The sequence below is a fragment of the Stylophora pistillata genome, chromosome 1 (genome assembly GCF_964205215.1).
Source record: "Stylophora pistillata chromosome 1, jaStyPist1.2, whole genome shotgun sequence".
NCBI lineage: Eukaryota > Metazoa > Cnidaria > Anthozoa > Scleractinia > Pocilloporidae > Stylophora > Stylophora pistillata.
Window position 1 is genome coordinate 16,910,980 of NC_142519.1, and position 265,000 is coordinate 17,175,979.

General features: G+C 38.3%; 19 protein-coding genes, 3 long non-coding RNA genes and 3 pseudogenes across 39 annotated transcripts in view; 16 read left to right on the forward strand and 9 right to left on the reverse strand.

Moving 5' to 3' along the window:
• The window catches only part of LOC111321255 (large ribosomal subunit protein uL4B), a 23,056-nt gene extending 6,142 nt beyond the window's left edge, over positions 1 to 16,914 (forward strand). The window contains exons 4-7 of the mRNA XM_022924086.2: positions 11,611 to 11,774; positions 11,956 to 12,045; positions 13,557 to 13,640; positions 16,679 to 16,914. Coding sequence (XP_022779821.1) covers positions 11,611 to 11,774; positions 11,956 to 12,045; positions 13,557 to 13,640; positions 16,679 to 16,850 — 510 coding nt within the window. The 3' untranslated portion in view covers positions 16,851 to 16,914. The remainder of the gene's footprint in view (positions 1 to 11,610; positions 11,775 to 11,955; positions 12,046 to 13,556; positions 13,641 to 16,678) is intronic.
• On the forward strand, positions 7 to 9,509 carry LOC148741455 (uncharacterized). The gene is made up of 4 exons (XM_088761384.1): positions 7 to 3,981; positions 4,259 to 4,374; positions 6,869 to 6,979; positions 7,792 to 9,509. The coding sequence occupies exons 1-4, from the start codon at positions 3,948 to 3,950 to the stop codon at positions 7,885 to 7,887; spliced, it is 357 nt and encodes a 118-aa protein (XP_088617510.1). The 5' UTR covers positions 7 to 3,947; the 3' UTR covers positions 7,888 to 9,509.
• LOC148741456 (uncharacterized) lies at positions 15,007 to 16,578 on the reverse strand. The gene has a single exon (XM_088733114.1). The coding sequence runs from the start codon at positions 16,576 to 16,578 to the stop codon at positions 15,343 to 15,345; it is 1,236 nt and encodes a 411-aa protein (XP_088589240.1). The 3' UTR covers positions 15,007 to 15,342.
• Positions 16,915 to 22,886: 5,972 nt separating the features above from the next.
• Positions 22,887 to 30,996, forward strand: LOC111321319 (uncharacterized). The gene is made up of 7 exons (XM_022924170.2): positions 22,887 to 23,033; positions 24,705 to 24,990; positions 25,471 to 25,638; positions 27,493 to 27,684; positions 27,816 to 28,091; positions 29,113 to 29,404; positions 30,077 to 30,996. Exons 2-7 carry the CDS (start codon positions 24,786 to 24,788, stop codon positions 30,561 to 30,563), a joined length of 1,620 nt encoding a protein of 539 aa, XP_022779905.2. The 5' UTR covers positions 22,887 to 23,033; positions 24,705 to 24,785; the 3' UTR covers positions 30,564 to 30,996.
• Positions 30,997 to 34,118: 3,122 nt separating this feature from the next.
• LOC111321332 (uncharacterized) lies at positions 34,119 to 36,124 on the forward strand. Its single transcript, XM_022924181.2, has one exon. The coding sequence runs from the start codon at positions 34,236 to 34,238 to the stop codon at positions 35,838 to 35,840; it is 1,605 nt and encodes a 534-aa protein (XP_022779916.2). The 5' UTR covers positions 34,119 to 34,235; the 3' UTR covers positions 35,841 to 36,124.
• A 2,971-nt stretch (positions 36,125 to 39,095) lies between these two features.
• On the reverse strand, positions 39,096 to 47,557 carry LOC111321300 (uncharacterized). Of its 2 annotated transcripts, XR_002693955.2 has the most exons (3): positions 45,612 to 47,557; positions 40,384 to 40,649; positions 39,096 to 39,907 (listed from the first exon to the last, which is right to left on the reverse strand). XR_002693955.2 is itself a non-coding variant. In XM_022924145.2 (2 exons), the coding sequence occupies exon 1, from the start codon at positions 47,171 to 47,173 to the stop codon at positions 45,635 to 45,637; it is 1,539 nt and encodes a 512-aa protein (XP_022779880.2). In that variant the 5' UTR covers positions 47,174 to 47,557; the 3' UTR covers positions 39,096 to 40,649; positions 45,612 to 45,634. The 2 variants fall into 2 exon arrangements, 1 of the variants encoding a protein (XP_022779880.2); XM_022924145.2 differs by having other exon boundaries at positions 39,096 to 40,649.
• Positions 47,558 to 54,368: 6,811 nt separating this feature from the next.
• On the forward strand, positions 54,369 to 57,095 carry LOC111321253 (G protein-coupled receptor 161B-like). Its single transcript, XM_022924081.2, has one exon. It carries the CDS (start codon positions 54,610 to 54,612, stop codon positions 55,771 to 55,773), a length of 1,164 nt encoding a protein of 387 aa, XP_022779816.1. The 5' UTR covers positions 54,369 to 54,609; the 3' UTR covers positions 55,774 to 57,095.
• Positions 57,096 to 59,496: 2,401 nt separating this feature from the next.
• LOC148741457 (melatonin receptor type 1B-B-like) lies at positions 59,497 to 61,471 on the forward strand. Its single transcript, XM_088740953.1, has one exon. It carries the CDS (start codon positions 59,565 to 59,567, stop codon positions 60,642 to 60,644), a length of 1,080 nt encoding a protein of 359 aa, XP_088597079.1. The 5' UTR covers positions 59,497 to 59,564; the 3' UTR covers positions 60,645 to 61,471.
• Positions 61,472 to 63,097: 1,626 nt separating this feature from the next.
• LOC111321334 (G protein-coupled receptor 161B-like) lies at positions 63,098 to 65,186 on the forward strand (annotated as a pseudogene).
• A 1,179-nt stretch (positions 65,187 to 66,365) lies between these two features.
• On the reverse strand, positions 66,366 to 81,495 carry LOC111321252 (uncharacterized). 5 transcript variants are annotated; one of them, XR_015993975.1, is made up of 5 exons: positions 81,412 to 81,495; positions 75,867 to 76,185; positions 73,410 to 74,336; positions 68,163 to 70,833; positions 66,366 to 66,910 (listed from the first exon to the last, which is right to left on the reverse strand). It is a non-coding gene; the product is annotated as an uncharacterized LOC111321252 (long non-coding RNA). The 5 variants fall into 5 exon arrangements; XR_015993973.1 differs by having other exon boundaries at positions 71,425 to 74,336; XR_015993972.1 differs by adding an exon at positions 74,935 to 74,977 and having other exon boundaries at positions 68,163 to 74,336.
• LOC148741458 (uncharacterized) lies at positions 73,317 to 74,613 on the forward strand. The gene is made up of 2 exons (XR_015993976.1): positions 73,317 to 73,416; positions 74,116 to 74,613. It is a non-coding gene; the product is annotated as an uncharacterized LOC148741458 (long non-coding RNA).
• Positions 81,496 to 81,586: 91 nt separating the features above from the next.
• On the forward strand, positions 81,587 to 92,714 carry LOC111321358 (uncharacterized). The gene is made up of 10 exons (XM_022924208.2): positions 81,587 to 81,719; positions 86,500 to 86,843; positions 87,691 to 87,911; positions 88,426 to 88,536; positions 88,946 to 89,040; positions 89,776 to 89,929; positions 90,352 to 90,415; positions 90,650 to 90,918; positions 91,630 to 91,825; positions 92,240 to 92,714. Exons 2-10 carry the CDS (start codon positions 86,513 to 86,515, stop codon positions 92,410 to 92,412), a joined length of 1,614 nt encoding a protein of 537 aa, XP_022779943.1. The 5' UTR covers positions 81,587 to 81,719; positions 86,500 to 86,512; the 3' UTR covers positions 92,413 to 92,714.
• A 1,613-nt stretch (positions 92,715 to 94,327) lies between these two features.
• Positions 94,328 to 105,574, forward strand: LOC111321365 (lysophosphatidic acid phosphatase type 6). Of its 2 annotated transcripts, XM_022924215.2 has the most exons (10): positions 94,330 to 94,685; positions 97,823 to 97,953; positions 98,329 to 98,411; positions 98,510 to 98,739; positions 100,080 to 100,186; positions 100,549 to 100,629; positions 101,925 to 102,054; positions 103,106 to 103,144; positions 104,281 to 104,327; positions 105,112 to 105,574. In XM_022924215.2, the coding sequence occupies exons 1-10, from the start codon at positions 94,353 to 94,355 to the stop codon at positions 105,182 to 105,184; spliced, it is 1,254 nt and encodes a 417-aa protein (XP_022779950.2). In that variant the 5' UTR covers positions 94,330 to 94,352; the 3' UTR covers positions 105,185 to 105,574. The 2 variants fall into 2 exon arrangements, with proteins under 2 accessions (XP_088597126.1, XP_022779950.2); XM_088741000.1 differs by lacking the exon at positions 101,925 to 102,054 and having other exon boundaries at positions 94,328 to 94,685.
• Positions 105,575 to 107,573: 1,999 nt separating this feature from the next.
• On the reverse strand, positions 107,574 to 131,953 carry LOC148741459 (uncharacterized). Of its 3 annotated transcripts, XR_015993991.1 has the most exons (5): positions 129,594 to 129,896; positions 125,864 to 125,921; positions 119,532 to 123,404; positions 117,153 to 117,236; positions 107,574 to 108,991 (listed from the first exon to the last, which is right to left on the reverse strand). It is a non-coding gene; the product is annotated as an uncharacterized LOC148741459 (long non-coding RNA). The 3 variants fall into 3 exon arrangements; XR_015993990.1 differs by lacking the exon at positions 119,532 to 123,404 and having other exon boundaries at positions 129,594 to 131,953; XR_015993988.1 differs by having other exon boundaries at positions 119,532 to 125,921; positions 129,594 to 129,917.
• LOC111321364 (uncharacterized) lies at positions 108,520 to 121,847 on the forward strand. Its single transcript, XM_022924214.2, has 4 exons — positions 108,520 to 108,696; positions 108,806 to 108,862; positions 118,566 to 118,901; positions 119,572 to 121,847. Exons 1-4 carry the CDS (start codon positions 108,520 to 108,522, stop codon positions 120,688 to 120,690), a joined length of 1,689 nt encoding a protein of 562 aa, XP_022779949.2. The 3' UTR covers positions 120,691 to 121,847.
• A 2,167-nt stretch (positions 131,954 to 134,120) lies between the features above and the next one.
• On the forward strand, positions 134,121 to 165,632 carry LOC111321335 (protogenin-like). 2 transcript variants are annotated; one of them, XM_088740984.1, is made up of 20 exons: positions 134,121 to 135,536; positions 136,433 to 136,738; positions 144,336 to 144,617; positions 149,558 to 149,851; positions 150,283 to 150,570; positions 151,037 to 151,327; positions 151,802 to 151,851; positions 152,041 to 152,299; positions 152,613 to 152,807; positions 153,260 to 153,349; positions 153,505 to 153,837; positions 153,998 to 154,624; positions 155,585 to 156,211; positions 156,862 to 157,015; positions 157,566 to 157,741; positions 158,988 to 159,016; positions 159,535 to 159,623; positions 160,243 to 160,283; positions 160,922 to 161,001; positions 161,555 to 165,632. In XM_088740984.1, exons 1-20 carry the CDS (start codon positions 135,479 to 135,481, stop codon positions 161,597 to 161,599), a joined length of 4,314 nt encoding a protein of 1,437 aa, XP_088597110.1. In that variant the 5' UTR covers positions 134,121 to 135,478; the 3' UTR covers positions 161,600 to 165,632. The 2 variants fall into 2 exon arrangements, with proteins under 2 accessions (XP_088597110.1, XP_088597113.1); XM_088740987.1 differs by lacking the exon at positions 153,998 to 154,624 and having other exon boundaries at positions 134,128 to 135,536.
• Positions 165,633 to 166,709: 1,077 nt separating this feature from the next.
• LOC111321297 (protein ENTREP2) lies at positions 166,710 to 173,235 on the reverse strand. The gene is made up of 4 exons (XM_022924141.2): positions 172,592 to 173,235; positions 168,959 to 169,015; positions 168,125 to 168,451; positions 166,710 to 167,643 (listed from the first exon to the last, which is right to left on the reverse strand). Exons 1-4 carry the CDS (start codon positions 172,859 to 172,861, stop codon positions 167,353 to 167,355), a joined length of 945 nt encoding a protein of 314 aa, XP_022779876.1. The 5' UTR covers positions 172,862 to 173,235; the 3' UTR covers positions 166,710 to 167,352.
• Positions 173,236 to 181,242: 8,007 nt separating this feature from the next.
• Positions 181,243 to 188,646, forward strand: LOC111321310 (phosphatidylethanolamine N-methyltransferase). Of its 2 annotated transcripts, XM_022924156.2 has the most exons (7): positions 181,243 to 181,446; positions 182,016 to 182,126; positions 183,090 to 183,205; positions 186,263 to 186,408; positions 186,968 to 187,079; positions 187,558 to 187,632; positions 188,504 to 188,646. In XM_022924156.2, exons 1-7 carry the CDS (start codon positions 181,390 to 181,392, stop codon positions 188,559 to 188,561), a joined length of 675 nt encoding a protein of 224 aa, XP_022779891.1. In that variant the 5' UTR covers positions 181,243 to 181,389; the 3' UTR covers positions 188,562 to 188,646. The 2 variants fall into 2 exon arrangements, with proteins under 2 accessions (XP_022779891.1, XP_088597158.1); XM_088741032.1 differs by lacking the exons at positions 187,558 to 187,632; positions 188,504 to 188,646 and adding an exon at positions 187,241 to 187,469.
• A 4,012-nt stretch (positions 188,647 to 192,658) lies between these two features.
• Positions 192,659 to 211,976, forward strand: LOC111321258 (paired amphipathic helix protein Sin3a). 2 transcript variants are annotated; one of them, XM_022924090.2, is made up of 35 exons: positions 192,659 to 192,816; positions 194,825 to 195,067; positions 195,526 to 195,589; positions 197,690 to 197,752; positions 198,492 to 198,598; positions 199,386 to 199,581; positions 200,064 to 200,186; positions 200,880 to 200,933; positions 201,015 to 201,101; positions 201,417 to 201,452; positions 201,554 to 201,586; positions 201,758 to 201,856; positions 202,258 to 202,339; positions 202,536 to 202,624; positions 202,911 to 203,000; positions 203,139 to 203,257; positions 203,436 to 203,750; positions 203,904 to 203,925; positions 204,032 to 204,102; positions 204,360 to 204,446; positions 204,733 to 204,813; positions 205,217 to 205,304; positions 205,590 to 205,685; positions 206,515 to 206,717; positions 207,214 to 207,263; positions 207,575 to 207,615; positions 207,871 to 207,933; positions 208,159 to 208,342; positions 208,497 to 208,603; positions 208,799 to 208,981; positions 209,107 to 209,190; positions 209,640 to 209,734; positions 210,087 to 210,203; positions 210,560 to 210,710; positions 211,156 to 211,976. In XM_022924090.2, the coding sequence occupies exons 2-35, from the start codon at positions 194,877 to 194,879 to the stop codon at positions 211,426 to 211,428; spliced, it is 3,744 nt and encodes a 1,247-aa protein (XP_022779825.2). In that variant the 5' UTR covers positions 192,659 to 192,816; positions 194,825 to 194,876; the 3' UTR covers positions 211,429 to 211,976. The 2 variants fall into 2 exon arrangements, with proteins under 2 accessions (XP_022779825.2, XP_022779826.2); XM_022924091.2 differs by having other exon boundaries at positions 192,679 to 192,816; positions 202,914 to 203,000.
• Positions 211,977 to 213,458: 1,482 nt separating this feature from the next.
• LOC111321362 (ryncolin-1 pseudogene) lies at positions 213,459 to 215,044 on the reverse strand (annotated as a pseudogene). The gene is made up of 2 exons (XR_015993996.1): positions 214,685 to 215,044; positions 213,459 to 213,847 (listed from the first exon to the last, which is right to left on the reverse strand). The product of XR_015993996.1 is annotated as a ryncolin-1 pseudogene (transcript).
• LOC148741460 (uncharacterized) lies at positions 215,044 to 215,756 on the reverse strand (annotated as a pseudogene).
• An 8,140-nt stretch (positions 215,757 to 223,896) lies between these two features.
• Positions 223,897 to 226,124, forward strand: LOC148741461 (uncharacterized). The gene has a single exon (XM_088743061.1). The coding sequence runs from the start codon at positions 224,220 to 224,222 to the stop codon at positions 224,721 to 224,723; it is 504 nt and encodes a 167-aa protein (XP_088599187.1). The 5' UTR covers positions 223,897 to 224,219; the 3' UTR covers positions 224,724 to 226,124.
• Positions 226,125 to 228,163: 2,039 nt separating this feature from the next.
• LOC111321280 (fibroblast growth factor receptor 4) lies at positions 228,164 to 260,311 on the reverse strand. Of its 6 annotated transcripts, XM_088741040.1 has the most exons (17): positions 260,078 to 260,311; positions 259,882 to 259,974; positions 241,547 to 241,707; positions 241,115 to 241,429; positions 240,035 to 240,349; positions 238,687 to 239,001; positions 237,571 to 237,885; positions 237,216 to 237,370; positions 236,411 to 236,981; positions 235,951 to 236,061; positions 233,473 to 233,648; positions 233,233 to 233,355; positions 232,700 to 232,770; positions 231,803 to 231,843; positions 229,951 to 230,050; positions 229,574 to 229,673; positions 228,164 to 229,082 (listed from the first exon to the last, which is right to left on the reverse strand). In XM_088741040.1, the coding sequence occupies exons 3-17, from the start codon at positions 241,671 to 241,673 to the stop codon at positions 229,017 to 229,019; spliced, it is 2,901 nt and encodes a 966-aa protein (XP_088597166.1). In that variant the 5' UTR covers positions 241,674 to 241,707; positions 259,882 to 259,974; positions 260,078 to 260,311; the 3' UTR covers positions 228,164 to 229,016. The 6 variants fall into 6 exon arrangements, with proteins under 6 accessions (XP_088597166.1, XP_088597195.1, XP_088597170.1 ...); XM_088741069.1 differs by lacking the exon at positions 240,035 to 240,349 and having other exon boundaries at positions 260,078 to 260,309; XM_088741044.1 differs by lacking the exons at positions 259,882 to 259,974; positions 260,078 to 260,311 and adding an exon at positions 243,350 to 244,004.
• On the forward strand, positions 252,313 to 254,269 carry LOC148741462 (uncharacterized). The gene is made up of 2 exons (XM_088731940.1): positions 252,313 to 253,586; positions 253,726 to 254,269. Exons 1-2 carry the CDS (start codon positions 252,313 to 252,315, stop codon positions 254,267 to 254,269), a joined length of 1,818 nt encoding a protein of 605 aa, XP_088588066.1.
• A 3,815-nt stretch (positions 260,312 to 264,126) lies between the features above and the next one.
• LOC111321336 (uncharacterized protein K02A2.6) overlaps positions 264,127 to 265,000 on the reverse strand; it is a 1,740-nt gene continuing 866 nt past the window's right edge. The window contains exon 2 of the mRNA XM_088732027.1: positions 264,127 to 264,893. Within this exon, the coding sequence (XP_088588153.1) occupies positions 264,127 to 264,893 (767 nt within the window). The remainder of the gene's footprint in view (positions 264,894 to 265,000) is intronic.

Here is a 265,000-nt window from a genome sequence, read left to right on the forward strand (position 1 = left end):
ACAGAAACCAAAAAAAAATAGCTCAATTCTGTCAAGATACCAAAAATATATTGGATTTTAAGATGTTGAAGCACAATTTCACTCTTTAGCTATGTCAGGGTCCGAAATTAACTTTTTTAGGCGGGCGCCAACTGGTGACTGGAAATTTTTTTTCAGTCGCCATATGGAAAAATGTGGTCGCCAAAAAGTGACAATAAAATTTTTCCTTTGCAGCGAAACACAAACCACACATTTAATGGATTTGGCTGAAAATCAAAGTTATTGTTTGACTGTATAATTATCGTAGCATGAAAATGATAGTTAATCGCCCGCTGGCGACCGGTTGTGAAATTCTGGTCGCCAGTGCAAAGTGTTTAGTTGCATTGGCGACCAGGAAAGCGCAACTTTGGACCCTGTATGTTGAGGTGAATAGTGCTGGCTAATCACTTCCAGACTAGCCATTCAGTGTATATGAAAAGCATTATTCACCTGTGTGGTGTATACTACAGTGTAACTTTTGATATGTATACACTGTATAGACTTCACTGTTGATTGGAATGCATGTTATTAAATTTCCACCTCTGACTATTACATGCAATCATTGTGGGCTCTTTTCAGTATTCTTCATTTTCAACCATGTGACCAAATTTTGTTGCATAACTTGCATCCACCATGCTGGTGAACATCCAGAAAGTCAATATGGCTTCGGCAGACACATAATTATTTGAGCGTAAATGTTACTTTTATAATTATCGAAGTCATACGAGTCCTGCCAAGGCAAGATACATGTAGCTCTTATTTGTGGATTTGATCCATACAGTATATGTTAAAAAGTGGAAGTGTAGCAAGGATTTAGTGGATTTGGTGCTCCAGACCTTGTGGATTACTGGGAGGCAAATGAAAGCATGCAAGTCCATGGACTTGTACAAATTTTTCATCTCTGGTTGCAGTGTTCAATCTAGGCCATGTTTTTACATCAGTGACACAGAATAGTCTTTTCCGACATAAAATGAAATGATCATGGGTCCTACTGATGCAAAAAAAACAAACAAACAAACAAAACCAATTGAAATTAACGAGTCACCTTGATTATATGTACTTCCAAACCTGCAGGCAATGATAAAAAGTAAATTAAAACAAATAATGTGTGCTTACTAGCCTGAAATGAGTGTGCAAAACTGGCTGGCATTTCAGGTTATGTGTGTATGAGTACATTTTGTGTCAGGCAATCCTAGCAATTCCAAGAGGGACTGGAGCCAACTTCAATGTTTTGTACATGTTGCGTTATCAATCAAGGATGGTGAAGAGGTCACTTTGGCTACAGTATGGTGAAGAAAAACTTTTCCATTGAAAGCAAACATGGTTTGAAATTGAAATGGTTACTTGTGATCAGAAAGTATGAAATGAAAAAAATGTTTGGTGTTTTTTGGCATCTTTTGTTCAGGATATTGGCCTGTCATTTTTTAAAATTATAAGAATTCAGCTACATGATGATAATTTGACTGTTTACTGCAATAAACAAATCAAAACTGTGAAAAGCATGAAAACTATAACATATTGGTGATAGTTTGGACGATGTTAGTTTTTCAAAGTTTCAATGTCATGGTTTGACCCAGACCATTTTTAAAATGACCCAATTAAAAATACCCTGTGGGACACATGACCCACTTTGACTAAATTCTAGACTGAACACTGTGGTTGCTGGTTAATAACAATGCTTATCAAACCAGTAGCTGGAACTGACAAAGTTGTTATTACAGCAAGAGTAAATGGATCTTTCTTCTGCAAACGGGATTAGTACTTTGGGTGAGCAGGCATGTGCTACCCCAGATCTTGACAGGGCAAGCATTCAAGTAACTTCCAAAGAAGAACAGGCCAACTTTTTTTCAAAACGTTTTGAAATAAGGGAAAAAACCTCCTGTATTGCACCTCACAATGCTGCATTTGTGCCTGATGAGACCAGACCTCTGCCAAAGCCATTAACAGAGCTATAAATTATATGTACCATGATCAGCATTTAGATTTTGACTTTCAGTATCTACTTCAAAAGTCAGAAAAAGCATTAATTTTTTTTAATGAGCTGGAGATGAGTGCTAAAGAAGCAGAAACCATTGAAGAATTGACAAGAGGTCAGTCAAACGTTAAAGTTGGGTTTGAGCAGAGAGCAGGACGAGTGACTGCTTCAAAGTTTAAAAAAGCTTCTGAAACAAATCCAGACAAACCAGCCTCATAAAGGTGATTCACTTTCCCAGTCCTGGCCATTTCTCAAATGCAGCAAGAATGGGACCTATCAAGTGAAAGTGGAAAGGAAGAAGCTTAATATGAATATTTTCGATTGCTGATCACCAACTTTTCTGTGGCTATGTGGCGAACAATGGGCTTCACCTAAATGAAAAATTAATTTTAATGACCTTTTTTAGGGGCTTGGGTTGATCGGTGTAGGTTTTTGTGAGTGCTGTAAAGGACTCTGAAATTAAACTAATGTCCTTACATGTACAAGGAGGCTCTGCAAGTCACTTCTGCAAAAGACAGCAGTTTCTGTCTCAAGTATGATGAAAGTTGCGTTGCTCTCGAACGTGTATCCTAAAATTGTCTTTGATCTAAATAAACACAGAAGATTAAATTGATATCTTTGTGCAGCTATGTCAGAGGTATGTTAGGCAGCTACATGTATGTAACTTGTAGTTTTTCAGTAATTGATAGTATACAGTGTACATGTAGATGTCCAATAACCTCTGAACTCCTCAATGAAAAATAAGGGTGAGGTTGATGCCATAGATTCCCTAGTTAGGTGGAGTCAAGGACTTAAGTCTAGGGAAATGGATTGCCATGACAACACCATTAGTGGCATCCAATCATTTGATTTTGCTCTTCCAAACGTGTTAAAAAAAAATAGTCACAATCTACATATGCCACCGCCAAGTTAGCCCAATGGATAGTGCACTGGACTGTTGTGCAGGAGGTCGAGGGTTCGAGCTCCGGCTAGATTAACACTCAAGGTCTTAAAATAATTGAGAAGAATTTGCTGCCTTTCTACAACATCAAGAAATGGTTAGATATTCTAGTCTTCTCAGATAGGGAAGAATAAATGGAGGTCCCGTCTCCTGCAGGGTTGGGTACGTTAATTTCCCACACACGAGATTACTGTGTGATGGATGTCCTCCCCTGGGGCAGGATGGTGGGTTTGTTGTGAAGGCCGTAAGTTGGATAACTCATTGGGTTAATTATGTCACCTTCGTTAAATAAAGAATATTGTTTGTATTGTATTGTACTGTATTGTATGCAATCCTGAAAAATGTGATCAGAGGTAAATTACTAGCAAAACAATCTTACCCCATGTGAGAAAGAGTCTGGTGTAATATCCCTTCCACCTGTACAAAAGTATGGTTGTATCTCAAATATTTTACTCTATAGTTCAGTAAGGTATTGATCAATATTTAAATAATATTAACAAATGACTTTGCAATTTCTGTTAAAGTAGTCTAATAGAAATAGATCAGTGTCATATCAATTATACTAAATGTCAGTATAAATGTTTTGGAAGATAATTTTTTAGAGGAAAACAAGTGCCATGTGCTCTATAGCTTACTCTTTTTTTTGTATTTTTTATAAAGGGTATTTCACATGCTCAAAATTTAAATACAATTATTTATGTGATGGTGAAGGTGATGATGCTTTTCACATGTTATTATTGCTTTGTAGTACTTAGTAGTTATTGTTACAGTACTGTTAGAAGTTTGGGACAGTATAGCAGTAGCTACTAGTTGCCATGAGTGAAATAATAATTGTTTCAATACTACAGTTTGATGGATAAGCAACCAAATTAATGTTTCCTCAGAAGTGACTTGTAACTCATTTGTTTCACTGTTCTTTTTTTCTATTAAAAATGAAACAAACAAACAAAAAACAAAAGCACCACTGGCTGTACCAAGTGTTTTGCTTGCCCACCTGGCCAAGAGGCAGGTCATATGGGTGCAGTAAATTGTACATATTGTCCAAAAGGTATGTGGTTTCTTAATTTGCCTTTTTTTTCTTTTTTGTTTTTGTTGTGAGTTCTTGTTGTTGTTTGCTTATTTATGATGAAACTGAGATAACTGTATGTAAAAGTCTCCCTGTCCTCAGAGCCACTGAGCCACACAATTTACTGACAGAAATCACACAATTTACATTTTTTTTATTGCACCCTATCAGAAGGTCTGTCATGATAATAATTTATTTTGAGTCTTGTTATTATTTACCATAACATTGATAAAAAATAAATAAATTTATGTTCTTTCAGGTTCATTCAAAGCCTCCTCAGGCTCTAAGGTTTGCCAGTCTTGTCAGGATGGATATTATCAATTAAAAACTGGACAAACATCTTGTGTAGAGTGCCCAGTAAGATATTACTGTCCTGTAAGTCAACCATGTTTTTCTCTCATCTGTCATTTATGACACAACAGTAGCCTTCAGTTGCTCAAAAGCTTGGGCACATATCTTTCTAGATGTGAATTTTCTGTTCCTGTTAAAAGTGAACAGTTTCTGTAGAGCTTATTAAGGACAGAGAATCAAGCAGGTTTTGCACCAAATCATGGTCAACTAACATCTTCAAAATGTTCTTTTCATCATGAAAGCAGAGTATTTAAGAAATACTCACCATGAGAAATATTTGTTGAGTGAAATGTTGATTTTTAAGTTGTTTGTGGTGCTGTTTTTGAACTATCTTCTTAATATGTAACAATGGTGTAATGCTCTTCCATCTTGAATTACACTTAATTGAACAATGAATGTCATTACCTCTATATTGGAGCACAGGCATTACAGGCATCCCAAGCATACTGTGTGTGATTTCAGGGTTTAAAGGCAATAGGAGTAGTATGAGCCAAAATGTCCTTGCTATGAAATCAATCCCTTTGTCCATTGGTATAAATTATTCTTTAGTTACGGAAGTCGATATTCCCTGAATATTGCACAATTATAAGAACAAATTTAGATTGGATTTTAGGCATTCACATGTGCTGTTAAAGTTCATGTTAGCTCTACAATCATAGACAGAACACGTGGGCTGCCTGTGATTCAGAACCATGTGTTTTAAAAATTGGGGAATTAGAACATTGTCACAGTTGAAAAATTACTTTGAGTTCTCAAGTTTGTTGGGGCATATTCAGCTATGTGATGCATTAAGAGCATCCACTAGCAGGCAAAAATGTTTGATAGATTATCTTGCTGTCAATTGAACATGCATGAACAACATCTTCCAAACAGTTTTTAAGGAGGGAAGGTATTTATTAGATGAGAAGAAATATTATATATACAAGGCTAAAAAGTTATTAAAAAGGTTAAAACCAAACGTTTTTGGCTGGTTGCCATCATCAGGGTTGAAGTTGTTGACCGTCTGTACATACATATATATCTTATGTGATTCCCGATATGAGATATATATGTATGATACTTAATGGATAATTACTGAGGCATATGGCATTATGAGAAATATTGCAGCCAGCTGAGGCCTATGGCCTCAGCTGGCTGCAATATTTCTCATAATGCCATGTGCTGATTTCAGAAGTAATTATCAATTATAATTATTGATCCCCATGAAATCCTATTGTTCTGTGTCTGTGTTGGATCTTCGATTTTAGTTACACCTATGTGTGATAATTGTGATGCTCATTGCTACTGTTCTTTGTTGGGATTAATATATCTTAGATTTTAATTGTGCCGAGGGTTGTTATTGTAGCTCGTTGTTGTAGTTGTTCAAAACAGTTCTAATGATGGAATTAATTTGTGCAAGGTGTGTAACACTGCTAATTTGCATACTTTATAAGCCAGAGAATTCAGTCATTTTACTCAGTGGGAACCTGGGTTTGGAAAGAGGATGGATTCATCTGAAGACGAAGGATTATTTATTACACAGAGCTCTATGAAGGCAGATATTTCAGCAGAAATCGAAGATAATGTAGTGTAATGTTTGGACATTTCTGTCAGTGCTTTAATTCTTTATTGACTTCTAAAGGCAGCATTTCCATTTTCTTTTTTTAATAGAGCAAAGATTTAGAATGCCAATTACAGCTTCAGAATGCGAGAAATTTGACAAAAGTTGGGTTTCAGACACCAGCCGCCCGAAATGGGTGTGGGTTTTGAAAGTCTTTGAGGAGTGGAAGAAGCAATATTTTTAATAATTGTAACCTGCACACTACAATATTTTTAATATTGCAGCCTGCGCACTGCAATATTTTTGATATTGCAGCATGGCATGCTTATTTAGCGTGTTTAATTATATTACCCCTGATAATTTCCCTGCTAACAAAAAGGACCACCTCGGTTTTCCTCATACAGTTGTTTTGTCATCTTAAAGACTACAATGGTTAATTTAATGCAGAGAGAGAACAATAGAATTTCATGAGAATCAGTAATTAAAATATATATATATATATATAAGATATATATGTATGTACAGACGGTCAACACCTTCAACCCTGATGATGGCAAACAGCTGAAAACATTTGTTTTCAACCTTTTTAATAACTTTTTAGCCCTGTATATATAATATTTCTTATCAAGCGAACATTATGGACATAGACTAGAAGAGTTCCCATTAAAAGATCATTAACCCTGTAAATTCCATAAGTGACCAAGACAGACTAAATTCTGCAAACTAACATTATAAGAATTGTATGTGGATGGTAAGGAGAATTACTAATGAGATCCTAGGGATGAAAGGGTTAGATCCCATGCTAGATTTGATTAAAAAAAAAAGAAAAGTCATAGTTGCATTGAGTGGGTATTGAAAGAGGCCAGAGGTGAGGAGTTGATGCCTCTTGTGGATTGAACTTACTGAAAATGATAATTGATATCATGAATGTATTTCTTCACTGCCATATATTGAATGCTTTTATTGCATGTGTTTTAGTGGCCAAGCTCACCACCATCGCCTTGTGATAAGGAGCAGATTTGCCCAGCAGGCAGTATGACACCACAAGAGGACTGTAAAGGATTGTTAACTAGAAATAATGAAACTGAGGTACAGAAATTGTTTGATGGCAATGTGAGTTCAATCATCCCTCAAGCTGAGTGGACCACATGAAAAAAGCTTGCATCCATTTCCATGGCATAAAATGACTCAAATATAGTTTGTCCTCCCTGGATGGGATGCATATGGTTCACCCACCCCTCCCCCCCCCAGCTTTCCATCAGACTCTTCTGGTAGTTTGCTTACACCCATAATGTGAGGGTGAAGTGTTTTGTGCAAGAAAACAGCACCCTTAACCCAGCTTCTATTCATAAGTAAGAATGGCTTCAATTTATTTGATTGTTAGACTGGCTCACTTACTATAAGCACTGGTGTACAACCTGCACTTGCAGATAAGCTGCACCTTGACTTTAAAATTTTGGAAAAAATACTTTAAAAAGGAATCACCTGCAGAGTGTTGAGAAAGTTGCTCTATTTTGGAAATTCATTGAACATCCACACATGTAAATTAAAGTCACAAAATTCAACTTTCGAAGCAGAGAATACTTTTAATCTTTATCCATATCTTTAGCTGTAATATTATAGGCATGATATCTACTCACATGGACTTTCAGTGTATTTTTTATCTTACTGGTATTATTCAATCGGTATTTTTTCATTCCTGTCAGATTTTCACAGCTTAAATGCCAGTGTTTAATTGGTGCATGCATGTCAGTTTGATGATGCAATCAAATCTACCAGAATATTTGCCTCTGATAGTTCCTTGCTACATGTGTGACATTAGCCATTGAATACACTGCCTAAATGGTTTAGAAACAATCCATTCCTATATTTTCTTGTTCCTCTGTGTATTTCATTTACAGGAATGTGAAATGAGCGCAATTGTTTATGCTGTCATTGCTGTATCACTAGCAGGTACCAAAATTATTGGACAACTACAGGTCATTCCTGGAACTTAAGGCATTTGCATGTATACCAGTTCCCCGTTTCCCTTTGAGGTTTCTGTTGTAGTAACAAGTGGCTAACAAAAATATATAAAAAAACTGTTTTAGATGACTTGAGAAAGACTTATTAAAAACTTCTTATCTCTGGTGTGTGCGTGCGTGCGTGTGAGAGAGAGAGAGAGAGAGAGAGAGAGAGAGAGAGAGAGAGAGAGAGAGAGAGAGAGAGAGAGAGAGAGAGAGAGAGAGAGAGAGAGAGAGAGAGAGAGAGAGAGAGAGAGAGAGAGAGAGAGAGAGAGAGAGAGAGAGAGAGAGAGAGAGAGAGAGAGAGAGAGAGAGAGACGTAAAGGCACTTTTGTAACCTTACTGTGGCACTCGTGTAACCTACAGTGGCACTTTTGTAACTTTAATGGCACTTATGTAACTTATGGCACTACTGTAACCTGGCACTCATGTAACTTTTGTGGCACTTCAGTAACGCCATATTTCTGAATAGTGTGTTTTCAGTAAAATAACGAATGAAACATTTCCTAAATATATAATTCAGAGGAAAGGAACTGCGTTGTTCCTGCCTTACTTTAATAACTGAGTTATTATCATTGAGGGGTAAATTCCAGTGAAGCAATGCTGAATTTGACACAGTCGATCAATCAGCGTCAATGTAGTTTTGTTCGGCTACTGTTTTTCTAGCATTCAAGACGTCGTTTAGCATTAACTTTACTAAGCTCGCGTTAATGTTAACTTAAGGACCAAGCGAAGTTGAAGAATGTCTTCTTCTGTATGACCATTGTCCTTTAAAATGGATTATTTTGGTCTCCAAGCAAGGCTTAAAAGTCTGCAATGTGCAAAGTCAGCAGCCATGCGAAGAGGTGATACTTATCAGCCAAACGGGTAAATGAATCAATGTACTGCACTTGTATTGTACTTGCAAGAGAGCAATATTGAAAGTGTAGTAGAATAAAAGCTTTATATAAACGCAACATTACATGACTGGTAATAATGTTTTTAAATCTCTTAAGAACCAGGTGCGTAGCGTGGTCACTTTTTCAAGTACGCACAAGTACATATGGTCGAGAAACCTAAGTAAACTTAGAGTAAAAATAGAAACATTTGCTGAAAATTTCAAACTTTTCTGGTCACTTGAAGTACGCACGTGCGTATATGCGTATAGGACGCTATGCTCCTGAGAACACCAAATTGTTTATTAACCTTAAATCACATCTGTGAGATGTGACAATTAAAGCTCAAATATTGTAAGAAATAGGCAACTTTTTTGAGAGACATGTTTCGGCATGCTTATGCCATCTCCAATCAATGAGTAACAGAACATGAGTAATTATATAACAGACAAGTAGATGAATAGAATATTTATATTGTATTACAGTATGATGTAATACAAAAGCGGGTACTAATTACAACATGACACCAAACATCAAAGGTGTGAACTAAAACGCTAGAAGAGTGTTATAATGCTGTAATTTTTAATTTCGGGTTTTATCTTATTTATATAAGAAAGCTTCTTTGAGCTTTAAATCAATTGAGTTGTTAGCAGAATCCAGAATACTAAAGAAAGAAAGGGAGTATTTGTTCTTACAAGAAGGAGATATGTTGAAATGCTTAAAAATATGCGAGTTTTTATCGCTTTCCGTGTTCTGCTTTATCCTAGTAGAGAAGTGGCGTCTAGTTTCGCCAATATAACGGTAATTACATCCCACACATGAAAATTGATAAACTACCATGGATTTTAGAGGATCAGGAGTACGATCTTTAACACTGAACATGTTTTTAATTTTAAAAGAAGTGAAAACTAGTTTGATAGTTAGGTCCGATTTACAAAAGCGCTTAGTGAGTTGTCGGAGTTTGACAGGAAAAGAAAATTCAGATTCACTATTCGCACCAATCACCATTGCCAGATGCTTGTCTAGATTTACAATCATGCCATTTCATCGTCATACCAACTGTTAGCAATTCCAAGTTCGTATTCCAGCCGTGTGTTTAGCATTTCGAGGTCCTTTTCAGACGAGTGCAACTTTTGATCATCGGCATAGGCATTCAAATTTGCCTGCTCAATGTGATAGAATAAATAATTGATGTGCATGTTGAAAAATATTGGGCTAAGGACACTTCCTTGGGGGACCCCTCTTCTCACTAACTCCCATTCAGAAAATGTGTCTCCAATTTCTAGGCGCTGTATTCTTGCAAAAAGGTAGCTTCTCAAGAGTCCAATGCTCATCTCGCAAAGATCATAAGCCTTGAGTTTGGCAAGCAAGAGAGCATGAGGGATACTGTCGAAAGCCTTTGAGGCCCGAAAGAACAGATACGGGTCTATAGTTCTTTTTACAAAATCCCTCATCCTTCTTAAATAAAGGGGTCACTTGCCCCATTTTTCAGCGTGAAGGATAGTGACCTAGATTGATTGAACAGTTCAATAATTTTGCAAGAGGCTCTGATACCACGGATGCAGAATCTTTCAGCAATCATGGAGGTATAAGGTCATGGCCGCAGGATTTACGCGTATTCATTTCTGACAAAAACTTCTTCATTTGCTTTGAGTTAGTAAGTTCAAAATTGAAATTTGTCATCATGTTTGAAGAATGCTTAATTAGTATGGCCTGAATGCTTGGATGAGTGCTGTAATCAGTTCCAAAGTCCTCGTTTATCTCTGCTGCTGCATCAACAACTCGAACCACTGTATCTCGTGAACTGTTCGGACTTTGGGAAAAATATTTGGCAGGCTTTTAACTTGGACTTATACCAGTATGTACACAAAACAGTATCAAATTCTGGAGGGTGCCATGTAGACTCAAATTTTAGAAGAAGAAGGAGGATGAAAAACTCTTAGGCGTCAAGATTGACAAGCACATTAGCTGGCACAACCACATTGAATACTTGATTAGGAAGCTGAACTCTAGAATTTATCTGTTAAAAGAGCGAATGGCTACCTTGACCTCCACTGCAGAAAATTGTTATTTAATGCGCTTATTAAGCCTGTCTTTGAATATTGCTGTTCGGTTTGGGGTAACGCCCCTGATGACCAATTGTTAAGAATACTTGAAGTGCAGAAATGTTGTAGTAGGTTAATATTAGATGCTAGTTTTCACAATAACTCGGTTCCAATGTTCAAGAAACTACAATGGATGCTAATTGATGATGTAATAATGCATGAAGAAATTGTGCATGATGTTCGAAATTGTGAACGGAGAGTGTCTGCATTATTTTACAAGCTATAAAACTTATGCAAAAAGCACCCATTCTTATAATAGGCGAACTTCTTTCAATGATCATCTCGCCGTGCCGAAATGTCGCTCCAACACATGCCTTTGAACATTTCATGTGAGTGCCACTTACTTTATGAATCGTCTGGACGACAAATTTAAAACTGTTACAGATGAAAGCAATTTTAAGAAACTTTTAGTGAACAATTTTTTACAAAGTAATTCAGATTGTGAACATTTTACTATCTCTAGAACGTTTTGAATATATTTATGTGCATGCTGTTCTTGATAATCTAGTTTTTACAATTCTTTTTAATACAGCCCACAATGTAAACTACTGGGTTACCAGTAATTGTGTTAGCTACTAAAGTTTATTTATTTATTTAACTAAAACACTACACATTTCAACCCACGTATCCAAAAAAATAACTCCTGCATGCGTAGCATGCCTATGTTTTTAAGTAGATCTCCTCTCTTTTACACTTGTATCAGTTCTTGGTAATATTTATTTTGAATTTGCAATCAGGGTAAGATGCGTAACCGCAGGACTGTGATGCGCAAAGGGCCCCTCATCATCTACAATGAAGATCATGGAGTGAAAAAGGCTTTCCGCAACTTACCTGGTGTTGATATCTTGTCAGTGGATCGTCTGAATCTTCTGAAGCTTTGCCCTGGTGGTCACTTGGGCAGGTAAGAGGACACAAGATAAATATCAAGAACACGAGCTTATTTTTCTCCTCATTACCACAGCTTGTACAATCTTAAAGTCAACACACATTTAACCTCTGCTTTTGGAATCTGTCATATAATTTTTAGGGACATCGTGGATGATACAGATTTTCAGTTTATTTTGTTGTGATTTTTCCCTTAGGTTTTGTATCTGGAGCAAGGGTGCAATTGAGAAGCTTGATGCCTTGTATGGAACAGGAAAGAAACCATCCACAGAAAAGAAGGATTTCAAGTGAGACAAGTTTCATTTAATTTTTGTGAAGTTGAAGTTAATGGATTGTGACAAGTATGGCAGGCCTTTTGTAGCAATATTCAATAATTCTTTCATTCAACCATCCAACTGCAATTCAACCGTTCAATTCAACCCCAATTCAACCATTCAACACCCCCATTCAACCATTCAAGAATCTATTCAACTATTCAAGAATCTATTCAACTATTCAACCCCAATTCAACTATTCAATCCTGCATTCAACCATTCAATCCCGCATTCAGACATGATGGTTGCAGGACTGAGTAACCTGGCACAATTACACGAAAGACGTCCTAATACGTCTTTTATGTTAACTTGGAAATATTGTACCCAGTAAATATTCCTTCGATTGACAGTTGTAGTATTGTAACATATTTCTTCGGACAGGTTCAATAAAAGAATTAAATAAAAATTGAATTAAAAAGACCGAAAACTTTTGTTGGCTCGAGATACACACTAAGATGAGTTGCCTGTGGTTTCCCAAAGTTCTTTGCAGAAGTTCCTCAAGTATTTCAGAAGATATGTTGTACGATGGCCTCCCGGGTGAAGAAATATTTGCTTGTCTGTCTGAGCCCAAGTTAGCGACAGATGTTGTGATAATGGAAGCTAGAGACAATAAATGGTTCCAGCCTTGTAAAATATCATCAAAAGCGGATGTAATTTTTGCAACTGTGTTTTCTCGTTATCTTCAAACTGGAAACAATCTTCCAGCCTTCTTAAAAAGGAGATTGTTTTGTCAAGTGTTACAGCATGCTTTTCCAATGGTTCCACCTCGAAAGGAATCTTACAGAACTGAGTTGTAGGTATTTCTGTTAGCTCAAATTTCTGTGCATCTGCTGCTATCTTGCTTTCTGTGATAACTTAGGTTTCAGGCTCCAGCTTGGCTATCTTTCGTGCTAGGTTCCCCAATCCGCCAGTTGAATGCAGGATTGAATGGTTGAATGCGTGATTGAATGATTGAATTGGGATTATATAATTGAATGGGGTTGAATAGTTGAATTGGGGTTGAATGGTTGAATGGGAGTGTTGAATGGTTGAATTGGGGCTGAATTGAACGGTCAAATTGCAGTTGAATGAAAGAATTATTGAATATTGCTACAAATGGCCAGCCATAGACAAGTGTTGCTCACTGCATATAAGATTGAAAGATTCAAAGCTCATTGATTTCACTTGAGCCTTGAGACAAGATTTTCTGGCACATTATAGCTGACAAGGTTGCTGACTATAAAACATTTGCTAAAATGGTAGATCACCAATACTAGTGCCTGTCATTGTTCTTTCTACTAAAAGTGTTTAGGAGTCTTTAAGACTTGTTTGCAATGACTGGTTTCCAGAAGGCTGGAATTGGTTCAGGGGTTTTGAGTTGCTTGGCTAGATTCACCCATTATTGCAAATTTAAGTGTTATCTTGTGATCTCAAGAGATTGTCATAATGATTATACTGAATGCTTATATTTAACTGACACAAGTTTCGTTTTTCACCTTTTAAAGTCTTCCCAAAACAATCATGAGCAATGCTGACCTCAATCGCCTCATCAACAGTGAGGAGGTCCAGTCTGTTATCAGACCTGCTGGGTAAGTAACAATTAGATTGTAGTTGCATGTAAAGTGATGTGTTAGCTTGGTGATTGAGGAATGAATGTAGAAATTTCAAATTTGTGCTGTTAACCAGCCTGTATGGTATAAAAGTTAAGCGGACTACTCTCTTTATGTGTGATGAGACTTGTATGGTTCCATTTTGATAGTTCTCATGAAAATTCTTAGTGGGGAATTTCCAATATTGATGGAAGACATTTTCTACATGCTCCATTCTCGGTGTTGCAACTATCCCAAGTGCAGCTGTTGTTTCTAGGCTCACTTACAGAATTTCACACATCTTTTTCACCTGTGCTTGCCTTGGTTATAGGCATTGATATAACTTGATTAATTGGAATTAGAGTTCACTTCTCATAACATGATTAGTAAATTTTGTTTAAGTTACCCTATTCCCACAATTGCATGTAGTAGTGGCGTTGTATATCCCACATATGCAGATGTACCCTCTCCTAACAGAGTAAAAAAGTCATAAGCAAAGAGTTCATAAGAAGGGATAAAGTTATTTGTTAGAGGAAGTTATCTAAAATAAATGTAGAATGATTTTCTTTTAGCTCCATTAATCCTTAGACCCTCTTAAGAGTGACTAAAATCTGATTCCTCCTTACAATTATCACCCCTTGGATCGCATATGGAGGTCACGAGAATAAAGGAAATGATCAAGCTTTCATTGTTAAGCAATTCTCTTTGTCAGCACCTTAAGAACAGTATGGAGAATTTGTATACCGATGTTAGGGTGTCAAAGGTTAATAGAAAATTATAGCAGCTCGCTGGGAGAGATACCAATCAGATCTGTTGGGGTTGAAAGGGAAGGCACTAGATAACATCAACCTAAATCAGATGAGTCATTGATATGTCAGCAGCGTCTTACAAAATGAACCCTCGACTTCTGCTCATTTGATTGATAATATGATAATATAATAATAATATATAATGATATAAACTGTTAATGTCAAAAATTGACCCTTTTTAAACTCAAATCAACATTCTAGCAGCGATCGATCAAATGAGCGAAGGTCGAGGGTTCATTTTGTAAGACACCGCTGACATATCGATGACTCAGAAGGCAGCATGGTCGAGTGGTCAGCGTGTCGGACTTGCAATGCGCTGCTTCCGGGCTCAAGTCCCGCCCTGGCCACTACCTAGATTTGTTTCACAGTAGCCCCGAGTTTCGAATCCTCGGCCATGCTTGTAATATAGCCAACTGGTTTGCCTTCGGCCAGTTGGGATTCTTAATAATGTTATTTTCAATTTGAATTATTTGTTTCAGTTGTTAGATGGAAAACCTGTAAGCTAGCTTCTAGCTTAGTGTTTCTCCACGTTAAACTGATTATTATTATTATTATTATTATCATTATTATTATTATTATTATTATTATTATTATTATTATTATTATTATAATGCAGTATACACGTTTGGATGCTAGTGAGCTAGGCAAGATAGGGCGAAAATTCGTAACCTATCTGCATGACAGGACTGTTAACTATAATAATATCTAATACTACTTAAATATAAATGATCAATAAAAAACGATAAAAGTGTTAATTGGCCCAATACTAAGATAATTTTTTTTTTCTTTTTTTAAATGTTCATGATTTACTGTTCGGTTCTTAAAATATCCTTAACTTAAAATGTTCATAAAATCCTGTTCATAAAAACCAAATCATAATGTCATTAAAATTCTTACGCTGTAACCAGTTTAAATGATCTTGCAATGTTCAGAGTGCTACTTAATACAGCTTTCTGCATTCTCAGAAATATTTCTTTGTATTTTGTACCAAAGAAGCCCTTCATTTCAGATTCCATGGCTTTAGACCATCCTCCAAGTACATCTATAATGACGTTTACTTGTGAGATCTTGTATCCTGGGTGTTGTTTTGTCAGCTCAAGTCTAAGTGCTCCATACTTCTTGGTCTTTTCTCTGTCTTTCTTGTCTCTGTTGTTGATCCAAGGGCAGCTCATTTCCACCACAAGTACCTTCTTGTTTTTGTGGTCGATGAAACGTGCATCTATACGATTAGATTGTACGTATGTATGATCAGCATATACAGGTACATCCCAGTATGCCTCAGCATCAGGTGACTTATAAAGAGGTTTGGGCTTCACATCTGAGAACCATGGCGGAGTACAATCAGCGAGCTCTAGGTCTTTGAGCATCTCAAAGAAGAACACTTTCAAAGCAAAATTGTGCCTTTCTAAGTACTTGGACTGAGCTAATGATGGACATCCAGCAAGTGCATGTGCCATGCTCTCAGGACCTTCGCCACACATTCTACATTTGACATCGTTCTTGTCCGTTGTTCCAGTCTTGTAGGCCATGTAGACCCTTGTTGGTGTGAGCTGTTCGTACAGTTCCATAATGCCTGCGATACAGTGGGTAGGAGCACATTGCCATTTATTAAGCCATGCAAAACAATTTTCAAGGCTCAGTTGATCATCTTGCCATCTTGCTTTTAAAAGACTTCCTTGCCACTGTTGATCTTCGACTAGTTTCTCATTTACAACTTTCTTAATATGCTTCTTGGTGTGCATATCTTTGGTAGCTATCTCTGGTTCTTCTGTTAGGCTACATGACGGTTCAGTGGTATTCAAGTTCAAAGTTATATCCAGTTCTTGTGCAAACTTCTTCGAGTCAGTGATAAGAGAGGAGAATCCCTTGACTATAGCACATTCTTCAAACTGTTGCACAGATTTCATCTTGGGGTCTAGACTTTCATAGAGCTTAACTGCTGCTTTGATCTTGATCAGCTTATACTCTTGTTCAATGGCTCGTAGTCCCCGTCCTCCTTTCTCCCTAGGTAGATATAGCACCGCTATGGAGCTAAGTGGATTATTATTATTATTATTATTATTATTATTATTGTTATTGTTATTGTTATTGTTATTATTATTATTATTATTACTACTACTACTACTCATCTGGTTTAGGTCGATGTTATCTAGTGCCTTCCGGTTGAAAGGGCGAGTTAAACTGAGGTATTGATCTTGATGCAAATAGTAATTAAAATTGATTTTGTAGACCCAGAAAGACCCGCCGAGCAATCCGCAAGAAGAATCCGCTCAAGAATTTGAACGTGCTGATGAAGCTGAACCCTCACGCTAAGAGTGTCAAACGGGCTGAAATGCTGACTGTAGAGCGGAGAAGGGCTGCTAAAGAGGCAGTACTGAGCAAGAAGAGAGAAGGAAAATGAAATGCTCAACTGTTAACGCTGTAATGAAAGGACGAATAAAACAGCAGTGAATTCAGTGTAAAAATCGTTTGTTGGTTTTAGGCTCATTTTATGACCCCAGCAGGTTTATTGACATGATAGATTTCCAGTATGCTCGTGCTGTCTATCAGGAGTTAAAAATGATAGCTTAACCGCGGGATTCATCTAGCCCCTCCAGCTCGATAAAGAAAATAATCTATTTATAGTTATTAATGTTATGCTAACATACTGATATAACAGTTCACTATAATCACAAAGTACAGATTCCCTCGTAAGGATTGTTTAGACTAGCCCATTCCAGTCTGTAGCCGTGAAAAAGTGCACTCCTAGGTCTTCAACGCTCGCTCCATGTGCTTTTAGAGAATTCCTCCTCCTGCTTGCAGAAGAAAAATATTCAACAGCATACTCCAGCCAGTCCTCTGGCTTGTCTCGTAGAATTACCAGGACGAATCCTTCAAGCAGCTCCACAAGTCCTGGAGGAATTGCCCTTTTTCTCGAGTGGGATGCCATGTTATCCATAATGTAGTGGGCAGTTCTTCCGTCAATACAGTTGGGAATTATGACGTTATCTGATTCGCGCGTGCAGCGTCGTCCTCAGAGAAAGCGCGGGGAGAGTGAACTTTTGGAACCCTCTGACCATCGCCGAAGCTCGTGGGCTCTATTTTTCTGGAACAGTACCGCTGGCCAAAAAAAACTGCAGCTTTGGAGACCAGGCGGAACGCTGGCTGTGCCAGATTAGCTGCGGAGAGCACAACGGTCAAAGGTCGTACATACCCAAGGAGATCAATTAATGGCAAGTTGCAGGACAATTTTAAAGGAAAACAACATCTATCGCACAAAACATTCGAAAGAACTGAAACGCGCATATAAATCTGAAAATATAAGTAGAGGAAAGGAAAACTCGAGACTTTTCGACCATAGAGCTTGTTTAGTTACGGCTACCCTCTTCAGCTTTATCAAAAAGTTTATACAGATTTGAAACATGTGACTTATCAACAAGTGTAACTGTCTGTTTCTTCTTTTTCGCCATTAAGCCACCCCAAAGCTCGCTCATGTGTTTGATCGTTTAGTTACTTCGAAAAGGATGGCACGCTCAGGTCGATATTTATATTTAGTAGCTACACATTTTCGGTAATTCCACTGATCAAAATCGTTTTATGATGTAGGGAGTGGTCTCGAAAAATATTTATAGACCTAGTGACTAAATTTATACAGTAAGGAAAAAGCGAAAAATAATTCAAAAATGCTAGATAACATCTGAACTGCGTTTGCCATGCGGTTGCCGTGCGGTTGCGGTGCGTTTGTCATACTGGGCGACCAGTGGTATCATAGTACTGAACTATGGTGGTATCCGACATTAAAACTCAAACCCTTTTCTATGTCGTGTTACGAACGAGAGAGTTAATCGGTTAAGTCGACTGAAATAAAGTTAGGGGAAGTTAAAGTACGTAAGGAAACTCAACGAAATCAAAGGATTCATAGGCAAAAAAACAAAAACAAACAGAAAAAACTGTGAGGTGTAGAACGACAAGAAAGCTAAAACAAAAGCACGGTTGTGTGCGCACGCGTACAGGAAATTCATGGAAAATTCCGTGGTCAATGAAGTTATTTCCGGGCTTGTTTTTGTGTTTGTTTGTATTCAGGCGGAAGCGCTTGCTACCAGCGGGGATTCTATCGTGAGAGAGGGCGTGAAACACGCTATCAGCGAAAACCTAGAATTTATTCTTTATATTAGATGACCGGGGACATTCGAGTGAATAGGTGACATTCGTTAACCTTGTATTCGGCGTAATTTGCCTTAGTAGTGTATTACAAAATTTGTCAGTGAACAAGCGGTCTCTTAGTAGGTGGCTAGCTGCTTTGGGCTGAGCTAATGGCTATAGAGAAAACTAACACCCAGACGGGCGTTCAGACAGTCCATTAGTCATTGACCGAATCTCGACCTGGTAGTGTCTTAGTTTACGTGCACTGAAATAATTCCTTTAAAATCCTAGCATGACTGTTGTCGCTTAAGATTTTATCGGATAATAAGTTATGTTTTAAGATTATAATCTCTTTCCTGAGTCAATTAAAGTGATTAAATGCCACGAGAGAGATGACTGTGGTTATTTTCTATCGTATATGGTTAACCAAACCGGGGAATAACAGGAGCTGCATATTTTTACGAGGAGTCCGTTCAATTCAAGAATATTGGTGGTTGCCCTGGACATATATTTTTAGATCTTTTAGCCAATTGTTCAGATATCCACCGTGACCGTGTTAAGAAGTTCGCGTGAGGGCTTCGCAGCTTTCCGTGATAAATACTCGGGGTGACATTTCGATCACCTTATTTAAACCTGTTGGATTTCATTGAAAGCGGCCATAAAATATTTTCGCAGCAAGTGGCTGGGAGCAAGGCGAAGGGACATTTTATGAAAAGTTCGATTGCTTGCGACGGAAATTTGGAGAATGCATCAGAAGATTACAGCAAAACATGGAAAGTTTTCGTCCCATTTGGTGAACCCGGTTTGTATTACAGAGGATCTTATTTGTCTTCTAGAAGGTTTCACCATAACAGCTATGAATGAAAAACCCCGAAATGAAGACTTAGTGGAATTTGCAGCCAGTTATTTCGAAGAAATACGAAACAAGAGAAACTTGCTGGCGGAGAGAGGGATTGGTAACTTCAGAACTGGTTTATACCTCAGTAAAGAATGGAATGGACAAGTATGACACTGCCATATCATTTTGGACTACAAAAGTTGTTGAACTAATATTTCGTAATTTGGAGACTTAAAACTGACTTGGCACACTGATGAAGGACGAAATTTGACGGGATTACTGTCAGCGGAGGAACGGAAGTGCCATCGAAGACAATTTAAAGCGTTGTTTGGCTGCATTTTGAGTAGATGTAGGGAATCTATACCGTATTTTAAAGACAAGTTAAGCCAAAAAGTTTGAGGGGAGTACATGTACAAGTGCTATTACGAATTATGTAAATTAACGGAATATTTCACACTGGGCTGAAGAATCATGCGGACAAACAACAACCAGTCTCTAGTTTTAGAGGCATCATTATATCGTATGTATTGCCAGTTCACCGTGCTTCCAGTTGAAGAAGAACACTATGATTGGACTCAGTGTTTGAATCCATCAAGTGAAACGTGGAATCACGTAATCAACTTGAAGCATGTTCAAGGTTTAAAAATGTTCTTCGGTTTTCAGCGTAGGCGAAGAAGTTGTTAAGTATCAAATTTCAGGGTTTATAGAAGAATTCGTCCGAACTAGCTAACTTTATCTTGTGGAAGTGAGTTATAACAACTTAATTCAACCGTGACTCCATTCATTAAAATGCTCCGCATATGTTCCCATTAGGTATATTGTGTGTGGGATTCTAAGTTCAAAATCGTGGTCACGAAATAAATACAGATTGATGACTAACATATCCAGTATCGAGGTTTACGCAAAAGTTTGCCAAGGCCTTAAATAACATTTTAATCTTGTTAATTTGTTTACAGGAATCCAGAAGACTTTATTTTAGGCGGAGCAAGATGCGTCTTAGGCGATGTAGATGTTTTTGTTCGGGGGATAACAGTCTCAATTACAAAAGGAAAGGAAATGGCACATTACTAAGATATTCGTGATCACCAACGACATGCAATCAACAAAACAATAGGACGCAATTTTTTCGAGAAGGCAACTTATCTATAGAAACTCACATCCTTTTATTTATACTCCGTGAGTGCGTAGGAGTGTTAAGAAATTTCGGGAAAACATCCGGAAAAACGTAACAGTACTTGAGCTTGTTCTTACTCTTAGAAGCCATGAAACACGTCCGAAACAGACAAGCCTTCAAACCACAACCCTCTTTCTGGAAAAATAACTACATTTTGGGGTTTTTTGCCGACTCATTACGGCAAAAGACCTTTTTAAAATCTCTTACAAAGCTCTCCACTGCAAGAGGCTTAAAATTTTCGGACCTGTTACTTTTAGTTATTTGGCGGGGTGTGCATTCAAAACCGTTTCTTTTTTTTTTATCCTCATTTCAGAATTTTTCTTCATTCGTTTTTGAATTATAGGTTTACTGTGTTAATCTCAGTCAAAAGAAACCGTCAAAATTTCGTGCAAATAACAACAATGACTGATGTTCTAGCGCCACGCTTTCTCTGTCCTTCTTTTGTTCCTGAGATCTACGACTGAACACACGTCAGTTGGAAGTTATTATTTGGTTAAATGGATCAAATTATTATGTAATGTAAGCCACTTATGGCGGACCGTCTGTAAAGCTATGAAGGGCCAAACATGCACGGAAGGAAGATGTCAAGATAAGAGTAAAGTAGTCTACAGATATACTCCACATGCATGGCCTTGGCTGCCGTCTCGTGACAATTTTCATCTTAAAGCCGTACCAAAGAAATTCAATAAAATAGTGACACAATATGAAACGCCTACGCTGTTCCACCTTCGGAAGGGGCAGGATGTAAATTACTGCCCGGGGGAGCCGGCGCTTTTACTAACGATTTCTTAAAAAAAAAAAAAAAAGAAAAAAGAGTTTCCCTATACGCCCAGTGTAAAGATATAAAATTTCTCCATAACTTGTTTCAGGTTTTTCTTTCCAGTAAGGTTTATAAATATTTGTGATTCCCGACTTGACTCAAAGCCAAAAACCTGTCAACTTATTTTTTAATCCGTTGTTAATCTGCGTGTTTTTTGCTGATAGGAGTAAGCTCTACATCGATAGAAGTCTCTTGAAAAGGCACATGAATTGATAATAATTGAGCTAATTAGACTGGAGGACAATCATTACCTTGTAAAAAGTAATGATCAATGAACTGAACAAAATAAAAGACTACCCGCCCACCCACAATTTTTTTCGGCGTGTGTCCTCCGGAAGTTAAGGTCCAGTCGTCTTCATTTATCACCTCGTGTACCCGAGACAACCCTCCCCCCCCCCCCCCCCCACGAGACAACTTTACAGAGCGTTTGTATGAAATTTGACATCTGCTAACCTCGTTCGGCTAGGCCAGGTTGCATATTCGACAAAGTGGTAGACGTAGGCGACAGGAAAAAAAAGCTGTAAAACGCACGTGCACTGGTTATAGTGTGCGCACGCATTTCCTGTTCGGGTTTCGTCGTCTCGGATGGGCGAGACAAGGTGTTTACATGAGAAAAAGTTGTCCTGCCTGCCAAGGTTACCCAACCTGCCGAGGTGAGACAACTTCCACGCCCCCCCAGGTTTTCTTGCCTACCTGAGACCAGTTACAACCTCATTTAAACGGTCGGCTGGATTTTGTAAAGAAATGAGTGAGAAGTTAGCTCGCCCAGGGTAACTCGGAGGGAGGATTGTCTCGGTAAAGTAGTTGCGAACATCAGCAAATGTGGATTCGGGGTACGGTTGAAACAGTTACGTCATAGTCCTCCGAGTTTGTTTCCTCTTGGCCCAGCTACCTAGCTGGCGCGGTTTATGCGCGTGAAACGAACAGCGAGGCCCCGAGAGGTCTGGGACGCCGCCCAATGCTCTAGCTCCAACACAAAACCGCCGGCTTCGAAGGCTAGCTTCTTTGTGTTAATACATTTTCTTGGGGAGAAGCTTTCAACAACTTGAATACCTTTTCCGAGGGCAGAAAGGCTACAAAGTCGCGAAGAGAACTGTCTTCCGATTTCTTTGAACTAAAATAGCTTTTCTCGAGCACTTATGGGAGGTTTGAGCGAAACTTTATAAATTTATATTCAACTCAACGTTCAACGTTCATCGCTGTTTACGTTCTCTCGCCATAGGTTCATTTTTGGTAGAAATTTCGCTTTTTGTTTTAAGTCAGACGAATCTATACTTTTCTATGTTATTCGTGAAAAGGAAATAACAGTTGTTTTGACATGGTGCCGGAGGGCTTTGTTCACGGACATTTGTTCACGGACATTTGATAATAAATCACAATTCTTTCACTGCGAGCCTTTCTGTGTGAAGGCTCTTGAGAAACCACCAAAAACAATGCCTAAAGCAGTCTTTACGAAATAAGCGTCACTGTTGCTAGGCAACAACTTAATTTAACTAATTACACTCAAGTGTATCGTGTTGGTCTTGAAAGCAAGCGATAAATTTAATGCCTTTTACGCACACGCAAAATCAAGGAATTTCATCCAGGAACTAAAGGGATTTAGCATAGGGAGCAAGAAGTCGCCTTGAAGGTAAGATATCTCGGCGGTTTGCATGTCTGAGTGCAACAAAAGTATTCAGGAGATATCACTTTCATTGCTCATGTGGATACTTTACACTGATTTTCAATATAGACACTTGTCTGTTGTGCATCGAACGTAGCGTTGTTTGTTTGTTTCTCTCTTGGCCTACTATGTTTGCTGGCGTATACCACAGACTTGTTTGTTTACAAAGCAATCATAAAGAAACGTCGCTATTTGATGACAAATTGTAATCTACTAGTTTAAACACGCCTGGACCATGATAAGTGAGTGAGTTTCTTACAATAACAAAGTAGAAAAATCATAAGCGGCCGTGATTTTACAAAAGGCTACTTGGCAACTGTGCGTGAGTGAGCAATCGTTCGATTTCATCGTTGCATCGGCGAACTGTCACTAACGGCATAAAGTCAATGTGTCAAATTCTCAGAGATGACGATTTTGAATTTTCTAACGCTAAAAGAACTAAAAAAAGCTGGACGCGGAAAAAACTTTGCGAATTTTTCTACTGTTGCACAAACTAAGGCAATTGTATTTAAAAGTTGTCTTGAGCAACATTAAAGTAAAAGCTTGTATTCTCGCAGAATGCAGCTGTGTTAGTTCGCGTAAAATTGTTCTATAATTAATCATAAATTATTCTTAAACTAATGCGATTGGCGCTAGTTTTTGTTCTCCGATCGTCGCAGTTTACAATCACACTTCTAGTTTACTCGGCGAAGTTGCTCCTAAGTTAACCAGATATCGGACATAATTTCATCAACATTTCGCCAATATGATATGAAATTTAATATCAAACAATTGATTATCAAAATTATCATCAATATTGGGAGCATTTTACATAATTAACGAAACTTCACGCTGTTTGCGCAAAGCTTGTATCTGTTAATATTCATAACAGTAACATAGTGATCTTTTACATCACGAGATTTTGGCTTTTTTCTCAAAAGACGTTTGCCGCGTTGGAAGAGATTGCCAAACTACAGATATTAGCCACAAAATTTAGAGAGTGCCTTTCATGCATGCAATCCGACTCCAGCCAAAACTTTAAATAAATAAAGGGGGTAAGTTTCTAAAGAAACTGTGGTGCCACAGGATAATTTGTATTAATATTCGCTCTGACGAAGGGCTAACGCTCGAAACTTAAGCTTTAGAATCTCTCTATGGCGCCAATTTATATTATAAACTCAGCAGGGTGATAAAACTACATTTTCTGGTTTGGCCAAAACAGGCAAAGACGGAACGACACAAAACAAAAAAGGCAGAACCAAGATAGTTTGAATGAAAAAAAAATTGAAATATTATCGAGGTCGAAATTGAAATCCTTTGCTTTCTTCTATGAAACGAGTGAGTGTGTTTCTTTTCGCATCTGTTGTCTGCAATAAATTTGTTTTATGTCAAAGGAAATTAACGGCTGAGAGGTTTGCGCCAATTGTAATGCATTCTACCTCTCAATAATCTTTTGGAGAATGGAAAAACACTTTTAAAAGTGTTAAAATAAATATTCTGCTAAAATAATGGACACTTAGAGATTAAAACCTTCCGGTCTGTTCTGAGCCGAGCCGGATAAAGAGAAATATCTGGCATAAGTTTTCCCTCAAAAGCAAAGTTAACACAGTCCCTGTCACTGTTTATTACAAGTTGCGCTTGTTATTTTTATTTTTACAGGGATCCGGCTGATAGACTTCGAGGTCATATGTGAGAATCTAGGCTCTTCAACCTAGAATCAATCTTAAAACGAAACTGAATATGTCCGCCACAAGTAACGATAACATAAATGTAGGTCCGCATAACGTACCGACTCTCAGTGTACAAGAAGTGGTAGATTCCAATCAGAATGTAACAGCTTTTAGCTCGACTAGAGGCAGCGCACAGATCGAATGCAAGTCAGGAATTATCACTGAGGGAGAATCCAAAAGTCGACAAAGAAGCGGGCGAAGCCAGCAATCGAGCGGTGAGTCGCAATTGAAATTGATTCCAGCATGAGTCGACGAAATTCGAATCACGATCAGTACTGCGTATTCAGTTGAAAATGGAGGAATTGAATAAATCGGTTTCCGTCGAAAAAGCTTCATTCAACTATTATTACGAAGGGAGTTCGCTGATCACAGCTATTCAAACCATGGGAGATGGGTGCTTTCGAGCTGCTTAATAAGTATATCAGCCGATAAGATGGTTCAACAATCTCATTATCTAATCAGGAAATTTGGTTTTAATATTTTGATTATCACTCTTCCAGGGAAAGGCTAATTTTTTAAAATTTCATGCTCACCTTTTTTTTTCTGAAACTTCATTCGATAACTCTATAAGATATGGCGAAGTAAAAAGACTTCAAAACTTTTAGATAACCTATAGTGTATTAAGTTTATTGTTTTCTTCTTGCAAAGAGAGAGCAAAGAGCAGCAACGAGCTTTTACTTCTTTACTTTCAACAGCTAAATCTAAAAGGGCAGGTACAGGCAAAAGCAAGCTGACCCCAGTCCCCACTCTAGCTGAGGACACTTCCAAAGAACAGATTGGCTCAGATGCGGAAGCTGGGGAGAACAGTGATTATGATACAGATCTGGAATTCGAAGAACCTCGTCTAGAATACGACCCAACAGGTAAAATAAATAGCATATTAGACTCCTTTGTATATTGGCACACAATTTTTATTCACCGGATAGGAACTCTATAGTAATTCCTTTGTGTCAATGAGCATTTTTGTGGTCATCGTTTCTTTGAAACCTAGAATAGTTACATTATATTATTATTATATATCATATATTATTACCTATTATATATTATTATAATATACATATATTTAACAGTTATTCACCTCAGGTTAGGTGAATATCGTCAAATAATCCCCGAGACGAAGTCGAGGGGATTATTCGACAATTTTCACAGAACCTGAGGCGAATAATTGTTTTAGTATAATTTCAGAGCTGAAAGATGAACGATAGAACGAGTAAATTCATCGTGTCCTTAAATTTGACAACAAATGGACAGAAAACCAAGACGTTAAGTGACAGTTATATTTCGGTATAAATTATACCATCATCAGACTGAAAATATATACAAAATTAGGATCTTAAATAGTTACAAAAGGTATACTCAAGAGAACAGGCAAAGTTCTCTGCTGGATTTTAATCCATTGTTAAGTGGTGGTGAATGGCGCTTAATGTGGAAGGCCTCTTTGTATAATAACAGGTTCCAATTATCGTCATAATCTAACACTGTGGTGTTATTCTGAACTACATTGATTGCGTATTCATTATTGCCGAAAACAGTTGGTGTGATGATGTTATTTAAAGTATCCGGTAAATTAAATAAATTATGTATAAAGGTTCAATGTTCGCAAGTGCGTAGATGTTTGTAAATCGCACTCTCTTTATCAGTAAAGCATGTTCACGTGTTCTGATGAGAAAGGTTCTATCAGTTTTACCAAGTAGGATGACTGACAGCCGGGACAACTGAATTTGTAAGCATAGTTTTGTGGTTTTCTCGCGAATTCTAATCTGGCTGTTAGGGTTTTTTTAAGTGTCTTCGCAGCTTTCGTTTGAAGGAACGTAAAAGTTGTGATGTTTTCTTGCCAATGTAGGGAATAGAAAGCCAAATGGTGACGGGCTCATCTTTGCCTGTACTCTTGAGTATAACTTTTGTAACTATTTAAGCTCCTAATTTTGTAGGTATTTTCAGTCTGATGATGGTATAGTTTATACCGAAATATAACCGTCACTTAACATCTTGGTTTTCTGTTCATAGACCACTTTCTAAATGGCTGCCGGATTAATATTATTTTGTCTAAATTTAAATTAGCCCTTCTGGCCTCGTTCTCCAGTACTAAATTCAAAAGAAACATTATCTCAAGCGAGGCCAGAAGGGCTAATTTAATTTTAAACAAAAGAATATTAATCCAGCAGCCATTTCTGAAAGTGGTCTATTTGTTGTCAAATTTAAAGACACGATGAATTTACTCGGTCTATCGTTCATCTTTTATGTTCTCAAATTATCATCTGGTTCTGGCTTTCAGAGCTGAACAACAGAGAAATTTCTAAAATCATAACATTTTAGTAAGTTAAACAATTATTAACATTTTATTTTAACATTTTATATAAACCGCGTGGAGCGGTTTATATAGCGTCATATAAGGAACCGCTTGACCAATCAGATTGCTGGAAACTCTTTGCTCAGCTCTGAAATTATACTAATATATATATATGTATATATATATATATATATATATATATATATATAACTGTATATATATATATACGTTCGCGTTGGCTGTGAGGTTTGGACTGCGAATCTTTATTGATCCTCCTGGCGCGGTGCACCCTTGTTGGCCTGAGAGTTTCATTAACGATTATATATATATATATATATGGATTAAATGTTATTCTGTAATAATAACATAATAACAGACATGTCAACTTATTTAAGAAATTTATGATAGTTATAATTCTCTCTACTAGGTCGAAAGGCATACCGAGATGCCTGTTCTCAACTCGGTATCATCCCAGTCTCCTTTGTCATCGAGCACATCACAAGAGAGGAAATTAACATTAAACACCACGGCCTGGGTCCAACTGGAGCCCAAGCCATCGCAGCTGCACTCATGCGAAACACGACAACGACGAAACTAAATCTAAGAGACTGCGCAATAGGTGAGATTTTTTTTCCTTTCAAGCATGCCCTCAAGTTCTTGATAAAATATTAATTCTCAGAAGTAGATCTAAATCATATCAATGCATTTTTAACTCTAATATCTTTTGCTTCTTTTCCACCTTCCATCCAGAACCAGAAGGTAGTATACACATCGCCAGATTACTACGAGAAAATTTTTACATCACTGAGCTGGACCTTGCTGAGAACAAAATCAAAAGCCCTGGCGCGAAAGCTATAGCTGAAGTGCTTAATGATAACAACACCATAAAAACCCTGAACTTATCTTGGAGCGAGTTCAAAGACAAAGACGCCGCTTGTCTGGCAGAAGGAATTCGAGTAAACCAAACTCTGGTGTGGCTCGATTTGAGTCATAACAACTTTTGTGAAGAAGCCGGAGTGTTACTCGGTAAGAAATACCAATCTTTGATCGAGTAGAGTAGTCGTCAAGGTGAGGTACGCAGCCAGAAAAGGTCTCTAATCTCTTGTCGGTAACAGTGACTGACGCCTACTTCGACAAACTAAGCACAGCAGTCATCATTAGAGTCAAACGAAGCGCTATTTGCAAGTCGTATTTCATATTTGAAAGTCTGGTTCCTTGAAAATGGACAATTTTGCTGTCATTTTGATTAATCTGAGGACTCACCAACTACACTTTTACAATAGTTGTTCAAGTGATTCGGGGATGCGCGCGCACCCTGATTGGTCGACTTATTATTATAATCACCTAAGGCAAGGTGGTTATAATACCAACGAGATTGCCAACTGGCATTCCCTTCGAACTCATCTCCAGGATTGTCAGTCGAAAAGGCTCTTCAGCTTTAGAGAATAATTGTTCAACAACTTTCGACATACAGCTTGACACTGATAGTGACTTTCACCCAGGTCGACGAAACAAGAGATTATAAACAGTGTATAATATCTTGCGAGGATTCAATCTATTGCGATCACCGACAATAACCTTTTAAGGCCCACTCACTGGCAGAGCTTGAGATCGCTCTCTACAAAAGCATTTAATGAGGACTACTCAAGATTTTCCACGCAGCAGTAAGGAGGAGTCAAAATAAGTCGAGACTGAATCATCCGTACAGGTTTTCCCTGAGAGGACAGTTTTTCTCAGGACAGTTATTTAAAGACAGTTACTTTAAGCCATCTGATATTACAAAAAATGATGTACGCACGTGTTTCGTAATTATTTTAATGTTTTAACAGATGTTAGAAGTAAACTAACAAGCTTGGAACTAACAGTTAAATCAGAGGAGGATTTTCTCTCTGAGTGTAAACTACACTCATTTTAATTCATTAAATAATTTTTAACAAACTTGGGTTGCAATTTGACCCGAATTGATACCAGATTTTGCATGCAATTTACCCAGCTGTACTCTTTTAATTGTGCTTTCACAATAACAATTTTACAATATTTCCTCTAGGACCCGCCATTGATGCGAATGGTGGATTAGAATATCTGAACCTTAGCTGGAATCATCTACGAGGAAAGGGTGGCATTGCTATCGGCAGAGGACTCCGCGCCAACTGCAGCCTGAAGACACTCAACCTGTCTTGGAACGGGTTTGCCGATGAAGGTGCAGCCGCAGTTGGAGAATCACTAAAAGCAAATAACACACTGACTGACTTAGATCTGACTAACAACCGGATTTCCACTCAAGGTGCTCTGGCACTCAGTAAAGGAATTCAAGTCAACAACACTTTGAAGATATTAAGGTTTGTAAAAACTACTTTACATAGATGCACGACATACACTGGTGAGATAACGACGGATGACGTAAAAATCCTCTTTGAATGCTTTGATGAAAGCAGTGAACGAGATATTCATGACTAAAGACAATTTTAGTGACAGTACTTCTCTCCAGCCAAATTTACAATAGCAGACTCAGAAAAAAAAATAAAAAGGACAGAAAGGCCTCGAGTAACAGGCCAGCGGGTGGGTTTAGAGGGGCCAGAGGGGCCAGAGGGACCATCCTTTTCGCGGTGCTATGGAAGAAGGCCGAAAGTTACCAAGAACCTCAGTTTTAAAGTGTTGATGAAGAATTTCAGTTATTCCTAAAGGGTGAGAAATATTACAAATTTTTCCGAAGTGAAGACATGATCCTCCTAGATGAGCTACAATTTTAAGTAAATACAGAAAAGAATATTGAGGCTTCGACGAGATTCGAACCTGTGCTTCGCAGATACTGGTTGGGTGATGCTACCAACTGAATTAAGAAGCCACATGTTGGGGGCGAGGCACTTCACCTGCGAGGATCATTTCTTCATTTGTTTTAATCCGCAGACCAAATTAGGATTTATCGCATTAATACTGCGTTAATTTTTTCTCTAATACATAGCATGGAAAGTAGGTATTAAAGATAATCTTCTCGCATAACTTTATTGCAGAATTGGAATGAATCCCTTACAAAATGCTGGTGCTTTCGGCCTCCTCACAGCCATGAAGAACAACCTCGATACAGCGTTAGAAAAAATTTTGCTCAACAGTGTTGTGGTTACCTTAGAGACCCAGGCCCTCGTAGAGCTCCTTTTGGGTCAACATCCGGGACTCACTATTACCTGCACTTTTAGTAAACGCTCTGGAAACCTATCGGAGGAACTTGACAGTCTTTACGGAAAAAACAAGAAGAACGACTTGATCTATATTCTCAAGCGATACGTCGAAGAGAAGAATTATAGGTTGGTGGACTTGTTCAACCAGTTTGACAAGGACAATAGCTTATCGGTGACCAGAGAGGAATTTCGGCAGGGGCTAAAAGGCATAGGTGTGCCCATGACCGATGATCAGCTGACCGCATTGATTGACATGTTGGATGACGACGGGGACGGTGAAATTGATTACGGTGAATTCACGTGGATAAATGAAGTAGAATAAATGACCTGCTCGTTAAATATGCTCACGGAAGCGTGTCTCGAGTAAGATTCTCAGAATGGAAAGAAATGATGAATGTACGAAGAAGTTATTTTGAAATTGTAAGTGCAGATCACGGAACGCTAAGGCGAGAACATCCTCTGAGACCCAGGGGCTGTGAGTCGATTTCAAGTAAAGGGCAGAAGAGCTCTTCTGCCCTTAACTTGAAATCGACTCACAGCCCCTGGGTCTCCAAGGATGAGGCGAGAAGTGAACATCTACATAATTTCCTGATTTGATACACGATACTAGTACGGGACGCTTTCTTCTAGAAACAAAAACTGTTTTTTAAAAAAAGCATTGCTCGATAAAGAATTTGAATAATCATAGTTTGCAATAATTTATTATCAGTTGCTCTCAATCGATTGAAAATTATATTAAATAAAATATTAAAGTGTGCATGTGGTTATAAGAAGGATCGACCAAAGGGAATGTTTGTTGCTAATTAAAGCACTGCATATGATCATAAAATTATCAACCGCAGAAATGAAAGTTTCCGAACGAGTCTTTTGAAACTGTCTTTGCATGTAAGAAAGCGTTCCTCGCAGTGATGAACCCTACTTATGTAGTTCTGGAAATGAGGCCTGAAAAAAACTCAGGCCCGTGAGGCATTTGAACCCATGACCTCCGCGATACCGGTGCAGTGCTCTACGAACTGAGCTAACAAGTCAACTGGGAACTGGTCGGCATTATATGTGTTGGTCTGTATTAACCCCGTTTAATACGGGCGCATTTGCATCACTCCTCCCATCCAAGTTTGCTCTGAGGAGGTGCGATGGGTTTAATTGCTCTTTCGTGTTCTGTCCAAAATTTTTGATAGCAGGAGTACTGCCTGCGGGGCGAAAAACATGTCATGTTATGTTGCACAACACGTGTTTACAACATTCGAATGGTTACGTAAGGTGCCGTGTAACTTCTTTTCAACTGACAAAGTGCACGCACAGTCTTGAAAATTCTTAATTGAGGTAACGCTGAATGAATGAGGGAATACAACTAACTGGGGTCTAACTTTGAAAGCATCTTTGATCCCTCTTTTCCAGTTCTTTCACCAAGTGGTACGCAGCTCCATCTGCTGTGCTTACCTCGCATGTGTGAACATTAATACCTTAAGCCCGATCAAGCTCAAATCCGGCCAGTTTACGTCAAAGATTTAATGAATTTGCATGTATGCTCAATCACCGATCTCTACCGTGATTATATAAGTGCAATCAGCTCACGAACGTGTCAAATTTATGTAACTTAGTTTCTTTGAGTCCAACTCAGCTGTTAACTTAACAAAAGTGTTGCGTAATGACGTGTCTACTAAAAATTCTTGTTTTGAACTGAAAGTCGTTGTTTTAGGATTATGCCAGGACATAGAGAACAAAGGAACCTCTCATGACAAAAGACGTTTAGTACAATGAAATATATGAAGTTCATATATATGAACTTCATATATTTCATTGTACTGATTTATCACTTTCACGGGTTTATTACGAATCAACTTAACGGCCTGCTCCCAGTTGGCTTGTTAGCTCAATTGGTAAGAGCGCTGCACTAGTATCGCAGAGGTCAGTGGTTCGAATCCCGTACAGGCCTGATTTTTTTCAGGTCTGATTTTCGCTATTGCTTAAATAGCGCTATCTACTGCGAGGATCGTGCATCATACGGAAAAGACGTTTAGTTGAGGGCGGAGATATCCGGAATTCAGCTGAGCTGTGCTCCTCCTTATTCCAAAGTAATTGCCGGCCGGTGAAATGATACCATTGACTGGTTATTATTAGCTTCATAATTCTTACGCGCTCGCTTTTTTTTTTTTTTTTTTTCTTTTTAATAAATGACATAATTTTCAATTGTTGCAGCGGCTACTTGCAACGGACGCAAAGCCAGTTTGCTACGGCAATTCATTTTTTGCACGCACACTACAAACGAAGCCAAACACTAGAAGGTTGTAGACATTCAGTTGTAATGCCAACCAGGAAAGTGAAACCCGTAGGTGTTTTTGCTGCATCGATGCAGATCCCATTTCGTTGGAAGTGCTGTTTACATCGATCGTGGTAACGACAACAAAGAATGGTGGAATTAAATCATCTAAGGCTTCATGAGATTTTTCGAAATACTTTCACTGATTAACATGATTACATTTCTGTGAATGAAATACTAGGTATGATAACTGTGGTTAGAAGTTTTGTGGACGTGACTGCGGGTACACACTGACATTCAAACAATAACAGAGAATCCTTTTTGTTCACTAAGTTGTTCGTGCTCCCGGCCAAGGTTATTTCAAGAAGGTTCATCCGTTTACTGGGATATTTTACTGATTTGTTTTTTACCCTAACGATACCGCTTTATTTCCATGACAATTACAAACGGTCTGGTATTGTTTTTGGGACCAATATGACTACAATTGCTGCCTTCTTCTCTTTTGTAGTGCACATGATATGATATTAAAGGAATCGCCTGATTCATGGGAACCTGTTTGATGGATTAACGTAAGGAATGAGCTATTGTTACCTTGCCCTGTTATTCATTGAGGAATGTTAAGTACTTTTCACAAACTAACAAGAGACTTTGTGCTGGAATTAAAAAACTCAGTTTCTTTAGCTCGCGAGAGACAAAACAACCCCATGGAAATTGCATAACAGGTGAGACCGGAGCGACATTTCCCCACTAAATTACAACTCTTATTTTTGAGAAATTGGGTAAAAGATGTGAATTCTATATGTAAGAAATCAAAACCTCAGTTTCTTTAGTTCGCCAGAGACAAAACAACCCCATGGAAATTGCATAACAAGGGAGACCGGAGAGACATTTCCCCACTAAATTACAACTCTTATCTCTGAGAATTTGGGGAAAAATGTCAATTCTATATGTAAGAATGAACTAATGGTCTGTCAAAGAATCAGCTCGATGCATCTACATTGCATTACTAGCACCGCACTCAGCTTAGCTCTAGTCAACTTTTTCTTGTGCGGAAATGATCGTAACGGAGCTCAAAAACAGACCTGTCTTGGACTAAACAACAGGGCTCACTTTGTCCTAATTGACTATGTGAAATCACATCGCATTACGTGGATGTCTCAGACTTTTCTTACATGTAAACTGTACATATTTTTGTTTTTGTTGACCAACTTTGACAAGTATGGCCCAGAGAAGGCTTTGGTTCGTTGTATTTGCATCCAGCTTGACATCTCACGATCATTTCGTGTCAACGCAGTATTTTGGCTAAGAGACAAAGGAAAGCAATCACAACGAAAAGCTTGGACAGCCCCAAAACGGAAGTCAAACAATATTTTAACCACATTAACTGAAAGCTTTTGTTGTTTTTACATTATCACGTATCTTGCAAAGTTGATGCGAGATACTAAAACACTCGGTTGCATAAGAGCTAACTGGACATCTGTCCACCACTACTGGTTAAAATGTGAATGCCATGGGAAAAAGTCCATCAGTTCATTTGCAAATCATTATTTTAATTAGTCCTGTTGAAGCTTTGTCTAAATTGTGGCGATTAACATACCAGGCATTTATTTTCTTGTTTATGTTTCCCAACAGATCTCATTTATCAGAGTTTTAAAAAGAGTGAAGCAGATTTCATCGGAATTCTAAACGAGTAGTCAGCATTGTGGTACAACGTGAATGGTTTGAGCTGTGTAAATGGTTCTCGAGATGTCTGTTGAGAGGGTGGGTTCACCAAGAGAAGGATTGACACTCAGAGTAGAAGATTCACGATGCAGATTTCGCAAAGAGGAACTAGACATCGAAAAGCTACGTACATTTTCAAGATCTTTGGATGATATCACTTCAGAAACACTATACAGCAAGTGGAAAAGAGCGCGGGGGGAAGGAACCAAGTCACCCTCACGCAGAGGTCGAAGCATATCTCTGATTACACCGCCAAACATCTTGCGCCAGGAAAACCAAAAGCAAAGTAAACCAGCTAGGAAGAACAGCTTCCATGTTTTGCAAGAGAATGTTTTCAGACCACGGGGTTGGACTATAGCAGCAAGTCCCATGGAGGTCATCAATGAGCATTTTGCATCGCAAACACTAGATGTCAATAACAACAACGATACGCCAGCCCTAGATGGACAAGATGCAAAGCGTCTGTGGGGAGAAAGAAGAAGAAATAGGAAACAATTCAAGGTAACATTGCAGATTCCTCAAAAGCAACACAGACCACCAACATATACAGGAGCCGAAATTACGACGGTGACTCAAGGAAAAAAGTATCATGTTGATCGCAAACGAGTGATCGAAACCGCTTCGGAAGTTTTCATCAAACCCTCTCAAGTACCACGATTTGTTCCCGAATCTTCACGAGAGGACGAAAACCCTCCGATAGTGGCGCACCTTGTGGGTGAAGTAGATGATGCTTCCATAACAATGGAGGACTCATTTGCTGAGAAACCTTTTGACAATTTGTCAGCCGAAACAGTAAAAATCGAGCTCCCACAGCAGTCTGTTAGCATGCCTGCATCGCCAAACTTCCCATTAAGAAAGGTTCTTGAACATGCGTGGGAGGAAGTCACAAAAGACTCTTTTGGGGGTCTAAGTAAAGATATTATTGTCCAAGACGCCTCTGAGATGACAGCAAGCAGTGAAAGGTCAAAAGCATCAAAGAATACTTTCTCACTTGGCTGCACTTATGCAGTGGTCAGCCAACCAACGCGAGCGAATAAAAACACTGTCAAACCAACTGCACAAATGAACAGCACTATAATTACCAAAGAACAACGTGCCGAACTAGAAGAAGAATTCCAAAAGTTGAAGAAAGTTTCGCTCGAGTTGGATAGAGCTGAGTCTGAAGAGAAAAGATGCAACAGCCCAAATGGTTCTTCTGGAGTTAATTCAAAGGATATTTTGGAGCCACAGCCGTTCAGACGATTCTCAGAACTTAACAATCCAACTGTATGGAACTCATCGAGTCAGTCAACGGCCAGAGCTATTCTGCAGAATATTACAGACGTCGCGCATAAAACTGAAAAAGAGAGAATTCAGGATATCGAGTGGGCTTTCGAGTGGATTAGAAAAGAACTGGCTGAGCTACGAGCTCAAGATAAAGATATAATGCGGACATTTACAAAGATTCAAGCCGGGATAAGGAAAATCAAACTTCAACGCGCATTGAGCGGCGCCTTAGACGAGCCATACGAATGTGACATTGTGCACCATTCGGTAAATTTAAGCGCTAGCTTTTCATATGTTCCGCTAGTTAAAGAACTACACAACACGTTTCCGAGAAGAGCTAGTGCTATATGAACTTTCAAAGCTATCTAATCAACGGTCAAAAGTAAATAATTAATTGGTTCGAAATAGACACATGTCTAGGCCCGTCCGCGCTTTATAATTATTGACTCAAATTAATGGCTTTAATCTCTGTTACTGTAAGAAATACTCGGCCAAGTGTGTTGTTGCCGAGCGCGATTATTGAGTTTGAAGATCAATGCAGTAGAAAATACAACTCTTCGAAGAAAGGTACTTTCGGTAGTAATTGATAATAAAAGAAGCGTGTTTCACAGCTTGTTGAATATAAGCTAAGACAATTTATTGTGTTGTGATGTCTTATCTTTAAAAGTTTGAGATGCAGAAGAAGAAGACTTCGACCAACTGCTGAAGTCATATTCCTGCTGTGAGGTTAACGAAATGTCAAGAAAATGGTATAACAAATACGGGAATTCAAATTACTCCCTTTGGGGTCAATTTTTCAACAACAAATTACGATGGTCAAGTATGATACAGAAAGCTATCATTTCGTGCTCCAATTCCCAGAGCGTCGATCTCTTTCACAATTCTATTGTTTGACAGAATTCGAGTGTGTTAAGGTATTTATTCTCTGCTTTACTCAGGGGAAATAACTGAGGCCTGAACACGCCTCAGAGGTTAATAATAGTTTAGATTTACACTTAGAATCACGGCGGTGCAACAAAGTAATGCTTGCGTTTATTCATAGCAATAGATATGAGTAGAGTGCTTGGAAAATGCGAATAATGATGTTGTTGATAAAAGGTAAAAAGTACAATAGTGGTGTAAATGAAATGAAATCTGTTAATTACTCCCATGATCCGAGTTGTTTCCGGTACACGTGAGTTCTTTTCAGTTCAATCATGCAAGGTGAATGATTTTGAAAGGGCTTGAAAGAGTGGGCAAAATGTTTTAGCGCGTTGTCATAACGCAAAGTCAGCCTTTGAAATCTCTAGGCAACCAAAAAGAGCGTGAGGCTATCATAATTGTCATGTCTTTTGAAGAGATTTAGAAGCGTAGGTGTGGTAACTAAGAGCAGAGTGTGGTTTACAATTGGCTGTGAAATGTTTATTGTACTATAGCACAATGGTCTTGTATAATATATCATTACGGGTTTATTAAACAACAATAATGTGCACGAAAATTTGCAGCCCTTAAACGTGACCTATAGTCTCATTGCGCTTGATATAATGACGAAAATTGTTTTTAGAGATGTCCGGGGGTGAGGAAGGGTGGAGTACGTAAGAAGCCCTGATATACAGACTGCAGATGACAAGAACCATTTTTTCCTCTACCTTTCCAGCGTTTTGTTCAGTAATATATGTGAAAATATATTGACATCCTCGGTGAACAGGAAATATTTCTATATTATCATCCTGGATCTTTCAGGAGGATAAGAAAGCAAGGGAGACTAATTAATCTCGGGCAAATTTTGGCATTCCCATTTTGTTTTAAACTTGGTACACATTACCTGACATTAGATCTAAGGTTTGAACAACCCCCCTCCCCCGGGGGATTTATACTCTCCTACTGAGGAGGATAGGGTGGCAACTTTTAAGGCGCTCTTTTTTTCCCTCCTTAACCTGCGAACTGATAGCTTAAGAATGAATTTTCCATCAATTAAAGACCTCGAAAACAATTTGGGGTTAACATATTTTATAATACTTAATAAGATCTACGGGATAAAAAATTCTCGGAATTGTGACAAACTCACCGCAATGACTTGAGAGTGTTTCATGATCACAACATTCAAACAGAACATGGTAAATTGGTTTCAAATCCAAAATGCGTCAACTTTCTTTGGGATAATTTCTTTCTTTTTTTCTACACCCACTTTTCAGATCAGGCAAGTTCACGCAACTATGGGTCACGGTACAGACACAGCTATTGCTCAGCTAACCTCGTTCCCAGGGTCTCTCATCTTCCCGCCTCCTGGAGAGACCTTGGGAACGAGGTTGTTACTCAGCTAAGATTTCACTTATCATTATTAGATTATCAAACAACAATAATGTCCAGGAAAATTTACCGCCCTCAAACGTGACTTATATTGATTCGATAAAACCTAAGGGATGAATACTGCAAATATTCTCTGAATTTTAACCTCTTCGTATCATCGCATTGACAAGATAATGTTTCATGGTCACAAAATCCAAACTGAACTTGAAAAAGGGGTAAAGAAAAAAGGAAGAAATTACCCTAAAGAAAGTTGACGCATTTTGTGTTTGAAACCAATTTACCGTCAAGCAAGATTACGAAACTATGGGTCACGGCACAGACACAGCCATTGTTCAGCTAGGATTGCATTTATCAGTGTGGGATCATCAACTGAACAATAATGTCCAGAAACTATACAACCCTTCAACGTGGCTCATAGCTGTCGCATTTTGTAATTGAAACCAATTTAACTGTAGGCAGGCTTACGAAACTATGGGTCGCGACACAGACAGAGCTATCGTTCAGCTAAGATTGTATTTATTACCATGGAATTATCAAACAACGATAATGCCCAGGAAAATTTGCCGCCTTAACGTGGCTCATAGTCTCATTGTACGGGATGAGATGTCGGGGTGAAGAAGGAGGGGGGGGGGGGGGGGGAAGAGAGAGAACCAATGACAAATGCAAATGACAAGAACCTTTTCTTCTCGCCCTTTGTAGCGTTCTATAAAACAAGGTGAAAACATATCTACATTTTCGATGAACCGGAAATATCTCCCTATTATTTTAATAGATCTATTGAGGATAAGAAGACAAGGGAGTGCAATCACGGGTAAATTTTGCCATATGAATTTGCCGCAAACGTTGAACGCTTTAGATCTGTGTGTTGAATTAATTCCCTCCCTCCCCTCCGGCTTTATACTTTACTACTTGGGGGTATAGAAAGGGGTCGAGGGAGCCTTTGCTTCATAGAAGTGTCAAACTCTAAGGTTTTTCTCTTTTTCCTTTCTCAACCTTCGAAAAATATTTTAAAAGTAAATCTACCAGCTATTAACAGCCACAATAGCTTGAGTGTCAGGTCTTCCTAAGGGGCTGGGGGATAGGAGATTGGGGGTAGGGGGAGGGGGAAGGGGAGAGGAGAAAGGAAGGGCGTTTCTTCCTTTCGCTCTCTCCCTTTCTCGCTTCTCTTTTACTCCTTTCCCCCAGAAAGGCTCCCAGAAACGCCTTATACTCAGGCTACAGCCACAAAATAATTTGAATGTAAAGAGGCCCTTTATGCGCTAAGTTGGCCTTGTCCGTCTGCCTGTTTGCTTTTGTGTTTGTTGGGACAAATAGAAGTTTTCAGTGAACTCAACATTTTATTTCAGTTTGAATTCGTTTGATTTCTACTAAAACGTCATTGATTAATTTCGTTAATTCAGTTCAGTTTTTCACAGTAATGCAGAATAATCAAAATTTTACTAGTTATAGGAACTAAAGAGTAGAACAAAGAAACATACTGTCTTTTGGTGACACTGAATATAATGGTTTTACGAGCGCCAAATATTTCAGACTGGGCTAAATAATTTATATTAATCATTCCATCAATCATCAGCTTTCATATACGACACAAGCAATTTTGGTATGGATTGTATATAGTTATATAATAGATACATTACTTTTTGGTTAATAGTTTACGTCTTCGTTCTTTTTTCTTACGATGAGGTGGGGAATTCTGCGTCATCGTTAACTAGTTCTAACTTCTAAACTTATAGAAGACCAACTTCTGCTCAATTCAGGAGCGACAAATCGGGTTTCAGTGAAGACGAAATTGTATATTAACATACGCCTTTGTTCTTTTGAAAACTGGATCCTTTCTTTCTTGAGTGTTTTGCCCCTATTCATGCTTAAACGACTTATTTGTTTTCAGACTCCACGAGCTCTGGCACAACTAAGAGAAGTTGTTCTTGCAAAACCCCGCTGCCTGGTATTTTTTTTAGTGTCAAACCAGAATTTACACTTCACTTACTCAGAACGTCTGCCTATTCCACAATGGTGCGTGCGCAAGTGAGAACACGCACCGGGTTACCGAAACAATATAGTCAGTCTGCCAGAAACTGCTCTGTTCCCAAAGATGACATTCACGGAAAGGACGATGTGACCCGTCAGGGCTGAGGAATGGAAAGCAGCCTAAGTCTAACTATAACTTTAACATGACCAGCTTTTTAACTGTAACCTCTCTCTACATTCTCATATCGCAAAGATACTTTAAAAAAAATGAACAGCGAGCGAAAAGGGGGCCAAAGACTCACTTCTACCAAAATCCTCGTTGATTTTCGCTCGTCCGCTCTTTCCTTCGTCTCCTATGATCGAGAGCCTGAAACAGCCCGGCTTATTTAACAGCCCGGCTTATTTAACAGCTCGGCTTATTTAACAGCCCGGCTTATTTAACAGCCCGGCTTATTTAACAGCCCGGCTTATTTAACAGCCCGGCTTATTTAACAGCCCGGCTTATTTAACAGCCCGGCTTATTTAACAGCCAGGTAAGAAGATCCAAGGATCTTATTGTCATTTTCTCTCGTAATTTTCGAGGGATTTTGGCCTAATGTAAAATATAGAACAAACTTGCTTCATAAACTTATCTCACCTATTTTTCTGTAAAATACTTCTTTGTTTTACTTGAAGGCTACAACGCTTTCTTCTCAAAACGAACAACCTTTAGACCTCGTCGTCTTCCTCTTTCAATAAGTTTTTTCATGTCGTTTTGTCTTTATTTTTGTTTATTTGTGTTTATGTTTGTTTCCTTTTCTTTTCAGACTTAACTCTTGGCGACAGGTGTGAAAAATTTTCCGACATCAAAGAAGTATTCCACGTGATAAAGTCTGGTCGACCACATCTTGCTGTCGTGCATGTCTAAAAGAAAAACAAAAAAAATGAAAAACAGAAAATGAGAAAATGAAAAACAAAACAGGATGAGGACTTGATATTTCCACATTCACTCGGAAAAAAAAGAAAAAAAAAAAAAAAAAGAAAAAAAAAAAAAAAAAAAAAAAAAAGGAAGTTATCTGGTTGATACAAAGAATACCCTTTCGAAGAGAAGATCTGGAACTTAAAATGTCTAGGTAAGGTGTGCGGAGGTGTTTGAGATTCCAGCATTTTTTCGATTAACCCTTTAATTCCGAAGGGCGCTTTGCATCTAATTTCTCCTTGCAACAACACCCCCGAATCACAAATTAAAGTCCCGAGAATTAAGGAAATGATCTCCAACTAGAAAAGCTCTTGATTTTTAAACAAATTCATCTTGTCAGCACCTTAGGGATTCTATAGAGACTCAGCAGTAATGCGCCCACCTTGTAGACCGCGAAAAATGGTAAGCGCTGGCCTCGAAAAAACGCCCCCATACCTCCGATTTAACCTCAGTCACTAGGGGACTGAAACTGACTTAGCGCTACTGAGTGGCTTCCCAAAAAGAAACTTTTCCTGATAGTATTTTAAAGGAACTTTCAATTAACAGTGAAAATTCTGCTTCGGTACAATTTCACGTTTTTACTGTTTCGTCGAAGAGAAAATAAAGATGAAATGAATGGAAGGAAGATAGTAATCTCGAAAGGACTCCGGGCGCGTTCACTAAAACTCTATTGATAGTACACCATTTTAACGGAGTGTACAACTGAGAAAAAGATTTTTGTACCTCATTGGAATTACTTCTCTCATTGTTTATGTCCTGTAGTTCTACTTTATTAGCATGGATCCGACATGGGTTTATGGCAATTGTCGCTTAAGATAAGCAGCTGCGGTAATTTCATGGGCAATGCTTTCGAGGTCACCGTGAAAATTGCAATTAAGGACCTGATTACACGAGCCGAGCTGGCACGGTTAGCCGAGCTGATTTCTTTTGTTTTCACGCTTTGGCGAACACCAAAACAAAAGAAATCAGCCCGGCTACCAGGGCCAGCCCGGCTCCTGTAATCAGGCCCTAACTTTGCACAGCTGTACAGATTCGGTGATCCTTGTACGTGACAATTTTTAGCAACCGCTCTTATGCTGCTAACTACAAGAACCCCCGGACGAGATTTGCAGGAAAGAGAATAATAAAACGAAATTGGTGAGAAAAAAACAACCTTGTTAACATAGAACCCACAATTTCCATTTCCTACGTGACGGCAAGATAATCGTGGTTCAACGAGCCTGCACTTCACTTCCGTTGTTTACTTCACGTTTACACTTTAACAAGCTTTACAATCTCAATTACAATTCACTTTGAAAACAAATATCTTGGTGTTTAGAAAATTATGTCACTTATTTTGAATCCCCTTAGGCAGTTTGCATGTTGTTTTCTTAGTATCGGATAAACTCGATCGGATCTGTTACCCCTCAATGCTGAGAAACTTCGAAATATTGTTTGTAGCTATTGTGCAGCGATTACAAAATCATTTAGCGTATTAAAGTTTGATTGCGACCACTTATGATCACACAGGTACAACGAATTGTTTGAAGTTTATCATATACGAGAAAACAGTTAGTTAAGCTTTCAGGAAACTTTTCACACCGATGTGGGAAGCAGTAATTAATTACAGCTAACGAGGAAATGCCTTGCCGAGTTATTTTAAGAGATATGTCTCTTTTTACATCCTGTGTTATTCCATTCTCTTAAACCAAACCATGGACCCAACAATTCATCTTTCAAAACAATCGAGTCGCTTTCTTTTCACGTCCTTGATGCAGATTTGTGACGTAAAAAAGGTTAAAACGAGCCCGTGGAAAATTTTAATTTGTCACGTTTTGGAGAAGAAAGGACAACGCGACTCGAGGACTGGAGACATGGGTGTAGATAAATTCAAGTCTGTCGCAACAGCTTGTGAAAAGGAGCGTCAAACACTTTTAAGTGCGACCATGTAAAATGAAACACAAAATTTTCCATTTTAGTGACATTTCAAAAAATCCATTTTGAAGTCTCCAGTGGAAAACTAATTCATTTATGATTCTTTATTGCATTCTTTCACGTAATCAGTGTGCAAAAATAGTAAGGGAGTATCTAACATGTGGGAAGACAGTGACTCAATATCTTTAATTCGTTTTTTTAAGCCTAGCTGTACAAGCGTAAGCCGAAAAAAGCCAACAAGCTTAAGTATTAAGAAGGGAAATCCTGTGTACATACCTCGAAATTTTTGCAAGAAAATTAGCATGCAAACAGAAGCACTTACTACCCGTTTATCGGATTTACCATCCCCTGGATTAAACATCATTTTGCGAGGAGAAACCAAAATAGCTCCCACTAAAAGAAATTCAGGGTTTGTCATTGTTTTAGATGTCTAGGAATCTTCTTAATTAACGACCTATTATGATGCAAGCTTCATATTGCAGCACAACAACGATTAAAAGGCGCCTGAAGTCTGACACTTGTCCAGAGCGGTGTAAAAGTGCACTATCAGAAATGTCTGTATGTAATACTTTGAGGTTCCATTTTGTTTGATCGATAAACAGTAAAGGAAAACATTTGAAGCTCAGCTTGCACAAGTGGTCGACCCCACTGGTATCGTTCCGTCAGATAAGTTTTTCGAAGAGCTTTGCGTAATGAAACACTCGTAATATTTTGGTTTCGTATCGTGCAAAACGTGACTACTTCAAGACACAAAATATATTGAGAATAACATCCTCTTAGTTATACTACAAAGGCGGTTGAGCTGCCTTTATGTTTATTTTGGGAGCACTTGTGATCGATGAATTATCTTTTCGGATCAGCCAACCTCACTGCTGACAGAAACAAAGGTGCCTTTTGATGTTAACGTTCGAAGTTGGTGAAGTGTTTCATAAATAAACAGTTGTGCGGACATCGTAGGCAAAGGAATTCAAAATTTAATCACACAATAATGGTGCAAATAAGGAAATAAAGACTTCCAGAGAGAATTTGTTAATTTTTGATGGGTATGATTTCGCTGGTCAATTCTCCTATAAGACGATAGAATGTAAAGTCTTAAACCCCAAACCCAGCAACAATGAGAAACATTATGAGTTGGTGCATCCGCTTGAACATATTTTGAGAAACAGTCGGGTTTTGATCGAGGTAATCGGGGTCTGAAAAGTGCATAAGTGCTGATTCAGGCGGCCCAGCTCCAGGCTTTTGGTAGATAAAAGGCATTCTTTCACAGGACCATGGAAAAACTATAAACGCAGTGTTTTTTAATCAAATTTGAACTGACAGATGTAAGGCCGAGGAAGCTTCTCAACCGGATTAGGCAGAAAATCATGCATTGATGATCACAGAATAAGAGAGACCTGAGTTCCAGTCGGCGCAACCTTTGTGAAAAATTGTTTTAAAGTCTTTAAAGAGTTTAATTATCTGTATAAAAGAAAACTCTGAGTTTAAATGAAGAAACATGAAATAACACACTGCTTCTATGAAAAAGAGAAAACGGAAGCAGAAAATTCGTACAACTTTCAAAGTGCCAAGGGTAATATGAGTGGCTATGGCAACCGCTTTAAGTACATTAGATTTTCCAAAGCAAGGCCCCTATCTACGTGATGTTTTGACTAATCCAAGAAGAAGGAACTTCCTAGAAATGTGAACACAAGGAAGCTGATACGAACCTTCCGTTTCACGTTGCAACTTCCTTTCAAAATTCCCTCATAACACTTGAGTCAAACCTTCCGCTATGCTATGCATTTGTTGATCGGCTTGACACCTTTTACGGGTCATTTAGTCACGTTTTCGTTGCAACGCATCTGGAACCAGTGAAGATTTTGATTGAGATATTTTTTATTTACTTAGAACATTTTTGAAATTGAAAGAATTTTTGCGTATCTCAAACTGAAAATGAAACTTTTTATTCACGGTGCAAATATTAAATGAACGCCTCCTTTTCAAGTTTCTCCACTAACACTAATATATCTGGGCACAGGTTATACCAAACATTTGATTACCGAATGAAATGCTTTGATGTGCTTGCACCAAAACAAACTTGAAAATTTATAATTGATTTGACGTTGTGGTCAAATGTTTGCATTGCGTTTCTTTTGATGAAGGATTACTGCAGTTTCACCTCGTGACCTGCAAGGCGTAATATTGCTTTTCGAGAATTATTCCTCTTTCAAAAACACGCAAAGTCAATTCAAAAATCGACACTAATCTATCAACATTTCCTAAACGTCTTTGTTCTTCAAGTTCAATACCGTCTCAAGCGTTAAAAAGTTCTGAATAAGCTTTCATGATCTATTCTTAGTTTGTTTGCGATAAAATGATGGCCAGATTGATTGTTCATCGGAAGTCAACGAACATCTTGAAGTATCTATTTGCTTTCGTTATCGTCTAGTGGGGTACTGTTTTCTTTCAAAACATTTTTCGTATATGATTACTACACTTGTTTTCCTAAATCCGAAGTGTTTACCTCGAATCCTGAGGCTTTTAGGGAGTTCCAAGGTAATTTGCAACACAAAAGGCTTTCTTTGTTAGAAAGAAAAACAATAAAAGCTGTTTGGACTTTGAAAAAAATTGATCAATCGGTTTACATCGACTGTTGCGCTAGAGTGCTTTTTCCCACGAAAACATTTTTCAGAGGACAATGAAATCGATCATAACAAGTTAGAGTGCGAGGACAAGAAAACGCACCATAAAGTTGCTAAATATGTTTCACTTCTGATTCATGCTACCAAAGAACTTTCATGTACATATACAGACTTCTTTAATTTCGAGGTGCGATACAAAACAATGCCGGCCAAAACAATTTGATACCTGTAGCGCGCGGCTGAGCTAGAACATTGAATGTAAACCAGCACGCCAAGTTTAAAGTACCGAAACAATGTACAAGTCATGGGAGTGTGTCCGAAAAATACATATAATAAGAAAAAAAAAAACAAGTTTCTCAACAGCTTACTTACCGACAATAAAAAATATTTTCCTTTCAACACCAGCTGAATCGTCTCGAGTGAGAGTGTGTCAACCTGTCCTCAGTTAGCAGAAGTGGTTGGACTCGCGGGGTGCTGTCCACTTCATTGCGGTCAATGCAGGTGGCATCAAATTCTTCCGCCTTCAGTTCACTTTTCAAGTTCACTATTTTCGCTCGTAAACTGATAAATAAACTGACGAGGTCCCTGTCTGGTGTTTTTATACGGTTAAGTTCCTCAAGGATCCACTTTAGCGCTCTACTTAATTCGTCCAGCCTTTCTTTCTTACTTTTATACTTTCCCTCTTGCTGCAGCCTGCTGAGGAGCTGTCGAGCTTGTTCCAGTGCACTCTGCGTGCTGTAACCGGACAGTTTAGCTGTAGCGGCAGAATCATTAAACGAGCGTGCTGGATTTAAAGTAGCGACTGAATATCTACGCGCGGGATGGTTTCCACTTGCGGGGTACGAATCCAACGATTGCACCGAGGAAAATCGTCGGATAGGCCTTGCGGTGTTCAAACTTGTGTGGCTGTCGTCCTTGAAAGGAGCCAAATCGCCGGATATCGGCTTAGCTATCAACGTGCCATCGACGGTACTATCGCTGTCAGACGAAGAGTGATACGAACTGTTCGATGAAAAAGATGCCTCACTGCTTATGTCGCTAAACACGTCCTCCATAGAGCGATCAACGTTTCCTTTAAAATCCTCCACCTGTAATCCTGGTCTTACTTTGCCGACTCCGTTGACTTTAGGTCCTTTAAAACCTTGCGCTTGTGCAACCAATTTCTTCCACTGGTCGTCGTCTTCGTTTCTGCTACAATCAGCACTTTCTGTATCCTTTACATCGCTATGACATCCTTTGTCAACATCACACCCTCCAGATTCTTCATTCGTACTATTTCGCGGCCTCGGCAACACAATGTTAACCTTCTTGAAACCTGAATACCCTGCGACGCTGTGAAAGTAACCATCAGAAAACCGGCGACGATTCAGAGAGGAGGCCCTGCTGATGGAATTATTTGCGGTAACTGAATTGGCCTTCGTGCTGTCGTCATCCGCGCAGTGTTCTTCTGAGACAGCGCTAAATATTGGAGCGCTTGTTTTCTCAGAGAATCTAAGAAAACCGTCCGAGGCGCGTCTTCCATTGCGAGGCTTTGACAATTGTGATAGAAACGTTACATTAGAAGCGGGAGTGACACGTCGGGTCGGCTGCTCGTTAGTAATTTGAAATTGGGGTCGCACCACTGCCTGCGTATCCGTTTTCACTTCCCTATTTGTTGCGCTGTTCCTCGACAGTTCTCTTCTCTCGCTGTTGTAGAACCGATCTGGGTTTTCAATCCCTTCGACTCTTCTTGCGGTCGGAAAACCCTCCATTCGAACATCTCCAAGGGAGATAGAATGCCTGATCTTCACTTGATTCCATCCGTTGTGTCGTTCTTGGTCGTGTGTCCCACTTACTTCCCACGTTTTGTACATCCCGTCGCTATCCGCAGTACTGTTCTGCCACAGCGTGTTTTTATACCTGGTCTCCTTCATGCTTGCCACTCCGCACAGCATTCTTTGAAAATCTGGCGCTTCACACACAAGTGAGAGCAAACACTTTGTGACGTGGTGTACTTCATAAAAAAGAGCATGTGATTATTCAAACGATACTAATTTCCTCCGCGTTGTTTTTTTAGTTATATTGAGCAACTGACCGCAAATTAGTCTAATGTCTAGATTGTTCGCCTGTCGATCTCTTCATAGAGGAACATTCCACACGTACTGCAGCTTGGTAAATGCAATGATAAAGAGAATACTTCTGGCTGTTAGATTTTGACAGCTTGAAAGTCATCCGCCTATTGTGAGTTAATAACTTTTGTATTTAGTAATAGGAGCAGCACGTAGTTCATGACCCTTGCGGAAACTCAGTTACCCCCCTCCCCCAGGGAGACAAAATAGAAACAAAGAAACTTCGTTTTAAGATAATCACAATCACTGCGGGGTTTTTTTGACGCACCTGCAATACTGGTTACTCGTCTTGAAGGCTGCAATATGCAAATAATCGAACAGTTTGTGTTTCATTCTGGACCAATATAGTTTTCATTTTCAGTGATAACCAAGTTGTCTCTATCGGTTTGGGGTCAAATTGGTCGGTTTCTTTTATAACTAGTCAGCTTAGATACTGTGAAAATCATTTGACTCACAGGTCAAGATGTTTCTTTTAGCAATAAATTGCAATCAATCACCAGAACAACTAAAAGACAATCTGTATTTAACTGGGCTCTTGAGCAATGGTCATAAACCAAAATTTCAAATATTTCAACCCAATAGGAAATAAAAAAATTTCGAATAAAACAGCTAAATAAATTCGAAATTGCTGAAATTCTTACGAAATCGCTAATCCGACAACAAATATGTTTGTCACCAGGATCAGCACCACGAAAGATTCAAACACTGAGCGATTTTTAATTAAGTTTGCCTCTTTTGTTTTCGAAATATTGTAAATACAGAATAAAACTTTGCGAGGCATAATTCGAATAATTTCCCCCAAAAAGCATTGGTTGAAAAGTCAGCATTTCTGACTTCCAGTTTCAAAGAATTTAAATACCAATTTTGAGTCATTCAAAATAAACTAAGATAACTCGCCTGGCTTTACATACTTTTTCCAATTAAGTAATTATGAAGCCACATGGCATTAAGAAAATTAACAGTTCAAAAAAATTAACCCTTGTAGTTATTAATGTCATTTGACGTCAAATCGTTCGGCTCAGGGTTTCTCTATCGGGTGGAAAAGAATAGCATACTAAATGCTTCGATTCAAAAGCGGATATCCGCCACTGCAAGTTTTGTATAGTGCACGCCTTTCTCAACAACAGACGGACCGTTTCGACAAAGGAATCTAAAACGTACGTCGTAATTTCAAAGAACATAAATAGAAGGCGTAATTAATTTAAACGACTTATTCAAAGAATTTTAAGAAATTCATAAATATCATGTATTTTTAAGTGTCCTAAGTCGATAAGTATGTTCTAATTTCAAAGCGATTTGTAGCTAATGAAGTCCTATTGCACAAGTTATCAAGAGTACTTGTCTGACGGGGGAATAGGGTGAAGAGAGGGTAAACTGGTACTTTTTCTGAGGGGAGGGGATGGAAGGATAAGTTTATATTCACAGAATTCCCATCGCTGCCACTATTCAATCAATCCGAACGAGGTGACAAACAAAAATGTTTGAACAGCCTCATTGCCAAAAACGGCTTTATCATAAAGTTCAAACTTATGGCTTGGAATGACTTCAAGAGCAAATAAATATTTGAGTACAAATCAAGACTGACCCGAAAGAATCGACGGACTTTTCGTGCAAAAGCGAGATATTAACTCTTAATTCGTTTTCAAAAACTTAAATATCGTGGATGAAGGAAATTGTGTCACAATTGAGCAATGCTCTGCTAAGCACTTTATATTTGGGCTCTAGTTCGTCGTATAGAAGTCGAGACTGATGTAATATAAAGATCTTTGGCGTCACCGTTCCCATGTCGTGAGCCTCTTGAGGTCTCTGAATAGGACTGAATGATCATTCACTTAAACACTACTTTTCAAAAGCCTTAAAAAAATAGTTTTAGTCCAATACGAAACCGGTCAGTTACGTGCCAAAGGTCTTTGTTTCCTTCCATGATTGGACAATATACGAAAATCTAGTATCTTATGGTTGGCTTGTATCGAGGGTAGGAATTACGCCGGCAATGGAATGGATCACAATGGTGAAACAAAAGATTTAATATAATAACTAGAACAATAGCTCTGCTCGAGCAGTTAAAAGCTTAAACATTGCATAGTCGCCCTAGACGAAATATCAATGTAAAATCACAAACGTTTTTGTGTTCTGGGAATAGGAAACCCCGACGAATTATCCTTCGTTTTTCAGTTTAAAATTTAACGCAGCGTCATGGTGTGATGAAGCTGAGGTCTGGGATCTTGAGAGAGGTCTGGGATCTTGAGGTCTGGGATCTTGAGGTCTGGGATCTTGAGAGAAAAAATAAATCCATTTATTTTATTAAAGTTTTCTTCGGAGTTGCCCTCCCGATTGCTTATGTTCCCTTGTGCATCAAACAACCTATTATAAGAGTATACGGAACGAAAAATGTCTTCCAATGTTAAAAGTTAAACGGTATAGGGGGACTGACTATGCGTGGTTTAACTTACGTTTTACATGTCACGGACATTCAATTATTTTACAAGAGGAATATTTTAGTGAGTTTTAAAAGTTTGACTTGAAATCTTCAGCTATTTCATCATCAGCATGTTCATTCAGTTCTGGTGAGAGTCCTTTCAACTCCACTAGTTTCACTTAAAGAACACTTAACTAAGCCGAAAGTCAACATCTTTGTGATATTTGTAAGTTTTCCTAAAACAATTCTCTTTTGTGATCAACTGCGATCAATTATATGGGCCTTGGTAAAGGCACATTTTCGCATGAAAGACTGAATAAAATTAGGGACAGCCAGGAATAGTCCATTTTCTATACACTGCTCCGAAAACGCATGGATATTTATCCTCTGTCGCCTCTAGTGAAGTTATTACAGGATCAAGTGAAACGATTCAAAACTTCCAAAGTTATTAAACAGTAAACCTTTATCTTTATTCTTTAAGACTGATCGGTATACAATATCTTCCATAAATATTACATCATACCTATATTCTATTGTATTATTATCGTTTCACTATATTCGAATTGATTTAAGTCGATCGTCAATCTGAAAACTGCGGACGATTTCGGCCTAATAGTTTAATCGCTGTATTTCAGACTAACTACATTTAGACGGTCTAAGAAATTGTTATTATAGTGCCCTGAATATTCATGATCAGATGTGAGTGAAACAAAACCATCGACAATGCAACGTTTTACACAGTCTTGCAATTGCACCACAAAACGAAAAAAAAAAGAAAAAAAAAAAAATCCTAACAAGTTTTGGCTGAAGCTTCATTGCCAACACTTTGGTCCGTTCGTGCGCATTATAATTTTGAGGGTTAGTTGCACATGGTAACTTAATTGTTTACCAGGGGCATAGAGATTTGGAATTATACTAAACACGGTAGGTGGTAAGTTTATTTACAAGCAGTTTGGAGATCATTGCTAGTCTCTGGACCCGGAAACTTTCCGACTGGGCACTTTGGGGTTGAATCCTAAACGATATTATGAAGTAATTAATATCTCCGTACGCCTTTTTATATTCGTTTAAAATACAAAAACCTCGCTAACAGTTGCTTTATGTCTTGGAGCAATATTTTAGATTTCGACGATATTTCAAGATCTGACCAGTTTTGGTGTTAATGATCGCATGGGTTCATTTACACATTGTTATTTAACAAATAAATATAAAACACACTGTGTTAAAAACTATTTACGTCATAAAAACGTGTAGAGAGCAGATATGGCTTTCAGGGACTTAACGTACGGATGATGAAGCAATATATCTTTTTTCTTCTCGGTGTTTTGTGAATTGCTTGTAAAAAGATGACTCACAAACGACAGAACATCGTTTTTTAGGCAAATTAACGTACTAAGCTTTAACCCCAAAAAATTATAGTAACTGAAATTGGTTAAGAGAGAATCACTACTATTTTAGAGCTTTTACTTTGGGAGACAAGATAGCGAAAATGAAGGGTGGAAGGGGAGAGGGGAGCGAGGAGGATAGAGGGGTGGGGGACTATCGGAAAGGAGTAAAGGGAGTACATTACTAAAGAAACTGTGGTGCTACACGGAGGGGGGGGGGCATTACTTAAGGTTAGGGTTGCAGTTGATCGTTTACTAAGCGGCACCGTATAAGCGGTCACCCGCCAAAGTCGTGGAAAAGGAGAAGGAGAGGAAAAGGAGAAGGAGAGGAGAAGGAGAGGAGAAGGAGAAGGAGAAGGAGAGGAGAAGGAGAAGGAGAAGGAGAAGGAGAAGGAGAAGGAGAAGGAGAAGGAGAAGGAGAAGCAGAGGGAGAAGGAGAATGAGCGAGAGAATGGGAAAAAGAAGGAGCAGGAGAAGGAGAAGGAGAAGCAGAAGGATAAGCAGAGGGAGAAGGAGAATGAGAGAGAGAATAGGAAAAAGAAGGAGCTGGAGAAAGAGAAGAGGAAGGAGAAGGAAAAAGAGAAGGAGAAGGAGAAGGAGAGGGAGAGGGTTCTGGAGAGGGAGAAGGAGGAGGAGAGGCAAAAGGAGAAGGAGAAAGAGAAGGAGAAGGAGAAGGAGAGGGAGAAGCAGAAGGATAAGCAGAGGGAGAAGGAGAATGAGAGAGAGAATAGGAAAAAGAAGGAGCTGGAGAAAGAGAAGAGGAAGGAGAAGGAAAAAGAGAAGGAGAAGGAGAAGGAGAAGGAGAAGGAGAGGGAGAGGGTTCTGGAGAGGGAGAAGGAGGAGGAGAGGCAAAAGGAGAAGGAGAAAGAGAAGGAGAAGGAAAAGGAGAAGAAGAAAGAGAAGGAGAAGGAGAGGGAGAGGGAGAGGGTTCTGAAGAGGGAGAAGGAGGAGGAGAAGCAAAAGGAGAAGGAGAAAGAGAAGGAGAAGGAAAAGGAGAAGAAGAAAGAGAAGGAGAAGGAGAAGGAGAGGGAGAGGGAGAGGGTTCTGGAGAGGGAGAAGGAGAAGGAGAAAGAGAAAGAGAAGGAGAAGGAGAAAGAGAAGGAGAAGCAGAAGTAGAAGGAGAAGGAGAAGGAGAAGGAGAAGCAGAAATAGAAGGAGAAGGAGAGAAGGAGAAGGAGAAAGAGAGGGAGAGGGAGAAAGAGAAGGAGAAGGAGAAGGAGAAGGAGAGGGAGAAGGAGAAGGAAAAGCAGAAGGAGAAGGAGAAGGAGAGAGAGAAGGAGAAGGAGAAGGAGAAGGAGACGAAGAAAGATAAGGAGAATTAGAGGGAGAAGGAGAAGCAGAAGGAAAGAGAGAAGCAGAAAAGGAGAAGCAGAAGGACAAGGAAAACAGATTTGTTTCGTCGACAGCCTCGGCCAAATTTCATTAGAATCGTCGCTTTTGACAAAATTTCCACAGACTGACAAATTTCGTCATATCCGTTAAAATCGTGACCAAATTTTCGTTATTACTGCATTTCAGGAACGTATGGTATGGCCCGGAACAGTACGGAGAATACGCATAATAATAATAATAATAATAATAATAATAATAATAATAATACAGCATTTGTAGTGCGCAAATTCCATGTGGATATGCTCAAATGTGCATTACAACATATCACTATTTAAATAGTTTAAAACTAAGAGAACAATAATAAATAGGTTAGGATCACAATATATAGAATAATTAACATATAATATAAAATAAAGTAATTAATATTAGGCAGATTAATATTAATATTAATCTTAGGATGTAAAGGATTACTTTAAGTTTGCAGTTATCGCACTAAACCGGCGGAGCTCTTCACTGCTCGTGTTATATTCCTGATATCTTAATTTCTTGTTGAATGAACTTTTTTTTATCCAGCGTTATTTTCTCCCTATATGTATTTGTTAACCCTTGCACTCCCAACAGTGACCAAGAAAAAATTTCTCCTCACAACATCAGTACAATATCAAGCAAACAAGTGATGAGAATAAAGAAATTAATCAAAAGGGGTTATTTGGTTGATCCAATACCAAATTCTCCAAACTTACTGGTGACAATTGTATGGCAGACAGTAACGAGAATTCCTAAGAGGATCTTGGAAGTGAAAAGCCTTTTACCCTACATGACAAAGCCTTTTACCTTACATGACAGAAATTTGGGACGTGCCAATTAATGTTTATTTTTTCTTTTAATTTTTTTTACAATGAAATGCATACTTTCAATATGTCGCGTTACTTAAAAAGTACATACTAAAATGCCTCCCTATAAGCTTTATTTTGATTGGGATAAAATAAACAATAAATTACAAGATCAAACATTCAAACAGACAAAAGCACTTGATTTGTCGTCTGCGGTCACAGAGCAGGTGCATCAGATAAAGAAAGGCCGTCGAACAAATAAAAGATCTTTTTCATTTTATTTACAATTCATTTATGATTAAGTTTTGCCGCAACAAAGCGAAAAAACAATTCGAATAATTAGACCTGATGGCTGGATAGACACCTCAATCTTATTATCAATTTAATCTCTTTAAGATTAAAAAGGCTTTTCAGTTTAAGCAACATTATAATGTCTGGATTTTCTTCTCTGTCGAGCGGCGCTAAGTATTTAGCACGCTACAAAAGGTAAATTAAAGTTTAAATTCAAAAAGAAAAAAAAATGAAAGTTTGAAAAGTAAAAAAGATAATTACTATCTCGTTAATTAACAACTGTTTCCTTATTATCGCGTCAAATTGAAATAAAAATTGTGCTATTTCTTTGCTTGAGTATTACCGATAGCAGCTTTTTCGTATTAAATGAAATATGCTTTAAAATTGATCTGGTTTAAATCGCTTATATAAACTAGAACTCACCGACGATGCAGGCGATTTGCACATTCTACATATTATCAATATCGCATAGTGGCGATAGGATCCTGTGGGATCCTATAAAACTTGCACCAACGAACACAGGCAAAACTATGAGACAACCCGTTTAATTACGTGAAATCATTGGTTCAGATCTAGACGTTTCAGCGACAAATCTTATTATCGTATTAAATTAAACTTTTTTGCAGTATCACTATTTATAGTTTAAACAGACACAACCATACACCTTTATTTTATCAAAAACATTAGTTGTTTTGAATATCCTGTTTAATCATGGTGAAACTCCCATAGTTTTCTATGTACTTTGAAAGAGCTGTTACGATATCGAAGCAAGCCAAGTAGGTTGAAAAATTCTCTAGAATTCGACCAACGCACTTTTCTATTTTAAAAGCGTTAGACAGTCATCATTGTTAGCATACCCCTGTTAGGGGATAAGACGAGTGGAATATTAATTAAATCCATTTGAATAAACTCTTCTGTCTTTGATTAAAACACAGCGCTTACAACAACAAACAAAGTAAATATATAGTTCGCTTTAAGCGATCAGCTTGCTCTCGTCTCAAAATGACGCTAGAAACAGCCTCCATCGTCGAGGCAGCCGTGCTTATTTTCATCTGCGCAACTTCTATTCTGGGCAATATTAGTTTGTTTTTTGTCTTCACCAGACGAAAAAATCTTCGCACCATCTCCAATGGTTTTCTTCTGAACCTCGCATTTGCTGATCTACTCGTGTCCGTGTTAAACATGCCAATAACTGTGGTCACTATCATCAAAGAACGTTGGATTTTTGGAGACACTGCCTGCGTTTTCTTTGGATTTATCACGATGCTTTCGTTTGTTTCATCGGTGATGTCGCTTGCTATGATAGCTATCAACAGATATTATTACGTAGTGCAGTGGAAGACATACTCCATCACCTTCACACCGAAAAGGTCGGCTTTGTTTGCCGCAGTCGTGTGGTTAATATCTGTTTTATTATCCGTCCCACCGTTGTTTGGCTGGGCGGTATATCGTTATATTCCTGGGAAATCTTACTGTTTCGTTTTCTGGCCTTCTGATGTTTATTATATGTATTTTATGTTAACGATATGTTTCTTCGGTCCCTTAATTGCCATGTGTGTATCTTATTTTAAAATTTTAAACTTCACAAGGGAAGCAAAACGAAGGGTTAACCACTGGCAAAAAAATGTAATACAGCAACCTCAGGAAATAGAAGAAAATGGCATTGCTTCTCATGAAAAGCGTAGAAATTTCTTCAAAATGACTCAAGAAGAAGTGAAAATCACAAACACTTTGCTAATAGTGGTTGCCTGTTTCATGGCTTGTTGGGCGCCATTTGCTATCACAATGTTCATTGATGTTTATCATCCTCGTCCATTGCCAAGAGCAATTGACATCGGAACACTGTTGCTTGGTTACGCGAACAGTATGTGCAACCCTGTTGTGTATGGAATAAGGAATCAAGCTTTCAAAAGAGAAATTATTAAGCTTGTCACAGGCTGTAATTGTGCCCGTTTTCGTGCAACTAAAGTGGTTAACGTGAACACTTTTCAAGTCAATTCCCTGATGGCTTGCCAGATGAACAAGGTTCAAGCGCCAGTGATGCTGGAAGTATCAAAACTGTTCATTGAAAGAGTGAGCGAAGAATCGAACTCACTAAGCTTTTTATCTTCGCCTAAGAACGTAGAGAATTTGACAGACAGCACTCATATTGATCAAGATAAATAGCATCAGCTGAATCTTCTTACTTTTCTCATCTCAAAGTTAATAATAATAGTAATAATAATAATAATAATGATAATAATAATAATAACGGTTTATTCACAGTATATCCACATAAAAGGTGTGGCTCTTCATCTGTGAAGGCCTACGATACTAATATATATAATTTATCAACCAAGTGCGAGGGCCGTACTGGGAGAATAACGGCCCGAGGTCTTGACAGTACGGACCGAGCGCAGCGAGGTCCGTACATATAAGACCGAGGGCCGATATTCTTCCAGTATGGTCCCGAGCAAGCTTGGTTAATAAGAGATTTATTATACGACTGAAGTTCAAAGGGACACAAGTGCGGTATCATTCGGGACCATTCGGGACTGTGCCCGGTCCAATATTGAGAGAATATTGACCGGCAATAGAGCATCTTGATTGGTTGATTTTAGTTATTGGCCCTCTGACTGCCCGAGTCGTGTAATAATTAATATTAAAACTAAATTATAATGACTAACTAAATTGTAATAAATACTATACATGAAAGTAAATATGTTATGTTAGGACTGGAATTTCGAGTGGCTGTTGTGATATAAAAAAAAATATACCCTACATATCATGCATGACATTTTATCAAGAAGATTTCTTTTTCGTTAGAGTAGAAAAACACCAAAGAGGTAAGGATTGCCTAGGCGGGAATAACGATTGTTGAAGATAAAGAGGATTTAACTGGTTAGGGGGTAAAAACGGCGTTATTGGCTTCCCATAAAATAGCAATTATTTCCATCCTTTAGACAAGTGCTATACTTTACGGAGTAAAAGTTTTTAATTGAACTAATGTGATAAATTTATACGCCCTCCCCATTAGGAAAAAATGGATAATAAGCTGTTGCAGTATTGAGCAAAAAAGAACAACATATCTTTCATATAATGACCTGCGTCAGGTTATTGCTGAAACATGTAATACTGGCTCCTATATGCTTACGAGCTCGTCATTGTTTTCGGAAAAGTGTATTTTTACAGTTGACAACTATGTGAAAGTAAGCTGTTATACTAAGTAAAAACAAATTAATCATTAGACATTTACAATTGGTGTCAGGTTGACCGAATAGCTGGGCTTATGCGAGAAAATTCATGGCTTGGCTTGACTGTATTTTGTTGACAAATGATTAACTAAAGGAAAATGATAATAAAGTGTCGCGACTTCCTTCCGATGTGGTCACCTGACATGCAGAAAGAGAATTCAATCTCGTCTCTAACGATCTGTAAGTTAAATCTATCGAAGAAAACAAAGTGAGCTGCATTGTGAGGCCACGTGTCACTGATACATATAGGCTCAACGAAGCTTTTAGAAAATTATAAACTTTTTGATGATGATTGTGAAATATGTTCTCCACTTTCTCTACCTCCCTTGTGAGTTTGTTGTCACACACAACTGTTGTATAGAAGCGAGAAACCAAATCACATAGAGCTATGAGAGCTTGCTTTGCAACAGCACGGAAGCCGCTCGTCATACAGAGACCTGTCCGCCAAAAGGTTACGGAGAAAGATATTCAGTTGATAAATAGTCGGTCCTCTAATAAGTGTAGTATGGTAACGCTGAGTGGAAAAGCTGAGCAAGCCACCAACGTTTTTGCAGAAAGCACACTGAGTCTGCATCTTTCTTTTTGATTTTTCTTTATTCTCTGTGGTATCTATGATCAATGAATCACTACTGCCATATCATCTACTACTGCTTTCTAACCTTCTCGGACAAGGACGACAAAACCGTAGGCCACCGTCTTCTGCATCTTCTCTGTACTGGTTAGCAGGGGACGTTAAAGAACCCACGCAGTTATCGCAAAGAGTAGGGAACGTAGCTCCCGGTGTTGTGGTCTGGCCTGTTTACTGAAATTGGCCCAGTAGGGGATAGGGAAAGGTAATTTACCTAATAGGGGACAACCCTGTCCTCGTGCAAATTTACCTGCCTTTGGCTAATTGTTGAATACAAATACAAATATATTAGTGTTTACCACACAAACGAATAGCGAGAAGCGGCTTTTCGCGCGCGCTGATTGGCTAATTCAGAAGTGAATAACAACTACTATTCACCTCCGAGCAGCCGATGAGACGAAATCGCGCTTCAAGAGTTTCATTTCCGACCATTTCTTGTGCCGGTGAAAGTGGTGGCCTATCAGTTTGCAACAACACACTCTAATGATCAACACTTGCAACTTTTTTAATTGTTTAAACTGTGTTTTCTAACTATTTTTTGTCGATGTAGCTAAGAGTTATCTAATCACCTACTGAACTTCACAGATCAATTCAAACTCCTTTTCTCCATCCTTTTACCACCTCGTCGCTAATTTCTACATTGAAAATCACCTACACTCAACGCAACTATTAAAATGGTAATAGCCCCTTCAAAAGAACCAAATAATTTTACAAATAATGATATGATAGAAATCAAGTAAGCTACGAAATTTTTTTTAATCTTGTGTTTTTTTGTTTCAAACCAAGCGATGATGACCAAGAGACTTGGAATGCAAATCAGGCAGAAGGTTGATCCTCTGTTTATTTTTTTTTCCTCCAACATAGATTGGAATCGTAGCCTAACTGCTACGAAAAAACTGTTGTTGTTTCATGTTCATTTTCTAAAAACTTCGGCCGTGCATGTATCCAGCAAACTCTCTAAAAAACATTTCATCATTTGAGTAACATTTCCAATCATTGTTTTAACAGATCGTTAACAGATGGGAAAAAAAGAAGAGTGCAACTTTATCAAGGCTGCTAAGCGATATTCAAATTGGCAGGGCATTTATCTAAATGATTAGCACATTTGAGGACAATTTTTGTATTTGAAAGGTTTGTCATCGAGAGAGTACAAAACACATATATTCAGTGTCATAACTTCATATATACTTCATAACTATGGAGATAATGTAAAGAAAAGATAACTTGGCTTTTAAATATAAAGTGGTTACCTAACGTGGTGGTTACCTAAAAAAAACATTTCATCATACGCCAACTAAACATGATAGATCCTTTTAATGAGGGAGCATTTAATTTAGAAATGTATACATCTGAGGAAAAATTAAAACTCGCCACCAGCAATACAGTGATTGGCTACTGAGTTATTATTCTGTGTCTTTGCAAGGCAGTGTCATCAATGTTTCTTAATCTGAATCGATCCCTCCCTCTATCTAATTTCAATGTTTCACATTACCATATTGTTGTCTGTTTACCTTCAGCTTTAAATTTATTAAAGGGAGTTGATATCATTGATATAATTCGAAGTGACCAGTCTAAAGCAGTTTATACATGTTTCATGATTTCTTTTCGCTTCTTTGCCTTTTCGCCTCAGAATAAGAGTTTAAAACACAAATAGTATGAAAGCATAACTTGTTTGCGACCATCTATTCTAAGTGACGTATTCAGGAAAAACGTGGAAACAAATGAATGAGATAGATAATTACCGAACTAGTGGTAATTATGTCAACAATATGCAAGTGGACACGTTTTATTATTTTTTTTTTTATTTTTTATTTCTGTACGTAACGAAAAACAAATTTATACCATAGGAAGATATTGAAAAAAACTGACATAATTCCAGGTGCTGACCAGGTGGGAAGTGAAATGAATTCGCCATTGTCGAGGCCTCATTTTGTTCCATAGAAAGCTTAACTTAGGGCCTGGTAGGAGGTAAGCACCGTAATATACGCTTCATAAATGTTAATTAGCTCGATAGAAATCCATGTACGAAACACGTCTATAAACAAACAGCCTAAATGGTGTAACTCTGACATATTGTGACACTTTTAGTATCCAAAATGACGCCCAAAACAAGTGCGATCATCGAAGCCTCCATTCTAGCTGTTATATGTGCATTGTCTGTTTTTGGAAATATCACTTTGTTTGTAATACTCTTGAGAAGACGAACCCTTCGCACCATCTCCAATGGTTTTCTTCTCAACCTCGCATTCGCTGATTTACTCGTGACCCTGTCAAACATGCCCATAGCTGTGGTCACCATTATTAGCGAAAATTGGGTTTTTGGAGATGCTGCCTGCGTTTTCTTTGGATTCATCGCGATGGTTTCGTTTGTTTCATCGGTGATGTCGCTGGCTATGATAGCTATCAATAGATATTATTACGTGGTGCATTGGAAAAACTACTTATCTATTTTTACGCCGAGAAAGTCCCTCCTGTTTGCGGGAGTCGTGTGGTTGATATCTGTGTTATTATCAATCCCACCGCTGTTTGGCTGGGCAAAATATAGTTATATTCCCGGGAAATCTCTCTGTTTCGTATTCTGGCCTTCTGATGTTTATTATATGTATTTTATGCTTATCATATGCTTCTTCGGCCCTCTAACTGTTATATGCATAACATACATCAAAATTCTAAAATTTACCAGGCAAGCTAAGCAGCAGATGAATCGACATGGGGAAAAAAACGGATCACAAGAGGATACGAGCCAAAAAATGGAGGGAAACAGAAGACGTACAAGAACTTCTCAAGAGGAAGCCAAAATCACAAACACTTTAGTGATCGTTGTTGCTTGTTTCGTAGCTTGTTGGGCGCCTTTCGCCGTCACCATGTTTATAGATGTCTATTTAACATCTTCGCGCATACCCAGATCAATTGATATCAGCACATTGTTGCTTGGTTATGCCAACAGCATGTGCAACCCCTTTGTGTATGGGATAAGGAATCAAACGTTCAGACGGGAACTTATTCAATTAATTACGATCTGCCGGAGACCTAACAGAGTTTTTGTAAGGAAAGTAACTCGCTCATCTCAAAGGAGAGCTTCAACTGAGATCAGGAATGCTAAAGAAATGAGAGTGCCTGGTCTACCGTGCCTCAACGCATCAGCCAAAGAGACTGCTTCGTCTTCTTTATCTTGACATTTGATTTTCTCGCCGAAGGAAGGACCCAGGACTCGCGGACAGAAGCAGCAGATCAATTTCACTCATGCAGGAAAGCATGAATTTTGTATCCGAATTTCGATTAATTATTTCACTATTGATATCAGTAAACTATACATGTTTTGTTTTAGTGTAGACGATATTTTTATGTGGATGAGATCCAACTTGGTGCAAATGTATTTTGTTTGAATTGGTGTCATTCAACAAAATCTTACTAATTGAAGCTGTTCGATATCATAATTACGGGGAGCACCTGCTCTGCAACCACAAGATAATAGTGTCTAATCTGTTTGGTTTTCGTAGCGAAAAAGAATTATCGAACGCCGATAGATGAACTTATTTTCGCTTTCAGTTCTATAACCATGGGCTATTGGAATAGAGACTTCTTATTAGGACGAGTTTATTTTGACCCCCAAAGGGACTATGGAAAGAAAAAATGACTCAAGGCGCAAGCACCTTGCAAGCTTGCCACCCACGTTTTGCAATGTTGTCTGCTGCGTCTCGGGTTTGCGTAACTTTGTATAGAGCTCACAGCCCCCTTTATTTTTAGATGAGGCTATGTAAACACAGAAAAAGTTCCCTATTGATTTGTTCAAATATGGATTTGAGCCACTGGAAAACTTCATGTGCTCTAAACTTGTTTTCTCGAGATGAGTGTACGCGCGCATATTTTGTTTTCGTTTTTGTATCCTTTACAGTCTTTAGAAGTTTTCTGCCTTTGCTGGTGTTATAGAAAGTAAAAAATTATCGTTACAGACTAAAAAGAATGACATAAAAAAAAATAAAGTTAGAAAAGGTTTAAACTTTCTCTTAAAGCCTAAATCTGGAAAACTCAATTAAATTTTTGAAGGACACAACCCGAGCGACTGAAGCTGTCTGAAGACTGTCAGTATAATCTTTAATCTAAATCTCAAATTGGAGGCAACAATCCTGCATGTGGAACAAAACTTTTAGCCGATTGGTCAAATATTCTATTTTTTATTTTCTTCCAAAAGAAAAAAACATAATATGGCGTATTCATTTTCCAGTAAGGTCTTATATGAAATAGGTCACACAAAATATATTTTTGAAATTGCCGGGGTTTTGTCGTTTGATTACAAAGTCGATTCGATTCAAGTAGATCTGATACTAACTGCAATTCCTTCGATACAAGTAGAAAGTCCAATTACTGTTTCACTAGTATGTATCAAAATGACTGAATTTGTATCGAAACGACTTTGTTCATGTATTGAATGGATTTCAGGGTGTATGAAATCGACTTGTATCGAAATTACCGTGAACAAAATTACCTTACTTTGGCGAGGAGATCTTCAAATCCTTAGTAAGGATAGCGACTTGAAGAATAAATATATTTCAGTTAGATGTTTTGTTGTCAGAGTATCGCTGAGTATTTTTACGAGTTGTGCCGTATTTTGACTCGCCCTACGGGCTCGTCAAATACAAATAACGAGTAAAAATACTCAGCGATGCGACACAAAAAAACCTATAATAAGTTATATATTCTTCAACACGCCAAACTGTTTTTTCAGTGCGGGCGAATTTCGCGGATATTTATTTATGGGAGTGCGTGACAGAAGTACGCGAAGCGGAACGGAATTAGCGCGTTGTCGTGTTACTGTTTCTATTTTCTTCACTAACTCATGAAATTTCATGGTCGTCTAACTGCTTTACTTCGTTAGATTTATCTAATAAACTTTGATCAATATTTACCAGCCATTCCGGCTCTTCGTCGTCTGAAAAGTGATTCAAATTGTCCGTAATTTTTTTTTCGCAACTTCAATCCAATTCTTCGCTTGCGGGATGCGAGAAAACCTGTCTAACCGGTTCTCTGGAGTACAATTACCGCGTGATATTTGTACTTGTCTATGGAGTTATTTGTACTCTACGGAGTGTAGTTGGATAATAGAAGGTATAGATGACGGCTTAAAGCGCCAGCGGATCACAGTTGCTCGCCAACTATCATTCTATCGTTTTGCTACGTGGATCCGGCGGGAATTTCGGCCGATGTTCAACGATGGATAATTTTGGCTTTCGTCTTCGCTCTGAGGGACTTCCTTCTTCCTTTGTGGCTCTTTTGTTTTCTTCTCTTAGCCAAAACTATATGGTAAAATTAAATTTCTTTCCAGATGTAAGTGGAGACTTTCCGACCTACGAGTTAGTTCTTAGAGCTCATCAGTGTATTCTGTATTGTCAGTACTAGATTACGGAAGCAGTGATTCGCGTGTTACGTGCAAAGACACCTCAGACACCAAATAATTGGCACAAGGCTTGAAGTGTTTGTGATCTGCACATAAATCCATTAAAAAAATGATATGTGTTGAAGAGGCATCGTATTTTTTCATTTCATATTGTGTTGAAGAGGCATCGAGAATCTTTTATTTATGAGCTATAAATAAATTTTTGCACCTGCATGTTGAATGATATAAGTAAAAGCTTTCGAATTGAAAGAGACCTAGACCTGAAACGATTTTAAAATTAATCCTTTTTTTAAAAGTCTGTATTTGGTAGCCGGTTCTTTTGCTTGGTCTTTTAGTCGTGAATCAACACACCGAACGTGCATTATCAACAATACTGACAAATTTCAATCATCCTCCGCCGAAAGACACCGCCTCGCCCTACCTTATCTGCCTTTATATTGGAAGCCACAGAAATACCCTATTATGACTAACTCTTTCCGGCGCCTAACAACACCATTCAAAAATTGTACTTTTTATTAGACAAAAGCTTAATGGCGAAGAAGGGAGGATAAAAAAAGGAATATACAGTAAAGAATTGGGAATCAAATTTAGGATTCCACCTGTACAAACCGTCAGTGTTTTCTTACGGCGCTCATTTTCATATTGCCTGGATAATTGGCGTCAACTGGCGACTTTCATAAAGAAGATTTGTCTTTAAACATTAACGCTTTGGGGTAAATGAAGGCAAAATGACGCAAAAGTTGAGCACGATCATCGAGGCCATAGTTCTCATTCTCGTCTGTGGAGTTTCCTCTTTGGGAAATGCAACTTTATTTTTTGTCTTCACTCGAAAGAAACATCTTCGCACCATCTCCAATGGTTTTCTACTCAACCTCGCATTCGCTGATTTACTCGTGTCCCTGTTAAACATGCCAATAACTGTGGTCACTATCATCAAAGAACGTTGGATTTTTGGAGATACTGCCTGCGTTTGTTTTGGATTCATTACGATGCTTTCGTTTGTATCATCGGTGATGTCGCTTGCTATGATAGCTATTAACAGGTATTATTACGTACGTACGTAGTACAGTGGAAAAATTACGCAAACATTTTTACAACAAGAAAGGCGTTCCTGTTTGCGGGAATCCTCTGGTTAATAACTGTGTTATTATCTGCCCCACCGTTGCTTGGCTGGGCAGAATATCGTTATATTCCCGGAAAATCTTACTGTTTTGTAGCTTGGCCTTCTAATGTTTATTACATGTATTTCATGATAGTAATATGTTTTTGTGGTCCTCTTCTCGCCATGTCTTTCTCTTACTTTAAAATTTTAAAGTTAACTAGGGAGGCCGCACGACGGCTAAATCAACAAAGAGATAACATTCGGGAAAACGAAGAATTGGGCTCCAAAAGAGAACATGCGGCTGTAAACACTTGGCATCGTGAAAGAAATAAAACGTCCTTTAAGATGTCGCAAGAAGAAATTAAGCTCACCAATACTTTATTAATTGTTGTTGCCTGTTTTATGGCTTGTTGGGCGCCGTTTGTAATAACAATGTTTTTGGACGTTTACTCTTTACACCCACTTCCAAGAGCTGTGGACGTTGGTACATTATTGTTAGGTTACGCGAACAGTATGTGCAACCCCATGGTATATGGAATAAGGAATCCAGTTTTTAGAAGAGAACTAGCAAGCTTGTTTTCGTCATGTACTGAAAACAGGAAAGTTCATGCAAGTCACCCAGTAGTTGCATTTACTGAGAACAAGAAGTGACAAGAAGGCAGTGCAAACCCGTAAAATAATCACAGCGAAATCAGTCAAAATCAATTATGAAGAGCAGGACGTTCGCAGTTCGAATGTCAACTGACTAAACTTTAATTTTAGCACATTTACCCTTCAAACTATCCTGCAAAAGCAAACATGTTAAAATGGTCGGGCCGACGTGAAAAAGAAGAGGCAGCAGTGAAGTGAAGCTGTGTGGCTATGAAATCGTAATTAATCACCATTAAAACAAAGAAAGCATTCACAGTAGGCAACGAAGAATAAAAAAACAGTACTCCAAAGTTGTTCAAATGTAGAACGAATATGTGTAGCTGTGTCGAACATATTGAAAATGAAGGAAAATAGTCAACTTGACAGGCTTTCTGTTCAAAATTGATTGTTTGGTAAATAAGACAATGTTTCTTCCAATTCAACCCGTGGTAAAATTTGCATGCATCGGGCTTTTCCTTTACATTGTTCACAACAAAAGTGAGGATGATGGCCCCAATCATATAAGTAAACTTTTTAAAACGATTTTAAAATTTTGCCTCAATGTTAATGACATTAAATGCTCTTTTAATATCATTTGACTGTCTTCGGTGAGCATTGTGAGTGTCGTATTTGTTTTGGCTTTTACATTTCAGTTTGCACAAAATGAGCATCGCTTACTTCGAAATCTAGAACGCAAATATGAATTTACTTCTTTTAGGTCACTTTGAATTTGAAATACGTGACTCGAACCAGGAGTCACTTAAACGCCAACGAAATTATGAACAAACCGACAGACCTTTACTTTATTCGTATTGCACAATACATGCATACGCTCCCTCGGCCGTAAATTCAGTAAAACCAATGCAAATTTCATTTCTCTTACGTCAGACCACGTCTCTTTAATTTTGATGTGACATGATATGATTAAGATGCCCACTAAACGCAAACTAGATTGTCACCAAAAATAACAGGTGGACAGGTGGATGGAATTTTTTTTCCTTTTTGACTCGTAAACATCACCTTTTAGGCTGTGTTGTATCGGCAGCGGAAATTTTTTGACTCAATTTCCTTCTGAAACGTTAATGGCATATCTTACCATCTTAACGTTGCAGATTCAATACGGATAAACGCGCGCCTGCGTGGTCTTTCAGTTCCTTTGTCGATGGCTTTTCATGAATAAACATTTATGAATAATATATCTATTCAACAATTTTATAACAATCTTCGATTCAATCATTTTTTAGCTAATCGCATGGTCTTTTTGATCAGTGTTCAGCTGCTGAGATTGGGTGGGTTATCAAATGAGCGGTATTTTGGTGGAGTCAACTGGTTGGTTGCCTGGCTTGCCTGCTAGCTCTGAACTTTTTGGCTGTTTTAATTTCCCTCTTCAATATTTGAACGCACGTGTAGTTGCGTAATTGGCTCTGTGATTCATTATATACGCTTGGTTTGTGGGAAATTCGGGGGGACTGTCGATTTGTCTATCTTTGCATATGCTGCCGGCTGGCTATCGTTTTCCTCTCTTTCTTACTTTTTCTTTCTTTTTTTTTTTTCCTTTTTTTTTATTTATTGGACTATACGCCTTAGCCTGGTTTTGTACCGCTGGCGAGAAAGGCGGGCGAAGTGCGCGAGGCGGCGAGGGTCTGGCACCGAAAAATAAGGGAGAGAGTCTGTGAGAATCGTCCTATGGAGCCGGAGCCGGTGCATCATGAGAATAAGCTTTTCAAAACAAATCTTGCAAGCCCTCTTTCTGTACCCAAAGACATAGTAGTCGGTAGTTACAATTTAATTTGTTAAGCAATTTCCTTGTAATAGAGAGTACACGTTATGAAAACATCTTGAAATAAAATGAAAAAAATTGTTGTTAGGCTTTTACGTGCCGTGTTTTATAGATGAAGCGCTGGCTCTAAGTTGTTATCTTTACCAATCAATATATTTAATTTTTATGATCAAGGCAGTATATATTTTTCTTTGTTCCATACTGAGACCTCTTCCAACGATGATCCGGCCTCCTAGAGATGTAATGTCTTTCCAGTCGTAAACTGAGCAGCTCATCAAATCTGTATTTCAGTGGTTTCAATTTCATCTCTCTTTCCCCTGGAAGTGCAGCCTAAAGTATTTAAGCACACTCCCAGAATGCAATAGTAATCGTCCTCAGCACACGACAAAGGACAATCATCAATGAAGTGACAGTTCCTCGCTTGGTTCTCGCATGCTACCCGGCATGCCTGACGACTATGAGGGATTCTACTAGCAGATGAAAGGGTTATGATACCAAATAAAAAAACTGCCGATAAGATGAAAGATGGTCGCATCTGAAGAAAAAATAGTTATAAAAAAGAGAGTATATAAATTATTGTCTCAATAATTATACAATATTTTTGGCCTGCTCTAATCAGGCTCTCAGTTTGGAAATCGTTATCATTACTATTATTGTTGTTCTTGTTTTTCAGTATTATTATTTCATCATTGTATATTCGATTCATTCTTTTTTTTTTGGGGGGGGGGCGCTATTTCAATACTTTATTTTTCTATTATCACCATTTTTCTCCTTTAACGGTTAGATTCTTATATATCACGACTTAAATTTACCGTTACTATCGCCGATCGATACATAAACCTAAATGCTTTTCCTCACATGTACGTTAATGATGATCATTCAAAAGTCATTGCAAACTTCCTCGATCTTTGAGATCTTTTCAAGTCTTTATCAAACGTTCTTGAATGTTCTCATAAACTTATCAGGCTCATGCCTTCTTCTATTTCAGTTTCGGTTCAGAATGTGCAGAAAAAAAACTTATCTGGCTTAAAATGTTTATTTCTTGTTGAGCTTTCGACAACTCCTACTGTAAATTACTTATAAAAATTCTTCTAAATAAAGGAGCGCTATAAAAAAAAATAATAAAACGTGGGATAATAAAAAAGGAAAGAAAGATAAACCAATATCATTAAATCAGATCTAGTGATAGTGTCGTACAAAAAGTTTTGATACCACGCCTGGTTAATCCAGTGTAATTTTCGTGACGATACTTTAATTCTGAAATCAAATCAATTATCAAGAACTCATCTAAATATTCAATTTTATCACTTGGTACGCTGGAACCTTAAAGAAATCGCCATACCCAACCAGCTATTACCTCTAGTCTTCAAAAGGTGGTCGAAAAATAACGAAAATTTGTGAAACAGTCTTTCATGCTCAATATGACGAAAATGCTTACTGAATTCAAATCCTAGCTAAGCTCGGCTAAATCAAATTAATTGTTGTAACACCAAAAACTGATTTCGATGGATTGAAGGCCATTCAAAAAGGGGTTTGGTCGTCGTTTATATGAAGCCAGAGACAAAATCTGGTCATTCTGTGTAAAGAGAAAACGGAACGGTAAAGACAAAAAGAAAAACTATTTACATAGGAGTCGATAAACTAATTTATAGCGTCAGAAAAACTTCGTGAAGCTTACAGTAATTAATAGTATTCGATTCAGCTTTCTTAACTTGAGTAGCCGTTTTCGGTTATAAATGCTTGATGCTACGATTTATTTTTGTATGTTTAATCCTATTTGAGCTTACCTTTGTGAATAACAATTCAATACGTCCAAGATGAAGGAATGAATCACTCAGGTTTTTTCACCAACAAGCTTCTGGTCTCCCTCTTGCACTAGCGTTGAAAAGTATTACGGTTGTAAAACGCTCGCATTTAAAAATATAACTCTGCTTGCGATAAGAAAAATTTCAAGATAAGCCAGTTCACTGATAGCTGCTCCACGTGGATCAGGGAATGAACGAAATGATTTCAGCGATAACGAAATGATTTCAATTTTTTTTCTCTCTCTCCAAGTTCATATTAATTAGTTTATCTTCAACCATTTGTGGATGACACACATGTCAAACTTTATTCTTTAATTATTTGAATTCTCAGTACTGTTTGAGGCGCAGAAATTTGCTACCTACACATCTGTTGTATATGACACACATGCTAAAATAGATTAATATATAGAAAAGGACGTAAAATTTGGCTCATATCTTTTTTTGGGTGGGTTCTTGCGTATACTCGAAAAGAACTCAGACTGAAGCTTCAGTTAGACAGAATGGATTTGTACGAAAAGAAAAAAAAAAACAATACATTAAACAATGATTGTTTCCCAGGTTATTCACTCATTGAAACTGTCAGTTTCAGCGACTTGTGATCAAAGCTTATGGGGAAATAATACATGTCTACAACACGTTTTAGATAGAATTTACTTTTAATAAACCGGAATTTAATGAAGTTCGACCCGTATCGGGCGCTTAAAATAAAAAACTAATATAACTGAGGGAGAACTATGAAAAAATCAAAAAATAACGATGTACATAAGGATTTCGAAACAACTTTACGCATAAAGATTTCATTTCAGTAAGATTGTTATGAACTGAAAAAGACTGAGTGTATTTGGTATTTAGGAGTTCGTCTTTCGCATGATGCCTCGTGTGTATTTATCTTCATTTGTTTTTGTACACTATTTAGGTTTTTTTTCATTATTATTGTGTGGAGTAAGGCTGAAAAGACAAGCAGAGTGGAAAACCTAGTTACGCATTTTTTTCGCAATGACGGTGTAAGTGGTGTTCTCAGTTAAGAAAAGGTTGATAACTGCTGGCTCGGTGAGAGGAGATATTCTTAGATGGATCGTTGCAAGTGAAAATGTGTTATCCCTTCATTTCTGAAAGGAAGCTGACAGATGGCTTATCATCAAAAGCCAGGCAAGCAAATCGATGAACTAATTGAGCCGAGCACAAAGAGATTTGGAAATGATAATCTAATGAATAAAGCTGCTTATAGTTTCTTAATGGATTTTTCGTGGATTTTCCTGCACAATGTAGGACATAGTTCAAGAAATTTTAAATTTAAATTAAACCCTGAACTAAAGCGTGTACCTGATGGCTGATAAATGCACGCGCGTTTTTGTGTGTTAATTGATTTTTATTACATGTATTCTGATGGAGATATTTCAACGCTTGATGCTACTGATCGGACAACCGTAGTCCGAATTTAACCATTTCAGAAGCGAGATTTAAACTTTGAGTGTTGGTAAAGCGCTTCACATCCAAAACTTACATATCGGAAATTGTCGTTTTTCAAATAACAAGTGATGAACACTTTTCTGCAGATTCTTGTATTTTAATTGTTATTTACAACATGTATTTAAGATGCGGGGGAGTCTTAAACAATGGTGCGATTTTTCTCTAAAAAATTCAGGCGATTTCTTCTTTTAAAAATATGGCGAAAAGAAAATGTTTTATCTTAAACAACCTCTTTGATTGCTTTGTGTCATACCTAAGTTGTGCCTACGAAAGCTCACGTTCGATAACGACCATCGGACGATTTTTGCCGGAAATCGCCCACGATCAATCCTATGCGTTCATCAGCGATCCTTTCTAGAAAATAGCTGTTAAACTTATTTCTGGACGTGGAAATAAAACATGGAAATCCCGATGCGGTGACTCGCCAGGAATTCTTTATATCTGTCCGACGACTGTAGCGTTCTCACAATTTCCCATCTTTCCAAACCTCATTTTTATTAAATAAAGAAACTGTTTTCCCTTTAGTTATGAACAAAAAACTGCTTTCCCTTTAGCTATGAACTCAAAGACCCAAAAATGTTGTGGATATAAGAGAACTTGGGGCACTCTCCTGGTGGAAATCGTGGAGACGATGGAGACGATGCAAGAAAATGACTATTCATCCTTGAACCTAATTCCACAGGGTATAGTCATGTGAGATTTTCAACTAATCACCCGTGTACTAAAAAAATTGAACTTTGAATCATTGAGTCTGTTACGTTGATAGTAGCTAGGAAAATTCAAAATTCTAGGTCTTAAAATCTGACAACAGACTGCCGAAAGAACGTACAAGCCTTTTTTTTTTTTTATCCCGTCGTGTGTCTTCGAGTGCTTTTGATCAGGAGTACATGGAATTTGCACAATACTTGAAATTTTGATTTTTTAGTTTTAATTTACTATTGTTTCTTAACAATATTTAGGCGAAGTTGAGCCATTAAATCTCAAATCAATTATTTTTCATTAATCTTCGGCTTGTTATCCATGGACAAATCACGAGTTTTGGCGATGGCTAGTTCAATGGATGTTTCATCTCTCGACACCGAGTTGGTACGGTTCAAGACAATTTTCAGGAATCCCTATCTCTCATCTCAGAGAAGCGATCTTCTATCATTTATGGAGGTAAATCTTCGTATAGCAATGTAATCTGCAAAATACGTCAATGAATAAAAACACTCAACAGTCAAGTATTTTTTATGCGTGGTGTTTTGAAAATTACATGACGGCTATAAACGAGTCAAAAGTAGTTTTGCTGAAAATAGGGAGCATTAGTGAACTAAAAATAAAGGTATATATAATGCCGAGACACGGGATTATTCAGAGCCTGTTAATGCTCTCCGGATTTGAACCAGGGACCTTCAGATCTTCAGTTTGACGCTCTCCCAACTGACATCGACTTACAGATTTACAACTAAAGTGATGTTTCCTCCATCACTGACGACAATTAACCCGCATTCATTGATATCAATTTTATGTATTGGTCATTTCTCTTTGTATATCAACCAATCGCGCTAGTGCTATCGATTGTATTATGTGTATGATTGTATCATAGTGTCCACTGAGGTCCCCCACACGCAGAAAACCATATGCATGACTTCCTATTCTCTTCATCTCGCTTAGACTGATTTTGAGTGGTCCGTCTGATCTCCTCACTGGAACGAAAACATATCAAATGACTGGCCTCTGCGTACGTTTTGAGTCATTAAACTTTAATGTTACTGGCATTTCATGTCATTACCTCAATGATAGACTTATCTCTTTTGTGTATCCCTATCATGATTTGGCTGTTACATACTAACAGAGATAAAAAAAAATGTTTCTTAGCTGACGCGAAACCACAACGCTTTGAATTTCATAATAGAAACAAAATTCCAAAGGGTTGTCGCTGTTTTTTTTTAGCTGTTTTACGTTACGATATCAATCAACGACTCTTGATAAATTGGATAATTATAACGTGTCAAATGTTCACTTGGATGATTTTCGCTAATGAAAGATTGTACGAGTCACACGTCATTTACAGCATGCTAACAAAAACCGTGCGACGCTTGGATCTAGATCTGCTGAGGAGGAACGCAGCGATTCCTGCTGAGGGCATTTAGACGGACGATAAATTGGATGATATATGATAAATTCGATAAGCTAGCATCGTCAACTATTTCCTTTACAGCACGGAAAAGTGACACGTCATTTACAGCATGCTAACAAACTTAAACTCTAAGGTGCGATCAATGCGGTTGAACTTCGCGTCAGAAAAAAAAAGTTGCTCGGACGTCATCAAGTTCCAAGAAGCTGTACAGGAAGAGCAAAAAAATTTAGAGTAAAACTGCATTTTTTAGCTAAAATAAAATCAATGCGACATCAGAGAAGCAAACATATGCACTAACAAGATCTCTCTTTTAAAAATAACAACACTTAAAAAAGAAACTTCTTTTACTTTGACCGCAACTGTGCGGATAAAAGTTATCAGTGCATGTTATAAATTGTATTAATTTGTTTTAATTTCTTTAAAATTACTTCAGTTTATCCCGAACGTATTCTAATGAGGAATTTTTTAATGAAATGACAAAATGAGTCGACAATGTTTTGTCTCTGAGAGGAAAAAAGTCCGTAAACAGTCCAAACATGAAAAACCAGAAAAGTTTTTTTTAAGAAGATGCAAATTTTTATTATACATCGAACTGCTTGAATGTCAAAATCTTTCAGAGTGATCAGGACTCGGGTAGATATCACTTAGACTGCGGAAAATACTTGTAATTGAATGACAACGACAGAGACACCAACATTAGGTCATGTTACAATGTACGTAAACTACACCGCACTACGTGCTGCTTAACATCAATGGTGTTTTTCATCGTTGATACTGACACAACTGACACAGATTTCAGTCGCGTGTGCAAAGTCAGTGAGATTAAAAAAGAATCTTCTTGACACTAGATATATATTTAGCAGCAGCGCACGAGAAGCACGCCCGCCAATCGACTTCCCTGTCATTGACGTAACGAGATCTAAATTTAGCAGAAAATTAAAACTATTCACTCCACTATAGGCGTAACAGATACGAATACTTTTTAGTTGTCTAAAAACTAATAAAAATAAAACAAATAATTCACAGCGTATTTAAAGTTTTCGGTTTATAAGTAAAAGAGAATAATAAACAATCATCGAAAACCTATAGGACGTAGCAAAAACCGTGCGACGCTTAGATCTGCTGCGGAGAAACGCAACGATTCCTGCTGAGTGCATTTAGACGGACGAACTCAGCGTTATCTTGCTGGTCACATCCCTTTCGCCGTGTTTGTGATCCCTACTGAGATACGATAAGCTAGCATCGTCAACTATTTCCTTTACATCTCGGAAAGGTGAGGCAGAAATTTAGCCCTACTTTTTTAGTAACACGGGACTCGAGCAGAAATTTGATCACATTCCGTCTGGTACGATGAATTAAGTGCGGGGTATTTTTCTGTGGCAAGGTACGTCTTGAGTAAAATATGTTCAATTAAGCATTCATGCGTATTCGGGATAAACCGCTAAATTCCGTCACGCCCCTTATCCGATCATGTACTCGGAACACACCCTCGTCAATAGAGGGGAAGTGGGAGTCCAAATTTTCGAAGAATTCCTACGGTATAAATTTGGAGTAAGTTAGAAGAGGGCCACATGTTTAAGCTTCAGAGCAGAGGATACTTCAAGAAGTAAAGAAAAAAAGAAACTTAACTTGAGGACCTCAAAGGTAAGACCTCAGGGCTGCATGTCTCTGCTTCCTCTCTTCTTTTCCTCATCAAAGTACTGATAGAATAGAATACAATCAACTAAGGAAAAAAGATTAAGGATAGGATGTCTTCTTAGATCGATATCCGTTTCCACCTTTGAAGAACCTAAAGGAAAGAAGCAGATAGTACCGTGACTATTTTACTCTACCTTAAAACTTCTCAGTCAACTCCCCACGAATTAAGTATGGAGTCGCTGCAATTTACCGACGGTTTCAAAATGAAAATGCCACAACATAAAGTTTGTTTAGTTCATATACCAAGAATTCATCAAAAGACGGAGTTGAGAAACAGTGGTACATAATGTGCGGACTATGGTCATCGTTTTCAAAGTATGTGTTTAGTGCAGACCCTGGGAAGTTTACAAGTGGGAATGCCGTCTACTTTGTGACCATCCATAAAATATTCAGATTATGGGTCGGCCACGTGCAAGTTGTATATACTCTTGAGCTTTGAAAGTGGCAATGACAATTTTTTTCTTCTTTGCTTCATATTTGAACTCTATTGACGAAATAAGACGCTCAATTTGATTTAATTTTCGTATTTCATTGTGACCTGAAACGTGACGAAACGCAGTCGTGAATTCGTTATCCTTATACATGTAGAAGTAAAATAGCGGGAATTCTATGTGAATTTCAAGTTGTTTTTCCATTTCATTTCAGATGACGTTACTAGTAAGAGCGATAACGATCCTTAGCCTCGTCATGATGTTGCATTCCAGAAATGACGTCGACGCATTCGTCCTCGGCAATAGTGAGATATGTTTTGACAACTGTGAAAATAAGTTCTTGGACTGTTTGATCTTCTGTGACATGGACATCGCCGAATTGTGTGAGAGAAGATGCGAGGGAGTTTTGAACGACTGTGCTGCCAACTGTCCGACCTTCAAAAGATGAAAAAACTTATTGCAATTAACCTTATAAAACAAATCACCTATACATTTGAAGATAAATATTTATTTTCGTGCAGAGGAGTTAACTAAGAGGGATATTTGCTACATGTGAGAAACTTTGACGGCTAGATGTCAAATGTTAGCCGGCATACCTCAACGTCAGAGATAAATGATCTATCATCAGCCAATATGTTGGTGCTGTTTTCTGACTCACTAGTGGACCAATTAGGTTACGATACTCAAATAAAGACGATATTTGAAAAGATAACGTTTATTGTAATCTGCAGTATTCGATCCAGAGAAATTTAATTTGTCTGAAGGCCTCTTATATGATTCATACAGCTTGTTTTATCGCAAAACATAATAGAACTTAAGCCCCCACCCCTCCCCACCTGGGGGTCTGAGAGTGGTGTGCGATAAACACTAATGTATTTGTGCATTCATCCGCTGATACAGTTGCCTCCTTTATTTGGAATGCAAAACAATGCACCCCCCCCCCCCCACCCCTCTACGAGAGGAACAACGGACAAGGTAAAGATTAAATCGTAAATTCTATCGGGACACAAAAGGCATCAAGATACGTCGGTACCTGAGCAAATGCAAAGCTACCCCTTCTATCTCCTCCTGGTAAACTAACAACAAGTTAGGGTTAATGTTTTGTTGGGGGGGGGGTGGGTGCGCAGTTGTTCAGACACTATACTGATCTCACAAAAACATCGTCATGATGTTATTAACTCTAATAATATTAACGTTAAAGGTGGTCTGGGCCTGGTTCTTCCGCATTCACGTCATTCAAGAGAGGATAAAGTTTCATTGTATTCAAAAGACTTATCTAGTTGACCTTTGATCTCCAAACCCCTCGTTTTACCAAAAGTCAACTGGTCCGAGAAAGAAGGATAAAAATCAGTAACAAAAACTCCTCTCAATCCAATGTGAGGTACGTAGTTGTTTATTCGCTAATTTTTACAAGAAATTTCAATAAATATCTTATTTTACACAATTGCAATTAAGTCATGGCTTATCCTCATTACGCTGATAACTTCAACATCTATATATAGTTTAAGTCAATCGGATGCGATCGATTTTCGTGACTTTTATGTCTAACCTTTAACTTAATCATGATGCTCTTACTGATGTCTTACGTCATGAGGATTTGAACGTGGCTAGCGATAACGTTTTAAGACATCTTTACAGCCTTAACTCTCGAAGAATCCAATTTAAAGCGGGAAGTTGGCCGATCAAACCAGTTCCCTTGTAAGAATCACGCGGTTAATATTATTATCCAGACCGTGAACCTATTTCGAAGTAAGTTTTTGCCTTCACTCTAAACTGAGTTTTTCTGGCATTGAAGGCCAAATTTATATCACTTCAAATTGTCGTCGTTACTCCACAGGGGACCCACACAAGCGGCTTGTCTGGTCGTTTGTTCGAAATATAAAGAAATGTATGGAGAGTCGTAATATCGTAAGCTTCAGTATCAAGGAATGTCTATGTTAAGGCTCAAAATAAATATAAACCTACCTCACTTGCTGTGTATTGTTGTTTCTGTGGTTCCAAATGGCGAATTTGAGCGACTTGGTAGATTTTGCGTTGACTGTTACTCTACTGTATAAGAGAGACTGTTGACTGTTACTCTCAGGCTACTGTGTGCCACTTGTGTTGGCCCCCTGTGGTTACTCAATATCCCCTTTGTCATGTGGAAGTCTTTCCCAAATATGAGGGGAATTCAACCATAAACTGTGACGTCCGTTTCCTCTAATAAGGTTATCTGGCACGCCTCGATTGTTCCCTGAAATATTATAAGCATCTCCGACCTTCTTGCGTACTTTGCGATAAATGCCTGCAAGATGTAACAAATTCTCGTCTTTGAAGACCTTGGCAGTGAAGTAATAACTGCTACAACGATATTCGTGTTAACAATGTTCAAAAGTTCTATAGTTCGGTGAAGGATTTGATGTTTGATAGATATGCAGCAAATCTTTAACTTAGAACACAATTACGTCGATCTCAAGGTTTCCAGACACTTGAATATTTGGAGTGCATGTGAAATAAATTGCCACACTTTGAATTAGCAGTGTTCACGTGTACTGACATCATCCGTTTATACAGAAAATACCGGATTATAAAATTAAATAATTTCTTAACACATATTAGCATTTTACGGATATTTTTAGATGTGTAGGTTAATTCGGCAAACAACACCAATATGCATAGTTTTCCACCAACTTCCAAGGTTTCAAAAATTAAAAACAAAACTATTGCGTCTGCACCACAATCAAACTGTTTTGAAGGACTCAATTCGATCGGTGCAATACGTTCAAAGTTTCTAAACGCAGTCATTAGCTCTTTATCAAGTTATAAAGGTTAATACTTCACGTCATTGAAAAAGTGTGCGATAGCTGATCCCGCCGATCGACTAAAAGGAAAAAAGGTAAAGAGAAACTTGGAAGTTCTAAATAGCAACAAAGTTAGGTTAATCTTCATAATGCTTGCCAAAACCGGCTTCTTGAATATTTGGAATGCACGTGAAAGTGCCACTTTAAATTAACAATGTTCTCTTGCGGTGAAATCATCTGCTATATTCGAAATGGTAGGATGATTGATTTCATTGATTACTAGACACATTTTGAATTCTAGCGGTTTGTCATGGGATATTTTTCAAATTTGTTGGTTAACTATACAAAATACGCAGACGTGCGAAGTTTTCAATCAAGTTGCACTATCCCGAGTACAGTGTAGACCACAATTGAACCAGTTTGTAGTCATATATTCGAAAGTTATGTTAAATTCAAAGTTAACAAGTTCGATAACGTCAGCTGTATGGTAAATATATTATAAAATTTGACATAAAACTGAAAATTGATACATGTAAAAAATAAGACTTAAAAACAAAGATTAAAATGGCAACTAAAAGTACATTGACATGGAGGCCTCACGACAAGAGAAATTTACTCCAGCCCACTGCTCATTTATCCAGGAAGCTTTTTGTGATAAAATGTACGCAATAAACAATGAAAAACATTCCTGTGGGCCAGAGTTAAGTACTCATCCAATCTGACTTGTCAGGAAGTCGGTATACCAACCTTCTTTCCGTCTTTATGTTCCCGTGTTGTACGACACACTAGGTTGGACCTAACTGAGTCAGACAACTAGGTGAGTGTGATGAGTGCCAACAAATTACTAAAATCAAAACGTTGGCTCTTCTTTCATTCGTATTTTGTGAAATCGGAAAGTACCTTTAAGTGTTACATTCAAATTTCCGTCAGATTTTCAGTTAGATTTGAACAAATTTACAGCTGTGTGGCAGTTTTCAAACGATCGTATACCGATAAAAGAAGGCCTCAATCTAAATCCTCCGTGCTGAAAAGTCTTTAAATTTCAAATTTTTACTTTTTTCTCCCCAAAACGTCCAATTCTGTTGAAAGGTCCTTTATTTCAAATTCTTCTGGGCAGAACTTTCATTTTCCACATCCGAAAAATTGCTTGTTATCACGAAACCCGCGTGTCTGTACTAAAATGGGACTGAAGCTCTGCGTGACGTCACGCTAGTTTGCTGACGAGATTGACGGCAGATAAAAATAATAACTGCTAATGTGGAATAAATTGGCCACAATAGTGACGCTTTTATTTCAACCGACATCAAGAACATTGATATAATAAACATCACGCAATCTCTTAAGCAAAGGTGGGTTAAATATCGGCAAAGAGCCAAATACATATAAAAAGGCAACGAAAGCCTGAAGAGGAGGCCGGAGCATGGGGAGAGGGCTTGAAAATTCTTCTATAGTACCAAAAATCTGTGTTCGGATGTTAACACGAAGGAAATGAATGCGAAAAGACCAGGAGAGAAACTAACGCTGCCTATAACCTTGGTGCTATTTGATCTGACCTCATTTGATTGGCTTAAGATCTGTGATTGATAACGCTCCTTGCCCTATGCAAAGGCACACCTTAATACTTAACTATACTGACGGGCCTCGAGATAAAATCACATTACGCTTATGTCATAATGTTGGCCTTTTCGTGGCCGCACTGGTATTTGAAACCCTCTTTGGATGTCATTCCGACAACTTTATAGTAGTAGGTAAAACTGATTTGAACTTAAAAGATGACGGATTCTTTTTCAACTCAATAGGTGCCTGTTCTGCTGTCCAAAGTTACCAGACTCATTTTCACTCGTGTCCACAGTTTTAAAAAGCTCCCTTTTGGTGACCAAAAAGGTCATTTTTGTTCCCTCGGCGGTCAAAATACCAAAAGTCGGCAATGATGAAAGACAAAATAAACCTTCTTCCCAACTGAATATCGTTTCAAGCCGAAAAACAGTAGAAATATTTATGAAAAAGTCCTCACCTTTTAATAAGGGTTCTTTGGCTCTTTCCGTGTAACTTGTCGTGAAGTACTCTGAAGAACTTCCCTCAAGCTACGCCGAATTTATAACATTAGCGATTACTGCTCCATTAGAATTTCTTTATTTTTATGTCATTACCAAATGCACCAGGAGCGCAATTTTCTTCAATAATTAATTCAGGGTCCCTTAAAAAAAAAAGGAACGGCCACCTGCGCTCACTGAAAAATTCCAAACATTCTTGCGCATCACGGTAAAACATAAGCAAACTTTTATCCAGTTTATAGTAAATGAAATGAGCATCCTTTTTGTACAGGAACCCGACAATTTACAATGAAAGAAAATCTTCTTTCTCGTTTGCAATTGATATTTCAGACAAGAGAAATTAAACATTAACAAGTAATGATTGTCCTTTATTAGTTTGCGAACATAAATAACTAAATGTAGTTAACTTGAGGAAAAAGGAATTCAATTAGTCAAAACATTTTGTATAATAATAAATTGAATGCCTTAAAACTCTGCCGACAGTTGGCGTTTCATGATCAATAACGATATAAACTAAGGTATTACCCGCAGTAAAGGTGCGATGCAAGATTTGAAACTGAAATTAACCCTCCAACTTTCAATATTTGATTGTTAATTCTCCTTTCTAGTTGCTACACTGTCCTTGTAAATAAGTTACGAGAATTTGGGGTTGGATCACGATAACAATTTCCGCTTAATAAGTTTGAGTATTCCCATTACCCATTCGTTGGATAATGTATAGATATTATAAGGAGAGGTTACCTGTCAATCTTTTCTTAGAGTTAAAGGGTTAATAACATCCAAGCTGAGATAGTCGGCATGGACTAAAAGACTTAAAATCAGGAACACCGGAAAACGCTGGAACACTGAAAAACGCTGGAACACCGGAAACCGCTGGATCACCGGAACACCGGAACACGCCGGAACGCCAGAACAAGTTGGAGCGCAACGGGATATTCCCATGTCTGAAACGCTATCTGACTTACTGGCAAAAAGATTAACACCTATTTATAATACAAAAGACAGCAACATGACGGGGGATTGATGTGATTACCGCAGTTTAATATTTCGTGGTATTCCGGTGCTCAGAGTTTTCGTACTTGCCCAAATGAGCACCCACTGTTATAAATGATACCTGAAAACGGCTGGTTCAGTTCCATCGTGCTATTTTGACCGAAATCCTGCGAAACAAGTTGCCACCAATATTTAAATATTTGATCGTGAAGTGCAACTGAACTGCCACTGAAGTGCCACTATTATGCACAGAGCGCCTAATGATATCATTCACTACGAGGAAAAAACGACTAATTTCAGTTGGATGATTGCGGCATTTTTGAGGAGTATTGCAACTCAACGCACGAATTTCATTCTTTGTTCTCACGAGAATTCCTCAAAAATTATACCGTAAGTCCCTTGCGAAGATTCGAGGGATCCAATCGACTTTCCCGAGGACAATGGAGTGGTGCAAAACATTATAACATGTCCAATTTTGTCGATCATTTTTTTAAGAGTAGATAGGGAGCCCTGAAAAATAGACCATCGGAGCATAAATTAATTCCAAGAAAAGATTGGTCATGAAATCATTCCTTTCCCCCCTTCCTTTCAAAAATTGTTTTCTGTCAATTAAAAGGTCTAAATCTGGCTCATCCTCGGTGTAAGAACCGGTGAAGCTCACAAGTGACGTAAAACAAAGACAATAAAACATTAGAAACAATAGAGTACAGCAAAACAATACCTCATGAAACAAAGAAAACCTCGTCAGGTTTTTACACCGAGGATGACCCCTAAATCTCGCTGGAGGGTGCCATCACGTTCTTTCTTTCTCCGCATAATTTCGATGCGATGAAAAAGTTTTCTTTTGTTAGATATTGTTCTCCTTCATTGGTCGTTGGCATCGTGTAGGACTCGTGCGTGCAACCGCGAAATTTCTGCAAATCCTTCAATACAATGCGACTTTGCGTTAAATGTATTTCTCCAGACCTAATGGGCTCCGGCCAGTTAAAGTAATTGTTCTCGCGCACAATTGCCTCAATATATTTCACCCTTGTCAAAAGCTAGTTTAAAGGAGAGACAACCTGCATTAAAACCACCTGCTAGTAACGTTTTAGCAGCTTATTATTTTCTTGCTGGGGGGGGGGGGGGGGGGAGATTAACACAGGCTTTTCGGCGCCAAAGAAAAAGTTATGGTTTAAGGCGATGAAAATAGAAATTAGTTCATTGACCGTATGATTTCTAGAGAAGAAATAAAACTGCCGGCGATTTCTTTCGACGTTGCTGATTTCGTTCAATGATAAATGTCTTAGGCAGCCTGCATCCGTTGTTGATACTAAAATTAAACAATTATTTTAAATGTAGAAACTGATTATTTCGCAAGAGTAGTTTATCGCCAACTCAGCCATCGTTTTTGTGTTTTTTTTCTTACATCATTTGTAGACTTCGCGAATTAAGCGATTTTTTGAAAGAAAATTTAACTGAACAGAGGGATTTTTTTTGAAGAACGAGAGAATGATACTAGTTCAGGAAATTTCCAGCAGATCCTCCATTTACTTGGTTTTACATTAGCATGTTATTCAATAATTTTATGCAATATCCTGTTTGTTTTGAAATTTTTTTTTGTCGCACTCTGTCTTCGAATTAATTGGACCAATCTGGTAAACAAAGGGATGAAAAACTGTCGCTGAGAACGCTTCCACTGACCTGTCAAATGTAAAACCTGCATTCAGAAATGCGACATCCTTTCGGCTCTTTGCAGTCGACCATTGTTTTATTATCTAATCCTTTTTAACTTTTTGTTATTTGAATCAGACAGACCTCGTCCCGTATAAATATTTTATCACTTGAGGCCGCTCTATCTTGTCGACATGCGCCTTAGCAAGTCCCAAAACACCTGAAATTAATGTTTAGAAATGCAAATAATGCACACATGAAAATTGCCTGAAATGAAATATTACCTGTATTTTACCTCGGCGACTAGTTGAATTTACAAGCTCACATCGGCATTAAGGGTAAGTACGACACACATGCAAATTCAAGTTTTGATCCATAGTTGATTTCTAAAGTTGTCTTCTAGGTTATGAGTTCGATTTTGAATTACCCGAAACAAGCCACTAAATCCAGACAAATTCAGTTGAGAAAAGACATTGAGCTCAGAATTGAATGGTTGCGGGATACGGCAATACAATATTGTTAACTTTTGGTTGATGGTTTAGCTGAATTTTCATATCTTCACCAACGAAGTTCGATTGTCGATTAACTTGCCCCCAAAAAAGAATGAATTGCTACAATCGTACGTACGATTCTGTACATTAATGTGAATATTAACGATAAAACATCTCCACGTTATAGACAAAACATTTTCAAGGCAATTTATTGTTTTCAAAGGCTTTGACCCGTCCTGCTTGGCGTGTGCAGTTCTACAAACGATATTTTCTGCGAAGGTTCGCAGAGTTTTCGCGTCACCTTTTCTAAAAACTAGCTTAATTCGATTCGACCACATGGTTAACAAAGAACATACTAAACTAAAACTGTAGTAGTACACTAAGTTCCGACAGAGATTTTGATGTAAAATCACACCGAACACTAAAAAAACTTCCAATCAATGACACTTTGGATCATTCTGCCATTTTGAATTCTTGGCACACCGCGTTCTTGACTCCAAGCCCAATATTCAAATTTTTTTTCCTGTTGGTAATTCAAGATAGTTAACCTGCATCAAACTGCGGGAGATCCTTGTTAGATGATTAATGTCCTGCTTGCTTTTACGTTCAAGGCCTTTATTTGAGTTCCGCAGCTCGCAGAGAAAATATTATTATGTCTTTGACCGAAATTTAGAGCTAGATTTCATGTAATGTCCACAGTATGCCGAGCGATTCAATATTTTTGGTTCATAGCACTGCGATAGCGGATGTAACGGAAAGTACGGTAATTTATTTAAACACTTCCAATAAATACAAATTGAAATAGCTTTGCCAAACATGACAATTTATTGAAAGCGATCAATTCGGATGCTGCTGCAATTACTACAGAAACGCAGAAAGTCATGATCAGAAACCAGAACGAGATTATCTCCGTCAAGGGAAGTCCTCTCTGCAAAGAAATAGCCCAAACAATTCATGTTTTCATAGATTTTAATGACCCTAGTCCCCCATTACCAAATCATAAGCCTATTAGCTTTTGATGTTCCGACCGTCAATCACTTTAGTTTTATAACATAACCAAAGTAAAGCGCGCGGTCTGATTGGTCAATTCAGCGTCCCCCCATTTGCCCATGGGTGTACGCTGCTGACGTGAGCAAATGCAAAGACTATTTTTCCGCGCGCGCTTGTATTTTCTGGTCACGTAAGATTTGTTAAATAAAAGGGAACTCTTTAGCTATGATGTATCAATGTTATGTTATAAAACAAATGGTAAACACCACAGCGTACACTATTGAGTTATGGATGCACTTGGGAGGTTTGCTAAGCACTCAAGAAGCTAGAGTCGCTCTCGGCTATCGCCTCGCGCGACTCTTACGCTTCTTTCGTGCTTAGCAACCTCCCGCGTGCATCCATAACTCAATAGTGTACGCTGTGGTGTTTATCATTTGTTAAACAGCAACTCGATAATTGAGAAAATATGAATATGCCTGACTTAGAATATTTTTTTAATATTATAACATTTAGTATGGGGGTGAGCTAATCCGTTAGAATCTTAGTTTCCTCTTCCGATTTTAAACAGCACATTTCTCGTTATTTCAACTTAAATGCTCACCTCTCCAGCTCTCTTTCGCGGTAATCGATATTGTTATCGATATATCTTGCCATTAATCGCCACTTGCACGATTGATTAGTTATCGCCGCTTGTTGATATATCACGAGCTAACAATTTCTTACCAGGGTAAGGCTCAAGGTAATTTTCAAGGCTTTCTGGATAATGCAGGACTGTCGTCAGATATGAAATTAAAACAAAGCCTTGCTCATCACCGACTTCTTTAGTATGGAATAGTATTACCGCTGTGTTAGAGAATCAGAGCACGAAATCAGAAGGTCAGGAACTCGAATTCTATGTCTAATTCTCATGGAGGACTCAGATTTCTTTTCGATTCCACGCTCGTAATAACACGAACAAAACATTTCTCTATTGGACGAATAAGCTGAAAACTTACCATCTCTTTTATCCTATATACAAGCGAGGAAGAAGTCACTGAATCGTTACCCGACGTTCCGGCGTTTATTACCTTCAAAACTATCAACAAACAGCTTGTAATTTTGCACAAGGTTAGACTAAGATAGATTTTCGTAGCAGTAGAACGTACGACCTTTGACAAAGCCAGGAACTGTGCACAGTTGCATTGAAGCCAAAGAACAGAACCTAGAGCTATACCGTGGACTTACTCCGACTGGCACGGTTTCGTTCAATCTAAAATGCTCTAATTACGTGTTGGCTGTATTGATCGTAACAACCAATTCAGAACTATATGATAGATAATTTGACAATCAGTCAAATGAAAATTTGGGAAGGATAATAAGAGTGCTTCTTTATGGAAAAGGAGAACTGAAGGGGTTCGAAAATCGCAAATACGTCAACAAGACACCAAGAACCATCGAAAACTGGTAACAGACGTACACCTTTAGCTCAACCCAACAAATAATTTGTGACGAAAGGAATTTTTGTCCTCCATATTCCACTAACCCGTCCTGCGAATAAATCTACATTGACACGCCAACCAAAACCACCCGTCATCTTTTAAACCGCACTAAAGCTTTCGATCCCAACACAGAGAGCCATGTAACTGGAATTTGTATATAATATTTTCGTTTCCTTAGAATCAATCCATCTAGCAAATGTATTAACTTCCCGAACTTATTCCGTTCAATTTTATTCGACAACATGATTGCCACTGAAAGTGAATTATCATTTGAGGAGCCAGTATACATCCTGCGTCACCAAACAAGACGAGGTGCTTCTGAGTGGGGTGTTGATCCCCAGGTTCGCTGTTCATCGGAGTTACAAGCACTACCGTTAACTGTTTCCTTCCTTCTCCCTTCTTTTCCTTTTTTTGTCGCTAAAAAACTTCCTAGAAAGAGATCATTTTTACAAAGAAATCGTTGTCTATAAAAAACCTTCCCAAACTACAAGAGCAGAGGAATCAAATAAAAGAAAATGGAGATAAAGTATTCCCCTCGGAAGCGTTACCATCGATATCGTGCCTCACAACTGTAAGCCATTTCATCAGAATATCCAATGATCCTGCAAGAGCTCGTAGGCCTCTTAAAGGTAATCTTTTTGAGAGAACCGTTCCTTATTCTGTTACACATTATAAATACATTCCTGAAGATTTTAACACCTGGTATCTCGCTAGACTCTTGCTCGACTCATTCTTATATTTCATAATAATTTGGATATATCAACAAAGTTGAAATGGTAAATTGGCCACTGTAACGATTACAAAAGCTGACGTTTCGAGAGTTAGCCCTTCGTCGGAGCGAATAGAGTAATTGTGGGTTGTGCGTGCTTTTAAAGGTGAAAAATGGAGCTACGTTCTTGGTGGGAACATGGCAACGAGAAAAACAAGAATAAATTAGTGGAATGAAAAGCGTTGGTTGATCCCTGTGAGATTTAGGCTGCCGGTTTGAAAGATGAGCTTTTGTTCAAGATTTTTACGGCTTTCCGTGCTACGTAAGTGTAAGGAAAGACCGCAGATTGCCATATGTTGGTTAGAATGATTAGGTAAATTAAAATGCCTAGCAACTGGTTTCGATGTGTCCTTGTCATTCCTTTCCATGTATCGAAGGTGTTCTAGGAATCGGTCACTTAGTCGTCTACCTGTTTCGCCGATGTATATCTTTTTGCAATAAGTGCAAGTTATGCAATAGATTACATTGGCGGAGGTGCACGTGAAGTGATCGGTGATCTTAATGGATCGTTTAGGTCCCGATATTTTATCAGTGTTGTGAATGAAAGGACACGTTTTGCATCGTGCACGAGCGCATTTAAAAGTGCCTGGTTGGTCATTAGTCTGAAAAAAACTTCTGACCAAAAAATTGCCTATGTTTTTGTCGCGTTTGAATGAAATGAGCGGAGGCTGCGAAAGATAGTGCTTGTCTCTGGATCGTTTTGAAGTAATTTAAAGTTTTTAAGAATGATGGATTTAACTGAGTGGTTGTGAGGGTGAAACGTGAGAGTGAATGGAATGCGGTGAATGAAAAGATATACATCGGCGAAACAGACAGAAGACTAGGTGACCGATTCCGAGAACACCTTCGATACGTGGAAAGGAATGACAAGGACACATCGAAACCTGTTGCTAGGCATTTTAATTTACCTAATCATTCTAAGCAACATGTGGCAATCTGCGGTCTTTCCTTACCCTTAGGTAGCACGGAAAGCCGTAAAAATCTGGAACAAAAGCTAATTTTTCAAACCTGCAGTCTAAATCCCACAGGGATCAACGAACGCTTTTCATTCCACTAATTTATTCTTGTTTTTCTCGTTGCCATGTTCCCACCAGTAACGTAGCTCCATTTTGCACCTTTAAAAGCACGCACAACCCACAATTTCTCTATTCGCTCCGACGAAGGGCTAACGCTCGAAACGTCAGCTTTTGTAATCGTTACGGTGGCCAATTTACCATTTCAACTTTGTTGATATATCCAAATTATTTCGTTACCCCCACCGACGCAGCCCCAACAGTTTCTTTCGAAACTATCAGCCTTTATTCATTTATATTTCATAACTAACTAACCATGATTTTTTTTTTATCGTTTTGTTTATTCTTTTATTTTTTTATCGTTATTTCTTTCGTAGGAGTACTCCAGCTATGATGTGGCGGTTGACTATTACTCACATGATGTTCTTGAGCGCAGTGTCAGTGTACATGTCCAATGCATTGTTTGTTGCATGGGAAAAGGACGCAAATTTGACCGCAGATGACATATTCATTGAAGTCAGGAACACTTACATACCTACAGTTCCGAGATTCGATAGAATATCACAAGCGTTCAGGAATCTGACTTCCCACTCTCTAGACGAGCGCTGCCAGAAGGGCATGGGACTCTCCATATCGTGGAGCTTGAACTCGCCGTACGCTGGAATCCTGGGACCGAGATTCGGTAAAAAGTTCGGCTTTGCCGCGCGAGGGATATTTCCTAGTAAGTTACTGCACATTCTCCTTTCTCTTTCAGTTATGGCTTTTAAGTCACAGAGGGGACTATGTTGAGATGTTTCGAGTCTAATTTAGGCGTGGTCGTCATAAATAAATTGTTGTGAAATAATTGGGGAGAACCGAATAATAATAGACTAGGAGGTATGATTGACCCATAAAGAAGAGAGGATGGCTAAGAATAGAGAGGATTCATACGTGCAGACTGCAAAATGAAAAACTTAAAAAATTAGGTCCAGATGCATCAGTCATACGTCAGGTTAAATGTAGTTAGTTAGTCCTCTTCGTGCGTCTGTGCACATATGGTCTCGGCTAGAGAATGCCAGTGATTTTTGTCTTTTGTCAATTGATCAAGCTGCCCCCGATACTAGCGTCTGTTCTTCATTTCCCTCTCTACGAAACTCTTTCAAGTTTCCTTGGGGTGCCCTCTCTTTCGTCTGCCATCGGAAGTCCATCGGAGGTCGAATCTGCGCGCGACGGATGGTGGCGTTGGAAGCACATGGCTCATCCACCTCAATCATCCGCTCTGTACCTGCTGAGTGATGGGTTCTGTACCCGTCCTTCTGAGAAACTTATCGTTGGTGTTAGGCCGAAATGTTATGAACGAACGTCCAGGGCGAACGCCTACCTGATAATGCCTTATGCCTTACATAGGGCTGCTTTAAAATTTTCCATTAACCTGAATTACGGCACTGCCACAGAATGAAAATTTTGTACTGAAAAGGGTTAGATAATCCCACTAGTTGCTCTCGAGGAATATTCAACAACTTTAAAGCCCCTTCGGTGAATGATCATGAGAAATTTTGATACTAATGGATACAAATTGAAATCGACAGATGTCATCAACAGAATTGTTCAATATTGTTGCAACGGAAGTAAAATCGAGTATGGTGCCTTCGTGAAGAGTATCTGGGAAGCTGAAGATCTTTTCTCTGAACAAAAGTTCGACTTTACTTTCCCTGTGTACATCGCCAAAGTAGACAAAGATTCGTATCGTGATCAACCGTTTGTCCCTGTTGTCACAGCACCTCGGGTTATGTTACTGGTCCAAGAAAAGGTAGAAACATAATTTAATCACAGTTAACTTTCAATTTATTGAAAATAGTTCGTGATGTCACCATGAGGATGCAGGGCTTGCAAATGGGTCTAGTGGATTCGGAATCGAGAAATCCGAATTCTACCCTTGGCCGGGCCATTGACTTTTTTTTGTGAAAAATTCTTAACATGGTCAGTATCTCTCTCCTTCTAAACAAGACTGAGTATAGACATAGCAATGGCAAGTTGGGGAAAACTTAAAGAGAGTAGCACCCCATCAAATAGAAGAAGCAATTTTTATTTTTTCTACCTTCCCATAATTTTCAATATAGCAGTTTGTTGTGCATACCATTGAAATTTTTCAGAGGAGCGTGTGTAATGTTCAACTGGAAATATCTGCGAAAAAAAAAGTCTGATGCTTAATCCTGACGGTATGAACAAATGAACATTATATGCTTTCCGAGTCTCGAAATTTTATTAAGAGTAAAATTATAATCAAGACAAGATCCTGACGTATAATTTTTTTCTCGTATCAGCAAAAGGGTGAAAAGAAAACAAATTTTGCAAGCACAATTTTCGATACTTGGCCATTCCTGGTATTTATTCTGGCTGCAGCAGGCGCCTCTGGAATGATAGTGTGGCTACTGGTGAGTGGAAGATAAGAATTACAGCAGAACTCGAGTCTCAGCGCAAAAATCAAGCTCATTTGCATGTGACACGAACTGGGAGAAAAACAACCAACAACATACCAGAAGACAGTCATCATTTTGTCGTGAGTTAGTTAAGATTCAGGCTCTGCTAAGAGGTGCTGACATCCTGAGTAAAAGAGTATTAATTCAGTAACTTTTCTGGCACAGGCATTTTAGGGAAACAGCAGGTGGCGAATCGAGTTAGGCATAGAAAAAAAGGGGGGAAAGCCACCTCCCTGAAAACCATAATAGCTAAGAATTGCTTGCCTACTCCTTCTCTCGTCTCTCCTGACTGGAAAAGCCCTGGACCAGGCCAAACTGGTAATTGGTAATCGCAAGTAACACCTTTAATAATCTTTTTTCACAGGAGTTCGTTTTCTTCTCCGACGAGTTTTCCAAGAAATTTGTGAGCGGAGCCTGGGACGGATTTTGGTGGGCTGTTGTTACCATGACAACAGTAGGGTAAGTGATATGAAAATTCTTCCTCTTCATTTGGCTTAGGTATGAATATTTTAAACTGCTCTCACCATTTTCTTAGATAAAAAAAAGGGGCTAAGTGAAAATTACCCGCTGCGAAGTTTGTTGGCGGAAAAACTATGATTGGAGATAATCGAATACTGACCTGTATTTTTGTTTTGACAGCCACAATCATACATGTATTCTAAGTTTTCAGGAAGCCACGAAACAACATTTTGAATCGTTTCGAATACCAGTGAGAAATACTTTTGTCGAAGGTAATATCGAATGACACCTTGAATCTTTGTGCAAAGTCTCAAACGTACACCAAAGAGGCAAGGTGTTAAGTCTTCGAAGGTGACTAAGGATAGACAGGATTCACACAGCCATTAGAATAACAACATTATCAGTTAACAGTTAGTGATTTGAACTCATTAGTGGAATTGGTCATGTAGTTTGACGAGAGATTATGAACTGTATAGTCTTTTGAATTTGGAAGTCCTTCTCGGAGTGATCCGAGAAGGACTGTTACCTGGACAACCAAAGGTTATAACAAGTTACATTTGGACAACCCAAGCGGAAGTCATCATGACGGTTAAGTGTCTTGTTCGGATTGCGTTAACTTGTTCAAGATGAAATAAAAAGAAAAGGCTAGCTCCTTTTGAAAACTTTCCTTTTACGTATCATCATTGGAACAGTTCACTCTTTCTTCTAAACTTGACAGTGCCTTTTTCTCAACAGGTACGGAGACAGTTCCCCTAAATCATTGCCAGGTAGACTTTTCTGTTTCATCTGGATCATTACCGGAATAAATATCATATCGATATTTACTGCATTGGTCACAGCCTCTGTTACAGCCACAACGAGACCCTACTTTAACATTCATGGTGCTAAGGTAATTGTTTCAATCCTTCTGTCACGAGCGAAGACTCTGTTCGTGGGTTAAGCTGAGGCAAAAAGCGTAGCGCCAGTAAATTCATTTTCCCTAGCATTTCCTGGTCTCCCCCCTGTTGGGCGGGGTTCGCTCTAGAATGGGTGAGAGATTTGCACAAACAATCATTAGCATTACTTGTTGAACAAGTTTGGAACTAGTATGGGTGATTATCCTTTTCTGAAATTAGGACTGATATGAGAATGAGCTCTTGATTTACATAAAAAAAACATCTGTATGCTTCTATTCATCCTTTAAGTTCGCGAGAGAGACGAGAAAGACACCCAAACTGATTTATCTTCTTCTTGAACAATAAGTTTCAAATCTTAGACAGTCCCACATTATGTATATCCATTTAAATGCGTTCATCAATTTATATCCATCAGATTGGTGCAGTAAACGGCAGTGAAGAGTTTAGACTTGGAGTCAGCATTAACTTTGATATGCAAGGTGAGATGAGATCAACAGATTAAAACTGAGCCATTAAGCAGGTAGTTCCTGAGAGGAAAGAGGTCATGAGGCAAGTCAACCATCAAGGATGCTTTTACAAATTGCATTTCACTTGTTTGTTTGCTTGTTTGTTCTCGATTTTATATTCGGAAATCTGTAGATCACAATTAAACTGTCCGATCAATACTACTAAGTCAGTTTTTCTATTTTCTATTTTTTTTTTGTCTGATACAGCATTTAGCACCCCGGTGGCGATGACTAAAGCCGTGCAAGACTCCGTGGTTGATGGTCTTTTGATCGACAACTATGCCTTGACAAGGTTTTCAAAGCTCATGGAGAAAGAAAAAGGATTGCGAGTAGAACGGACGATTGAACATCCAATCACATACGGCCTTGCACTTCCATCCGGGGAACCTCAAACCACGCAGTGTGTGCGACGTTACATGAGGAACTACAATCATGAAATATTTGATCACATTGCAAAATATCTTATTCCTATCAAGGTGAGGAACGGAGTGAAGTAGAGAATTAATCTCGACACGAGAGGAACGATTTTAAAAGTCTTCAAGAAACGAACACGTTTAATTGCTACTTAGGAAACTGCTCTACTTCGCCGGTCTGGCAGTGAGGTAGTGAAGTACCTGGTTTCTCATCACCAGTAAGGTGATAAAAATAGATATCTTTCTTATTCTGTTGATACAGATGTACGCCTCTAAAAAACTGCTGATCATTTATATATATGAACTAATTGTACTACACGAAGATCGGTCAGATTCATAATCATATCAGTAATCTACAGACGTGTAGTTTGAAAGTCTGGAGTATATCCCGAGATTAAGATGTTGTTTGATAAGTCCTACGCTTCTGTTCTTTGTTGTTTTTGTTTGTTTGTGCTTTTTTTTCTTCTTTTTTTTTTGGGGGGGGGGGGGGTCGGTGACCAATAGGACCTTCCCCATCCAAATTTCTCTGCCCGAGAAGGAAGCAAAGAAAAGGTCGAATTACATTAGGAGAGAACGCATATTAAACTCTTAACAACCCAAATTAATAAAACTCTCAGTTCACTGCCTTAGATAGCCCATGTCTAAGACACCGCAGATACACTCACAATGAGGGGAGAGTCTTGTAGATTATCAATTTCTAATTAACTGAGTGCTTTCATCATGTATGTTACAGCGAATGTTCAAACTAGAAACTGGTCTTATTTTATTTGCCAGAGCAAACAAAACGATAAAAACTTGGCAGTTGAAGCGACGGAAGCTCTCTTCTACCAACAAAAAACGTTTGTAAAAATTGTCAGAAATGGAGTCATCATTGTGGGCAGTCTCGTAGTCATTGGACTCCTCTGGGAGTTATATCGAAGATATAAACAAAGATTCTCATGTGGATTTACATGTCGAAGGAGCAGTCATGGTAGGTAATGAGTGTTACCTTGAGCCGCTATTAGTGCTGCTAACTCAGCTGACTGACTGGCTGACTAAATGACTGGCTGACTAAATGACAGGCTGAATGATTGACAGGCTTAATGATTGACAGGATGGGTGAGTGACAGGATGGATGAGTGGCAGGCTGGACGATTGACAGGCTATATCATTGACAGGCTGAATGGTTGACAAACTGAATGACTAACTAAGTGACTCAACAACTCTCTTGTTGGATGACTGACTGATTCATTCACCGATTGGCTGAAAGGCTGAATGAATGATTGAAAAATTGACTGCTGACTGACTGACTGACTGACTGACAGAGAGAATAACTGACTGATTGACCGACCAGCTTCTGTTTTGGTTAGATTTCATTTATCAGTATACTTTTTTCTTGTATCAGGTGAATGGAAGTCAGACACGCCGGTTCCCAACGATTCCAAGCAAGAGATGATGGCTTTGCAGTCAAAGAGTAAGTCAAAGAAAGTCAACGCCGAAGAGCTCGTGCTTGGCTACAATAAGTTCCATAAACACTGGGTGGAGCAGTTGGAAAGCATGAGGTCACGAAAACCGTAAAGGATAACTCCAATCACATTTGCCAGGCAAACCCAGATTGAGTGGCTGATAGACCAAGATAAAATAAACACTGGCCATTGGGAAAAAAAAACAAAAACAAAAAAACAAACTGAAATACTAAGACTACAATCTGTAAGAAGAATTTTCATTAATCTATGACTTATGCTCTTGTCCCCAGACCTTAGCTGGACTTCTTTGAAGTAGCTTTAGAAAAAGTTCGTTTTCTATTTCATTGCACGCGCAGTATTTATTTAATAAAGTAGTGTTAAGACACAGCCAATAAAATTAATTTGTTCCAAGTGTTTCATGCAGCATCGACTCAAATTCTTCTGAACAATTCCACTGATGATCATAAGACCAGTTTCTAGAGTTTATGACTTATCATGGCCGATTACATAAGCTGTGTTGGCCCCGGGGCTGCTCGGTTTTGCCGAGTTCTCAGCACTTTTCTTTAACCCAACAAAAATCAACTTGGTGATTACATGAGCATAACATGACAACCGAGCCAGCCCGGTTGGCCAGGATCCCGAGCCAAACCCAGCTCATGCAGTCAAGCCTCTATCAGTTACCGGCGAAGCCACCATTCAACCGATCACGAGACCTGTTGAATCACTTTCGTGGGCTGTAGCAAGTAGTCCATCTTATTTTATATATTTTTCTCATAACTTTTAACATTTTGTTACATCGGGATGTCCTACAATATTCCAACTGTGGTATGTTCAGGATTTTCTGGACGACCACAAGAACGACGATAAATTTTTCAGTCCGACTGTGGAATTGAGGAAGATGTCATTGGTTTTGTCACTTGGGCGGGACAGTAACATGTGAGTCTTCCGAAAATGAAACCATCGTGTTTCGAGCTCTGTTGTTCAGTCACTGAGATGCAGGGAAATGAAACCAAATTACTTTCTCGTAGGGAGTTTAGTATTACCCTCACTCACTCACACACATGACCAAACACAAACAGCTCGACCGAGCTTAAAGTTTGCATTATCTCTCATCTTTTCATCTGAATAATCTCTGAAGCATCACTTACCCCACCCTTCAGACGTTACCTCTACCACAGGTCACTTTTCATCTTCCATAAAAAGCGTATTTCATCCTGGCCCTTTAGTCCTTCAGTGTTACTCAATGAGACCTTGTGAAAGCAACATTATTAACCCTTTTTGTAGCGCATTTTGTGGACTAGAATGGAGAATTTGGCGGGCTAAAATGTATATTAGCCCGCTGAAGTAAACCAATGAAAAGGGAGAATCAAACAATCGTACGATGAAATCAGCCTATTAAAATCGAGAAGCCATTGCTATGTTTGCACCGTTTTCTTGCAGCGTTGGTGAAAGAAAATAAATCGAAGTAAATTTGCGCCATTACAAAGCAGACCTTGACGAAAAACGCAAAAGCGTGGGAGGAAATTCTGAAAAAAATTAACTTCCAAAATCCAAACGGGATGAAATGGAACGTAAATTAACTCTAAAGATGCTGGAGTCGGTTGGCACCACATTCTAAGAAAGAACACGATTTGAAACGTAGTGCTGGTTGTTCCAGTGATGACGAGAGTATTCTCTAGTGCAAACATGGTCTAAACACGGTTATAGACGATCAGTATTTAAATGATTGGTTTCCATGGTTTAAAAATGGGCTAGCGGTGGTGACTTTCAAGTACGCTGTTTAAATTTTGTCTTAACAATAAGCCCTATTGATGTCTGCGAGCATAAACTCTATTGTTATATCACTTGTTCTACAGCTAACAGTTTATTAATCGTGGCTAACGGTTATTTCTGCGGTGTAGCTTCTTCAACATATTTTCCAACCTCGACGAAGATTAATTGAGTGGCCAAAAAAGTCGAAAGAACCTGGAAAGTAATCATTGGCTCAGTATCTCGCGTGACTCACGCGCATTACATCATCGTAACTTCATCTTCAGGTGATTATCATTCAAGATGGCCACCGTAAGTAGGATTTTCCGGCTTTCCACTTTTTCACTGGCCGCTGGCGGTATATTGAAGTTATCTAAAGATATAACAGACAGTTCAAGAAAGAGTTCAGAAAATTCGAACCTAGAGCTGGTCTTAGTTCAAATTGCCTTCCGACACGGCGCCAGAACGCCAATTTTCCAGGCGCCTTGTAAAGAGTTGGAACCCGTTACTTGGAATGCAGAACTTTTGATGGGAGCTCTTCCGCACACCGACATCAATTACGAACTTAAACACTTGTCTGGAGGTCCTAAACCCTTCTCTAAATACGACGATTGCCAGATGAGAAAAGTGCTTAAGGTATAATATGAAACTTGTTACTCTTTTTGAAGATGCGTTATTTTGATTGGCTTAGAAATTAAATTCCTAGTGTTTAATATTATAAGTGGAAAATTTAATAGCCCATTTTCGAATTACCTTTGGCCTCTTTAAAAGCGAGTCCTTGTACTCAACTTTTCATGTGATAACAAGTTTTCATTCACATGCAAATTAAAATGATTTTCATGAGAACGGGTAAGTAAAGTAAAGTAAAAGTTTTATTAATGTGTTTATGTATTTAGATTTCACAATTAATTGGGGACACAAAAAAGAATTAAAGGAAACAGTTCCATATAACCCCATACATTAATTATGCATTCATTTCATAAAGACTAAATATAAAGGTTTCTTTGCAACACTCTATGCATAATCAATGTAGGGGGTTATATCAAACTCTTGCCGAATTAAATAAATAAGTAAATTAATAGATAAGATAAAATAGAATTATTTACAAATAAGAAATTATGAAGGATGTTTATATCATTTCTATGAATAACATATATAAATTGTACATTAAAACAGTGGGTATATAAAAGGTGGTCTCCAAGAGTTGCACAGGTTGCAGCAGCTTTTGTTGTTGTTTAAGAGTGACACTAGATCTTTTTTCCTAATGTTCTTTTTAAAAGATTCAATATTCAGGGAGCCTTTCAATTTATTATCCAGTTTTTACCGTATATGAGCTCCTTGATAATTATCTAAGAGATGTTTTTCATAGTTAATAGTATGATAAGTAGGAATTTCAAAATCACTGTTTCTTAGGATATACATGAAAAAACTACTCAGCTCTGATTGGTTAAGATAAATGCAGTTTTTAGGTAATTCAGTGCAGAAGAGAGTTAATTCAGTGCAGAAGAGGGTTAATTCAGTGCAAAGAAAGTAACAAACCGGACATTCTGGTTGGTCAATAATCAAAGAAACTCACAGAATTACCAAACTCACTGAACAATTCCTTGAACTTTTTGGCCAGACTTTGAACTTTTTTGTGCCTTAAAGATGTGAAAATTTCATTTTATCTCATTTTTTTTGATTGTACGTGGTTGTTTTGACCAAATGCAGGGTTTGAATAAATTATTTTTGCATGTGATGTGCGTGCTTTTCTTCTACATAACTATGATAAGCCACCTCATATTTTTTCATGTATATTATTAATACATAATCACAGGATTTTTCTGTTGCAGTTTGGAATAAATAAGCACTTGTAAATTTTTTCAAAGACCTCAAATTGCACTCACCCTATGAGCTTATGCAATTCTGTTAGTCTTTAAAAAAATTTGCTTGTGCTTATTTATTCCAAATTGCACTCAAAAACATGTGATTACCTATATGAGTAACTAATGCTTTTCTGCTTGAGCAGTTTATAGCACCAGGCCTCATTTTGAAAAAGAGGCCAAAGGTAATTCGGGAATAGGCTATTGCCCTTCAGAATGCAACTGAAGCCAAACACAGTGCCATAAGGGTTGCTGAGCTGAACTTTGGATCAGAAGGTCCATTTTGAAGCCTAACTGGGTCACTGTTTATGAGATAGGCACTTCAGTCATGAAGTTTATATGCTGGTATAATCACGTGCACCAGTAGGAAGTAGTCAAAGCATGCTAGCCATACTGAAGTATTGTTTAGTTGTTATACTGAAGTTTTGTGGTAACATTATGATTTTGATAAAGAAAGAAGTAAGCAATTGTAAGTAGATATAGTACTGTATATGAGTTTGAAGCTAAAAAAGTCTGAAAAGGTATTTGTCAATTTTTAAGAATGGCTGACAAAACCCTGTATTCGTTTGGGGGGAGGGAGGGGAGGGAGCAGCAATGCGTATAGCTGATAGTCGCTTCATACTACTTTAACCATGGTAAACCCTGGCAGGATGAGCCTTCTGGCTCATAAACTGACTTTCCCAACATGCCGTTTTGGAACCAACATGAATATTGAGGACTCATCATTGCAAGAAACAAAAAAAGAATTAACTGTACCATACTTGAAATGATCTGTGACTTATTCAAAGTTATAGATAAAGATGCTAAATTTCTAAAGAAACTGTGGTGTCGCATCAGTAGGGGACAATAACAAGGTAATTTTGGTTTTATCAGCTAAGTTGATAATGTAAGTTGGCCACCATAAAGAGTTTCAAAGCTGACGTTTAGAGAGTTAGCCCTTTGTCCATTCACTCTTATGAAGCCATTTAATACTCAAAATGTCAGCTTTGAAACTCTTTAAGGTGGCCAACTTATATTATCAACTCAGTTGATTAAAACCAAAGTACCCTATTAAAAGTTAGTCACCGAGTTTTTTTAAATGTACAAACTCAGTCATGTTGTAATTAGTCCAGCATAGTGTCTGTGGCAAAATTTCCTTTAGATGCCATTAACTTCATGATTATACAGGTTTTTGGATAACAGAAAAAAGTGGCATAAGCACTGGATTTCCACTAGAACAGCATGTGTGGCTTTCTTTTAGTATAGTATGGGGTTATATGGAAATCTTTCTGTTTCTGTTTTCAAGAAAACTATAAAATATAGTTTTTTAATTTGACAGCATAAGCCTCAGCATCATCATTATGATCCCCACCATAGTTATTGTTACCATCAATAGCCTTTGAAATAAACTTCAAAGCCTGTTATTGTTATTGTATCATTGTCATGGCCACCTGACAACTTAATTTGCTAAAATTTTGTCAGGGTTATGAATGGCAGCAGGTGGCATATGGCTTGTGACTTGCCTCTCAAAGAGCTGCAGTCTCTAAGGTTTCAATCTGCTTGCAGAAATGTCCAAGGGTTTAAGCAGAGTCCCTTGCAAAGCACCTTAAAATAGAAAAATGTGGTAAAATCCATCAACCTGCAATCATTTGGTAGGAATAAAATAGCTGCAAATGTGTACCTTCATGTAATAACCACTTGCCTGATAAAACCTTTCACTTTCTTAATAATTATACTCAATTTCTAATGGGAAACATCTCCTTGTCCTAAGATATTAGATGATTTTATGTTATTCAGGTACTTGTCTTGCCCTGCCAGGATTAGCTTTCTAGCTATTTGCAGGGCAAACTATCCCACTGTTATTTTATGTGCAAAGTCAAAGAATAAATTGTTGTTGTTGGAAAAATGTTTTATTTTTTCCTTCCCTTTTAGGGGGGAAGTCCAGTTGGTCAGCTTACTAAAGTAGGTCAGCAACAAATGTATGAACTGGGTAAAAAATGTGCCAAGCTTTATATAGATGATCTTAAATTTGTACAAGAAACCTGTAATCCTCAAGAAATTTTGTGAGTATTTATGTTTTGTACCATAAGTTTGCTTGAAGTATCCGATATTTTTTTCCTGTGGTTAAAATCAGTTTTGTAGAACTTTCCCTAGATAGAGGGAACTCTGCACCAAATAAATAATATTGCTTACACTTCAACTTTTTACCAGTTAAAACGCCGTGATATCAGTATGTATGTTCTGCATACTGTTCTTTATACTCCTGCTATGGTGCTGACGTGGGTTAGAATTTGTTTAACAATCAAGCACTTCATTTGTTGGTGATTATTTCCTTTATTCTTGTGACACTGATGTTTGATTCAGGAGTTTAAGCTTAGGAGAAATAAGGTGCTAGTCACTCTTGGAAGTCAAAGGATTAATTTGCAACATCTTTTTAGCATACGTACATCCAATATACAAAGGACTGTGGATTCTGCAAGATGTGTGTTAGCAGGAATGTTTGGAAAAGAGGGTTTCAAAGGTGATTTTGATTCCTTATTACTGTCATTAAAAGAAATACTATAATTATACTATTATACTATTTTGTTCACCAATTTTTTTGATGAACCAAACCTGTAGGCCCTGTCACCATGCATACAGAAGATGAAGAAAGGGAGGTCTTGTACCCAAATATGAATTACTGCAGATTTTTAAAGAATTGGGTTAAATACACTGTTGCTCATGGGAAAGATGAAATAGAAGGATTCAATACCAGGCAGAAACAGATTGGAGAAATTTTAAATTTGAATTACAAGGACTTGAAGCCTGCAGTATCTGTCCACTTACGAGATATTGTTGTTGCTATGTTGGTGAGTATCTTGCTCAAAATTTAAGGTAAAAAGTCAATACCAGCTCTTTTTATCCAACTGTACTAAATAGACTATGAAAAATACAGGAATCAAGTACAAATATCATGTGTGCACTATGCTTCTCTACCTGCTTTGTGTTTCCCCCTTTTTAAGAAATGCACAAGTCATGAAATAAAGTGGTTGGATAATAAATAACTTATTAGACATTTAAATGTGTAGTATCACAGAGAATTTTTACTCAATGTTTGTATATTGACTAAAAAAAAACAAAACAAAACACAGCAAAAGGTAAAATATATTCAGCAATAACACACCAAAACATCTAATAAGATGTATATATTGAGTGAGGTTTAGCATTGATCAGTGCTAATGAACACTTGAAACAGACAAGCATATGAGAGAATTTGAATATAATTATCAACAAAGTTGAAATGATAAATTGGCCACCGTTACGATTATAAAAGCTGATGTTTCGAGCATTAGCCCGTCGTCAGAGCGAATAGAGGAATTGTGGGTTATGTGTGCTTTTAAAGGCAGAAATGAAGCTACATGATTGGTGGGAGCATGGCAACGAGAAAAACACGAATAAATTAGTGGAATGAAAAGCGTTCGTTGATACCTGTGGGATTTAGACTGCCGGTTTGAAAGATGAGCTTTTGTTCAAGAGTTTTATGGCTTTCCGTGCAACCTAAGTGTAAGGAAAGACTGCAGATTGCCATATGTTGCTTGGAATGATTAGGTAAATTAAAATGTCTAGCGACTGGTTTCAGAGGTCCAGAGGACCCTATACACAGGAAAAGGAAAATCTGAAATTGATTATTGACTCCCCTAACTGCCATGTTCTTGTTTTCTTTCTTATTCATTTTTCTTTTCCTTTTTTTCTGAAGTCATGTTTTTTTATTTGTTACTGAATGATATAACAGTTACAAGAGTGGAACTAGTTTGCACCCATGATTGTCTTTTCAAGGATCTTTCAGATCCCAGCAACTTTCATCTACCAATCTTCTTATCAAACATCCTTTGAGGCATTTCTTAAGTGTCATGCATCTCTTGCACTTTGGTCCCTCCCCATTGTTTGCACCTAACATGCATGCTTGAGTTACCAGTTGCAATAAAGCTGACAAGACAAAGCTTTTTAAAAATATGGCAAGTTGCACATGAAGAGTAGGTGAGCCATTCTAGGACATATCATTAAAGGGCAGGTTAAATGTACTTCACTTCTTCCTCTACTTGTAATTTTTTTGTAAACTGTGCTGTCCTGTTGTCCACTGCTCAGATTCAGGGAAATTTCACAGGTTAGTATACAGTTATGATTGTACACTCTTGATGGTTTTTTTTAGGCTCACAACATGGAAATTCCTCAGAATATTCTACAGAATTTGACATTAATAGAAGAACAAGCTGTACAAGTCTTTCTTGTAACACAATGTGGAATGGAAAACATAAGGTAAACGGTAAAAAGTTAGTGTTAAATCTTGCCATCTCTGAGTCTAATATGAGTACCTCTTCCCCATATATTTTGATGAATTGAAACTGCTTCCATTTCCTCAGCAAGATTTTACTCTTTTTTCATCATTCTGTTTCCAACTTTTTTGGCGATGCTGTACAGCCCTTTGTTGCTCTTTACATTTCTCTTATTTTGGTATATTTTTGTTTATTTTTTCTTGTACATTTGCTTTGCATTTCTTGACTCATATGTTTTTATTACTCCTGTTTTTATTACAGGGTTACTTTTGACGTACATTTGAGTATTGCATTATTCAATTGAAGTAATAAGTATTGTTTGAACTGCTAACTCATCTTTAACAGGAGAGAGTACCTTTCAGTAGCTATAGGAGTCTTTTTGGAAGAAATGACAGACAATCTTTTCAAAAAGATTGTTGGACAAAGGTACACCCTTATTTATTTTTTGATTCATTATCATCCAGAATTGCATTGTATTACAAATTCTGTCGACATTTTCCTGTACTAAAAAAGACTGGAAAAGTTCATTAAGTCAGTGATGCATCAAAATAGCACCCTAGAGAGAGTGTCAATTTTTTAAAGTTTTTGTAGAATATAGTTAGTTGGAGTTTTATCATTACAATCATACTAGTACTCATCCAGCCTTCCTAAGTGTGAAGAAACTTCTATTATGGACCGAGTTTTGTTGCTTTATTTTTGTGCTTTCCCCACCTTAAAGTTTTCGCTGAAGTCAGTCAACCTTATGGAGATGCACTGCAGCTGCAGTCTATTTGCTATAAAAACAGCAAAATGTTTCCCTAACGTGAATCAATTTCAAAGAAGACTCCCATCACAGTGGAAACAAGATTTGAAGATTGGGTGATGTTACTTGAGGAGTATAACCGGATATTCCCCAGCCTAAGCTCCTGCATGTTAAGTCATGTGACGCGTTGAGACCAATCGCACCCAAGTGATGATGTTCTTTACTTTGTCTTCATAAGAGTGGTCTTATCATCATTGGACATAATTCACTTCGCGTTTGATAATTGATTGTGAAATATGCTATCCTTTCTTTTTAACAAGAGAGCAGCTCCATGTTTTTACATGATGTGTCGACATCAATAACTAGCATTATTATCCATCAAATACTTTTACCCGCGCGCGATTGGTTGAAACGCATCTGGTGACCGAATATTCCCCAGCTAAAACTGAGTGATGTTCGAGAATATTCCCCAATTTTCAAACCTGACGTCCATTACGATAAGTCATCGTTTAGAGATGAGAGAGCGTTTTGTGGTTGTTAAAGAACAAGGGGAATATTTTTTTGTTCATTAAGTCGAACCAGAGAATACTCAAAAGAAATCATCTCACGCTGCAAACAGTAAGCTGTTCGTAAACATTTTTTCACGCGCGTTGCAAAATATTCGAAGGATAATTAACACAATATCAGCCTGTGTAATGTATTGTTTTATTATATTCATATTTATTATTATTGTTGTTATTATTATTATTATTATTATTATTATTATTATTCAATAGCCTCTCTTTTGTGCGAGAGTATGCTTGTATATTTTTCCTTGGAAATTATCTGTTTCACAAGGCTTACAGTTTTTCTCGAGCTTCGTTCTCGGAAAACTGTTCGCATCTTGGAACAGATAATGTTTGTGGACAAACAGCCACGCATATTTTCGTGCCAAATAGAGGCTATTGTTTAAATAACAGTTTTCTTGCTGATCCATTAGTCCGTACAAGATGATGTTGTATTCAGTTCATGATACATCTGTAGCAGCGCTTTTGTTAGCGCTTGATATTTTTGACAACAAATGGCCTGACTTCGCCGCTGATCTGGCTTTGGAGCTCTACAGAGATAAGGTAATGTCATGTCACTTGAAAAGTCATTTCAGTAGCTACGGAATTTTGTCGCGTAACATGTACTAGCTACCAGCAGCATTCAAATGACTTATTCGCAACGTTCCTCTAACAAACGAACCGAACTGAACGAACTAACCTTATCAACGTACCGAAAGTCACGAGTCACCAAGGGTATTTGATTCTAACATTCATAATCATCTTGGAAAAACTGATTAATCAGTTTCACGAGCCTAACTTAAAATACTAGACTGACAGTTAATTTCTTACCTGACTCTGACAATAACCTCTGCCCAATTTATCGAAATGTCGTTAACTGTCACCGACAACAGTCCTTTTCGATACATGGATAGATAGATAGATAGATAGATAGATAGATAGTTTCTGAAAAAACTGCATCGCAGCCAAAGGCTAAATTACGCAATTATTTACAAAAATTTTACAATACTTAAAAATTACAAATGAATCCTAGATAATAAATCGAAAACTGATTTTTAAGATAATATTAAAAAATTCTTTATAACATATTCATATAAATATGTTAAAATACAAAGCATGAATATAAGTGGAATGGTAAAACTACAGCCCGGACTGTTTCGACATCGCATATAAGCGTATTACTTGTTCTGTTCGTGCAAAGCTTTGGCATGTTAAAAAGGCGCTGTCTTCTTAGGATATAACGTGAGTTGACAAGGTCTGGTTGAAGGAGCGGCTTCAATTTATGGTTTGGATCACTGATAATGTTATCAAAAAGCCTGCTACATAGTACGTAATAATGCTCCAAAATGGGTGTTAACCCCACCTCTATTGCCGAGTTGCACTTTCCTGAGGTTATTATTGATATTGTTCTTTCTTGTTTCCCCGACGATCCGAAGACAAATTTAACATGAATTTAAAAACGGGTTTCCCTCCTCTCCCCCCTCCCTCCCCCCCACGCAAATTGAAAATAAAATTTAAAACGCCCGCCTTGAATTTAAACTGGTATAGCTGTGGTAGCGGCGACAAGAACATTTTGGTCTTTTGGTCATGATTTTTCTTCCCTTTATTTTTTCAGGATAACTGTTACTTTGTGCGGGTGTTATATCAAGGAGAGGTAATTTCTAGTTATGAATTCATCACAAATTTTTTGGGTTGCTTATGATGTATAGATTTTTTCCCTTTTACCAATAGCAAAGAAACCTCAGCAGCAAATACCAAAACATCCTCGCTTTTGAAAAACGTAAATTCCAATGCTCACGGAATTGATCACCCCATAACTTGTTTTTTAAGAACGCCGGTACTAAGCATGCTGCAAAAAGGGCAACTAAACATTTCGTGGGTCAGAAGAATACCGCACTTCCACCAACCCTAATGTCCGTGTCAGTGAACCGGACGTTCGTCTTAGCATACAATTTAGATAACAAAACAGCTTTTCTTTATTGTTTAACACGTGCATGTGAGAGAGAGCTTGAGGGACGTCGTGTCTTCTTAATGAGTTCGTTGGTTTACCAAAATGTTTTCCATCAGAATGAATAATGATAAAAGTGTAAACGCCAGATCTGCAATACACGTTAGAGAACACGCATTTAGCGTCGAGTTTGGCTGTTTTGTAAAAACTTGTAGGAAAATGAACGCTCTTTTACTAGTCGAAGTCTGTTTGATCATTTTAAAGGTTGAGTACTCGCATGTTTCCGTTCATCTATAGAAGAGCTAACATAAAACATAACATCACATAACATCACATAACATAACATAACATAACATACATTATTTGGTAATGCAGGTAAAGAGTCGGGTAACCGTAGCTGGTGTGGGCCTGTCTAATACTAATTTTTAAAAATGTTACAAATTGAAATAAATAATACCATAATATTATTAATTAAAATATCTCTGTATAAGTTTAGATTCGTCAAGTGTCTAAGAATAGAATAACTATTATAAAGGTCTATGGTATATTGGATGTGATCCAAATGAAAATAATTGTAAATTATACAAATATATGTGAATGATAACAAAAAATAGTCTTAATCGATAGGGTTTTAGCTATATAAAGGCTTAAGAAATTCAGCGATATCAACCGTCGTGCCTTCATATCGCAAAATTTCTCATTAACAACTTCCGACAAGCTTGCACTCTTCAGTTTTACGGGAGATTGTTGGGCTCTGAATTCGACTGGCAAATTTATTTAGTTTGTTACTAGGACAGTTATTTTTTCAACTATAAATGTTTCTTTTTCTTTTCTTTGTTAAGGAGAAAACTCTTCCTGGATGTTCTGGCCCATTGTGTCCTTTGGAAAAGTAAGCAATAGATTACGAATGTGTTCAATTGATTAACGAATGTTATGCCTTGAATTTAATACAGAGCATAGTTTACACCTCCCAGATAGAGAATGTCAGACAGTGTTTTCAATTCATTAACGAATGCTAAGCCTTGAATTTAATACGGATAGTAGTGCACACCTCCCAGAGAGAAACTGTCAGACGATAGCATTTTTATTTATTACGAGGTTTGCAGACATTTGCATGCAAGTGACCTGAAGGGAGATGAATAAATCTGATTGATTTTCGACCTAAGTCGACTTCGAATACGTATCGATCTCGTCTCAAAGAGAGTCTGGGAATTTCCAAAACTGATTGCCTGTTGCAACCATGTAACCCTCTTAACATGCAGGGGGATTTATTTTGGAGATAAGAAAACACCATTTTTTTTTTCTTTGTCTGTGATGTCAACCTGTCACAATGTGAAATTTTAATTAATCTTCGAGGCCGACTTTGGGAAGAAAATAAGATAAAACTTAAAAAAAAAATACTAATACGATTAATCAGGTTCAAAAGACACCGCCATAAAAAAAAAGAAGAAGAAGAAAAAAAAAAAAAGACGCCTTGCTCGGTAAAGTAAATAGTGAGAGATATCTCATTACAAACATGTAACTGACTCCTTCAACTTTGGATTAAAACGCGAAAATCGTATCCATTGAAATTTTCTTTCGCTTACCGAAAAAAAAAAAAAAAAATAACCAGGTTGAAGTTGTAGAATTATGTTATAACCGAACCTTTTCCTTTCCTTCTTTATTCACTTTAGATTCAAAGAGCTGGTCTCTAAATACTTTATAGACAGTTGGGAGGATAAGTGTCAAGAAACGAAGGGAAACTAATCAATTTCTCCACCTGAAATTGACTGTCTGATTGCTGGAGCACCGTAAAACTCTGTGGTCGATTGTGGCGAAAATTTATCATTGACAGAAGATGGGTCAGGTATATGCATGGCTGCCGAAATAATTACACGAGAACTGAACTAAATTAACATGGCATAAGGAAACCATTTCTGGTCGAAAAAAAGCAAAACATATATGAAATAGCATGTATGAGTATCATGAAAGGATTTAGAACACTGCATCCAAAAGAAAGGAAAGATTTTTCTTCAGCGCGTCTTGAATCATCTGGTTTCGAATAATGAAGGAATGCATGATTGAGTATTTTGACGACCGTACAAGATTACGATCATAAATGATTAAGTGGAACAATAAAAAGTTCTCAAATGTCAAGGCTGTCGTGAGAGCTCAACCGGTCTTCAATGTGAGCCTTAGCCAATTCATACGCTTAAGTTAGGCACAAACCCAGAACTCAAATATTCAAGAAGTTGTCGTTACTGATGACTGACCACCATGCATGAAGGACGAACTATATTTGTAAGGGCCAGTAGCCCCACTGTGTTCGGATCAAGTAGTCGCTGTTTGTAACGAAACTGATATAGTCGCTCAGTAGAGGTTCAATTGTTGTAAATTCCTAAGCCATAGCAAACTCAGTAAACACTATTTGGCCGCTTACGCACGCAGTGCGCTCGAAAAAAAAGTGCGTAGTTTCACACGCGTATTTTCGTCATAGAGATCAACTGGATGTGTTCCTTGAAGTGTAGTGTAATAATGTCCTCGTCAATCAAAAATTAATAAAAGGAAACTATTTTTCATTGTTAAAACAGTTATCGATCACAGTCATGCTCCAATTTATGATCTCTCTTTTTACCACGCCTGAGGCATCAAATCTTGAATCGGATCGGAAGGGGGTATGGGATGATTATAAATTTTTATGGCCCACGTTTCGACTGTTGTAAACAATTTGATCCGTGAATGAAAATTTAATCAGCGACCCTGGCTATTCACAGAATGACTATTTTAAGAAGCTTTTGTAAAGAAAGTATCTCGATTCAATTTTTAATTAGCAGGTGTAGTTGACTCGGCTACGTGCCGCTTTTTTTCTTCAGTTGCCGATTAATATGAGATTGTCTTTTCTTTTTCTTATAAACATGAACTAAAAGAGAACTGACGACAAACTACAAAACTGTAAACCGTCGGCAACTTCACCAGCTTCGACCCTCGAAAACCACTACACCATACACTCGAAACTACGGACAATGACACCGGTCCTGGTCCACCGATATTACACGCGAGACTTAGTTGTAGTAAATTGCAGGTTCTAATAGAAACTTCAACTGAACGAGGATGAATAAGTTAAAAATTTAGGCGATACGCGATCACTTTGAACACTTGGTCGACTAGCTCTTCTGTTTAGCTTCGGTTAGTTTATCCTAACATTCGTTCGAAACAATCTTGAAATACAGAGAAGAGCTAAGTAGCCTCGATAACTTAAAAGAGACGGCGAGAAGGAAAATAATCGAGACGTTGGTGCGTGAATTTGAGAATGGAAAGAGTTAAGCCTCTTTAAGACGATGAGTCAGATTACAGCAATGCGGCGTTTTTTCGCAAAGGGCGCAAACCTTAGGAATGGCTACTACAAAACGTGTTAACTTCACTTGGTGATGAAATAAATAATCGGAGATAATCTTTCGAAACTGCCATGATGCCAAGTAGAAAGAAACATTGCGTGAATAAGACTTCCTTGAACTCAGTTGGTGGCCCCGAACAGTCGTGCTAAGATGTAAGCAAGACGCCATAGCGAACCATGCTTAGTCGACTTGGGGCGGTTCTGTTAAAACCCGCAGCCTCCACGGAACTTATGTGCATGCGTGTATTTCTGAGCGCTTTCGGCAGGAGTCACGAAATTTGATGTCAATAAAGGCCCAAAACTTCCACCTGCAGTTTTTGGCGTCGTTGTTTGTTCAAATTAGACTACAGAAATAATAGCAAGGGCTTTTGTGTCATCTACAAGCCCCGTGTTTTGTCTCGAAAATGAAAAGCTACTTGGAATTGAGTAAGTTTCGCTTCTCATAAGGAGGGGTCTGAAATAGCAGGGGACTATCGTTATCGGACAATCTTGAATTCATCGCTTTATTGAGGTTCAAAGGAGTTTTGGCTAACGGAAAATTCGATAGATTTTTTAAGTGACTTTATTCCTGTTTTATAACATCGACAGGTTGTAAAACATCTATTTTAATTCTCTATTTCGATTTTTCATAGGTCAGAAAGGAACGATTTTCAGCTATTTGTTGCACTTAAATCTTTTCAGTCTTACTTCTTAGGCGCAGACATCGCTCATCTTTTTTTCAAGAAAAAATGTTGCATCAGCGTATTTTCAACAAGCCTTCACTCACAAAGAAATTGTTTTAATATTGGTAAACACGAGCAGGATGAGGGGAATATAATTAGCACGCAAGGAAAAAATAATTCGAAGGACACCTCAAGCCGATTTCATGAGCGCAAAAGTAAGAATATTTCGGATTTTAACCCAAAAACAACTGCCATTGTGCCAATTTTTGCTGCATCATTGCAATTTTTTTTTTCCTTTTCTGATACATGACACGGTCGTAATAAATTCACAAACCGCAAATGTAAAGAAAAGGGAGAATAAAATAACAGCGTCATGAATAGATAATGAATTATTTATCGCAGTTTCTTTGTTTAGTGGTGTTCAGTCTGGCGCTGTTGGTCGTCAATAAAATAAATACGTCTTGAAAGAGCGGTCACACGAAAGTCAAAAATTTCCCTTTTACCCTCAAGGGAATATTCCTTGACATGAAAATATTGCCTAATACAACAGTAAATACCAGCGGCGACCATTAGAATTTCAATCTTCATAAAATGCCTCAGGACTAGAACATTTATTCCGTTTGATGTTGAATGGAACTTAACCGCAAAACATTCCCAGCTAGGGTAGGGCTGAGCGTTTTTCAAGACCCCTTTCTTCATTTTGACACCTAGATAGGAAATTTAGTATTTTGAACCCCAGTGTTAATATTTTCTGAAAATGCTAGATGAAGAAGTAAATTAAGTGGAAGTAATTCCGGCGTGGAATTTAAACATCACGAGGACCTCGATGGGTCCTTCTCCCCTCCCGTGTAAAGATCAGCTCACATACCAGACGGAACATCAGAATGAGGCTTCCGGCCAATCGTCTGGGACAAAGTTGATATGTAGGCAGTCTGAGTCTTGAACATTTCTCGCCGGAGGCACGATCGGTTTAGGTTAATGTATTTGGGTCGTGCTATGTTTCATCAAAGGCGACCTAGTCGTTTCGAGGCTTTCACTTTCACAAGATGAACACACAGGATACGCGAAATCAACAGATGTTCAAAATTCGTCGAACTACCTTAGGATTTGGTGTTGTTCAAATCCTTCTAGGCGCCTCATTAACTGCGTTGTCTTTCACAGCTTTCGCCCTCACTTCTTCGGATAGAATCCGAAACGCTTGTCCTTACTGGGCTGGATTTGCGGTAAGATCCCCTCGCCTTGTATGATTTAAAATCTGTGACCATTGACTGTAGTGTTGAGATGTTAGCGTGATTTCGATTGACAAACTTGTCGCTTGTGTTCCTGTAATAGGTTTTTTGGAGCGGAGGTGTAGGTATAATTGCTTGGAAGCATTCGTCTGTGATGTCGGTGAGTCTATTGAATGTATATTTGTCACCCTCAAATCTCAATTGAAGCCCACAAGTACAGTCTCTCTATCATTTGAATAGAAGTTCTTCGTAGATGTAGCTTTCGTGTCGGTGATTTCCAAAGCCAAAGCTGTAGGATTAAAAATAATTTCCTGCGTGTCGGTTTATTTATACACAGAACAAGACCTCCTTTACTAGCTGTATTAGAGTTGCATTATTTTTTTCCTATCAACATCACCCTATTTTTACTGAATAACATTTCCTTCGGTTTAAACACTGAAGGAAAAATAGTGTCGACAAATTATGTATGCTTGGACTCGTGCGATGTTTGTCCAGACTACACGAAAGGAGGGGATGAATGACATCCCTCTGCTGTTGACTAAATGTCCTTTACTCTAGGAGCACAACTGAAACTAAAATTTGGAATTTTCCTTCTCACTACACGGTCTTTCGTAACTTCTAAGTCGAATTCATTTTTATGAAATGATCAGACAGGTATTAGGCGTGTTGTCAGTAGTCCAGGGATGTGGTATATCAAGTAACAATTTTTAATTCAACTAAAATCTCTCAAGTTTTATTCGTTTCGAGGCTTCGAAGGACCACAGTTTTTCAATTTATTGGATCCCTGCTCAGTTAATGAATTTTGAAGCAAATTATAGTATTATGGTTTTTTGAGAACCTGAAAGGAAAGAAAAAGATGTCCTTCTTTGAGCTGTTTCTGTCTATACAATATGCAAAAATTTCCCAAACCAGACTGTACACACATTGAACATTAACCTTGGTCCTAGCTGTATTTTAAATTAAGTCTTGTTGTGTTTTCCTTCTTTGTAAATTTTAATTAAAAGGTTACTGTTTACCTACCACGATCTGCCACTCAAATATCATTTAATACCTCCCTAATTTTGTAAATCGTGAATGGAGGGAAAAAGTGCTCTAAATTTCCCTGTATTGACAGACACTTGATGTTTACACTGTTATTTTCAAGGGGGTTCAATGTGTTGTTTGAGATGGCATGTGTAAAAAATTAAAGGCTTCTAAACAAGGGGGAGTTTATTTATAGTCTAAAAGGTATCTCGTTTTGCTGCTGGTATGTTTGAGTTAGTTTAATACATAATGAAGATCACAATCAGGGTAAAGTTACAGTTTAAGAACTAACTTGTGGATAAGGAGAAGTTGTTCTGCTATACTGTAATGAAATGACAGAAACGGAGATGAAGTTGTTGTGCTATACTGTAATGAAATGACAGAAACGGAGATGAAGTCTTTCTTCTAGAGTCATCTACATGTGCTACTAATTGTCATTTTGTGATGACCGACTCCCAGATGGCCATCGAAAGTTCAGTTAATTACAACTGAAAATGAAATATTGTGATGACTGGAATCCATTTTATTTTCATTAGAGATCTGAGCAGTTCTATTTTTCTCAAAGGTTTCAGTCATCAGGAGTCGACTGTACAATTTCTTTAAAAGAAATTTCTTTTAATAAAGGTGCTGCAGAAGTTTTAACTTTCAAAGTGCTCTGGCTTTTGAAGTAATCTATATATTTAGTTTTGTTTAAATTCAGTGTGAAAGTCGTGTTTTATGTACATGTCATTTTTGTTTAAAAGAATAATCTATTTGAAGATTCTCAAGTGATTAGGAAGGTATTTGCACACAAATAATACTTTAATGAGGGGTTAGAGGGCTGACTCTACAAGAAACCACTTGGAAGTGAAAAAGTTGTCTAACGCCAGATATTACACCATATGAGAATAGTTTTGGTTGGGGAGGAAATAAAGGCATAAGTTCTGGGTTGCTTCTTAACATAAGAGCATGCTCAGCCAACGAGAATATTGAAATCAAGCTGGGTATGAATTACGACAAATTAAACACGGAAATATGGGGCTTTGATTTATGCATAAGCGTGAAATCACTGTAACGAATATTAATGGGTAAGCGATGATTACAATAAGAATGAGGGGCTAATGAGATTATCTTTTTGGGGTCTACTTATGGAAACTTAAAACAAAGGAAATGTCTGAATCGTAACCCTTGAAAGTGTTTGCAGCTGCTTACAGAAAAGCATAAATATGGAGTCTGTATAGATTCAAGTTGGGCTTTTTGAAGGTGGTCATGAAAAGAGACATGTGCTAACAAGAGTGTTACAATAGCATCTGTTGTATTCGAAGACTTAGATGTAATGTGTTATTCTAGGAGACTGATCTCTTACACTTTTTTCTTATTTCATTTAACTACTTTCATGCATCACAGATATGTTATTTGACCTTATTTTCAGACTGTGTTGTGGTTAAGCAAGTTATTACTCGAATTAAGCCCGAGTCTGACGAACGGAGTCGCACTTTAAAGATGTGTACATTCTAGCATGCTAAACAATCCTTTGTAATTTGATTGGGGCGTTTTGAGTGCAGTACTGACTCATTCTTTTTAAGAAGTGGTAGCTTGTTTTTATCCTTTCTTTATGTCTACTCTTTGAACAGAGTGCAATATTTGGACAGTTGAAAACTAGCTTGACCTTGCTAAGCATTTTGAATGGATTAATTTGTGACCCGAAGCAGTACGCACGCAAATATTTTGTTGTTTGTCTGTCAATATCAACAGTGTACCAGTGCAAAGACTTGAGGTGTTAAGTTCTTAAATGCCAGATTATAAAGTCAAAAATCTTGCACAGTATGACACACAAACTTCTGACTTCGTGAAGTTGGTGAGTTGGCAATATAAATGGCAGATAATGTCTCAGACTAATATGGAGTTGATAACAAATACCAGACATTAATCCTCGTGACCTTTAGGTGCTTTACATACTTTTGCATAATCATATTGCTATTGTTTTCTGGGTTTCTCTACTGAAGCAAAACTTTTTCAGACAAGCTGAAACAGCTTGAGACCCATGTGGTCCACGCATTGCTTGAGTTATTACACTGACAGATGGAAATTGCTTGATACAGGTACATGCACTATGTTGAATGGAAAAGTTTGTGTACTTAGCATTAAATCATCCAATTCCTTGATGGTATTCAGGTGTTTGAATGGTCTCTTTTCCAATTATTCAATTATTCTAAATTTGTCAAGTGAAAAAAACACTATTCCAAAAGACCTTGCTTGTTATCAAAGGTATTGGTTTCATTCTGCCTTCATGAATTATTAACTATATGAAATTTCTAGGGCATGGAAATATGTGGAAAAGCCTACTCCACAAACTCAATGAGAAAAATCATTTGCTTGGTCAGTTTAAGCAGTAATGCTTTGATTCTCTTGACTCAAATTGCAAATGAGAGACACAATTACATTCACTGAAAGCATGATTGAAACACTTAAGCAAGTGATTTATGGGCTGTTTGAAACCAGAAACACCTTTATTTAGTGGCTGATGATGTAAACTTGTGTTTTGTGGACGAGGCTGTCCAGAAAAACATAACAATGTAACTCAACCTTAGCCTATACAATTTTATGGTTGAGAGAATTAAACTTTCAAAACATTTCTCCTCCTTATGATGTCTACAATTTTAATAAGCGTTAAAAACACTATGGAGTGTAACCTTACCCTTCAAGCAGCACATTTCTTCAATGCCACTGAGTAATTCATTTTGAAATCAGGTTTTTCCTACAAGGCCAATATCTCAAAAACATTTTCGGGTGAGAGACAAAGCTGATTTTCAAACAAGTTTTACATGGCTGATAGAATTAGACAGGATATTGCAAGAAAGAAATGTTTACCTTAATTGGGCAGAAGTCCATTGAATGGCACCTTCAGAAAAACTTAGCCAATTCAAGTTTCTCCTACTTCTTATTTTTCAATCATTTGTAGGCCTGCACCACTGTCAGTACTTTATCATTCCAAGTAGGAAAAATCTCCATTTTTTAGCCATTGTAGACCACAAATACAGGGCACATTTTAACTCCAACAAGGACTGTCCAGTGTCTAGCATTCAACCACCTGCTTTTGTCTCCACTATCACAGATTTCATCAGTAAATTTAGTGCAAATGTTCATGAAGCACTTCTAATGTTTTCCAAGTACACTCTTGGTGAAGAGTTTGATAAAGTTGTTTTAAGTGGCTTTACAAGCAATCTTTCGATGCTTATGTTTAGCAAAGATTCATTGTCTTTGAAAATTATTTATGTCACGTCTCAACTTCTGCGCATGTACTGTCAAGTGTTTTTTGAGCCAGTGGTCTTTTCAGGCATGAATTGAGCTATCAATCATATTCTTTGTTGTGGTTTCTGCTTGGAAATATTTTGAGGTCACTGTGTGCATTTGTGTACTATAACAGTTAAGGAAAATTTGTTGTAGCACCCCTTTTTTGATTGGTTTATCGCCATTTTACAACAACTGGACTTTGCAAACAAATATTATTACAATAAGTGTTATCAGGACAAAATGTTCTCACAATTACACAAAAATTAAAATGCAGTTTTACAGAGTTGTTTGTCTTAAATATTTTGAGCCAAGTTTTAAGCATTAATGTCAAGTTTGCTTGATAAAACTGACCATAATATCAAAGTTTTTTTGTTATCTTAGTTTCAACAGATTTTTCAGGGGGTTTTTAGTGCTTTTAACGAGACCCAACACCCCCTGGAGCTCTGGTGGGTATTCTGTTGTAAATCATGGGGTGTACTTTGCCACATCCAAGATGAATTAACATGCATTAGATAACATAGAAAATAGTAGTCAATTTAGCATAATTGCAGTATTCACCCTATTTATTTTTCATATCCTGTGGTCTTTGACTGTCATTCTTTCACTGGCAGATTTCTTTTTCTGCTTTTTTGCATGTTCTAGATAAATTCCTCATACATGAAGTAGAAGTACACATCATTGGTTACTTACTATAATTTTCAAACAGCTTTGCACTGAACTAAAATCATAAAAATAAATTGGACAATTAAAACAACAGCTGTTCTTCTCAACAGCGAGTTTGAAAACAAGCTTGAAAATCTGAATTGATAATAAAAATTAATAGCGTGCTTGTTGATAAACACTTATAAATCAAATTGGGAACTTCATCGTAAAGATGTTACCACGTAAGTTTGCATATTAAGGCTTAACCAAGGCTCAACTACAAAGAGAGAAACAAAAACAGCCATTGAACACTTAGTGTCTAACCTTTTAAAAAGCTGCATTTGCTGTGAAAAGCAAAGAGGACTGTGTTCCTATAATGGTTACTGGTTAGCCAGAGCATGTAGTAAGTTAAGTGACTTTTTGTCAATTTTTCTGAAGCAATCAGCAGCTCTAATCTAATTTGAAACACAAGCAGTGGAAACAGGTAAATTTTTTTGGCTGATTGATTTAATTCAACCATCTTGTGTAAATGTTAATTAGCTGCTAAATGCATTAGTAATGAAACACTTAAGTCTACAGACTAGATTAATCCTGGCATGAAGTTCACTGCTGCATATCTTTAATTTCACCCAGGAAAAAAAAAAAAAAGAAAAACATTCTGCATTTCAAGGCAGGGGACAGAGAGGTTTGTTTCCAATTACAAGCAGAAGAAAACTCTGTAAACCAAGATCATTCTAATACGTATATAAGAACGATCCTTCGCAGTAAAGCACTATTTGAGCAATAGTGGAAATCAGACCTGAAAAAAATTTCAGGCCTGTACGGGATTCGAACCACTGACCTCTGTGATACTAGTGCAGCGCTCTACCAATTGAGCTAACAAGCCAACTGACGAGCTAACAGTTGGCTTGTTAGCTCAATTGGTAGAGCGCTGCAAGCCAACTAACGAGCTAACAGTTGGCTTGTTAGCTCAATTGGTAGAGCGCTGCACTAGTATCGCAGAGGTCAGTGGTTCGAATCCCGTACAGGCCTGAAATTTTTTTCAGGTCTGATTTCCACTATTGCTCAAATAGTGCTTTACTGCGAAGGATCGTTCTTATATACGTCTCATAACCGCAGTTCACTCATATGTTTCATATGTTTGTTGTTGTTCGATCATTCTAATAAATAAGAAAGATGGTTCACTTTGAGCATGGTAAAGAAATAGCAAAACATAACTTCGTTATGGTCTTTCTCACAGTAGAGTCTTTGTGGCTCAGTGGTAGAGCATTGGAGCGTGGAATCCAAAGGTCTGATATCTCATGGGGACTCAAAATTGTTCCTTTGCCCCACCTTTGTGACAAGATGAAAAACATCCTTCACTAAAGATCATGTACTTTTTAAGCAACTCTGAGTCAAAAAGCAATGGAATGAATTGGCCAGGTGAAGGAAGGTTTAGATTGTAGCATCAAAATTTGAGAACACGTCCTTAAAGGAAATTTGATACACCCAGGATATTTTCTTGTATTATTTTGTAGACTCCTGTCTTTCTGGATCTTTCTGTGACTTTTGGAAGCTTTCAACTCTACTCAGGAAGTAATACCTACTGTAAAACACCTCTTTTAGACTTCTTTCATTTGACTTTTACCTTAACAAAAAGTTTTGTTAAAAAGAACTGATATTGTCAAATATCATATACCACATTTCCAGCCAAAAAGAAAAGACAAATTTGAGTTTCCAAGAATATACATACACTGACTCAAATTTTGATTACCAGTAACCAAATGACATTTCAGAGAACTTTTGCGTGAAACTCAGGCAGCAAGTTTGCATTTCAGCAAATGGAAGATTTTGAATATTAGAAATAAAGTGATCAGTTAGCAATTGTTACAAAAGAAACTAATATTTAAGGATCATTTGGGGAATTGTAACACCAAAAACATGGAACTGATTGGCTAATGCCTCTGAATTATCAGACCCTCTACTTTTTGTTGATGACACCAGTATCTTTTATTCTCACTCAAATCTAAATTACTTAGGATCTATACTTAATGTTGAACTCCAAAACATTGACATTTGGCTAAAATGTAACAAGCTTTCAGTTAATGTAAAGAAAACCAACTATTTAATTTTTAAACCCAGACAGAAGAAATTTAACTCCAGCATTTCTCTCTCCTTTGGAGGTAAACCCGTACAACAAGCTAATGTAACTAAATTCCTTGGGGTCTATATTGACAATCATCTCACCTGGAAATACCATATCAGCTATGAATGTAAACAAATCGCTAAATCAATAGGTATTATATTTAGGTCTCGCTTTTCCCTATCCTCTGCAACCAAGCTCACTTTGTATTACACCTTAGTTTATCCTTATATCGTCTATTGTAACTCCGTCTGGTCGTCCACATACGTATCTTACTTAAATAGAATTTATTATTTGCAAAAGCGAGCTGTGCGGGCTATCACCAACTCAGACTATCAAGACCACTCTGCCCCTTTATTCTCCAAACTAGGAATTTTAGATATTTTCCAAGTCGATACGTTTGAAATCACTAGATTTATGTTTTATTTCAAAAATAACTTATTGTCCCCATTGCTTCTTGATCTTTTTGTAAGGAATAGCCAAATTCACAACTACGGTACCAGAACAGCCAGTAATTATCGAACGCATTTGTGCTGTACAAATGTCGAGCAGTTTACAATTCTCTACCAAGGTCCTAAAATTTGGAACTCTCTCCCTATTTCAGTCACTCGTTTGTCAAACTTTCTTAGCTTTAAGGCGAAATTGCAAGAGTTTTTACTTAAATAATCACTGAATTGGCCAAGCCGCACATTTGCAGCACTTTTTCTTTACTTGATTTATCATTCTAAGTGAGGTGGCTCTTCCATAAGCCTGATGGCTTCTTGGGTCTCCTCGCCTTCTAACTGTTATTGCTGTACCATGTAACTATTTTTTTAATTGTTAAAATAAGGCAAATAAAGATGATGATGATGATGATGAAATTGATTTCCATATTATTCTCCTGGGGTTGCTTTGCAGAGGTAGCAACCTACCTTAAATCTTATTAAAAACACTGGATTTTATGCATTACCGTTTTACATTTTATGTTTACAGATATACATGTTGACCAGAAGCTACATTTACATCTGAGCGTGGTTTTTTGTACTGCTAGAATCAGCGAGCATCAATGTTGATTTTCAATTATTTGAGATTTGAACCATGACTTGGTCTCACAATCAAATTCAACTATGCATACCAACATGTCTTGTTGAGCAGTGAGGGTTATGTTGACACAGGTAGCCCAACCTCCCTCAGTAAAGGCTGATAGTTTCGAAAGAAACTGTTTGGGGCTGCGTCGGTGGGAGTAACGAAATAATTTGGATATATCAACAAAGTTGAAATGGTAACTTTGTTGATAAATTGTCCACAACAAGGCTTACTCCCTCAGTAAGCCTTGTTGTGGACAAAGTATAAGAATTTGTTTGGGATGAAATGCGGGTCCCGTTCTTAACAAGGAATCATAACAACTCACCTTGCTCCAGTGGGTATTCCTTTGCATTGTGTAACTGAGTTTCTAGGGCTGTTCAGCTCAGTTTTAGTTCATCTGCTTTGCCCACTAAAGGATGAAGAGTAAACATAAACACTTTTAATGGAACTTAATTTTCAATAAACAAAGTGATTTAAAAGGAACCTTGTCTTTAAAAATCTTGGCAAACTTCTTTTGATCTTGAGCCACTATGGATTTAGATTAAATTCATCATTTCCCTTTTATATATATATATATATATATATATATATATATATATATATATATATATATATAGGAAGTCTGCAAGTCGATTTTCGCGTGGAACAGTGCTCAATACGTTGAAGCAGAGCAGAATAAATATTATGAGAGGAAAAAAGGACGTAACTACATTTCCCGACAAGCCTGTTTCGTGAATCGCTTCACTCTTCAGGGGTTTAAGAGTGAAGCGATTCACGAAACAGGCTTGTCGGGAAATGTAGTTACGTCCTTTTTTCCTCTCATAATATTTATATATATATATATATATATTTTTTAAGTTTTGTTTGCTTGTTTTGTTTTATTTCTTTATTTTTTTGTTATTTGCCCTTCCATTTCTAAGAGTGATAATTTGAATAAAAATCTCTTTAAAACAGAACTACACTATTAAAGATGTTAAGCTAATTTATTATTTTATTTAACAATTGGTTCATACGTCAGCGTGCGTTCATCGAGATATGAAGCACGCGGGAAGTTTGGAGAGCACGAAAGATGCGTAAGAGTTGCTCGAGGCGTAGCTGAGAGCAACTCTAGCTTCTCGAGTGCTCTCCAAACTTCCCAAGTGCTTCATATCTCGATGAACGCATAGCTGACGTATGAACCAATTGTTTTATAACATGCTGTAGTTTATGTATAAAAGGGCAGAAATTCTCTCTCCTACGCTTCAATGCGTTGTTTATTTTGTTTCGGAAAAGTATTTCGTCATGCTTCAATGATCTTGTCTCAGAGTGGTCAAAAACTGACAGGTGAATTCATGCGTGGAAATGAAGTTAGAGTTCCGAAACGAGATGAAACCGTTGATGGTTTTGTTTTCCCTTCTCTGGGTTCTTTCTCGGGAGTTAAAAAATCCATTCCCAAAGAAAAAGTAGGTAGATCTTCATCGGCTTGTTCGTTTGTTGCCATGTTTAGTTTAACTTTTTTGCGGGAGTTTTTCCCGTTTTTAAATGAAAAATGCTTCAGTCACTTGCGAGAAAAAAATTTTTCGCGAGGCATTTGTTTGCTGACGTCACCAGCGTGCACAATGGAAAATTGAAGCACGCTCTCGCTGTTGAATTTGATTCCACGAATTTACAAGCTATGTTATAATACATTTGGATTCATGATTTTTGTTTTGTACAATATTTTTGTGTCGTTTTTCTGATAATTATTTTGTTGTTTCAGATGAGTTTGTTCACATTCTTCTCAGCGGTATGTGTGGTTCTGCAGATGATTGGTACAATTCTTACAGGAGACGCCGGAGGCTTGCTCAGATCACTTGTCATGTGTGAAAAAGAAATCTCGGGGCCTGGGTGCAAGTGCTGTGACTCTGTTATGGGTTGCCATGAAGGTGTAGGAGTAGTGGAATTTGAGGGCGTGCAAGACTGCAGCGTGATAACAGGACTACTTACTGGGTTGTTATATGGACTTTGTGTTTTAACTATCTTCGGGAGCTTACTATGCTTTATTGCAACTATCTTGGGATGTACTGCAGTGGCACGTCAAACAAGTAGAAATCAGGTGAGAGCTTGACCGCATCAGTTGTCGTTATTTTTATTTACCAGGGATACATAAAAGACTTATGGATAAGAGTTTTGCACAAATGTCCTCATATAATTTGTGGCATGGCAGGTTTTCGTTTGATGATAAAGTAAATCGTTTTCTCGCAAAACGGGGGGGAAGTGGAGGCGGTGAGAGATTCAAGAAATACATGTACTATGACGTCATCGTAGCAACACTCTTGTGGTCGCTTCAGTTACTACTTTGTTGGTTAATTGTGCATAGTTCTTTCCCCAGTAATCATCTGAAATTGCTTGAAATGCACATGCATGTAGTGAATCACGAGCATGATTGATGTTTTGAAAGTTTTCGTTCATTCCCCTCTGCTTAGGCAGTGTAAATCTTATCCTCCTGTCCCCCCCCCCCCCCCGGCCTCTCTTCTATTCTACTCCTCCGTTTTCTCATCCTCTTCCTCCCTGTTTAATTTTATTCCAACTATTTCACGTGACAATTTAGAGAGTCGTTTGTTGACAATATTACCCAAGAGCTAAGATTTCCCCTCCCTCCTGTTTCCCATTCTCACCCTCCTCGCATGACATTTTCATTTTCAGATGGTTCATTCAGGGTGGTTTCTGTACAAAACTGTCTTACCTCTTTGTATTTAGTTGTCTTCTCTTTTTTCTCTGTTTAGGGACTTTGTAGTCGGTACAGTTCCAGGAGGTCCCATGCTAGTAGGAGCCCAGAGAGCTACACTTGGGCTGATTGTTCGACAGACCTTACAATGTTGCCGCCCTACGCTCCACCAGTATATCACTCCGTTGATAATTTTCAAGAATATGGTCTGTCGTCATGCATAGTCCCGCCTCCAGTGTTTGACCCAACTGACTTACCTCCACCTTACTCATCACAGAACCCTTCCCTAGCCGAATCTCGCAACTCCTTGACTTCTCCGGAGTCATCAAACAACCTACCACAGTCTTCTGAAACGGACGTACATTTTCAGCCTATGCGCTCGAGCCATCAGGCGGGAAATTACAACGAGGAGCTCAGGGCCTCTGCTAGAGAAGAATGCAACCTCCACGATAGAGGTGCGCCTTGGGATGGTCACCTCAATGCTATGTCTGACAGTAGTGACCTCACAGCTAGCGCTTCGTCCGATTTGTCAAGCAATTGCAATAGAAGCTTTTCCGACCAGCAAACGAATGCCAACGACACTGATATGTACAAGACAGTTCTTATTGGAGCCACGCCTTTACTTAATCATCCCGCAAAGTCGAGAATACAAGCGGAGTTCTCAGAACTAGATGAAGCTTCCCCAGGCTCAAGGAGGCGAACATCGTCGCTACAGGAGACATTAACTAAAGAAAGTACTCACACTCGCAATGTACCGGCGGTTTCTAGATCTCCTGCCCGAGGTACTCCTCTCTTATCCCTGCGCACGCGTAGTAGATCTTTAGGTGAAAACGCTATCTATGTGAATTCATTTGAGGTCATGGCTCGACCTCCACCCAACGTGCGACTGCCAGCTGATGAACAGCTCAAAACGAGTAATACTGCTGGGCACGTCACCACTAGGAACACCCATCGACGTACAAGAAAAGGAATGACACTCAAAGGTGATTCGTCGAAAGATCACAACAGCAATCGCAGCGAGCAGAGGAAGGAAAAGGTGAAAAAAAGACGACGAAGGCATTCGCATAGCATTTCGAGACACAAGGAGAGATGGAATGCTAACTGTGAATCGCTAAACTCGCAAGTGAATCGTGGAAACGACGATTCAGTTACGCCGGGCAAAGAAACGGTAGTATGAAGAAATGTGTTAGTGCCTGAGGCCTAGATTATAGAGGGTGGGTTGGGTAGGGGGAAGACCGAAAGAAAATGACAGGGGTGATCTTGGTAGCTGAATGGGGAAAGAGTGTGGATTGGAACCAGCAATAGACTTAGGAACAAAAAATTAGTCATTGAATATCGTTTTTCCCTGTTTCCGAAGGTACTTTTGTCCATTATTGATGATAACTCCCTTCTCTTTCCTTCCCTTCCCTCTTCTCTTTTGTCCACTGTCTTTCTACCCATAGCTCCCTTCTCCGCTCCCCTCTATTTTCCACTGTTGTCGCAGCCATAGCTTCCTTCTTCCCCTCCCCTCCTTTCTTTTGACCGTTTTTGTTCTATCCATAGCTTCCTACCTCTTCCCCCTCCCCTTTCTTGAAACTATTCCTCTCCCTTCTGTTGAATTATTAAAGGCTGAAAACATAAGCATTAAGATTTTTTTTTTTTTTTTTTGAATGGTCTGGGGTACTTTTCGTTGGTGCCAATAGGAAGTAATCAAGGAGTAATGAGAAGGATGTTACCTTCCAAGGGTTGGAAACCAAATGAATCACGCGCTCTGAAACCCAAATTAGGGGCAGTTTGATACAGATTTATCACGAATTTTAGATGATCATCCCATCGTTTTCTTTCTGTGGTCCCTTTGTCCTTGACCCAATCTTAAGTGATCTGGCAGCTCTTTTATTTTATCGAAAAGAATGACGAAACAAAAAAGAACATTTTCAGTATAATGAGAATCGGCTTCGGGTGTATTCGTTCGATGCACCTCACAGAGAACTAGTTTGCTAAATCACGGCAGTGATAAATAATATATAACCAGTAAAAAGAGGTAAACCGAGATAGAAAAACATATCGATGCACGACGTGTTTGTAATATATTTTGCATGTTTTGTATTCTGTTTCCAAGTCTCCAGTGGACACTGAAAATAGAATCGTCAGAACTCTGATTTTCTCAGGTCACTGAATGTGACGACCAGGTAGCAATCTTATGGTTTTTTTACGTAATTTCCGAAACCAATACTCCAGAATGAGAACTAGCTTTTTTACCTTAGCCGTTCCACGATTTTTTTCGCCATCCTCTCCTCTCGCAGCTGTACAATTTCTTCTAATTCAGTTTGGAGAATTAAAGGTATGTTATTATTATACCCCCCAAGTTTATTGAAAATTGAACAGGCGAAAATTTAACAGAAGATTGGTATCTAGGGGAATGTACATGATAGTCTGAGTGCCAAAGGCTAAAGAGAAATAGACATTATGCTGGGACAGTAAATAGCTATCTCCAACCATTATTCCTTTAAATGGCCTGTAGGGAAGGCTCTGCTTCAAAGGGTACTTTTTTTTTTTTTTTTTTTAGGCTTACACTACACAAAGGGAGTAGGAAAAATATCATTTAGGCACTCATGAGGGCTTCAGATTTTCTCCAGAAATATCGTTAATATGCGTCATTCGAAGGGCTCTGAATCGAAAAGAAGTCATACGAAAGCACTCATCTTTTCGGCCGAATTGGTATTTAAAAAGGGGACCATCGGGGCGATGGTCAGTACTTTTGTAAGGGGACCATGCAGTACCTTTGTAAGGGGACCATGCAGTACTTTTGTAGAGTACCTCGCTTCCCCATTTCCTCTTTCTTCCCCCTTCCGCGTAAGGGTTTTAAGAGGGAAGGTTAGTTTTCTCCAGACATAAGTTACGACGGGATTCCTAATACTAAGAAACACTTTTTTGGAATAAATAGTGACAATTAAATCCCAAACCTTTTGTTTTAGAAATGTTGACATTCAAGTGAGAAATACGTACTTAAGTTTATACAGATAGGTAGTTCAGATTTAAAATGACACGATCGCAGTTTTAAGGGCATCATATGCATGTAAGTTTAATTCAATGATCAATGATTCATCTATTTATAGTGACTGTTGTTATTGATATCAGTCTGGAAGGACTTTAAAATATTGTGACTTTTGACTCAGTAGTAACTTAATAAATTTGTTATGTGGAGAGGAAATTTCATTTTGTTAAAATTTTACTAAAAATCATGCAATATCACATATGCGTCACATATAAGAGGTAAGGAAGTACATTTTAAGATGAGGATATACACCTTTGCCATAATGGCGGCGGCCGAGTGAAGACTAAAACTAGTGCATGGGGACGAGGCCACCCGGGCATGGATTTGTGCACTTGTGAGCGCTTGTCAAAAAGTTTCCGGCACAATTTATTAATCGATCCAAAAAGCTTTATTTCTCAAAGAACCGACAACTAATATAGCTAAGGCTCAAGTTAATATGTACAATGCCATGCCACTGCTGTGTTCCTTCATGGACTACAAGGAGATATCGCGACGTAAATATCCTACTTCAAGTTTCCCAAAGACAAACTCGCGAGAAAGCAATGGCTTCATGCAATCCGTCGAGAGGAAGGAAAAAGCTTCAAAGTCTTGGACTCAACCATGGTCTGCTCGCACCATTTTAAAATGGAAGACTTGAAGAAAAGTATTGCGGGCAAAATATGCCTTCAAACTAATGCTGTACCTTCGGTATTTCAGTGGCGTACTTCGCTGCGCAAAAAAAGCCTCCACCTCAAAGATTCACTAGTAAAACAACTACTCATCAATCATTCAGGGATTTATTCATGGTGTGCACACTCGGAAAGCAGCGTAAATGATAACTCGGATGAACAGCTAGAGAGTCATTACAACTGTAGAACCTAATGAAAAGAATGTCGAAAATTAGGCAAAGACAAAAGATGTCGAAACTCAGACCGATTTGGTCGAGTCGAAGGATGCATGCATTCAGAGTGATCAGAGTGTTGTCGCGCTTGTGAAACAGTATGAAATGAGAATAGAAGAGCTCTAAAGAGAAATAGAAAGCATTTCAAAGAAGAATGAATGTTTAAAAAGTAGACTTTTTCTACTGAAAGATTTCGCGCCGACAATTCTGCTGTGTCCTGCTACACTTCGTTTCCTAACAACGCTATTTTAATGGAAATCTACAATTATCTAGACCCCAGAGCGTGTTATATGATTGTTTTATTCCGCTCTGGTAAACAGAGGCATCTTCTGAAGTGAGTAGTTCCACATACTAGATTCAGAGAATTTGACGGGAACATGTCGTTTAGCGGCGGAGTGTGAACTTGTGTTGTTTGCCGAGCGCAGTTGTTTTCTTTTAGAATAAAGATTATTGGGATCAGGATCAATGATGTTTTTAACCTTTCCGCTCTTGATGTATTAAAGTATAAGAAATTAGGTCAATTTAAGTGTAAGTAGTCACAATTGACAATTTTCTCAAGCAATCAAAACACCTCGAAGTACGCATCTTGTGCTCGAAACTAGCCTTGTCACAAGCTTGCTTTTTTCTTTAAACCTTTCGCTGGGTCACCTCTGCCCTTCAACCATAGTCTCAAGTCCTCAGTCTTGAATTGTGAGAGATTTCTATCTCCTAAGGAAGCTCCAGGAATGTCATTTTCGGTTAAAAGGCTCGAGGAATTGTGAGAGTTTGTATAGTCGCGTCGCCATGTGTTGCCCGGGTGGCCTCGCTTTCGTGAAATTATTCATAACCAGTCTCAGACCTCCATCAGATTTTCTGCCATTATGGCAAAGGTGTATGGGATTTGTTTGAAAATGACTAACTCGAGATCGTGGATTAGGGAAATTTTCAAAGTAAGCCGGGATTGTTATGATTTTGCTCAACTACGCTCCGTGATTGGTACAGAAAACTCGCGCCACTTTCCTAACCAATCAGATGCAAAACTAAAACTAATGAGATAATTTGAATATATCAACAAAGTTGAAAAGGTAAATTGGCCACCGTTACGATTATAAGAGCTGACGTTTCGAGCGTTAGCCCTTCGTCGGAGCGAAATTCGCTCCGACGAAGGTTTCAAAAAAAATTCGAAATTCGCTCCGACGACGTTTTTTACCTTAGCCGTATATTCAAATTATTTCGTTACCCCCACCGACGCAGCCCCAAACAGTTTCTTTAGAAACTATCAGCCTTTAAAACTAATAAGGACTTAGTGGCCCGCGTTTTCCCGCGGTTGCTTGTTTTACTAGTTCTCATTGGCTCTGAAAGATATTTTGCTTACTGTGGTTCTGTTGGTTTTGCTTTCACAACACATAATCGACAAGTGCCCTATTGTAGTGGAACAAACCACAGTAAGTCCGAATTGACAACAGCCGATCAAAAAGTACAGCCTGCTCTATCCCCAAGTGAAAATCGGTGACCCTTTGTCTCATCTTTCGATTTTCACCCTTACCGGCCGAGTCAGTTTCATTGCGCACCTTCCTCGCAAATTATTCTTTTCTTTTCCTGCGGTAAATTCGGAGCTAGCTTCCCTTTTGCTCTGCTAGACGCTAACTGAGCTGACTTAAACATAAGCTGACATAATGACAATCTCGCTTAGTCGACAATAAATCCTTCTATGATATTCCAAGTTACACCACTTTATTCCTCTCTACAAAACTGAAATAAATCGTATCAATTTCGTCAGCATGTCTCAGAGGTTCAAAGAAAATCGATTTCCCCATCTCGTTCCCTTCAGTATATTTACTCTGCCTCTCTACTCTATAAAATTCTATTGACGGTCATACGTTCATTGGTCCGCCGACTTATGCTGGACATGAGCCGGAGTTCAGGTTCGGATAAAGCTGGCTTTAGTGGTGCAGAGACATTAGAGACAAAACATGGACGGCTCGTGTTTGCTGAAAAGGTTGGATGGTTGAATGGGGGGCATTGGAGCCTCTGGGAAACCGCAAACCTGGAGAAAAAAACCTCCAAAACCGAAAAACCGAGGAAAAAAGGCAGTAAAACCGATCTTGAATTAACATTCCGAGCGGACTCAAGCCCTGCGTACATTGCATGTTTTTAATTTGACACTATCAGGTGAACAACTGGAACTATTTATGAATGAATTAAAACCCTTGGAGTTCAAATTGATGAATCTTTGAACTGGCGCCCACACATTCATACCATTTCAAAAAAAATATCCGCTGGCATTGCTATTTTAAGGCGTGTAAGTCATTTTGTACCACTTGATACTAGAGTGAATAAGTACAATGCACTGGTAATGCCATATTTTAATCACTGTGGTGCCGTATGGGGTAATATCAATAAGGGTCTAGCAAACAAACTTCAAAAGCTGCAGAATAGGGCTGCTAGAATTCTCACCTTTTCTAATTATGACGTTCGCTCAAGTGTTTTGTTGGATGAACTTGGCTGGGAAAGGCTGAAATATGTAAGACTTAAACAGTTAGCTGTGACAATGTATAAAATCCATAATAATCTTTCCCCATCGTATCTGAGGCGGATCTTTACCAACAACTCAAATGTACATTCACACAATCTTGGAAATTCTGAGTTAAATTATTATGCCCCAGACCCAGAACTGAGTCTGCAAAAGGGAGCCTACACTACAGAGGATCTGTTCTGTGGAACAGGATTCCCTCAGAGATTAGAAAACTGCCTAGTTTAAATGTTTTTAAAACTTCATTTCATGGGAAAGATTTTTCTGATACACCATTGTAACTTTTATTACCAACAATGTAAGTTTTTGTATTTTTAACATTATAGCTAATAGTTCCTAATTATTCACGATGTAAGTTTTGTATTTTTAATATTATTATAGTCAATAGTTCCTTAGAGTATCTTAGTTTAGTTTAAACGCGATTCCTAGGAAGACCATGTAAAATGATACGATTTCGTGTATAAATAAAGATTGATGATGATGATGATGATGATGATGATGATGAATTCTTTGGAAAGATTGGAAACAGCCTTAGGATTCTTAAAGGATTGTTCAGTCGCAATATTCAGGGAAAATCAAACACCCCTTATAACTATTTAATAACTATTCTCCTGTCACGGGGATTTGTGGATTTACTAACGTTCATGAGGTGGATGGCACAACCAGCTTCTTGTCAGGTTCAATTTTTGAACAATTTTGAACCATTCAGTTTATTCTTGATAATTATTGACTTCAATCGAGCGGATTTTGAAACAAAACGGGTTGATCGTTCAGCATTTCTATTAGTTTACTTTCTCGGTTTGGTCTGTACGTACTGTTTGCTCTACTTAAAGCCATATTCGATTTAGTATTCATTGAAATTGTGTCATTTCAGCTCCAAACTTTTTATCATTTACCTCTATCGTAGTTTTATTATGTATTTCGCGTGAGGTCAGTACAAACATCCTTTTGGTCGTGAGTGCTTGATGAACTGGGCCCTCCAGACAAGGAAAAGAAAGTCATTTTAGAGATACGCAATGATATCAGTCAATTTCAGTGTAATGTGTGGCTTTTGACAAAATCGTCATCCCTTTGCGACAAAAGCAGCAACGACCCACTTAAGAGTTTCTGGAAATGCTTTGCCTGTGGGTGTTTCCTTTTTATTGTTTCAGAAACACCCCCTAAAATGAAGTCAATGCAATATACGTGCCCTTAGGTATCGCAAATCTAGAGTCGTTGACCATACCCCCACGCTTTTAATTGTTCTGGTAGCTACTAATCACTCAGAGCGACATTTTTATTGTTTTGCGGTGACTCTTAACGATCTTAACGCAAATAGTGGCAGCCAGCTATTAACCCAAAATGAGGGCGTGAGTCGCAAGTTCCGCTCATATGAACTGCGGCTATAATCCGCTTCCTTGGCCTGTTTTGTTTGTACGGTTTTTATCCTTAAAAGTAGATTACTTACTCAATCAAAGATGTCTATGATGCTCCGAAACTTAGAAGAAAAAAACAAGAAATTCAAAGCGAGCGGAAAAGGAAAATCATGCCAACAAAAGAGGAAGCGTTCAAGATCTCGTGCCTTTTGTTTCGCTTTCCGTTTCCTGATCCGGAGGACACTGGACGAATCAGAAACGACTCGACTAGGAACTGCTCCGTCAAAGTCTTCAAGAAATTAAAATCTCGAGTTTGAGGCAAATTAGACATAGCAACACGGAAAGTTTTTAGAAATATATTTTTGATGTAAAACTTTGAAAAATAAGCTTAACTTGAGGCCATTACATGAAATGTACACTCATTGAACCCAAACTTTAAAGATAGTGCTTCAGGTATAGATTATTCTTGGTTACCTTTGGGTAAAACTCAGAAGGATCACTGGCTAAAGCTATCATAAACTGCTGCTCATGCCACCATAAATGACGATTGGCTCCTTAGATCATGGCGAAAAAGAAAAACACCAGAATTTAGGAATAGTTGCATGAACACGGCACGACCGATGACTGATGATTTTCAACTGAAAATATCGCAACAAATTTCTTCTCAGTTCCCCTTTCAATTTTTCCATCCCGGAAGTTTTTAGATGGATATAAATGACAGCTAAGAATTTGGGGAAAGAATGGATAAGGAACTCTAAGAGTATATCAACTGAAATAGCTACTGAATCAGCTGCAGCGGTGACTAATCAAGGAGCGGATAATTCGAGCCGGCCAGATTCTTGATCTCTAACGTTCGTCCAAACTTCCCTTTCCAATCTATCACTAAATTCTTAACTTCATTTAACCTCTGAAGGTCTTATTGGAAATTGTAAATCCGTAAAAACGTTCATGTTGCAAACTCAAGAAAATTACCATCACAGCAGAATGTTTTAGACTGTAGTGATGAAAATCCAAGAGTCTGTAAAAAACCTTTGCGTGAACACAAGATACATAGACTTACTCAACACTAAAAAAATCTTAAAACCGAAAAAAAATCACGCTAGCTGTCGGTTTGGTAAATTAACAAACACAGGGTGTGGATTATTTAGAGTGATTCAAAGCAAATTCAGCTCGTGAATTAGAGAGAAAAAGATGATAAGCGACAAATTCAAACTTGGACTGAACACTTAGCACGCTGTCGGAAACGCGCGCACATATATTTAGTCTTGGTTAACTCATTTCACCGACCTGATCGATCCCATATCAGAAAGATGTGCCATGATTAGTTTCAGGTAAAAGAAAGAAAGGGTGTTTTCGCCGACAATCTAGCGATATTCAATCAAACCAGTTCATTTCACTAGAAGACTGAAACAAACAATATCAATTCCATTTTACTCCCGATAATCCAGAGCAAAAATGATGTCACTTTTCCTGCCGGCTTAAATTTATCTTCACTCAACCTCCGGAATTTCTAGAGATCATTTATTGGCTCAGGGACTGAACTGATGTCCGCGAGTGCGTGGTTTTACATGCTTTATCGGTTCTATTTTTCTGACTTTACACGCGTCAAATGATAAAATGACAATTTATGTGCGGCTCTTGTTTGCGGAAAAAGTGGGTTGGTTTATTATTATTACTAATTCGAACCGACTTAAGCTTTACAGTATTGTGTCTATTTTTCATTTCAAGCAAGTCAAGTCATCAGCTGAAAATATCAAGGTATATACGCATTACCACGAGACAGAGGAATCCAGCTCTAGAAATTTAAACAATTTTTCAGTCAGAAATTTTCAGGGTAGACCAGTGCAACGTCTAACAAAACCAGAGTTGTAAATTGATTTCATGCATGTCAGTGATTCGGCGATGTACTGGCTTGGTTCATATGGAAGTGGGTTACGCAGCCCGGCGGCCAGCCGGCTTGGTTGTTCTGCCCTCCTAAGCGTGTGTGACTTGAATTCTACGGTTAGTCCTACCAATCAGTGATGACTGAATTCATTTGAGTGATTTCAAAATATAAAGTATTTTGTCTTTTTGGCTATGGTATCAGTATAATTTCACTCTCAGTTGGGTCTATGCTGTTTTGTGTAAACCATATCTAATCTGACTAAGTATTGGCTGAAATAATGTTACATTCAGTTCAACTGATGTCCCCAGTCTTTTAACTTGTACTCTGGTTCTCGGCTACAATGTCAGTTTTCAATCTGCGGACTTACAGAATGATGACTTGGAGTAATCAGAGGACAGAAAAGAGCAAGCTTACCTGGGAGTTATGTCATGCATGATGTATGACACCAGAATAAATGTGTAGATGTACATGGTCACCGTAACAGATCTAGACCGAACTGTGACGCGATTAGCTTCCAGATCATCAAGACCTTTGGTCGTGTCCTCATCTCGGGCTCCTTTCAACAAAAGCAGCAACGACTTAATTTTTCCGCAAAATAGGAAATTTTTAGAGTTCTAGAAAGTGCTCTCTCGAAAGACAGCCTCCATCTTTTTGTTTCAGAAGCACCTCATGTGATATTGTCTAATAAGCATATACGTGTCCTCTTGTTATCGCAAATCTCGGGTCGCTTACCGAACCCCACGTTTTTTTAATTGTTTTGGCATCAGCTAATCAAATGAAGTGACATTCTTACGTTTTTGCGGTGTTTATTGAAATGCCTTAAAGCAAACAGTGGCTTAGCAAGCTAATAACTTCAGCCCGAAGGCGTGATAATTACAGCTTCCAATTACACGAAATCCATGATCCGCTTTCTTGGCTTGGTGTGTTTGTATAATTTCCTTGTTATGAGTAGATTAATAGCTCGATCGATGCTGTGCATGCCGCTCCTAGCCTTGATGGTCTTGATGGCTCCGCGGGAAAATGTCGGCAAAAGTGGATTTACTAAGAGTTCCTAGTCTTCGTCCGTTCGCAAATAATTCTAGTCTGTGTTCCTCGCAGCAAACACCGGATGAAGCGGAAAACGACTTCAAGAAATTGCTCGTATACGGAGTGAATGAAAATTATGATTTTGTACGCAATTTACATAGTTTAATTTTCTAGTGTGAAACTCCGCGAAGTTAGCATAATAACTTCACTAATGATAGAAACCATTCGAACACAAAAGCGAAAGCTAGAACTTCTATTTGTAATTTTGAGCTTCAGCCCGAAAGAATTACTTGGTAGTTCTGCTTATTATTTTACATCCATGGGTAAATATAGCCTGAGACTTGGAAAAAAGTAAGCCTGAAATTTTAGGGATGGTTGAACCCGACCGATAACTGATAATTTCGAAGAACTGCAACCAATTTCCCCGGCTTTTTTTTCTTTTTTTTATTTTCATCAAGTGGAAAGAGCGGCCAAGAATTCAGAGACAGAGGGGAAAAAGAACTCTAGGAGTAGCAACTGAAAAACTGCTGCTGAGTCATACTCTCGTCATGATTAGTCAATCTTATCATTAAATATCATTTCTCTCCGAATTATTTTCATATATCCTCATTAATCAAAAGCAATTGCTTGTCATCATATTGTCGTGTCAGTCATTTAAGCGTCTTACTACACATAACATGTTTTGAAAACTTCCTGGATGCAATCTCGGGAAGATTGCCATCAAAGAAGAAGTGAATAGGCTCAAGTGATCGACTAACCGCGGAAGTCTTCTTAAAAACAACAACACGTACAACTCATAATGGACGCTATAGATTTAATAGAAGCTTTATGAAATCTAAATACGATAGAAACACAAGGGCTTGTAACTGGTATAGATGCATTTACAACGATTTAGAGCGACTTAATTGTAACCTGTGAAATAGAGCAAATGGAATTAAAGTTTGTCCCCTCAAATCGGTATAAAATGCGCGCAAATATATTTTGTCATACCATCAGTCTCGAGTTTCCGTGTTCAACCAGTTTGGTTCCATATCAGAAAGGTTAAGCTGAGGGATCAGGAGAAAAAAGGGTGTGTTCGTTCCGCTCGCCTTTAGGCGCGATTCATGTCGGAGTCCTACTGAATATATCGAAGGGGGTGTTTTTTTTCTTTATTTTCAGTCGCTCCATATATCTGCCTCACGCACCAAAGGAACTGAAATTCTTGAAGTAGCTACGTGGACGCTAATTTACCAAAGGGTCATAACGGCGTTTACCAACCCCCTACTGTTCAGTCCAGTCTGAAAACAAATGCGGACTATTAATGATAGACAGTGTTCAGTGTTTATGCGGTGAATCTCACGCACTGATCGAGGCGATGATTGAAAAATCCGGGTCATAAAGTTTAAAATGGCGTTTTCAGAGAGCATTTAAAAAGCGGAAGTCTACAAAACCGCGGGTGGATCGCTCACGCAGAAATTACATAATCAATAATGACAAAAGCTCTGGCGAAGCCTGTTGGAAGCGATTGAAATATTTGCCCAATTGTAACCTGAAATCTCTTTGCCGGAGTCCAGTCTTGCAACAGAAGTGATTAAGTTTGCAGAAATATCTATTTATAGCTATAGGCCCCAAGCCAGAGCTAAGAATCCACTTGGCATATTCTAGCACTTTGTTATAGAGAGACCGCTTTGAAATTGGCGAGCCGCATTCCTAGTATTTGATTACATATTTGAACGATTGCAAAATCTGACATCCTTTGATTCCTAAAAGAATGTGTCCAAATAAAACCATTTTACCGAATGAATTTAAATATAAAGGCTTATTCATTTTACAGCCTTTCTTTCATCTTCATGACTTTCCATGGGCAGGAACCGTTTCTAATGAAACTCGAGATGAAACGTATTTGTTAGTATTGACCTCTAATTTGCTGTAGATAGTACACCTGAAACTACCCAGCAAACAGCACGTAATATATTTCCACCTGAAACAAAGATCTTTTTTTTTTTCTCTATAAAAAGACCCATCGTTTACACCAAAGCGGAAACAGCTTTTTTTTTAACCTTAAGAATTGTCTGAGGTTGTACTTCCACATAAAAAAAAACATTACGTCGGAACAGTTAAATACTATATCGTGACCTTTCGATAAACAATTGATGTCAAGTGTTACTCAGCAGATATGTACATTTGTCGAAGGTTATTTAAGGTACACTGATCACGTTTGCTTGAATTTTCAGAGCAATCAGTTCCAGCATACTTATGATAAATCATCTTTTAGCCTCCATTCCACATCTTTCCTCTGATTTCTTAATTCTTATCCATTCGAGCCTTTTAAACCGTTCAGAAGTCCTAATATTGCTCGTCAGTAAGATTTACTTCAGAACGTTTTTGGCAAGTAGCGAATTTAAAATCTCTGATTTCCCTTGATTTTTTTCCTTACCTTCGTGGAAGAAAAAACTGGCGAAAAATTCAAGACAAATAATTCAGTCCTTATTATTTTACAAACAGATAACAGGCAAGCCGTAAAGACAGAGTGAAGTTTTTGAAATCGCTGCTAAGAAGAGTGACCCCACAAGTTTTGCCTCACAACTGCTTGTGAAATGATAAGGACTAAATTATTTGCGTTAAGTATTTCGACAATTTTTGTCGTCATAAAGGTAAGTGAAAAGCAAGGAAAATCTGAGGTGAATCTGGGCATATATCATTTTTGCAGTAATTCAGTTCGTGGTGCCGGGTAAACTCTACATATTTGGTGGCCGAAGAGGGGCTTTTTTCTGAATGCTTTCCAAGTAAAACCGCCGCCCTTTCTTTATCTAAATTTAGAATAATTGTTTTCTTACACGATTGAATAAGAGGAAAAGTAAATAATGTATTCTTTTGAGATGGTTACGCATTTCCGGCTTGCAAGATTCAGAACGTGACTTGAATATTTGCGAACTCTCTGATGCACTCAACTTCTGCGGTTTTGATAGCTCGTGTTTGTTTCCGTTTCGTGATAATGCCTTGATGGAGTGTCACAATCGAAAATGTCTTTCAAAAATAAATTAGATATCAGAGCAGTGAATACTAGAAATAATAGAAGATTTACTAATCATCAAGCGAGTGATGAAAGAATGAAATTAATTCTAAAGCTCTTCACAGCAGTCACTAGTTTAAAAGCGACCTCCTGAACGCGTGCAGATCTCGAAACTTTCAAAAGGGATTAGTGCGTTTAATTTCATTGCTTTGTTTACTTTTATGATGTTTTCGACCGAGAAATTTGCGGTATCTTTGAAATTCTCACAGCTTTCTTTGTTTTTGTTTGTAGGAATAACATTTGCTTCTCAAAATTTGAATTTGTATTCGTAGCTAATAAAAGAGAAATCAAAAAAGTTTAGACTAGATCTCGCCAAAAATTTCTGATATTTCCGCGTGCGCAAAAAAAAAAAAAAAAAATCGAGAGGGAAAAGAAAGCACAGGCAAGAGTACTCAAAGAATCACTGCATGACCGAACTAATGCCTCACTGTCAGCTATAAAACGAAATTATGCTGTCAGCACAAATTTACTCAGTACACGACTCGTTCTCGACAATCTAGGCATCCGCAAACTTCCTGAATTTCTAAAACTTTAATTCAAACTCTTTCATTGGCACCAGCTTTTAACCTCATGCAACAAAATATCTTAGCCAGCATATGTTTTGGTGTACGTAAAATTCTATCCTTCGATTTCAATATCCGACCAGTCAACGTGACGGATGCGCAATTTTCCCAAACCCTTTACAATGTATCGGCATTGTTTTAAGTTGGCATCAGCGTTCTTCAATTTGCGTCAGCTCTAAGTAACAATTATCGAAATACTTTCAGGAGTGGCGTAACGAAGCTTGCAATTTATGACAAGATAAGATGAACCATATACAAATTAGGAAAACTTTTTCACCTACACATTTACACTAGAAAGAAAATGCGGCTAGCTTTTCATACAACTAGGTATATCAGTCTTTGAAACCTCAGGCCGGAATATTGGAGCTTTATTTTGAAAGAGTCGGAAAGTCGCATTCAAATATAAACTTAATAATTAAAGACTTCACGTTTTGCTGCCATTTAAGCAGAAATCTCTTTCAGGTTTCACACCCTCTTAAGGAAACACTGAAAACATTATTAATATTAGTTTAAGTGTTGGCCATTTTATATGGAGCTAAAATGAAAATAACTACGTTGTTCTACTATTCAGGGAGTGTTGCGTTTGTTTGCGGCCACATGGCCCAATTTGTTGACGTAAAGATTTTAACACCGGCACTGCAAAATTCAGAGTTCAAATAGAATATTTACAGGTTGCAAACAAAAACCGTGTTAGTTTTTTTAAGGTTCCACCGGTACCACAAGTTGGACCGCTCTCCTTCAACCGGCTTTCAGTGGTTATGTAAGATGAAAAGGTGTTTTTGTTTGATTGTGTGAGTTTGGTTTTCAAATCATGTTACCGATTCTTATTAATTGTCAAGTCATGGTCAGGTTTCAGTGAACCACGAATATGTCCCTTGAGATCGTGATCCGAGGATTCACCAAGCTTTGAGGAAACAAAGGCAGTTTGGAATAAAACTAATTTGAGGCAAGCAAGTCATTAAAAACATGTTCTATCAATAATTTATCGCCAATAAACGAACGTTTTTAGATTGGCCTTGACATTTCATTAAAAAACATAAACAAAGCCTCCGTAAAACGCTTTGCCGGAAATTGCATTTGTGTAAAAGACGTTTTTCGAACATTTCTAACAGCATTTGTCTCCTGGGTACAATTTCTTCATTGTAGATATTTCTTTCGTTTAAAAAAAAAAAAGCGAAAATTAACCGGCAGTTTTTCGAAACTGGATACCACTACATAGTCGACTGATTTTTCAAGAACTATTCGTATACAAAGCAATCGTAAAGTGACAGAGGGCAGTGATGTTTTTGTTACCATTGTTTTTACAGGGTCAACATCACGAAGCGATAAATGAGAAAGTGGCCGCTATCCAATGAGAAACACAACCGGTGTTCCAAACAAGTGAACTGACCAGTCGGTGGAGCTTTTTGCCGTGTACCTTTGATTGACAGCTACAACGTATGTTACATGTCACATAACTTATGCAAGACGCAGCTGATTGGCTTGTTGTAGAGAGGGTCTTTATTAGCTTCTTTTATTGGTTCTGGTAATAGCGGGGAAGACATGTCACATTTCATCTGTCAGCAATCGAAATCAACATTGATGAGTCTCCTGTTTCCTACCTCAAACGATTTTACGGTAAATCTAGTTTTAATTTGAGAATAGATCTCGAGGGGAAAATGTTCGTCTCCTTGTTTGTGGCATGGTGGATGGCCTGCTTAGCTACAGGAGTTTCAGGTGAGCGTAATTTCAATCGCGCAGTGCCACTGTTACATTTGCATCGCGCAGCGACGTTTTCTTGAGTTTGGTTCGGAGATGTTCCCAGCTTTACAACCACAACCCAGAGCATCCCCGGGTGGGGATATGGAGGCTGCAGTTTAGAAGGGTGAATTTAGAATAGGGCGAGTGGAGAAAGAGCTACGATGAACTGTGAGATAGCCAGTGGATAAGAGCGCTTGTTTTGAGAATAGACCAAGTGAAGCGCGGCAGCTGCTCATACACACAATGGTGGTAGCGAACGTACTACATCATGTTAATACGACGACTCAGTTGTTCGTTTAACGTACCGAACGTGGCCTGACATGCATTGAATGGGGCTTTATGCTAATGTTCTCTTGGAAACTTTGTAGAACTGTTTTGTTTTGTCTATAGTTTGGCTGTTTACGTTTCTCTTTGCGCAAAGTTTTACGCTAATGGCAAGCGAACATAGCGAACGCCACAACCGCAATCTACTCTCTTCCCGTTTTAAACGGAATAACCAAGGGTGACTGCCGGTGATCTTGAGATGATAAGTACTGCCAGTTACCTTAGATTTACCCTTAAAGTGAAGGTCAATTTCGGCGATATGTAGTCATTATTCGTCGTAGAATAACTGAAGGAATTTTTCCCTCTGTTGTCGAGTGGTTCTGAAGGGCTCGATCAACGTTCACGTAGGAGTATAAACTGTGGTGCGCAAGTGAGAAGGAATGATTCCAATGAGTTCTTGCGATTTCCTGCCCCTCTCGTAAACTAAACCATAATTTCCTCATACTTTTTGTAGCGAGGTGCTACTCTTTGGATACAGTAGAAGAATAAATACTGTTCACTCGGGGCTTGATTAGTCTTACTAACTACGTCCTAAACATAATTTTCAGGCTTTTCCGGATTGGTTCCTATTTCATTCATTCAAGAACCGAGCTACACCGTAGCCTACAAAAATAAGCCAGTTACGTTAAAATGTAGAGTGGATGGGAAGCCCCCTCCGTCCAGTTTCACATGGGAAAAAGACGGACAGGAAATCATTCTTGATTCAAGGAGGAGGATACAATCAAATGGAGCGTTGCACATTACAAGAATAATCCATACGCGGGAGAGCAAACCCGATGTTGGAGAATATCAGTGCTTTGCTTCAAATGTAAGAGGCAGAATTGCCAGTCGCAAAGTTCGTTTGGATGTCGCTGGTAAGTAATGAATAAAGTACGTGTTTGTAAATCGTTTTGTACGATTCAGTGAACAAATTCATTGTCGTGATTTTGGGAGTTCGTGTTTCCAACCTACGCGGCCAAATTACCGTGCTCAATCGCGCAGTTCCATTCGTAATCGCTAAAGATCTATTTCCGAACAAGCTCTCTTCCGGCTGTGGTGAAAATGATTTGGAAACCACAGGTTTTTTAATGTTGATCTCTTGGCTGACCTTAAAAAAAATGATGAGAGGGAAACGGCGGTAAAAAAACTGGGCATTCCAGTTACCAGCGTACATATCAGTTCTTAAGCCCATTTGGCGTATTTACATCTTCGTCATAATCACGCGATTGTTGCCTGTGGCGTGTTTTTTAGTTTATTCGTCTTTTAGAAAGAACGTTTCAATTATCTCTTCACTCAAAGAGTGTAATTTGTTTTAAAACATGTTTATAATATTTCAATGACCCCAAAGTTTAACCCTGAGAAGCGACTGAAATCGTTCTGAACGATTGATGGCTATTCAAGTATGAACGTCGATCGCAGATAAGCTCGGCGGTAGTGTTTCTCCACCACTGTCAAACATACTGTTTGCTTTACTTTCTTACACCAGCTTATTCTCTTTAAATGTTAACCTTAAGAGTTTTATTCGTAACTTGTGAGAGTAAATACGACGTCTCTGTAAGGATGGACAAAAAGGTTATAAGCTGTTGGGTATGGTGCACTTTGCCCCAGCTGAGAACTTAGTGAGCGGATGAGATGAGCTGGAATCATTCGTTTAGATCAAGGCTTAATGCTCTTATAGAGTGTTCTTGTCGTTTTTACGTTATCAGCGAAACATTAAATATGCTATCGATCGGGCTAACTATCTGAGATATTTGATCGTAGCAACATGAACGTCCCTTTACTTGCTTCGTTGCATCGTTCAAAAGATTGACAAGGCACACTAGGTTTCTGTGCTTCCGTTAACTTTGGAAGATGGAGTGTTCGAATTTCGTTGCAACGACAAAGAGGCACTTGAAATTATCTTTAAATACGATGTTTAATCTTCGTTGTTGCACGCACGTACAAATACCACGCTGTGAGGCCACATCTCGTCTTCTAGCTTCATTATCGTTGTTTTCAGGACACCTTTTGACCTTATCAAAATAAGACAAACTCGTCGGCGGAATTCCCAAATTGACATTTATTTCATGTCTGGAAAAAGTAAAAAAAACACACAAACATACACTAAGAAAAAAAAATTTCTTCGCCGAAGATTTCTATCTTGAAACGTTGTGGGTCCAACAGCAACACAACATGGCGGGCCCTTTATGTCCTCTCCTATACGGTGAGTTATGTATGATTAATCAGGATTGGCTCTTTGTTATTAGGGCCAATGAGAATCAACCATTGAATGTATCGATGATCACGTGCTAAATGTTTTGCCTTTTTTTTTCCTTCTTTTTTGCAAGAAATTTTGATCAGTTGTAGCTCAATTTTCCCAACCCAATTGAAAAACATGTGCTTTGCAACCAACATGATTTGTTTGTTTTTGTTGCTCCTCTCACCACATGTTACAGTGGTTTCTCTAAAACTCCCAAATTCTGTCAAGGAAAGGGATGCTACTTAAGGAAATTAGTTGGCTCTATTTTGATATTTTCTTAAATTAATGACCTTGCAGAAAAACATGGAAAATTTGATATCCAGCTGACACAAAATTGAAATATTGGTTGAGGACAAACTGCAGTAATTTTTTTAGGTTTTGATTAAACAGAGGTAAAATTAGAATATGACATCATTCATATTAGTCTGAGTTTTTGAATTTTACTAAAAAGCAAATTTTTTTGTCCTTTTGGCAAAATTTTTTTGTTAGTTTAAAGATGTTTGTAAAATAAAGAATAAGGGTATTCAAATTTGGTGCAGGCACATGGATTGTATGTTTTCAAAATCAAATACAGTGTATTAGGATTAACTTCGAGTAAAATATTTAATTGACAGCTTTTATTATGCTATCTTATAAACACATTGGCTAGTTGTGTGCAGAAAAGGTTTTTCATAGAAAATTATCAGATATTTATCATTTTGAAGATTTACTCTGAGTAGTAGATATAAATTGGGAGATTTCATGAGTCAAGAGGATAAAATGACTCTCATGAGAAGGGTGCAAACAATATTTACATCCAAGGACAAAAACTTTGTTACTATCATAATGTTCTAATGACCTAGGAGCACTTTGAAAATTAAAAAGTGAAAAAATGACAACAAATCAGTTGGAACAATCAAGCAAGGGTGCAAGTGGGCTAAAACACATTTGAACTTGTCAAAATCTCCATTTTAACCATTAAAATGCACCATAATGCCAACAAATTGATAATTTTAGATCACAGATGATGTTGAAATATGGTAAGAATAAAGTGGCTAATGATTGTGCCGCAGAGTGTCAGTGATGTTCTTACTACATTTTTTTTGTCATGTTTGGTTTATTACTAAATGAATGGATATGGCAACATGGAGTTGATTTGTTTTACACAACAAAAAAGCAAAGCACTGTTGATGATGACACCATCTGTGTAGCTGTCATCCTATAAATCTAAGTAAGAATCAAACAGAATTTGTGAATAATTATTTAAGCATCATACTAATTGTGAATTGTAGCCAGTCAGTTGCAGTGAACTGTTGTGTCTTACTGCAGAAAAGTGACGCCAATCCTTGGTTAAAACGGCGGACCGAACTTTAATAATCACTACCTAAACTACAGTTACACATTATGTATCACAACCTCAATATGCATGCAACTTAGCTATATACGTTTACTCTCTGGAACCTCTCATGTCATGTAACTTACACCAAGTGATGGTTCCTATTATTTAAATCCTAATTCATTAACGCTATAACATTAATTAAACCCTAGTTCATTAACACTATAACATGAACCATGTGTGTTTCCTTCTAGTCACTTAATGTTTTGCTTATCATATAATGAATATGTTAGATGCAATTTATTTTCTATTAACAAATCATTGATATATGATCATCAATTACTAAGAATTGTCAGTTGACATGTACGATAAATCACATTGAATTGCACAAGTACCGTTGAGCCTGTATTAAACAGTACTGTATTAAGTGGTCACCCCATATTAAGTGCTCCATTTTCAAAGTTCCACCCAAAATTGTTACCCTAGCAGTTACCTTTATTGAACACGAAGGCACGCTATAAAAGGAGACTTAGGTCCCACTGGACCATTTTTCAATCAACCGTCGTGTGATGTAGAACTCTTAGAGTTAAGTCAGCTTGAGCTACAGCTACTCCAAAGCAGTGATCGAACAGCAGGCGCATTCCTCAAATTGTTTTATGTCTTCATCGCAATACAAGAATTTTTGAAATTTGTATTTCCTTTCTCCAATGGAAACTGTCGTTATTTGTGGCGGTAAATTTGGGATCGAAGTAGGTGGTTGGCACATTACCTCATGCCACCATGCTGGTGGAAGTAAACACTAGATATCTCATTAGCTCCATTTGTTCGTCTACTGGCCAGTATTTAAATTTGACCCACACACGTCAACGGTGAGTGACAACTGAGCCTAGGTCTTCCCAGAGAAGACTTCCTTATATAGGGCGTCTTCGTGTTTAAGCAGTCATGTTCACTCTTTACTGAGTCCCAATAGTCTTTTTGCATTGTCAGCCACCTGTGTATAATGGTCACTTAAAGGAACCACTCACTAAGTGAACCTAAGAATATAATCTTTCAAGTAAAACTGAACTGATCCCCTTTTAGCTCCAGAAATCAATGATAATTAGTATTTTTGAGCAAGTTTTGTACATTGAGTGGTCAACCATGGCATAAAACAGCGTTTTTTATTGTTTTTATAAATACCCTCATCTGTGAAACTTGTCTTAAGGGGTCAACCTGTATTATTAAGTAGTTGCCCCACCATTCCCTTTGGCGAGAGCTTAATACAAGTTCTACTGTATTCTTTATATTCAGATTGTTCTTGCTTATGAAGTGAGTGTAAAATTTGAAGCATAACAGAAGAAATTCCTTTTAATATGTACAGTTCTGTACATCAGTTGGTTCATTTGACAGCTGTCTTCATCAATTTATCAAGCACTTTGCCACAAGTGACTCGATCTTAAGCATCTTTCGTGCTGTTAAAACTTTCCCTTCGCATCTTATATCTTCAAGTTGATGAGTGCTCAGCTAAGTGTATGAACTAGTTGTTAAACTGACTTGTGATAGTGATACATGTACTTTGAGATATTATGGTGAGCACAAACATCTTCAACATGAAAAAGCTACAAAATATTTTGTTCTTGTTGACTGTGAAAGGTCTGGACACCATGACCAGCTTGCATCAACATGTCTAGTCCTGAACCTGACACCTTTAATTATGATTTATAAACCATCTGAGACACCTGGAGGGACCTGATTGATCAAAGACCTATCATTTATTTTATGAAAGGAATATAGGCCCTCTTTCTCTAGGTTTACCAGCGTAATAATGCACTTGGGATGTTGGAAGAACAGAAGAAAAGTTAAATCACTCCCACAGCTCATGATTTATATAAACTTTTATCATATTCTCAAAATATTCCCCATGGGTTATTATGCTGGTAAACCCATACAGTACTGCTCAGATATATGTGGATTAAGCACACTCATTTCATATGCTTGGGTAAGGCAGCATAGCCAGACATGCATATATGATTTTTATGCTTGCATGGACAAAAAAATGCATGACTTGTGTGTCTTAATTTGTTTTTCAGGGCTGTAAGTTTCCTTTGTATGACATTTTTGTGTAAAACAAAGAACTTTTCAGTTTGAAAAAGCAATTAGTTGACAATGGAAATTTTACATAATGAAAAAAGCTATATCATGTTACACTCAGGCATAAGGTGCAGTCTGTTGCTTAATTTGATTAAGATTGCATGAGCAGGCCATCTTAGCATCTCTTTACAGTTGTCTTCAATCATTTTTGAAAAACAAGTTTGGATAGAGGGATGGATACATTAATCAATAGATCCCGCCTGGTTAGCTCAATTGGGAGAGCGCCGGACTGCTGTGCGGGAGGTCAAGAGTTCAATACCGGCCGGACCAACACTCAGGGTCTTAAAATTAACTGAGAAGAATATGCTTCCTTTCTTTAACATCTAGAAATGGTTAGATATTCTAGTCTTCTCGGATAGGGACGAATAAATGGAGGTCCCGTCTCCTGCAGGGTTAGGGGCAGGAGACGTTAATTTCCCACGCACGAGATTACTGTGTGATGGATGTCCTCCCTGGGGTGGGATGGGTGGGTAACAGGACCCCCGTTGATACCAGTGTTTACTACACTGAAGGGGCTATCCTGTATAAATATAGATGTCTGTATAAATATAGATGTCTGTCTGTATCCCTATGACGTGATTGGCCTTCTTCCTCAAATTTATGATTGGTTTTTCCTAGCTTTAGGTGAATAACTCCAAACCTTTGCTTGGCTATTTTTGCTCAATTAATTTGAGTCAAATGAAATTAATTGCTTTTATTTGCATTTTCCTAAAAAAAAAAATCAAGGCTGTGCACCAAGAAAAACTACAGGGAGCCCAGCACTCTGAAACTTTGAAATACTGGGTGCCCAGCATAAGTTTTCATGTGAAAAACTAAAATTCCCAAGTTGCCCAAGAGCAAAAGGAAGGCATCAGGGGTCACTGGGCACTCAGCACTAGACCACAGCCCTGAAAATTCAATGATGTGATTGAGTTATTAAGAAAAGAGTATTTTAGTTAAAAGAAATGCTTTAAAATTGTCAAGTTGTCATAATCTATGTAAGGCATGAACTCCTCAGCGACCAAATCTGCAGTGAAGAACTTCATTCAGGAGATCCTACTTGAACTTATTAGCACTCTTGCTTTACATTTGAGTTGAGTGATGTGGTTCTCAAAAAGGAACAGGCCAAATCTTGTCATAAATGTTAAAAACATTTAAAAGGAACTGTAACAAAATCAGGACCCAAAAAGGGGTTTAACCCATTAATGGCCACAGCTTTTGTGGAAAACTTTGTTTTGAAGTTAGTCGAGCAGATCTCGGGTCACTGTTGTGGTTTTAAAAGTTCAAACTTACCAAAAACCCCTTGACAGCTCGTACACTTGATGGCCTTTCGATCCAAATGCACAATGGCGGCCTGAAAATCTCGGGCACGCGCAGAAAGCAAAATTTCGTTTTTGGGTTGAAAAGTAATGCCCCACTTATGACTTTTACTTTTCTCTCTTTCTCCTGCCCTTTTTTTTCCCTTTCCTTGCCTGAAGTTTCTCCTCACTTGCTGGAAATTTAGTAGGCTTCATTTTGGTGTAGAGATTTTTCAGAAACTACTCATTATTTTCAAACCACATGCTCAGAAAGGTAGGTGGGTAATGGAACAAGATTTTCGTCCAGATTTTCAGGTCAAAGTTACATGGTTTTTTGGCTATTTCTCCAATCTCCTTCACTCAATTGCGCTCATTCTGTTATTGTTTGTAAGATATTTTCAACCTGTTCAAGTACGTGCTCAAATTCGTGCTCCAGGGTTAAAAGTGATGATGTCACAAGGTGTAGAAAGGGTGTGGGTCCCCATGGGCGTATACTGGTGCACTGGACATCAATAGGTTAATGTGTAAATTTTCTGATGAAAGAAGAAAAAGTCTGGCCAAAGGTGACAAGGATTTGTGGTTTGCCCACCCTTCAACATTTTTTTCTCTCGGTTTTTGCATGCTGTAACTGCACTGAAATTATGCCTCCTTTCAAGTGAATTTTTAGGGTATGTATCTAATTGTCTGAGTATTGTGAAATTCGCCCCTAATGTCAATGGAACAATAACAAGTAAAGCTGAGTTGGCATTTTTTTAATGAAATATTTTCTTTCTGGCTGCCTCAAACTGTGGTATATATGCATTTTTTTACTACTGGAACTTGACAAATCAATTATTAGGAGTGTTGGAAACGCGGATATCAACACTAGTCACTCTCAGTCTCGTTGAATATTTTTTAATGCTCACAGCTAAAATCACTCCCTATCACTTGAATCTCTTCTCAGTCACTGTCACCCCTTTCTACTGAATACACCCGCGATCAGATTTCTAAGGAAATACAATCTACGTCATTGCTAACATCATCTGCTGACATAAAACATAACGCTAATCAAGTGTCATGCGCTTGTGACTGTCACATTCTTATATATTTCTAACAGGAGGAAACTTATAAGAATATGGGGAAACAATCACAGGCTTTGAGAGATTGATACTTAGTTGTAATCAGTAAAGATTAGATGTGAAGCCTGATTAATTTGACAGAATGGCATTCAGTTCATTTCACTGTAGAAGGGCTTCATTCCTCTTACCAGCAGAATAACTCAAATCTCCATCTAATAACCTTTTTATGATGTAAAATAGTGTTGGTTCTCTAAAAATAGTGTGCTTATGAATTTTTCAGAAAGGCATGCACTAAGGTTGGGAGTTAGTTACCTTGCAAAAGACACCTGCTTCAATAATACTTCCCAATATTTTTGTGTTAACTCCCTCTGCAGCCCTTCTATATGATTGTATTATATTCAATATTAATGTCGATTTTGATTGCTTTTCTCTTGACTTGTTTTGTTTTAAAAGGAATGTCAAAGAAGTTCCATAAGGAGCCCCAAAACACAATAACTTGGGTAGGATCAATTGCAAGGTTTTCTTGTCAAATCCAACATGCTGTTCCAGTAGCCACATTAGTATGGGAAAAAGATGGCAGCCCTTTAGAACCTAGTGACAGATTTGTTATATTGAAGGAAGGAGTACTGCAAATAAAAGATGTCAGAAAAACAGATGAAGGAAACTACAGCTGTGTGGCAGAAAATGTTGTCAAAACACGCCGCAGCAACCTTGGAAGCCTCGCAGTCCTAACTGGTAAGTGCAGTACAACTGATGCTTGATATTACCAGTCTTATAATTAGGGTTTAGTGATGACCCCTTTTTTTACACAGCCTCATATTGGCTTTATGATTTTGATACGCACCAAATACTTACAGTTGTGTACTTAGTTGCCAAGCCTTTGATTCAGAGTGAGGCTGAAGGTGACTTTGTTGTGATAGAGACCTGTATCTACTTAGCATGATAACAAAGTGATTTACATTTGAAAGGCAGCAAGGTTTGTATCATAACAAGGTCAATCCTAGCCTCACTCCCATTCAAAGGCTTGGCAACCAAGCACACAACTGTAAAATAGACTATTGATCGTTCTCAGGGAATATGTAAAGAAATATTGTTACTGGGGTATTTTGTGTGACTGTTGAAGTGGCCAGTATTTATTTTAGAATAATTGCATGATGTGATCTCTAAAATGATTGAATTGCAGCAACAATTAATTCCTATTCATTTGAAATAATCTAAGCCTGATCTAACTGATGTGTGACAGCATGCTTTGGAGGACCAGGTAACCTGTGGGAATCTTCATGAGAACTCAAGAGAATAAAATCATGCATGACAGGGCGGAAAACGTGTGCTCTGTAAGTACCTCCTGTTGTCCCATACAAAGCCTTAGAGAACTTTTCAAAGCTTTGTATGGGACAATGGGAGGTATTTACAGTGCACGCGGTTTCCATCCTGTCATGTTTGATAGAATGAAGTCAAAGTTGAACACACTACTGTATGCTACTTAAGGCTGAAATGACACTGTTTAATCACATACATCCTAGCCTTCCTTTATCTCCTACAATTCTTGTTAATTTTATAATATCCTATAAAACTCCAGTATTAAATACTGGAGTTTTATAGGATACTACAGGGGTTTCATTAAAATTTAGAGCAGGAAGGCATCTGGATTTCACAGGTGGGCGCATCTGTCTGCAAGGCCCAAAGGGCCTTGCCTACTTGGGGGGTTGAGGGGAATGCTCCCCCTAAAATTTTTTAAATTCTACAGTTGCAGAGATGCATTTTCCACCATTTTGAAGCACAAACTAACACCCAAAGTTACCAGCTCTTTTTAAATTATGATTTGATGCATCAGTCAACAGATAAATTAGTAGATTTGCTTTTGCAACATTTGGTTGCATGGTAAGGTCACTAGAAGCTGTTTTGGTAACATCATGCATTTCATTATTTGCCAAGTTCTCGGAAGGCATTGTTTCTGTGCAGCTATCATTTGCTGGGATCTCGGATGACACGGTTTCTGTGCAAATATAGAGTGGAATATAAGTGTAAACGATTGTTAAGTTGTTCGTTTCAGAGGGTATATGATTTCAATAAAAGTATAAAAAACGAAAAGGTGTTGGCATTAGATTTCTCCTATTTTCTAATCTTACTAAGATGAATCTGCTAACAAACACACGGTGTTAAAAAGTTCTTTTCTTTACAGTTGCCGTGAATGAAAGATTTCTGTTAGCACACGAGTAGAGTTTTTGCATTCCACCACAGACACAGACAAAGGAAAGTTGGCAGCTTCTACAACAAATTGACTTTCAGTTCCCGTCGCTAGCAGAAGATTCAAATTTCGAAAGTAAATCAGAAAAGAATGGAGCTTTCGGGACAATTTTCAATCACTATAGGAGCAGCATGTCGATCTTTCTGAATATAACTCAAACTTTAATTTAGTGCAAACCAGTTGTACCATTTGCGTAGTGATACGTCTTGAAACTCAAGCTGGCGGGGAAGAAATTGGTCACGTGCTAGGCAACCAGTTGAAAGAGCTAGCCGACTAAGATAACAATCTTAGAGAAAATAAACTTCGTGTATTTGATAAAAAATGGAAGAACTAATTTATTCCAAGTACTGCTATTTTTTTATGTTTTGGCTTTACTGAAGACATTTACTGTGACAAACCATGAACCGGAGATTTCTGAATCCAATGTGCTAATTTATTTTAATTTACAGCATTGAAGACCTCAATATTAATATCTCATTTGTGAAGGGCAAAGATATGCCTAGTCTCCCTCACAGCCGTTTTTAGTCTCGTCACGCAACGCTCCTCCCCACTCATCAGGCAGATTTTAAAATCTGCCTGATGAGTGCTTAACGCACGAAACTCAGAGTTGCAGTGAACCACGTGTGTTTCTTTCTAGTCACTTAGTGTTATATAAGTTTAAATAAATTTTTTTTAGAAGACACATTAGGAAAACATAGGAAAGTAACTTTTATATTTTTCTTATGGTTGAGATGTTAAAAGCAGCCAGGCAATGTCGTCTTCACAGCCGGTCAATTTGCCCGGTGCCCGGTGCCCGGCCCTTAATGAAACCTCTGATACTATAAAATTTTTTTTGGGTAAAACTTCCTATATTTCCTATAAATAGAGCCTCAGAGTTGACATAAAAAATAAAATAAGAAATTTCAGATTCCAGTGAAGTCATTTTAAGGCTTAAAGCATTTTGTAGAGAGTTAGTTTTGCTAATTGCAATCAGACTCACATACTTAAACATCATGGTGGATTATTATGCTTGAAGTCGTATGAGTTATCATGTGACCCTACATTTTTTAAATCACAGGGCACAAACCTGTTCAGAGAGCATAACTTACTTGTACACCAAGTAAACATTTATTGTACTTAAGTTATTGACAGTACCTGCTCTTGATTAAGATTGTGAATCAGATACAATGAAATATATGAAGTTCATATATTTTGAACTGCGGTATTAGATACGTATGATGCACGATCCTCGCAGTAGATAGCGCTATTTAAGCAATAGCGAAAATCAGACCTGAAAAAAGTCAGGCCAATCCCAGTTGGCTTGTTAGCTCAATTGGTAGAGCGCTGCACTAGTATCGCAGTGGTCAGTGGTTCGAATCCCGTACAGGCCTGATTTTTTTCAGGTCTGATTTTTGCTATTGCTTAAATAGCGCTATCTACTGCGAGGATCGTGCATCATACGTATCTAATACCACAGTTCAAAATATATGAACTTCATATATTTCATTGTATCTGATTTATCACTTTCACGGGTTTATTACGAATCAACTTAACGGCCTGCTCCCAGTTGGCTTGTTAGCTCAATTGGTAGAGCACGGCACTAGTATCGCAGAGGTCAGTGGTTCGAATCCCGTACAGGCCTGATTTTTTTTCAGGTCTGATTTTCGCTATTGCTTAAATAGCGCTATCTACTGCGAGGATCGTGCATCATATGTATCTAATACCGCAGTTCAAAATATATGAACTTCATATATTTCATTGTATCTGATTTATCACTTTCACGGGTTTATTACGAATCAACTTAACGGCCTACTCCCAGTTGGCTTGTTAGCTCAATTGGTAGAGCGCGGCACTAGTATCGCAGAGGTCAGTGGTTCGAATCCCGTACAGGCCTGATTTTTTTTCAGGTCTGATTTTCGCTATTGCTTAAATAACGCTATCTACTGCGAGGATTGTGCATCATACGTATCTAATACCGCAGTTCAAAATATATGAACTTCATATATTTCATTGTATCTGATTTATCACTTTCACGGGTTTATTACGAATCAACTTAACGGCCTGCTCCCAGTTGGCTTGTTAGCTCAATTGGTAGAGCGCGGCACTAGTATCGCAGAGGTCAGTGGTTCGAATCCTGTACAGGCCTGATTTTTTTTCAGGTCTGATTTTCGCTATTGCTTAAATAGCGCTATCTACTGCGAGGATCGTGCATCATACGTAAAATTGTGAAGTTATCATGTGACTTCCAGCTGATAAGTTAAGGCAGGGGTCGCACTTTGGCCTTATTTTTTTATGTCGCATCATAAGTTGTCCTACAAATATGTCGCGACATTTACACTATGGGAGTCATGGAGGTCGCACTTGTGCGACATAAATGGTATTTGAAACCAGACTGTCAACTCTTAATATTTCACGCGTGAAAAGAGCACCAAATAAAACTTTGTAGACATGAAGCTAGTGCTAGTTATATTAGCGACATTTCTTCATTCTCTGTTTAATTTTTTCAATGAACAAAACCTTATTGATTTGTACGCATTGTACAACACTCGTTAACGGCAAATGTTGGCTCTTGCTGCTTTAAACGGACATCGACGGATGTGAAAAATGGGAAAATATCTGCGAGCCAAAGGGTGAAAACAAGCCATTCCCATACTGAAAATAATCAGGTGAATAGTGCAAATTTGTAAATTGGTATGGGTTGAAATTCGCAATAGGGACCACATAAAACGTGTGTCGAGAAAACCTGACTAAAATATTGAACCAATAGCTAGCTGTGCACACGTGTTGTCTTTGCAGAATTGCGAAAATCCAAATTTTTGCTGGTATTTCAGATTTGATCGACGTTGCGAAAGAAGAAAAACAAAAATTGTTATTTTAAGGCGATAAGACGAGATATGGCTTGCCTCGAGGCAGGACATTGGCTTTTTTGATCTTTAGGTCCTTCGGACATAGTTATGTCTGGTTGCGACAAAAGGGTCACACTTGACGCAAGCACGCGATGACAGATTTTATGTCCAATGTAAACACCAAAAGCGTAAGTGCGACCCCTGCCTAAGTTTCAACTCTGTCAACATCATTACTGACAACAATGTCAGGAATGATGTAAGAACATGCATTAAACTGTTGATTAGTCACATAGTGTGTAAAATCTTCCTTTAATTAAAGCTCCTTTACTCCTTCCTTGATTCCTGTAAAATTCCCACTATATTTTCTACTCTTCACCTCCCTTATCTATATTTGCTGGGAAAAATGGCTAGGTCTATGTAATCAATATTTGCATTTGACATTTGAAAAGAGTTGAAAATGTATTATGTATAATGCAAACAGATATTGAGTTGCACAAACAAACAATGTGCCCCTACCTAGTAGGTTGCAAGTAGAATGATAGTATGATGTCTGCATTTGTCACATTTGTTTGTCTTAAAATGAACATATTGTTGCTTTTTAGATTCATCAAGAGTAAGGACAAGCCCACAATTTCTTGGAGAACATCAAAACATAACCGCTATGAAGGGGGGCTCGGCTGTAATAGAATGTGCTGCAACTGGATATCCCCTTCCAAAGGTGCTCTGGAAGAAAGTGGATAAACATTCTGGGAGAACTTACAATGTTTCTAATGTCACTTATGGAGTCAACAATCTCAATTTTACCAATGTTGAAAAAAGTGATGAAGGACAGTATGAGTGTTATGCACATGCAGATGGAAAAACCATTTCCAGAATTGTTTGGCTAAGTGTTATAGGTATTGTCAATGTTATTTTTGGTCCTTTTCAGTGAGATTGCCTGTTGGGGTGCTACAGCAGGCTATCTTGAGCTTTTCGGAATGCGTCTATTTTCTCTGGTTGTACCACCTCAAGATGATTTTGTAAGAATATTAATTTGATATTAATTAATGTATAAAACTATAAAAATAGAAATGTGACTTTTGGGACCATGGGCATCATGCCCAAGAAGTTAAAAAATCTTGATGTCAGTGCCACTTTCTTGTTAAGTTTTGATGACTCTGTACCCAATTATCCTGCAAAGTTAATGGCCTTTATTGAGGAAAGTGTCAGTGGGAAAATCGTTGTTGGCAATCATTTATAGTTTTGAAGTTAGAATTTTGTGTCACCAAGAGACTTTGATCTAACAGGCAACATTCATGGAGTTAAATTATCATATTGCTACTTATAGTGCCACCTCAATTTACAAGAAAACCTTCCGGATTGGTGTGGATGATTGAAGGTAAACCCTTGAAGTTGAATTGTGCAGCTAGTGGAGAACCAGTTCCTTTGGTGTACTGGCTTAAAAATGGGAAAAAGCTGAATTCCAGCGATAACCATACAGAAGTTACCTCTGGCAAGGGAAGAGCAGACTTGACAGAATCCAGTTCACCACCCAGTAATACACTGTACCAGTGCTTTGCACAGAATGAAGCAGGAAGTATTCAGACTGTAGCTTGTCTGATTGTTCAAAGAAAAGGTAACATTGAAAAAAAGATTGAAATTAAATCACATCACCTGAAGGCTGTATAATCAGTGCTAGCACTTCATGACATTTAGGCAATCCTAATTTTTAAAATTTACACAGAGCCTATGGATTTGAATTGCCTAAGCAAGAGTACTATGGGCATTTTATTTGAACAAAGTTTTACAAGTCCCTCTAATAGGTTTTAATTTTATTAGAGGAGCCATAAGAATGGGACAAGGCTGTGTGGTTAGGGCACTGGACTTGTAATCTGGTGGTCCAGGGTTTAAGTCCTCCCTGCTCTTCACTGAATTTGTTTGTGGTTGTTGCAAGTTCTGTGCTGTGTTAATAGCTAACTGGTCTGCCTCCTGCAAGTTAGGATTTTCAAATGCTCACATATTAGCCTATTTAAATGTATGTATGTGTGTTATAGGCATTCAACACTTGATTAATGGCCTTTAATTTTTTCTATAATTTATAGGCGATCGACCTGGCCCACCAGTAAATGTTGTTGCCCTACCATTATCCTCATCCTCCATTGTTATAAGCTGGAGTCCTCCCGTTGGAAACCATATTATCGGTGCATACACTCTGCATTACGAACAGTTAGGGAAACCAAGCACAGCTAAGGCCAAAGTCATTAGTAAAGATACCCACAGCTATGAAGTACAAGAACTGTTGGGATACACAAATTACAGTTTGTATGTGAAGGCTTATGCCAAAGCTGTTGGATATAAATCAGAAGAAATTGTGCAGAGGACAAAGGAAGACCGTAAGTTGATAATTTTATTGCATTTAAGAAAAGTGCTATTATATACAGTTGTGGAAGCCACCAACAGTTGGTATTTTTTGGTATGTTTTTATGTGTTTGACATACATTTGCACTGTTGACATATTTGACATACATTTGCACTGTTAATTAATATTCCAACAAAATCAAAAAGTTGTTTTACAAGCTAGCTTAAATATATATATATATTGGCTTTCTAACTGGAATTCTGTACGTATCACCATGTTGAATCATAATATGATGTTTTGCAGTTGCCACTTTATGTTCTTGATCTCTGTGGGAATTGTGCAACCAAAAGAGATATTTTCTGAAGATAAAAGTGGCAACCATATAAAGTCATGCAAGGCAAAATGTGATCTTTTAAAAATTAATGCATTGATAGTGCTTGTATTTGGGTATATACAGTTTTTATACGTTGGAGGTGTCCTCTAAATTTCTTTTTCCTGATTTGTTTAGGACCAACCAGAGCTCCGATTGATGTAAAAGTCTCCAGTCAAACTCCAGATGTAAGTGATAAATTGATTACACTTCACAACTAGTTTTCTCGTATTTTTTTTTTTTACTCAAACTGCATATTCCAAGTTAGAATGATTGCTCTTGCCAAACATGAAATGCAAGAGAGATGAATTGCGCTATGTGTCTAAGGAAAAGGCATTAATTGTGTTTGTCTCTTTTGCAAATTTATCTTGGAACAGAGTCTCAATGTGGAGTGGGCACCACCACCTAGAGATTATCGTAATGGTATCATAACAAAATATGTGATTTCCTATAAAGAAGAGTATCACAAAGGAGAGGCAAGCTCTGTGGAAGTTCTAGGGCAGACTCTTAAAAAGACTGTAAATGGATTGTCCAAAGGAACTTCTTACGCGATTAGAGTGGCTGCTGCTACAGTAAAAGGTGTTGGGCCTTTTAGTGGAGCTGTGAAGGGAAGAGTTCTCAATCAGACATCCAATGGTTAGTAGTGCAAGGAAGGTGATAAAACACTGATTACAATTCAGTAGAGGTGTTTGTCCATCAAAACTAAGTTATCACAAACCAAATGCTGATATTCCTCACAGATTCAGATGCAGTCATGCGATCAGCACCAGCACAGATGGAGTTAAGTGTATAGGCAGGGGCCGATGACGAGCCCCAAGAACTAGATTAAGATTGAGACCCTAAATTGATATTGGCTCACCAATATATATAAAGGCATGGATTGCTCTCTAGACTTGTTTGTGAGTGATGCAGTAGTGTAACTTGATTTGGATTTTCTTTCTTAAAACAGTGATCAGCCCACCAACTGTATGGATTGCAGACCATAACTCAAGCACAGCAATTGTGAAATGGCTTCCCCCAACATATGGCCAATACTCAGTAGAAGAGTATCATTTATTTTATGTCCACATGCAAGATCACAGCATGGAAAAAGGACCATTCATTGTTGACAAACAGCAGCGAACTTACATTTTACAAAGATTAAGTAAGTTAGAGAAATGTTGGCAACACAAACAAAATCAAAATGTTATTTCTATTGCCACTGATAAACTGAAAAGGTTGCATTTCCATTAAGAAGTGGTAAGTTCACCAGGATGCTTGCAGAACTTATAGCTAACATTCTGGACATATCATAACCATTGTTCTTAGAGCAAAATGATCATAAAACTAACTGCAACTTGAGTGGGGTAAATTTACTATAATTCAAGATTGTGGAAGCAGTGGATGTTTTAAAGATATTTCCATGGTGAAGTCAGGATTTATCAAAATTAGGTGCAACTTTATTTGGTTGATAGGGTAGTACAGAAGTTTTCCAACTTTTACATCAGTTGTGATGTTTAAAATCTTGTGTCCAAAACTTTTATAAAGTTTGTATCCACATGGTTTCCCATGCACATTTCAGCTACCTTGATCATGCATCTTTTTTTTTTTCTGCAGGTCCTGGAAGCCGATATCTAATTAAATTGATGGCTTGGGATGGTAAAACTTTAAGTCCTCCCGGAGCAACCTATGTCACCACTGACAGGGGTATGTGATAAAATTTGTTTTTCATGATCAGTGTGTAAACTTGATGATTTAAGCAGGGACTGGAGATGTGTTTGGAGCCACTGTGTGAACTGTATACAGCTGCATGAACTGTTTACTTACCAAGGCATTAAGTTGTTTATTACCTTTTTTAATAGGTCCAGGTGCTCCAGATCCTTCAAAAGATCCACTAATCCCTCCACGACCCATTCATTTGGTGTGTACTGTTGACAGTCCAACTTCAATCCTCCTTACATGGCAAACACCTTTGTCTTCAGGAAGCACCACGCACTACACAGTGACATATTTCTTGCGAAGCAGGATAAGACATGACCCTATCAAGAGAACAGTTTATTCTGAGAATATTGTCTTACGTAGACTTACTCCTGGAAGAGAGTACACAATCTCTGTTCAGTCTCACTATAGATCTGAGAAAGAGATTTTTCCAGGTGTCAGCACGGCATTCAAAAACTGTAAACTTCCACTAAGTGGTATGGAAAGTTGTTTTAACCTTAATTAGTGTAGTTTTTTTTTTTTTGGTGTGTTTTTCTTTGCTAAAAAAAAAACAACAACAACAACAGATTTATTATCTGAGGGCAGAATATGGTTTTCTGCGCTCTTGCGTATAATTGCACTTTTCTTTTATTTCAGAACTAAGCTCACCTCCGCAAAATATCAAATATGAATACCTGACTGTCAGATCTGTGGAACTAGAGTGGGAGGCACCTCTTAAACCTAATGGAAAGCTCATCAGCTTTGATATTCTCTACGCTTACAACAAGTCCTATCCAGATTCCATGTGGGAAAAAGTATTCTACCCCTTGGGCTTTTTCGGCAATAAGATTAAGCAGTTCAATCAAAGATTATTAGGCATCAAGAATGGGACAGAATTCTACCTCAAGATTCGTGCTGAGAACTATCATGGATTTGGACCTTTTACTAACATAGTAACAATCAAGCCGCCCTCTGTAGCAGAAAGGGTTGGTCCAAATGTTACATACAAAATCCTGCCATCCAGCCAAGTACAGCTGTCATGGAAGTGTCCAAGAGTGTTCAATGCTTTGGTGAAAAGCTTTACCATTCTTTTTACAAATGACACACACCTACAAGGTGATGAATGGCATGTGCAGACTGTTAGTAAACCATCTTCTAGAAGATTTCCAGATATAGTGACAACCACCCTGTATGTGAAGAAAACCTTCATTTATGTTAAAGTACGTGCAGAGTACAATGATGACGTTGCAGGAAAGTGGTCCAAAATAGTAAAAATTCCCTCTGGTAAGCTAAATGTGAATTATAAAATTTCTAGCAGTATCATGTAACTGCTCTCTGTTATCAGATCTTCAAAAGAGAGCAGTTGTGTCTGTCAGAAAGCCTTATTTTTTGCTTGCAATATTGCAAACCACAAGGCAATCTCTGACCTCCTTTGCAAGCACTGAAAAACTAGTTGATGTGGTGAACAAATGGAGGTTCAACACTGTTTATTTTTGTGTAGCAAAAATTTAATCTTCTCCGTTGAAACTACTTTATAACGAAGGAGTTTTTGAAGAAGATCGAAAAAATGGTCAGATCAGTAGTCTGTGTTAGCCAGGCTAAAGTACAGCTATAGATGTGTTTTTGAAAAGACAGTGGTTTCTTTAACATTGCCTTTCACCTCTCAGGATATAAAATAACACTAGGTGACATTTGGAGGGACCATTAGTAAAATGCAGGATGGGAAGGGGGGTTACTCAGTTGGACTAGCACCTTGTCTAAGGGGACTATATTTACGGGGAGTCATGTTAACCTTCAGAAGCTGAGATAACAGCTTGTACTGTTGACAGTCCAACTTCAATCCTCCTTACATGGCAAACACCTTTGTCTTCAGGAAGCACCACACACTACACAGTGACATATTTCTTGCGAAGCAGGATAAGACATGACCCTATCAAGAGAACAGTTTATTCTGAGAATATTGTCTTACGTAGACTTACTCCTGGAAGAGAGTACACAATCTCTGTTCAGTCTCACTATAAATCTGAGAAAGAGATTTTTCCAGGTGTCAGCACAGCATTCAAAAACTGTAAACTTCCACTAAGTGGTATGGAAAGTTGTTTTAACCTTAAATAGTGTAGTTTCTTTTTTTTTTTGGTGTGTTTTTCTTTGCTAAAAAAAAACAACAACAACAGATTTATTATCTGAGGACAGAATATGGTTTTCTGAGCTCTTGCGTATAATTGCACTTTTCTTTTATTTCAGAACTAAGCTCACCTCCACAAAATATCAAATATGAATACCTGACTGTCAGATCTGTGGAACTAGAGTGGGAGGCACCTCTTAAACCTAATGGAAAGCTCATCAGCTTTGATATTCTCTACGCTTACAACAAGTCCTATCCAGATTCCATGTGGGAAAAAGTATCCTACTCCTTGAGCTTTTTCGGCAGTAAGATTAAGCAGTTCAATAAAAGATTATTAGGCATCAAGAATGGGACAGAATTCTACCTCAAGATTCGTGCTGTGAACAGTCATGGATTTGGACCTTTTACTAAAATAGTAACAATCAAGCCGCCATCTGTAGCAGAAAGGGTTGGTCCAAATGTTACATACAAAATCCTGCCATCCAGCCAGGTACAGCTGTCATGGAAGTGTCCAAGAGTATTCAATGCTTTGGTGAAAAGCTTCACCATTCTTTTTACAAATGACATACACCTACAAGATGATGAATGGCATGTGCAGACTGTTAGTGTACCATCTTCTAGAAGATTTCCAGATTTAGTGACAACCACCCTGTATGTGAAGAAAACCTTCATTTATGTTAAAGTACGTGCAGAGTACAATGATGACGTTGCAGGAAAGTGGTCCAAAATAGTAAAAATTCCCTCTGGTAAGAATTATAAAATTTCTAGCAGTATCATGTAACTGCTCTCTGTTATCAGATCTTCAAAAGAGAGTGGTTGTGTCTGTCAGAAAGCCTTATTTTTTTGCTTGCAATATTGCAAACCACAAGGCAATCTCTGACTTCCTTTGCCAGCACTGAAAAATTAGTTGATGGGGTGAACAAATGGAGGTTCAACACTGTTTATTTTTGTGCAGCAAATCTTCTCCGTTGAAACTACTTTATAACGAAGGAGTTTTGTAGAAGATCAAAAAAAAATGGTCAGATCAGAAGTCTGTGTTAGCCTGGCTAAAGTACAGCTATAGATGTGTTTTTGAAAAGACAGTGGTTTCTTTAATATTGCCTTTCACCTCTCAGGATATAAAATAACACTAGGTGACATTTGGAGGGACCATTAGTAAAATGCAAGATGGGAAGGGGGGGTTACTCAGTTGGACTAGCACCTTGTCTAAGGGGACTATATTTACGGGGAGTCATGTTAACCTTCAGAAGCGGAGATAAGCTCCAGTAGCTGTGGACTGCCCCTTAAGACTTAACCCAAGTGGAGAAATAAAAGCACAATGTTAGTAATGATTGAAACTTTTACTCATCTTTGGAAAGTGTTTGACAGCACTGGTATGCCTTTTCTTTTGTGACAGATGATCATTCTCTGACAACAGTAGGGCCAAGGCTTTCAGAGTTAGATGACAATCCAGAAATGAATATAAAGCTTGGTATCATTATTGGGTGCACTATCAGTGCCTTTTGCATAGTAGTTCTTCTTCTCTTTATCCTTTGGAGAAATCCTTGCAGGTTAGTGAACTTTTGTTTTATTCTTCAAGGGAAATAGATAGATAGATGGAAAGAAACTTTATTAATGTGTCAGAGAACCTTCTAGTTTGGGAGGATTATCCCATACTAATGCGGGGACACGCATAAATGGATAAACATTATTTACAAAGAATATTACCTACTTAAGAATAAAATTAAGTCATGCATGAAAAAAAAAAAGATGAATGAAAAAAATGAAAAAATGAAAATGATGTTACTTGATGGTTGGTACTCTTGAATTCTGTGAATTAACTTTTTGTTGGTCATTATCCTGGTAGTAAAAGGGTTAAGGGCAGGAAGCATAACACTCAGTTGAAGTTTTGAAAGTATTTAAAGATGGATTTTGCATTAATGTTGAAAATTGTTCTTTGAGGAAGCATAGTCAATCAGATTTGTGATCAAGACAGGTAGATTGCTCTGAAACAAAAGTGCGTGAAGCCTTGTGAATGAACACAATTTGTATAGTGTCAGGTAGATGTTCAAGGCCCTAGGTAGTAGATGGTTGACCAAACTTACATGTGGATTTTTGTAGGTATTCTGTTCTCCAGAAGAGTGAAAAGAAAGCAAATGTCAAAACATTGCCACCCATGAATGTGTATCTGCCGTCACACAAGCAAATGGCTGTGTCTTCAAAACAAGATAATAGTGGATCGACAGAAGAAACATCTGCCAGTTCAGGGTTTTGCCAGTGTAGATGTACCTGTGGAGGTTGGTGGTGATACTATTGTATGCTAACAGTTTTCAAGTAGTGAGTTTGTAACTAAATAAATGTAAGAGGCTAGTTTTGAAGATCTCTTCCAGAAAATCCTGTCTGGAGGCCATGGCCAACACGTTTATGGGGTTGCAATAATAATAAAGTCTTTATTCCATCATAAGATAAAACTACATATCTTATGTTACAATGAATTTGGAAAAACTACAACAGAAATCTACATACATATTATGAATTAAAAAGTATGTCATTACAATAAATGGAGCTTAAATATCAACCTATTTGCAAAGGTGTTCATAAAGCGCTTTGTATTAATTTTCGGGCGTGCGCAGCCTTTTTTCCTAAGATTGTGTACATATGTCTTTTGGACAGGAATGATGTCTTTCAGGGGGTGGCAATGCGTTGATTTTAGTTTCTTCAAAATATTTCGGTCTTGTTTGTTTAAAAGGTTCTTGATAAAAACTGGAAATGAGATAAAACCGCGTTTATGACATCGGTCTAAAAAATTTTGTACAACCGTAAAATCAGACTCAGATGCCCCATAGACTGAAAGTGCATAGCTAAAATTAGCCAAAACAATGGATATAAAAAGATGATCAATCTCTGCCTGAGAGTAATGTACCTTTCTCAATGTTCGTAGGACGTGTAAACACTTGTTTGCTTTGACAAGCTTAGTTCTTACATGCTCATCAAATTTTCCGTCACTCTGTAAAGTTACTCCTAGTAAAACAAAGCTATTACATTGGGGAATATTATTAATTGGAGAGTAGAGTACATTATGATTTTTCTTTCTAACAACCAGCTCTTTACATTTGCACGGGTTGCAGACCATTCTATTGTCTTTACACCATGTTAAGAACTGTCCTACTAAGTCAGCAGATGGGTCACTATTCCTAGTGATAGGCGAAAGAATAGTGGAATCATCGGCATATTTAAAAAGCACAGGGCAACCATTAAAAAAAATCTCCAAATCGTTCAAAAATATATTAAAAAGATACGGTCCGCTTGCACTCATCTAGCCACCTTGTTATAGGATGTTAGAAATGTGTAGGACTCAAGTATAAAATTAATGTAGTACCTGAGGAACTATGATTTCCAAATTTTTCAAAGGGTTTTAGTTTACACTCTCACCTTTGAAGTTATCGGTGATTAATACCTAATTATAAGAGCCAGAAAAGTTTTCTTTTATTAGTTTATACATACTCCCCCACTAACACAGAAAAACGTTCATTTGTTTTTAAGCTGGTAGATGGCCATTGGGACCAACAATGGTGAGCAAAAGTTTTCTTTTGGATTTGAATTTTTATTTGGAAAAAATGTTACACGAAATTAGTTGATTTCACTTTCAGGTAAGTTAAGAGCCTGTGTCCAGTAATTTTAATACTGACTAAATTGTAGAATTAACAAGGTTGGTTAAGAGATTTTAATTCCTGACCTATATGGAAATTGGAGAGTCAAACCACCCTTACACAAACCAAAAATAGAAAAGTTGGCATGAACTGTCTGGAGTTTTTTTTTTTTTTTTTTTTTTTCAATCTGTAATTAATGCAGTCTCTGAATTAAAAATCACTTAGCCGGATTTTTTCATTTGAAGTTTTAGACAACTTTGAAAAGCCTGTACATTGTTTGAGCACTATGGAAGTGCTTTTACTTTTGTTTAGATTTAAATTCAAATCTCAGGTGCATAGTCTTCACATATGGAGATTATATAATTTTCAAGTCTCAAGTCTTCAATTTGGTGAGACTGTTATTAAATTGCAATTTTATGATATTGTAATTTTTTGTTTAGATGAGGACCAATAATCGAATACCTGGAAGCAGTGATAGTTCCACGCCAATAACACAGGTTTTTTCACAGTCTTCTCCAGATGCCAATAGGTAATAGATTGTTCAATTTGATTACGTATCATAATATAGAGTAAGTCAGTGACCTAAGTCTCTCACTCAGTTGCCTTGACAATGGGACAATCCATTGATCCTTTGGGCTGCAAATGCAAACATATAGTTCCATTTGTTGCCTCTCTGTACGGTGTATTTTCCTGACGCAGTGAAAGAAAAAAACCTCACCATTTGCAGGCTTTGAATCTGTTACCTTCCCATTAATTTAACCGGCATAGTTTGCTTATGACACTGGAGTTTGTCACTTTCTTCTGTGGGGAAAAACGTAACATACTGTTGTGCCCTCAGATGGTGTACTACCTCTTCATGCTATCCACATGTTATCGCTGTTATATGATAGACAAATTTCATTACAAATTTAAGTGTTTCAACTCTTTTAACCGTCAGAAGCGATTAACATGGAACTTTTCCCTTCACTGCCATACATTATTCAGCAAACAAGTGACAAGAATACTCAAACTTATCAGGTAGAAGTTATCTTGATCTAACACCGACTTCTGGTAACTAATTAGCAAGGAATTGTGTAGCAGCAGAGGGGAGAATTAACAATCAGATCTTGAGATTTAAAGGGTTAACAGAGCGTGTTTTGGTCTTGCAGTGAAGACAGTGGAAGTGGTCATGATCTTAGAGGAAGAGGAGGTTTGTAATCATAGTTCGTATACAGTGTCATGATAGTAAATGTGTTGTTGGGATTCAGTAATGAACAGCACGTTTTCATTTCAAGGTTTCGTTCGTGCTACAGATCTCAAATGCAACTTGCTGTTTAGAACTGGAATGGATTTTCCAGGCTGCATTTCTTTCAAGGTTAAACTCATGAATTGCAAATCACTATTAATCACCTAAAAGTCGGTACTTCTCTTTTCTTCATTGCGCATCCTGTCAATGTATGAAACATCCTCTGAATATTGGAAAATTTGTCAATGTTTAAGTGCAGCAAATATGAATGTAGCAATTCTGTGTAGCTTTAAAACAAAGCTGTGTTGTAAATGAAAGTTAATTCAGCCATATAGTAAGATGGATGGTCTAAATTGTTGACTTATTTTTTTGTTTTAAACTTCGTCAGTGATCAGCGTCAAAATGTCTTCCTTTAATATCGGCATATTGTTACAAGCGGAGGCTGTGAGAATCAACAAACTGATCAGTGTAGAGTAGTGGCCTTGATTTTGAATATAAATGTTCACATCAGCTATGTTTGCAGACCACTGAGGAAAAATTGAGATGTTGAAAAAGGCTTGATTTGTGTGCTGACTTAAATGCCATTGCTTTTGTTGTGACAGATCACACAAACAGTCCAGGATCTTCATCAAGTAGTCTGTCGGTTGAATTACACAAAAATGGGGAGATACATACAGTACCAGTAAGTGTACTATTCTATGAATTATACATGTGTTATTATATTCAGTACCGGGTATACTTAATGACAGTACCAGTAAGTGTACTATTGTATGAATTATACATGTGTTATTATTTTCAGTACCGGGTATACTTAATGAGTTTTACACCACGAAGGTGAGAAGTTCTTTTTACGCGCGCTGATTGGCTAGTTCGAAGGCGATTGGCAAGGTTAACTTTAGTTCGCTGTGTGATTAGTCGGTCCAGAAAACTCGCGCCACTATCTTAACCAATCAGATGCAAAACTCTCAACTATCGCGACTTGATCGCTCAGCGTTTTCCCGCACTTCTTACAATTTGCTTGTTTTCAATTTTATTCCTCGTTGACCAGCGAATCACGTTAACCTTCATTCTGATTGGTTTTCACTCATCGAAAACTGCTCCTGGCATGTTTTTTTAGATTCATTTGTTGCACTTACTTTCCTATCTCAGTTATCTTACATCCCTTTACTGGTGACGATTTCCTGCATCGACGGTAGAACCAGCTAAAAATGTTTTTTTTATTTTTTATTTTTAAGGTCTCATCAAAAAGCCAAAGGAAGAGCATATCTGTTGATGTGTGAAAGGAATTATTCTGATCCAAGCGCTTGGACCCAGCTTCTTCTTGATGGTCAACATTGTCGTTAAGTTTTACAATCTTTCATGAAGGAACTCTTATGAAAACTATATTATTTCCCAAGTTGAAATGGTAAATTGGCCACCGTAACGATTACAAAAGCTGACGTTTCGAGCGTTAGCCCTTCGTCGGAGCCAATAGAGGTATTGTGGGTTGTGTGTGCTTTTAAAGGCAGAAAGTGGAGCTACGTTATTGGTTACTCCCACCGACGCAGCCCCAAACAGTTTCTTTCGAAACTATCAGCCTTTATTCATTTCTATTATTTCCCCTCTCCACATCACGCTTTTTTATAACTCAATACTTATTGACAAATCCCGTATAGTAGACATATTGCATTTTTATCCTATCACATTGAAAATGCCGCAACTGATAGCCTCAGTTCCAACAGTGCTCATTTGTTTCATGTTTATCTGAAGACTGTAGAATACTTTCTTGAAAGACGAAGTAACCCAAAATGATTCTAATTTTGAACACAATTTTGAACAGCGAATGTGAGCTTTTTGTACAAAGATAAATTGAAATTATCAAATCAGTATGCGAACGCTTAAACTGAATTCTCCACTGGTGAACAAAGCTTGATTTATTTTTGTACTTTTTTAATATTTTATGAACTTATGGAAGGTCACCTGATTGGTATTCAAACTGTTGACTGTGTAATTTAATCAATATTTATGCTTCAAAATTATTTATGTTTCCTCCGAACTTGCAATTAGAGAAGCTGTGGTAAAAAACTGGATACGTGATTTCCAAAACAAAAAACAGGCCTGTTGTTGGTTGTGGGAGTGTCAGTTACGTTGGAGACTTGAAAACAAAACATTTTGTCATCATACCTACATACATAACAGACATACTTACTTACTTTATTTAACGTGGAAATACGCTTAGCTTAAGAGCTAGTTTACAGGTATTCCACTTAATACCTAATGAAAACCTAACAACTAACAACGCTAATAATCACAGCGGGTAAAATCACAAATGAAATACTGATTAAAAGCTATTTAAAACTGTTATTACAATATTACCGCCGCAATCAAAATACTATTAAAACTAACGTTACAAATCGAAATTTAACGATCTAATTCTGTTTACTATTTCTTTGGTGCCCGCTTTTATTCTAATGTCATTTGAGAGTTCATTCCATTTCTTGGCTGCAAAATATCTCCATGACTTGAGTCCATATTTGATAGTGTTAACTTTAGGTAAAGATAAAACATCTTGGCGCCTGAGATTGTACTTAAATGAGCGTAAGTTAATAAGATTCTTAATTGCCCGGGGTGCTTTGTTCGATATGCTGTTATGTATTGTCAGTAACATGTCTTGAATTCTTCGAGATTCCATGGAGGGTAGTCTTATCCTATCCAAGAGATGCTGATAAGATGCATGTTTATCATTATAGACATATCTCAACGCTCTTTCATTAACTTTTTCGATTTTTGGTGTGTTTCTTTTTCCGCAATGGTGCCAAACTTGATTGCATTAATAAAAATTCGGTAGTATGAACGAACGATATAACGATTCCTTGGTTTTAAGTGGTAAAATATTTTTTCACTCTATTAAGCGCGTTTATTCGAGCACTCACTTTGCGGCAAATACTCGAAACTTGATCATCTGCCAGATTTCAAGTCCACACCACACAGCAGACACTGTAGTTACATCTAACAAATTGTCAGGAAATCTTTTCTATACCTCCGCTCACAAATGAAAAAGTATCCATTTCAGAAAGACTTTTATCCAATTTAGACATCTTCATCCAAGATCACAACTTATGTTCGCCTTACTTTACTGGCTGTCCAGCTCTTATTTACAATATTTAAGAAAACTGATTGCTATTTGTACAACTAATTTTTTATCTTGGTGAGAAAATTGTCCTGTACTTTTTTTTAACTGATAAAGTTGTTCCTGTTTTTGAAATTCCTCCGATTTGTTTTTCGTTTAAATGTTATTTTTGCCGGTTAAAAGTGAAAAGGTTAATGCAGAGATCAGCCTAGTGCTTTCAGTATGCTTTCTAAAGGCTTTGTGAAAATGAACAAGTGATGCATTTTTAACATCTCGCCGAATGACCTTATGTGAAATTTAGACAAAAGCTTGTTACCACTTTCATAAATGGCTGTCGGATTAATATTCTTTTATTAAAATTTAAATTAGCCTTTCTGGCCTCGTTCTCCAGTACAAAATTTAAAAGAAGACATTATCTCAAGCGAGGCCAGAAAGGCTAATTTAAATTTAATCAAAAGAATATTAATCCGGCAGCCATTTATGAAAGTGGTCAATGCCAGTTACTTTTATTGGCAATTTTTCTTTGAATTTCAAACGATTCTGTTTTGAACAAACGTTTCCTGGATGCAGTATGCGTTGCAACCGTAAGGTGACGCTTCAGTGAAAATAATATTAAATCAATATTTATTAAATGATATCGCATTATCAACGATAGATTTGCAGTCTCCTTGTAACTGACGGAGATACGTCAGGTAATGGCTACCACTTTAACATCAAAGATAACATTGCATTGAGCGGGTCTTAATGTTGATAGGAAGGAAAGCTTTTCAGATCGTTTGAATTCCAATGTTCTCTCCACATACCCACGTTTTTTCAGGGGAGATACCTGACGCGGAATATATGAAGAGGGTGTTTGTATTAGTTCTTGTCTAAGTTCAGGTATCTTCTCCAACGAATTGAGTATCGAAGTGAGTACTGTACAGTAGTTTCGTTTTCTTTCACTCTTTGGCTTGGCTAGAAAACCCGCTTGCTCCTTACTTTAAAAAAAACAATCATATCAGCCATTATGATCGCTTTACTTTTGGTTTTACGGCACAAACATTTCTACCTTACAAGTGGATCCCTCATTCATATCCCCTTGTCAGAGAGTCAGACGTGCTTGTCTTGCACTTTCCATGTAGCATTGTATCCTCGTTTATACGTATAGAACATTTAGCCATGTAGTTAGAGACCTAAACAACAGAACTGAATCGCATGCTGTCATGTACGTGCAGAGAACTTTGTGCAGAGTCATATAATATTCATGGTATTTTTCGAGTATTTTTTATGTCAACGAAATGCGAGGTTAATCGTCGCTTCGTTTTAATGACAGCTTTTGTGAATGAGTTTTTTGACCCTTCTCGAATTTAGTTTTGCACGTTCTTTGCTGCTGACAGCAGGCCTATACCATTCAGTCCCTGTTAATGAGTCTGCATATAACCAGTTGTCTAACGGAATCAAGCCAAAGCATTATAGGTAGGAAAACTTCCATCATAATCACGATAAACATAACTTGTATACTCTCAAACTGCTATTTATTTATAAGTTAATTTGAGAGATATGAATTAGCCACTCAGAATATTGGAAAAGCTGCAAAATGAGCAACCTTAACGTGAAGTTATTACTTTGATATTAAAAATCGCTTTCCAAACTGATTAAGTTCCAGTTTCAGGTAAAATACCGTTAGGAACGTTTTCAGTTAAATTCATGGGCAAAGTCAGAACCCATAAGGCTGCTTATCGTTTGAATTGTTAACAACCCCAGATATGTTCCGCAAATAATTTGAATTTATTTTGACGCAAAGTTTCGCTGGGGAAACTACACTTCAGATTTTAAAAATATCCATTTTTTATGGAAAATTATTGATGTATGCTTGCATTACTAACAAATTTGGAAATGTTATTTAACTTCGTTTGTAAAAAAAAATTTTTTTGATGAAAGGTTTCATATAAGTGCTATATAATATATTTTCATCATATGCATGTACCTTTGTAATTTATACTTATATATATAATATATGCACATACGTTTCACGTCATCATTATTATTATTTGCTTAGCCGTTATGTTATTTTTCTATAAGCAACAATATCTGATGTGGCGATGTTACTATTTACCAGGGTAATTTTTGTACTTAAATCGTCTGAGCCAGGGTTCAGAGGATGACATTATTGTAAAGGAACATGATATATTATCTATTTTAAATAAACCCTGGAAATCAAATAATTTCCTCGTCTAAGACTCAACTAACTCGTTCCCAAGGCCTCGTGTCTTGTTCTCCTGGAGCAATTCATCGCGTTTGTTCAGGTATCCAATTGTATTCCCAAGAGGAGAGAGGAGCTGTGCGAGTAAACTTTCTCAAAGCTCAATCCCGAACCTTTTCATCCAGCGTGAAACACTCTGCACCAGTGACCTCTCCAAAACACAGTCAGCAGAGTTTCTCGGCTCGGTAGAAACTGGACCCTACTTTAAGCCTCACATCATTGAGAGGGACTCGCCAGGACGCTATTCTCATTCGTTGCGCGGTCAGCGAGGCAGAAGAGAGACGTTGTGGTGTAGAAAGGGTCTCAGAATTTACTGAAGTATCGATTTGTGTGTCTTAATTTGGTTCCAACAGTGGTCTCTTACAATGGGGGTGCTTATTCTTATTAATGCCAGTCTATTGACCTAGTGTCTTCGAATTCTTCAGTGTCATCGTTTCTTCATTAGTGCATAATTAGGGCGCTCATTGGTCGAAATTGGCGGCTTTTTTCTTTACGGCCAGAGTTCCGGCAATTTATCTTGCGGGACTTAGAGTTCAGCAAGATAAATTGTCATTTCCTTGAAAACGAGTTTGGAGATTCAACTTTCCTAAATAGCGGATTAGAGGAACAGAATGTCGAGAACAAAATAACTTGCAGTGAAGGCGTCTTATTCGGGAGAGTTAACGTCACAGGCTTGCAATCGTTTATTTACCGGCTATATTTGATTTAGAGTTAGGGTGGACGGTGGGGTAATAGGCAGGGAAAAGCGAATTTCTATTCCATACTAAACTTCCTCCTTCCCCCCCCCCCCCCCTCCTTCCTATTAACCGTCACTCACCCGCTTGGTAAATATTCCCTCTCTTCCCAACCTCCACCTTTGGTAAAAATCAAAGATGGCGGGAATTTTTTTTTTCTCCAAGAAAACACTGAGCACTCGCTCCCCAAAATTATGCTTGCTCTGCTTGACGGGAACTAAACTGCCAATACACTCAACGAAGTTGGAGAAACTTAATGACTGTAAATGCCATTTTTCTATTTAAAAACGACAAATAGGATAAAATGATATAAAGAAAAAACGGTTTTTTTTTTTCTTTTAATGAATAATGCACCTTAGAAGATAACAGAAGTTATTTTGCGGTTACAAAAATATTTTACCTTGATTGTTCATCGAATCAAATCAAATCATGGCATGGTAAAAGTGTGATTACAAAGAGAAACTTTACGAGACTATCCTTACAAAGACATCTATGGGCAGCTAGTCATAACTAGCTGGCCATAGGTAAAGCCCCTTACTTATAAAGGAATTCTCTGAGGTGATTTGTACAGTTTTGTTATTCACAGTTGTATAAACATATAATACATAAAATTTTCGGAAGCCATTACACTTCTTACATTTTGTTTCTGTTATTTACTAGCCGTAAACCAATTATTCACAACAGACGCACAATTTCAATACCCCGACGATTCAGAACTTAATTTGGCTAAATCTATTTAAATAACGTATTTGTAGACTTTCACGAGAGGGTTATCTAGATAAACTGTTCTGTGGGATTTTTATTTTCCCAATCTAATCCTCATTTCAAAACAAACAGCTTTGTTGTTTTTTATTTTATTTGTTCTGTCAGCAAAGAGCACCCATTTCAGCCTCTCCACCGCACCCCCGTACCCACCCCCCCTTCTACCCTTAGGTGCATGGTACATTTTTACTCCGTGTACGGAGGGGGCGGGTCATGTCTGGAATTGGAATTGTAATTGATAACAAAATCTCGGCGCGGAATGCTCATATCGACCACATAGTGTGAACAAGGTACATCTCGTACAAAGTTCGATGGTGTTTGGCTTGCTTGAGTTTCGATGGGTGAACGTTGAATTTCTGTTGCTGCGAGTTCAACGTCTTCCTCTTCGATAACACTGAGGTCAGTTTGCGACGTCTGAGACTGGCGAGAATTGACGGTACATTTGCCATCGCCATCTGATCTGGAGTGAAGGGTAGCCTACATAAAAAAGGAAAACATTGACATTGCTATTGAGGTGCGCTTAAAGAAAAAATTACCTGCGAACTGCACAAACAAAAACACACAAAGTTACACTGCGGTCAATCATAACAAATTATCTGAAGCCGGTGAGAACTCAACCTAAATACAAACAAACCATGCCTAAAGCGCGGGAAAATTGCAAGTGGCTGATTTCTGAGAAAACATGACGATCTAAAGAATATAATGGGTGCACGAAGTGCAAAAATAAACAGCGCGATGGTGGCGGATGAGCAAAAAACGAGGGAAGTTTGGGGTGGGGCTGGTCGCAACCCGAACCTAACCGCTATCATGGCGCAGCTTACTATTTCGCTCCGTTTTACTAACTGAGCGTCTGGAACAGGCTAGGTTACCAAGTTACATGACCCAGCTCGACTTTCTGTGAGCTAAAGGCTGTCACATGCAAGGCAATTTGATCTAATTTAGTCTGGATAAAACGCACCTTAGAACGTCTTTTGCGGCACAGTAACGCCGTCTCCATAACCGCGGCCAGAATGCACGTGATCAGTCCACCACTATACACGCCACACATGCCGTACACCAGATCACGCAGTTTGTTTTGGATACCATTACAGTTTGCAGTGTCTCTGAAGATGATTGACACTTGTCGTAGCTCACTGTGATGAAAGCACTTGCACGAGTTCTCCACAGGGAAATATTGACAGCTGTCCATCTCAGAAAGGAGAGGCGCAATTTCGGTCCCAGTAAAAAGCGCTCCGGCGAAACAAAGAAATGCGGCTGCCACGGTGAAAATTATTGAGGAAACAATCTGTGAATTTTAAATAAGAGAAGAAGAAGTGAATAAAAAAGTGAAGAAAAAGTGAAGAAAACTGTAGCCCTCTGGGTAATAGATTTCGTTTCATCTTCAACTTTCAAAACTTAGGGTGACTAGAGTCTGTTACAAATTGCCCCCCCAGAATTTGTTCGCAAATGTACTACAGATTAGACCACTTTCATAAATGGCTGCCGGTTAATATTCTTTTGTTTAAATTTAAATTAGCCCTTCTGACCTCGTTCTCTAGTACAAAATTCAAAAGAATACATTATCTCAAGCGAGGCCAGAAGGGCTAATTTAAATTTAGCAAAAGAATATTAATCCGCAGCCATTTATGAAAGTGGTCTAAGTACTCTTGATGACTTCGCACTTGAAATCGACGGACATATCACAACTTCTGAAAACAGCATTTTTATAGAACTGATTCTGTATAAAGTTTCCGAAAGATTTCCTGTTACGCACCTAAAATAGTTAGCAACGACTTAAAAAAAAATTACTCACGAGTACTTTACATCTTGGCTTCCACATGACCATCAGATGCAATCCAACCAAACCAAGCTGTAGAGAAATATATTAAAATAACATTTATAAAAGATGAAGACTTGTTTCTGAAATTTAATTTGTTAATCGCTTATGTTGTTTAAACCATGAAAAACAATTAAAGAGCCACTATTGAAAACAAGGAAGTGAATTCTAGAATTTTCGGCTTGATTTCATTCTCTCTTTTTTTTTTTTTAATCAAATCCCGCCGGTGTTCTTCACTATGGACACGAAAAAGATCTATATTCACTCTAAGAAAAGAAACACGACTATTCCATTTTAAGACTAAGGGTAGGGAAGTTAAACTTTCCTAGAGCTATTTGTCGTTCGACTGTGACCGAGATTAAAAAATTTAATTCATTTCTTTGTTTCTCAAAGATGGCCCGCTATCTAAAGACATTAAAGTCATTTGCAATCGCTCGCGTGGGCTAGGGCTGGACTTTTTCGAGGCCTTTCTGATAGGAAAATTCGGATGTCTGAGCTTGGTTAGCGAAACTGATCTATAATTATCCGTTATATATCTGATTGTTTTATTTACAATCCTACCAAATAATTTTTTGATTCCGTAGAGTTAGTGAACCTTTACGCGACTGTTTCTAATCATTTTTGAGCTGTTTGGATAAGAAAATGGAAATGTTTAAACAGAAATAAGAAATGAAAACTGCCAAGATCTCACCCAAAAATGAAGGAGATAAGGTTCTTTTTTATGATCTTTATTCTTTTACCGTTTTTTAAAACACTATTTAAATCCTTGAGCTTCCTTTAAGAAACAAAGACATCCAAAACAACAGGAAATTATTTTCCTTTTCATTCGAGATAATTTCACAGAGCTGCATTCATTTCGACTGGTCAGAATTCATTTGCGGTCAAAGCTCTATCATATTTGAATCGTTATCGGACGAATAGTTTCGCCAGCTCTCTGTCGACCTTCAACAATGGAAATTTAAGACATTTCTTACAGTTATCATATCGAAAACTTTATAACACTTTAGCAGACTTGGTTTGCCGCAAGACGCAACATGTGTTTTCACTAGTTACGCTTTGAAACACGTTTTTTATAGCAGGTGCTTTCTTATCACCTAGAACCGCGAGTGTTGATTCAATTTACAATCACAAAAAGAAGCGAAACAATACAAATGTGCTGTGCTTTCTGATTTGATTTGTTAGCGATCAATTCGCACAATGCAACAGGTTGGAATACAGGAGACTCTACCAATTGCTTTGTGTTCACCAACCATGATAATGTGATCATCATACAATATGTTAGATAAATCTTTTCTCTATTTTTAATTAACCTTTCATTCAGTTTCCGAAATAGAAACGAATTAGGTAAAAGATGTGAAACAACGGATTGTTCTATAACCTTAAAGCTCATATCACCAACGTTTTTTTAAGACTACATGTAACTTGAAGTTCTTTGATTTCCCTTTCCTAAAACGCACACATCAACACTAGTGTTGCCTCTGTTTACACAGCAGAAATACAAGGGTTTTGCAATAAAGTCTCAGTCTCAGTCTCTTTGATTTGTTGAACGCGGAACAGTTGATGTTCTTTATTTCTGCGTTTGATACAGAAATAAGATTAATTCAAACTTCCGTTTCTCTCCTTTTCAATCAAGAACAGAGAGCCTAATCTTTGTCCTTCTCTGGCAATACTTGTTAAGCAAAACTCTCTTATTTGGAGCCAAGAATAACCTTTTCAAAGATCAATATACGTATTACCGCTAAAAACTATGCTTAACTTGAATCGAAATCATAACTAGATCACTTCGCAGGTTGGCTCTTCAATTTGCAATGAACTTTTTCCTTTCATGACTATCTTTTTTCTTATCAAGCAATACTCTCATCGTATATTCGTTTCTTTTGGTCAAGAAAGTCACGTAAACTTTTCACCGATCAATATAAACACTCAGTCAAAAATAAGCCTGACTTCAAACTACTTCGATTACTAGTCGAACCTGTAGGAAAAAGGAAACCCCAATGATACCTCGAGGATCAAAAACAGAGAGTTTTTCTTTACAACCTGTTAATTACTGTCTTTCACATGCAAATACAATGATATGAGGGCACGAGGCTATATTAACCTGCTATGTAAATTAACACGTGCAGCAACTTTAGTTAATAAACATGATTTGATCTTCCGATTTCAAAGTGCTATATGCAAACGCTTGAGAGTTTCCGGCAACGGGCCAAAGCTTTTTACAACCGCATTGAGTATTGATAATAAATTTTGACATTTTATTCACCCTTCAGCGCTTACAAAACAAAAGATTCATTTAATTTCTTTTTCGCTTCAAAACGTTAGACTTTTTGGCGATTACTGAGGACGCTTCTTCCACCCGCTTGCTTGTGAGGCGGTTCTAATCTTAACGTTTTATCCTCAGAGAATGGAAAAGGTCAGAATATGACGTCTTGGGAATGCCGCAAGTAAATTTATGTTAATGGTGCCTTAGCCCCCATGCGTGTGATATTGTACAAGGAAAAACAAAGCGGTTAAGTGTATCATTCACTAACCACGCGTTTTTGGCATAAGAACAAATGCGTTTCACTTTCGGCACGTGTCAATGGAATTGTGCGCAAAATCTCTTTCATCTCCGCTCACCGATCAAAAGTGAGTTTCAATGCAACATTTGGTTGATGAATTAAATAGGTAAACACCACAGCACGGCACATAATTTTTTTCTTCTTCTCGGCGTGGGATCCATTTTACAAAGCCCTAACATGGGTAAAGGTGTTGTTTATGATTTATATGCACGCGCCAGAGTCACTTCAGTTCTTTTGTTTGTTTCGAAACTTGCATTGACCACATCCAAAATAAAAGGTTCCTTTATTTTCCCGCGCTATAATTGTTGCAGTTGAAAACTTGACTTGCTTTTCGAATGATTAATCCATTAAAGCTTTGGGATTGCGAAGTTCAGAGGCTCAGTGTGCAAAATTTGTGAAAATATAAGCCATTGAATATGTATGAGCGTCAGGCACTTGTCTTTATTTACACAAGTTACTAATATGCTTTACTTAAACTTTTGTGTGATCCTTTCCAAACGCATCAAATGAACATTTTTCAAACCATAAATCTTCACAGACAAACGAAGTTGAAAAAAAAAGAAAATTGAGGAGTGGCAATTCTAAATTCGTAAGGCATTATTCATCATTTTCGATTTTCTACAAGTGTAGCAAAAAGGCGCAGTTGATTTGAAAGTCCGATTTTCAAAAACCAGGGATGCTGATAATTGTTACATTAAAGCCGTGCGTTGTTTTCAGTGTGAGTTCATTTATCTACTGCCTTTGAATTAAATCTATTGCTATCAGACGTTGAACTCTACCGAATAATAAGTAATCAACTGCCTACGGTGTTAATTCGTGACTTGGGAATTTAGGGGAAACACATTTTAAACAAGAGTTGTAATGAACTGTGCGGCAGTTTAGCGTTCGAATTACCATATTTTAACACAGGGCACCGAAATAGACACGAAGAACAAATTGCGCGCATATGCCTCGGTTTTACCTAATTTCTTTTAATACCATTTTTACGAAGATCTAGTCATGTAGTAAAGAGATTTATGTTTTTTAGAAGAGAGAAAAACAATAGACCTACCAATGCGCCTGTAACATAGGATGGTATAAGACCTTCTGTATGGTACGCAGAGGATGTTACTCGATGGATGCTAAAATAACCGATTCCAAGAAGACATCCAATGGAAAGAATTGTAAAGCCAAGAAGCGGGAGTGCCACAAGTCGCTTCCCGCAACACTGACAACTGTTGCCTTTTTCTGCGTTTCGATGGATGACAACATCTTTGGCTCGTAACAGCTTTTGATCCGCGGAATGAGCAGGCCCAGACCTTGAGCTTTTCGGTGATGGCATTATTCTCACTGGTCGTGCACGATTCACTGGCCACACTTCTACCGCCGACAAATAGATCCACGCTTCTTACTTCCTTCGTAGTAAATTCTTTCTGAGCAATTAAAAAAGGCGGGAAAGTAAGATTTCAAGCTTTCACCCTCAAAATATTCTCTCTAGCGACTTCAGATGTTCTTTCGGGATGCTGTAAACGGTTTCTAAGCGTCTTGTTCAATTAAGGTCGAAAATTGTCTTTCTTCGAGTTCTTAGTGCGTCGATTCACTGCTAAAGAGCTCGGGGCTGTTTTGACGATGCCAATGAGTACGGCGAATGTTGTTTCTAACGTATTCTTTGTGACGTCTATCATTGTGTGTACGGCTGAATGGAACCTGACACAGTTCAATGGGCTGCACGAGGCGCCAATCTTATTATTAGCATAACAATGGCTGTCCAATTTAATTTATGTGCTCACCGAATGCCTATTGAGCTGTAGTTTAAACAGGTTACGATGCGCAGGTGGCTATGATCGGGGAAAGAAATCAGACAAAGAAATCAGGTGTTTCTGCAAAAGAAAGATCACGGATTATTGCCAATGCTACCCGTCGTAGACCTTCAGGATCGACAGAGAAAATAAGCAAAATTTGATCCAGACCTAACAAACATTTTAAAAATTAGGTACGCTGAGCGTGCATTTGAAAAGCTTTCAATATAAAAGCCACTCCACTCCTTACAATGATATTACAACAAAGTAAAGTTTTCTACAAGAAAAGGTTTTTAAGTGTTCCCCGAAACTTTTTAATTTAATTAATAGTGCTTGTTATTCTGAAAGGTTCTTTTAAGAGAATTATCGGGTTTTGTTCCTCTGTTCTATAAGGGGCAATTTTCTCTCCCTAGCTCGCTCATTTCGTTCAATTTTGCTGCTAGTGGTAATATTGATGAGACAAATAAATTAGCGAGGTCAGATTAACTGATATTGCTCTTCAACTTGAAATACGGCATTTAACCAAATAAACATGACCGACGCGAACACATTTCCTAATTAATTACCCCATTTTCAGGAAAATCGTTTATTTTGAAGGATGGATTTGTTTGCTTTGGTACTATTGTTCTCTGAAAAAAAAAAAGCGACGCTGAAATACAAGTATGAAATCATCAAGTTTTGTAGAGTTTAGAGGTTATAATTTACTAAGTAAAATTGGTGGAACGTTTCTTGCTCCCTGACACGCACATAGCTAAATGTCTCCGTTTGGCACCCGAGGAAGACTGAAACATGAAAAAAAGTTTATCAAGGCTTCTTGAAGTTTAATTTCTTGTTTCGTTTAAACTAATTTAGTATATTCTTCGAAATGAAAAACAGTTCATGAGGTGATAATACGGCAAAAAAGCACGCGTTCTGATAATAGCGCAAGTTACAAATTTCCATAATTAGAGAAGGCGTTAAAAAACAGCCCTCTCGCATGAAAGTAAAAAAAAAATTAAACAAGCCGAGATTTATCTCGGTCGTGTTAATAAAACGACTCATCTGCCAATTAAGGTCGGAGTCAGTGCTTGAAGTCATTTTCTTGTTCAATTAGATAGTGGTAAACTTTGCTAAGTTTACTAAGTATATACTGGCCTTCCTATCTGGATATCCGGTCATTGTACAGTCTTTTTAGGTAAGGAAATAAAACCCATACGTTTTTCTTTTTTTAAAAAGCGCATGTATTCATGATATCGACTGATGTTCAAGAACTTTGTAACTAATGTCATGGCATCACTTTGCTGCTACGTTAATAAGTTCGTGGTATATTAATATCGCCATCACGCGTCTTTTCTGTTGCTATTGTTCGCGCTTTCCTAGTCTTAATGTGAAAATGGCGACGCCGAAAATCTGTTGTGAAAATTGATTAACAAAACTAATTATAGGTCTTTCTTGTGGTTACCGAAATTTGGTTAACAGGATTGGAGAGGGTAGCTGTTTTGTGTTTTGAATAAAATGAACAAAAACAGACATATGAAAATAATTCAGTGCCGGCAAAAATGTACAAATGCTCAATGAAAGAATTTACGTACTCCTAGTACAGTAAAATATAATGATCGTAACGATGAAACCGAGAAAGAAGGAAGTTAAAGAACCAAGGATGATTAAGGTCATTAGGGCAATGAATTAGCCTCTGCTCTTTTTGGTGGATCGATATCTTTTGTGCAAAAGGAATCAGTCAAAAGGTTTTTTTTTCTTTTTAGGAACCTTTGTTACTTATGTTAGTTACATATGGCATGTGATTATATCAGTCATTTGGGATTACTCGGTCTGAAAAGCGCAAAATTTTAAATCTGTTAATTAAAGAAACATTTGAAAAACGCGCATCGGTTTTTACTTCAAGTAACCCCTTTCCTAGTTTTTATTTTCTTAACTACACCAATAACGAACTTGTTCTAGTATCGGCTCGAGGGCAGAAGTCAAGCGATGGCAAATGATCACGGTTTCCCAACTACTGGCTGTTGCAATCGCGCATACAAAGTTATTCATATATTTAAGACAAATCACACTGAGCTAGCTTGACAACTAAAAACATTGACAATTTTGGTCGATGGAACTCGATGATTATTGATTTCTTCGACGAAAACTGACCTTCCGTTTTTGCACGGAATAATTGCCTTACATCCCTCGCACTAGCCGTTTTAGTCTATATGTCATATAAGGATAATCAAACTGATACTTTATACTCTTTAACTCAAACTAATGTCTTTGAGATAGCGCTGCATTTAATAATAGTTCTTAGTATTTTTCGGTTCGCTCCGAATTGGCCGGTTAGGTGGATAAGGGAGAGGGAGGTGTCTAGACGTGAACCCGCAACAGCCGCGTGAGATCGATCATGTGCTCTCGGGTTTGTTGAACATCAAGCTTTCAAACTAATTACAAAACCACCTGCAGTAGTTCTATGCTCTGATCGTTAAATAAACTGAGGCAAGTGTGGAAAACAAAGATGACACGTTTCACGTTGCATATTTTCTACCATCTCCTCGGTTTATTTTTTCGCTCAGTAATTTTTGGCGCGAAGAAATCAAATGGTATATTCCATCGCTTACGACAAAGGTACGCATGATACAGAGGGGAAATTTACTTAAGGATGTAATTTTATTTTTCAAGAGATCACTCAAAATGCGTGTCGGTCGTAGCTTATTTGATATGGAAAATTAGGCTTGAAACTTTAAGCGTAAAAGAAAATTTTTGTTTGATATGCATTAGTGATAACATCATCAACATGGGTGACTGTATAACACTTAAATTTGGAAAATTCACTGACAATAATCGAAGGAGTTGTTCAAAGATTCATATAGCTCGCAAAATACTGTCAGTTTTTTCATTTGATTTATGACGCAAATTAGTTTGATATAGAGTCGAAAACAAAGTCCATACTTATAGAAATAAATTTTTTTTTTTTAAGTCAGTCTATAATTTCAAACGATCACACTATACCCGTCTGATCGCTAAAAAACACTGACCCCGGTTTCATGTATTTTTGCTTATGATGGGTACCTGCTACAAAGGGGCGGCAACATTATTAGCTTAAGGGAGTAAGCGTCTCTGAACATGTGATTATTTGAGCGTGATGAACCGGTATTACATTGACAAGAGAAACAGCCCGCCGTCTAGTTCAAGATACACGTGCATTCAGCTGGTACTGCGCGCTCAGAACTTGAAATGAGCAGCTTTACGGGTTTTATTTCATCCCAAGAGCAAACAAACTGAAAAACTTGCTATACAATTTTGAAGTTGAATATGCATATAGTTTTTTGTACAAATAATGTCTTCTGATTCCAATGATTATTGCGTGGAAAACCTAGGCTCATAAAGACCAAGGTTTCAGCATGAAATAGATCGCTTAAAGGGATTTAGCCGCACGTATTGTAAACAGCAAGTAAAGAAACTATTATTTGCCTAAAATGTGAAAAAGGGAACATCTAAACGCTAGATAGGAGAACATTATCGAGTTAAGCCAACATCACTTTTTATTTCTAGGCTTATTCTACTTCTTAGTTGAGTTAGTTGGTCCTCGTAAATCGTTGGATTTTGAGCACGTTTATTTATTGAATCACTGGTTTTCTCTTCAAAAGGATTTTCCGACTGAGAGGGTGCCGGCGTCCTAAGCGAAAGTGTTGTTGGTCAAACAGGATCATTGTGAAAAGCCACTCGAAAATATTTGTATGAAAGCTTAAAAGCAGGATTCAAACAGTTTGAGAAAATGCTAGCTAAATACTCAACACAAATAAACAATTCAAACAACGGATGCCTCCAACTGGTCATCGATTACATCAGATAACTAGCTTATTAATCATTTCATTTTCAGTTGCGAAATAAATACTGATCAAGCACGTGCCCATGTACATCGAAAGAATAATTGATTGAGCCTTCATTATGTACGTCGTTAAGTTTAGTCGTTTTTATTGTCAATAATTTGTGTGTTATGCAGCACGCGGAGCGCGCCAAAATAGGGTTACCTGCTGAATAAGCAAGATTCATCTTCGCTTTCTCATGTATTCCTTCCTCTAGTTTCATATTGAATATCACCCAAAAGGTATAATAGATCCCCTTGCATTGGTTGGAAGTTAAAAACAAGGTTTACTATCAGCCTCATCATCACTAATGATTATGCGAAGGATTGAAGAAAACAGAGAATATTAGTATCAAGGTCTGCTGGAAAATAAAATACTAACATTCTCTCTTTTCCCAATTTTCAAATCAATTCACTCTTTTAGCCGACGATTTTCTAAGTTTAGCAAAACTATGGGATACCTAAACTACTAAACATATATCCCCCATCTGGGGTTATCTTACTGTTCACGGATTTAGAGAGTCACTTGTAAAATTTCGTAAAGACTCGATAAGTGCCGTAAATTGTTTAAGCTTCATACAAAGGAAGAAGCCTTGAGTGGTACTCGATATAATATTGTTGATCAAGTCATCCAGGGGACCTTTTCCTATCCACACCTGCCTCGCTCAGGTGTCACTGCGATTGATCACTTGCCAGAGGTGTCCAGCTTACGAAGGTGTCCATTCCATAGAATTACCAATTCTTTATGGCGTGTTCTTACAAATCAAAAGTGTCCTTCTGATAGAGGTAACCATGCCATTAAGTTGTCAATCACGCAATGTTTAGTACTTCTTTTTTTCATGACAAACCTGCTCACATTGAAAGGATCAGGGTGACGTTTAATCTATATTGTAGAAGCGCAAAGCCATAGCTGGGTACGTCGGCCAGAGTAGAAAGTGGTATGTTTTCTGAAGAGGTCAGTTTTCGTGTTAACATAACATCGCCCTCTAAGTCTGAGAGTGAGCTGGCTCATAGATATTACGACGGAATCCAAACTACTTAGAAAAAAAGCGCTAAACAGTAACAAACAACATACTTTTCATAACCACGCCAGGTGCCACTTCAATTATACAGTTACACAACCTCGTGTGTGAGTAAATGTAACCACCAGATCACTTTCTGTACAAATCTTTCTATTTTTGCCGGACCCATTTTGGCGTTTAGAGAACTTTGCAGGTTCTTACCAGTTCAGCTACACGTGTGCTAAGCAGGGAACGGAAAGCGCTAAATGGGGTTACCTGTAATACAACTAAGATTTCAAACTTTCCCACGCCATAACTGGAGCGGGTCTTTGAGTATCAGTGCCGAAAGTTACTTTTGCGCCAAGAAAGTTGTTCTCGTATCAAGCAAAGAGGATCATTAGAAAAACAAGTTCAAGAGGATATCAACTGTTTATATCCTCTTGCTTAGTTTTGTTAGTAATGTGTTCGTGAGATGATTACAAATGACCATACATGGCCATTTTGGAGCAATGGAGGAAATAGCAATTTACAAGCGGGATTTCTTCAAAATTTCCGATATCATACGAGCGGGACAAATCCTCCCCATGCGGGGGGGGGGGGGTGATGCTGGTGGAGCTCTTTTGATGCAAATAGTCACGGTGGGGTGAACAGTGGAGGGGACACTTGCCATCGTGAAGAAAAATAGCTGTTCTTCATAAGTTCGCTATCGCCAGTATTTTCTTCAAACTATTTTTAAACTGGGTAATTTGGTAATATCAACTAAGTTGAAATTGTAAATTGGCCACCGTAACGAGTTATAAAAAGCTGACGTTTCGAGTGTTAACCCTTCAGCTCTTTACGGTGGCCAATTTACAATTTCAACTTAGTTGATATTACCAAATTACCTTGTTACCCCCACCGACGCAGCACCACAGTTTCTTTAGAAACTTACCCACTGTTTTTAAACTGGCTTCCAGTAGAATTGGCCAAATTTTTGCTGCAAATAGCGTTTGAGGGGAGAGAGGCCCGTCGCAGTTGTAGCGACTTCTATCAGAGTGTCCTAAGGAAAGAGCAAACACACTTTGGGTTAAGGCTGATAGTTTCTAAAGAGACTGTTTGGGGCTGCGTCGGTGGGAGTAACGAAATAATTTGAATATATCAACAAAGTTGGAATGGTAAATTGGCCACCGTTACGATTATAAAAGCTGACGTTTCGAGCGTTGGGTTACAGTGCCAAGGTACCATTGCCATGGTGCCAACTTGATGTATTTTCTTCAATTTCTCGGTTTCTGTGATAGGAAAACAGAGCTTGCCATCCATGTGCCTGCGTGTTCGTTGTATACCCAGGGATCTAATGTGGAGCCAGATTGTACGCGTGTTAAGTCGGAAGATTTTGATTGTATCACGCACACGATAAAATTTACCCTATACCTCTTTAAGGCTCTGAAGTATTCTTATGATTCCCCTTCCCCCCCCCTCGTTAGCAGTTAATTGGAAGTAAATTTTCCATAGTCCTCCCTTTATCCTCTGTTGGTGGCGACTGATCTACCTCTGTTGCTCTCGAGAACCATATCCCCCCCCCACCCACTTTTCCACCCCATAGGTGATAAATAATGACTGTTTCCTGAGGGCAAACCCACTTCTTTGTGCTACAGTGCCATGACACTACTGCCATTAACCAAGTGCCGGGTTTAGTATTCTCGTCATAATTTCAATTGTAATTGTAAGCGCACACTGTTGTAGAAGAAGACGGGCAAGTAAGGGGGAGTCCAGTGGCGGATTAATAATTTAATAATATAATAATGTACCATTTATAAGGCGTAAAATAACATTCAGATATGATCTAATGCGCTCTAATGCACTTATTTTGGGTGAAAAAAAAAATCGAAGAAAGAAGAAAAGCCGGCATGTGCACACACCTGGTCGGGCCCCCCCTCTTAGGTTGAGGTCTGGATCCGCCAGTGGAGTCTCACCAACGGGTGTGAAATCCGCTGTCTCAAGGCAGCTTCCAATCTCGTTTCAAGATTCTTTCTACTTTCAAATTTCAACGGTAGGGATGGACGGGGGGGGGGGGTGGGGCAGGACGACGATAAATTCTACAAACGAACTTTGCTTCTCTCGCTTGATCTTAGCCTGCAGTACAACGGAGCCATTTTGGGCGAGCGAGTGCTCGGTGTTTTTCCGGTGAAAATCTGCCAGTTTTTACAGCAGCGGAAAGCTAAGGCGGGAAACAAATTTGTACAAACGGAGTGAGCGACGGTCAAAAAGAGGGAGGGGGAGGGGCTGAGGAAATAGAAATCCTAAACAAAATGGAAGAAATATGTTAGACTGTTACACAAGTCAACTGTCAAAAACTAATCCAGATGGCTAAGATTGATTGTTGCCTGATTCCTTTTTCCTTTCGTGACAGATTAAGCTGGATGAAAAGGTTTGCTCGCCGTCTGTTACATTTGGGCTTTTACTGTACGTATTGTTAAATAGGGCCGTCTTTCCTCGAGAATCTTCAAGAAGGAATCTACGGCTGGTTAATACCTTGAGACCGCGAAGAATAACCACACTTTCTCGCAAATAATTGTTATTTTGCATTGGTCGCATTGGGCTCGTTGTCTTGCTAAAAAAACCCTACGACAAAAGGATTTCTGTCGCAGTTGTTCAATTCGTAAATGCCTGAAGATAAGAACAACTGCCAAAAATTCGCTTCGTTTTCTTCTAACCTAAATTTCCTCAAACATTTTCCAATAATGACCTAACTAAGAACCAGGCTCACTGATCGATGGCGGAAGTCGCTTTCTCCTTGGTCACACAACACAATAATATCTGTTGGTTCAAGGCACGTGCACAGTGGATGTCTCGTAAGCGTGATTGACATTATCAGACAGTGATTTTAACCACGTGATCGATTTTAACCAATGACAGAAGAGAAAAATTATCGCGTAAAATTTCAGAGCACCGGACTTTCACTCAGTTGGATGCAAATCAGTTGTTCCCGATTTCCTGTACTTTCCCGCGAGTTGAGTTATGCATCCATCCTCACTCGTGTATTGCCTTTGGCATGATCGAATCTCAGAGCTCGAATTGGTGACAAAATAAGTCTTCAAACAGCGTTGCATTGGAGGCCCATTTCCTCAATCATTTGCAGCCGCCATATTAAGCAAATCTAGCTCTTAGATTGACCAATCAGTGAGGCTTCCACAGGAAAAGCAGAGAGGAACTTGTAACGAGTCTGTGGAAGGCCTGTCGATAATTGTTTTCTTTTATGGCTCATAGTTCACTGTCGTGTTGTGAAATCTTCTACAATTTTAATCTTACCAAGGTTAGTTATCCTCTGAATGGCAATGGACGGCTTTGGTTGATTTAGCTCGTTTGGCTGCTACTGTACTATGATCGTCCGTGTAACTTAGATCCAGAGGCTTGTGTTTCAAAACATTCTTAAAGCTATATTACAGGGTGTAGCTTTGATTAACTAGTCTTTAGCTCAATTAATTAGGTTTATAAGTGTAGACTTTTTAGTCTCGAATTATTTGTTCAAGGCTTTATTCTCCTTTATTTCCCCAGCGTTAATGCCTCAGGCAATATCTGTCAGGGGCTCTTAACAAAGCGTAAAGTATGTCTCTGGGTTCAAGGAATAATGTACGAGTAACTCAATGTACATTATTTCAGTCCACTGTGCAAGTTGCATTTCTAATAAATAACATTTTTAAATCCAGTGTAACATATAATTCTAGAATCAATGAGTCATGGTTGGGTAACAGCATAGTATTTTGATTAAATGCTTTTTTCTACTGAGTGAGCCACTCAATCCTACAAGATAGTCTTTATTTTTTTAACTCAGTCAGCCAATTATACCATGCAATTTTTTTAATCGCCTTGTTTTTTTTTCAGATGGTTAAACCACTTGCTGAAGCAGCCATTGATTTTCCAATTTTTTGGAGAAATAGAGATCTTTGGTTTGCAGCTTTTTGCATCATGTTTAATCCTTTCTTCTGGAATGTTGTGAGTTTGTTTTTGCTTCCCTTTGGGGAAGTACTGTAGATGTCAATAAGTGTGTAAATGTCAAGAAGAAGTTAACATCTTGTGAAATTGAAAAATATTCATTATTTGTATAATACTTACATTCAGTTAATAAAGTCTGCAAACTTAACTGATGGATCAATGCTTGAAGATCATCATAAATTTGAAGGACATGAGATCTCTCCTCAGATTTGCAGGATTTTGGTATCAGACATAGCTTGTTTTTGATTACATTTAGTTCTTATTAACCGAGCGGGAGGTCTGTATGGGAGAATCTTGACTGAAGTCGCCAGTACAGACAGAATGCAGTGAGGTCTGTGCCAGCGACCGAGGTCAAGATTCTCCCATACAGACCGACCTACCTCGGTTAATACGATGTTTATTATATGGCTGTGTCTTATTTACCAACTTTTTATATTCTTTGTACCTTTTTTTTCTAGACCGGTCTAGATGCTGGTCTAGATGGAAAAATCAAGACCACTTTCAATATTGATTTCAGCCAATCAAATTTGTGAATTCGGTAGTTCCCAGTCCTTATGAGACACAGCCATATAACAATTACTTTTAATAACCCCTTTGCTCCCATGAGTGACCAAGACAGAATTTCCTCTCACTATAACAATACAATATCTATCAGACAAGTTATGACAAAAAAGAAAAAAATTAAATAAAGGGATAACCAGTTGATCCAGAACCAAATTCTCGGAACAAATGTCATAAAAAGTGTATGGCAGACAGTAAAGAGAATTACTATTGAGATCTTGTGAAAGGGTTAAAACATTTTTTTTGGATAAAATATCCCTGAAAGATGAATTTTAAAAGATGGAGTTGTTTAACTATGCCTACCAGAATGTTTCCACTTTAATCCTGATACCTTCCACTTTATAAATTTGACTATTGTGTCCAGATGTGACAATGTTCAACTTCTCTGTGCTTAACATGTAGGCAGCACGGTGGGAGTACAGAACACATGCAATCACTCAATGGTTTGGTTCAGCGGAGAGAGGATGCTATGCCCTTGCTGTTGTGATTTGTGTTTTGGGATTATTTAGAGATTACCGGTAAGTATCTGTTTAATCTATCTGTCATGAGTTTCAATGTGCAGACCTTGGATTACAAGTTGTTTTGCTCTACAAACCTACCTTATTCAAATGAGTAACCTCACAGTTATAAATATGAAAGCGATCTTTGTGGTAATGAACATTACTATAATTTATATTTAGCAGTAGTCAAAATAAGACCTGAAAAAATTCAGGTCTGTATGGGATTTGAATCCATGACCTCTACAATACTGGTGAAGTGCTCTACGAACTGAGCTAACTGAGAGCTGGTCATGTTCATACAGTCCCAAATTTTTTCAGGTCCTATTCAAAGATCACTTTCAAATTCATTTCTTAATTCTGCAGTTCACATATGTCAGTGGTTTTCAAATATTAGATATTTACAGTCATTTATTACTCAAACAGGTGTTTATTAATTTCTGGAGTGTTTTTTAATTTCAGGAATGAAAAATTCAACAATTATTTGTCGTAAGGTCCAGAAATTAAGATTATTAATTGGAAAGGGCTTCACTTACGATTATTAGTCGCAAAGAGTGTACTATTGCGATTACTAATCGTGGAAAGTACGGCTATTAATCGTGACTGCATCATTAATAGTCGTGTTTGACAAGCTTTTAGACTAATAATCGTGCATCGTACGGTTAATAATCGCATCTGACAGCAGATGTCATTATTAATCGTACTGCTCTCTAGAGAAAGTTCGACCAGAATTTTTTTTTTGGGTGGCCGCCATTACGACCAAAACCTCAGAAGTTAGTATTTTTTTGCACATGGCTTTTCAAGCAATAAATGTCACACATTTGAAGTCTTCTTGGGTTGAAGTTCTCAGTGAACTTCATTTCTGTTTAAAAAGTGTATTTACCAACGATGTTTTCTTTTCTTTTGTCCTTCGACGAAGTTCAGCACGGGCTTTCGATATCGTGAGAGAGTTGACCAACGTTTCTTCTCGATGACCAAGAATGTAAGTAAATACGTTAATTTCGGACAGGTTTTAAGTAGATTTAAGTTAAACCGAATACAGTTGCAAATGAAGAGCCAAATAGGTCAAATTATGACAAATGCCGAATCCCAAAAACGGCCTTTTGCGAAGTTGAAACGTATGTTTATGAGCAAGCGACAGATGAAACCGGCGGCAGTGATCGATGTGATACAATTATTTCAGGTGTGGATAACTTGCATCGCACTCCGCTATTCCCGGCTTTCTGAATCAGAAATTTCCAGACTCAATCCTAAAAAAAGAAAAACGTTTCACTGATTTCCCTACACCGATTATATATTTCTTTTCTTTTTTTATTTATTTTATTTTATTTTCTTGTTTAATCAAACGAGATGCGTTTGCATTTTTCTTAAACAAAGAGGAAAGATTAATTTGAGTCGCGGGTTCATTTCTCCATCCCGCAGGACTAGTTCTTTCCAGAACTAATGTGTTTCGAAATGGGTCGTTCAACAGCAATGGGGAAAACGCTGTTCCAGAATGGAAAAACTATTTTCGATATTTTGAGCGAAACCCACCCCAGCGAGATTTGGCAAATGTCACGCCGGTTCGGTAAGATGTCTTTTTCTATTCTTTTCAATTCTGATGCTTATCTAGCGGTTAAATAGTCGTTTTTCACCCGAAACTGAATGACAGACAAGTAACAACAAGAATGGCCTTTCTTCGTTTATCTCAAATAATAACTGTTTTACGCTCTTTCATTTTAGGCATACAAACTGACAAACAAATCAGAAAAACAGTGCGCGGCTGTCGACTTGTGCTACCGATGCGATTATATTTAGATACGCATCATTTAGATCAAAACTCATTACGTCGCATGGGTTTTTTTTCGGAAACTTCTTTTATTCGATTAGCATATTTCTGAGAGATGAATTAAGGTAATATTTATGTGTACAATGGGTTCTTATCGAAAGTTTTTTTTTTCCGCGGTCAAAATTCAATTTGTAGGAATTTTGAAGCTTGCGTCATGCACCTGCTCCGGATGAAAAAGAAAAAATTAATATTAATCAATGTTATATTTGTTTCAGCCCAAACACGTTGTGTCGGCGACGGAAACATTCTAAAAACACTCACAGGGATTTTAGAGTATTCTTTCATATTCATTCGCCATAGGCAAAAGAACTCTTCAAGTTGGCTCTTTGTAATACCGTGCCAAAACCTTTTCAAGTTATTTTCGCGGGAAAAAGTCACAGTTTTTCAGCTGACAAGTGTATACGAAGAAAAGCTTTACATATACCATCAATCTCTCTAATTGTTGCCTATAACTTTGCATACCGCTTGGATTGATCTGATCGGTATACAGTGCATTTCATAAACCATCTTTCATCGTGGCTAGTTGATTGAATCATTTTTTATGGCTCTCCCTCAGTTTAAGAAAGGTTTGAATCTGCAGCTACTTGAAAACAGAGCAAATGGACGTTTCTTTACCAGTTTATGTGATTACCTTGTATGAATTTGTACCTAAAATGAATGTTTCTGTTGCCGACTACAAAGAAGAAGACTACAAATGTGTGACATTTATTGCTTGAAAAGCCATGTGTGAAAAAGTACTAACTTCTGAATTTTTGGTCGTAATGGTGGCCATCCAAAAAAAATTTCTGGTTGAACTTTCTCTAGAGAGGAGTACGATTAATAATGACATTTGCTGTCAGATGCGATTATTAACCGTACGATGCACGATTATTAGTCTTAAAGCTTGTCAAACACGACTATTAATGATGCAGTCACGATTAATAGCCGTACTTTCCACGATTATTAATCGCAATAGTACACTCTTTGCGACTAATAATTGTAAGTGAAGCCCTTTGCGATTTAATAATCTTAATTTCAGGACATTACGACAAATAATCGTTGAATTTTTCATTCCTGAAATTAAAAAACACTCCGGAAATTAATTAATAAACACCTGTTTACAGTTATAACTGGTAAGCTGTTTTGTATGACTTTGCAATTTGTTGTTTTTTTTTGAGATCTTTTTTACTATGTGGAAAAAAAAAATTAAATTATGATTTAAAATGGAAATTTAGAAATTATTCAGCATGACTTTGAATGATATTTTACAGATTTGAAGAGGCCATCTCAGGCCAGCCTATTGCATTAGCCATGTGTACTGAGAATGTTCGTATTTGTGGTACTCTCCTTATTGCAATTGGAACAGTTCTTGTCCTGAGTAGTACATGGTCACTGGGCATCACAGGAACATTTCTAGGTTCAGTTATTGGATTTTAATGATTATCTGTTCGAGTGATTTTATTATATCTCTCAGTTAGCATGTGCACAATGATTGATAAATTTAGAGAGCTGTATTTCACTGTATAACCTGTTTATTTCAAAATCTTCTCCCTATATTTAAATCCAGTGATATGATAAATATCTTACTATGACTGCAACCTTGTTTTCATGGTCCGTACCATAAGTTACACAACCATATTTTTTTCTGCTCTGATTAAATCGTATGGCCTGCATGGTTTAGGCTGCAACTTGAACTACAGACCCCAAACTCCATTAGTAAGAGGTGTGTATTAAATGTCAGTTTGAAATAGAATAATCTCACCCTGAACACTGAAATGATAAAATAAGATTGTATGTGGCTCAACCTTTACCTCTGAGATACTGGTTAGGTTCTTTTACCAACAATGTTATGTACCTGCTATAAACATCATATTAAATCCACTCAACCTGAAGAATTAATTTGAAAAGAAATTTACCCCAAAAGTATCTTGTATCTTTTACAACTTTTCTTAAATGCACAACTACATTCTTTGCAGGGGATTATTTTGGTTTATTGTTAAACAAGAGAGTCACAAATTTCCCATTCAATATCATGAACAACCCAATGTACTGGGGATCAACTTTGAACTTCTTGGGATATTCATTAAGGTAAAAATTGTAATGACATAAAGATATGACGATAAACCAATGACAACATGCAATAATTTCTTAATGTACTAAATTCAGTGGATTCTCTCCTGGTGACCATTTTTATTATCTGGTATCTCCTAACATCTGGACTTAAAGTCCACCCTTTCACTCCAATACAGTTCCTTAAGGAGTGGTGGAGAGAATTTGGTGGTACATCATGATATCAACCTTAAGGAGATAAGTTGGTCAATTTTCTCTTGGTGATTGCAACATTACAAATCACTTTTTTCTGTTTCAAATGAATTCAATGGAATCTATCTTTTCTAATTAAAGAAAGCAATTCTGATTTTGTAGAGTTGTGCAAAATTAGGTTTTCTCTGATAAATCTTTTATTCCCCTTTACCTCAGGTAAAATTTGTTAATTTGATTAATTTTACTATAATTTTTTTTTTTATCATGTGAAGGATTATTAAATGTTCTCTTCTTGTTTTGATAGACAGTGCAGCCCAGCAGGTGTACTCTTAACTACATTAGTTGCCATTTGTTACAAGATAGCTTTATTATTTGAAGGGTATGTCTCTTTTTTTTTATAGAAACATGCTTAACAGTAAATTGATGGTGTAACTCGACATCCAGAATATCTATGATTTCCTTTTTACTGGTAATTTCACTGTAAGGCCTTGGAGTGAGTTGTAGTTTGGTCAATTGTGTTGTGTCTGGTAAACTTGATGCAAATGGCAGAACAGAAGAACAGCAAGGTGTCTAGTCCCCCCCCCCCCCCACCCCCTACCTCTCCCTGGAAAAAGAAAAGATGGAATATTTTTGGGGAGAGAAGGAAGGTACAGCTATCCTATGTTCAGGTGCATAAATTATAGGATAAGTTCTGGCATCAATAAACAATCTGGCATGTTTGACTCACTATAAGTTAAACCAAGTGTACTTCTTCTGGATCCAGTTGTTCAAAGGGTCAATAATAATGCTATACACTGAATAAATCTCTATCCTTTGGATGGCACAGTACGTTCTTTTACATTTATCTGCTGGAGAGTGATTTATCCATTGGATATAGTGTTATCCACTCTTTGAACAACTGGGTCCTGGTGCTGAACTAACCTCCCCATTCCTGGTACTCTCAGCTTTTGTTTCATTGATGAGAGTTCAAGGACATGTTAAAATGACATTTTTACTATTCTTGATCTTCTGTGACTGATTTTCTTGTGGACATATAGCCAGAATAACTGTGTAAAATAACTAGAGGATGTTCCTCATGTCTGACTGAAATATATGTAGCTCAGCCGGAAAATCAAAATTTAGCCAGTAAGTCAGTTTTTGTAGCCGTTAAAGAATTCTCTGATCTCCTTTGCCTAGTGAATAACCAAGGGTTTAGTTTTTCGTCGATGAGACTTAATATTTGTTTTTTGTTTTTGTTTTTATTCATTCAGGCCTTTTACTGAGAACATTTATGCAGAAAAGAAATTGAGAGAAGAAAAGGAAGAGTGAAAATGGATAAATTATGATAATTTATTTTCCCAGGGTATTATTTTAATGGTTATTTACTTTCTAGTAAAGTGGACAAGTTTAAGGATGTAAGCATATATTGCTTTGTTGCGGTAAAGTTAGGAGGACAAAGTTAATTTATACCCATAAAGACCCCTAAAGATATCTTGTGGGGTTTACTCTTAGCTTAGACCTCTCAGTGGTTTACCAGTCAATAACTCTCTCCAAATAACATGTACAAATAAAAAAAAAATGGATAGAAGTTGAAAGAAAGATTATAGAAGTGAAATAATCCTTGCACAGACATGCATGGTTTAGCTTGTATGTGCTGGACATTTTTAATCTATGCAACTCAGGTCATTGCAGAAATAGTAGTCTGAAATTATTGTTTGTATTCAGAGATGATTCTCTGAGACCGACTCCTGCATTTTTTTCATATTTAAAATGACCTTTTTGAAGCAGAAACACCGGTCCAAGTCAAATTTTGAAAGATGATTAGGTGAATGATCATACCTAGAGTTATTTCTCGAGTCTGATATTTGTTATCTTGAATTGTGACCAGGTTGTGGGAAATATTATTTCCTGTCACATCTGTGTGGACAGCTGGGCATTTAATTATTTTTCATGGAATCACATTTTTTAATTTCTGATTCTATTAGCAGCAGTCATTGATCTGTTAGTTCATAAAGTGTTGGGTATTGAAAATTGTGGTATCCAGGTCAAATCTGTCGTTTTGCAAAATAAAGACCCAATTATTTACACCGATTAAAGAGAGTTGATTTTGACAGGATTGAATAATGTTGATGCAAACTAGAAGGTTAGAAAGAATCAAAACTGTGTTGTTCAATTAAAACTTCCATGATATGACCCTAACTGTCATTGCTGCTCAATGCTGTGTTAGCAGAGCTGGGTATACATTAGTTGAAGAATCAAAGAGGACGCATCGATTCTCTGTTACTCTGAGTTTCACGCCGAAGCACTTGTCAGACAAATGCTGTGAGAAGAAGGCTAGGGAGGTACATGCTTTTTGCATTGTGTTGTAATTATAGAGAGTTTGAGAACAGGAGAAAAAAGAGAAAGAAAACTGCATGCTTGGTTTCTAAATATTACTGAGCTACACACTGGAACATTAGAAGTGATCATAAAACTGTCACTGTTTTATTAAGCTGGATTTTCTAACTTATCACTTGTTCTAATTATTAACTGTATCATGTTATCATGAAGTTGTACAGGAGACAAATGAATAAAGTGTAACTTAGAATATCACATTAGATATGTAGGCGTAGTGAAATCTTAAAAACCAAGGCTCTAATATTTGGGCTTTGCATAACTTTCTTTCCTTGCTTGTTTTGTTTTGTTCTTTTTTTGGGGGGGGGGGAAGGGGGGAGGGAAGGAGGTTGGAGTCATTCCTAACTAAAACTTCACTTTAAGTTTATGTGCTTTTCCAGTTTACAGAAAAAGTCGGAAATTTAGACTAAGTAATTATGGTTACATTCAGAATTTATGACTTACCTTCTTTCTTGGGTCTCCTTTGCAGCTATGTTTTGAAATGTGGCTATTAATACTTTCGTTAATTTTTTATTTTTTTTTTTGGGGGGGGGGGGGAAGGGAAAGGATTGTTGCATGATATCTAAAAAATCAACTGCAATGGAGACCAGTCAAAACTTCAACGCATGAACATTAATGGATTATTTGCACAGCAAAAGCTGGAAGGCAATGGGTTTAGATTTGAAGTTGACAAATCCAAGATAAAAGAGTAAGGTAACTGATGTTCGACTAAATCCACCAATTGTTGAACAATCAGTTCACTAATGTGGTTTAGGAAAAATGTGAAAAATCACCATGGTCACTGTCTCAATAGGGCTTTGAATAATTTAACAATAAGTTGTATTATTTTTTTCTCAGTTCGTGAGCGGGCGGTATTCTACTAATCCTGCAATCTGATTGGTTCCGAGATAGGGCAGTATTCTCCCCATCCGGCCCGCTCATAGCGGGCGGTATCCGTTTCGCTCGAGTCACTTTGCAGAGCATTTCAAGCTTCGTTGAAGGTTTTCACAAATATGCCTCATTTTGCCGGCCGGGCCGAATTTTTTTGAGCAAAGACTTCGGTCACGACCTTTTGGCGATAAATAATATTCAATCTTTCTTCTCTCTCGCTCTCAAATCACTAGGGTTTCTCTGCAAAAATTGATTTCCAATTAAATTTGGTGGTACTAAATTTGTTTTTAAAACGATTGAAACGTGGCCTAAAAACAATTTTTTATTTAATCCTTCACAAAGAGTAACTCAGAAAGTTACAACGAGAGGTGGTTGCAGCAAACAATTACGTTAATCAATGTGACTGTCATTCGTTAATATCTGAATTCTTCAACACAATTTGTTCGTTTGTGAAACGTTAAGCGAAGTTGAGTTCTTCTATAAATACACTTTCGCCAATTCTTGAAAATCCCTTGAATTTAGACATTTCTACCGTAAATTTCTCATCAGAAACCGGAGGAATTTGATGAATAAAAGTCGCATTAAATCCCCTTGTGTCTAGCTGGAAAGAGTCTCACTAACTCTTTTAGTCTGTTCCGAAAACGAGGAGTGCGGAGTGCGGAGTGCGGAGTGCGGAGTGCGGAGTGCGGAGTGCGGAGTGCGGAGTGCGGAGTGCGGAGTGCGGAGTGCGGAGTGCGGAGTGCGGAGTGCGGAGTGCGGAGTGCGGAGTGCGGAGTGCGGAGTCTAAAAAAAAAAATTAAATCTCCGCACTCCGCACTCCTCGTTTTCGGAACAGCCCACCAGTACTGTTTCTTTATTCGAAAGAGTACACTTTTTTTCTTCTTCAATTGGCAGGTGTCACATAGTGACAGTTGCTTGTCAAAAAATGTTTCCGAAGTTTGCTCGGAAGCCTTTTCAGTTACAGTTACAAATTAAAAATATTTCGGTGAAAGCTTTCTCTTTAATTTGAATAACGTCTGTATGTTTCATATGTTTGTTATTGTTTGATTTATCATCTACGGGTTCATGTCGAATTAATTTGATGGCCTGCTCTCAGTTGGCTTGTTAGCTCAATTGGTAGAGCACTGCACTAGTATCGCAGAGGTCAGTGGTTCGAGTCCCGTACAGGCCTGAATTTTTTTCAGGTCTGATTTTCACTATTGCTCAAATAGTGCTTTACTGCGAAGGATCGTGCACATATACGTCTGTATTCTTTGTCATCCACTCGCTAACAAATTGTTAAGGTTATGGAGGATTTTCCCGTAATTAAACTCGTAATTGTAGCCCTAAATCATTCAGATTCTTTTGGCAATCATTTTGTTGTGTTTAGAGAAAAATAAAAATGTTATTCACCAGCATAGGTCGGTCCGTATGTGGAAAAACTGTGCCCTCTGTTTTGAGTACCGCCCGAGGCCTACGGCCTACGGCCTCGGGCGGTATCCAAGACCTCGGGCACAGTTTTTCCCAATACGGACCTTCCGACTGGTGAATAACATATATTGATGTGAGATGTATCACCATATTAGAATGATCAAATGATGTTGATGCCCTGGATAAGTATGATTTTGATGAGTCACCCAAAGGTGGTCTGACCCCACCCAAAGTGTTTCAGATAGTTTTCTTTCCCAAACACAGTGCAATGCACAATTAATTTTGAAACGTTGCAGGGATTTTCCTGATTTAACTGGTGGTGAGGGATTTAAAGAACGTAAAAAAAACAGATCTCAGTTTGCCCTGTGTCCATCAGTGGTTATTTGAGAGCAATCATCTCAGCACTAGACCTGTGATTAGACACTGGGTTTTCTACCACTCCATGATAGGGTCATTCCTGAGTCTAAAGTAGTGCACTCTTCAACTGTGTGGAAATCTTTTAGCAGAAAAAATAACCATGAATGCCTTGGCACTCTGAAAGGTAAAAAGCTGTCATAATAGGTCGTGTGAAAACGATATTTCTAGTCGCGCTAGAGGAAGTGGAAATAGAGGTGGAGATAAACAGGAAGCAAATAACCGGAAGTGCCCAAAAAGGGCAAAAGGGGGTGGGCCATTGAAAGTCACATGTCACATCGGCGGGAATATTTTGAATCCAAAATAACATTATCTGATTGGCTTCTCTTCTAGAGTGCGTGACGTCAACCGCTCGCGGACTGTTCGCTTGCGAGCTTTAGCAAAATCAAGGGAATATTTTTTATCGAATATCCTTCTGCAGAATCTTCAAAAATATTCACCATCCTTGGGTCAGGAAGGAACGATATCTTCGTCAGGGCCAGGGATACTATTCACTGTAAGTTTTAGGGCTATATTTTGATCATGAACTTAGTTAGAGCTCTAGGACGATGTCGTTTACCGTTCGATACTCTGTTATTGTGTCTGTGTATGACAGTTTGTGGATGATGACAGCCCATAAACTGATTTTTGTCGTTTTCCACCTTTTGTCCGACTGAAGGAGAACACATGCATCCAATTTAAGACCTACCTAGGTGAAAGAACTTTTACCAAGAGGGCACAAACATCAATGTTTACGACTTGGACGTGTGGGAGTGTGCTGTATATTTATTACATGGATGGAAAAGAATTTCGGTTCATTTTGCGTTGTATCGTGACAGCAGTAATATGTTTCCCTCTTATATTCATTCAGGAAGTTATAATAGCCTTGGTTTTGCAATTTTTTTGCCTTCAAAACACTTAAAAATGCAAAGAAAATTGCAAGGACCCTGATCTTGTTGAAGCTCTGAATTCCATTTCCTGTCGTGGTGCATATTGTGGATTTGTAGTTTCGCGCCGACGTAATCAGCATAGTACGTTACTTGAACGATCACTAAAAGCTTGTGTTGCTATGTCATACTTGCCGAGGAAGAACGCTTTTCCATCCATTATTTTTCTCTGGTTTTGTGTTGTCTTCTGTGTTAAAATCTCGAGTTTCCTCAGTCGGAAGTTGAAATCCTGTGCGGGTGTACGACGGGGTAAGTTTTCACTCGTGTCAACTAATTTTCCACTATTTTCAAGACTTTGTCTTCATATGCCTATTGATATTGTTCACGTCGTGAGAATGCTTGTTATGTTCTTTGATTCATTTCGAAGATCTATTGTCACTCGCCTTTTCGTTGTAGAAATCTTGCTTACCACCATCGCATAGCCCAATTACTAGTGTATTTACACTGAACATTTGATGAAAAGAATTGGTAGCCTTATTCATTGTTCGTTCTTCTTCGTTATGTGACTGGAGAAAAGCCTTTGCTTTCGTGCTCTATATGGCTCGAGAAGCGAGATCGCTTCAACAAGCCTGTGTATACTTCTTGTTTTGATTTAGGCGTTCGGTTATCAGAACCAATTGTTTTCGTCGAATTGATATGTCGTCATGATCTGTTGTAAATAAAGTTTACACTTCGCCTTGAGCAGTGTCATAACATTGGTTTGCCGAAGACACTGTGATTAACATCCTTAGTTGAGACACTTATTTTTTTTTAGAAAGATCGTTGTTAGCGATACAACGAAATGTTGGGTTTTGTAATTGTGTAACACGGTGATTCTTGGCGAGAAGAAATCAACCTATGGGTTTCACGAGGATTGATGAGTTTGCTGTAAACCGTTCAGAGATTTTTTTTAATCGGAGCTTAACCTGGATAAATTTATGGTGAAATTTTTTATGTGATTTCTTTGTGTTGAGGAGGTGATGCAATTTGTAAACGTTCTTATCAAATGAAGATCTAAGAATTTTATCTTCAATTGTATATCTATCTACACTGCTCGGCTGTATGGTACATGTTTGATTACTTCCACAAGTTGACAGAGATAATTACTGCAACAACCTCTTTGTCTATTTTTGGTTTTTAGTCTCTTCAACTACTTACTGTAAAATTAGTTGGTATTTCTGATTTTTGTATGTGACAGTAGGTGCTGTAAAAATGTTTAATAACATGCTTGTGTGTGCACAGTTACAAGGTGGAATCTGAGGGTGATGGCAGTGACTTTCACAAGTTTATCTTGGAATCACAAGTCTATCCAGTGCCAGTGTCACAGTTACTTGAAAAAAGATAAATTTTAGTTAACTTTGCAATATGTTATTTGTGAGGTGCTAGATCGTGGACCTCAGGTGACATATGTCCTTTAGACTGCAGGCTCAAAAAAATTAACATTTGTTGATTTTGGATGTTATTTTCCAAGACCAATTAACAAGATTGGGGTCAGTTTGTTGCTGTGTTGAAATAAGAAGTAATAAATAGGAGAAAGAGTGTCTATAAGGAAATAAGTTTATTTTTGTACTTTACAGTATCATCTTTTTGTTTTCCTAGGTATCAGGCTTGAGCTAGAGAAGACTGCTTGAATGAGGCTGTGGTGCAAGACATGAAGAGGGTGCGTCCTGAAGACCACGACAGTGCATATGGTCAAAACAGGCAGAGTTTCCGTCCCCCTCCTGTTCTTGCCCCAGCCCCAGTCGGCATGACAACCTATTCTGAGCAGCTCCAGCAAGATGGATTAAGTGGGTTAGCGCAGTTCCCTGCAGCTGCACAGATGGCAGGTGCTCCTGGATTCCAGTAAGTGTTTTCATTGCAGTTTGGTCAGAGAGTGACCTTAGATCCTATACAATTTCATTTGGACATGTTAAGTGGTTACTTTGATTCAAAATATTGCAGATGGAACCTCCAATCTCTGCTTTCTGATGCACAACCTACTTGGTAGTGTAATGACTGTGCAGACTTTCCCCAAGGACCAGTTGTTAAAGTGTCCTTTTTAAATCTAAACTTTTCATTATCATGCTGTCAGCCCTGACAAAATTTGATTTGCTCAATGTGGTGAATGGCAAGATTTTGAGGATCAAAATAATGATGTTAGGACACAATTTGTTTTAGCCTGTGGGATTGTTAAATGAGCAAATATGTCAAATGAGCCCAAAGTACCACCAGTCATTAATGTGATTTGAAAGACTTGGTTGAGGGTTTACCTTGCTTTTTAAGCATAAGGGAAGTTTGATAAAACTGCTTTGATTTTTCAGAGTTCAGGCACAGACTCCCCAGTCACATCCTCATGTTCAAAATCCAGCATCTGGTCATCACCAAGTGAGTTACATGTAGAGCTGTGCCTTCTGTTGTTATTTATTGCTGTCGTCACTGCTGTTCTTGATTTACTTTGGATTTTTGTAGGTTTTTTTCAGTTGAAATTGTCTTTACAAAGTTGATGTGCATGTATTGTTGACAGTTTGTTTCATCTGAAATGAAAAGAAAAAAATTGTTTTCCAGTAGAGAAATCTGCTGTTATTTAAATGAATTGGAGTTTAATTGTTTTGACTCAAATGGCTTTAAAGTGTTAGTGTGAGAATAAATGAATATGCCTGCTTTTTTGAACTGGAATGGTTGTGTGTGCTGCAATTTTGTTCATGTGACATTTCATGCCTGCTACTGTTTTCCATTTTACCCTTCTGTGATACCTTCAAAGAGAAACTATCTGTGATTGTAGTGGCAGAGTCACAGGGCATCATATAAGTGAAAGTGGCCCCTTAGGGAAAATTCAACCAATGTTGTTGCTTATGTCCTAGTTTTTCTTTGGAGTTATTATACTAGGAGACTTTTTCATCATGCTAGCTTAAATAAATTCATTCACATTTTGTGGGATCCAGAATTTACTCTGTAATGAAAAAAAATTGAGAGTTCTGGGACTGCAAAGGAGCTTTCCTGACTATGGAAAGTATATATGTTACCTTGCCAACAGTGCAGGGTTGTCACTAGAAAATGTAATAGGCGTCTGATCTGAATGGAGTAGGTGGCTGCGCAACACACTCCTCTAGGGGGGTCTGGGGGCATGTTCTGGAAAAATTTGAAATTTGAAACTTTCTGAGATGCGTTTTCCAGCATTCTGGGGCATGTTTGAGTAGCATTTTTAGACATTGATGTTAAATTCAATTTCCCTGTTTTTTTGCTATAAAAACCCTCTGGACGCAAGCTTCACGTTTCTATTTCAAATAAGGGTATGTTTCATTCATCAAAGTATTTCCTCTCATCTCTAAACATCACAACTGATAAACATCTGGAAATCACCCGCCAAATGCCGCAAGGTTTGCAAAATCACGGAACACTTGGCCTTTATTTTTTAATTAGGATTGTCTGAGGGGTTTGATGACAAGTATTCCAAAAGGTCCATATTTGGTGAGCATTTCTAACGTTGCAAAATCCTTTAAAAAAAACAATCTTGCGGCAACTTTGACAGCCACGTGTATGGTTGGAACGACATTTTAAATCGCAGAAATTTGCATGTCTCTGTTGAAATTGTAAACAAAAGAACAAAATTTTCCTTCAAAACTGTTGTAATGTCTCTGTTGAATAACGTAAATTATGTTCTATTCTGCGATTCTACAAAAGCAGTTAAAGTCTGTCTGTCCTGAACTAGAAAGAACATCTTCCTATGAGAAGTTAAATTATCTAACGCTACATGTTTATGACAGAGTAAAATCTTCCTGCCTTTGAAATCTTAAGAGTTGAATGGACACAACTTTCAGCAAGGTGAAAAAGATCTTTATAGACACTTACCTCTCCAACCCTCTGAAAGCTCTTTTGAAAGTATGTAGTGGATCAGCAATAATTTTCCACTGTATTTTAACAAATGAGGCCAGTTTATCTATGGTATTAAATGCTTCAGGAGCTTCGTAATTATAATATTTGATAGCGATTGAAACTACCTCTTATTGTGGTGGCTCACTTTTTTGCTAGATTTTGTCTTCTTCGATTGACTTGACAAGGAATCGCGAAGAGATCGCTTTCTTCGCAGGCCATCATTTTTGATTTTCGAAACATCAATGCACATGTGAATTGCGATGGTTTTGTGCTTCATGACGGTCATGCATTTATATTACTCCAGTAAACTGTCAACACCACTTATAGCTTTTGCACAGAAGTTCCTGTACAGGTTTTTAGTTTTTTCCTTCTTCCATGACATCAGATATATACAAAAGAATGATCACTAAAGTAAGCCTTGGATTTCCAAAAACAGTTTTCTTGGAAAGACAAATCTCAATATTACAAAATTTCTGGTCACAAAGGAGGCAGTGCAAAATGGCCTGACAGCGAGCAGGTTTCCGCCACCCACTGGCTCCTAATGACAACACTGAACAGTGGACATCAAGTTAGATAAAAAATAACTCATTAATGGTGTTAATTCTTTTTCAGGGCCAAGTTCAGGTGCACGCACAAGCTCAAGGTCAACAACAACAACAGTTTCAACGATTAAAGGTGTGGCATAAAACAACTATTGTTTTTTTTTAACATTATTAAAAATGCTCATTTTGATTATAAATGATATATGTAATATGATTATAAAGCAAATGCTGCATGATATTTTTATGAAGGTCTGTCTCATTTGCTGTCCAGTGTTATTGGCTACATGCATACAGTGGTTTCATTAATGTTTTCAGCAGAAGGGCAACTAGTTTTCACAGGCGGGCAACATAATTGAACTGAACTTCTTTTAAGATAAACTTTCCTCCAGATTGTAGAACCAATTGGGCAAAACCATCCTCACAACTGGTTAATTTTGTGAGTGCCCCGCCCTTAATGAAACCCCTGTGTACAATTTTTATTCAATTTTCCCTTGCCTCTTCCTTGTTTGTGACATGTGCACAGGGTGTTATCTGGTTTAACCATTGCAGCAGTTTTAACTTTGAGGACAGATAATAAAGATTCGTTTAAGTAAAAAAGTGACTTTCCCAGCAATAGTGTTTCAAATGATTTATGCAAATAATAGATTGAAAACTTTTGTGGATTTTCACTTGTAGCTGTAGCACCTCCATTGCCTCTGCAGAATTTTTCAAGTTTCCCTCTATATTTAGTTGTACTACCTTTCAGGTTAAGTACTGTGCCTTTCAACAGCAACTGTAAAGTTTACATGTTATTAAGTCTAACACCATGCTATTTAAGATGCTGAAACGACTTAGGTATTGAAGTTTTGTTTTGATTTTTGATCTTTTTTAAGGTTGAGGATGCCTTGTCGTACTTAGATCAAGTCAAACTTCAGTTTGGGAACCAGCCTCAAGTGTATAATGACTTCTTAGATATTATGAAAGAGTTTAAATCCCAAAGGTATTGTGTATATATTTGCTGTTAACACTACTTATTTTTGTTTGCTTGTGTAGTGATGCTTGGAGCTTTAAGCCCAACATCTCTTCAAGTCACCATTTGGAGAATGCTTTTTAGCGACTATGCTGTGGTAGGCAAAACAAAACTACTCAGACAATGGTGTTGGAAGGAGGAAACTACACCTATCTATGAGGAACCAGGCTTTTTGATCAGAACTTTATTTCATAGATATCAAAAATTAAAGAAAAGTATGGCTTGCTGCAGGGCTCGACACTAACTTTTCAACTTACTAGCCAAGTGGCTAGTTTCCCTTTGTTTACTAGCCAAACTGGCTTGTGGAAATTGAAAACCACTAGCCAAAACTGAATTTCTACTAGTCTGTGGCTAGTGGGCTACCGTTAGTGTCGAGCCTTGTTGCTGTATGACTGCTGAACTGGGAACTTTCTTTGCTTTTTGTGTTGCTTATCGTTTTTTACTCGCTATGTTGACCAAAATGGTCATACCTTGGAGTGCTCATAATGCAGTCAAAAGTGTGCAAATGGTAATGCTTTACACAGTGATGTCAGTCTACATATTCTCCATACTGTTATCAGTACATTTTCTAAGGTGCTGACAAGGAGAACTTTTCAAACAATCAAAGTCTTAAAGTTTGATTGAGGGCTGTGTAAGGAGAATTAAGATACCCGAGGGGAGGGGTCAAAGGATTAATGGTCCAGTAAAAACTTTGTAACTTTTGATAAATAGTGATTCCATCCATGATTTTTTTTCTCTTTTTTTTTTTTCTCCCCAGTATTGATACACCAGGTGTTATCAGCCGTGTCTCATCTCTGTTCAAGGGACATCCAGAACTAATTGTAGGGTTCAATACATTCCTTCCACCTGGGTACAAGATTGAGGTTCATGCTAGTGATCCTGGCCTTGTGTCAGTGACAGCACCCAATGGACAGTCTCAGATCACCACACTCATCCAACCAGCTCAGCAACCAGTAAGTGAGATTGCTGGGGTTTTGTTTTATTTCAAAATAAGAGAAGCATGTTTCTGGGTTTGCATTTTATTTCAGAATGATAGGAGAAGTCTATTGAGGTGAGGCATTTTGTGAAAGGGTTGTACCTGAGATTAATGCATTGTTGTTGTATGGCTGGCTCTCCAAGGGGTACCAGGTGAATGAAATAATTTGACTTGATTGGCTACGTAAACAAGGCCCATCTGGCTGGGTCAGGAATGCATACCTTAGACTTGGCCAGTAACACATTTTTCCTCCAAATGGGTTCAGAATTATTTGAAATTAACTTTCAGTTGGTATTCAACTCTTTTCATTCATCAAACATTCATTGACAAGTTTTTGAAAAGCAACATGTTGTTCGGAGTACCTTTAACCTTGCATGGTTCACGATATACGTATTGGGCCACAGGACAGATAAGTGCAGTAGCTAGTCCTTCTAAACATTGATGTTTGTTTTATTACAGGTACATCAGTCAGGTGCACAACAAGGACAACAACAGCAGCAGTCACAGCAGAAGCAGCAGCAACAGCAGCAGCAGCAGCAACATCAGCAGCCTCTCCAGTCACCAACAGCTCAACAAGGACAGGTACATTACTGCTGTCACAGACACACTTATGTAAACAGCTTAGTACTTTATATTTTTGCAACATTTGTGGTATTTTGCCCCTTTCTGAATTTTTTATCAAGCTCTATAATCTACAGATAAAATGTCTGGCAGAGAAAAGAGGGACTGGGAATCTTGTGGAGAGAAATATTCTTCAACGAGTCAGGGGTATTCGAAAAACCCCAAACTACATATTGAAAGGGCATTTTTTGGCTAAAAAGATTGTAAACAGTAGCTTCCACGCTCACTTTGCTTCTTTGATAAACTTGGCGTTACTACCGTTACGCCACGGGTTCCAGTACTCTTTAACTCAGCCAAAGAGATACGGGGAGCCTAAGTTCGATACAATTTTGGATTTTATCGCCTCGTAAAATAACAGACACATTAGAATTGCCCACAAATCTTACCAGACACCCTCTACATACTTCTATTTTTATAATTTAATGCTAAGAAAAATAGGTGTCATAGGGACTTTAAATAGAATTGACCTTCAGCATTTTCTTTGAGATAACCCAGTAAGCTTTCAGAGTTTTAAATGCAACAATGGTTTACCTGTGACTACAGTAACACAAAGCTCATAATAAAAACTTAGACTTTGAGGTAATAATTTTTCAATACATTTATCATTACAGTGTAAATAGCTTCTTGCTGAATTTTTTTCTTTTTATAACTCAGGGTCAGCAACCAGTGGAATTTAACCATGCCATAAATTATGTGAATAAAATAAAGGTGAAGACTTCTCCCTTTTTTGAAGTATGGTGCAAGTAATTTCTTCAGATTATTGACAAAAATCTGTTTCTTTTGCAATAGAACCGGTTTCAAGGACAGCCAGATATCTACAAGGCCTTTTTGGAAATTCTTCACACATATCAAAAGGAACAGAAAAACATAAAAGAGGTAAAATGGCATTCAGTTTAAGTAACTGGTGCTTTGCCACATTTTGTGCAGCTCACAAGTTAGGCTCTTGTTTGGCTGCAAAACTTAAAAGGTTGGGACATGCTAGAGGAAAAGCCAGTTGGTCAGGTTACAGAAGCAATTTGCTGTATGTTGCATGGAGTACTTTTGTTGATGGAGACAAAAAGACCAGACTTGTACATTTGATGCTCTGCATTGGACATCAGTTGATTATTTTACTTTTTTGAAAGTAGTATGTGGCATTGTTTTTGCTTTTTTCTTTTCTAATTGAATTTTGTTCTTGAATCAAATTTGCAGGCTGCCATGCAAGGAACTCCTCTATCTGAACAAGAGGTAAGTCCATGCAATTTCAGCTTCCTGGACAATTTAAGTTCTTATTTCATTTCAGTGTTATTAATTTTTGTGTATCTAACAGTACTTATATTCTTGGTTAGATCTACACAAGAGAAGCAAAACTTGCTAGTGAGGTACAGTATAGTTATATTTATATTGTTTAAAAACTTCCATTTGTTTTTGAATTGGAATTGCCTTTACTGTTATTGTAATGGGTAGAATGAGGTTTAAACTTATCACAGTTTTTTTTTTCATTTAGGTGCTTGCATCATTCGTTTCTCACTTCATTATTTTCACATCCACAGGTGTATCACCAAGTTGCCAAGCTTTTTCAAAATCAAGAAGATTTGCTTCAAGAATTCAGCCAGTTTCTTCCTGATGCCAATGGCGCTGCAATGTCTGGGGTTGGTTACATGTCTTGCTATATGTTTCTTTTCTGATTATAAATAGCTATCCTTTTTGAGAGTTATTTGTGTATTGGACCATTCATCAGAAATATTCACTCGGACATGATATCTGCCAGACTGTCATCCTTTGCCTTGTATCAAAGTTAAGAGAACTTTTGCCACATGAAATACTATGTTGTCTTCTGTGGAACTTCCATTATGCATTGCAGTGACATAAAGCCATATTCAAAGCTTTAGGAACTTATTTGTAGCTGGGACCAAACCTTGTGTCTTACACAGAAGGGTCTCATTGACACATACATGTAAGAGAGGTTCCACAGTTTGTGAATATTGGTCACATATTCATTATTAAGTGTGAATTAACAGCTGTAAATGTTGTTTCATGGTTTGTTTTTTAGGGTTTATTAGCAGCAAACAGGTTGCCAGCTCACCTGACAGCTGCAAGGAATGAGTATGTACCTCCCACAAAGAAGCCAGCTGGTAAGTTATCATCCAGTGGTAAAAATATGTAGTGTGTCCTCTTGCTTAAAAGGAGTATTGCTGTGATTGATATTTCTTCTTGCAGGTATGTCTGAAAATGTTCATTTGCATGAAGAATTTTTTAGACAAAGTTGTATGATATGGGTAGGGGCCCAAGACAGAACAATTCATTGAAAAATGTCCCTTGTTTTTACAGGTGGGTCAAATTCTTCAAAGCGTATGATACACCAGATCAGAAGAAATTCAAACAGTGTCTCCTCTTCCCCAACACACCCTCAGGCAAAGGTAGGAGTAGTTTGTATAATCTTTTTCATAATAATTCAAGCGACTTGATTTTGTTTGTTTGTTTGTCTGTCTGTTTTTTTGGTTGTGGTGATTGGCTGCTGTGAAACATGATAGCCAACAGTGTTTTTTTCTTTAAAACATGATAATTATGCCAACTTAAAAGTGGTGCTGGACAGGAGGTTTTGGTAATGGTTAATTATTCAAGGTAATCAACAGCAAACAACACAAAAAAAGTAATGTGGATTGGCATCACGTATTTATTTTTGTACTGATTTTGTCCTTTCAGCAGAAGAAATCAAGAAGTGCTATCAAAGATGTGCCTCTGGATGAAGCACAGAAACATGGCACCTTTTCTGAATTTGCATTTTTTGAAAAGGTATTTAAATGGATTGAATACTTGCTTTCATAACACAGTATAATTTCACTGCCCTGGAATGTGACACTTTTAAATGTATCTTTATGTTCTTCCTGCATAAACCTTGGAACATGTTATTTTCTTTCTATTCCTGTCTAGGTGAGGAAAGCTCTCAAAAATCCTGAGCTCTATAACAACTTCTTGCGATGTCTTGTATTGTTCAATCAAGAAGTTATATCTCGATCAGAACTGGTTCAACTAGCATCAAGCTTCTTGGGGTAAGCTCTAATCAACTAACTATCCCCTATAATATTTTTTAGATGTGTTAACTCAATTGTTGTCAGCATTCTCATGATATTTTCATAATAGATTGCAGGGAAATATGTAATATTTTAAGCTCCCTTCTTCCAACTATTACTGTATGTTGTATTGATTGGTAATCTTATTCCCTCACAGAAAATACCCAGAGCTGTTTCAATGGTTCAAGGAATTCCTAGGCTACAAAGACTCCTCTCCTATGGAGAGTATGGCTAATGTCAAAGAACGAACCTCAGGAGAACTGCATCATCTTGAGATAGATTATTCCTCTTGCAAGAGATACGGAACAAGTTATAGGGCACTTCCTAAGAGCTATACACAGCCAAAATGTAGTGGGCGTACTGCTTTGTGTAGAGAAGTCCTCAATGACACCTGGGTGTCCTTTCCATCATGGTCGGAAGACACTCCCTTTCCAGGAACAAGAAAAACCCAATATGAAGAGTACATTTTTAGGTAATACAAATGATCAAAAGTCTGAACTTATTTTTTAAACATGGTTTTGGTTTGCAGTTTTAAAGTTGCAAAGTATCTACAGTATGAGCCACTTTTATTCTTTCATGTTAGGGATATGTTTTTAATCTCCATTTTTCTTCTTTTTATCTGTAGGTGTGAGGATGAACGATTTGAGGTTGGTTTGCAAACTTTTTTTAATCTTATATTTTTTACATTTTGTTTTAGTCTAGAAAACCATTTTCATTTTAATACCAATTTGGGAAAATATTGTTTGTTTTCAGTTGGATGTTGTGTTAGAATCCAATCTTTCAACCATTCGTGTTTTAGAAGCCATACAGAAAAAACTCCAGAGGTATGTAGTATTTACATGTACATGCACAGAAGTCTTAATATTGCTAAATGTAGGACATACAGTGTAAGTAAAGAGAAGTCCTTTTCAAGCAGATGATGATGCATGTTTCATTCATTACTTTAATTACTTATGTAGTTACATAGGTAAGGTTCCTTTGCTTAGATGCTTCATAGAAGTTGCAAGTCTGCAGTTTCATGTTAAGGAAGCTTGACATCGTCTTTGTTTTGTTAAAGTCTTGTTGCCATTCTTTGTTTCAGAATGCCTGCTGAAGAGCAGGCAAAATTTCGTCTAGATAGCTGCATAGGAGGAACATCTGAGTTCATTCACAGAAAGGCCATCCAGAGGTACAATCATCTATCTTGTCATAAACATGGTATTTTTATGAGGTTGCAAAACCCTACTCAGGGTCTTGAATTCTTTGTGGCTAACTACTTCAACCATACTGTTGTTTGTGAGTCCATCTTATCCTAATACTGAAAATGATTTCAGTCCAAATGTATTGAAGTGCAATCAGCATAACATTAAGGAGCAGTTGGAATATTGAAAATAATTTATTTGTTTAACATTTAGTGAAAATATGTTGCCCCATCATTTAGTTAGACGTAACATCATTGTTGATCTTTTAATCAGGATATACGGTGACAAAGCTCCTGATATCATTGATGGTTTGAAGAAAACACCTGCAGTGGCTGTGCCACTGGTACTTAAGAGGTGAGGAAATTTATTTTCCTATTTTTGAGACAGAGAATGCTGCTGGTACCTTCTTTACAAAGACTTGTGTGTGCATATAAAAGTAATGAAATATCTCATCACTCCCATAATCACCAGGTTGAAAACCTGCCATCCTCAGTCTATATTGTGCAAAAGATTTAGATTGACTTTCAAACCTTTGCAGTACACAGTATGTTTTACTCCAGAACAGAGTTAAATCATCAGCTAGCACAATTTTTTCCATATTTTAGTGTTAGAGCTTTCAAACTGGTAGTTGGACAGACATACAGCTGCAGGTTCTTAGGTGCACTTGATACATTTCTCATTCAGACTGTGCTTGTGTCACTAAGAGGAAAATTCTCTCAACAAAAGTAATTACTTTGAAATAAATTTTCTTCTTTAGGTTAAAAACTAAAGAAGAAGAGTGGAGAGAATCTCAAAGGCAGTTTAATAAAATATGGCGAGATCAGAATGAAAAGTATTACCTAAAGGTAAATGATAGTCTTACTTCCACTCGGGGCTCAACGCTAATGGTAGCCAACTAGCCACAGAGTAGTAGAAATTCAGTGTGGTTTTCGATTTCCACCAGCCAGTTTGGCTAGTAAACAAACCGAAATTGTTGCAAATTGTTGCAAACCGAAATTGTTAGTGCCAAGCATTGCCACTTGATTTTTTTGTCTCCCCTTCAATATTTTTATTTTGCTCTCCAAAATTTGTGATACTGGTATAAACTTTTTTCGCATATAATTAACTTGCGGCTAAAATTACTTTTCCAGTCCTTGGACCATCAAGGGATCACTTTTAAGCAAAATGACTTGAAGGCCATGAGATCGAAAAGCTTGATTAATGAGATTGAGACTATTTATGACGAGGTATGTTATAAAACTGTAATAAATTATGTTGTGAACACCTATGTGCATTAGAACATCTTTCTATCAGTAGTGTTTAACAGAATATGTTAAAAGCAAAACCATTTATCTCGTAAGGGATTTCTTAGTTTTGTGCACTATACTATTCCATAAAGGGAACTCCTTTTGAGTGGTGCTGCAGATGAATGCCATCTCAAAAGTGCTCAACTCAAGTTTTTCTGTATTTCAGAGACAAGAGCAAGCTGCCGAACAAACATTAAATTACAATGAAATATTTAGAGATGCGAAGAATGTCATTTGAAAGTTAGAGCAAAAATAATAGACTAGAAAATTACCTGCTTCGATCAAATTTTTCGTGAATAATGTGGTTGTTTATCAAAAGATCGTACATACTAGAATGAACTAAAATGTTAGAATAATTTATATGACAAGTGCTGTGATACACTTCCAACTGGCTACTTTTTCTTTTAATGCATTTTTTCCTCAGTGATATATAACTGAAGAGATGCACAGCAACATAGAATGTAATTGTGTAATATATATTTTAGTTTCTTCATGTTTTGGTACAAAAATCTCCTCAGGGATATACGTCATTAGTTTTTGTTACGTGAAAAATTTTGTGCATCGTTTCAAGTGGGCAGAGATCTTCAACATTCTTTGTCATCTTTCCTTTTTTCGCGCATTTTGTTTTTGTTTATACCAAGAATTTATCTCGTAAGGGATTTCTTAGTTTTGTGCACTATACTATTCCATAAAGGGAACTCCTTTTGAGCGGTGTTGCAGATGAATGCCATCTCAGAAGTGCTCAAATCAAGTTTGTTCTGCATTTCAGAGACAAGAGCAAGCTGCCGAAGGTAATGGAGATGCTGGAGGGCCTCACTTGGTTTACACTTACCAGGACAAGTCTATTCTGGATGATTCGGCTGGTCTGATTGTTCATCACATGAAGAGACAGACGAGTATTCACAAGGAAGACAAAGCAAGGATCAAGATTCTCTTACACTGTTTCTTACCGGACTTGTTCTTCGCCCCAAGGTAAGGAAGGAGAGAAAGTCCAATCGTAGTAAGGAGAGTGAAAATCAGGTGCTTATGGAGAAGAGAGAAACGTATGTGGGAAGCAGATACGAAACAAGGGAGAACCTGCTAGACAGCTCCCTCTCCCCCTCGCCTGAATGTGTACTTCTCTTGTTAATGTCCTTCTCAATCACCTGTGGAGACACGCATTACGTCGATGAAGGGTAGATTATGGTACAAAAAAAAAAAAAAATACAAGTACAATTAAGAGGATACCCATTGAAAGCGGACTAGTAAACTGAACCGGCGTTGCATTTAAAGTACTTTGTAGCCATGGAGATTTTTTTCTTCCTGAGGTGAAATTTTATGTTGGTCGCTAATTGTGGTAAAGGGTCAGTCACAAGAGCTATCAGAAAGTCTTTTAATAAAATGAAGTGTTACTTTTGGTATGTGTAGTTATAGTCAGTTTACTAACTAAACAGAAGAGAATACTTATGTTAGGACTGTTTTGTTTCAGGGGTGAGCTAAGTGATGATGAAGATTCAGTTAAGGAACTTAACGGCCTTGGTAAGAAACTGGAAACTTAAAGAGTGCACGCTCAATTCTATGCGTGTAATGAATATAGTCGCTCGTGGCCTTTGTTTGGTTGTAGGGAGGAAAGAGCACTTTGTGTATCTAGATAAAAATACGGCTGCCAAGGAGACAACGAAATGAATGGTAAAAGGACTATCCTTGACGTGTGCAATCTGCTTTTACCACGTGTAGCGCGTCGGTAGACTCTGCAGAATAAGCGAGTATCGCCTTATGACTTAAATTATTTTTACACGTACTGTTTTTATTTACTTGAGTTTCATTAATTCTTTTTCTCTTTGTTTCAGGCAAACCGGAACTTACTAACGGTTTACCAGAGGCAGAAGCAGTAAGTTATTTTGTTTTGTTTTGTTTTGTTTTTGATAGGTTCGCGAAGAGTTTTGTCATAAGTAGTTCAATGATTGCTTATTGAAAACTTTTCCAAGTTTTGGTGTCTTCCTCAGAGTCATGTAACATTGACGTGCTGTTAAATCATTAATATCCAAAACTTGAGTGGTAGCTCGCCATCCCCGGTACTCGTGGAAGATTGGGTCTTTATTGTGGCTATCCGCTTGTTAATGATTCCATAAACTTTTTCTTTCAGGATGACGCTTATAACTTAATATACGTAAACAACAACTGGTACTTACTCTTCAGACTTCATCAGGTAAAGAAACACAAGTTAATCAAGTTACAAAAAATATTTTTCTTTTCATCATTATTATTATTTTTTTATTTTATGGAACGCTGAGTGCAACTGGAAATCCTCATGATACTTTCCTGTTGGTGAGCGTCCTTTTGAGAGACAAATTAGTGCTTCTCACTGAAGGTTGTTTGAGCTAGGGTTCACCATAGTTTATATTTAAAATGTAATTGTATTGTTCATGTGTAGATGCTCTGTGAGCGACTGCTGAAGATGTATCAACAGTCTGTCATGATAGCGGAAGGTGAAGCTTGTGACAAGCAGCAAAGAAAACAGGCCACAGCCATTGCACTGAGACTGAAGGCACCAAGCGAAATAGACCTCGAGGAATATTATCCAGCGTTTTTAGACATGATAAGAAACCTGCTGGACGGTAAGAGCAATCCCTTTTAGCTCCTTGCCTTCTTTTTTTTTTTTTTTTTTTTTTTTTTTTTCCTACTAAGTTAAGTACTTGATAGTATTATTGTTCTCTTTTGGAAACCTGACGATTGAGTGTTGACGATGCAATTTATGCCTATTTGCTCTAGGAAACATGGATTCTACAAACTTTGAGGATACGTGTCGTGAGATGTTTGGTGTTCACGCCTACATCGCATTTACTATGGACAAATTAGTTCAGAACATAGTTAGGCAGGTGAGTGATGATTTGGCAGTCAAGGAAATGTCAACGTGAATATCATCAATAGAACTTATGGAAGGGCGTTTTGCTATTCCAGCTAGTTTACACGCACCCAACCCAATAACTGATGTAGTCAGCAGAGACCTTTGTGAGAATTGAAATTAACTTCCTCCGTGAAAAACGTGACGTAATTTTAATTTTTTCTCTTAGCTGCACACCATTGTTACAGACGATTCATGCAACCAGGTCACTGAGCTATACCAGCAGGAGCAAGGTAACCTTGCCACTGGTGGTAGCTCGGCCACTCAGCATACCCGTGCGGTGTCAGAAGCTGCCTATCAAAAGAGATCTGAGTCACTGCTATCGGATGAGAACTGTTACAGAGTTGTCATTGTAAGTGTGAAAATGTAGTCTTTGGATTAACTTTATTTATTAGTTGTTTTAGGGTTAAGTGCTTTGACTTTTTTTTTTTTTTTTTTCAATTTTTTTAATGGTTTTACTGTGATTAATTTTAACAGCACAAAGACAAGAACATCTGCAGGCTGAGTATTGAATTGCTGGATACAGAGGACTCTCATTCAGAAGATCCAGTCGAAGTAGAGGTATGTTCAATAACAAGAGTATCACTGCATTTTGAGCGGGTAAAGGTGATTTTATTTATCCAACACTAAATCCGACACTCGGTTCCAATGGCTGTTATCGAAACTAATGTGTAGCAAGGCATGCGGAAAGTTGAGTGTTACATGCATGTGTCTGAAATCATCCTCAGAAAAGACGTTGAGATGAGACCCCTACAGGATACTTTTGAATTGTTTGACTTGGAACAGTGATCAAAAACTCGTGAAAATTTATCCATTTCTACGGGAAGAGGGCCACGGAATCAGTCCAGTTAACAGGTTGGCTGGAGAGCGATATGTTGAAGATAAACGAAGGTATAGCTCTATCGATAGGTCTATGGTAAAGTTTTTATAGATGAGAATGTCTCTTAAGAGGTGACAGGTTTTTTACGACGTATTTTAGCTAAGTTAAGCTGTATTTTTCATTCCTCTAGAAATGGAATGAGTACGTCGAAAAGTTCGTGGGCAGCGAGGAAGTTTCCACGGAAGTTAAAGATCATTTACAGAACAAACCCATATTTTTACCAAGGTTAGAATACTTTCAGTCTCGATGAAGAAGTCTTGATTAGGCTTCTCTCGGCTAGACACGAGAAACTCTAAGTTTTGCTAGAGTAGGAGTTCTTGCTAGTCATTGTAGAGGGGAGTGTCTTCCTCCTTATGTTGCCAATACGCTTGGAAGCCTAAAGCATCAGTGGTCAACTAATGCAGCTAAATACCGTGAACAGTTTTGAGCTGTTAGTCATCTCTGAAGTGATGGTGTGAGAAATTGTGCAAGGGTCTTTTTCGTGTGTAATACCTCAACTGTGACAGTAATAATACACTAAAATTCAGCAAGATTGAGTGGATGGTTGAATGTGATGCGGTTTTTGTTTTCTCTCCAGAACGGTTCGTTCCAACTCGCGGATGAAATCTTCGATTACTCCAAGTACCGAGAAAGAATCAACCACGAATGATAATGGATCGTCAACTGATGATGCTGAAAGTGAGGGAAACAACAGGTTAGTATGAAAAAGCTTATCGGCCAAACAAACAATAAGCAACAAAGATTCAATTAACCTGTAATTGAAGTGGCAGATAAAATAAATAAGTTCAACATTCGTGGAAATTTTTCTACGACTTCTATTTGTGTTAACGAAACCATCGGCGAATTTGCAAGGGGTATGGGGGGAAGGGGTCGGGGTGAGGTTGGGAATTGAGTAAGCGAACACCATCCATCCCTAACCCGCCCACGTTTTTTTTTTTCTGGACGTGAGATGATCGAGGAAGAGTAAAATCTTATAGACAAATATCAACTCCGTGCTTGTGGTTTCATAGTTTTCAACTTTTGTTGTGTTGATGTTTTTTTTTTTTGCAGCGAGAAAGAAGAAGAAAATGATGAGGGCGAGGAAATGGATGTTGAGAATTCTATGGAATGCAAACTCAGCTTGAACTCGTACAAGATTAGATTTGTCAAAGGCAGTGAAGATTACTTGTACAGACGACAGTCTCTGAAGCGAGCGAAAGAGGTAAGTGAAGGCGTGGTGCAGTCTTGTGTCAAATTGAGGAGGAAATGGAGGTCGAGGGGTAATAGATGTCAACCAGTTGGGATCTTAATTTTCAAATGGAAGTCATGTATAGTTTTTGAATCCATTGGAAACTTTTGCAAGCGTCTTGTGATAAAAAGGAGTGGCGATTAATTGTTTATTGTTATAAGCTTCCAGTGTTGTTCTCCCAGGAATGTTACTGAGCACAAAAATCCAGGAGAATCGAAATAAGGACTATCAGTAGTGCTGAAATAGTTTCAGTGATTCCTGTAAGCATTTGACTAGCAGGTTTGAGTTAGTGTTTGATCAATTCCTCAAATATTCCGCAATAGTTTGTTTACTTCAGTTTATTTTAGCTTGAAAAAAGAGAAGGTGAGAAAAGTATCGAAGCTTAGAAGTGACTGTATTTTGCATGTTTGTTTTCCAGAGTCATTCTCTAGTGGCAAACCGCCTTCACTGCAGATTTCAGGCGTGGTTAAGCGAGTGGGTAAAGAATCACGTGTCAAGCGACCAGGAGAGCGGGTGTCATGACTGGCTGCTGGGACGAGTGGATGGGCTTCATCCTTGCACAACAACCTGTGAGAGTATCACGGATGCCGCCATTAAACACAACAAATACTCCGTGAAATGGGAAAAAGATAAGAACGCGCAAGAAAAGAAAGACGAAGACAAAGAGACCGAGCATAATGCCCCGTCATAAACCTGTCCAGTTCTGTACAGTTGATTATTGTTAAACGGATTTTATAGGTAAACTAGTGTATTGTAGTCAAGGGATGGCGTTACGAGAGAGAAAGAAGTGTCATGAGATTACGTGGCTTGTGTCACTTAAAGCTAAGTACTTTTTGCACACACTGGGATACATCTGGCTCGCTTTGGTCTTAGAAAACCACCCCGGTTGGATTGTAAATTCAATTTTTGTTCATAGTGATGCTTTTCTTATCTAACTTGTTGCAATTCTTTCTTCTGATCGAGACGTCCGTTGTCTTCCTTTTCTTATCGACAGTTATTTTGTACATACAACATTCACGTAGACAGATCATTAAGGTAACAGTTGCAGGGAATGAAATCACTCGGGTCTGCGCGAGACGATGCTGTTCACTTTTTCTTAGATGATTCTAACAACACCCTTAATATGTAATAGCTTCAAAACCTGGAAATCACGTTACTGTTCAGTCTGGCTCTTGTCTCTCCTGCCTTGTCAAAGGTTTCAATTCGTGTGTAGAATTAAATGACTATTGATAAATCCTAGGAAGGTTTAGTCACTTCTAGCGTCATAGAAACTTGCCTTTTAACGCAATGAAACGTCAAATAATTGTTCATCGTTGATGACAAACACCAAAGGAGTTCGAAGGGTAGAAAGGAAAGAGAATGGTTAGGATAACGGACTACAAACGAAGAACTGAAGGATTTAAGCTTAACTTTTCACGAAGCTGACCTGTCTCCTTAAAATTATTTTTCATGTGGTTGCTAAGTTTAAACGAGAGGTGTGAATACCTCCCCTCCACTCCCCCCTCCTCCCCCCACTTCAATTTAAAGACGTAAAAAGAGATCTTCAAAATACCTGCATTTTAAAAGTATTTGTTCGCAGTCGGCTCCGGTAGTGCTCGATCGAGTAGTACCAACTTAAAGCCAGTTGTGGTAGGTTTTAAGGGCTTGTTGTCACTTTAAGACCGCCACCAAAACCGCAAACCCGACATATCTGGACAAGTAAGATTTTTGTTACACTAGTGACTTGTTTGGATTGAGTTGGAAAGGACAACTTCGAGAGTGTCACGCTGTAGTAGCGATTCCTATATAGAAGATAATGATAAACCGCTAAAGGTGGACAACATCGAAGTTGTCCATAGAAAATAACTAAAACATGTTAGCGCCTGCATTTATCGTCTGCCGCTTGTACGCCTAAAATTTCGCTACATTGTCCTAAAAGAAGTGAGAATAGAGAAACGCATGAGTCGGAGGGTGTTGTATCGACATAATATCAAATTCTCTTTAGAAGGGAATCTAAAGCAACAGGAAGGGAGAAGGTACCATCCATTGTGCTCTTGCACTTAATTTTATAAGTCAGAGTTCTTAATCCCTTCAGTTCTCATTTTTCTAGTCTTGCATGGCGTATGTACCCGAGTGATTGCCTGAACAGACTTGACTGGTAAATGTACTTCGGGTAGAATAGTAAGAAAATGTAAGGTTGTATACCATTCGAGTTGTAGCATAGGCAGATAGAAGAGTAACTGACTTTGATTTGGTTGGTTATTTCCAAATGTAGTCGGGTACACAATGAGCTGCCTCAGCAGCAGCAGTCAGTGTTGTTATTAGACTTAGTTGAGTGATGTGAATCCCAGTGCCGTGGTCAGGTAATTTATTCTTTGACTCTGACCCACTTTTACAGATATTTAACATATCGAATTAAAGCAATCTAATCAACGACGTCTCAATTTTGTTCCAAACTAAGAGGAAATGTAGAAACTTTCTTTGAGATATGCGAACAGACTGACGGCTTTGTCAGATTTCAGCCTAACGTTGAAAGCAGTGGGAAGGGGGGGGGGGTGGGTGGTATTTTGGATCACGTGAACGGGTTTGCGATTCGGGGTCTCACGTGATGATAGCGTGTTTCTAGGGACGGCGATACTTACAGTTTATAAAAGTAGTTGATAGAAAACTCGAGGGGTTTGGGCTGAACGTTGTAGTTTTTCATCCATTTGTAAATATCTATAACAGCGAAGAAATCGGAGCATAGGTTTAAAAAACGAGCCCGAAATCGTCCCCTTCTAATCGTTGTCTCTTGTGTTTCCTTTACACGTTCTGATTTTTAAATTTCGGAAACAAAACACACTTCTGAACTTGTACTGGTCTGATTTTCATCTCAGTTTTCTTGACGGAATAGTAATGTCCCTTCCTGTGATACCAGTTGACTCGGTCCATGATGGTACAGGCCATGATGGTACAGTCCATGATGGTACAGTCCATGATGGTACAGTCCATGATGGTACAGTCCATTCAGGTTGGAGTGATGACAGCTCGCGTACCACCAGGCTCCTTGGTCTTAGCACAGTCCTTGTTGCCATTGTCTTTGGTTGAAAAGGGATGGCCGTGATGTCTAGAAAGAGAATCACCCGCAGTTCCTGAAAAAAAGAAATTAACTTTTCAGAATAGACGGAATTTATTCCTTGGCGCTATGCTCTGCTATGCTATAAAGTTACAAAACAGGGGCAATCGATGAATTTAATGTTCAAGAAATAGATAAAAACAGCTATTAAATATTTAAAGCTATTTCATTTTTCAGACTCATCATAAATTTCATCTGATAATGCGACGAGCTATCATTTTCTGATTTATGTATCTGTTAGCGAATATTTAAAGGATTCCTCAGGCAAGTTCAATGTATTATATTAAAAAGCAAATCTGCTTTTAATCCTTTAAAAAGCAACACAATAAGAGTCATCATGAATAAGACAAAGAAAAAAGGAGAGGCCAAAGTGCAACTCGACAACAGAGTTCCCTACAAACCTTTCAAAGCAACGACAATAAGAAACACGTAGGAAAGGGTGAATGAGATTATTGACCACTGTCGGAGAAAGCACATAGATGACATAACTAAGAAATGGCTTTCGCAAACTCCCAATCCCCTCAGATATACAATCAGCCCTTGCTCAAAACAATTTTTACATGACATCCGATCATCTCTTGCAAAAAGGGAAAATCCCTCACCACTCGCTTGTGAGAGCAAAAATATAATCGAAGACGATAATGCGACGCGACCACAAAAGCCACGTAGGGAGTCCTTGCCGGTCTGTCTTTACCTTTACTCTCTGATTGGCTAATAAACAATGAAGCCGCGTCATCTCTCATTTATGTGCATAACCGTGAATCCTTTCCTTTAAAGACTTGTTTCAAGTTCAGTAAGTGAATACTGCAAGGCAACTCTTAGCAGTAAATTTTCTAGTTATCACTGAGGTTACCTGAGTAGCTTCCAAGGCTCAGCTTGTACTTAGTCTCCCAATGGAAACTGCAAACATGTTGTATTCGGCGTAAGCGGTTTTGCCTTTGGTGTCCGTCAGATCTACACGGAGCTTGTTCTTTATCGTTGATGTAAGATGGTGTATCTTGTCCAGTCCCAGCCAAAACTCACCATGCAGATTACCAAAGCCATTCTCGTAATCGGCCTAGTCTCTTCTAAAACACTGTCCACCTCCACCGGCTGTTGTTTGGTCACAGAAGACATTAAATGCTCCAAAACCATCAGGGTCGATTGTATAGACACCACTGGTTGTTTTACCAGATTTGTACAGCTCAGCACAGTTCGTCTTAACTGTTAGAAGAAATAACTAGATTTCCGCGAGAATCCGTGAGTCACCTTATTTGTCATTTCATAGAAAAACATCAAAATACCTTCTAAATAATTCTGTTTTTAAAAAAAGAATTATAACACTTACTTTCAGTACAGTTATGTTGAAATTCAGAGAGCGTCTTGTTTTCTTTGATAGGAGCAATGTCGTTTTGCATTTCTAGAAGTTTCTCTTTTATTTCTCGAAGGAGAGTTTCTGTAGATTCTTCAGAAATGAGAAGAGTTAAATCAGAACCAGATAGACAAGATTAAAATCCATAGGACTTCTTTTACCTGAGTAAAAATTTTGAACAAATGGAAAGGGAAAAAAAGGGATGAACGATCGTGAACATACCTTTCCATGAAGTGTTGTTTCTAGCTTTGATGATGCTGATATCATTCTTGACATGCGTAAGCTATTTCTTCATCTCCCGAAAAAGTGTTCCGATCCTCTTGTTTGCCGTTCCCGCATAGAGGCTGAAGTAGACGTTTTTGCAATGGTGTGTGGGTGAAAAATTGACTGGGGTGCTATTAGCGCTATTTCCTGGCTTGGCAGAAGTTTGACTCACCATGATAACGGTCAAGTACAACAAGCTGCAGCGAACATTGGAGAAAACATGGGTCATCATCATTATTTAATGTTGGCTACAGTTTAACTGTAGATATAACTTGAGGTTGCCACGGACTGGTGAGAATGCAGATGTAACCTGCTTAAATACAACAAAGTGTGTGCATCATTATAATTATTGCGAGAGTTTTTTCGTGTTTTTCTGGTCTTTCATGCCCTCAGTTCCAAGTCACCGACTAGAGAATTCTCTCGTCCTCGATTGGAATTAAAAAAAATTTAAAGAAATGGCTTTTACTGATCTTTTCTTCTCTTCTCTGACTCAGTTATTCAGTTAAGGATTAGTCTTTAAGTTTCGCTTCAATGTCGGTTGGTGTTGACAATTGATAAGAATACGAAATCTTTTGCTCGTAACTGAGAGGTCCTCGCTTAAAAATTTTCAATTTGACTAAGTGACCTTGTAAGTTTTTTTCGTATATTCCTGTTACCTTGTAATATTTTTGGTATTCCTGTGAATAAGCAAGTGAATGACGCAGGTTCTTTACCGCCATGTGCTTTTCTTTCCAATTACCGATTCACGGCTGCTAGCTATAAGGTAGACATTGACACGTCCTCGCTTCGATTTCCTTCGGATGATCGATGAATATCTTCAAATCAATCAATTTGTTATGTGCCTACATAAAAGGAAGCGTCGGATGTTATCCCTATCGGGGACGCTCCCTACATAAAATATAAAATATATAATTATACTACAATGTAAAATTTAAGAATCATTGCACTGATGAGGCCCAGAAGGCCGAAACAGTACTGTCTGCAGTTAGACGGATATAGCTCTTTGGCATATAAAGCCCTGCTTTCATGTCCAAATTGAGCACTGTGGGATGTCATTGCCACTAGCATCATGCATAGCTCACTAGGCTTTTCTAGTTTGAGCACTCTGGCATGGCTTAGACGATACCACAAATGTGGGATCGTTTAGGGTGACCATATCGGTTCTCCCCCATCCTAGCATCAGCACTGCCCTGATGAGGCCCAGAAGGCCGAAACAGTACTGTCTGCAGTACAGTCTGCAGGCTCATCGGAACGTCCTCTGCTTCTTTGTGAACCGTTAATTCAAAATCAAAGTGTAAATCGCCCCTTGTAAATACTTTTTCCACTACATAATATCCCTGTGCTGGGTTTCCTTAGCTGGTGTACTGCACAGAGGGCACCCTTCTCGCGTGTAAATAGAAAACAGATTTCTCCCGGTGCTAGGGTCTCTTCACCGAGTTACTGCACGGAGGAGCTAGCCTTCCCGTAAAACAACTTGTACATAGTAATAACACCCAGCAACTGTCAATAACTTAGCTAATTTCCCCTGTGCTGGGTCTCCTTCACTGGTGTACTGCACAGCGGGCCCTTAACCGTTAATTAACTTAATTGAGTACGCAATTGATAGTTTTGTTCTGTTCATAATACTAATCATTGTATAAATAAAGTTGAGTTTCAAAAAAAAAAAAAAAGTCGGTACTGTCTGCAGTTATATATATATCTATATATATTTATATGAATTCTTGAACTTGATTTGAATGTATTTCAAAGAGCGCTCAACTCTTAGAGGAACATTGATAATTATAACAAACTGGTTCAGGACTTCAGAGGTAGTTCATCGTTTTATTGCGACAGCTCTGTTTCGTATGGTCGAAAATGACCACACTCATCAGGTAATTTCAACGATTGACAATCGAACGGCCGAAACGTCGTCCATTAAACTAGTCCAGAACAGTTAAGAGTTGGTCTCTTCGTTACGTCGACCTTACTCTACACTTAACTACAAATTCACGTCGAGACATTGTATCCTGTGGATCCTCTTACTGGGAGTTCATCGTGAGGTATACCAATTTTACACAGCCTATATATTTAACAATTATTCCACGAGCGCGCGTTGGATATGAGATGATAGATAGCCAACGAGGCGCGTAGCGCCGAGTTGGCTTTAATCATCTCATATCCAACAAACGCGAGTGGAATAATTGTTTTATTAAAAACGCTACGTTAAATTATTAAATTTTATTAAATTTTTAGCTCCCTTTCAATTTTAAGCTTATGCATACGCTTATCATATCGTAGTTTATGGTATATTGGCTCATATACCATAATGGCTAAGCCAATGAAAAGTCTTGAATTGCATTATCCAATGATCCAGTTTTTAATAAATATATATATACATATTTTACGAAATTTTACAATACTTTATAAGTTTACTATGAAAAATGTTAAAATCCTGTTCGTGCACTATCTCTTTAGGAAGAGCGTTCCACTGTTTCACAACTCTAACAAAGAATGAATGCAAAAAACGATTCACTCTCGCTAATGGCTGTCTTAATTTGAATGAATGGTTTGATCTTGTTTTACCATAACTATTAAATTCAAAATGATCATTACAGTTGAGGCCATTAAGACCATGAATAGTCTTGTAGCACTCTAGCAAGGATAGATAAGATCTCCTCGACTGAAGACTGGACCACCCAAGCATTGCCAGTCTTTCTTCGTACGGCGAGTCCCTAGATGACACCTGGAGAGCGTATTTCGAGGCCCTACGTTGTACTCCTTCAAGAGCATCAATGTTGTTTTGTAAATAGGGTGACCAGAGAGGGACAGCATATTCCAGAATAGGTATAACCAAGGCCTTGTACAGATGAGAAAAGACTTCCTTGTTCCCTGCATCATCATTCCTCTTAAGGAAACCCACAATCTTATTGGCTTTATTTACAACTTTCTGCGTATGGGTGTTCCAGGATAGGTGCACGCATATTCTCGGCATGCCCGCAGCTTATCTACTAAACCGTAGGGCGAATACAAGAAGCACTTCTCCACCTCTCACAAATACCACAAAATCTTTAACAAAAACACCACCAAAGTCAGCTACAGTTGTATGGACAACATGGATTCTATTATAAGGAGGCACAATCAGAAAATCCTGAACTCCCCCTCGACCAGCCAAGACCGCAAGTGCAACTGCAGAGTAAAACAAGCCTGTCCCTTACAGAACAACTGCCTCGTCTCCTCCTTAATTTACAAGGCTAGAGTCACCACAAACAAAGACCAAACGGGAAAAAACTACATCGGCCTAACAGAAAATTCTTTTAAACAAAGATACACGCAGCATTCCCTCTCATTCCGAAAGAAAGCCTGCGCTAACAGCACCGAGCTATCGAAATACATTTGGGAACTTAAGAGCACCAACACTCCCTACTCCATTCATTGGTCGACAATTCACAAAGCCGCATCTTACAAAGGAAATTCAAGAACATGCAACCTCTGCCTTGCCGAAAAATTCCTCATTATCACCGCGGACAAATCCACTTCATTAAACAAACGATCAGAACTAATTTCCAAGTGCCGCTATGAAAACAAGTTCTACTTGCGAAACCAATAGAAACAGTCCTTTTGTCTTCTTAATTGCTTCCTATTATTTTAACTATAATTTCTATTTATAAATTGACTTTATAGCACGGTATGTTTTCCATCGATAATAAACCGTCTGACGATCGCAGCGCAAGCTGCGTGAAACTCGAGTAATGATGAAACGATCTTCCTTTCATAAATTTATAACCGCTATATATATATATATATATATATATATAGAACAAAAGGTCTTTTCACAGCAGCAACGGGATAGACAGTCATCTATGAACCACGCTAAAATAGATATCGTTGCTACATCACTAATTTACGAGACTAGCTTCAGACGCATATACTTTCGTTTACGATTTCCGTATCCTAATCTATTCATTTCAAATGAATAAAGGCTGATAGTTTCTAAAGAAACTGTTTGGGGCTGCGTCGGTGGGGGTAACGAAATAATTTTGATATATCAACAAAGTTGAAATGGTAAACGGCGCTGCGCGTTTGTGACGTCACGAAATTTTGACCCCCTAGAGCGATTAGGACAAACAAACAGGCTTCTCGAGTAAATGAATATGGGCGATGATGCGCCCATCTCTAGTTCAAACGCCTCTAAAGCTCGTATTTTAAATCAAAACGACGGTGTTCCTGGCTCAAAGTTCGAGCAAGACCAAGAGAACTATACCAGCACACCATTGAAACGTTGGGTAAAGTGTAGAGGCTTGAAATTGAATACGCCTTATTCAAAAAAGGCGGACGCGCGGTTAAGACCTGAGCCGAGTTCACCAAAACGAGGCTTAGGAAGCACCGCAAGAAACATGGTGTCGAAGGCAAACATTTACCGATGCGTACCACTGTGCACGCAAGGCGGGGGTGTTGGATCAAAAGGAGAACATATTGGATTCTTTAAGTTTCCAGACCAAGAGGAAATGAAGAAATGTCGGATACATACTATACGTAGAGATTTAAGTAGATTTTTTCGCATTTCCGGGGCATCAAAAGTGTGTTCGTTACATTTCAAGCGTAGTGACATATCAAAGGGTCTTGTTGGACGAACGTCTCTGAGGACAAATGCAGTTCCGTCGATATTTGCTTGGAAACAAACTTCACGAAAGTGACCGCCCCCTACCGAGAGGCCTTATCTGCGACAGCGAAAAGAGAAGAGATCTGTCCCAGAAAAAGAGTCTTCTTCAGTGTGTTCGGAGCCTGGCAAAACAGCTAAAGCCGGAAAAGATATTCCTGAAACAGGTACTAACGAAACCACTATGTCAGGAGCCGCCAGTACCAGTCTTAATGAAATGCCTTTCACTGAAAAAGATCTTTATGGGACCCTCAAACAATTAAGGCTACTTGAAAAAAATGCGCAAATCTCGAAAAGGTAGTTGCAGATTTGGAAGACAAAAATAACGCACTTCAGTCAAACGTCTTCTCACTTAGTCGGTTTACCTCTGATGAGGCAATGTTGTTTTATACAGGCTTTCCTAACTACAAAGCATTCTTGGCATCCTTTGAATATTTAGATCCGGGAGATAATGGAGAAAATGTCAGATACTGGTTGTCAGGTGAAAATGAGATACCCTCAGAAACACTATTTCTCCACCACAGTTAGGTGTAAAGAGAGGTAGACAAAGATCAATCAAACCACAAGAAGAATTTTTTCTCACTTCGTGTCGCTTAAGACAGGAATTTGCAGAAACCCACCTTTCCCACTTGTTTAATGTTTATCAGGCAACAGTTAGTAGAATTGTTATTAGTTGGATCAATTTTATGTATCTACGATTTGGAGTGCTTAACATTTGGCCATCGAGAGAAGTGGTCAACAGAACAATGCCTGAAGACTTCAGGAAGTCATATCCAAGTACAAGAATTATTATTGATCGTACGGAAGTGAAGTGTGCAATGCCTAGTAGCTTGTTGCTGAATAGTGAGTTGTTCAGTGCCTACAAGAATCATACTACACTAAAGGGGCTTCTGGGAATTTCTCCATCTGGTGCTATCACTTACATAAACCAACTGTATACAGGAAGTATATCAGACAGAGAAACTGTAGAAAGGTCAGGCATGCTTCACCTGCTATTCAATGAAGGAGATTCTGTGATGGCAGATAAAGGTTTGACTATAAGTGACATCTTACCTTAAGGTGTTTCTTTGAATATTCCACCATTCTTGGGAACATCCACACAAATGCCCCTAGAGGATGTTGTGAGAACTCAGGAGATTGCACGATTGAGGATCCATGTCGAACGTGCAATTAATAAAATTAAAACTTTTCATATATGGGATAGCATTATCTCACTGAATCTCTATGGCATTGCAAATCAAATGTGGTCTGTTTGTGCATTTCTTTGCAACATTCAAGACCCTATTTTAACAAGCTGACACAATAGAAAGCTTTAGACAACTGATTTGTAATTTTTATCTTGTTCAATGTTTTGGCTAAAAAAGGGTGTGTTAAACAACAAACATATGAAACATATGAGTGAACTGCGGTTATGAGACGTATATAAGAACGATCCTTCGCAGTAAAGCACTATTTGAGCAATAGTGGAAATCAGACCTGAAAAAAATTTCAGGCCTGTACGGGATTCGAACCACTGACCTCTGCGATACTAGTGCAGCGCTCTACCAATTGAGCTAACAAGCCAACTGGGAGCAGGCCATCAAATTAATTCGATATAAACCCGTAGATGATAAATCGAACAACAACAAACATATGAAACATATGAGTGAACTGCGGTTATGAGACGTATATAAGAACGATCCTTCGCAGTAAAGCACTATTTGAGCAATAGTGGAAATCGTCTCATAACCGCAGTTCACTCATATGTTTCATATGTTTGTTGTTGTTCGATTTATCATCTACGGGTTTATATCGAATTAATTTGATGGCCTGCTCCCAGTTGGCTTGTTAGCTCAATTGGTAGAGCGCTGCACTAGTATCGCAGAGGTCAGTGGTTCGAATCCCGTACAGGCCTGAAATTTTTTTCAGGTCTGATTTCCACTATTGCTCAAATAGTGCTTTACTGCGAAGGATCGTTCTTATGTACGTCTCATAACCGCAGTTCACTCATATGTTTGTTGTTGTTCGATTTATCATCTACGGGTTTATATCGAATTAATTTGATGGCCTGCTCCCAGTTGGCTTGTTAGCTCAATTGGTAGAGCGCTGCACTAGTATCGCAGAGGTCAGTGGTTCGAATCCCGTACAGGCCTGAAATTTTTTTCAGGTCTGATTTCCACTATTGCTCAAATAGTGCTTTACTGCGAAGGATCGTTCTTATATACAAAGGGTGTGTTATTGTAATGGTTACTATCTAGGTCTTGGAGCTTTTTATTTTCTTTCAATGAAATACACATCACTGAAATGATTATGATACCTGTAAAGGAGTGGCCAAAAATTACAGGGGGAGGACCTGAGCACATGACCTAACCCCTTACCTTTGGAATAAAAAAACTGACTGACCCCGAAATAGAGGTCAGAAATTAGATTACCTCCCCCTCTACATGGGAAAAGAAGATGACCCAGCCCTTATGTGTAGTGAAAAATTACACGGCCCACCCCTTTTTGAAGGATCGAAAAAGTAATAACCCACTCAAGTATGCCTTTTGACCAGCCCTGTAAAAGTGAAAACTAATGAGTGGTTTGTGATTTTGATATAGACTTACAATTTTACAGTCTTTGTGAGCTTCAAATCTATTGGATTTACCCCTTAGGATATTTATCAAATCTTTCTGAGATTATATGCATTAAATGTTTGATTATGATGCTGTTGTAGAATGTCACACCACCACAGCTTTTGTACATGATGGTGAAAATTCAGCTACAGCATACTTAATGAAATTTGTAAAATAATATTGCCAAAGCTTCTCCAGAAGCTCAACCCAGTAACCTCTGGCAAAGGCAATTCTTTCCATTGACATTCCTTTTTTAGTGTAAACAACAAAATTGCACCGGTGTGCACCAGTATAGCCCATCTGGCACTGAACTTGGGCATAGTAACCCTCTCACAAAAGAACTTAGGGTCTGAGCAGGCATCTAGGGGACTCACTTGAAACTTTGTTTCCGGGCACTAGACTTCAAGTAGTCCAATAGGATCTTCCCAACTGGGGTCTATTACCTTTCCATCCGTAGAACATCCCAGTATCAGAGAATTAGTGCATACAACAAATCCACTTTTGAAAACATGTACTGGTGTTGTTTGACTGTGCATGTATTTGTGATACCTGTCAATTGCTACTGGCTCATATTTAAGCCCATGAGCTGTGTCTAGAATGGAATGTCTTTCGGCACATGATTTCTTGAGAAAATTTATCATGACTGCGTTGTCTGTGGGATATCAGATGAAACTGAGATGCTGTAAAACGGTATTTTCGCTCAATTTTCGAATTCGAGTGTATTTTACTCAGATATCGAAACCAAACTATATTTAACCCGCTCAACATAAGACGTTTAGATTACTTCTTATATTTGGCTATCGATCGTTACATTTAAACCTACCGTTTTAGTAGCTGAGCCTTTGTTTTCAGCCCTTTGCATTTATCTCCCCTACATTTTAGCCAAACCCTCAGGGCATCGTTGTTGAGCTGTTGAGCTCTCCTGGGTTTCTTCCCTCTGAAGACACTCCAGGAGTATCGTCTTGACTCAAATCAACTGCAAAACTCTCCGTCATATTTATAACAGAACATTCGCCAAGGTCAAACTACGTTACATCAACGGATCCTCAATTAAACTACGCCATTTTTATTAAACTACAGTGAAAACAGTCAATAATTCCACAAAACTTCGAACAAGCCAAGTGTCATTAGATGGAGCAATGCCTCCTAAGCGTCGTTTTGGTGAACTCGGCTCAGGTCTTAGCCGTGCGTCCGCCATTTATGAAGAAGGCGCATGAGCAGACCTCATCGCACGTGTTCGGACGTGTTCGTGACTGCCTCGAGTCGGGAAAACATTATGTAGTTGATTCAAGTATAGATGATGGGAAATGGTTTCAGAGGAAGATACTAAAGCAAAACGTCTAATGTATATTATATTACCATAACATCAGTCTGAGCGAATTTTCACTTGGCAGTTCTGGCATACGATTGGTCTTGGGAAACCTTCTTGAAGCCTTTGTCTTTTAATGGCCAAACGTGGGGTTCTTCTTCCAGAAATGTTAAGCCATTTGATGAATACGATGATACGCCTTCCCTCGTAAATAGGTTCGCGAATGAACTTAAAATGCAGGATGATCAGAAGACGAAAGAAAGAGAGAATGACATTTATTCGGCAGAGCAGACCCTCATGAGCATGTGGGAATGTCGTGAATGTGGTGAATACAGTGAATTCGATCTTGAAGATCTGAAAACTAAGTGGAAACGCTACCAGGGAGCATTGTATAGCAAGTCTGACCGTAACATCTCGGGGTCGGCTTGGACGATGAGAATGCTGCAAAAATACGTAAGGTATGAGGACATTGTCTTTATTCAACCTCCCTCTTGGCAGGATGATTCTTTGTTTCCTTCAGCACAAGTGAACGACATCGTCGAGGGAAACGTTGCACAGTCACTGTCAGCCCTATGCGGCGAGAAAGAGAGAGAGCGGAGAGAGAGAAAACGAGAGAGCAGAATTGATGAAAACCCTACACTGTTCCATGATACGGACGACCGTACAGAAGCCGACTCAAGGATAATTCTCGACGCAATCCTACAGCCGCTTTGTACCGCCTACGAACTTAATCTTTGATGTGAGCAAAGCATAAATTGCAGTTTTCTTCCCAATAATAGATTTGATTACATCATGTACTATGGTAACCAACCGATTCGCGTTGTAGAAGTTAAACGACAAGATAACGTAAGAGATCAGTCTGTGGCGCAGCTAATCGTTCAACTCCTGCCTCTTGCTGCAGAGGACCCGACCTTTTTCCGATTCGGTATTTTGTCCGACGCAAACCTTTTCATTTTTGCAGGGGTTTCGAAAAACAGAGTGGTTTTCTTTCAAGAAAGCGTTCATACCATTCAACCAAGAAATTTGGAATCTACAGAACATCTGCATCTTATAACAGAGGAGATAGAATCGTTAATTAACCTTGCATTAAACTCAAGAAAAACAAAACGATCGATCGAAGGCTATCTCCGTCCATCTTGCGATGTTTACTATGTAGTAGACTCTGGATACTTTTCTCAGAGTCATGAGGAAGAGTAAAGGAAAACGAGAAACCTCTTTTTCTTCTCATAATGATTTTGCAATTGAGACAAAAAAAGAGTGATTTAACAGCGAATGTTCCCAATGATCAAAGATTTGGTAGCAATAGCCAAAAAATCGATTCGGCTGTTAGGTGAAACAAAGCACTGCATACGTATGATGCACGATCCTCGCAGTAGATAGCGCTATTTAAGCAATAGCGAAAATCAGACCTGAAAAAAATCAGGCCTGTACGGGATTCGAATCACTGACCACTGCGATACTAGTGCAGCGCTCTACCAATTGAGCTAACAAAATCACTGCATACTTCGTTTCGCTGAATATCGATTTATTTTCGAGAAAATCGATAATAACTGAACTTCTCCCAAATACCGCTATTGAAGCTCGAAATTTCAGACGAATCTCGGAGTGTCATGCCACGAATTGAAAACACTTGGACCGATAAAAAGTACCAACATCAATTCATAGGTTGACAGTAATTTGAGCAATTCTTGAACGTTTATTTACACAAGCTAATTGAATGGCGCTGCGCGTTTGTGACGTCACGAAATTTTGACCCCCTAGAGCGATTAGGACAAACAAACAGGCTTCTCGAGTAAATGAATATGGGCGATGATGCGCCCATCTCTAGTTCAAACGCCTCTAAAGCTCGTATTTTAAATCAAAACGACGGTGTTCCTGGCTCAAAGTTCGAGCAAGACCAAGAGAACTATACAAGCACACAATTGAAGCGTTGGTTAAAGTGTAGAGGCTTGAAATTGAGCGGAAAATGAGCAGACCTCATCCACGGGCAGCCCAAGCTCACTACTAGAAAAGCGGACGTGACTCTTACCATGTTGCGCAACGTTTAATATTTATAAAGGTTTGTATGGGATGTTATCGGTTTGCCTTAAAAGAGAGAAAAAAATGCCTTGTTTTGAAATAAAATGGGCTTACCTTGTTGTTTTCTTTGTTGATTCCTAGCGTCTCAGTCCATTTTGAAGCGTTTTCGGCGAGTTAGCGCTATGTTGGTGTTCAACTGCTAAAAGAAAGACAAGGCCGGAAACCTATTTTAGAAGTGTCCGACGCCCGAAGCGAATAATTCCGCGAAAAATTTACCACCAGTCTCGATTCCTCCAGAAAATCAAAGCAGAGATGTTGCAGTTCCATTTCCATTCACTCGATTCCCAATTCCTCCCACAGATCTTTCACTAGCGATGCTTTTATCTCCAGATCGATCGGCTTTCCAATTTCGAATTTGGCTGGTTGAAACATTTGTGGGCCCGCCGTTCGCCGATCGCACAGTATGTTGGGTAACAAAAAGAAGCCCGGCGAGGGTAACCAGCGGCCTGCAGTCGACAAACAAACCAGTTAGCTCCCCTGGTCCTCTCGAGAGGTTTTGTCAAGACCACATTGTTTTGATCGACCAATCAATCTTTTTGTAGGTTTTGTCGAACATCAATTTTTCAGCCAATACAACGGCTCCAAACCTGAACTCTACGGTCGCTACATCGACGACTGTATCGGCGCTACCTCCTCTACCAGAGAGGAGCTCACTCAATTCATAACCGCAGTCAATTCTTTTCACCCGGCTCTGAAATATACCTGGGAAATTTCTGACAATTCTCTATTCTTTTTAGACATCAAAGTTTCAATTGAAGGCAACGGTTTATGCACTAGTCTGTATTACAAACCTACAGACTCGCATAATTACTTGTTATATTCGTCTTCGCAACCATCTCACGTTAAGAATTCTATTCCTTTTTCTCAGTTTCTAAGACTTCGTCGTTTATGTAGTAATGACTCAGATTTCCATCACAAATCAGAGTCAATGTGCCAGTTTTTCGATAAACGTGGTTACCCTGTTTCTGTCGTTCAAGCGGGTTACCACCGCGCCCAACTTATTGATCGACATTCAGCACTACAAACGTCGCATAAGGAAGATTCCGACCGCATTCCATTCACTCTCACGTTTCACCCGCACAACCACTCAGTTAAATCCATCATTCTTAAAAACTTTAAATTACTTCAAAACAATCCAGAGACAAGCACTATCTTTTCGCAGCCTCCGCTCATTTCATTCAAACGCGACAAAACCATAGGCAAGTTTTTTTTGGCCAGAAGTTCTTTTCAGACTAATGACCAACCAGGCACTTTAAAATGCGCTCGTGCACGATGCAAAACGTGTCCTTTCATTCACAACACTGATAAAATATCGGGACCTAAACGATCCATTAAGATCACCTGAATAAAGGCTGATAGTTTCGAAAGAAACTGTTTGGGGCTGCGTCGGTGGGAGTAACGAAATAATTTGGATATATCAACAAAGTTGAAATGGTAAATTGGCCACCGTAACGATTACAAAAGCTGACGTTTCGAGCGTTAGCCCTTCGTCGGAGCGAAATATTCGCTCCGACGAAGGGCTAACGCTCCAAACGTCAGCTTTTGTAATCGTTACGGTGGCCAATTTACCATTTCAACTTTGTTGATATATCCACATTAAGATCACCGATCACTTCACGTGCACCTCCGCCAATGTAATCTATTGCATAACTTGCACTTATTGCAAAAAGATGTACATCGGCGAAACAGGCAGAAGACTAGGTGACCGATTCCGAGAACACCTTCGAGACGAGGAAAGGAATGACAAGGACACATCGAAACCAGTCGCTAGACATTTTAATTTACCTAATCATTCTAAGCAAGATATGGCAATCTGCGGTCTTTCCTTACACTTAGGTAGCACGGAAAGCCGTAAAACTCTTGAACAAAACCTCATCGTTCAAACCGGCAGTCTAAATCCCACAGAGATCAACGAACGCTTTTCATTCCACTAATTCATTCGTGTTTTTCTCGTTGCCATGTTCCCACAATAACGTAGCTCCATTTTCTGCCTTTAAAGGCACACACAACCCACAATTCCTCTATTCGCTCCGACGAAGGGCTAACGCTCGAAACGTCAGCTTTTGTAATTGTTCCGGTGGCCAATTTACCATTTCAACTTTGTTGATATATCAAATTTATTCATTTCAAAGCTAAAGAAGAGTAAACAACAAACAAGCTTAAAGGAAAAATAAATACACATCTATTCACATTTTATTCATATGACGACGTCGGTCTTTGTCTCTACGCCTATGTAACTGCGTGCTAGAAGCAAGCCACAGTTAGTTCTATCTTGCAATTCTAAAGATTCTGAAAAATGAACTCTGGGAGGTAGCGGGGCTGTTAGATATAAAATTAAAAATGTTTTCCTCGTACCAGAGTACCAAGATTTGTCAGCCAATGACAGGTAGTATTTTAACAATGAACAAAATCTGCGGGAGGAGGTGCAATTTACAGCAAAGTGATAGAATCAGATAACTGCACCCATTAACGGCTTATAAAGGAAAACATGTCACAGTTACAATCTCTCATTAACTAAGTGGAGTTGGAAAATTTACTAAGTAAACAAAGGAGCTATTTTCATAAGAATTACCTAACGAAAAAAAATATTGAGTTTCTCTAGCCCACAACTTCCAATATAAATCTATCAGAACAAATTGTACAGGCATAGAAGCAGAGATATTGTGGTCTTCTTCCTAAATCTACTTCCTAAATAGAACCGAAAATCGCGAAATCAGAAGGTCTGGATTTCGATTCCTTTTGGGAGAATCAGATTGCTATTTGCTCCCTTGTATCTTGTGACAAAACGAACAAGATCTCTCATTTACGCTTAAGTTCGTTAATTCTACATCGCGTAAGATTCTATGACTATTGTGTTTGACTTAGTTAATTGGTATCAGGAATAACGCGTCGTTCAATTCAAGACTACTCAATTATGAAATCGCTCGCCCCAGTCCTCCTTGAACTTTCACTCTACACATTCAGCTTCTGCTTTTCATCAACTCTGATGTCATCGTCCATGATGTTGATATATGTCCTCTGGAATAGATGAGTCAAAGAAAAGAAAAAATGACAGGTTGTGAAGCTCAGTAATGATAATAGTAATAATATACAGCAATGACAAAATGAACAAGCGAGTATATGACAAAAGATTAAAAAAGAACTCATGACATACTGTTAACCATTCAACCAATTAAGTTCCTTTAGAATTCAATATGGTTTAATCTATGTGACACAGGACTTTCATGACCTTTATTTCCCCCATTAATTTTTCAACTTACATTTTATTGTCTTAGTAGTCATCGTGTGTGTCTCATTTTCCCTTGAAATGTAATTTCGATCTTACTAAGCCACTTAATAAGAAGAGTTTCAATTTTTTCCACCACTTTCTTGGACTTATATGACTCCTCGTTAAACACAAGTTTCTCCGACATTTGGTTTGAAAATGTTTCTGTGTAATCTACTCAAGTGAAATAAATTGAATAGGGAAAGAGTGGAAGAAAGTACTTGAGAATATAAAGTTCACCTACCTTTACTTCTCGTAAGAAGTATTCCAGCCGGTTTACGATGTCAGTAAAGCAAGGCCTCATCAAAGGATTCTCATTCCAACAAGAACTCATAAGGGTATATCTACAAATGCGTTGCATCCTTCTTTAATTTTTAAGACCTCTTAAGTCATTCAACTCATTCTATCCTCACCCAGCTAAACCGGCAACAGAACATCTGGGACAGCGATATCTAAAATAGGTAGGGTTTCAAATCTAACGGGAGGCGAACTCTTTTTATTGTTCCGATCTTGTGACAAATGCTTCAAGTTACTCATAAAATGAAACATTGTAGCGTTGACTGTTAACATATAAGTAAATATATCAACAGAAACGGTCTTGCAAATTATCGAAGTACTTACAGTTCTTCCGAGCATTGATGAGGACGAGGCATCCGATAGCCCGTAGAAAGCCGACTTACCAGGGAAAAAGGTGATTCGACGTCAGGGTATGGTACCTTACCTGGGAGACAATATAGCGGAGTGTGATAAGTGCTAAGAACTTAAACCTAATGGATTATTAACTTCTTACCGAGACGAAGTCGAGGTCCATAAAAATTTAAAAAAAAAAACAAAAAAACACGAGGCTAATATCCAGCCATTTTGACCCAATAAGCTTGGAAATAAAAGATTTATTATTGATATTTATTATTAATATTAGAGATTTCGCTTTATTAAGAATTTTTATTATATAGATACCGATGAGATATCAAGGTTTTTCCTTTTACTAAAAAATCATATCTTCATCGCGCGCAGATACTATTTTTATCTCTCACGTGTGAGGATACTGGTGTCGCCATGGTTACTAACATGATTAGCCAATTACAAGAGAATAAAGGCTGATAGTTTCGAAAGAAACTGTTTGGGGCTGCGTCGGTGGGAGTAACGAAATAATTTGGATATATCAACAAAGTTGAAATGGTAAATTGGCCACCGTAATGATTACAAAAGCTGACGTTTCGAGCGTTAGCCCTTCGTCGGAGCGAATAGAGGAATTGTGGGTTGTGTGTGCTTTTAAAGGCAGAAAATGGAGCTACGTTATTGGTGGGTGCATGGCAACGAGAAAAACACGAATAAATTAGTGGAATGAAAAGCGTTCATTGATCCCTGTGGGATTTAGACTGCCGGTTTGAAAGATGAGCTTTTGTTCAAGATTTTTACGGCTTTCCGTGCCACCTAAGTGCAAAGAAAGACCACAGATTGCCATATGTTGCTTAGAATGATTAGGTAAATTAAAATGTCTGGCGACTGGTTTCTGCCTTTAAAAGCACACACAACCCACAATTCCTCTATTCGCTCCGACGAAGGGCTAACGCTCGAAACGTCAGCTTTTGTAATCATTACGGTGGCCAATTTACCATTTCAACTTTGTTGATATATCCAAATTATTCAATTACAAGAGAGTTTCCCACTCGGGCGCACGGCCGGTTCTTTTGAAATTTGACATAACATTAAGTGTTATTGATTTTATTCTCTATTATAACTTTACATCCGAGTTTCATAACATTTTTATGACAGGTATTTTGCGATATGTGACCACTTTAATTGCACTATTTTGCTGTTTCGAAAATGAATAAAAAAAGTTGTGTCTTATAGACCACTTTCATAAATGGCTGCCCGATTAATACTCTTTTGTTTAAATTTAAATTTGCCTAGGTGGCCTCGTTCTCCAGTACAAAATTCAAAAGAATACATTATCTCAAGCGAGGCCACCCAGGCAAATTTAAATGTAAACAAAAGAGTATTAATCGGGCAGCCATTTATGAAAGTGGTCTATAAGACACAACTTTTTTTATTCATTTTCGAAACAGCAAAATAGTGCAATTAAAGTGGTCTGGCAGCCATTTATGAAAGTGGTCTATGGGGATGATGGGCCCATCTTACCCACTCGGGTAGCCAATCAGACCACAGGATTCGCTTCATATTGTTCACAGACGATGCCAGCGATATAATTATTATCCCCAGTACGGCTCGAGCCAGCGAGGCTAGTAAGTAGTTTATTATATGGCACTCGGACTTGTTCATTTCATATTTTCCTGCTCTCGCGAAGAAAAATACGCAGCTTATGATCGTTCGTGACAACGGTCCGTATGGCACAGTGCTGACCGAGTAAGAACCAATCAGAACGCTCTGATTTACCTCAGGAGTACCTAGCCGTTGCATTTTAAGTTGGCTCTCCTAAGGCATGTAAATCATCAACCATTGAGAGACTTACCATAAGTTGCTATTTCCCAAAGCAGTATGCCGAACGACCAACTGAAAATCGGCAAGAAAATAATATATATTAAATTATTGGTGATTGCTGTAGAAAATACCTTTCGTTTTGAAATTTCAAATTACAATTTTCCCCTTTCTCCGCCCCCTTTGTATCCTTTCTGTATTCACGTGGGGCGCGCGTTATTTTACAAATTAGCCAATCACGTCAAAGAACTCTGAACTTGATTTTGAAAACTGACGTAGACATTTTTCGCGTACTTTTGTTGGTTTTTAGGCTTTCATTCACACAAATTTGTTACCCTTTCGTTTGGAATTTTAAGAAGTTTCGAAGCTTTTATTTTAGCCAAATGTTGTGGTTATTTCGAATTTTTTACAGTCGCGTTGAGTTAAGGGTATCCATTGTTTTCCGTGAAAAAAAAAAATTTAAATTAGTATAAGAATATAGCAAGTGAAATTTCATCATAAAGATTAATTTCATAAATGTAACTTGTAGGAATTCCCAGATTCCAAACCATTCAGTTATAAGTTGAAAACATACTACTGTCAGAATCATTAGGGTTTGGCGCCAAACAATACATGTTTGAAGACCATGCGATCTGACCCAGCTTGAGACACTATTAAGATCGTGGGGATTAAAAAAAAGAGGGAATAGGGGAGGAGCAACCGCTCGCTAAAAGTTTTCTCAGCTCCCGAAAATCTCAGCAGCTTTAGTGCCTCGATCTTGATTAAAAGTATGAGTCGGGTGGTGCATGAACCCTCCTAACGCCTCGTCAGCCATATTTTGTTCCTTTTTATATACTTAATGATAATTATTATTTAATATATAATAATAATAATTTAATATTTAATATTTTTAATATTTAATATTAAATATTAAAATAATTTTAATACTTACACATCGCTTTGGGATGTGTAAACTCGATCTCGAAGAGATTCTAAAGACGACCATCTCCATGGAACTTTACCCTGTTGATATATAGAAAAACAGCGAGTCTGTATCATTAAGTGATGAACAAGCCTACAAGTTAAAATGCTAACCAAAGGAGTTTTCATTCCTTTTATCGAATATTAGTTTTAGGATATTAGATTATGAACATGAACATCTAGACACGTTTTTGTTGGATAAATATAAGAACGAATGTTCGCCTAGCTTAGAAAGAACTGAATTAACTTTGGGCCACGATAAGGTTCTACTCCTCTAATGTGATACGTATATGTATCTATTTTTTTTGCTGTTTGAAAGAGTGAGGACAGAAACAAGTGGTTTATGATAGGTAAATATATTTACTTTAATTTAGGGTTGTTATGAGGTGAGCTTATGTAGCCCTTGAGAAAAATGAGCGATCGTATTTAAACAGAAATGAAAATTTCCTGCGGCTTTTAATACAAGAAGCAAGTTTGATCAATAATTGGTGATCCAGGACTTACACATGAGGTTTTGATATATAATCCATCGTCTGAGATGTTCCTTGCTAATCCAAAGTCTCCAACTTTTGCCACCATGTTTGGATTAATGAAGACATTTCTCGCCGCAAGGTCGCAGTGAATGCACTGAAAAAGAAAGTTACAATTCCGATTTTCTATCTCAGATATTATAAGAAAATTAAACGTTAAGTCTAATTTTCGTCAGGAGTTATCGTTGGGAAACATCTTTTGTGATTTGCCAACCTTCCGCTCTTCTAAATGTTGCATTCCGAAGGCCACTTGCAGTGCAATGTTCAACAGCTGTCGGTCATTCAGTTTGCAGCACACATTCGCATATTCGCTACTTCCGTCGTCCTTGCTCCTCAAAAGACTTTCAAGGCTCCCACCTCGGACCAATTCAGTGACAACAAGAGTTGTTTCTAAGGAGAGAAAAGTTGACTTTATAACATAACCAAAGTAAAGCGCGCGCTCTGATTGGTCAATTTAGCGTCCACTATTTGCCCATAGGTGTACGCTGCTGACGTGAGCAAATTCAAAGACTATTTTTCCGCGCGCGCTTGTTTTTTCTGGTCACGTAAGATTTGTTAAACAAAAGGGAACTCTTTAGCTCCAATGTATCAATGTTATGTTATAAAACAAATGGTAAACACCACAGCGTACACTATTGAGTTATGGATGCACTTGGGAGGTTTGCTAAGCACTCAATAAGCTAGAGTCGCTCTCGGCTATCGCCTCGAGCGACTCTTACGCTTCTTTCGTGCTTAGCAACCTCCCGCGTGCGTCCATAACTCAATAGTGTACGCTGTGGTGTTTACCATTTGTTAAATAAGGGACAAAACTGTTACTCCCAATTGATGGGAACTCGACGAAGGCTTACCGTCGAGCTGCATGAAAAGGCAGTTTACGATATTGCAAAGTTAGGATGTCATAAACGACTCGTTTACGACATCATAATATAAAAAAAATTAGAGATTTTTAAGGAGAAATTCATCAGACTGTAAAATAGCCGTTTGCACTGAACCCAAAAACTTTTCACCCAACTGAAATTTACTTTTGCACCCGGTTCTCAATCTGGAGAACCATAGTACCGGTACATGACAATTTTTGTTAAGTATTCGTAAAAAATGTGTTTCATGCAAAATGAACGATAATACTAGTTGCGGCTATCGTGGGCGCGATTCCGGCCATCTCCGCTGCTCTCTCGAGTCTGTAATTGAGCCCGAAGTTGCGGCGTGATGTTAGTAATTATTCACTTAGGTCTAATTTCTGACCAATCTGCCTGCAACATCAGAAAAAGTTATTCTGAGAAAAACAATTAGACTGTTTAAGTATTAAAACCGATGTCTTTTTTTCTGTAGGTTCACAGACACAGTGTCATCATGGGAGCCGCAATTATATATTTGTAAAAATGAAATAAATTTGTTATCTGGTAAAGCTCTCTCGACTTATCAATACGTGACTGTGTCGCTATGAGTGAGTGCCACTGTTGCTCATAAACTTTTATTCCATTTGGTGGTTTCTAAAGAAGCCGTTTTCATAAAAGCAGCATTTGGCTCACTGGATGCGTCAGGCGAAATAACTCTTCGTAAACTTGATCTGAATTTTCTCTACTGGGCGGGGAGATGTTTTGCGGCCTTGTTCATCTACGAAGAAAAGCGACTTGCCAAGAAGCAGCTTCAAGCTGACTGGAGCGTCGACGCGACATCCACCGCCTGTTACTGTTAAACGCTCCTTCAGAGAAGGCCCAAGGCTTGCTTCTATCAGTTCCTCTTCACAGGTTAGCTGGCTTTCTGAGCACCGCCTTTAATTTTGTAACCTTGATCGGGCGTTTTTTCAGGGCCCGCGGAGCGGATTTTCAAGTGGGAGGGCTAATGCAAACGCGTTAGCGTGAGCCAACTAGGGGGATTCGGGGGCCTTCTCCCCCGGGAAGATTTGAAATTGAAGTCTTCTGAAATGGCTAGAAATGGATCTAAAACTGCCAAAAGTGAAGTTAATTTTTAATTCTTATAAAACAATGAGTAAAAAACTGGCCTTCACGTTTGGCCAGATTGAAATGAATAGACTAGCTTCTTAGTAAAAAAAAGTAGTGATTTAATCAGCCAGAAAAGTGGGGGGCTACAGCCCCCCCAGCCCCACCCCCTGCGCGGTCCCTGTTTTTGTTTTCAGTCCACAACCGCAAGCCTTTCGCACTCGAAGACCGCCTGATTACAAGTTGCGCTTTTTAAACCGCCTATTCTTCATGATATTATTTTCTACATTTTCTATTGTCATGATACTAATTTCTATAATTCCGATAACATTTTGACCAACGGGAGTCTATCAGTCTATATTGAGTAAAATACGAATTCGCTGCAAAAGAATTTGCCAAACGCTTAATTAAGAGCGTGACAATTGTAAATTATTGCTATTGTTCACTTTATGTCAGCAACCGTTTGATTGACAGCAGCTGAAATCTGTAAAATAGACTCATGTAATCTCAAAGCTTAATGTGCTGTCCAATCACAGCCGACCAGTTCAAGATATGCAAATTATTATGCCGCTCGCTGATTAAATCAGGGGCACTGCAAGTACATGTCGCGAAAGACAATAGCATTCTGGGTGACGCATAGTTAATTTAAGTAAAAAAAATTATGACCACTGCTGGTTTCTTTGGCGCAGATTGGTAAGACTGAGACTAGTTGACGTTCTATGCCATTTGGATGGTACAACTGAACCGCATACCTCCGTGTGTCCACGTTCCGATTAGATTGACAATGTTCGGATGTCGGCCAGCTTGTTTCAGTGTCCTTATCTCATTTAGTAACGCTGCTTTCGCAAGTGTGCCTGCATTATCTAAATAAAAAAAAATCAACGGAGGTAATAACCCCTTGGTTACTTAATACGTTATGTTGAAATAATATTGTACCTTGCATGCAACGAAAACAAAAAATGCAAAATAAAAAAAAAACAGTCTTCTTGACACTAAGTCAGTCGAAATCGCCTTACTACAGATATTAAGTATGAGTTACACTCCCTCATTTTCCTTAGAGAATGCCGATTGCAGTTGGATGACATAGAATGGTCTCAAAATATTTGTGTAATCGTAATTAGTACTTACAGCTGATCCCTCCAGACTTCAGAAAAAGCGATTAATTTAAAAAAAGATCTGTGCTAAGAGAAGACTAGCATTTCCTATGCACACCTTTCAACTTCTTTACTGCAACATCAGTAATACTTCCGTTCTTTCCACCATAGCGACCTTTGTAAACGATTCCATATTCCCCTTCGCCGAGAACCTCGTCGAGCACCTGGAGATCATCTACACCTTTTTCGCGCTCTTCTAGCTTAATGTTAAGAGATGTTAGCATCTGATCGCTCCCACTGTCTTGATGCAGATTCAAGTTGACATCGCTACAGCTATATGCGGCATTTAGATGACCACCTCGCGAGTTTAAGAGCTTTTCTGCATGGTCGTGTTTTTCAAAGATGAGATTTCTCAAATGTTTATCTCCGACATCTGGTGGAGTGGGAATCTTGCTTCCCTCTGACGATGCTCTCAGTATCGAGTCAGCATTCCCGTCGTCCTGTGCGTGGTATTTTCTTTTTAGGTGCATACTCGTATTTCTCTTTTCAACATCTTCCAGGGGAGCGACAACATTTACCACTGAAGGTGCTGAACCGTTCGTATCAGCATTCTCATGTTTCGGTATCCCCTCAGCCAAATCTTTGTAGGTTGTGCAGATTACATTGATCTCTTTCCCATCCATGTTATCCTGTCATTGAAACAGACGGAAAGTCAAGATGTTCAACTGAGAACAGTTCGCGGTCACCAATGATTTGGCGATCGAAATGCCCAGTCGTTCTAGACAAAAAAATAGTTTGTTCACTTCTTTGAGTATACTTTCTTATTTCAGCAATTTAGTTGAAACTGAAAAATATCGTTTTCAAAGTTGAACAAAGTTGATTTTTAATCGGTAGCAAATTCGACTGTACTCTTTGAGCATTACCTCATTTGATCTCGCACGTCGATACAAAAACGCCATGGTACACCCGCACATGAATGTGATCATGGTGCCACCAAACACACTGAGTGCAGTAATCAGGGAGACTGAACGATTTCGGTCTTTTCTTGGTGGGGCTTTAGCTAGATACGGTAGTTGACCTGAATTAGAAGTACAGACGCATACTGTCAGTCTGAAAACTTGAGAAAAATCTTCAATTACTTATTGTGTGAAAATTCATACTGAGCTATGGTGCATAAATACCCCATAGCTGTGGTACTTTTATATGCACCATTGCTCAGTATAATTGCCCCACTAGGAAATTGAATGCAAAGTTACAAACATCAATGTGCAACCTCACCTAAATGCTTAATGAACAAGAAAGCATATTTTGATGCTGCTTCCTGAGCCCTGCCCTTTGTAACACAATAATATTTGCCTTCATCTTCTTCCTTCACTCCTCGTATTGACAGTTGGCTTTGCGTGATGGTTTTGTCCTCTAGTGGAATTCGAATGACTCTTGCTCTTGGGTTTGAGTCTAAAGCATTCGAATTGTTTTTCTTAAACCATGTGATAATTGGCTTGGGTAGACCAGCGGCAGAGCAGTTAAAAGTTACATTGGAACCAAAAAAGGAAGTTTGGTTCACCGGATCCTCAACAATCCTCGCCCAGTTGTCTGAAAGCGAAGGTGAATAACTTTTACAATTGTATGTGGGTGAAGACATGAGATTCAAAAGGAGTATGGGAGAAGAGTGAGAAATGTAAATAGCTGATGAGAGTATTTATAGGATACTGCTACCCATTATAATCCGACAAATATTTTTTCCCGTGCGCGACTGGTCAAAACGCATCACGTGATTGAACATTCCCCAAATAAAACCTTACGTCCAATACGGAAAATTCTGCGCTTAAAATTTGATTATACGTAGGAAATACTTTATTGTTGTTACAGAAGAAGTTACTTGTTTTTTTGTTCATAAAATCGTATCAGAGAACACTGAAAAGTGAATATCCCACGCCATAAACTGTAAGCTGTTTGTAAACATTTTCCGCTCGTTGGAAAATATTTGAAGGACAACGAACACAATAGCCTCCATTTGGCGCAAAATCGTGCTCGTATTTGTCCTTGAACATTATCTGTTCCTCGAAGCTCACAGTTTTCCTCCTCGAGCTTCGCTCTTGGAAAACTTTTCGCATCTCGGAAGATAATGTCCGCGGATAAATATACGTGCACATTTTCGCGCCAAATGGAGGCTATTGTTTATTTATTTAAGGATTTTCAAATGAAGAAAAAAAAAATGAAATTTTGAGAATTCACACAAGTGAGCTGTTCTTAAACACTTTCTGATAGTCCGCTTTTGCCAGCATTTCTTAAAGGTTTTTTTTTTTTCAGTTCATCCTCATCCAAAGAAAAATGATTGTCCCATGATAAAACGTGATGCCAAGTTAAGAAGTAATACTGTAGCATGTGTCTCACCTAAATCCTCTATGAACAAGAAAGTCAGGTTGGATGCCTTTTCTCCCGCAGTATTATTTGCAACGCAGTGATACTCTCCTTTATCTTCGTTCTTTACATCATCTATCACCAGTTGGCTATGAATTCGTTCGTCATCCAGGGTAGTCTCAATGACTTTTATCCTTGGGTTGGACTGTAAAGCAAGTGTACCATTGTTCTTTCTCCATGTGATGAATGGCATGGGATGACCTTTGGCGGTGCAGTTCAAGGTTACGTTGATACCAGCAATGACAGTTTGGTTCTTTGGATTATCGACAGTCTCTAGTACCAGGAAAGCTGAAACCGACAATCCCAGATGACAGAGAAAAATGTGTTGGGAGAATAACAAAATTTGAGAACCCCTAAAAATGTTTTGGAAAACTTAGTAGCAGAAAGGGAAACCGTAATAATATGAAATATTTGGCCTCATTACGTCTTCTCCACTTGAAATCCATTTTACTCATCCTTCTTCATTCCTTGTTATCTGGGTTACTTTGTCGCTACTTATGCGTGTCATTCTAACTAGAGGCAGGTTTTCACTAGCGTCGAAGTTGGAGTCGTTAGAAATTGAAATAGGTTCAGGATGGTAGAAATCAGTCGGGAAAGGCTTAAAGAAGAAGCAAAATAACTTAACTTAACTTTCAGTCCAATTTCTATCATAATCTATGCAAATCATTCCGTGTGATGAGAAGCAAATAAAAGTAACAAAACGTTTTGGAACAGCTAGGTTCCCGAAGCAATGGGTCCTCCTGTGTTGCTATTCAGGCTACTGTTGTTTCGAAAATTGCTTTTAGTGCGGTCCGGAACGACTCAACAGACTGGATACGAATCGGCTTGGCCAGGTACGAAACGACTGGTTACGAAATGATCGTGGGTACGAAACGAATGCTAACCGCTTTATTTTGTTACTAAAGGAGATTACGTATATGTGCACGATCCTTCGCAGTAAAGCACTATTTGAGCAATAGTGAAAATCAGACCTGAAAAAAATTTCAGGCCTGTACGGGACTCGAACCACTGACCTCTGCGATACTAGTGCAGCGCTCTACCAATTGAGCTAACAAGCCAACTGAGAGCAGGCCATCAAATTAATTCGACATGAACCCGTAGATGATAAATCAAACAACAACAAACATATGAAACATATGTATGAACTGCGGTTATGAAACGTATATGTGCACGATCCTTTATGAAACGTATATGAGCACGTTAGCTTTGTTGCCTAAATGACCTATAGCTGTGGTACTTTTATATACACCATTGCTCAGTATAATTGCCCCCCTGGGAAATTGAATGCAAAGTTACACTGAACATCAATGTGCAACCTCACCTAAATGTTTAATGAACAAGAAAGCATATTTTGATGCTACTTCCCCAGCGCTGCCCTTTGTAACACAATAATATTTGCCTTCATCTTCTTCCTTCACTCCTCTTATTGACAGCTGGCTTTGCGTGATGGTTTTGTCCTCTAGTGAAATTTGAATGACTCTTGCTCTTGGGTTTGAGTCTAGAGCATTCGAATTGTTGTTCTTAAACCATGTGATAATTGGCTTGGGTAGACCAGCGGCAGAGCAGTTAAAAGTTACATTGGAACCAAAAAAGGAAGTTTGGTTCACCGGATCCTCAACAATCTTCGCCCAGTTGTCTGAAAGCGAAGGTGAATAACTTTTACCATTGTAGGTGGGCGAAGACACGAGACTCAAAAGGAGTATGGGAGAAGAGTGAAAAATGTAAATAGCTGATGAGAGTATTTATAGGATACTGCTACCCATTACAATCCGACAAATATTTTTTTCCCCTGCACGACTGGTCAAAGCGCATCAGGTGATTGAGTATTCCCTAACTAAAACCTTACGTCCAAGACGGAAAATTCTGCGCTTGCGCTTATCTTCTCCGCTTGCAATCCATTTTATTCATACTTCCTCATTCCTTGTTATCTGGGTTACTTTGTCACTACTTAGGCGTGTCATTCTAACTAGAGGCAGGTTTTCACTAGCGACGAAGTTGGAGTCGTGAGAAATTGAATTAGGTTCAGGATGGTAGAAATCATTCGGGAAAGGCTTAAAGAAGAAGCAAAATAACTTAACTTAACTTTCAGTCCAGTTTCTATCATAAATCTATGCAAATCGTTCCATGTGACGAGAAGCAAATCAAAGTAACAAAACGCTTTGGAACAGCTGATGAGATAACGCGTAAGTTCCCGAAGCAGTGGGTCACCCTGTGTTGCTATTCAGGCTACTGTTGTTTCGAAAATTGCTTTTAGTGCGGGTCCGAAACGACTCAACAGACTGGATACGAATCGGCTTGGCCAGGTACGAAAAGTCTGGTTACGAAATGATCGTGGATACGAAACGAATGGTAACCGCTTTATTTTGTTACTAAAGGAGATTACTTTAGCTTTGTTGCCTACCTTGCCGTCTAATCTCGACAGTTTTTTGCCGGCAATATCCATCATAATCATTTTCTGCCTCACAAGTGTAGTTTCCAAACTGTTCTAAAGTCAACCTCTTGAGCATCAATGGACAGTGCACTTTTAATTTACTGTCTTGACATTTGATTCCAACTGATCTACCACGAGAATCATGCCACTGAATATACTTGATCCTTCTCCTTGGAAATAGCTTGTCATCAGGCCTTGGCCACGCTACGCAAGTCATATTAATAGCTTCTCCTAGAGCTAGCGCACGATTTGGTGGGCTTGAGGAGATATTCATTTCAGGTATCACTGGACGGCAAAGAGAAAATTCCATCAATAAACTTGTAAAAGAAACCTTGATTTGTTCAGTGAAGATGCAGCCTTAAGTTAGAAATAACAATTTAATGAGGTCCAGTTGCTACTAACCAGTCCTGCGGTTACATTTCTTTGTCATTTCTGCGGGTGAAAGGTTGGTTAGAGCACTGGTAACAAACAATAGCAACAAACAGTTGCCAGCATCTCCAAGCCGATGTGTGTTCAGCATTCTGGTCATTGGATGTGCCTTCAGTCCCTCATACAAATGGTGCCTAAATTTAAAATCGTCTATTTAAGAGACGTTTCGAAGTGATGGTAGGGAATGATGAGTTAAGATTAGCCTGGCTGGAAGTGATGGCAATCTAAAGAACTAAAACTATGAAGGCTAAAAACTAAAGACAAATAAAAAATTTATGAAAGAAATATCTGTACAACTCCATGGCCTTGTATAGAGTAATTCAGGCGAAAAAGAGGAAAGCTTTATTCAATAAATATGCATATATTATTTTAAGTAATTCGATAGAGTCGTATAGGAAATCAACCAAAGAAGTATAGTGATTTGCCCTGAAATGTTTTGATTTATAAACCACAATTTCACATACAAGTTTTAATGAAAAGAAAAAAAAATTGGTGTAAATTAGGAGTTAGACAAAGCTTCACCATTTCTTTGGCACAAAACGTTTGCAAGATAAAAGACCTCAAATACCTTTACAAACTGGGACTGCTAAATGCACCGAATCACTTTAATGTACTTTGTAACTCGGTATTTGTGGCCTACGCCTGTTTCCTATTACCGCGTAAGTCGAAGTACCTCTTCAAAATCAAAAGGGGCAGAGACTGACGGAAAACGTTTGATCTCCTCGTCTGCAAATGATGAATTGTACCAAGGTAAATGGTAAAGTTATTTTCAACTTCTAGGAAAATTATCCGAAGTGCTCTAATAGTCAGAATAATATGTGAGGCGGAAATATCATTATTGATATAATAATTATTTTCATCAATATTATCATAATATTTAATATTAATATTATCATCATGTTGTTTTTGAAGCTCGAAGTAATGGGATATGAAGTAATTTTAATGAGACTTAAAGACGCTATGATAGTGGTAACCAATTTTACTTTTAAACAAGAGAAATAATCCCGTTATTTTTTCTTGTACTTACTCACTACTGAAAGCTAAAAAGTATACAAGAAAAAGGTCTTGTATACAAGTAAAAGATCTTGTTTCAAAAAACCAATATTTTTTGACCGAACAAATGCAGTGAACTTCAACGACAACCCCGTGAATAACTAGTAGTCTTTTGCAAAACGTCATATCATATTACCCTGGCAAGCAATCCTCACGAAACTTTTCAAAAATGTAAATTCAAGGTGCGTATGAAGCCTCATGAAAACAACAGGTGAGAATTTGCCGTGAAAGAAGATCGAAGATAAAAATTTAAACGAAGAGGCAAACTTTAATCACTCGCCTTTTGAATTTTAATGTACTGTTGTGTTGTCGTTGTCGTGATATCAAAGTGATTTCCACTATTTCCCCCCTGGAAAATTTACGTGGGTCCTGCAGAAGCTCAATATGTTATTCATTGGAAAAAAATGTTCTGTTTTTCACAAATTACTAGCATTCAAATTTCTGTATCTCCTTGAGACTTTTGCATTAAAAGACGACTTTGGTCAGTTCTCGCAAGAATAAAGTATTGACTGATCACAAAAACGTGGTAAAAATAATGGTAAAAGCCAGGATAAGGACAAGGAATATTCAACCCACCTGAAGTCGGCCGCCTGTCATAGCAGACACGAAAAACTAAATATGATAATATGCAACTTTCTGACTTAAGAATGAATGTTAAAGGAAACAGATGTTTTTTTTACTTCACATGTCATAATTCAAGTCTTTTTTGTTAAAAAAACATACCCGATCAATGTATTTTATCCTACGTGACGATGAGATCATGTTAAGAGACCCACAGGGCCTCCATTTCGGACTGTTAAACATTTAAGAGTGTGTTCAAAGGATACCGTAGTTCGGGTGGGTTATAACCGCAATAGAAGTTTTTCCATAATCGCTACCAAAGTTTAAAATCATCGAAAAGAATGATGATCTCGCTGTACTAAAGAAATTGGTTTTCGCTATAAATCCACCCAGAGACCGGAATTGGAACTAAAATGGTCTGTAAATACTTCAATGGTTGTGGTAAAGTATTTGCTCTCTGTCATAAAAATTGTCAATTTTCCTTTCTCTCACTCTATCTTTGAGTCAATAAATTAATAGCAGGTTGCAATTTTACCAAATAAGATGCACCCGTTTTGACGCTGGATTTATTAGTTTCTTTTTTATCTTTCAGTTTGACAGTTTCATATTTTAATTTTTTTTTGGGAGAGGGGGTGGAAATATGAGGAGTTCCTATCCCAATGACGTATAATTCTATCTTAGAATTTTGTCTCTCGACTTTCTCAGCTTCGCATGGGACAAATTGATTAATTTCACTAAGCCAAGGTCAAAAAAATTTGGAAGTTTTTCATATTTTTCTTTGTCATTTTTAGTTGGAATTGATCCCAATACTTAGTTGTAGACTCCAGCCAAGAGATGGTTTTAAGAGAGAAAATTTATTCCTCGTTCGCAATCAAACGAGTAAATTGAATGCATCTGATTATGTAGAAGGTGATTATGTAGAAGGTGATTATGTAGAAGGTGATGATGAAAACGATGGTTCGACCAAAAGGAAAAATCACTACTATACTTATAATAGATCTATGAAAATGGACAAACAAATCGAAGACGAAAAAAAGGACCAACAACTTACAGATATTTTCTCCTATTGATGTGAACGGCCGAGTGAAATAACCGATGATTTAGAACAAGCATTAGTCGGGTATCCCATTAGCCCTTGCGCGTTATTTTCGATGAGAAGGTGTCACATTACATCGAATTCGAGTGCACGCGCTAGAAAGTCGACTGAATTTTAAACGGCTGTTTGTCTTTATTCAGAAGCACGAAAGGTGATTTGAACGGTTTTATGTATTCTTGTATCAGTTAAGTTGACTTTGGTACTTAAGTACTTGAACTTGCTCTTCTCTAAATGGAAAAAAAAAAAACGCCTTTGTTATGAGTGGTATGCACGACTGAGTGGCTTTGTTTATGTGCTTTACTTTAACGCTTGATCGATATTTGCCTGTTGTACTATTATTGGTGAGTACTTAAGCATGTTATTCCGCCTGGTGGTGCCTGAATAATGGCAATTTTTAATATTAGCGAAGGTCCCTTTAAGTCCCCAAATTTTGTAGGAATATGTGGCCGTTGAAAATTGCTTAAATTGGCGCCAAAATTTTGACGTCTTTCCTCGATTGGTGTATCACCCGGCCCGCTTTTGATCGATCAATAGCCTTTGCTACCTGTATTAAATGCCCCTTTTAGTACATCTGTGTAAATGTTTGCTCCTGAATTAAGGTTAGTATCTTGTAATGGAGTGTTTTCTTTATTTCTTTTGGTAACTCGAGTCGCTTGTGTTACGTGCACGAATGACCAACAAATGTCCGCTAACAAAGCATATATGAAAATAGACTCCCGAGTACGAGATATGGCACGCAACAAAAATGTAACAACAAGCAGTTACCCATTTTAACTATTATTTAATTAGTTTTACATTGTCTTATTTACTTAGGTTAGAGATTAAGTTAAGCAGTTCATAAAGCAGGCTTACAATCCTTCATGCCGTGTAAGTGTTCGTCGTCTTGATCAACTTCCAATTCCAATTTCCAATTCCAACATCCGCCGACTGAAGACCACAGCGCTTGGCTTTCATGATTCATGGCTTTCTTTCCGTGTACACAAATTCTTCCGGAGGACTTCATAGTGAACTCTGAATTCTCTACCTTCTTCCTCTCTCGACTTTCGTATTTTTCTTCTCTTTCTTCTCTTTCTTCTCTCCGGATATCGCAAGGTCAAAAGGTCATAGCCTCGTCATATCATAGCTTCCAAAAGTTCAGTCAGCAAGCCACGAGGGTAAGCCCTCGGGCAAATCTCTATTGTACTTCTCACAAGCCAGCTTTTATACATTTACTTTAGTTATCTAGAATGTTCTATTACTATTTATAGCGTATTACAAGTTGTACTATTTTTGGAAATTGCTGAGTCACATGAAAGAAGTTTCTGGAATATTACAGATTCTAGATAATTCTAGAAAAGTCTGGGATTGCGTGACAGATTCAGTAAAAATAATTCGATCCTAGTAACACCCTCCCCCTTCAGCAAAAGAAAGTTTAGCCGAAGGATGAACTTTCTTGGGGTAATCCTACAATACATCCTATGCCCTAAAACCGTGATTACACTATCACTTCCCCTTACATGACAAGTGATCACAAAAGATCACAAAAATACTCGCATTCCTGCAAACAATAGAAATATCCCAACACATTGATCAGTGCTCTCTCTCTCTAGAGCACTATTAGAAACTCATAATACTTCATCTTGAACTACCTCAATGACTTAACTCGTCACTCTAATAACTTCGCAAACAGCTTCTGACTTTGACCACCTAGGTCCTCAATACAGCCTTTGAATCGCTTCAACTGTAAATTGTTTAACTCTGGGCATACAAGCAATGATAACTGTCAATAATACTGGATGGTTCAAACTACAGGGTGAAATAGTTCTTAACTACATTCTTACGAGGATCACCGATTATTGTAAGTAACTGCTTATGTCACTACAATAACAAAAATACGAAGCGGACAGAAAAGAAATAACTAGTAGGTAATAAAAGATTTTCCCAGACAAGGAAATGACTGTGAAGCAGCGAAATGACTCGCGGACAGGGAAATGACTCCTGACAGCGGAAATGTCTTCCGGACAGCGGAAATGTCTCCCGGACAGGGAAATGACACCCGGACAGGCCCCCAATTTCTGTTACGGTAACTGATTACCGGCAGAAAGATAATAACCTCGCTATTTACACGAAACACAATTTATTCAACTGTAAACAACGGTAGATAACCTAACACGAGCTAGCGACCACTCTCGGAACAATCCAACTAAAATTAACTGTGTACTTATCTACGCTTATCTGACCACAAGCAAAGTACTGTCCTTCTCTTTGGCGAAATCTCCTGAAGACTTCCTTCGACGTATCGCACTCCACGGTAAACAGCTCTGCACTTGACAGCAGAATGTCAATATCACATCCGAACGGGAAAATCCCTTCACTTGTCACTTGTCACACAATATCGCTTGTAGATCACAAACAGGGAACGAAGTCCCAAATCACAACAACAACCTGACTAGCGAGCTGCTTATATAAGCATCCGAAGAGAGTCTAGAAGTTTCCAAAAGTAACTATTTATAACCATTACAATAGTAACTATTTATAATTAGTATCTACTAAAACAGTGGATAGCGTTGAAGGCGCGCTCTGATTGGCCAGTCAAACTCCGAATATCATTTGCTTTTTACCTCCGAGCAACTCGAGAAAAAGTGGCGTGCCGGTTTGCATCCGTGACAAGCGAAGAAATCACTCAGATAACAACGAAGCAGTCTCTGAAAACACAGAGAAAGCGACTAAATTTGGTTTGGCTGTGTTTAAAGGTAATGGTAACCGGGAGTTTATCGATAAAAACCAATGAAAAAGGTTTTGTTTACAAATGCAAATTAATCTTGCGTAACCTTACTTGTTTACTTCAAAATCAAACTTGAATGGTATTTTTTACAGAATGGTTTCAAATACAGAAAGAGTTTGCAACACCATTTGAAGAAATGTCGCCACCAGAGCTAAACAAAATGTCTTCAAAAATTTTATCTGTCAGCGAAAAAACGAGACGGCAGTTTTCACAACAAAAAATCACTTACCGCGATCCGAGCCGCGTTGGATCGTTACGCGTGGGAAAATGTTGAAATGTTGGAATCGTATGAATTAAAATCAATTTTTGGTGGTGTATATTATCTCACTGTTTTAGTAGATACTAAAACAACTATTCACCTCAGTGTCGGTGGTTAGCGGTGGATATTTACCTCGTCGCTTCGCGGCTCGGTAAATATCCATCACTAACCACCTCCACTGAGGTGAATAGTTTTTAACTATTACAGTAAACTCTATTTTTAAACTGATGAGTCACAGTTCTAGAAAATTCTTGAAAAAACACACTGCGTGACATTGACCTTCGCGAACTTTCTAGACAATTCCGATCCTTGTAACACTTGCCACTTCTTCAGAAGATTGGCTTTTCACGGCGACTTTTTCCTTTCGTCGGGTAGCAACTGCAATATTACAATTTGAGACTTGTAAGTCTAGCCAGGGAATTTCTGGGATGTTGTTATCTCCTTCATATTCGTCACATGGTCGAATATCCGAAGCGGCAAGAGACCGATTTTTCGACGCAATCGAAGTCGAAGATTATAAGCACTGAACGTCGTCGATCTTCGCTTTCATCCTCTAGCTGTTTGGGTAAATTGAAAGAATATTACATTGAGAAGCCTGGAAGTCTCGGACAACAAGCCAAATTGGAAAGTTTGATGTAAGTCTGACTATCCAAATCCAAGCAGTTGAAATAAATTAGTGGCGAACGCGAGAGCACTTCGCTGTTGATCTTAACTACCTCCATCTCGACTGAGTGATTACGTGACTAGAGCGAATTGATAATATAGTTCGAAGCGTGGAATTGTGGGATACCTGACTAATCCTCCTTTGAACAAGCAGTAACAAATATTATATACTGAAAAACGAGAACTTAAAAATGTAATCAAACGAGTCACATGAAGATCAAGGGTTAAATTTTAAATCAAGAGTAACGCACTTGCGTGAGAAGTCACGCAAGTTTGAACCTTACATTAGTATCTTGATGTGCGTCATAAGGCGTTTCCATAGGCTCGATTACTAGCCCCTGTTCCGAAACCGGAGCCCGCGCTCCTCCCCGTGCAATTTTGCCGACCCAAGCCATTTGGAAAAAAAACTTTTCATATCAGAAAGTCTATCATCATATCTATGGAGAGTTCATTTTAACTCCAGACTCACTGGGAGTTTTTTAAATAAATGTAAGGCACACATAAAAGCTGCTATCTTGAAATTCGCGTTCTTCTCATCAAATCAAGACGACGACGAGCAGGCGCCTTATAAATCTCACCATAGGTATCAAGCTTGCGCACCACAGAATTCGATTAACTTTGGAAACAAAAAAGGATTTAAGAATTTGGGAAATTTTTTAGAATCCTTTAACGGAAAGTATTTTTTCTTAGAAGAAGCCTGGTCAACCTCTCATAACTTGCAATTTTTCACGGATTCTGCGCAGTCTAAAGGGTATGGAATTGTTTTTGGGAAGCATTAGGCTTATGGTGCATGGCCAGAACCATGGAAGGCATATAATATTTGTTTTCTTTAATTTATTCCGGTTGTCGTAGCTCTCAGCATATGTCTAATGAACTGAGAAACAGGAGGGTCCTATTTTTTACTGACAACGAAAGTGTGGTTCATGTTATTAATAAGCAAACAACGAAGGACACCAAGATGCTGCTGTTGTTGCGCACAACGGTTCTGATTTGCCTAAGAAACAATATCCTCTTTAGGGCGCGTCATATTCAAGGATTTAAGAATGTGCTGGCTGATAGCTTATCTCGTTTACAGGTCGACAAATTCCGAAGAGTGTCACAGGGCATGGACCCAACACCAACCCCGCTGCCATCACACCTTCTATCTGAGAACTGAGAGATAGGCTAGCCAAGTTATTAGAAGCTAGTCTGGGTGTAACATCTAGGTTTGTGTACCGTCGCCCCTGGCAGATTTTGGACCAATTTGTAAGGGATCACCTAGGGCTCCAAATTCCAGTTTTTCCCCTTTCCGAACATACTTTAGCCTTATGAAATACATATATATGAACTGCGGTTATGAAACGTATACGTGCACGATCCTTCGCAGTAAAGCACTATTTAAGCAATAGTGACAATCAGACCTGAAAAAAATTCAGGCCTGTACGGGATTCGAACCACTGACCTCTGCGATACTAGTGCAGCGCTCTACCAATTGAGCTAACAAGCCAACTGGGAGCAGGCCATCAAATTAATTCGACATAAACCCGTAGATGATAAATCAAACAACAAACATATGAAATACATATATATGAACTACGGTTATGAAACGTATATGTGCACGATCCTTCGCAGTAAAGCACTATTTAAGCAATAGTGAAAATCAGACCTGAAAAAAATTCAGGCCTGTACGGGATTCGAACCACTGACCTCTGCCACTGACCTCTGCCACTGACCTCTCCCAGTTGGCTTGTTAGCTCAATTGGTAGAGCGCTGCACTAGTATCGCAGAGGTCAGTGGCTCGAATCCCGTACAGGCCTGAATATTTTTCAGGTCTGATTTTCACTATTGCTTAAATAGTGCTTTACTGCGAAGGATCGTGCACATATACGATACTTTAGCCTTGTTTATCGCCTTTTTAGCTGAAAAAGCATATGCAGCCTCTACAGTCGCTAGTTACATTTCGGCATTAAGCTTTCCCCATCGTTTAGCTTCACAGCATGAAAATCGAGATTTACGGAGACTTAAATGCTGCGTAAATCTGCGTAAAGTTTTGTACGAAGCTTTACGTCAACTTTACATACTACGTAAGGGTATGTAAAGGAAACTTTGCACGAAAGGAGCGTAAAGCCAGCGTAAACCTTGCGTATAGTTTTTTGAGTCGACTTTACGGTCATTTACACCTAGTGTAAATGAAACGTAAAGTTGTTTATTGTTTAGCCCAAATGGATCGAGCACATAAAATGACATAATTCTTTGAGATGTAGGAGTTTTAATAGTTAAGCACGAATAATTATTTGTGCTGGCACAATGATGAAACTTCCCCAAAACAGTCTCTGAGCCTAGTTTGAGGTAAAAGCTTGCAACAATTTTCATTTTGAAATATATGGTCTGAACTGGGACTTTGTTATTGCTAAACATAATATTCGGCTTGTAGTCTAGTTAAGTGAAGCTGAGCAAATAAATCAATTTGCCTATTTCTCAAAAGCTTGCGTATGCAAATATAGACCCTGCTGGCTATGCCATGCTAATGAGCCACAACAAGGGCGAAACAGCAGTCCATGGCTGCCACTTAACGGGTGATATGGTTGTGCGCATGCGTACGATATGAGCCGTACCAGGGGATTGTAAGTGTGCTTTAGTGCTGTCATTAGCGTTGTTTACTATTTTTTGAGCACACAGGTTACAAATGATCTTATCGATCTCCATACACACGCCGTGGGAGAACTGTTTTACAGTTCTCAATAGCTACCACATGTTTAACGTGGAGCTGATGCACATACTGGGTGCTTACCTCCATCAGATTGTAAATTAAATTTAAACTCAACCTGAGAGTGCAAATGAGACTTCGCTGGCTACCTGCTGATGTGCCTAAAGAAGGCCGAAATGATCATTCACGACTAATGATACGTGAGTGGTTTGACCGTGCGTCACGATTCTGCCAAATTAAAGTTAAGGAAAATGCTCTACAGAGAAGTGTAAATTTACGTTTACATACCTTATTATAGGAAATTAACAATACATGTAATTAACGCGAATTTCAAAAATTCGCGTTAATTTTATGTATCTTAAATTACCTCATTGTTAATCAAAATGAAGTTAATTGAAAGCATCGTTATTTAAAGACACCTTTATTATAAGCAAAGCTACATCATCTTGGCCTGCGAACACACAAAATCATCCCTGTATAGCAAAAAATTAACTCAGGCAAGGTATGCTGTTGCTTTCTTTGCGGCCCTTAGGTTTGGTGAACTTACTCATCGGTGTGAAGGTGTAGTGTGATCGTCCGGGTGAGTGTAGTCCTGAGAAGGACTGTTGTCGGTGGTAGTGACTGAAGTTTCGACAACCTGTGCGGAAGTCATCATCAGAGTCAAGTGAATGATTGTTGTCAGTAGAATGACAACAATCATTCTACTGACAACAATCTACATCGGGGCAGTCAACCTGGTGAAAATATCATCAATATCAGTCAAATTACCTTTATAAAAACCAGGGAGGGTACTGTCACCCCATTAAAGATTGTGTTAAGGAACTACAGGCATAGTGACTCTGTAAACCCTGTAGATATTTTCCTTTACCGAGAGAGACCAATTTTCCCGGTCTATCTTCTGTCAGAGCATCTAACTATTCGTGGACAATTTCCAGGACCTCTTTTCTGTTGGCCAGATGCCTCCCCAATATCTCGATCTTTCTTTGTGACAGCATTAAAGGAAGACCTTCAGTTTTGTGACCTGGATATTTCGCACTATAAGACTCATAGCTTTAGGATCGGTGCTGCTTCCTGGGCGGCAGCCAAAGGTATGTCGGACACACAGATCAGGGATTTTGGACGCTGGAAATCTAATGCATTTCTGCGATATATTCGAACCTCCACAATGGGGTCTCTGCCAGCCTTCCATGCGTAAGTCAGGACCATCTGCCCATGCTTGCAGGGGATAAAAGACGAAGACGTGGCAAAAGAAGAATACTGTAGTTTCTCGGTTATAACGCGCGCGGTTTTTTCAAGAAAATTCTGTCCTCGGGTGGAAAGTTAGTGGTGAAATTGGGAGTGCGTCTTGTAGCCAAGTAATAATTTTACACAACTAAATCTTAAGATCACAATTTTAGCAGAACTTATCATTAAAAAGACCACAAGCGGCCCAAGCGTACTCTGTGTGACTTTGGGGTGTACAGTGCATTAACGGTTGTAGTGTATTGAGAACACAGTAAAAGTACTTGTACTAGTGTTAGTGATATTACTGTAAGATTACTGAGTGATGTGAAAGTACTGTTACTAAGTAAGACTATTCTACCAGCTTATAAGATACTTGATCAAAGAATAAAGATAGAATAGTAGTAAGCAACTGAGGAGTGTGTGTCTCTACTAAATGAATACACAACACATTGGCGACGAGGAAGAGATCCGAACTACTGAACAGGTAGAAGAAATCGAACCGCCAGAAACGGCAGAAGAAATCGAACAGCCAGAAACGACAGAAGAAATCGAACAGCCAGAAACGGCAGAAGAAATCGAACCGCCAGAGACGGCAGAAGAAAACGAACAGCCAGAACCGGCAGAAGAAATCGAACAGCCAGAAACGGCAGAAGAAATCGAACAGCCAGAAACGACAGAAGAAATCGAACAGCCAGAAACGGCAGAAGAAATCGAACCGCCAGAGACGGCAGAAGAAAGAGAACAGCCAGAACCGGCAGAGAGTCCACGAGAGATGGAACGATTGTTACCTGCACCCGCACTGTTCAATATCGTTGCTGCAGATTTTTACAGCGAGTGGAAAAACTGGGTTAGTGCATTTGAAATCTACGCCATTGCATCAGACTTACAGAAAAAGGCAGATCCCGTTCAGAGAGCGACAATGCTACACTGCCTTGGCCCTTCAGTTCAACGCATCTTCAACACTCTCCCAGGTGAACACAAAACTCTTGAGGAAGCGAAGACCGCCCTGAACGAATATTTCGCTCCGAAACGCAACGTAGTTGCAGAACGATACAAATTCAGATTGCGAGCACAAAAGGCAGATGAGTCCATCGACACTTATCTAACAAGCTTGAGAGAGTTGGCAAAGTCTTGCGACTTCGGCGACTTGGAGGAGGAGATGATAAGGGACCAAATCGTCGAAAAATGCTTCTCCCATACTCTAAAGCAAAGGCTTCTCCAGCAAGACCTGCAGCTTGCCAAGACGGTAACGATAGCTCGTAACGCAGAGACGGCCGTTCAAGAAGCGCGATTACTTTCTCAAGGCTCCAAAGAGAGCCCAATCACCATTGACCGCGTGGGTACCTCTAGCAGACCACCAGTGAAGCGCTTCAACTGCTACAGATGTGGTGGCACGGATGGTCATAGCCCAAGTGAATGCGGTGCACTTAAATCCACTTGCAACAACTGCAAAAAGGTGGGACACCTACAACAAGTTTGTCGCTCCAAGCCTAAAACGGCACAGATGAAAGGAAAGAAATGGAAAGGGAAGAAACCTCAACAAATGAAGGTTCGTAGCCTCTCATCCAACAAACCTGCTAACTGGCTTGAAGACAGTTCAGGTGAGGATAGCGAAGAGCCAGTACTCTTCATGAACAATGTGGACAACTCCATCACAGCTATGATAAACAAACGAAAAACCAAAATCATTGATCGTGGACACAGGCTGTAAGTACGATATAATTTCTTCCCATTTACATAAAACGCAATTCAAGAACTGTGAACTGAATGAAACTCGAAAGCGTTTTACCGCGTATGGACAAGACGAAGCGTTAATCAGTAAGGGTTATTTTAACGCTGTCATAAGTATTGGCCACAAGGCCATTAACTCAAAAGTGTACGTAATAGACGGTAAGGCAGAATCATTACTAGGAAGAGATTCTAGTTTCAAGCTAGAAATCCTTACCCAAGTAAACTCACTCGATCAGACTAGTGAGCTTGATTCCTTGCTCCTAGAGTACGATGATGTTTTTCAAGGATTAGGAAAATTTGAACACAAAATAGCTATTGACCCTGAGGTCAAACCCGTAAGTCAACACCTAAGACGCATACCTGTCAGTCAAATAGAAGCAGTTAACAATGAACTTGACAGGATGCTAGAAGGAGATATAATTGAAGAGGTGACAGAAGCAAGTCCCTGGGTCTCAAATTTAGTTATTGTTCCCAAAAAGTTGGGTGACCTTAGAGTATGTTGCGATCTCAGAGAGGTCAATAAGGCCGTTATTAGAGAACGATATGTTCTACCTAAGATCGAGGATACCTTGCATGCTTTGCATGGTTCTAAGTACTTCGCTAAGATCGACGCCAAAAGTGGGTTTTTTCAATTACCGCTAGCTGAAGAGTCGAGTTAGACACCGCCAAAATACATTTCGTGACGTCACAGTAACTGGTCAGTGGTCATCAACTTTAGGCTGCCAAGCGCTTCCATATGTTTGTAGACTGAGTTCGATGAAGACATCGGCTTTTTGCGTGGTTTTAAGTTAGAAAATATGCATGATATTTCTCCTTGTTTGTTATATTTCATCCTTTGAATGGGTTTTTAATACTAAAACCACGTCTTCACAAATAGCGGTAGAGGGGAGTCATTTTGTTTGAAGTTGTGTGCTGTTTGCTGACTTAGGCTGGCCGTCTAGTTACGAAGCACGATCTTGGTTCTTCAGTCGCCCTCGCCTTCAGAATTGTCAAAAACAGCGATAGTTATCCAGACAAAGCAGGAGATTAGTTCTGTAAGATACTTTTCCAGCGAGTCTGAAGACTGGTTGGATTTTTAAGTGTTATTAGCATGAAGTGATACAGGTAATTGTGTTGTGAAAATATTCATACACTCACTTTGCGCCGACGTGCGGTGCCTTTTCATTTTGGTAATTGTTCGCTTGGATGAGAATTTTACCTTTATAGACTGATTTTTCGCCATTCCACCCTACTGATTTTCTGTGCCTTTAAGAACGGGTGTCCGTAATCAAAATATGAAAACATTTGTTCATTTCATATACTTGCAGTTTTATCAACAAGTTATCTCGTGAACAGGCACAACCAAACGTACTAAAGACATGTAATAGAGATCAACTATCAACTGCTGTCAATAAAGGCTTAATTCAAGATAAATTATAAATGAAACGATCTTGTTGGACGGTCTCAAATATTGCATATTTTCAGCGCCCTCAATCAATCGCCTTTATAATAATCTTTGTCGAGCCTTAGCGCAGCAAACAATTTACAATTTCTTCGATTTCCACTTCCTTTGTAAACATCACTAAACAAGCGTTATTCTGTTGCAACAACAGCTACTTTAATTTCCCAAACAGCTCTAATTGTTTTACGCGAAAGCATTTTCAATGAAACCCACTTTATTATTATTATTATATTTTTATAACTCAGTCATTTGAAACTTTTACAGGCACATGTATGTTTACCTGAAGTCTATTCCACTATCTTGCATGTGCATTGCATTAATTTATGCAAATAATCAACCATTCTTCTTCCATTCATTTTTTTAAGATTAGCTTTGCTTTGCTTTACATACACATCACATGCTCTGCCACTGTAAGGATAATTATGATCCCCATCAGTAATATTACATCATATCCCTACAGAACATTGTTATGAAACATTCCTATTTGACTTGTAGCCATTTTCTTTCAAGGTGGCAAAAAACATGTATATTGCTGAAATTAGTAAGAATTTCTTATTGACTACAACTAGTGTAGCCATACTAGTGCTCCCCTTCCCAGTAATAAGTTGGGAAAAGGACATTTGTATGGTGCTATCATTGTTTACGTTTGGGAATATCCCATCCCTGATTTTTATTTGACTGGATGGGCACAGCAGTACACAGGCTAATTACAAGCTTTTGGTTACTCCTCATGACTTAGTGTTAACTGGGAATTGACAGCTGACTCAATCTAATCAATTTTCTCCTGAACATTTTTAACAAACAACTTTGACTTCAGAAATACTTCTGATAATTTCCCTCTTACATTTCTGATTTGGACGATTAATCATCATAATCATTATGTTCTTTCCACCTGCATAAACACCCAACATAAGTTCTTTGTTTATAATTCAGGCAGCTTCTGAATATAAGAAATCAAGTTTAGAAGATAGTTGATTCATTCAAGGCTGTTGCAATATGAGAAAAGACAATACAGTGCTTTATTCACATAAATCGATTAAATTATATTATTATAATTATTTTACCTTACAGTACTTTTGTTTTTTAGACATTTGTTTTTTTAAACATTTGTTTTCTAGTAGTACCATGATGGTAATGTTACTTTGTGAATCAGGGAGCTATATAAACCAGAAGCATTCTGTTAGCTTACTTCATTTTACGTTGCAGATGGCAGTAAGTTAGTAAAGAAAGAAAAGAAAAAGCAAAAAGAAATAAATAAAATAAAATGATTAGTGAGTGAAGAGCAGCATAAAAAAAAGACATACTACAAATTATTCATAATTGTGATGGGAAACAAATACTTGTTGGGAAAGTAAAATTATTGGTCAGAAAAAAATTACAGCTTAGGAAAAAAAAAATACAAACTAAGGTGGAAAGTGAAAACTTAATTTAGTACCATTACAATGGATATTTTGTAATTAAACATACCTCGGTTCATTCTTCCTCTGGTTGAGCCAGTTTTTGTATATTTGGGGGCTTCAGTCCTATACATGTTACAGTCATAGGTTTTTGGCCAAGTGGGTATAGGATGTCCGTGCTACACGGGCATGTTTCGTCTTCTCGGCGAATCTGACCGGAATGCCGTTGACATGCTGATTTAGACGGTTCAAGCCACTGCTTTACAAACCTGTTGGTGCAGCGTCCTCGGATCACCGCTTCAGCCATTCAAAAACCGTCTCATTTTTAGCCTTAGTGCTCATGCTCTTCTATAAGCAAAACTTAGTTGCCACGGAGCCGCCAGCGAAAAACATCAATTTCATATCTTGTGCAACTTCAGTTCGGCTTTGGCAAATTAAATAATTGAGCTTGTGAACTATCCAAACGGTGAATGGAGTTTCAAAGCTAAGTTTACAGTATTCTTTCTAAGTTTTGCCTTTTTACGCTGTCGATTTGACTCACGGCGAAAACATTGTAAAAGTTAACGGCATTTTATGGTTTCGTTGAGGTGTCCGCTGACCAAGAAAATACCGTATCGTGCCTTAAAAAACGTATTTCCGCGGTGTCGTCGCGTTGTGTCACCACGTTTAGTACGCCTCGTGGTTATTACCGATTTAAGCGAACTCCTTTCGGTCCCAGCGACGCGAGCGAAGCGTTCCAGAGAATGATGGATAAAATTTATTTGGCGTCCAGGGTGTCCGCATTTCGGTCGATGATGTACTTATCTATGGCAAGACAATGGCTGAACTCGCTCAGCGGATCCGCAAAGTTTTCAATCGATGCCGTAAGCACAACCTCAAGCTCAATCGTAGCAAGTGTGAATTTGGGGTAAAGCAAATTTCGATTTTAGGCCATGTTGTCTCTGAAAAAGGAATCGAACCTGATCCGGCGAAAACAGAAGCTATCAAGGCTACACCTTCTCCCGACAACGTATCCGATCTTCGATCGTTTCTCGGAACTTGTGGCTATGTTTCTAAGTTTATCCCAAATTATGCGAACATAGTCGAACCACATCGAAAACTCACTCGGAAAGAACAGAAGTGGTCGTGGAGGAATGAGCAAGTAAAAGCATTCGAAGCCTTGAAAGAAGCATTATCTGGCGTACCAGCCTTGGCTTGTTTTCGTTTAGACGCTCCAACGTATGATGTCTCTGATGCCAGTCCGGTCGGTTTAGGGGCAATTCTACTGCAAGATCAAGGAACTGGTGAGCGTAAACCGATCGCGTATATCAGTCGATCACTTACATCGACGGAAAGGAAATATTCGCAGATTGAGCGCGAAGCGCTAGGTTGCGTTTGGGCTGTTGAGCGTTTGCACGATTATCTGTTTGGCTTAGAATTCACCTTGCTAACCGACAACAAGCCTCTCTCTACTATGCTAAATCCGCACTCGAGCAAAAGTTTACCACCGCGCATTCAGCGCTTAGCTTGGAGATTGCACCAGTATGCCTTTCGTATTCAGCATATCGCAGGCAACGCCAACACAGCCGATTCGTTGTCGCGTTTGCCGTCAAAGCAAGACGATTTTTCGGATTCTGGTTTCGTTTGTGAAGCCTACATAAGATTTGTTTTCACATCGAATGTGTCACACCTTCAGGCTGTCACCCTCGCTGACATACGATCCGAAACTAGCAGACATCACGCTGTCCCAATTACTTCTTCAAGTTCAAAGCGGAAAATGGTCGTTGACGGGTGATCTCAACCCGTATGGCGCAATAAAAGACGAATTGTCTAATTACGAAGGAATTGTTCTCTGAGGAAACCGAATTGTGGTGCCACAGTCATTGCGAAAAAAAATTCTGAAATTAGCACACGAGACTCGTCAAGGAATCGTCAAAACTAAACAGTTTCTTCGAACTCGTTTTTTTTGGCCCGGTATGGATGATACAACAGAAACTACGGTGAAAAATTGTCAAGCGTGCGTAGTTAACCAGCCTCTTAATAAGTACACACCGCTCCAACCAACACCTTTACCTCGTGGTCCTTAGATAAAAGGTGCAGTGGATCTTGTTGGTCCAGTCGATGGAAAATATATTTTGACTTACATTGATTATTATTCATCATATCCGGAAGCGTTCATTTTACAAGAGATCACTTCACGCGAAGAAATAAAAGCGTTGAAAGATATATTCGCTAGATTTGGGTTTCCAGAAGAAATCGTTTCTGACAACGGAAAACAGTTTGTCAGCGCGGAATTTGAAGCATTTCTAATATCGTGTGGAATAAAACACATTCGTGTTTCTCCATATTATGCGCGAAGCAACGGAAAATTAGAGAGATTTCACCGATACTTAAAGAAGAACTTTCGAGCAGCCATCAGCGAAGGAAAATCCTGGCAAATGGAATTGCCTAAGATTCTCATGCTGTACAGAGCAAGTCCGCATCAAATTAGTGGAAAGTCACCTAATAAGCTTTTGATCAATCGCGAACTTCGAACAAAACTACCGTACATAGAGTTCAATTCAGATAGCGCATTATCTGCACTCGACCGCGAACATCGGTCCTGATGCGATTTGTATCAAGCGCGTTTGAAGGACTATCATGATAGCAAGCAGCATGCAGAACCGCATGATTTAAAAATCGGTGACATCGTATTTTGTGCCAATATGAAGCAGAACAAACTAGACTCAACTTTCTCTCCGGCAAACCACGTAATCATTGAGACCAAAGCGAGAGACACGTTTAGTCTAGTCAATGTGGACACGGGCACCACTTCAACACTCAATGCAATGCAAAGTTTCTAAAACATGCGCCCAGTAAGCATATTAGTAATGACATAGACGTAGACACTAGTGTTAAGTCCAAGGAGTCCAATGATCCTTCAGCGAAAACTATCACCGAGCCCTCTAGTAAGGTTGTGGAGCAAAACTCCCAGAGAGAGACCAGGTTATCACCACAAGGTCTGGGAGGGTGGTTAAGTCAACGAGGGATTGTGATAATTTCGTTTACTATTGAATTAACCATACTCTGATTTCAAACTTGTGATTCCTTTAATTATATTTCTTATGATTCTTTGAACATTGCCCCGGAAGGATGTAGTGTATTGAGAACGCAGTAAAAGTACTTGTACTAGTGTTAGTGATATTACTGTAAGATAACTGAGTGATGTGAAAGTACTGTTACTAAGTAAGACTATTCTACCAGCTTATAAGATACTTGATCAACGAATAAAGATAGAATAGTAGTAAGCGTGTGTCTCTACTAAATGAATACACAACAACGGTAATAACTAACGTATTAAGATCGAATTTCAAGCGTACGTGTGGGCCGTTAAAAAAGGACAAGTTAAAAGAAAAATAAGAAAAAATTTAACAGGATAATAAAGTGAGGAATAAAACATATGAAGTTTCCTCACCTTTTTCTGTAGCCGCTTTGTTGCCAACGGTCGTTTTAAATTTAACGCTGTTTTGGCGACACGTTTTCTAATGCGTGCGGTGTCACCTGTCAACTGTATAATAGGAAAAATTATAAAAAAAAACTAAGAAAAAATTAAAAAGGAAGGTAAAAGCGAGGAATAAATCGTATGAAGTCTCCTTTCCTTTTTTCCGTACCTTCCTTATCGTTTACGGTCCTTTTAACGCTGTTTTGGCGACCTTTGCAACGCGTGTGGTGCTACCGGTCAACTGTGTATTTTTTATAATTTGTCCTTTTTTTTTAACCCACATGTACGCTTGAAATTCGATCTTAATAAGTTAGTTATTACCGTTAATGCACTTTACACCCCAAAGTCACACAGAGTACGCTTGGGCCGCCTGTGCACTAATCAACTTCCATAGAAAAGCAAACAAACGCAAATTTTCATACGTTTCTTAACAGGTTAGTTTGGAAGAAAAGGAATGCCAGAATTCGGAACCGAAACCGGAATACTCAGAATACCCGGAATTCCCGGAATTTCCGGGATGACCGAAAAATAATAATTTTTAAAAAAATTAAAATAAATTAATAAATAAATAAGAATATTGATAGTAAATTCACAACTTACTAAACAGTTTGATACGAAAATTTTCTTTGAGGGTCCCAAGAAATAAACACTTACCGGCACTGTTCATGAGATGCACGTATTAGGATTAAAAAAAAGTCTGCGTCAGTCCAGTAGCCCATACAGCCTAAGCGACGAAATATTTGTACTCTCCCTTCCCCCTGGATGGGATGTTAATCCATGACATGGTCTCTTCCTGTTTCAAATTCGCCTCCACTCATCTACACACCTGTAGGACGTCTAGGGCGCCATGACCATTAGGCCGCCACGCTTTTCCATCCGGAACCATTGCAGAAGATTAAACAAATGCAATATTTACAATTTGTTTAATAGTTCAATTGTAAAAAGCTCCGAAATATTACAAATTAATACTTTACCTTAAATAATTATTAACCACACATTGGGAGCTATCAAAGCAGCTGCCAGCCGTCTACAGTTAAAATTGAGAGATTGTCAGTTACTCTACACCTTTTCGCATGCTTTATTGTAAATACCTTGAATATATACCTTTGAATATAAACCTTGTTTAGAAAAATCCATCAGTACATGCAGCTTAGGCTGTATGGGCTACTTGGCCTGACGCAGACTTTTTTTAATTCAAATATGTGCATCTCCATGAACAGTGCCGGTAAGTTCTTTTTTTTTTTTTTGGGACTCTCTGAGAAAATTTTCATATTAAATTGTTTAATTAAGTTGTGAATTCAACATTAATCTTTAATCATCAATATTCTTATTTATTTATTTATTGATTTACTTTTATCTTTTTAAAATTTATTATTTTTCGGTCATTCCGGGAATTCCGGGTATTCTGAGTATTCCGGTTCCGAATTCCGGCGTTCCTTATTTTCCAAACTACCTTCTTGACAGTACGTGCTCGGTAACATGATATCCATGACAACAAAACAATCGTTCGAACTTCGTTTCAAATTCCAAGAATCGAGTCTGTGTCGCTCACTCGAAAAGTTCATTCTCTGAATAAACAGTGTGGAGATAAAACCTTCCTTCTTCGTCCATCCATGGATGTTACGAAAACTAAGACCCTCGAAAACGAAGACCTAAGACCTGAGATCCGTCTTGGTTGGCGAGATTACGAAAACGGTAAATTTAGGGGTCTTAATTTTCGTAATCTCGAAAACTAAGACCCCTCTTAGTTTTCGTAATTACCAAAACGAAGACCCCAACCAAACCATTCTGTAAAATGTCTACAAAATCGAATTGCGGTCGTGGACATTAAATTAAGAACCCACAGAAAGCTCATATTCGATCAATCGAGCAAAAACACTGCTGTACTTGCAATATGGGAAAGCGCTAACATCGATTTTATCTGTTTCCAAACAAAGGAGTTAATCACTGTACTGTCGGGGCTGGATGGCTAGTAAAATACACTGGATTTCCTGAAAACACAACCCACTTTATTTTCCACACACACACATACGTTTTTCCAAGATGGCTGCCTCTTGCAACCTACAATGCCTTGCGCTTAACTAGACACTACATTCCTTCCTTTCCGCTTTGACTGTACCTGCTCAAAGATTACAATGGCTAACGACAACTTACAAAAACAGAAATCGTAAACTGAAAAGGTCTTTTTAAAAGTCCAGAAGTCTCTTAGGGCTTCCCTACAACATAGTCCTTAAACCTTTCTGGTGCTTTAATAATACGCCTAGGTCTAGAGGTTTCAATCTCAATTGACTTTTGGTCTGAAGTGTCCGTGTCTTTAACATTGCTGTACTCCCCCGGCACTTTTGATTCCGCAGGTGAAGTGTACGGTTTGCAAAAAGAACTATCTTTGTTATATATCGTTCCTTTACTAGACTGAACTGTTATTTGGCTTCCTTCTTTTGCCAAAACCGTATATGGTTCAGGTTCAAAGTTATGCACTAATTTTCCAGTGCTTTTTGTGTTCTTCAAAAGCACTTGATCTCCAGGGATTATAGGGCTTGGTACCGCACCTCGCTTGTCATCGGCGTAAGCTTTCTGAGTTAACTTGTTACTGCAGTCTCTGTCTCTAATGTCTTCGTTAACTACTGACTGTTCTGGTCTTAACTCTGGAAGTTTAGACTTGATCTCTCCCAAACATGAGAAAGGCAGGAGTGGCACCTGTCGATGATTGGGGTGTGGATCTATACGCCATAAGATACTTTGGTAGTTCGTCTGCCCACTTCTTCCCCTCTACCTCTGCCATCGCCAGGGTTTTCAAGAGAGATCTATTCTGTCCTTCCACCTCGCCATTGGCCTGTGGCCATAGCGGTGGTGACCTCTTGTGTTCAATTCCACATTCACGTAAGAACTCTTCGAACTCCTTGCTAAATAACGAACTGCGGACCATTATCCGTCTTGAGCGAGTGTGGGTTTCCAAACCGTGCAAAAATCTCTCTTACCGCCATGATGATCTTGGGCGTGGTTGTTGACCGCATCACTGACAGCTCATAATACCGACTGTAGTAATCGACTACCACTAACAAACTTTCACCTGTGGGCAGCGGTCCCATTAAATCCGCCGCGAGATCCTGCCAGGGTCCTGTTGGTGGTTCAGTCCTCAGCATCGGTTCGGGAGGTGAATATTGTCCCACAACCTGACAACTATGGCAGCTTTTGCACATTCGTTCCACATCCATGTCCACTTTGGGCCACCACACCTTCGTTCTTAGTCTACTATTTGTCTTGGCTATCCCCTGGTGTACCTCGTGAGCTGCTTCTAAGACTGATTTCCTGAGACTCTGTGGTATCACAATCCTGTCTCCTCGCAGTACGAACTGCCTTATGGTACACAGTTCATTCTTCACACAGATATAGCCAGGCATCTTGCACTGAGACCAATGTCCTCAATGGATGTACCGACGTACACTCACTAACTCCGGATCATTCTCGGACTCCCTCTCAACTTCTCTAGGGTTCAAAGTAACTGGTGTGCTTTCTTTCACCACAAATCTGACAAAATCCTCTTTTTCACTGCTTGGATCCTTTGGGTTGGTTTGGTTCAATCTGGACAAAGCATCTGCGATATTTCCTTTACCGGGATGGTACACTACGCGGTAGTTGTGGCACTGTAAACGAAGCACCCAACGTTCAATCCTTGCCGATGGTTTGGAACGTGGACTGAAAATACATTCTAACGGGTTGTGATCTGTCTCGAGCTCGAACTGGCGTCCACAGACGTAGAGATTGAACCTTTTGCACGCCCATACCAGGGCCAGCGCTTCCTTTTCCGTTTGTGCGTAGCGTCTCTCAACATCTGTAAGGTTCCTTGAAGCATATGATACTAATATCCATTCGTTGTCCTGCAGTTGGAGGAGACTTGCTTCCAGTCCATCTGGACCTGCATCTGCTACAATCCTTGTCTTGCAGTCTCCTCTAAAGTAGGCAAGGGTATTTGCTGACGTCATGAGTTGCTTCAGCTTTTCAAATTATGCTTGTTGCTCAATGCCCCAGACAAAGGTTTGTCCCTTTTTGAGCAATTTCCTGAGTGGTTCTGCAACTTGCGAGAAATTTGGAATAAACTTTGACGAGTACTGCACAAGTTGTACGAATGAACGAACTTCTGAAACATTCTTGGGTGCCTGGGCATTCACCACAGCTGCAATCTTCTCCTCACTTGGCGTGACTCCCTCACTACTAAGATCATGCCCAAAAAAAAGTCAACTCCGGAAGTCTGAACCGGCATTTCTCTCCATTTGAGGTCAACCCCTTCTCACGCAACCGCTTTAAAACTGCATGCAAGTTCGTGTCATGATCTTCCAGATTTATCCCATGAACGATGAGGTCATTTGCAATGTTTGCAACGCCGTTGCAGCCTTGTAGAACATCTGATATGATCTTCTGGTACTTCTTCGGTGCTGAAGAGATTCCGAACATCAGCCGTTTGTAACGGTATAAGCCTCGATGAGTCACGAACGTCGTATTTTCCCGTGACTCCTCGTCCAGCTCGATTTGGTGGAGTCCCCATCGGAGGTCCAGCTTGCTGAAAACTGTTGACCCATTGAAATCGTATAGGAATTCTTCAATCGTAGGGAGGGGGTGTCGTTCCCGTATGATTGCCTCGTTTGCTCGGCTCAAGTCGACACATACCCTTGTGTCCCCATCTTGCTTAGGAGCTACAACCAAGGGTGACACACACGCGGTGGGGGTGTTTGGTACTTCTTCAATGATGTCCTTGTCGAGCAGATCATCGAGTTTCTGATCAACTCTGTCTCTGAGACCGAAAGGAAGTCTCCGCACTTGCTGGGCTATTGGTGTAACGTCCTTCTTAACGTGAATCTTAAGCTGATAGTCCTTTAGCTTTCCAACTCCAGTGAGAATATTCACATATTCCTCACGAATATCTTTATCACTCCCCTTTGTCACTACTGAGAAAACTTGAGGCCTGCTGGCCGGTCCTACTCGCAACACTTTAAGAGAAGCCGCCAGAATATTTCGAGAATCGAAAATCAGTGACGAAAACTCGAATTTTTTTTTATTTTGCCAAAACATCCCTTTCTGTGAACTTGTTTCGAAA

What these genes read in the sequence shown, in the direction of transcription:
- LOC111321365 (XM_022924215.2), top strand. Translation starts at nt 94,353, where the DNA reads ATGGCCACCGTAAGTAGGATTTTCCGGCTTTCCACTTTTTCACTGGCC. An exon ending in AGATGAGAAAAGTGCTTAAG is followed by an intron (nt 94,686 to 97,822) that starts GTATAATATGAA and finishes CTTCCCTTTTAG; the next exon opens with GGGGGAAGTCCAGTTGGTCA. An exon ending in TGTAATCCTCAAGAAATTTT is followed by an intron (nt 97,954 to 98,328) that starts GTGAGTATTTAT and finishes ACATCTTTTTAG; the next exon opens with CATACGTACATCCAATATAC.
- LOC111321364 (XM_022924214.2), top strand. Translation starts at nt 108,520, where the DNA reads ATGAACACACAGGATACGCGAAATCAACAGATGTTCAAAATTCGTCGA. An exon ending in CTTACTGGGCTGGATTTGCG is followed by an intron (nt 108,697 to 108,805) that starts GTAAGATCCCCT and finishes TTCCTGTAATAG; the next exon opens with GTTTTTTGGAGCGGAGGTGT. An exon ending in GTCAAACAAGTAGAAATCAG is followed by an intron (nt 118,902 to 119,571) that starts GTGAGAGCTTGA and finishes TTCTCTGTTTAG; the next exon opens with GGACTTTGTAGTCGGTACAG.
- LOC111321335 (XM_088740984.1), top strand. Translation starts at nt 135,479, where the DNA reads ATGTTCGTCTCCTTGTTTGTGGCATGGTGGATGGCCTGCTTAGCTACA. An exon ending in TCTCCAGTCAAACTCCAGAT is followed by an intron (nt 151,852 to 152,040) that starts GTAAGTGATAAA and finishes ATCTTGGAACAG; the next exon opens with AGTCTCAATGTGGAGTGGGC. An exon ending in GGCCATTGGGACCAACAATG is followed by an intron (nt 159,017 to 159,534) that starts GTGAGCAAAAGT and finishes TTTTTTGTTTAG; the next exon opens with ATGAGGACCAATAATCGAAT.
- LOC148741462 (XM_088731940.1), top strand. Translation starts at nt 252,313, where the DNA reads ATGAATACACAACACATTGGCGACGAGGAAGAGATCCGAACTACTGAA. An exon ending in ATTGATCGTGGACACAGGCT is followed by an intron (nt 253,587 to 253,725) that starts GTAAGTACGATA and finishes CGCTGTCATAAG; the next exon opens with TATTGGCCACAAGGCCATTA.
- LOC111321332 (XM_022924181.2), top strand. Translation starts at nt 34,236, where the DNA reads ATGGTTCTCGAGATGTCTGTTGAGAGGGTGGGTTCACCAAGAGAAGGA.
- LOC148741461 (XM_088743061.1), top strand. Translation starts at nt 224,220, where the DNA reads ATGCAGGATGATCAGAAGACGAAAGAAAGAGAGAATGACATTTATTCG.
- LOC111321300 (XM_022924145.2), bottom strand. Translation starts at nt 47,173, where the DNA reads ATGCTGTGCGGAGTGGCAAGCATGAAGGAGACCAGGTATAAAAACACG.
- LOC111321310 (XM_022924156.2), top strand. Translation starts at nt 181,390, where the DNA reads ATGGCTCATAGTTCACTGTCGTGTTGTGAAATCTTCTACAATTTTAAT. An exon ending in GGATTATTTAGAGATTACCG is followed by an intron (nt 183,206 to 186,262) that starts GTAAGTATCTGT and finishes GATATTTTACAG; the next exon opens with ATTTGAAGAGGCCATCTCAG. An exon ending in ATAGCTTTATTATTTGAAGG is followed by an intron (nt 187,633 to 188,503) that starts GTATGTCTCTTT and finishes TTATTCATTCAG; the next exon opens with GCCTTTTACTGAGAACATTT.
- LOC111321253 (XM_022924081.2), top strand. Translation starts at nt 54,610, where the DNA reads ATGACGCTAGAAACAGCCTCCATCGTCGAGGCAGCCGTGCTTATTTTC.
- LOC148741457 (XM_088740953.1), top strand. Translation starts at nt 59,565, where the DNA reads ATGACGCCCAAAACAAGTGCGATCATCGAAGCCTCCATTCTAGCTGTT.
- LOC111321258 (XM_022924090.2), top strand. Translation starts at nt 194,877, where the DNA reads ATGAAGAGGGTGCGTCCTGAAGACCACGACAGTGCATATGGTCAAAAC. An exon ending in GATAAGAAACCTGCTGGACG is followed by an intron (nt 208,343 to 208,496) that starts GTAAGAGCAATC and finishes TATTTGCTCTAG; the next exon opens with GAAACATGGATTCTACAAAC. An exon ending in GAAAGTGAGGGAAACAACAG is followed by an intron (nt 210,204 to 210,559) that starts GTTAGTATGAAA and finishes TTTTTTTTGCAG; the next exon opens with CGAGAAAGAAGAAGAAAATG.
- LOC111321297 (XM_022924141.2), bottom strand. Translation starts at nt 172,861, where the DNA reads ATGCCATCACCGAAAAGCTCAAGGTCTGGGCCTGCTCATTCCGCGGAT. An exon ending in CCTATGTTACAGGCGCATTG is followed by an intron (nt 169,016 to 172,591) that starts GTAGGTCTATTG and finishes ATTTCTCTACAG; the next exon opens with CTTGGTTTGGTTGGATTGCA. An exon ending in AGCCAAGATGTAAAGTACTC is followed by an intron (nt 168,452 to 168,958) that starts GTGAGTAATTTT and finishes TAAAATTCACAG; the next exon opens with ATTGTTTCCTCAATAATTTT.
- LOC148741455 (XM_088761384.1), top strand. Translation starts at nt 3,948, where the DNA reads ATGGGTGCAGTAAATTGTACATATTGTCCAAAAG. An exon ending in TTGTACATATTGTCCAAAAG is followed by an intron (nt 3,982 to 4,258) that starts GTATGTGGTTTC and finishes ATGTTCTTTCAG; the next exon opens with GTTCATTCAAAGCCTCCTCA. An exon ending in CAGTAAGATATTACTGTCCT is followed by an intron (nt 4,375 to 6,868) that starts GTAAGTCAACCA and finishes CATGTGTTTTAG; the next exon opens with TGGCCAAGCTCACCACCATC.
- LOC111321319 (XM_022924170.2), top strand. Translation starts at nt 24,786, where the DNA reads ATGTCCGCCACAAGTAACGATAACATAAATGTAGGTCCGCATAACGTA. An exon ending in TCTAGAATACGACCCAACAG is followed by an intron (nt 25,639 to 27,492) that starts GTAAAATAAATA and finishes TCTCTCTACTAG; the next exon opens with GTCGAAAGGCATACCGAGAT. An exon ending in TCTAAGAGACTGCGCAATAG is followed by an intron (nt 27,685 to 27,815) that starts GTGAGATTTTTT and finishes CCTTCCATCCAG; the next exon opens with AACCAGAAGGTAGTATACAC.
- LOC111321358 (XM_022924208.2), top strand. Translation starts at nt 86,513, where the DNA reads ATGATGTGGCGGTTGACTATTACTCACATGATGTTCTTGAGCGCAGTG. An exon ending in GAATGATAGTGTGGCTACTG is followed by an intron (nt 88,537 to 88,945) that starts GTGAGTGGAAGA and finishes CTTTTTTCACAG; the next exon opens with GAGTTCGTTTTCTTCTCCGA. An exon ending in GTTACCATGACAACAGTAGG is followed by an intron (nt 89,041 to 89,775) that starts GTAAGTGATATG and finishes TTTTCTCAACAG; the next exon opens with GTACGGAGACAGTTCCCCTA.
- LOC148741456 (XM_088733114.1), bottom strand. Translation starts at nt 16,578, where the DNA reads ATGAGTAGTAGTAGTAGTAATAATAATAATAATAATAACAATAACAAT.
- LOC111321280 (XM_088741040.1), bottom strand. Translation starts at nt 241,673, where the DNA reads ATGACCAGAATGCTGAACACACATCGGCTTGGAGATGCTGGCAACTGT. An exon ending in CTTGTTCATTAAACATTTAG is followed by an intron (nt 239,002 to 240,034) that starts GTGAGGTTGCAC and finishes TGTCGGTTTCAG; the next exon opens with CTTTCCTGGTACTAGAGACT. An exon ending in TATATATCAAAACCTCATGT is followed by an intron (nt 232,771 to 233,232) that starts GTAAGTCCTGGA and finishes ATATATCAACAG; the next exon opens with GGTAAAGTTCCATGGAGATG.